This window comes from Phyllopteryx taeniolatus, chromosome 18 (genome assembly GCF_024500385.1).
Source record: "Phyllopteryx taeniolatus isolate TA_2022b chromosome 18, UOR_Ptae_1.2, whole genome shotgun sequence".
Classification (NCBI taxonomy): domain Eukaryota; kingdom Metazoa; phylum Chordata; class Actinopteri; order Syngnathiformes; family Syngnathidae; genus Phyllopteryx; species Phyllopteryx taeniolatus.
The window spans coordinates 11,047,700-11,291,492 of NC_084519.1; the positions used below are offsets into that span (position 1 = coordinate 11,047,700).

Consider the following 243,793-nt stretch of genomic DNA (forward strand, 5'->3'; position numbering starts at 1 on the left):
AAAGGATAGGTTACACACAAGAGTAAATGTATCACACAGTTAATAAATACTTATTTCAATAGAGATGTAAACTTTTAGGGTCCTATGTTTACATGTATGTATACAGTGCTAATGTAATCCGAATTTGCACGGAAAGTCGGAATGTGCCATATTCGAACCTACACTAATGCGGAAGTAAAATAATACTTTAGTTAATCCAATGAAAAACAGTAAATACGGAAGTAACTGAGCATATGTCTTCTTGTGCCACGTGACAACAGTGTTTAAGGCCACAAAAAAAGTTCATTGTGTGACGTTCGTAATCTTGAAATTTCACAATTACAGTAAATATTTGTAGGAAAAACACTTCTCAGCCATGAATATAAAACATCCATCTATCCATTATCTGTAATGCTTAGCCTCACAAGGGTCGCGGGTGTGCTGGAGCCTATCCGAGCTGACTTTGGGCGAGAGGCGGGGTACCCCCTAATCTGGTCGCCAGCCAATCGCAGGACACATATAGACAACCATTCAAACTCACAACTACGGACAATTTAGAGTCTTCAATTAACCTGTCATGAATGGCAAAGCAGGTTTTTGGAGTGTGGGCGGAAACCAGAGTACGTACGTACGTCAGGCCGTTGGAAACCGAGGAACCCCTGAACTGAGGGTCCATAGTTATTTGGGGAGGAAAAACTAAAACAAATTATAACTGTATATATACACCTGTACAGAAGAACACTGAAAAAAAATATCCTTTGAATTTCTGTAATTCAAACATGTACATCGGTTGCACATGATTTTATTTTCATGGAAAAGAAAGTAAAAAAAAATATTTAAAAAAGTGTAATTATGTTCCATACTATATAACTGATACCTTGGATGTAGGTAGTGAAACGCGAGCAAAACAAGTCACCTTACCATACAAGGGGTGTGGCTTAGTGAGTGACGTTAGGTGCTGGAGCAGGTTAGTTAAGTGTGAGCGTATGGAGTTTTAGCCTGCAGTGCTCCTTATTTTGTAGTGTTTGTGCCATTAAAAAAAATATATATATTATTTTTTTTTTTTAAATAAATGACGGTGACTGTCCTGTCCCACATGTGAGGGCATTACAGTAGTTAATTGCATAATTTTTTTTTTCCACTTCACACGAGCAGCGGCGTATACGAAGCTCGCTCGTGTCGTAACTCAATTTGACACAAGCAAGAAGGGTGAAAGGGTCAAAAAGCACTAAATTTAAAAGTTTTAAGATGTCAAACTTACACAGTGCAGCAAAAACAAAAATGTCAGTGTGTAATGATTACCTTAACGATTAATGAAACTGTTGACACCAAAAAAGCAACAAGATTTTCTGTGCACAAAGAATAATCAAAACTGCCTACACGATTGTAATATATTATTATATTACTAATAAATAGGCAACAGTAAAATGATCTCCATAGTAAAGGTAATCTACATACTGCTTTGACCCGGCACAAATTGGATTTGGTATCATGCAGGGAAATGTTCTGTGTGAGCATATCAATGACTTGCTATCAGTCCATCATTCCCTCAAGTGCACATCTTGGGTTGAACCTTGTCATTTCCATTCAGTGTGACTACCATCAAGGGTTAGCCTGCTATTAATGTTGCATTGAAATGTCAATCCACTGAATTCACACACAAAGAAAAGTTTACCAGTCATGCATGCAGAACAAGGGGGAGAACAGTAGTTAAGTTTCCCTACCTAATTTCCTCATTATTATTGAACAGAAAAGCTCACTCGTTGCCTTTAGAAAAGTCATTTGAAAAAACTAATTTTGTCACCAAAATACTTTTAAAATATTCAGATAAATTGAATTTATGTTGATTTTTGTTTGTTTGTGTATTAAATCAACTATTAAACCAACTGTCTTAAAAAAAATACCCTCTCATTTCTCTGTTATACTCTCCCTTTATCCGAGTCTCCTTGGTAAATGAATGTTTTTTTCTGTGACAGAAGCCGACAATACATGAAAGCTAATGAGGTCATTAGTGACCTACGAAAAGTAGAGAAAACGAAAACCAAAACAGACAGGAGAGAGATGTGTGTCACTTGGTGATGTCATCCATCCGAGCGTCCAGTGTGACAGAGACGGCGGCAACAGCCTGAGTCAGAGGATGACATCAACGCTACAAGCTGTCAGACAGGTCGTGAAAGGCCTTTGTCCCATGCTCCCATTGTCCTCTGGTTAATGCAGTCATTCAGCCCGCCACCGGCCTTAACATTTGTTAATCTGACCTAACACACATCTAGCTACACATCAGGACAAAGAAACACAAACAGCACATTTAAAAGCTGGCGTAGACCAAAGCCAGCACAAAAGACCAGCATTTTGATTGAGGTCAGGCAATGAAAACTGACCATTAGACAGATTCACTGGAAGGCAGAAGGATTTAAATGACTGGATGGCTTGTTGGTTGCTCTACTATCAACCCTAATTTAGTTGTTTTTATCTAAAACCAGCAGATGCTTGGTTATTTATTTGCATGCTGCCTCATCAGGTAGAGCCAATTCCTCATTTTTCATTCACATGAATAACTCTGCAGCTGCCAATTATCCAGCCATCAGTGTCATTTCACGTTGACGTGTTAAATTAAAAAGAACACGCAGGGCATAGGCAACGTAGGCGGTCGCCGAGGGCGCCATCTGCTGGAGGACCGCACTACCAGCGCCCTCCTCATCGGGAAAAATAGCTTAATAAAATCATAAAATAATTTGTGACGCCCACTGGTGTTTCTGTTTTGAAAATAACAAATAAAATTACAAAATAAACTAAAGTAGCCATGTTTGTCACTTGGCAAGTCACGTCGAACCAGCGATCCGTTAGAACAGGACAGGCGATTTTAGTTACAATTTTTTTTCCATCATGAAAAGGACTGCTAAGCCCTCAGGTGCACAGTTCCACAAAAGAAGAAAAGCGAAGGAGGAAAAGAAGTCAAAATATAAAGGTAACGTTATGTCAACATATTTTTTTTAAATAGCGTTTTGTGTAAAGAACATGTTTTAGCTAGCTAGCTTGAAATAAAGCAAGCATTAGCTTAACACGCTGATGTCGGGTGACCAGACGTCCTCTTTTTTGAGACCTAAAAACGTGTCTGGCCGAAATTTCAAACTAGTCAGGGATTCTCGAAGTACTACGAGCGGTTGGTACCGCCGCTTATGCTGTAATTAAGTGACCAATTTGAACAAATAATTACTTGGGCATGTGTAACAATTACTCTCTTTTTGATTAGTAATGGATAATCACAGCTAGACAATAATAATCTTATGTAGAATAATTTAGGGTTAGAAGGAAGCAAAACCTGAATGATTTCATGTTAAACTAAGTTAAAACAACAGTGACCTTATTTGCTGTGGAGAAAATTGAAAACGTTAGTAAATCTAAGGCTCGAACATGACAGAAATGATAAATTTGTGTAATATCTCTCTCCTAACCACTTATTCACAATAACATATTTTCTCGTACTTTTGTAGGTATTTCTCAAAATCCTAAATATAATTAAAATGCAGATGCCAGTGCACTTACAAGCACCTCATTGCTAGAGACAAAGGTAAAGAATGAAATTTCTTGAGGAACTGTCAAACTACTCAATGTAAAATTAAAATGAGACAAAACGAAAATGTTTCTTGGTCACTGAGTAAAATCCAGATGAAATCTTCCATCGCTGAATCAATCTCTTTGAAGTGGGGAAGCGGCACTTATTTGCAATAACTTGAAAACTACCTTTGAACATGGAAAAACATATACAACATGGATTCAAATGTCAAGAAATGCCCAATTTATATGATTACATATGATAATAGCAAATACTCCCTCCTCTGGCGTATTGGTACTACTACTCTGTTGGGGTAGGGGCAAATTTATTAACGTCACCCCAGAGAACTCTGCAAACGTCAAAATGACCAAAAATGTCCAGAACACAGGGAAGAAGAAAAAAAAGAGGGGGGGGGATGGGAGAATGACAGATCAAGTTGTTGCAACTTTTGGTTTGTCCCATTAGCTGTCGTAACAGCCATTACTCGCATGATTTGTATGGCAGTAATCAAATGAGGAAAATGTTCTATTTTATATTTTAAATTGTATGCCATGTTATCTTATAAATTAAAGGCAATGTTAAAAACTATTTGTATTCGACTTTTTGAAAGCTTATTTAAGTCATTGATAGAGGGGGGCGCCGTATAAAATCTCGCCTTGGGCACCACATTGGCAAGGGCCGGCCCTGACAACACACATGGTTTTCTTTAGGGATTGTTGACAGTAGTACAAATCAGTACGTAATCTATCAATCTGGTGCCATCATGTCAATAATTTGGTTTGTGTAAGCACAAGATTGTTTAGATTTCTGTAACTTTTTTATTCAAGATGTAAAAAGAATTAAAGGGTTGAGTTTGCAGTTTTGAAACTGCTAGCAAGATTTGAATGTACACAAGACGTAACGTGCATTTCAAACAAGCCAACGTTAGCCACGGCTGCTACATTGATAGGATGCCTTATTCGTGATAGTGTTACTGCAACACCAAATGTTATCGGTTTGAAGTTTTATCATTAAAATAGCACATTAACTTAAGCACTTTAGCACTAAAACACACATTATATTATTCTATAATCATTGCTATAATCCAATTCATTGATCAATCAATTACATAATTTATTATTAAATACTAATTCTATTAATGAAATCACTGACAGATGTCAAAATATACTGGAGTGATTTTCTCTGCAAGGATTATAAATACATTAATTTTTAAAAAGGCATCCAATAATTGACTTACAAAATAATTGATAGCAAAAGCTCCATTTGGAAGACTTAACCGTCACATATTGTAGTTCACTCATATGTCACAAAGTAAAGAAGGACTTAAATATATGACAAATGTAGAGTTTTTACAGAAAAAGAGCGGAAAAAAGAGAGGTGGAAACACACTCCCACGCTCATGCAAAATAGAAAATACATGTGGCTTTGTAACATTTTCCAACCATTGAATTTCCCACTGTGACCACAAGGGTCAGGTTACACATATGCTTAACCAAAAGTAGAGAAAAGGTACAGTGACAGTGGGTGTACCTAATGGTACCTTGGTTACAGAGAGGAAACATACTTCATACAAAAAGAACATTTGTTCCAAATGATTGAAAAAGTGATGCACAAATCAAGAAAAAGAGCAGGCGGCAAGGTACTTTGGGGATATTTTTAAAATTTTTGTCATTCTAATATGTTAACATTAAATTCAACAACAAATTTAAACCACAGGTATTTAGCCAATCCGGAGGCCTGTGGAATCTTAAAATTTCATATCGGCCTGGAATTCTGTTCTGCTTCCATCTTCATTTTTTATTTTTTTTATTTAAATAATTTCCCCTCCATGTGCTCTATGTTGTAATACATTCATAAAATCACAAGATTTGAATTGCCACTTATCATACCCTGGAATGCAATAGATTACATCTCTAAGCCTTAGGTGAGCGCTGTTGGATGAGGCACTTTGCATTTTACAGTCACGCCACTAATGCACAGCACTGCAGTGTTTGTCCACTCTGCTGTGATGCCATACAGCGGTTTGACTACAACTCTTCAGTACATATCTTCTTCAACATTAGAGCCACTGGGCTTTTTAGCCACAGGTACTATTATTGACATAGGTAAGTACTTTTTTACAAACAATATTATACATACATATATATATATATATATATATATATATATATATATATATATTATTTTTTTTATATATATATATATATATACATACATACATATATATATACATACATAAACATACATATATATATATACATACATAAACATACATATATAAACATACATATATATATATATATATATATATATATATATATATATACACACACACACACGTATACATACACACACACTCTCTCATACTATTGAATGAGAAACCGTGTTCAAACCTTTGACTGGTAGTCTAGTGTATAGATAGTATTTATTGGTACGGCTTGGTTGCGGCAGGCTGGATATCGTTCTTACCTATTAACTTTTGAAAGGTCATGTGATATAACCTGGTAATTTTGATTGGTCGGCAACATCTGTGGTTTTGCAACACCATTCACATGCGTTTCAACATTTGAAACTACATACATTGCGCGATGTGACTGAATAGTTCAGTTGCCTTAGGGCTCATGTGCACTTGTCTTAACACATTACACTTGTTTAAAGTTTTCAACTGTCACACAATTAGAGAAAGTTCACCTGTATTAACAGTGAAATTTAAAAAGCCTCAAACACCTAACAACAATAATCCAAGCAATTGATCAAAATCTGCTAGCAAGCGAAAATTGCATTTTGGTAGTGAAGTTCATGTGGTTTCTGTGTAGTTTGGTACAGAGAAAACTGGAGTACAATAAAACCAAGACTTAAATTTGAATCAAAACGGACAACACATTTGGTCTACTCGAACGGTCCTTATTCATCTGGAAAAAGTGTTGTACACAAATCTAAAGAAAACCAAAGAAAAAGCAAAACCAAGGGTTGGTCCTTTGATACTGGCTAAACTAAGGTCTTGCAAGATTTCCTGTGTGATGGTGGTTGTTCAACAAATGCTGAATTATATGATCTTGGGAGCATTCTGATTTAAATGTTCCAGTGTTTATAGCGCGTGATAGAAGCATATTCATTATTTCTTGGAGCCAGTATGCAGCATAAAACAAATCTCTAATCCTAGCCCACCACAGCAGAGCTCCCTAGAAAATCAGCTCAGTTGTTATTCCTCCAATACATTATTGAAAGCTATTTTTTGCACTTGGAGAACAAAGCTATTGTAGTTGTCAACTTTCAACTTCACAGTAAGGGGGAGGGGGGATATTTTGGGAATCTTTTTTCTCTCCTACTCCCAGAAGTTCCACAAGACATGTCTCCCCTCAAGCAATTTCGTCTTAGCATCTGCCAGTATTGAGTGTGTTGCAAGCTTCCAAGAGTCAACTGTCCAAGAGGGCCATCATGTAAGACTTAGCTCTGATTCCTCTTAATTCTGACTTCTGATGGATTTTCAGTTGACTTATCTTTCCTAGTTTGATCCCCTGTCGTGTTTTGAAGATTCTGGCAGCAGCCTGATGTTTTACTTTAAGGTTCTCCTTTGTAGCATGCAGCCCTGCCAAGCACATCAGTATGTTAAGCCCCAGTTGCAAGGCAGAATTAAGACGTTTTCACCCTCCACATCTCCTTTAACACCCTGCACTCCCTAAACGTACAACACTTGAAATGTTGTGCAGTTGCTGAGAGGTTGTGCTGTCACAGTCTAGATTTTAGGTTACAAACCCATTGAGCCACGGCTAAGCAAGAATCAGAATACAAACTGCTGTTTTGTTTTGTTTTTGTTTTCCCTGTGTCGGGAAGATGAGGTGGAAGTGTAAGAAGGGGAAGGGGAAATTCAATTAATGTCAAACTCGCACAACAAAGAAATACACAGTGCCTTTCCAGGCCTAGAAATGAATAAAAATAATAATAATTCTCATCACAGTGACCTTGAAACCTGCTCTGATAGTTTAAAAAAAATGCTCCCAAAAGTGTTACAATTTAGAGTTAAACAAACAATCTGGAACAATATAAAAATGTCAACGCTATTAACAAATGTCATGAGACCACTAATAATAATCATGTGTACAGCGTGTTGGACTGACATTGAGTGACATTTAGGGAGTGTGCAAGTCACGGGATTTGGTGGCTAAAGGGCTTTTTACAGGTGTACATATAATGACACGGGGGTGAGCTTCCTTTATGGTTTCCTGTAAACGAGGCAGAAGGCATTGAGATGGTTGAGTTTGTTTGCTTTTGTTTATGTTTTCACTGTGTTGTTTTTTTAGGTAATGTTGTATGACTGGGTATTTTATCCAAAGGAAAATTGCTTCTTTGTTGACAATGATTGGTTTATTGTATATTGTCAGGTTAATATTGGGATTGGATGGCAATTAGCTGAAGAGTATGGATTTGCATTAGGCTACAACAATGGGAAAAATGAACAATCAGTTAATTGATAAATTATCTAAGGGGGATACAGTAAAGACCCACCCACCCACAGGGAAAATCTTTCTCTAGTTTTGCCCCTCACATGCTTTAATTTAAACGTATTACAACACACTTTTTAAACACAATGCAAACATATTGGAAGACAAAAAAAAATACTGTGCATATAGTAGTGTCTGTGTTAGGTATATGAATGTGCGTTTAAGAGGCAGGGCCTGGTGTGATATTGGCGAGTCTTTGGTGGGCTGTGGTCAACAGCAGCTTCGACTTGAGTGCGAATATTGTGCTTTATTCTCCCTGTGTTCAATAAAACAAGTGTTTCCCAACCTTTATTCAGCTAACGCACTCATTTCACAATAGAAATATTTCACGGCAAACTGTCAAACAAAAATGTCACGGGAATATTAATACTTAATGATGTTCTAATCTCAATCAACTCACAAATTGAGTTAGTGTGAAATCTGGGCCTGTTTAATTAAAGACAAAGATGATATACTCGCAGGAAGCCATGACTTATTCTGTTGTTTGACATGCAACAGATGGGTATGCACGACTCCAAAATAGTTCAGACTGAATCAAGAGCACCCCTGTGGGTTGCAGCTAAAAACTGCACTCCAGTTTACCTCAATTGCTTCAAAACATGATCAATCAATAAATTAATTCTGCTCAGTTGACTTATCCAGCCATCCATTTTCTGAGCCGCTTCTCCTCACTAGGTTCGCGGGCGTGCTGGAGCCTATCGCAGCTATCATCGGGCAGGAGGCGGGGTACACCCTGAACTGGTTGCCAGCCAATCGCAGGGCACATAGAAACAAACAACCATTCGCACTCACATTCACACCTACGGGCAATTTAGAGTTGTCAATTAACCTACAATTGCATGTATTTGGGATGTGGGAGGAAACCGGAGTGCCCGGAGAAAACCCACGCAGGCACGGGGAGAACATGCAAACTCCACACAGGTGGGGCCGGGGATTGAACCCCAGTCTTCAGAACTGTGAGGCACACGCTCTAACCAGTTGTCCACCGTGCTGCTGCTCAGTTGATTTATGATTATGATAATTTATTCCAAAGAAGACATTGCATTTTGGCTGACTCGCCCCGCATTATAGTGGAAATAGAGTATGCAGTTTTTGCATAATATTTACAGACTAATAAACATCCATCCATCCATTTTCTGAGCCGCTTCTCCTCACTAGGGTCGCGGGCGTGCTGGAGCCTATCCCAGCTATCATCGGGCAGGAGGCGGGTACACCCTGAACTGGTTGCCAGCCAATCGCAGGGCACATACAAACAAACAACCATTCGCACTCACAGTCACACCTACAGGCAATTTTAGAGTCTCCAATTAATGCATGTTTTTGGGATGTGGGAGGAAACCGGAGTGCCCGGAGAAAACCCACGCAGGCACAGGGAGAACATGCAAACTCCACACAGGCGGGGCCGGGGATTGAACCCAGGTCCTCAGAACTGTGAGGCTGACGCTCTAACCAGTCATCCACCGTGCCGCCGACTAAGAAACAGAAAGACAAAATATACCGGTAACCTCCTTGGTAATTATTTCAAGTTCTGAATGTGGATGGGACTCCATGAGGAAGCGGAGTTTGGTTATGTAACCCGGTCTAGCTAAACCTTAAGGTGCATCTGTGACATCATAGTGACAATGTCATATTTGTGTAATCCAAGGATTTCAGTGTAGTGTTAATAATGGACAGTAACACACCATTTTCCATTTAAAAATATTAAGCATGACACAATTTCAAGTGGTTAATGTTTGGAGTTCTAAGTTTTTAAATGACATGCGACTTGTATTCTCAGATCTCTTCAGCAGCTGCTTCTATGGTCAGGCAAGTGCTCTGGGCTTTTGGTTTATGTAATGACTGCAAAGCAACACACACACAAACACACACCCACAAACACACACACGCTGCACAGCCAACATTGTGGCAAGCCGAATCAAGTAAGCAGAATCATTACAAAACACTTGCATTTATTAAATTGGCATGCTGCCCCATACAGACTTTTATTTCACGGTTTGGTGCAAAGGACCCAGAGTAAACAGAATGTCGGGAAAGCCATGAGTGATATTGCCATACAATGATATACAATTTAAGAAAATGTACATTACAAAAGACGACAAGAGACTGGGTGATATTGACCATTAATCAATGTGTGTACTAAACAGCACATATACTGTGCTACCTAATTAACCAAAATTTCAAACCGCCCTTTAATTTTAAGTTGTTTATGACCGCTATTGTTACTACACACATGGGGCTGTCCACAATCTGTCATGCTAGTCCAAATTAATGCACGCTGGGTTGTTGTGAGGTCTGCACTGGTTGAGTAATCTCTCATGACAACAGAGCTAACAGAGGCTGTGTGTGTTGTGTGTGTACACGCAGACTTGTAGCACCAGTGGTGCAGCAAAAGTCAGCCAAGGACAGAAGAATACTTCTAACAAAATGCTACAAAAAACATAAACCATAAAATACCCATGAGGGCTGGCTCAGAGCTAAATTTGCTTTCTGTCCAGAAAAGGTGGTCATCACAACCACCTATTCAAGCTAAATACAGTGCAAGCGCACCCCATGGTGGAAAAAGTGGGTACTACCTTGTCTTGCTCTAAAAGAAAAAAAAAACCTCAGTAACACTCTAGATCATCGCCGAGTGAATTGATTAAACCAATTATTTGTGGTCCTCAGATCCTCTCATCTCTGATTATTTGTCCAGCAGAGTAGGTGAGCGTTATTTCTGGAAGTACAAAATTAACAATGAGCTGTACAACAAAGTAGACAATGTAAAATTTGTTGCATCTTATTCAGAAATATTTATATAAAACAACACATTTGCAACTTTAGTCATTGTTTGTTTAAAACGTTTTACCTTTTTAATACAGAAAGATTTTTTTTTGTTTTACTTACTTTACTTTTTTCATATCCCAAGGGCAATTAGTTTTGACCATAAAGATGGCTTTGATATTATGAACAAAAGAAAGCATTTGCAATTGTAACTGCTTTCAAAGTCTACATTGGTATTGAATATACTGTTAATACCTTTCAGTTGTATTCTGACCGCTATGTGGAAATGTTTCAATCTATATTTAATGAACCATCAGATTCTTGTTCTCCACTGAGAGGAAAATGAATAATAAATCAAGTCACTGGGACGCACCACTGACATGCAGTGCTTTCACATGAACATTTCCTACAATAGTCAACCGTGATAGTGTCCAATTTGAATTGAAAAAGCAAAACCGTCGCTTGTCAGGTCACAAGAACCAAGAAAATCATTTGATTTAGAACTGATTGAAATTGATGTAAAAAATAAACACTATGGTATTATCTTACCCGGACAGAAGATTTTGGTGAGTGATGATTTCACCTCCATCAGCTGTGGTCTTTGCAGGGCATCCTCAGTAGCAAGTAACCTTGTGAAGTGCAGTGCAGGCCACCATTCTTTTCTTGCTGCCATCTTTTCAGCAACATCATCCTTCCAGTCACCACTGTTTTGACACACACAATGGAGATAGATGACAGTTGAAGCTCACATTGACACAACCCTTTTGGCATTATGTGAATGCAATGTCTTTAGAACAGTAGCATACTGTAACTGTAACTTGTCAATAACATCTTTTAAACATTTCCACACATCCAAGCTTGTCCTCCAGCAGGCATAGTCCAGCATATCAAGGACAACTCCAAGAGCCTTTTGGATGTCTCCCGTTTTCTCTGAAAAAAAAGAAGGGATATCATATTTAACACTACTTTTATATACTTCATGTTTTTGCTAACATTCAAACAAGCTACTGCAGTACAAAATTCTTAACCAGTTTAAAGAATGATAATAGGAAATCAGCTATAGGAAGTTGACAATGGATTATTTGTTTGCCTGAGGGCTGTATGAGTACGTTTTTGTTTTTTCATGTCAAAATACCTGATCGAAGCAGAAAGTAACTGTAGTCCAACATCAGCTCATGGCTTGGAACTAAATAATGGAGGACCTAAGGGTGATTAGGAAGATAGGAAGATTTACATACATAATAATCAGCCTAGAGTTGCTTTGTGCTTCCTTGCAAGACTATTTATAAGAACTTCTGATCACACTGTGGCATATAACTCTGTGGCTTTACCTTTAAAACTTTCATCAATTTCGTCTTTGATGTGTCGTGTCTCTGCAAGAACTGATACAAATAGACAAGTGCATTCGGATTCGCGGGGAACGTGCTGTCATACGCATAGTCTTCCAGGACTTTCTTTGCCTCTTCCTGAGCGCCATAGAATTCGAGCATCTGTCCCAAAAATGTTCACATGCACAAGATTTTCAATGGAGCTAAATTTAAGATTTACAATTGCATGTATAGCTCTTACTATGAAGGGTATTTTTTAATCAAGGCAGAAATGTAGAGGGCACTTGTTTACCTCGACGTAACTCAGTATGAAGGGATCCCAGACACCAGGATGTTTTATAATCTCCTTTAGATTGACTGCAGCCTGTCTAAAGTACTTGTGCATTTCTTGGTTGCTTCCAGGGTCTGTAAAATCTTGAAAATAGAAAACAACTGATAATTGTACATTAAATTAAAAGACTAACATTGGGCCAAGAGGTGGAATACAGACTGGACTGGTCACCAGTCCCACCTTTCGGTAAATTAGAGTATTTAAATAAACATGCATGTTGGAAGTGTGAGAAAGCCAGAGTACCTGCCAAAAACCCACAAAAGCACAGGGAGAACAAACTACTCCACACAGAAAGGCCCGAGATATAAAAGTCGATCCTCTTGACTGTGAGGTAGACATGCTTGCTACATGTTCCACTGTGTCTGTAGCAGATACACCTAAATAATACATGTTAGCAGTGTTGCCTTACTGCTTTTGCCAGGTGCATTTTTCTTGTCGCACCAGATAATGTAGTCCAGCAAACTGCTGTAGGCCTGGATCAGTTTAGCCTTCTGATGCTGACGTGCCGACTCTTTGCCATACCTCCAGCTTTGAGCGGCCGAGAGCTGACGTTTTGCATTCTCGAACTGGCCGTTGAGCAGCAGGTGGAAGATATGTTCCAGACATATCTAGAAATGCGAAGATGTAAACAATTTTAGTACAGTAAAAAGTTTCAGTACAGGGGTTCATGTGTGAGACAGTTGTGATGTTGATGTACCATCAAGTATTGTGTAACTCCTGAATGTTTCATTTGCTCATAGATGACGTTATAGTCGTCCATGTTTGAGTTGGGGTGGTGATGGAAGATTTCAATGCTGATTCTCCTAATCATCTGAAAAGCAAATACCATCCATTATGTTTTTTCTTCATCAAGTTAGTCACGCTTTTTAATCTTTTAGTACCGAATTGTTTTTTTTTTAAAGCCCAAATGTACCTCTTTGTCGCACACGTCCCGGCGAAGATTCCTGTCCTGTAACATTTGGGGATAACACGCCATGTATTCTGCAGCCTCCTGCCATCTGTGATGCAGCATTGCCCCTCTGATTCTCTCGAGACAAAGCCTTGTGGTTCGGTCAAGACTTGTTTTAATTGGAGGCGCTGAAATTGCAAGCAAAGAACAACTTTATTGCAAATACCTACCACTCATAGTAGAGAAGCAGAATATAATGAGATCCAAAATAAGTATCTCAAAAATCTGTATGGCTTAAAAATAAAAAAAAACTCAGACCCCATCCATCCAAACTAAGCAATATTAAATTTCTCAAGGGTGTATTTTTTTTGTAATACAGCCCTCTGTACTGAACATACTGAAATTAGAAAGTGCAGGTATGCCTAATGTTGTTAATGGGAAGTGCATGTTCTACTCACCAGGCATGAATGGTTCAGCCAGTGGCAACCTTGAACGTTTCTTTTTTTGGGTCACAGTGTTGTCTAATGAATCATTGTGCTCATTAAACTGTACTGGGGGCCGAAGCTCATTTTCCAGGTCGTCCATTGTAAGCACAGCGGTTATTCTTCTTGTAAATAGATACTATGTAGTACCTTCACCTGAGGTTTGACAGAGACAAAAAAACTAGTTGACAGATTGGTCAAAGTGACAAAAGTACTGGCTTTAATTCTATCTTGTAAAGTAAATGTTGGAGAAACTTCCTGAGACACTGTGAACATGCTTATAATAATATATAATATATTCATAATATAATACTTTATGCACAAAGGAATACATCCATGCATTGTATTGCATGTATAAGATAATGTTGGCTCTTTTGTCGCTGTTAACGTTCTTACGAAACCATCTTTTGACAGTAAGTAGCAAAAATTGGCGTTTTTTAAGTCCAGAAAGAAACTGGATCCTACCTGCTCGAAGAGATGCGAGCTCTTCGAATACCAGGTTCATCCACGTGAAAGTAAAAATGTACTCAGTTAGCGTTTACAGTTGTTGAAAACAAATACAACTCCACAAAAAACGCTTTTCGTGCGCATGAGGATCTTCTTCTTCGCCTCATCTGTTTTTGGCAGGTAATAATTCAAATTGTACAATGCTTCCCTCTACAGGTCCAATTCGGGAAGTGCCGCATGTGACATTGTGGCAAATGCTATACCATTCTGACTGTGCTGTACACAGTACAATAATTCCTTGCTCCAAATCTGCAAAATAGGTCATTTATATGTTGACGCTGAAACATTTAAAATGACACGTGTTAAAATTCAAGCTGAAGTAGTTTAGCAGTATTGTTTTATTTTATATCTATCGATTAGTTTGTCATGATTTTTTTATTTTTTATTATTTTATTTTTTTTTATGTTTTAGGTAACTGCTGTAGCACCTGAATTTCCCCTCTGGGGAGCAATAAAGAATATTGTATTTTACTTGTGAGGGAATAGTAAATTCACATTAAACATGTTACTTTTTGTTTGTTTACTCTTTTTCGCTTTGTATGATAAACCTGGTGGTTATTTCAGGTCATTGAGGTCAGGGACAACATACATCGGTAACAGTTAGAAGTGGGGTTGCAAGAAATATATCATAAATGAGAAAGTAAAGAAAAGATACATCATTGACTCATGTAAGGAAGTATTTCTCCTCAATTATGATCTAAGTTGTCAGTATTTGGATGCTGTTATCATCACAGCTCCAGCAGTCACAGTGTGGTTAAACACACTGCTGGAGCTTGTGATATTGACTCTTCTGTGGGAATTCCCACAGATGGGTCAATATTACTATAAAGTGCCGATGATGTCCTCATCAGAATCACTGAGTCATCATGAAAATGTAGCAGAATAATGAAAATATGAGGTCTCATTATTATTATTATTGGCCAAACATTTGCACATATAGCAGTACAATAATAAGTATGGTAAATTGTGTTTACTTAATTTTATACATTTGTTTCCATTGGATGCAAGTGATTTTGGCATGCACTGCTGTGCTAGCTACAGTCTGTGTAATAAATGGTTAAATGATACTAAATAAAAACAAAACATGGTTTTTATTGTCCACAACAGGTTATTGGATAAAATGAGTCGTTTTGATCATGCATGTTATAATTTCATGAACATATTCAAAAATTAGTACGTGCCCCTTTGATGTTTTCAGTGACATTATGACAAGCATTTTCTTTTCTTTTTTCCCAATGGAGGCTTGAAACAGTGGCTAGGTGCAGAGTAAATATTTTCACAATTGTTTTGTAATTCTCATGATATTATGAGTGTAGTCGGTCGGATGTTGTGTCCATCTCTGTTACAGAGAAATCTCAATTGATATGAAAAGCTTTTCATCAGTTTAACAGGTTGTCGTTAACTGAATCATGTTGCAATGCAAATGTCCAGTCAAACGTCCACCCTGTCATTGTCCACTCTGTCAGCAAGCTCCCATATTTTGCTGTTTGCATGTCCACTGTCTGCTTGCAGTCAATCACATTTCTAACAGCATAACCTCTACTGAATGCAGTGTCTATTAAGCTCGACGGAAAAGCTCAGGTTTTGGGGGGTGAAATGGGAAAGTCTCAAATGCAACTTATGGTGATATTGACTCGGATATGAGCGAACAAAACAGCCAAAGTGAACCGGGCAGCACGCAATGAAAACGGAGCCGTGTTGCCTACACCCAGCCGGATCTGATCTGCTGACGTGTCGCCTCCCAGTGCTCCTGCTCACCACTAAACCTGCCAGCATGGCAGCCAAACACTTTTATCGAAAAGGCTTTTTATTACTTTTATTTAATTTTATCTCAACCGCCGCCTTGGAGAAGCGATTCTCCGACTTTAAGAGATGCGCCGACGAGGAGTGCAGCAGTAAGTTTTTGTGTTGATAGTTAACCTCGGGGATGCTTCCTTATCCATCCCCAAGCAGCTAGCCATAAACTGAGCCTTATCTCTTGACCTGTTGACACTCGATATTTGCGACTGTGATAACTGCTGCTGTTGTTTTATCCTTGCGACAACTTTTCTTTTGCTGGCTAGTTCGCTAAAGTGAATGTTTGTCCGATCGCTGGTAAAGGTTATTCGCCTTGAAGCAGCCTTCGTTGGCCGGTTGTCTGGTAGCTCCTGCGGCCTGCATTGTTGGCTACCTTATGCTAGCAGCTAATGGATAATAGTACCACAAACAAAACAAATACCTGGTCAAACGATATGTAACAGCGGCTGATTTTAGCACGGGTTTTGTCAACAACAGCTAACGTTAGCACACGTTTTGTTAGCGATGTTGTTAAGCAAAACTTTCTTAATTTATTAGATGTATTAGCTAAACACAACTGCAGCGGAAGCTACTCGCCTTAGGGGAAAAAACACTAATAAAGTTTTCTCTTTTTTTTTTTACAAGAAAAAAAAATCATTTATTATATATATTACTATTATATTAAAGTGTACAACGGCCGTTTAAACGTCACCAGAGGTTTATTGAATAAAGTAATGTTTACTGAAATCGCAAATCACTGTCTTAGTTGTATAAGAAAATCAAAAGCGTAAAAGGATCTCAGCCCAACATTTTATATAGGGTTTCCCTGAAGGCTGGGCACAGGGGCAAAAATGCATATTTGCAAAGAAATTACATTTTCAACTGGCAGCACTGGGATATAGTGGCTAGCACGGTTGCCTCACAGTTCTGGGCTTTGGGGTTCAAATTTCTGTCTTCTCGTGTCCCCATGCTTTCTGTGGGTACTCACTCCCATCTTTTTTCCAAATTCCAATAAAGCATGTTAAGGTCATTGTTCAATTGTATACAGGTGTAGGGGTGTGTACTGTGCAATATATGCACTAGATAGTACAAATGATAACATTTAGGCCTATGGTAGAGATTTGGACTCTACTGACCAATCTCGATAACACTTATTGGTGACGTTATCGTATATGTGACAATTGCTTCAAACACAGAGACCAGGGTGCAGGAAGAGCTGGTTAAGAAAATCGATGCTAAGTCAGTGATTTAGACTTGGTCCGGATTTAAAAAGTTGCAGTGGAAATTCAGACACTGCTTGAGGCTCAAGCTTTATCTGCCACAGAGTCACCCCCACAAACAAGTATGGCAGCTTCTGGTGGAGTTGAGGAGAAAGAGAGCCTATGAAGGTGAAATTGAGTTTTTTTTTTTTTTTTTTTTTTTTTCAAGAAAAAAAAAAAACATCCACTCACCCTGGCCCAGCTGCTCTATCTGACAGAGGCCATTGAAGTGGAAATAAAAAGTTACCTTCAGTCACAGGAGGCTGATGGCAAAGCTAAGCACGAGACTGGTGAAGGCTGCACCAGGCTAATTTTCCAAGGGTGACAAGTCTGGCAAATAAATATCTTTGCATTCCTTCCACCATCAGAGAGGGCCTAAAGGACTGGTGGCAACATTGTCACATGCCACTTGTTTGCGTTAAAGCCAGAAACTGTGGGCAAGTTTGTGTTCCCGGATAACAATCTATAAAATAAGTGAACTGGAGGGAACACTAAAGTTTAGTGTTTGTGTTTGCAGCTTGAGTTTAAGTGTTTTCTTCACTGAAAAGATGCTGAGTGCCTTGTAAATATTTATTTATTTAAAAAAAAAAAAAAATTACAACTTGAAAAATTGGGTCTTGATTATCAGTTTAGCACTATAGACCAAAAGCCGGTACTTTAAGTATTTAGACTAGAGTTTTTTTTTTGTTTGTTTTTTTTTGCACCATTTATGCTTAACAGAAAACCTGTTGTACTGGAAATACTGTTTGCAATATCTAGTTTGTTATTGTGCTCTTGAATTGAGAAATGATTGTTGTTTTGAATTCACTGCTTTTGCCATTTGCGTCATAGAAACCCTCTCGTTTGAAGTGATGTTCACAAAATCCACTTTAGTTTTGTGTTCTTGAAGACCTGAGAAATTGTTGCCAACATTTTGCTATTTTTCATTATTGAAACAGCCTGTTGTACTGTTTTTATTTAAAATATCGGCTAGGTTATTTGTGTTCATTTGCACTATTTTGCAACATAGATTGCTCAGTTTAATTTTTTTTTATTGAGATCTGCACAATAAATGTTCTCAATATTACATGATATCTTAGTGTTGTTTTTATTTATTAGCAATTTACCTTTGCTAATGGGACTATATAACCCATGCAGAAACACTTCTATTATAATTTTTACACTTAATTTATATCGCTAAATATGCCATTACTGCGAAGAGATTCAGTTTATAGAGTGATGGGAATTTTCGGTCATGTCATCCAGCCTTACATAGGTATTAATGGTTGTTTGTCGATACACTATGTGCCACGCAATTGGCGGCCAGTTCACTGTGTACCCCGCCTCTTGCCCAAAATCAATTAGTTAGTCAGTTAACTGTTACCCTCATGAGGGCAAGTGGTATAGAAAATGAATAGATAAGACATTTTCAACATTGTATTCATTTGAAACGTCAACAAATGTCTTCACAATGATATCCATCATTTGACGCAAAGTTTGATGCACTTTGCGAGAGTCACGTGAACTCGATGCAGTTGCTCCACATTGCTGTCAATTGCACATGTTCAGACTTTAGGGACACCCAGTCCAACATAGTTGAACTAATGTGGCGTATTGAATTTTTATGTTTCATTTCCAACTTTGGGAAGTCTTGCAAGGCTGTATTTATATACTTTAGTAACACAAAACACACATTTCTCTTTCATCATTGCTTCGTTTGTAAAAGCGATAACAATGGGATTGATAAGGATGAACTGTACAAATTGCCCGTGTATGTTTTTAGAAAAACCTCTTTTGACACTTTTTTTGAACACTCCTAAATCTACACACTTTCTTTTTTCAGTGCTCCTGTGTCGTGGGAAAGCAGTGGAAGATTTCTCAGGACCAGACTGTCGATTCTTGTCGTTCAAGAAATCAGAAACGGTCTATGTATACTACAAATTGTCAGGAAGAAGGGCTGACATGTGGGCTGGGAGTGTGAGTATATTGTACTCTCTGATTAATTGTGCAGTACAATTCTGTCAATTCATTGGTGTACCTCTATTCCACAGGTTGGAAGTCACTTTGGTTATTTTCCAATGGACCTCCTGGCTGTCAACCATGTTTATACAGATAAAGAAGTTGAAGTTCCAACAGAGGTAGAGCATGTTAAGATAAACAGTCCTGATCTTATTTATTTATTTTTAAATTTACATTATTTGCATTTGAGTTTGTTTGAAAAGCAGTGATGCTGGAAATTTATTTTCTTCTGTCTGCTTTGCAGGAAACCGATTTTGTCTGTTTCGACACAGGACTTGACCAATTTGACAACTATGAGATAGATTCATTGTTGGGTTTTTCAACTGAGGAGATTAATGATGAAAATAAAAGGAATTCAGACCAACCCGAAGTGCCACAGGACACCGTGAAAGACACAAGCCCGCCAGAGGAGACGATGGTGACTGGTGATGAAATAGGAGCTGAGTATATTGGCATGGCCCCAGATGATCAAAGTGCCTCTTTTCTTCAACTTGATTTGGAAAATGAATCTCAAGAAGAAGTGCCTGACACAGAAGTTACACATGATGGCACAGATAATGCTGCTGAAGACAAAATGAATGAGCAAATAACCACCGTAGACTCTTTTCTTGAAGATGTGGAGTTTGAGAAGCGTAAAACCCACGATGTTCACAAAGAACTTGAGGAAGAATCACTACCCAAAGATGATCCTGTGTCAGAGCACATTACAGTCTCAACTTCTGAAGGAGAGAAAATCTCTAAATTAAAAACTACCTTCGGATCAACTTTTGATGCTGTTACCACAAATGCTGAAGCTACCACTAAAGTCACTCCATATGAACACGAAGAGAATGAAGTATTTGAAGGTCATTCAGAACAACACAGTGATGCTGACAAGAGATCTTTTTCAGAGGAAGAAGCTGACACTTCTACGGTTGGACAAAAGGACAACTCAAAACCTGATGATGAGAAGGTCGTATCAATGCCAATTGATGACAGTTTTTCTGATGTGAGTGATACACAGTGGACTGAGCAAGAAATAAGTTCAGAAGATTGGGAGGAAGAGCAAGGTTTTGAAATACCTCTGAGATATGAAGAACCACAAGAAGACATAGCACCAGAGAATGTCGATCCAGTCCTTGGTGATTCAGAATTTGTACAACCTAAAGAAAATGAGGACACAGAGAACATAGATCCATTCCATACATGGTCACTAGATTCTCTTTCTGAACATCCTAGAGATCCCACAGTGCTAGAGAACCTAGGTCGAATCCGTACAGATTCACCAGATTCTCTTTATGTAGATCCTAGAGAAACAGTGGTTGAGGAACTCTTGTTTGATCTTGAGGATGATGGCGGTGGCCTAACAATCAAGCATGAGGACACTGAAGGTGAAACACCACAACCTACTGATGAGCCAGTACATCAAGGGGAGAGTACAGTTCACAGTAAATTTGATCCTCTATCGCACGAGGTACCTCAGGCTCAATTGCACAAGAAATTAACAGACAGACACAGTGTGAACAAGGAGGTGACCAAAGAAGTCAGGGTCGCTAAAGAAGATAGACATGACAGGAGCGTTGTAATGGAGGATAAGGACGACTTGAAAGAAGCTTTAGGTGAAAATAAAACTGAAATGCATGAAGAATTCATCGCTCCTGAAACGAACCATGATGTTCCTTCAAAGGAGACACCATCCCTTGAATCATTTAGCAAGCCTGATGATAAGACAGCAGGAGATGGCGTCCTACTCCATGAGCATTTACGCACAGATTTTGAAAGCGATCATCAACAGGTTGAGCCACATATTGATGAGGAATCACTCAATGTGAATACAGAAAACCCAGAGATGGGTAAAGAGGGATATGAGGGAAAAGAAGACCTACTTGAAGATGAAAATGCACTTTCTTTCTCGCAGTCATATGATGCTGACACTGTCAACTCTGTGTCACCTCCAAGTCCATATGTTACCTCAATTCCTGAGCAGGTCTACAGCGATAGTGTGCTGAGGCTGACTCTGCTGCAGGGTTATTACACTGAAGAGAAGATGCTGCGTTTGCAGAAGTTTCTGGGTCTCAAGAATCTCTACAAAGTGGAGTCTATGTTCTCGGACATGGACACTGAGTTACAGGCTACCCGTCGCACACATTCAGGGACAGTGCAAGACCTCGAAGATGCGCTCGAGAACATCTTGGAAACCTCGGAAAACACCATCTTGGATGAAGTTGAAAAGATGCTGGATAGCCGGCACTCAAAGTATGACGATGAGCAGCGAAGGGATATGATAGATGACGAAACGGAAATACTGGATGACTTCCAAGAGCTGGCATTTAGTCTAAGGCAGAAGTATTCTGCAATAAGGGATAGCACACCTTTGGCAGAAGAGAAAACAGAAGTTAATAATGACCAGGGTATGCCTCTATTTTTACTTCAAATTTGTTTTGGGATGTATGGGTATTTGACATTTCGTTGATCGACTGTGGGTCAAATGAATAATAATTCATAGATGTTAGATTGTACCAGTGTTGTATTGAGCAGAATATTGTTGTCATAGCGGAGGAATGTGTGAACTTCTCGCATCTTCGCATAGCTGATGTCATTTTTTTTTTTCTTTAGACTACATACTAGTTGAGACTAAATCAAAATCTAAGTAGTGCTTCAAGACATGTTTAACAATCAATAACACACAATTGACTAAATTCGAAATGGTCAATTAATGGATTATGATGATCTTTCGTTATATTTCTCAAGATAGAATTGATACGCCACCCTAGCTTTCCCTAATTATCTCTATTCTAAAACTGCCATGTTTTTCAGACATTGCAGACCAACCTGACATGAGTGTCAAAGATAATTTGCCTCACATTGTCGAAGTGGAGAAGGAACCTGACGATTTGCCTCACATTGTCAAAGTGGAGACTAATGCTGACTTGCCAGAGATGAGTGATGACAACCATACAGTAACAGAACTTCAAAAACAGGTTGCAGAGATTGAAAAAGAAGTGCAGATCTTGGATGAAGGGCTTACTAGACCAGATGTGGAGGAAGATGCTGGACGCGTCAATAAAAACAAAGAAAACCAGCCGAGTTTCAGCACGTCAGACGAGTTGCAAAAGTTTCCTCTAGCCACTTTGGAAAGTCCCTTCGAGAAGGGCCTTGGCGATGTGGACCACTCATTTTCAGGTTGGTCATCCAAAGTCCAAGGCACTTCGACAAGAGATGTTCTATCAATTTAATATTTGTTGTAAAACTAAAATTGCATGGTAGTAGTCAACCATAATGTATCCCACCACATATTTTGTTTGTTATACCTTCCAACACACAAGGTTAATGCACTACTAGATGTTAAACTGCAGTAGTTTCATCAACCCTTTGTAAACTCACATGAACATTTGTGGAAACTGAGCAACTAACGGGACGGACTCAGGATTGTGTCTGCCAAAGTGGAAAAATTGCCATGCAGTAATTTTGTGTTCTGAGAGCGGTACAATGCAGGCAAAATGACAGACACCAAGGAGAACTTCACCACTCGTGTAAACAGTTTTGAAATGCCAGAAATAAAAATTATCGCGACATTTATATTGTCTATTCATCAATGCGTTTTGGAGCTTCTGAATGACCTAAGGACTGACTTGGAGCCAGTCACAAGGACTTTCGTATGCCATATTCTAGAACAAAACTCCTTTTAACTCAACATTTCCTTGCATCTGGGTCATTTCAGTGGACAGTGACAATTGGTGATGGAGTCTCCCAGAGTAGTTTTTTAGGTGTGCTGTCTCAAGTCTTAAATGCAGTGTTACATAGGACTAGCACATACGTCTAATACCCAGTCACTGGGGATGAGTAAATCAGACAAAACATGACTTTTGTCTCATCGCACCATTTGTTAGAGTGGGTGAACACACAATTTAGCGCCCACTATTTTGGGTCATAGCAAAAGGTTGCAATCTTAGATCATGTGCAACAAGCCCACTAACAGCACTGGGGACACAATTTAGCGCCTGCTGTTTGGGATCTTCGTAAATCAGGCCCTATGGCTTTGCGTTAAAATATTATGGGTATCTCCAAGCAACTGAATCATTTCTTTATATAGGGTCTTTGGACTCCATGGAGCCGCCGTCTGAATTTCATGAGGAAGACGTAGGATTCCTCACAGATGTGTTCACTTTTATGGGTTGTGCTGCTGCAATGATCAAGGCTAGAGTTGCAGAGTGGACCATTCTTGTAAGTATCAAAGCCAAACACTTGTTTTATCAGTGTGTTCCCTTTACTCCATAGAAGTAACAAAAAAATGATTCTAATAGTTATATCATAGCTTCTATTTACTTATAACATCTACACAATGGACCATTAAATGTATTTTTTCCATTACCTATGGCTGTTTAATATTTTCTTATAATATTAGACAATATTTTCTTTATGTAGTGTAGTTACATTGAACAGTAAATGCAAATGAAGTGTTGATCCAAGTCTCGCCTCAGAAATATGAAATACAGCTTATTTTAATATGCAATATATTGATCTCCCAAAGCAGAAAAATACAGTAATATGTTGCATTGATATTACCTTGCGCTCACTTGAATTGACACGCTGGGGTGGCTATTTACATTTGTAGATATATTTTACTTTTGTGAGCAAGCTTGTATGTTTTGGGTGTCACTCTTACAGCAGTTGGACAATATGTAGATTAAATCCATCTACATTTACACTGTCTAATGTCCCACTTGCTACTGTATCAGGCACAGACCCTCCTGTGGAAGTAGATGTAAGAAAAAGTACACAGTGATAAAGGAAAAGGAAACTGGGAGCAAGTAGCCGAGCAGAGACTTAAAAACAACACATGCATTTTTACACCACTGTTTTTACTGATGGTTCAAAAGATATTGGGAATGGAAGAACAGCGTTTGCATGTGTCATACCAGATTTAAATATAAACATTCGGGAACGGACATCAGATCACTTAGTAGTATTTACAGTGGAATTGCTTGCAATCATGATGGCACTACAGTTGATTGAACAAAACAGGTTTAAGCATGTTATAGTCTGTTCAAATTCATTCTTCAGCATTATTGTCCTTAAGTAACATTACAAAGTAGGTCAGATGTGTTTTTTGAAATTCATGAGCTATTGTGTAGATTAATTAGAGACGAGTGTCAGGCTTATGTGGGTTCCAGCACCTAAAGGAATAAAGGGAAATGAAAATGCGGATTAATTTGCAAAACAAGCACTTAAACGAAAAGAATGGTTGAGAATATCCTTTGGGATGGGTGAGGTCAAGGCTCATGTTAAAAAAAACAAAATCAAAACAGAATGGCCACCAACAAACAAGAAGAAGCAACGTGAGTAAATGAGACGAATTTCCGAGTACCACTGAACGTCTCACGTATCCCCTCCCCCTGTCTTGTTGACTGGCGGTGAGGCTGAAGTTCAACACAGCCGGTGCTTAGCTGCTGGCTAGCAGAAAACGCTGAGGCTTCTTTTTGGATGGATAATCATCTTGACACTCATCCATATGCCTACAACAACCTTCTTTTTCTTTTTTAATGTAGGGTGGTACTAGTTCGCTTTTCGTAGTTGGAACCTGTCCAGGTTTCCTTGCCATCTTCGCGATACGTGTTTGATGTGTTCGATGTTAATTGCCGTTATCTCAGCTGCCGTTTCCGTCCAATTGTACAGTAATTTCGATTTATTTAGCCCTATTTTATTCTCACACGTAGGCCTGTAACGTTGGTTGCTTTGTAGGATCATAGTCCCATGTTCAGTTTAACCCGCTAGCAAACTCGCATACTTGGGCTAGTTGAATTAGTATAAAGAATAAATAGCGACATGGAGAGCTATATGCTGACACGACCTGTCATGGAACTGGAGCATGTATACATGTGCTTTCTAAAGGAACTTCAACATGTAAGTATTTTAAAAAACTTTAAAGAAAAAAAAAAAAAAAAAACATTACATATGCCCATGACAGACAAGACGTGATGTTGTCATGATGCGCTGACGTGTTCACGTCCCCTCTTTGGCTAATGATTTTCACACCGAAGAACTTGACTGGATTTTTCACTTCCATTATGTATTTTATCTTGTTGATGTGCAGAACGGACAACTATTTGGTCGTTGAAAATTATGCTCCTACATTTTGCAATACTAGAGAGTGATTGAAGCAGTGAGTGATTATTCGTTAGGATTTAAGCGGTTAATTTGTGATGCAGCTTGTTTGTAACTTTCAAGACTGCCACGTGGACTGTTCAAAGCCACTTGTTAATCATTGTAGTTTCTGTAGTAAGGGTACCATAATCAATATGGTGCTCTGTCATTTGCGGGAAAGCCGTTTGATAGCTTGGTGTCATCTTGTGTGTGTGTGCTATTTACTTGTGAGACACTTGATGCTTTAGCATGAGTTTCTCTGGCTCGTATTCAGCAGTCTTCCTCTGACCTTTTCGCCCCAGTCCTCCTTATTAATCCCCTTAACTACATTGTTGTATTCTCAGATGATTTCACTCCTCCCAGAAGAGTGGAAGCCTGGGGAAACCTTGTTTGGCTGTCCTTGGCAGGCTGTCATCGTCACTGCTGTGGTTGGCGTACTGACCTTCACCATCTTCTTCTGGAAAACTGTGCTAGCGGTAATTATTTTTGTCCAATGTCAGTGAGGCTCATTGATTTTTCAGTGCTATCAGTACAATATTTACATTGGATACATCCCTGCTGAACACTAGCATGAGCATGATTGTGTTACAGATAAACCACTGACTTTTAGTAATTTCTTTGCAGGTAAAGAGGAAGAAATATCTTGGTAAGTTTCATTTAATTTTTCACAAGAAAGACAAACTGTGATAGATTACAGTCATTTATAGCTAACTGATATATTTCCTTGAAGTGGATGAAAAACACCTGGCCGATCAAATCCAAGCACTTAAACAAGAGAAAAATGATGCATTGACCCGAATGTCTGAACTCCAGAAACAGGTAAGCTTGGAAGAAAATGTCCACATGGCACATGCTTTCATAGGACAAATGTCTTATTATATTTGTATTTTCTTAAAAAAAAAAAAAAAACAGACTGAAGACCTGAAAGAAACCCACAAGGAGTCTGCAAAGACTGTTTGTGGTGAAATGAAAAAGACACAAAAATTGGAGGTAACACTTATACCTAATCTTATGTAGCTCACTGTTTAATTACTACAGTAGTTCATTCTATTTTTTTTTCTATATTTCTAGATTCAGGTTTTGGAGGCTGAAAAAAGGTATGAAAGTATGGTGGAAGAAAAGAAGACATACCAAAAATTACTTGATGAAGAAAAAGAAAACTCAGTACAAATTGGAAATCGGGTGTGTTATTTTATTATTATTATTATTACTTCTTAATGTATTATAAACTGTGTCGTTTGATTCACTCTGCAAACTGGTCTTTCAAACAGATTAAAAAATTGGAGAAGTCAAACGAGAAGCTTGAGCTGAGCAGAAAGAAAGTTCAGGAAGCTTTAGCTAAGGTGCAAATAGTTACATAATCTTTTGACCGCATTTGATTTCAAGGGGTCTAATAATAAAATGTTTTTCCCACAGACGACTGTCCTCTTGGATGAGGCCAAGATCCGAGAAGATGCACGCAGTGTTCAGCACAAGTGTCTTGCAAAGGAGTATGCAGGGCTGAAAGAAGAAAATAAAAATGTAAGACCATTCTGTGTGGCTTAAAACCGTTAAGAGCCCTTAATTAGTGTTTCGGGTTTCTTCTGGTTAAGCAAAGTTTTTATGCAACTTATTAGTCTGCAGGTTTTTAAATACTGTAACAGCCTACTTTTAAAACAAATAGGTGTTATTCCAAGAATTTTGCGATTCCATTTTGGTGACACTCCGATCCACATGTTGATGAAATATTATCAAAATTAAAAATAGAAAATTTTGTTCTATCATATAAATGTGTATTTTTGTTAAACAATATCCAATCTTATTAGCCTACCCTATTGCGGTATTATTCTCCACCGTTTCTTGCTGTGGTGGTCCATTTTCTTGCCCTTAGACTCTTCTCAAATCAAATTAATCTTCTTACCATGGCCTACTGCCAATAAATGGTATCCTTGTTCTCCTCCATTGTTGTTTGTTAGCATGACTTATTCTGAGTGATGCCTTCAACCGGCATGGTTTTCACCGTTTCCCGCAGTATTATTTTGTAGTGGAGATGACAATTGATTGCCCCACGCAGAGACAAGTGAAGCAGGAAAAAAAACGCCATTTGATTACAATTTGGATATAGGAATTTGTCCTTTAAGCAATTGAGAAAATTAGAGCTTGTGATTGTTGACTCATAGTTTTTGCATTTGGAAATGTTTCACCCTCAGTGTTCTTGGTTGAACAATGTATTTCTTTTCTCATTTTTCAAGCTTAAAGTAACCATTAAAGAGTGGGAGGACAAACACACGGCACTGAGTGAGCAGATCAAAGTCTACCAGAAGGCTCAGAAAGACCTGGAGGACTCTGTGGTGCTCAAAGATCACAATGTGGAGGTCTGCACTTTGGTTAAATGGATGTTGTGCTGATTCCCCGTCATCAATAAAGCATTTCACCAAATTATCAGCTCACACAAGAAGCTTGTCCTGGCAGGTTTTGTCCGAGCTCCTGGCAGACCTTGACGCCTGTGAGTTGCAAAAAAGCGACGGCAAAGTATTGATGAATGGCGAAGTCGTACCTGGTATGTCAAGCCTAAAACTGACTTTTAGAAACGTATTTTTAATCAAGTGAATACAGTGTCATTCTCATGGCTTGTACAGATAAGAAGACTGCAGTAAAGAACAGAATCAAACAGATGATGGATGTCTCCAGGGTAATAAGACTAATAAAGCTCAGCATATTTCTGTCAGGATTACAAATAATATTTAGGGATAGTACTAAACCATCATTATCATGATTCAGGTCCAGACTACACTCGCAGTGATTGAAGAGGAGCGGGACCGCTTCATGTCCAAACTGCTTAATGTGGAAAAGAGTAGAAAGGCTCTGGAAGGTGTGTGGATCATGGAGAACATGAGGAATGTTGTCACCGAGAACAGTGCTGTAGAGTTTGACCTTGTTGTGCCACAGAAAAACACCAGGAGCTGGAACATGACATCGCAACCCTCAAAAGTGAGAAGAGCCATGTGGAAAACCAGCTCAATATCCTACAGCAGAAGAATGAAATCATGGTGGAAATGCACCAGCAAAAGGAAAATGCGCTGCAGCAGTAAGTTACTTTAATGCTTTCATTTTGTTCTTAAAATGTGTCAAGATATTGCATTAGGGTAAATTATCTGGAGGGTATCAGACTTGCAGTGCGGCATCTTTGTTCAAATGAGCTTTGCAGGTCCCATGTGTGCTTTGCGGACGATGTATGTAGTGGTAGTTGTGTTCTTATGATGTGCTGGTGACCTTTTGTCCAGGTCACCCCTGTTTCTTGTAGTAACCGCAACATGCTTGTAATTACAGCCAGTGTTTTTTTTCCCCATGTTAGAGGTGCACCCACCATCTATTAAAGCACAGGCTTGAGGAAACCTAAAACGTAGCGAGCCAAACACGGGAAATGGCACAGAATATTAGATTGTCTTCATTATTGTCCTTTGTTCACTGTGTCGGGTTATTTTATTCAGTTTATTGGTGAGTTACACTGTGTTGCGATTGTCTCACTATTTATTTAGCCGCCCGTCACAAGCCGTGCGTAGCCAAGCTTTTTTCCCCCCTCAGTTTTTTTTTTTTTTTTGTCTGGCCTCACAGGAGGCTCACCAAGGAAGAGCTTGAGCGTCGCAGCAAAGAGAGCATGTTGTCCGAGGTGGGAGGCAAAGCCGTGGAGGCAGAGGAGCAGGTCAAAGTTCTGCGTCATCGCATTAATGAGATGGAGGAGCAGATGAAGAAGACTGAGGAAGTCTATAAAGATCAGGTAGACTCCCACTAAATTAATAAAGCGCTGTTTTCACACCAACCGTACTAAGCGTTACATTCTTTCCTTTTAGATCAAAGAACAGGAAAACAAGACTCACTCCAACTGGGTAGGCTGCAGAAAGTTTCGTTTTGTAGAGGAATGTATGTAGTATGTCAAGATTTTAATCTTGATTTCATTTTTTTTTAGGTGAACGCTCGTAACGCAGAGCGGGCTTTGAATCAAGAGAAACTTGAATCATCAAAGCTGCGTGAGAAGTAAGTTGACATAATGGCATGTGAAAGATGAGTTTCATTTGTATTTATTTTTGGCAGCATAATATGAAAGTTGACTTTTGTTTTGTTGCGTCCTCCTTCACAGATTGGTTGGACTGACCTTGCAGCTAAATGAGCGCCGCGCTCCTCTCTTCAGACCCAACTCAGGACAAGCTGCTGGCCCTCGCCAAGGTGAGCAGGCCATACATTGTCTTCTCCATGCTACTTTGTCCTGAAGTAATCATATCTGGTATACAAGATTGTTTCTAAAATACTGCGCTAAAATTACATGAAAAACTCACACCATTAGATCCAAGCAAAATGATAATGCCTTTTGAATTTCATCCATACCACTCCATTTGACAAAGCACGTTGATTACATTGCGAGGTGCTGACTCGAGTTAACATCAGCTGAAAATGTTGGCTGGCTCGGGTGTGATTTTGCTTGGCCCACTTTACATTAAGGGGACCCTTAGTCACGCTTTCTACTAGGACTGCACGTTGTGTTGTTTGAGCATCGTCATCCGCAATGTGCGAATGCACAATAGTCACATCACTAGGTCCTGTGATGTAGGAGACAAAAGGACTCAGGTACCCAACATGCACTGTGTGCATCATTCCACCAATCACAATTATACTGTAAATAGTTTGACAGATACCAAAATGTTCTTTTTTCAAGTTGGTTTGTCACTCCTCGCTGTAGTTTATTGTAAAACTGTCACATAAAACAAATAATTAAACAACTGATATCTGCTATCAAGTTCTAGTGTACAGTGATACGAAAAGCTAGACATGCAATAAGATTAGTGTCAATGTTACCGTAAGCCTTCAAACAACGCACGAAGCAACCCAGTTTGTTATATGATAACTATTAATGAGGACACGGAGGAAACAATTTCGCACCTACATTTAATCTACAGCATAGCTCTTTAGAACTCAACGAACAAACGCAAACAATTACAACTTTTTGGGGTGTTGTGCCATGAGATTTTTGGCTCATTAAAGGTTGGGAAACACTGACGTATGTAATTTCAGATGGTTAATGATGACTGCAGGAACAAAGATTTAACAGATCATTATATATACATCATTTATATATATATATATATATATATATATATATATTAATATTATTATAAAGGTTACATTAGCTTGAACTTGCAATATTGTGAGCCAACACTTACTGGTAAAACAGTGATGTCATTGATAACTTGATTAATCATTTACAGTTTATCGCATAATTATTGGCATACTTATTGAAGCCTTAGTATTAAGTTGTAGCATCTGTTTTGTTTCTTAAACGGCTGGTTTGATTACAACAGGCGATTCATACGGGCCCTCCCCAGTGAGTGGGGGGGCGCCCTCTCCGCCGTTAATGATTGAGGGTCCCAGGCGCCCTCCCTCCGCCCCAGTGGGGCGAAGAATTGACTCGTATGGTGAGTTCAGCGGGTTCCTTAGCCCACGTCGATTCCCCCCCCCCCCCCCCCCCCCCCCTGGTCATCCCTCCACTTCAGCCTTGTCTTCAAATTCTCTTCAGCCTTCTCCACTCTTCAGTTCCTCGATTGTGTTGTTCACCTCCTCTTTTGGCACCTTCAACTCTCTACCTCCCCTGTTTCTTAAATCTTTGAAGATTAGTGTTTTGATTTCCTCTTGCGTGTTTCATCGTCGCTTGTGTAATTCTATCTTCTGCATCATAATTCCTGCCTAAATCCCGATCCTCTTTCTACCCCATAAGAGCTTCATTCACTTTCTGCAGGGGGTTTATTGTTCATTCAGTACTCAGCATCTGTGTCGCCCCTCAGGTCCACGCCCTCCATCGGACCCACACAGTCGTTATCCTGGGATGGGTAAGACTCGTGCTCGATTCTGCTGGGATTTACTTATTAAAGTTCTAAACCACTGGTGTCACACTCAAGGCCCGGGGGCTAGATCTGCACAACTTTATGTGGCCCACTAAAGTAAAAAGTGTGTACGTATTGCTAAATAGGTTTGTTGTTAAAATTGCAATTTATCTTCACTTTTATCTATCTGCTATTGCAAGCATTTTTTTTCACCAAATCTTTTCTCAACAGAAATTAAACAATAGTTGCATACTTAAATATTTGTGCGCCACAATTTATATTTATTTCAAACTCAATTTGTAGTTAACAATATACAGTATATAACAATCAGTTGCAAAAATGAGTTTGACACTACTGCTCTAAACTATCACTGACCCTTTATTTCTTCTTCTTTATCAGACATGTCGGGCCCCCGCAGTTCATCACCTTCCAACATGGATGCTTCTGTAAGTCACAATCTCATCTTTTTTTTTTTTGTACAGTTGCTTCCTTTGTGTCTTATTTACGGTTCCTACTATGGATGGGCATAATGAACAGATTTTTTTGGTAATTGAGTTGCACTACCTGGTAGAGGGGTACCTAGAAATAGAGCGAAGTTTAGTGCATAAGTGGAACTTCAAACAAGTCCCGTTGGCTTTTGCATGAGTCGACTTACAAATAAAAAAGAAAAAGAAAAATAGATGAATTGGTTCCAGGGACAAACTGTCGGCATCATAAAACATTTATCAACCTTGCAACATTCGTTGCCACTGTAGAATAAAACACAAAGTAAAACTTCTCAACCTTTGAAGATGACTGTCAGACACTTGAAGAACAGGAACATGTTTTTGTAGTAATACGGGCACCGAGTGGTGCTGTATTGCTGGAATTCATAAAGCCTTGTATGTTTTATGCATTACACGTTTGCCTTATAAATATACCTTGCAATTGATATTGTACTAAGCATCCAGATGCTTTTCCATTTCTGGTGTCATCATGACTGCTTGTGGAGTGAATCTTAAGAGGTTTTCACTGAGCTGAAGTTGCATTTCATTTGATGACTTATGTTGTTCAAATTTTGACTTTTGAAGCAATTTTTTTAAAATTATATTTAGTTATTTTTTTAAAGAACAGTTTGGGCATTTGACTTTTGAGGTTCCAGTGTACCCTATATAACAACAAATTAATGGATAGTGAAGAAAGTGAGCTTCCCCAGGTGGTTGAAGTTAGCGTGTAAATACAGCTCCTTAACTTACTTTCAGCTACCATACTGAACATTGCATGGTACAGCAATATGTTGACTTGCTGATATTCTGTTCATTTACTTGTGTGTAGTATCATGGAAATCCAATTCCTTCTAGGGATAGAGAGATCAGGAATGTGCATTTGTATGTGGCCATCCCTTGTCCCCTTTTTTGACTTCCTTTTGTATATGTCCTTCCTTTGAAGCAGAACCAAGCAGTAGATCCACACATAAAAAGTGAGGCTGAGGCCTCGAAAGAGGCTGCTGAGTCAGTGAGTAAAGAGGCTGTCTGTTGGTCCATGTGAGGGTATATGCAAGAGATAACCCCCCCCCCCCCCCCCATCCTAACTTCACCTGGATTTTGCTTAACAGGCCTGTCTGCATGTTGTGTTTTGAGTGTTTTTAACACAACCACAACAAGCAGCAGCCTAATGACCGTGGTGCTTCTTTCGCTCCCAATAATCATGGTTTTTGGTTAGATTTCAGTGACCTGGCTTTGCCTTTTTATTGGGATTACTGTGTTCTCAATTACTGGCCTCAGTGTCTCAGTTAAAGGAGACGTTCTATGCAATTTCACATTTTAAAACATTTAAGCCGTCCTAATAAAAACTCATGTTCTTCCGTCAAAATAAACAAAGGATGTGTGACAGCCACTTGCCACTGTGGTTCTGTTTATGCAAATGCAGAGTACAGCAATAACAGTTGGTGTCATCAGGTATCTTAATTGCAGCTTGAAGCTTGGTTTGGTTCATTACACCCTTGTGTGGGTAGCATTTCCACCCTGTAAGGCAAGATGCTGAAAGCTCCATGCGCTGAGTAAATAGTGTGACAACATAGCAATAAAAATGTGTAACAAGTCGGTTAAGTCAGAGTTTTATCCTTAATAACCCATAAATAATTGTCCTTTTACTTGACCACATCAAGTTGATCCACATCAGCACACTTATTCTCTGTCGCAGGGTCCTGGATCCTTCCTAGCATCACCCATCAGGGACTCGCCCGGCCCCATGAGTCAAGGACCGCCACCACCTGGTCCTGGACTCCATGAGCCACTCTTCCCGACTGGACCCCATGGCCGCTTGCCCCCCGGTGGTCCCTACAGACCACTGAGACCGCCCCTCTACCATCCAGCACCAGGTCCCCACGGTCATCCTCCGAATGTGCCTCTCCCTCCTCCTGGACCTCCTCTGCCCGCCAATGGGCACCCGGGTATGCCTCTGCCTGGGACGATGGGAGGGGACTTTGGGCCCCGTCCTGCCAACGGACACGCATTCCACCCCAGGCCCGGTCCAGGCAATATCATAGATCCTCGGGGTCCTCCGCCGCCACCGTTCCGTCCGCCTCCGCCCCATCATTTTGGGCCGATGCCACATGGTATGTTCTGTTTTAGTGTCACTCACTGGATTTTTACACCGTATGGTAGAAGTGACACAATTAAGAATATGCGTCGTGGCAGCTTAAATGGGGAAAAAAATCTGAATCAGGCCTCTTCTAAATGTGGATAATGATAGGATGCGTCTCAAATGCGCAGTTCGGATATACCCCTTCAATGCCAGCTTGTTGTAATCGAAACACACCAATTTTTCAAGTATACACACTCATGTCTGCTCAAAAAGCAAACTCTGTAAATCTTTACTATGAACGCCCACCATCCATGGGGATAGGGACCACTGCTGCTAATAGCAAATATCTGAAAATAACTAATGTACCCCCCCCCCCCCACACCCCTGGTTTGTAATTGCATGTAATGCCACAAAATGGCAGCAAAGCTCTTAAAACAGAGACGCTCATAAAGCTATAAAGCAATAACACCATGCTTCTATCATTTGCTCATTATCTTCTTAAGTCGTCAGTATTGTCTTCCATACTAGCCTAAAATAAGATTGCCCAAACCGATGTGACATCACACATGGGCAAACAAATATGCGCACTAGCACTTTAGACAAACGGATTTAAGTAATTAAACCCACCTTTTAGTATTTGCTCACGATTACAAATATTAGGGTATACAGGCAAATAGTAACTGTAAAGTAAATTACCATAGGCTATTAGTTGCTGCACTGGGAGAGAAGCTGTACCACACTTTTTCACTTGACAGTGCATGCGGTGTATTCAAGAACTGCCACCAAAACAGGACATCTCAAAATGGAGATGAAAAAACACCATTAATGAAGTAACCTTAACAACACTACCATTATTCTACTAAATGGCAGCAAAGTAAAACTTAATTGCTTTGCCTAATCACAAAAACAGCAAATAGCCAATATCAAAATCCACGAATACTAAACCATAAATATGTGGGTAGTCACTGTACAATAAAAGCATACAAAGTTAAATATGATACATATACACAGAGGGATGTCGATCATGAAATGATACAAATATTTGATGAATTGAGCCAGTGGAGTACAAACGTTCCCCTGCGCTATATAATATAGTCGTTCACCTACTGCGGCTCTGCTACATCCTGAGTTATTTTTTGTTGTTGTGGAGAACGCATCTACTTTTTGTATCACGAAAATTCTCGCTATATCGCACAAATCTGTGATTTATAGGGAATGGCTTGAATTGATTTTTGCAGTACAGTATACTTATCTGCTAATGTCACACGCCACCCAACCAGGTTCCGCCTCTAAAAAGCCCTTACCTAAATCCTGGACAGTTGCGAACAAATTACAGTACTCCTGGTGATAATCCCTCACACACTTACAAACTCGCTACAACAGAAAACTGTTTCGGTGTTCTTATCGGAGGACATTTTGAGGTGGCATTTATCATTTTATGCCTGCGTGGGTTTTCTCCGGGTACTCCGGTTTCTACCCACCCATGCATTGTAGGTTAATTGAAGATTCTAAATTGCCCTTAGGTGTGAATGTGAGTGTGAAAGGTTGTTTGTTTATATGTGCCCTGCGATTGGCTGGCGACCAGGGTATACCCCGCCTCTCGCCCGAAGATAGCTGGGATAGGCTCCAGCACGCCCGCGACCCCAGTGAGGAGAAGCGGCACGGAAGATGAATGAACCCCTAACAAACATGGTGCAATTGTCAAGAAGTTAAATTCCCTGGCCACTTTCAAGTAAAAAATGCAAAGAGAAGAAAGAAGAGTGTTTCCAATGGTTTTCATTTATTGTGTGTGGGTCTGGAACGTATCCACCACAATAAATGTGGGGGTCACTCCACAGGCATTAAATCAGAATTTGACCATTAGGACCTGCATCTAATTCCTCCCGTAGTCTAACAAAGTGCAATATAAGAAGACTAGAAACAATGTATAATACTGTTTTAGTCTCACTTTTTTTTTTTTGTACCGCCTCCTTATTGCAGGTCCCCGTGGACTTATGGGACCTCGCCCACCATTCCCTCCTGACATGCGCTTCCCAGGACCGCGCGAGCACAGCGGCCCCTCCGCGGACCTGCCTCCGGGTGTCCCGCCACACCTTGGTCACAACGACGCCTTTGGTCAGCCTCTAGCTGGCGCCCGCCACATCTCGGCAGGAGGCCCACCCCCAAAGCAGGAGGCCTCTGTGAGGCCAGCCATGGTCGAGCCTTAAAAAAATGAATGAAAAGAAAAATGCCACCACCTGTGGCAGTGGACTTGAACACTCCCCAAAAACATGTCATGTTAGCCAATATTAAGTCCATATATACCATAACTTTCAGATTTCAGCCATTAAATAAAAACTGAAATGTTATTTATAAAACATGGTCCTTAAATGAAAGCATCATCAATGATTGCATGGAAAATTCCAAGTACTCGAGCTGAAAGGGTTGCCACTTTTATTTTTGAACATCTTTTTGTGCAATAATTAATTGTATGTCAGAGGATTTGCATTTTAAAACTATATATAGCAATGGTTTTTAAAGATTTTTCAATGTAATTTCCTGTGGAAATTATTTTTTAAAAGCGGGAATAGATAGGTTTAGCTTCTAGCATTTCACGATCAAAACGTTTTTTCCAAAAGTTTCCTCTGGAGCCGACTGTAAAGCAAATGTGTAATTTGATGGCCAGATGTATAACTTATTTTACTATGTTGGTAGAAATCTTTTTTTCATAATAAAGAATGGAAAAACTGTTGGTGTGACTGACATGGGCTAAGTACAATTTACCTACGAGAAACTATTTTACATGCTTTCAAATACAACTTCTTACTGTGACTGAGGGTACTCAAATTTGCTAAAATAGTTGAGAAATGGAGGATGTCAAGCAACTCTGGCATTGTAAAATAACATGTCCGGCTCAGCTTCCAACAGGAAATATCTCCAAACATATATGATTATTTTATCCAGGATATCACTTTGTCCGTGTGCATGTATTCAAATTGACAAAATACAAATTAATTCACTAAAATGCCTTTTCTGTTTATTAGAAATGAATGTATTGATCATATTACCTTGTCAGTCTTATCAGTCCAGGCATACGTGTCACACTTTCACACATACAGTTACTGCATCTTCATCAGTTAGTGTGTCTGGTCATTTATAGTCCTGGACCTTACAAAAATAAAATCTAAAAATCAAGTATTGCAATCAAAATGAATGAAGACCATAATATTAGATGACAAATTTATAAAAAAAAAAAAAAAAAAATGTGGGGAAAAATGTCCAAATCCAAACCTCGTTGCATCCATTTGACTGCCTGTGCACCCCTCACACTTTCAGTTGCAGGATGTGAGGCCAAAACACATCTTGTGCATACAAATGTGACATTCAAATTAAGTGCAACAAAAGTTAACGCAAATATGTTATTACTCTGCCAATGTCACCCGACATGAGCAGGAAGGTCAGAGTGACGAGTGAGTGAATAACTACTTAATCCAAATGTCATTCAAAGTGTCTGGAGGGGGACACCAAAACATTTAACTAAATGCTGAATTTATTTGTTCATATGGGTAGCTCCAGTCAAATAGCTGCCAAATGTCAAACTCAATAACTGATACCAATCTGTTTTATCTGTTTGTTTGTCTTCAGTCGGTCAATTGTCCAAATATTTTGAAAAACAGAGGTACTTTGCATAAAATGGCTGTAATTCCTAAATGGTTGATAGGAAAATATTTTTGTGAAACATGTTAAATTAAAGCTAAGCTGTCTACACTTCAATCACATCTTGATTTGATGGCAAAATCATAAGTATTCATCATTATGCAAATAGGTTTGGAGCTAAAAGGTAATTTTAATTACATTTTTTAGGTTACTTATTTTGTATTTGATTCATTTTTATTAGTAGTAATGTACAGCATATCACATTTGGTCAAGGGCTTAGCTTGAACTAGGGCTTTTATTTAATCAAAACTAATCATTTAAATATTTAGGGGGCTTGAAACGAAGTATTAATAAAAACGAAACCATCCTTTTTCTATACCGCTTATGTTCACAAGGGTTGTATATTAGTGCTTTGTCTTTTGTTTCTCTCTACCTTCTAGAAACTTTGTTCTGTTCGACTGATCAAGTCTGATTCTCAATAAACCTCAATTATAATACCACAGTGGAAGCTTAAAAACTCCCGTGACACAGTAAAACTGTTCCGGCATAAAAGGGTTACAGATTTTCCATTCTGCTTGACCTAAGAGCCGAACAGGACAAAAAAAAAAGGATAGAAACCATGAAAATAAAACAAGGGTTGTATGTGAGTTGGAGCCTACCCAATCATTTATTACAATATAATTACTATATTTTAGATGCGCTTATTATTAGTTATTTTAAATTATTAGTCATTTTATAAATGTAAAATTCAGCGAAGGTGCGGAGCTTGAACCGGGAATACTATTCAAATGATTTTGAGGGAATTACTTTTTATGATTAGCTCATGCTGTATTTTCATTATTAGTAATTTGAATATTTACTAGAGTTGAAGCAGCAGCTGGAACCAGGAGGTGTTCAAATTAATTATTTTTAAGGAATTACAATTTGTTTTATTTTATATGTTGTATTTTACTTTGCGGCGGCACGGTGGCCGACTGGTTAGAGCGTCAGCCTCACAGTTCTGAGGTGCGGGGTTCAATCCCCGTCCCCGCCTGTGTGGAGTTTGCATGTTCTCCCCGTGCCTGCGTGGGTTTTCTCCGGGCACTCCGGTTTCCTCCCACATCCCAAAAACATGCATTAATTGGAGACTCTAAATTGCCCGTAGGCATGACTGTGAGTGCGAATGGTTGTTAGTTTCTATGTGCCCTGCGATTGGCTGGCAACCAGTTCAGGGTGTACCCCGCCTCCTGCCCGATGACAGCTGGGATAGGCTCCAGCACGCCCGCGACCCTAGTAAGGAGAAGCGGCTCAGAAAATGGATGGATGGATGGATTTTACTTTGCAGTAATTATATGATTGTTTGGTTAAATGGTGAAGCTTCAACAAGGAAATTATTCTTTTTATTTACAGTTAAGTTTTTTTTATTGCAAAATTTTACATACACTGTATAGATGTTAGTAATTTTGTCGTCATACAATTTGGTGAAGGGGCAGATCTTGTATTTATGGATTAATTGATTTTAAGAGTTGGTGAAAACAAAAATTCTGCATGCCCAACTTCCACTTACATTATTCAAATTACTTTAAATTGAACAATAACTAATATCTGAAAAGATGTTACTAAGCACCAAAATGTCTCCGCGTGGACTCTTATTAGAGATGTGCTTTGTTGTTAGTGTCTGCCTTTTAAATGATTCAGTAAATGTCCCAGTTTAATGAATATTTGCTACACATGGCGTCAGCTTTTTGGCAGCATGTTTTGCACACTTCTGTTTCAAGGTCCAACAGTGCAAACAGAGACAGGTGAGCACCGCATATTGACACAACCTTGCGTGGAGTCCCGACGCAACACGTTGAGTTCCAAAGTGTTGCAGCATGAAACATGTCCTCCAAATAGTCCAAAATATGGGTTTTACCAGGGTATGCACTTAAAAAAAAAATAAAAAATTATAAAGGAAAGAAATGTGTGGATGCCACCAACTTGTGGCTCAGTTCCCTTTACTCTGTTAATATAGCCACGGAGAAAAAAATACTATGATTTAGTAGTGCTATATTGCATGTGAGGGCGTCTTAGCTGTCCTTGTGCAAGGTTTGATGAAGATGAAGATAAAGGGGCTTCTTTGTGAGAAGTTGAAGTTTCTTCCTCTTGAAGTCAGTGGGCTTCTTGTACCTGAAATTCCAAAATTACGGGGTTTAACTATGGATTGACTTTTTCATTTATTAGTTCATTTATTAATAGATATGTTGAATTGATTGTTGATTAGGCAGCACGATGGCCAAGAGGTTAGCACATCTGCCTCATAGTTCTGTGGTTCTGAGTTCAAATGTCAGTTGCAGTTGGCATGTTCTTCCTGTGCTTGGGTGGGATTTCTCTGGGTATTTAGTTAGGTTCATAATGGTCTATTCCAAAATAAAAAGGTGTAATATGACAGTAAAGTAGGATTATTATTCCTACCTTAAATTTTGTTTCTAACTTTAAAACTTAATCTTTACATAGGATTCAAACTTTTTATTCCAACAAAACTTTTTATAGGTAACAATGGTGCAAAAGGTTTTGAAATGATCTTGGGTCCATTGTTTTAAAACACAAAAACATGGCAGTAGAACAGTGTTCAGACTTTAGAAGACTTTTTTTTCAACGTCATCAACTATAGAAAGTTGAGCGTTGTGACTTACAGCTCAATCACGATGGGTCCAGGCTTGATCTCGTCCATTTCCAAGAAGGCAAAACATTTTGTGCTGGTAAACCTCTTCTTGGGTTTGTAGTGCTTAAATTCAAAGAAAATAGCTGCCCCTGCAGGGTGACAAGTTGACATTTTGAACACTTCATCCTTCACATTTGCAATGTCAAGCTCGAGCGTATTGAGTTATCATTTCAGTTAAGTGTTGAGCTTGGCGCAGAGTCGTCTTTTGAGTCACAACGGATCCGTAACTTCGCCATAGAGTACAAATGGTAGCAAACAAGTCTGTCAATGTAATTTATCCTGAAATAATAAATTGCTTTTTAATGGCTAGTATACAAATACTATAGTTAGGTCTCTCCTTAGCCTGCCCACTTCATCAAGTGGGAAATTAAACAACCAAGCAAACCTTTATTTAGTCGCCCATTTCTGAATATGTGCCTGGCAGTGAGCCATTATGCACTTCTGCCTCACTGTTTGCATACTAACAAGAGGTGGCAAAAGTACTCACACTCTGTACTTACGTAGATGTACAGATAGAATAAAGGACTGACTCAAACTGTCAGAATGTACAGTACATTAGGAAAATGATCTGTAAAAAAAAAAAAAAATCTGCTTCTCTGGCCCCAGAGCTTGTGCCTCATAATGTATATGTTTAAGAAACCACTGCAACCGAGGAAAAACAACCAATCATAGAGAGAAGGTGTGACCGATGAGGTGTCAATCATTTGCCCCACACACACACACACACACACCCGTAGCCTCATCTTTAATGCTTGTAGAAACGGACGCTTGCCGCAATGCATTCGGACAAAAACACAAATCGTGATCTTTCCGCCCCCCCCATTTGTTAACTTGTAATGATAATTTGCGAGTTCAGGACATTTTCCCTCCCACTTTATGTTACCTTTAGGTAGTTTCTCCACATGCCTTTGGATCTCGACGTCCATGCTGAAGTGAATGTAGATGTCTTCCTTTTTGGTGGCCACGGGGGTGTCCTGCACTTGGTTCAAGTCCACCCCGTTCGAATCTGCATGCATAGAAGCAGAGATTGCATGCCAGATTTTTCATGATAAGGATCAAATACAGCAACGCAAATGCTGATAATAATGAGATGAGCGATCGATTGTGTTTTAAGCACCTTTGACACTCATGGTCACGTACGGGTCGATGCATTGCCCGGCATCTTTCAAACCAATTTTTTCTATTCTTATTGTAAGCAGCGTCATTCCAGGTTCGGAGGGTAACCGTGGCAACAAGGTGCCTAGGGAGGACAATGACATCAAAATTCCAAGTTACAAAAACATGTTGAACCAAGATAAAAACTACATTTCCCATTGTGCATTCATGGCATTTGTTGATTTCAGGAAATATAGTTACCAAAATCTAACATTTACTCTATCAACAGCTTCGTATTTGCGTTTCCAGTGAAAATATATTCCCTAACAACACGTCAACCATGCACACAACGACAGAACAAAGAGACTTTGATGATAAGGTCCTACCTTGTGAGGCTGTGAATAAAGCAGGCAGGCGAGAATGAGCGGTGAAGCCATGCAAAACGCCAACAGGACAGGACAGAAAACACAAACGGCCACATCAAATGGGACACTGGAACTCAAGCGGCCAAGCAAACGGGCCCCCGTGTGTGTTTGTTTTGCCTTAAAAGTACCGGGAGCTCTCGGGGGGAACGCTTCTGTGGAACCGGCGACTGCGGCGGCATCTTCTTCCTCGAGCTCCAGGTTCTCCTCTTCACCAGGAGCGAGGATTTTTCTGACGAGGATGTGCACAAAAAAATGAAATAAAAAAATCAGTTAGACACAATAAGTCATTTTAACTCACCAGAAAAAAACATTAAGTGAACCAGCGGGATTCATAGAGTACAGTACAGCATCTACCTGTATCTATCTCCATCTACTCTATCAAATGTAAAGTCAAAAAATAACTGAATAAAGATCTATGGAACCTAATCAGGAAGAATAATACATGACTGAATACAATCTTAAACAAGAAAAATACTGAAAGATCCTTATTACCTTAAGGGCACCGGCTGGACGTCGAAGGGAAATTCTTTGTTGTAAGTCAATAAGTTCTTGATGACTACAGACGAAAAGGACATGGTACACATTTGTTAGAATGATGAGAAGTGACAGTAAACACCAAACACATGGCGGTAAAAGACTCACTGCTTTCCACTTTCTTTAAGTCTTCCAATTTGAACTCCTCTGTCGACTGTGTGCACTGAACACACAACACAGAATTACAAACAAACCCCTTTCCAATGCTGATGTCATACTTATACACGCATCCAAATGAATAAAATCAGAAGTGGATTTATTTTTTGGGAAGACCCCAGTCAGAGCAAAGACCTAAACTGTTTGGAAATCTGTGAGGAGATACCCACACCATTTGACACAATATGGAGCACTTTTGTAAGCATGATTTCTAGATAACGTATTTGTGCATGATATTCTGCCCTGCGTAACATTTTACAAAGGCTTGCTGTCTTTACATCTGCACTGTATAGTATGTTAATTTATTCTATTAAGGAACTATGATTTGACCCATATGTAGCACCATATAAAAAAAAACAAAAAAACAACACTTCAAATCATCTTTGATTCCATTCATTCAGTCAGCCTCCGTTACTCTCTTCCCTGTGATTTGGTTTTCTGATAATGTCCCGCCTTCCTGCGGGCATGAAAGTCAGCTGGGATGGGCTCCAGTTCGCCCACGACCCAAATAAGGACATGCGCTATAGAAAATGGATGGATATTATCGTTTGTAAGCGCTCGGTACTTTGACATTGTATTTAAGTCAAATGTCATGTTTAAGAATTCCACAGTTGCATTGGTGAAAGTAATGCAAAATTAATGTAAAATAGTGGAAGACATTATTACAATGCAGAGAGAAATATTGTAAATCAACTCAATCCTTTCAAATGTCAGTAAAAAGCATTATAATGCATCTGGAAAAGTATTCACAGCACTTCACGTTTTTTCCACATTTTGTTATATCACAGCCAAAAGGGAATGAATCGGTTTTCATGGCCAACATGTTTAAAAAAAAATTAAATAATAAAATAATAATAATTTTTAAAAATGTATTGACATTTTCGCAAAAGTATGTAAAATTGAAAAAAAAAACCCTAAGAAATCATATGGACATAAGTATAATTGATGCACCCTTTGGCATTTTGCCATAATAGGGCGTTGTGTATAGAATTTTGAGGGGGAAATAATAAATTACGGTAATCCATTTTACAATAAGGCTTTCAGAAATGTACTTTATATTACATTGTAGAAGTAACTTGCCCAACACTCCCTACATGGCTGCAAATATTGTTACTCGTCACACAAACCTGCAAACTGACACTCCTCATCTCCAGGCATGTTGCAATCTTCCCTAAATGTTTCTAAAATGGAAAAGGAAACATGTTAAGTCTATGATAAAGACATGACTTTTTTTTGTTTACACAAACCACTAAAATGTCTACCTTCTGCTCTTCTGTGAAGTCTGTTGAGTTTGATGACTGCACTTCTTTTTGCAACTGCCTCGCAAGACTAGAGATTAAAGAGAATTTAAAAAATAAATAAATAAATAAAAAGGTATTAAATAAAGTAACAGAATGTGCGGTGCACATTTCCACCCCCTGGTGTTGAAAGAGAAATGCGTCACAATCTCAAACCTTACAATTTCTGTATTCCTGCAATTTTACGCTTACTTGCGGGGGGAATGATTACGATTTATTTTCCTTTTCCTAAGGGATGGGTCCTTTTTTTTTATTCTCAAGTATTTCCTCTTAGACCACAGGAAACCCACCCATAACAATGAGAGGGTGTGGCTGATATTTCTCAATACTCTGAGGAATATTGTTGGTGAATTTCTGCACAGAGCAACGCAAGGCAACACGCACACACACGCGCGCACAATGGAAGACAGTACAACACGCACAGAACAATTGCCACATCACCTCACGTCATGGCATGTGTGGGAAGGATTCATTTAAATGTTCCCAATCGTCTGAATGACAGCTCGGGGGCCAACTTGTTTGTGCTCCCGGGTGACTCCCACCGATGGAGGGCTGCCTGTGTGCGTGCGTGCGTGCGCGCGCGTGCATGCATGTGAGTGGCAAGACACACACTTACATTTGGTACTCGTCTATCGCCTCCACTAATTGTCCCCACGAGTCAAAGTCTGTGCCTTTTCTGAAACTGGCGTGCCATTTCTGCAGAGTCTTGTTGACATCAGACATGTTGGCAGGGCGGGTACCACACCGGCGGCGCTCTCAGGGCAGCATAGCCGAGGACGACGTTCATCTACGGGGGGTGGGGGGCTTCTTCGGGGCTGGAACACCTCCGCCGCCCGGGCTGTCTGCGGCAGTTCGGAGCCGCGCTGACGCACACACCGACCGGTGACACCCAGAACGTTACCGGAACGGACCAAACCCTTTCTGTCTCCTCACTAACCCTCACTGAAGTCCCATCCGCGAAGAGGAAAACTCGCCGGAAGTCCCGCCTGGTGCTACGGGGGCGCTCGATTTAAGACACGGGGATGCCCGGGTGGGGCGGAAAGAGGAACTCCGGATTGTTTGAATGGAAGTGGAAGAAATCAAAACAGAGTATAGTACAGTGCTGTACTGTAATTATTTAATACAATAATATGTATTATTATTATTATTGTTGTTGTTATCCATCCATCCATTTTCTGTACCACTTATCCGTTATTATTATTATTAATATTAGTAGTAGTAGTCATCAGTGGCACAGCCAAAAAATGTTCTGTGATCGCCAAGGCGAATGGAATTGTTCACATTATTCCTTGGTGTCTTGTGGCTCTTTGCGAAATTCGCACAGTCATGTTGGAACAGGAAGGGGCCATCTCCAAACTGTTCAGTCAAACACTTTGGGAATTACCCCTTCCTGTTCCAACATGTCTGTGCACCAGTGCACAAAACAAGGTCCATAAAGACATGGATGAACATGATGAACTTGACTGGCCTGCGCATAGTCCTGCCGGAAACCCGATAGAACATCTTTGGGTTGATTTCGAGTGGACATTGAGCCAGGCCTTCTCAGTGTGCGAGCGAACAAATATGCTCCTGGAAGAATGGGCAAAAATTCCCATAAACCCACTTGTTGAAAGCCTCCCCACAAGGGTTGAAGCTGTTATAGCTGCAAAGGGTAGACCGACATTATATTAAACCATATGGATTTAGAATGGGATATCACTTAAAATCATATATATATGTGAGTCAAGGCAGGTGAGCGAATACTTTCGGCAATGTAGTGTGTATGAACTCCTTCCATCACATCCATCTGATATGCTTTTGTCTTGAAAGTTGAAAATATCCCAGACCGTTTCCGGTGCTGTAAATGTCGTAGCTTTACTATACAGAGCCGTGACAACCTTGCTACGTCAGCTACGGGACGGACACGCTGCAAATAAGCAACAGCAATGAGGCGCCAGATGAGATAAAGATGGATAAAGTCACGACAGACTCTTCCGTGATTCCTGAGGAAGAAAGTTTGGACTCAGAAGTTACATGTTTGATGAGAGTCGACAGGAATTCAGACTGGCTTCGCTTGTTAGAAAACACAGAGGTACGGACACTTTGCTACTAGCTTCGTTAGCTAGCTAATCAAAACAACCTGTTGTCATTTAGTATTTTGAGTCCCCCTTTCGCTCCACACACATACAAAATGAAACTCAAAGTGCCAGTATGCAGCTACCATGACTGACAAAGAGTTACCGTGTTACTGAGTGGTACCATACTTGTTTAGGTGACCATTGGCCGGGGTTTTGAGGTGACCTACCAGCTCCTGTCTCCAAGTTGCCCCTTAATGATTTCCAGGCTGCACTGTACGTTCTCTCAAAGGGAAGATGGACACTGGACCGTCAGAGACAACAAGGTATCCAGTAGTGGGACTGGACTGTTTAATAGAGTCACATTTGTAGAATAAAATGCACAGTATAGAACCAAATCACACACATGCAGGTATGCAAGGTGAGACGTCAGACTGATGAGGCAGGGTTGGCACTTAGTCATGAAGGCTATTAGTCAATGTGGCTCAACAGTTTAAAAATCTCCTAGCCACACTTCTTTGTAGTAAGCCACAACATCACGTGTAAAACCTTTAGCCACACTTAGCCAGTCCTCGTCACTGGGAAGCTGATAATCTTTAACAATTAAAATGACCTAGTCATCAATCAGGAGTAGGGCTGAACGATTTGGGGGAATAATCTTAATTGCAAGGAAATTTTGTTGTTGTTGTTTCTTTTAAACAAATATTGCGATTGCAATTTAGCATGCCATTTTTTTTCGGGAGGAACTTTATCTTTAGTATTATTCACTAAACACAGTAAATAAATCATTCTGTAGTATGACCAACACAACATTGGATATACCCAACAAATAACTCTTGCCTGTATCCATCCATCCATCCATCTATCCATTTTCTGAGCCGCTTCTCCTCACTAGGGTCGCGGGCGTGCTGGAGCCTATCCCAGCTGTCATCGGGCAGGAGGCGGGCACAATCGCAGGGCACATAGGAACAAACAACCATTCGCACTCACAGTCATGCCTACGGGCAATTTAGAGTCTCCAATTCATGCATGTTTTTGGGATGTGGGAGGAAACCGGAGTACCCGGAGAAAACCCACGCAGGCACGGGGAGAACATGCAAACTCCACACAGGCGGGGCCGGGGATTGAACCCGGGTCCTCAGAACTGTGAGGCTGACGCTCTAACCAGTCGGCCGCCTCTTGCCTGTAGGCCAGGCCTAAATGTTGTGATGAATTGATATGAAGAACAAATCATTTTACAAAGAATTGTAAAAAGAAAAACCTTCAATCACAGTACAATATTGACTTATTGTTTTAACTACATACCTAATAAAAACTAAACCATTAACACCGTTCACAACTTCACACATGGCAGAATGAGCTCTCTCACTTTTATCTGGAAGGGCTTTTGATTTTTGATGCAGGGAATTTTGATTCGCCGGCCTGGCGAACATGGGCAGTAGTCGCTTCGCCACATCCTGTTTCACTTAGCCATTGGCGAGGTCGCGAACGGGCACCGCACACCCTGATGAAGGGTGTGGATGGTGCCTTGCTCCAGGACACCTTGAGGTTAACGAATAGTTGGCAGTTTTACATTTTTTTTACACACACGTAGTCCAATGAAATACAACAAAGGAAAATGAAGAAGCAAAATAGGGATGCACTAACTTACTATCTGCTCTTTATAGACTTGAAATACCAGAGTAAAACAAATCAATTTGAGAAAAAGAAGATTGAGACAATCAAAGCTAATATATAATAAAATCAGAAGTCAACACTAGTAAAATGACATAAGAATATGAAGCAGCAGCCCTTATCCCACACGGCATACTGCTTGACCAGTGGCATTTACAGCTTTTCATTACCATACCGTAGCATAGTATGGCTCGAGGTTCGACTGTACAAAATAAGACTTAAAGCCATGTTGTTTGTGATGTATGAAATATTTGTTTCCTTTTTGTGATCACTGTCAGAGTCTCAATGGTGTGTGGGTGAATGGAATCCGCATACCCGCTCAAGAAGCCCACCTGCTTAAACTTGGAGACTCCATACAACTTGGTGTTCCTGTCATGGGGTCCAAAGTGGAGTATGACTACATGCTTGTACGGCGGTCCCTCAGAGAAATTAAACACAACTTGGCAAAAAGGCAGAAAGAGGCCTCAAAAGCAGTGCACATACCCAATAAGTCCAAGAGGAAGCTGACGGGGGAAGAAATGGAGCCATCCACCTCAAAGGCCAAATTGTACCGCTGCTCGTACACAGACAAGCCATTTGCGCACCCATGCCCTTTTCCTCCAGCCAAGTACCACCAGCGCCGCAGTTGCCCTCAGCTGGAGGAGACTGCTCCCAATCCATGTGTGGAAGAAGCATACAGGAGCTGGGCTGGTGTAGATGTCCCCTGTGACCTGGACAACTTGCAGATGTACGTGTGTGTTTCTCATTTGTCATATAACCAAGCCTCAGTGTTGGGTAGCTGCAATAAGCCCTTCAAAGTGCAGACTGAAGCAGCAAAAGACTAAGTCAGCATTGTGACAAAAAAATGTGTAAACCTGTAGGCTACTGGTGTCAAACCATTTGCTTAAATCATGTGTACTTATCCTCACTCCAGTAGTTGTAAAACCGTGATCCAGCACAACAAAATTTATTAAATTCTGGCTTCGATGCACATGTTCTGTTACTATAAATATCACCTTAGACCTCGCCGTTGTCTGTTTCACAGGTACAGCCAGAATATATTGATGCTCAGGGAGCAGGTGGACAGCACACAGAGACAGGTCGCCTCGCTGGAGGCTGGATCCCGATCGGTCGACCCGTTCAGGGAAGAGCAGATCAAGGAGTTACAGCGGCAGCTGCAGACTCTCCGAGCCAAGATGCAGCAAATGGAGAGACTTGAGAGGTCTTTCAGTGAAACGAAAAGACAGCAAGAGGTGAAAGCTTGTTGTGCTTAAAAGGGGAAATAAACCCACGGATGTTTTTGTTTTTGAAAGAATACATTATGTGCCACCACAAATCACAGCAAGGTATTCTGCCTGATATTGGGTTTGCGGAATAAGAATAAAACAGAATAATTCATCAATCTCTAGCAAACTCAGGGCGTGGCCATTTTAGGCAAGTTCACCCTCTGCTGATGACCGAAATTAACGTCACACCTCGGATTGGTTATGCACGTCACATGACCAAACCCGGAAAACAGGTTCGCAAACTTGTGTGTATCCTTCGGGTTGCTGACGTGATTGTTTGAACCTTAAATTGCTACAGTGTTATTCAAACTACCAACACCTGCAACATGCACAGGGAGTCTGCTGACAACAGGTTTGCAGACTTTTTGCGGATGCTTCCGGGTTTGATCACGTGATGTACGCGGGGAAATAAACGCCACTCTTATCCCTGGATTTGTGACGTAATAAGTTACTCATTAATCAAGGACCTGCCCCCTTTGTGGTTGCTACACGCCCACTCGTCTCAGGAAAAATTATTGAGTGACAACACGGCTGCGTCATGTGCAACGCTTTGCACCTGCCAAACTCGGACGAGGTGAGGAATAAATGGTTTCAATTTATTTCTGGAGAAATTCCTAAGGATTTCGGAACCAGATTTGTGCTATGTTCGGGCCCATTTCACGGAGGATGGCTTCGTAAAACAGTTTTCACACACTACTGGAAGCGCATGCTTGGGTTTGGAGCGAGTGAGATAGCTGGGCAGCCGCTACCAAGCCATGCAAATACTAAAAGCATACATGTTGTTTTTCACAACAATACTTAACTGTATAGCGTTGAATGTAACTGTAGATTAAATAGCAACGCTTGCAGCCAGTGTCGCCACAATGTGCACAAGATGAATGCCATGAGCCGGTTATGTTGATTGATTGTTAAAATTTCTTCCTCTCTTTTACTTCACCCATGTGAAACTTCCCTCTGCTCTATAGGGTTGTGTGTAGTGGGTGAACAATCCAATGGTTGGTGAATTGAGCTTCACAATGATAGTAAGATGCCACGTTGAATATACAAACACAAGGTCGCTATGAATGCTTGGCCCGGCCGCCGAGATATCGCCAACAGCCAATTAGAGTAAAACAGTTTTCCATATTTCCAATGGAAAGAAGAGCAAATCAATCAGAGCAAAGCTTATTTATGTTGTATCCGAGAAATCCGCCATGTCAACTGCCAGGCGAGAAAAGATCAACTCGAATAGCTTGAAAAAGGACATTCTGGGCATTTTCAACCCAAATTATCTCGCAAACTCGATAAAAGGACATCAAAGATATAAAAAAAAAGAAAAATGGACGGGGACCTTTAAGTAAATATCATCCTTTTGTTCTCAGAGATCAAATGCCTTGGTTTGAAAGAGGACAAGGTGTCGGGAGATGTCATGTAAGACACAGATAACGAGCAATACAACACATTGAAAACATAATTGTACCTTCATGGTCATTTTCCATGAACTACGTTTGAACTAGAACTGCTAAAAAGGATGTGCTCAACTTCTTAGGGAGATGAGGGGGTATCACATCCACATTTTAATCGTTTTCTGTGTTGTTGTTTTTTCCTCTTATGGATTTATAGGCTCAGAAAACACAGCAGCAGAAGGAGATGATGAAAAAACAGTTGGACGGCGCCTTGCAGGAGGTAAGAACCAAATAACACATGTCACGCTACTGAGTAATGCATTTCGTGTTGGATTTTTTTCATTGCTCAGTTTTATTGCTCAACACCCATTAGCAGAGGAAAATAATGGATGAACTTGCACTCTCCCGGAGAAGATTCGAGGAGATTCTGTTGGCCAAAAACAAAGAGCTTGCAGTAACTAAGGTGGGTTGCTACACCAATAGTATCTTCAACGCACTGTTTTTTAGAGCATCAAACTATTTCTGTTCTTAGGAGGAGAAGGAAAAGGCGAAGGCACAAAAGGAGGAAGTTGTCACACAAGTAACCGAGGTTCTGGAAAACGAGCTTCAGTGTATCATCTGCTCGGAGCTCTTTATTGAGGTGCTAGTCAGTAGAACCTGCTCACGTTTGATTTAGCGTATCAACGAACACCAAACAAAAAGATAAACTTTTTCTTATTTGTATCTTCAGGCTGTCATCCTGAACTGTGCTCACAGCTTCTGCTGCCATTGCATCAAGCAATGGCGCAAAAAGAAAGAGGAGTGCCCCATCTGCCGACAGGCCATCAAGTCCCAGACACGATGTCTGGCACTGGACAACTGCATCGACAGCATGGTGGAGAACCTCAGTTTGGAAATGAAAGCCAGACGCCAGACGCTCATCTCTGAGCGGAAAGGAGAGATGTGCGTTAATTTGCTCCACGATGGAGACCCCAAAACCTCAACATAATGCTTTTTTGCTCTGCTGAAGGGAATAACATGTTTACATAGTTTCTTAAGTCTGAAAGGCAATACCTGTTGGGATGACAGTGACGGTAATGATAATAATAGTGACAGTATTGATAATAAATAACTTTATTCCAAATTACAGCATTACATTTGGTCTTTTTTCGCTGTCATCATTACCCAGTCGTGTACATTACCACTACAATCTTTTTGACCATAGATGAGTCAAGGGAAATGGAGAGTAGATTGCAGTGTAAAAAACCTCCTTGTACTCCTGCAACATCAAAGCATTAAAAACGTACCGGTATTTAGAAATTGTGCGACTTTGATTTAATAAGAAATTAATTAATGCAAGACAATGTTCAATGATAAAAAGACTTTGTTGCCAAATCACTCTGCTCATGATTTCCCTGGATTGAAAAATGCCAATTTTGGTTTTGAAATGGAATGTTACACTATATTGCCAAAAGTATTCGATCACCTGCCTTGACTCAATAAGATTTTAAGTAATATCCCATTCTAAATCCATATGGTTTAATATGATGTTGGTCTCCCCATTGCAGCTATAACAGCTCAACTCTTGTGGGAAGGCTTTCAACAAGGTTTAGGAGTGAGTATATGTGAATTTTTAACATTTTTCCAGAAGCAAATTTGTGAGGCCACACACTGAGGCTTATTGTCCACTCGAAATCAACCCAAAGTTGTTCTATCAGGTTGAGGGCAAGCCAATCAAGTTCATCCATACTGAATTCTCTCGTCCATGTCTTTATGGATCTTGCTTTGTGTACTGGTGAACAGACATGATGGAACGGGAATGGGTAATCCCCAAACTGTTTGACTGTCCAAAATCTATACTGAAGCATTCAGAGTTCCTTAGGGGCTAATATTTTGGACATTTCCAGCTTTGTGGGAACAGTTTAGAAATGGCCCCTTCCTATTCCAACATGGCTGTCCATCAGTGCACAAATCAAGGTTCATAAAAACATGGATGAGAGAGTTTGACGTGGGTGAACTTGACTGGCCTGCACAATCCTGACCTCTACCCTATAGAACATTTTGGGATGAATTAGAGTGCAGACTGAGAGTCAGGCCTTCTCTTCCAACATCAGTGTGTAACCTCACAAATGCGCTTCTGGAAAAATGGTCATAAATTCCCATAAAGATACAACCTTTTGGAAAAACTTTAAGATGTTATAACTGTAGAGGGTGGTCTGATGTCATATTAAACCCTATGGATTAAGACTGGGATTTCACTTTAACTAATATCTTAATTAAGACAGGTGAGCGAATATAGTGTATGTCAGGATAGCGGAACTTCAACATATGAATACGCTAAAATTCACACAGTAACTCTGCACATTTCATGAGCAATATTTTTTCCCGTTAGTTTGTCAGCGGCTTCTCCTGCACATGTGAGAGTGAGCCAAGATGAGGAGAGCAGCAGCAGTGATAGCAGTAGCAATGGCAGCAGCTCTACAGACTCTGTGGAGACCACCAACATCACCCTCTGGGCCTCTAGACGTCTTCGCAGCAGTTCCTCTCATCGTGAGTTTGAAATTCATTAGCTTGTGATGAGGATTCACTTTCTTTTGGGGGCATTTTGTTTGATACAAAATGACCTCACCAAGGTTAGGGTTAAGATTCCAGTGTTTTTTTGTTGTTGTTTCTTTTTTAAATACTGATCCTCAACAAAATGTTAATCTCACAGCATTTTACAGACAAGGCAGTCACTTAAAGAACATAATGATAGAAAGTGAACCCTCAATGTTCCAAACCCATCTGCAATAAAATCTTTGAGACCATATAAATTTTTTCATTTAAAAGAGGTGTGGCCAGGTGGGGGTGGTGTGTGATGTCGGCGAGCTGATTGGAGGTTGGCCCTGTCTGCGTTTGTGTCTGGGGTGAGCGCTGGCCGACAGCAGTTGCTGCGCGAGTGTGTTCACTGTGCTTGTGTTTTACTCTTCTCCCGGTGGCCTTGCGATCAGTTCCCGGTGTACTTCTCCTCTCGTCCAAAATCAGCTGATGTAGGCTTCAGCTCACCTACGACCCTAATGAGGATAAGCGGTATAGAAAATTGATGTTCTCCCAGTGTTCAATAAACTGCTGAACAGAGCTATGGTGACTTTGGCTCACCTTTCCCACATAAAAACACATTACAGTAAATGTTCTCTTAAAAAAAATAAGATTTGGAAAAACAATGATTATAATTTCCTTTGTTGAACCAGGTAAGGCACTTCAGAACAATTAAGCTTCACTGTCATCCACTCACACATAAATCACGATTTGAACTACCGACCCTTCGGTCACTGGATGACCCGCTCTAACTGCCACGGCCGCTCCGTAAATATAGCAGAGATTTTTCGATAGACAACTGGATGCCTTCCACAAAATCGGCGATCGGTGAACCACAATATTCTGAAGAAACACTTTAAAGCATTATAAAATGCAGTACAGTGGACCATCACAATTCTGTTAAAACAAAACAAAACAAAAAAAAAAAAAGACAGCTCAGTACAATATGGTCAACTTGAGGGAAAAAAATGAAATGTAAGCTCCAAAGGATGTGTAAATGAGCTAGATGCAATGCGTCTATATTGCCAACAACACAATATTCCTATTTGTAAAGGTATGCGATTTGATATATGCTTTGCTCCAATTAAAATGAAACGTGTGAAACAATTCGATACATACAGCCCCAGTACACCAGCGGATAGCATTTCTGTGTCACAGTCAAAAGATCTGGGTTCAAATCTCCATTGGAACACATCTGTTGGGAGGTTGTATGTTCTCCCCTGTGCTTGTGTGGGTTTTCTTCTTGTACTTCGGCTTCCTCCCACATTCCTCAAAACTAGCCAGAGGAGTTTATGTTAATGTCATAAAAGATTTAGTTTTTTCTATTTTGCAGATGTGTCGAGGATCCAAGATGTGGAGCGCACCAGCACCAGCAGCAGCAGCAGCAGCAGCAGCAGTAGTAGTAGTGCTGATAGCGACAGCGATAGCAGCAGTTCTGAAGACACTGTAGAAATTCCGAACAGGACGCAGCGTGCCTCCAGACCTCTTGGCAGCAGTTCCCATTACAGTAAGTGTACTGCTGAAGGCTTGACTCTGAATTGGTCTTATTTATTTTTTTAACATGCCAGTGGTTTTTGTATGTGTATTAATCCCACAAAGATCTGAAAAAGTCAGATAAGTTATAGTTAAGTGCAATACTCAAATGGGAGGAATATTAGGCTTGCAGGTTACGTTTCAGGATAAACCTAAAATGCATTAAACCTTTACAGGTGAACTTTTGACATCCTCTAAACCTTTGAATGCACATGCCCAGCTGTTCAATGTTTTAGTACTTTTTCCACAAGTTGCTGTTCTGTAATAAAATGCCCTACAGGTTTTTGATCCATGAATCAAGGGGGGTCTAGTAGAGGGACATTACATTCCCCTGCAGGGTCTGGTGCTACACTACAAAATCGTTGCCAATCCAGGCACTAAATCTCCCAGCATGCCTCACAACCATAGGCACATCCCGATATGGGCAGCCGCCATTCTGCGAGGGGTGGCACTCGTCCCTCTGTCATCAGAGTTAATGGGCAGTACACACTTTGTTTGTCGTTGTACTACTTGGGGGTAAACAATTTTTTTTATTTTAAGTTTTGTTTTTGTTTTTTAAACGCTTGTGTTACATATAATCTTTGTAGTGGAAGATCAACCCCATTAAACAAATGATTTTTTGTTATGCTTTGCAGATGTGAGGGCCATCTATCATGAGGAAAACAGCGATTAGTAACAAAAGACGGTGTCCATAACGGCAGCCTCAGCTCTGTGAACACCCACTTACTCGGATTGCTGTCTTTTAACAGTAATTCATTTCAATTGAAGCATTTCGCCAGGATGTTGCTGGGACCTTTTTAGAAGCACATGTAGTTAAGTTTTAGTTTCTAAAAATGTTTTTCAACCAAAAGAATAAAAAGTTTGTGTATGCATATAATCTCTGCTGCACTGATATGTTTTTTTTGGATTCACTAATTCTTTTGTCCATTTGTTGCTGCCAATTTCTTGGTTGGCTGGTTTTGAGTTTCCCGATGCTCAGGCGTTGCATTTCTCCTACCATCCTGCGGGTGGCAGCATTTTGTTCATCCATTGGCTGAAAAGCGTTCGGTAACTATGGAAACGCATGGCTCACCGGGACCGCAGACGGTAAAAAAATAAGATTTTATTTGATTATGGTGTAACAAATTATATTACTATGAGTATTGACCCATGTAATCGGTAGAAGGGCTAAAATTAGCGTTAAAGGTCGGCTTTTGTTATAGTGTAAAGTGTGTTTTAGGATGACTAACTCATTAACTACTAGCGAGACAGAAATGTCTAAACTAAAGTCATCCATATTTGCTTTTTTTGTGTGTGAGTAATGTATTGCAGGTGTGATTCCGGACAGTGATTAGAGATTTTATTTAATAGTTTATTATGCGAATTTTGCCCCATTAAAATATTATTTTTTTAAATCCTATAACCGTTCTAGTTTTATTTGTTAAACGATGGAAGCCGTTGTCCAGGCTCCTGAATCCTCACCAGAGAGATGAGAACAGCCGAATAATGACCTCAATTGTAAAAGGAAAAAAACACCTTTCCAAGATATTAAATTTTGTACACCATTGTTATTATGTTGTCAATTCAGAGGTCGAACAGGAAGTTGTAGCCTGTAACTTTCATCATTCAAATATCATCATAAAGCTTTAATATTGCACACTAAGCCCTTGTCAGTTTTAGCCTTTTTGGACATTTTCATGACATAATGTGTATTGATACTATCTTTCGTGTCAGTAGTGTGAAGAAAGATGAGAGAAGGTGAACGAATCATGCCGAAATCAACTGCTCAATCTGTGTGAGGTGTTTCATCGAAAATCAAACGAGGCTGGAATCTCAAAGCAGCACTGCAAGACACTAAAACATTTATACTGCAGGTGAGTTAATAATTTCACTAATAAATGTTACTTTTCTTTTTTTGGTCTGTTTTATGTGTTATGGTTAGGATGTCTGCCTTTTATTTTTGAGGTTCTGGTTTTGGATCTTGGCTCTGGCCTTCCTATGCAGAATTGGCATATTCAGAATCAGAATCATCTTTATTTGCCAAGTATGTCCAAAACACACAAGGAATTTGTCTCCGGTAGTTGGAGCCGCTCTAGTACAACAGACAGTCAATTTACAGAACACTTTGGAGACAAAGACATTGACAAAAAACAATTGTGCAAAAAGATGCAGAGTCCTCTAGCACTTAGAGCAGTTCGAATGACTAATATTGCAATAGACCGGTGCAATGACCATTGTGCAAGGGGCGCTGAGACTTCAAGGAGTGTATGCGGTTTAAAGTGACGAGTAGTGCGATAATCTGGGACAATGTTGGTTGTGCAAATGTTACAGATACTCCTCAAACAGTGTGCAATGGAGCAGATGCTACTCTGGCAAGAGTGGCCAGTATATGCAAATAGTGCAGCATGGCGAGACAACTACAGTGAGTGCACGAGTAATACATAATTGGCCCCACAGAAATGTGACAAAGAAGTAAAAAAATTGCCAGCATGTTGTAATGGAATTGTAGGTCAGGTGTTTAAGAAGTTGATCGCAAGAGGGAAGAAGCTGTTGGAATGTCTACTAGTTCTAGTTTGCATTGATCGGTAGCGCCTACCTGAGGGAAGGAGCTCCCTGTGCTTAAGGTTTCACTGGAGAATGGAGACTCTGAACTGTCCAAAAGTGTGAATGTGAGGATAGTGGTATGTTCCCTGCGATTTACTGGCAACCAGTCCAGGGTGTACTCCGCCTCTTACCCAAAGTCAGCAGGGGTAGGCTCAATCTCACCCATTACCCTAATGAGGACACGTATTACAGATAATGGATGGATGGGCAAGAGTAATTGTGTTATGATGATAACCATTTTCCACAGTGCTTGCGCGTGAGCTGGAACCTACTCCAGGTGACTTTGGGTGTGGCAGGGTAACCTTCAGAAATGGAAGTCACTGCGACACGCATTATTTAACTTAGTCCACAATTTAACTTCAATACCCATAAAATTAGTTGACGATATTATTCTGCAAACACGTTTCTGTCCCATCTCCATTACACGTCTCTTCAAAGGGTGAGTACATTCACTTGTTAGTTTAATTTCGTCTTATTATTCAGTCAACGACAGTTGGTGCAAAAATGTAAAGAAAAACTTGGAAAACAGATGCAGTCCCAGCTATTTACCATCTTAACTATATACCATCGTCATAGTAACAGCAATATACGTGCCACCTGTTGCTAATGCTATCTTAGCCATGGGTGGGCCACACAAAGCAAAAAGAAGCCATCAGAAGTCTTCCTCAGAGTTCATCAGCATATTGCAACAAGGGGTCAAAATACACTGGATAAAGCCAAAAGCAACATTCCAAAAGGCTTAACGAGCAACCCCTCTACCACACCTTGATTTGTCAACCTGTGTTCCCCCCTTGTGGGTCACATGCTGCAGGATTGTTTTGAGACTGGACTGTATTTGAACCAGGAGGCGCATACATCATTTGTGCTGTCTTTTAATAACTTCTGTGTCGACAGTATCACTGTGGAAAAATGGCTCTGGATGTATTCTAACAAGAATCCCTGGATGACTAACAAGTACCATGTCCAGCTAAGGCAATGTGACGTCGCTTTCAGATCTGGTGATAATACACAGTACAGCGCAGCCAGAGCCGACCTGAAAAGAGGCAAGAGGCCAAGACAGCACACACACGAGGGGGATTGAGCACCATTTCACTAATAACAGGGCACTGCAGATGTGACAGGAAGTCCAGCACCTAACCCACTACAAGACCAGCAACAATATTGGCTGAGGGTGACTCTGTACTCGCGGGGTAGCTGAACCACTTCTTTGCACACTTTGAGGTTGAAGGACAAAAGGCAGCCTTTGCTCCAACACCGGACTACAACAGCTCCTGTCTCACGGTGCAGGAGCATGAGGCTGCTGGACTCAAATAATGTGCAGACCCAAGCCAGGATCTTCCCAAAGATATTAAATGCATCAATGTCCCATTCTTTATCCCACCATGCCTGAAGTTGGCTGCGGTTTTCTCGCTGCCCAAAAAGAACAGCATCAGCAGCCTAAATGACTACGCACCAGTCGCTCTGACAACAATTATCACAACGTGTTTTGAGAATTGATTCCACTGCACATCTTGTCCTGTTTCCCACCCATATTTTAACCACATCGGTTTGCATACAGAGCTAACAGATTGACAGACAATGTCATGGTCATGGCACTCCACACTGTCATCTCTCACCTGGAACAGCAGGGGCGCTATACTAGCCTGCTCTTTGTAGACTTTGGATCTGTTTTAACACAATACTCCCAGACAGACTAACAATAAAATTACTGGACATCGGACATGGTCTCATCACCCACTGCTGCATCAGAGACTTTCTCTCTGACAGTGTCAGGGTGAGTCCCCATCTCCCCGCAGCCCTAAGCTTCAACACCGGCTCCCCTCAGGGGTGCGTGCCTACTGTACACACATGACTGTGTCAACACCTGCACAGACAATAATAAATTCAGCAACGCACCATAATATTTCTCATCTCTGGTGACAGTGAGATGATATACAGGGATAAGTTCGGTGGGGTGGTGTGAGGACAACAACTTGGTCCTTAACACCGCTTAGCCCAAAGAACCGATTGTCGATTTTAGGAGGCGGCTGTCCGAAGTTACAGCCCATCACCATCAACGTGGAGTGTGTGCAGAGGGAGTCCAGCTTTAAGTTCCTGGGCATGCACATGACCTCCAGTGGAGCACGAACACCTCGACACTTATGAAGAAGGTCAGGAGGGTCAATCTAAGGAGGAAGCTGCTGACCATCTTCTATCGCTGCTCCGTTGAGAGTCTGCTGACGTACTGCATCGCTGTGTGGTTCACCAGCTCCACCATGGCAAACAAGAAGGAACTACACAGGGTCATTAACACAGCCCCAAAAATCATTTGCCACCCTCTCCGCTTCTTGAAGGACCTCCACAGCCCCCTTTGTCTCAAAAGGGCACGCAGCATCCTCCAAGACCACACACACACTCAGGACACTGGGGAATGTAAGCTGCTGCCTTCTGGCAGGATATACAGGGTGGTGACGTCATGGACAAACAGACTCAGGGACAGCTTCACAATGACAAATGAAACATCAGATTCTGCAATAACATAATACATGGTACAGTACCCCAATTTTGTTTATATTTCCAAGATAAAGGATGGTTTTTTTTTTTTCTTTTCTTAAACATTGCCCACAAGTTTAATAAAGGTGTTGATGATGGTGACAGATTGATTCTGGTACAAATAATTCACTTTACAGTGTTTCTTATGTATTCATAAAACCCATATATTTTAAGCTAAGAATATAACATTTTGGTATAACAGATAACACTAGCAGGGGCCTTGTCACTGACTAGTCTAAAATAAAAGCTGTGGTTTACAATCATGTTTCCATAAAATGCATGATAATTTTATGTACTTTTTAAAAATGTAGTCCTCCATAACCCACCTGCAATCATGTCGAGGCTCACTGGAGGCCCGACCATGCTGACTGTGGAAAGCAGGAGATTGAGGAGGATCATTGCTGAAAATCCAAACTGGTCCTTGGCCCTTGTGCCCTTTTTATCAACCCTATGCCTCGAATGTATTGTGAGAAACTTTGAGGGTATGTCATTATTTTACTAGCATCCATCATACTGTACTACATGATTTTATAGTCACTAACTTACCGCTCCATCTGTGGCAGAAACCCCCATCTATGAGGAGCTTACACCCAGCCAGAGAGACTTTGTGCAGGAGAGGCTGTCGCCCTCTCTGCCCCTTCCTGTGACGGCCAACTTGGTTGATGATGGCGTCTACTGGCGGCGGTGCTGTGAGCAACGGTGGGACATTTGTGACGTGTCTCACTACGGCCACAGCTGGAAGCGAATGTTCTTCGAGAGGCACCTGGAAAATATGATCGAACACTTCATCCCAGAGACAACCCCCCTTAAGACAGTCGCCGATGAGATCCCGCTGTGCGAGGCTTACGTGAAGAGGCTGGACATTTCCCAAATGCTGCCGCCCATCAAGGAGGCCAAGGTGGGAATCGGAGAAAACGTAGACTGGCTAAGCGAAACCGACTCGGACGCAGCTCACATGGAACACTATGACTTCCGCAACCTCCTGAGCATGTTGAGATGCTTGGAGGAGTTCCACTTGACCTACTGGGTCAAACAGTGTGGAATGAACTTTGAATGGAAGATGTTTGAGATGGCTGAACGAGACTGTGAGACTCTCTCCATGGCTCTTGAATGCTGCAAGACCTTAAAGGTACAGTGGATAAACAAGTCTATGCACCCCTAAACTGCTAGGTTTTTGTGTTGGGGGGGAAAAAAGAGACCAAGATTATTTCAGAACTTTCATCCATGCATTTTCGACAGTCCTTGTCCTCATTAGCATCACTCATGAGTTGGAGTCTATTTCAGCCGACTTTGGGTAATAAGCAGGGTACACAGAGGACCAGTCGCGAGCCATTCATAGGGCACCTATAGACAAATAACCATTCACCCTCACATTTACACCTACAGACACATTAGGGTCGTTATTGAACTTAACATGCATGTTTTTGTAATGTGGGAGGTAGACCCATGCAAGCACAAGAATGTGCAAATGCCACACAGGTGGACCAGAGCTGAGGTTTGAACCCACAATCAAGTCTACCTCACAACTTGCTAACTACTCTTACACAATACAACTATTACTTGTACAAAATAGTTAGGGGGGAAAGGCTAAAACTATATTGTAAAATAAAGTGGTTGCATAGGTCTGCACACCCTCTTATGACTGGGATTGTTGTTGTTACCGAGGTAACAATAGGGCGTACTGGGTATGATGGTAAGACGGACCGGGGGGCTGCAAAGAAGCCTGCATCAGCATTGAAGGATCCACAGAAATTTCTGGCATCTGTTGGCTGCTTCCTACATGTTACAACAACCTTGTGTAATCTTAACATGGGTGGGAAATTGGGTTGGTTGCTTAGATGGAAGCATTTTTTATGACAATTTAGCTAAGCTTGGCAAAATTTTGCCAAAAACACATGACGTCTCTGTGAAACTGTTGGTCAGGCAGAACAATTAAATGGTATTCCACTAGACACAAGGTATAATTGACCTGTTTATCCCCCTTGTTGCCATTCATACAATAGAATAGTAGCTTTGTGTGCAACGAAACAGGCCCAGATTTCATACTGTTGTATATTGTAAGTAAATTGAGATGAGATCATTATTTCATATATATTGCTGGAGACATTTCTGTTTGGTGGCATGCTGTGACATTTTCTATAGTACATTTACCTTGACTCAATAAATGTTTGAAAACAAATCTTACAAATACAATTAATGTGCCCCGATAGTCACTTGAAAACACAGTTCTCCTAATCTGGTTACTATTTCTGCAGGTAGTACGACTCTATGAAAGTCACATTGATGATGAAAAGTGTAAGTTGCTGGCTAAACACCTAGTGGAGCACTCCTCCCTGAGAGAGCTCAACCTTTCCCACAACGTGATTGGAGACAGGGGGGCCAAGGCTGTCGGCAAGTTGCTCAGCAGTAGCAAACTGGAGATCCTCAACATGAGCGACAACATTATTCGAGACGTGGGAGCCAACGCCATTGCTGACGCCTTGTCCAATAACTGCACCCTTTTGTCCCTCAACTTAAGAATCAACCGTGTGAGCGACGAGGGGGGGCAGGCCATCAGCAAGGCCTTACTGAACAATAGCATCCTGCTTCATTTGCACCTGGGAGCCAACCTCTTGACTGGCCCCACTGCCATCACGCTGTCAGAAGTGCTGGCTAAAAATCAAACGCTAAAAACCATCAACCTCTCCTGCAACAAACTGGGTGTGGTGAGTATTGTACATTTCTCCTTCCTAAGCTAAACGCCAAACTACAAACCACCCAACCCGCCATTGCGCTCCGTTCGCATTTGCCAGCATGGCTCCACAGCAGAGCTCCACCATTTTCCTGCACATTTTTGCACAAACCAATCATATGATATTTTTTTTTCCAAATAAGTCTATCATGACAGGCACTCCAGGAAAACAACACCTAAAGAAAGCCAGTGCCAGCCAACCCATCATTCATTATCTTCCTCTGCTGCCAGCATTGTGCCCAGATTTTCCTGCAGATTGATTCATAGTTTATATTTTGGTCCAAATCAATCCTATGATTTAAAAAATAAGCCTGTATTGACCACCAGTGTCCCAAAAAAAGGCCCAGGTGTTTAAAGCCAGCTAGCCATCCTCCTCTTTTGCCAGCATAGTTCCACTAATTTCTTCCACATTTTGCACTTGTACTATTAACTTTTAAAATGGAAGAGATAACAGAATCAAATGTAGAGCAATACCCAATTAATATTACTGCAAATGATAACACCAGCCCACGCCCCCGACCCCAGTCATTTTCATCCTAAGTTTAAAACTTGGCTATATATCGGACTGTTAACCCTCGTTTGTTGTGTTACAGTTCAAATGGTCTTTGAGCATGCCAATTGTTATACATTTTACATTAGCGTTAAAGTACAAATGATCATTAATACTCCATAACTTAGCATTCCCACATGCAATAATAAACCATATTAAACTGCATTTAACTATGTACGTCTTCTCTGCATCTGCAAATCAACATTTCACTGTAATGACGATAGAGTTCAATGTAATCTAATATGCATATCAAAAGAAATATAGTCTATTATACATCATAGTAGACATGTATCTTTAGGTTTTTCCTTTTTATTTTACATAAGAATTTAATCATTTTAATTTTATGTTTTAAATTGGGCGACATCTTGTTATAGTCATCTTGGGTTAGAGTTGGGTTAACCCTTACCCCAACCCCCGAACACTAATGCTGACAATGATAAAAAGATTGCTATCCGATTTCTTTTGTAAGTGTATGTAAACTGCTGATGGAGGTGCCAAAGAAAATCTTGCCAAGGGCGCCACATCACATCGCTCTATGCGTCAAGAACACAAACACTTTAGGATGAGGGGCTCTTTGCCCTAATTGCACTGCATTTGTTTCCTTTTTGTCTGTCTACATGTGAGCAGGATGGAGGCAAAGCTCTGGAGGAGGCCATAACTCAAAACAGCTGCTTGAGAGAATGCGACGTCCGTCTGACAGAGGTGGACGAGCAGAGCGCCTCCATCATCAACCAGGTGGTTTGCAACAATAAGAGTGCCTCAGTCACCAACCAGGTGGTTTGCACCAATGAGAGCACTTCCTTCATCAACCCGGTGGTTTGCACCAATGAGAGCTTAGAGCAAGAGGAACAACCACTGGATGACGAGGTACAACCACAAGACGACGAGGTACAGTAGACGTCAGCCATGTAAAGGCTCTTTTATTCTCTTAAACTTCTTAACTGCTTTACTGTTGTACAATTTTGCAATCCTGTGAACACAAAAAAGCAAAACGTGCTTTCTCTTTTTGCAGGCACCATCTGAAGCCCCCACTTCCACCAACAGTACCTGATGTTTTTAGGTAGATGTACTTTGTTTCATTTTGTTGAATATTTTGATGCACCATTTTGGTGATAACTATTAACCAACCAAGTGAATACAACTCCTAAAAAAATACTATAAAAATAAACTTTATCAAAGGGTTCATAACTCACAAATATTTTCCTGGAAACTATATATATAAACAGTACAAGTCATGGTAATTTTAACTCTGCAAGGGGTAATTAATCTAACTGGGAAAATTGTATTCAGATGGAGACAACAAAGGTTGCAAATTTATTAAGCTTTATTATTTTTTCACTAAGTAAAACAATGTTAATTACAAAAGATTTGGATCAATACATCTATTTCCTATAAATTCCATTTCCATTCATTCACATTGGAAGTTCAGAAATGTCTAGTTACCCTCATTTAGTAGTATAATAATTAGACTTCATTCATGCTCAAATAAGAGATATCAAAACTTTTAAAACGTGTATTGTCATTTGAATCACCAGTTAATAATGATTAAAAAAGAAACCTTTCCATCAAGGATGATTTAAATTTACTGCTGGAAAGCTGACTCTGTTGTAGCCTAGTTTGCCATATGGCTTTTAAAAAATACCATAATTTTCAATGTATTTATGTTTATCATGATCTTTTCTGAATATGTACAATGGATCATCAATGCATTGATCATTTAAACATAAGTGCTTCCATCTAGCCTCTTAAGTGATGTCTTTATTTTAGTACAATTGTCACATTGAACACTCCCCTCTGTCTTATGCACAGTGGCCTGACAGTCTCCAGACAGAGTAAACAGTATTACATAAAAAAGACAAACTGAAGTGAAGTTTGACAAGAACAATCAAATTGAGTTATTACATGGTAAAGGGTTCAGTGTCTTTGCTAACAGTCATACATATCATCAAGGAAACACTTTCCAGTCTTTTATAAACTGTTCTGGTAGATATTTTGGTACTTGTAGCTTATTGCAGTTGGATACATGACTGTATTTATGTTGCAAAACAGCTGTACAAAAATGAGCCCAAAAAAATGTTAGTCGTCTTTATGTATAAAAATGCAAGCATATAGTTAGATTAAATATCCATGTGAACATTACTAATTATTTTCTTACACCGATTCTAGAAATGCAAGGGATGATAAACACTCATCCAGTACATATTTCTTCTGGATGACACAGACACACCTCAACGTGTTGCATAAAGTGGTCCCAGAAGAGTGGAAACTGTTATAGCTCCAAAGGGGAGTCAACTATTTTCTTCAATTTTCACCCCTAGGTGTCCCCAAAACCTCTGACCACCAACACTTAACATTATTGTTGGTGTTTTTTTGTTTTTTTTACCCTTCACATTCAAACTGATAACAATGCAAATAGTTTAAACAAGAAAACTAGATGTTACTACTTATTTACCCACTATAACTGTCTGGTTTTACTACTAAGTGCTAATACCTAAAGTCAATGCAGAAATCATGTATAAAATTAGACTGGCCGGTGTGTATGCAATGAGAGTACTGTAATTTAAAAAAATAAAAAATAAATCTAACATTAAACACCTTAAAATAACCCACGTCAGTTATGCAAATAATGTGGCTTTAGTCATTTCCCACACAGTTTTGTGAAAATAAGTTCAACATGAATGCTCAAAAGTGGCCTATATTACTATACTCAATCATATGATATATACAGGGTGATTTAAAAAACAGAAAAACATCAATTATCCTTTAAAAAATGAGTAACTACATATCCAGGGATTAAACATTATTTTTTCACAAATTCTTACATAAAATTTGAGATCATTTGAACAAGATGTCCTCAGTCTACAAAATTATGTACCAAAAAAAAAAGTGTATTATATAGCCTATTAGGCAATATTGCCACAGTACTATGGTCTTTGCGAAAAGTAGGGATGGGAATAATAATCTATTTATTGATCGTTACAAATGTAGTTGCTTGTGTGGAATTGATTGTTCAATGATCATGTCTTGAAGCAGTAAATGCAAAATTGGAGGAATACTAGAAGCAGCCGAAGCGCTGTTGATTTAGTTGAGCTACTGTACATCCAAGCTATGGCAACTTCTCTGGGAAGCATTATTGTGCTTAATATGACAGAGGCATGAAAACAGAAATTCAGAACATTCAGAGAAATTCTCACACCCCATCAAAATACTGCATTTATTTCAAAATAAAATCACTATCGATTAATTGTTAATTTACCACATCAATGAATTTTAAATGTTGTGCAAACTCTGTCATATGGACTTACTGTATCAAGCTAAACCTCATTTTAACTCTGAGAACAATGTCTTACTTCATATCTGTTTAAAAAGCAGTGGCACTCCTGATTTTCATGAACATTCCCTTTGGAACTTGCGAGCGAACTCGGCCTGACATCCGCATCGCAGTTCTCAGTTCTTTAAAGCCAGCTTCTCGCATTATTACATGTGACACAATCAGTAGTGAGTGCAGGGCCCCTGCCTATTTTCAGCGTCTTTGAGAGCCAGCTCTCTGCTTGTCTCTCTGATATGCATCAGGAGCTGCAGCGGAATCCAGCTACGCCTGCCACAGCTCCATTACAACATCAGAAAGACAGAAAAAAATGTCATTGTATCCTAAACAATAAAAAGGGGACATGCACACAGACACACACCAGCGTAAACTAGATTTAGAGGAAAGAGGACAAGATGTTTGTTGGTAATAGCTCAATCGCAAGGCACTTAAATAAAGAGGTAGGCTGAATTGAAAAATAATAATATTGCCAAGTATTAAATTCAACATTGAACTAGTTGACAGTTTTGTTATTCCAAGGTTTTAATAGTGTGTTATTGGCATTTATACAAAATTTCGAGTCAGTGTGAAAGCCTTGAAGAAATGAGTGTAGTGCTTGTGTCCTTTAGTGCTCCTCTGCTGAATTATTAATACTGCGTGTTGCTATATTTACCAAGCCAGGAAGTAATATGTCATCGCAACTGAGCCATTTCTGCTAATGGGATATTTCTGTATCGCTATCAGCAATTAGGAAACGTTTTGATGTCACACCAGCTTTGTCATTCCTGCATTAAATTTGTTTCCCTTTGCCAATGAATATGTCAAAGAAGTGATTTTTCCCAGTATTTTCAGGCATCCATTCACTGTGACACTGTGGAACCTCAAAATTGGTACAGTTCAAAATGTGTTTAAATTGGTGAAAAACAACACCTCTAAAGTTGCACAAACATCACATTGAGATGTTAGCATATCGACAATAGTTCAGTTCAGCAAGCATCAAAATGAGGCGTTTTCTTTGGCTTTTATTGACCCGTTATTAAATGTTATCAAAAGGTGATTGCTTTAGTTTTTTTTACAGTGGTGACAATTAAGAACGTTAAAAAAGCGAGTAGCCTTTGCATTATGCTTTTGTCATTCATCCTTAATGTTAAGACCTTTTTTTGTGTAACAGTTAAGTTAAAATGTTGCTTATAACATTGCGTATATCAGTGATTCCCAACCACTGTGTCGCAGCTCATTAGTGTGTTGTGAAAATTAGTTGTACAGTACTGCGGGAAATTGCCCAGTTTCTCTTAATTGAAAATGATTATTTATTCATGACAAATATTGTATCTTTTTTCATCTATCTATGCCACCGATGTATATTGACAGTCAGAACAACTGAATGGTCATCCACTAGATGGCAGAAGGTACAATTAACCTGTGTTTCCACCTGTTGCCATTCATACATCATAATAGAAAGAAAACTAAACAGGCCCGGATTTCACACGTAGAAAGGAAATTGAGTAAATTAAGACAAGGTTATCATTATTTGGAAACACTGGCCTATACAGTTTTAAAAAAGGCTTTATGATGACAGTGTGATCCCTGAAGGGATTACTGCACAATTATGCTTTTAGCCATGACTGCATAAAAAGACATGCTTTTTTTCCTGACTGTCTGACATGAAATCAGACTAAAATGTACCTGTTTTAGGTCAATTAGGATTACCAAAATTATTTCTATTTCCTAATGCCAGAATAATGAAAAAAGGATTTTTGGGGCCCGAAAAAAAAAAAAATATATATATATATATATATATATATATAAAATCGACAGTGCCAATATTTTTGAGCATGATTGTATTTTGATTAATTTCCAGGAAAATTTGTTTCCAAATCCATACATCTCAAAAGTCAACCAGTCTCTTTGTTTGTATTCACCCTATAGAGGTTCCACTGAATTTATTTTCTTGTAAATGTTTTAGACTTAAGTGCTATTCATTTGATAAATATCACAACTGTTTAGTGCATCTTAGTTATTTGATTATTGTCTTTACAGTTCAGTAGATGCCGTTACCTGACAAAATGGCTTCTTAAGCCACAGTATCTGAACCAACAATAACGTCATATCAGGTTCCCTTGCATTGTATTTTTCAGCATAATCCCGTTGGAGGGTTATAGCGACGTCTCCACGCAGGAGCCGTTTCTGTGTAGGGAGCGATGGTCATGATTGAGGCAGCCTTCGTTGTTGTGTACGATGAGCACGGGAAAGTAGAACGCATCCTGGTATGCTGGAGGGCTCTCCTCACTGCTGTGCTGGCCCGAAAGGCAGCGTGTGCTTTCCGTGAGGTGGCTAGGAGGCTCGTTCAGACTCCCGCTGCTCCTCCACAGGCAGCTCCGCCTGGAGCCATAAAGCCGGCCCAGCGAGAAGCGACTGGCGCTGAAGGGCAGGCGCGGGCTCGCCGTGTTGCAGATGCTCAGCGCGCTGCGAGAGAAGATGGAGGAGCTGCTGATGGCGCGGTGGCACCGCTGGCAGTTCTGCCTGTAGCTGCCGTAGCGTTGACAAACAGAGTAGTTCTGGCAGCTGCCCGAGAGTTGGGCCAGGTCCATTAGAACTGCCTCGGAGTAGCTAGGCACCAGTTGCTGGTTGGAGCGGATGTGCCACTCCAGCTCCGTGCTGTCGATCGTGTTGACACGTGGGATGTGCCTGCAACAAGGATGCTCCTCAGAAGGAGTTACCGGCACATAGTCGAAGCCGAAGAGCTTCTCCACGTGGTAGTGGACACAGGCGGTTCGATACTCAGTCAGCACCCGTAAAGGCCAGGAGAGAGTCAAAGCAGCCGCTGTCCAGAAAGTGGAATGTGATGCGTACCAGGGAAGTTGATGTGGGTTAGAGAAGGCAATCATATATTCCTTAAAGTCTACATTCTTAAGGTGCATGCCCTCACGGGCCTCCATGTAGTCGTCCAGGCCCTCGTTCTCTGTGAAAAACCTGGCTCGCTGCGTCAGGTAAGAGTTTTCCGATTCCACATTTGCAAAGCTGAAGCACTTGGTGAACCTCAGCTTAGTAATTGCGAAGCACTCCAGGCCCTGCAGGTGCTTTGAGATGTCCTTCACCCCGCAGTTCCCGTAGTCAAACTCTGCTTCGGCCACGTGCGTGTTGACCCTCTCGTGGTAGACCTGGGTGGTGGTGTATGTGTCTCCATTACGGTAGCGCGTCACCTGCCGTGTCCTCCTTACGTAGTGGTAGCTGATGGCCTTCCACCAGATGCACGGCGTGGCCTGCTTCATCCTCTGGACACGATCGGCCACATTTCCCACGTCCACTTTGAACTGCATCTCGTTCCTGATGTAGCAGTGCCAGCACTCCACCAGGTAGACCACGTAGAGCATGACCAAGAAAGCGAGGGGGATGTAGATGTACCCATTGGAACAGGGACTGTCGTGGTACATCATTGATTTGCCCTTGTAGGCGCTGTCGAAGGAGAGGCGTGTGATGATGGTCACCTGGCACCAGGTCATGGTACCCACACAGCCGTACATGAGCAGGGAGAGCAGCAGGCATTTCCAGTGTGTCTCCTGACACAAGGACTTCAGCAGGGACTGTTTCTGAGGCCGCAGCTGCACACAGAAGAGACGGCGACCACAGTCAGTCGATGACATATGTTATCTTGTGTATGTATCAATAGCTTTTTCTGTTAACACATCTCTTGAACTAAGACAGTGGTAACCTCAACAATACATCTGTGTTTCCCCAACAACTGTTCCACTGACAAAAAGTATGCCTCAAAAGACAAAACTTGGCAGTTCATACCATCATCGAACCTCAGCACATCTTCCGAAATTTGTTTCATCTTTTTTTGGTGTTATTTGTGATGCCATGACAGGAGCGAGTGTACCAAGCATAGTCATAGAGCCAGAAATGTAATGCAGTGATTCCCAAGCACTTTCCACAGCACGTTAGTATGCCGTGAGCTAAATAATCCAATTTCACTTTTGTCCATTTTATTTTTTATTTTTCTACATGCATCTTATACAGTAATGTGTAAGATGTACAGTAGTGTTTAGGATATATTTAATGTATCATATAGTGACAGTCAGAACAAATAAATGCTCTTCCACTAGATGGCAGAAGGCGCAGTCAACCTGTGTATCCACCTGTTGCCATTCATACAACAAAATGATAGCTTTGTGTTCCAATAAACGGCCCAGATGAAGTATAATGATAATCATCCATCCATCCATCAATTTTCCTGCCCCTATTAGGGTCAGGGGTGAGCAGGAGCCTATCCCAGCTGACTTTGGCCGTGATGCCGGATACACCCTGGACTGTTTGCTAGCCATTTGCAGGACACATACAATGAGTCACACTCACATTACAATCTATGCACAATTTAGAATCTTCATTTAACCTACCATGCATGTTTTTGGGAGGAAGTCGAAGTATCTGAAGGAAGGCAACACAAGCACGATGAGAACATACAAACTATACGGGAAGGCCAGAGCTGAGATGTGAACCCCAAACCTCAGAACTCTGAGGCAACCACGCCGGCTGATACAAAATACCGACATCTGGAAAAATATGTTCCCACACCCTCAAAATTCTGAGGTTTGGAATACGTATTTCGGCCTTCCTGTGTGGAATTGGTCATAACTCTGACTGTGAGTGTGAGTAGTTTGTATATGTGCCCTGCCCTATTTTATGACACCCATCAAGATGTGGTAAAGGTAATGTCCTTGAAAGAATACTAACCTATTATATAAATCTAGGTTGATGCATATTTAAAAAAAAAAAAAAAAAAAAAAGGTACCCAGGAAGTTGAACACAGAAACAGGCAACAAAGATATACAAACCAGTGATAATATGAAGCATTAAAAAAAAGAACCGATTAGCTGTGGCATAGTTGGAGAAAATATCTCTACAAAGCTAAAAATGGCTCAAAATCAGAGACTCGTGCATGTGAAATATTCAGTCAAATATTCAGTGGTCTAAGTGCTTCATAGTTTATGCATGAGTGGTCGAACTTGTCACTGTTTGTGCTTATGACAAGAAAGAGACTAACGCATGATAAAGTAAAAGTATCCTGTTGGTACACAAGTACATTGTGTGTGTCTGACTTTGCATGTTGTATGAAGTCAATGTGCATGCTAGTTTAAATCCATATTCAATGCAAAGCCTGTGATAGTGGGGGGGGGGGGGGGGGGGGGGGGGGCTGTGTAGCGTAAAGCTGGTGGTGCCCTTCATCACCTCAGGGAAAAGCGAGCCCCGTGCCTGGATTATGAGTTAGTCATGCTTTTTTGGGAAGGCTGCCATGCAAACCTGGCAATGAGTCAAAAGTCCCAAAAAGGACGGATTATTCAACAGTAACGCCGAGCTGGTGATAAGGGGTTTAAGGTTTAAAAAAAATAAACAAGGTTCATGTGAACAAAAGGTTATTTAGTGTCTGGATCTTTTCCATAGGTCAAACCCTGCATCGGAGTGGACACAATAGTCAGCATCACTGCATTGATGTATTGATTCCATCATCTCATTAGCACTTCAAGTGACAGGCGAGCATCAATAATACATGTTAAACTTGAGGCCTCTCACTTCCACCTTGGCCACATGTACACACCACAGTGGGGATTAACGTTCAAATTCCCCATTGAGACGGTGAGACCACTGCATTTGCTTACTGGTATCTGTGCATGCTGTACAAGTACAATCAATACAAACATGACACAGTTTATGGCTCATGTTACTCTCTACTGGCTCTATTGAAGCAGCGAGAATAATAATACACTGTGATATCCATTGAGTATTGTAATATCATTGGCAGACTATTAAAATTACCTTCATAAGACAGGAGGAAGTGTGAGAAGTGACGATTTAATGGAAAAAGGCTGTCACCAGATTGTCTGGTCACAGAAATGCACCTACCGGTATGTCTAACAGCATCTTAAAACAATAAATTTGAAGTTCAATGGAAAAATCACATCTCAAAGGCCCCTTATGGTCATATAGACGCACCAAATGGACAATTTAGACTTCAAATAACCTGAAAGATTTTAAATCCACACAGCACGAATGTTTTATAAAAGATACATGTTCCCCTCAAAACCTTACAATGGTGTGCAATCCAAGTGCCGCTCTCACACTCATAGAGACTTTGTCTTGACATAATAAGACCGCTATGTTATATAAAAAGCTTCTTGTGTGATGGATATGTTGTGGTTAAAAGTTTGACTGAGCCATCATTCTATATTTGATTAACTTATATGCTCAGTCAGATGAGTACAACATACGCCTCTGGTTATGATCTGGAGACAGAATTATTGTTTATTTTTGGGAGATAAATCGGGACAGCATGGTGTATGGTGATTAGTATGTCTGCAAATGTTTTTTTTATCTACATATTATATCCATACATCCTTTTTTATACCACTTATCCTTCACTTCGCGGATGAGCTGGAGCCTACCCCAGCTGACTGAGCGAGAGGCCAGGTACACCCTGCTGCACACCATACGCCTCTAGTTATGATCTGGAGACAGAATTATTGTTTATTTTTGGGAGATAAATCGGGACAGCATGGTGTATGGTGATTAGTATGTCTGCAAATGTTTTTTTATCTACATATTATATCCATACATCCTTTTTTATACCACTTATCCTTCACTTCACGGATGAGCTGGAGCCTACCCCAGCTGACTGAGCGAGAGGCCAGGTACACCCTGCTGCACACTGTTGATTTTTTTTTTTTTTTTTTTGTCTTGAGAATTTGAGGTATCAGTTGATGGCAGTAATGCACCATTAAGTCAGTTTGCCTACCTAGTTTGTGCTTGGCATTTTTAGTGTTTGCAGGCTATCTGGAGAGCAAATATTATTCCTGTGTGTTTGTGTACAAAAAATACTGGTTAATGCATTTTTTTAAAATGAAAATACACATTTGAAAAAAAGAATTTGGGGATTTTTCTTAGTGTGGCTGTCATGTCTTAATTGCATTTCCATTCAACAAGGTGAGTGTTTGGAGATATGTGCGTGGTCATGGAACAAATTAAACTCACGTGTAAATCACGTTCATGTAGACTTGGATAAACAAGCCATTGTTCCACAGTTCTATCGAGCCTGGAAGAGGTCCCAGACCCTTATTTTGGAGACCAGAAATGCTGTTAAAATTCACCAGTTACTTCTCAATGTGATTATTGTGATCAGATTATGTGGAGCAGTGTGATCACACCAATTACAGACTTTAAATTGCCCTCCATGTAATCCAAACACGACTAACCCTAGCAACTCACCTCAAGTCTGGGGCTGTCCGGCCCCGGTCCCGGCCCCGGCCCCGGTCCCGGCTCCTCTTCGGGGGCGACGGTGCAGGTGCTGCTTTCACTGGCCGCCGCGGCCGATGCTGGGGACATATTGACAAAAGAAGGCGTACATGGAGCTCCGGTTGGGATGGGGCGAAGGGGGTGTGGGTGGTGTTCCAAAAATCTAAACACGTGTGGAAGCCACCTGACAAAGCGGCCCAGCCAGGGGAATCCCGAGGCTAAACGGAAACATCTTCCAGGTGGGAAGGGAAGACGAAAACCGTGGCGGGGGTGGGGTGGGGGCACCGCCGAGATACCGAACAACGCGACGTATGGACGCCGAGAGCACTTCAAGGGATGCTCGGAAACTGACAAAGGCGGCGGCGCTGGTCGGGCCAGCTTCCGGTTGCAGGTAGTGTCCGTGAAGAGGGACAAAGAAGGCGTGTGGGCAGACGTCTCCACGCCACCTAGCAACGTTGTGCGTGCACGTCTTCTCGCGCATCCGCGCGGGGGCGGAGCCACCACAGCGTAACTGACCCGCCCCCCACACAACCACACGCCCCCTAATTTGTCACCCTCTTACCTGCATGTACCATGCACCTTTCAATCGTTCATTTTCAAACGTTTAAATGCCTTTAAACGACAAAAAAATATTATTGTCCAAGAATTAGTCATACCCTAGCAAAGTTTGGAGGTAAGGTGATTATTAAAAAATATATGTATAGATATACAGTATTTATTTTGGGCTGAAATTGACAAAAAACGATAAAACAGCGATTCTTAAAAGTGTGGTAAGAGTACCACTAGTTATGAGTACGTAAAAGTTTCACTGATTTTTTAAAAAATATATGTATGTTGAATTATATTAATACATATAGGCTTATCCATAATTGTATTATAAGTATTGTTTAGGTAATTTGAGATTTAGTGGTGCCATATTTTACCAAACCAACTTTTTCTAGTATTTTGGGGTGTAATACTGGCTCTATGGTGCCTCAGTAATTATGTGAAATATTAATTAGCCAAATATTGTAAAAATAAATACTGTTTACCTGTACTTATATATTTTTAAAATCACCTTTATTCCCAACTTTGCTATGGTATGACTAATTGTATGTAAATGTTACCATAATGGTTATGTTAATACTGTTGTGTCACTTGTGTGTGCCCATGTAGCACATGTTACATAGCATTTAAAATGTATAATATTGTTTAGGGTCGAAGATGTTTAAAAAACTGGATTTTGGTGTCTGGGCGTTTCACATGGCGGTTTCATAACAGTGTTCATGAGTCTGGCAGCTTTTGGAAAGACGCTGTTATAGAACCCCAAGGTTCTGGAAGTGATGTAGCCGTACCTTTTACCTTATGGCAGAAAGGCAAACAGATTGTGTGAGGTGTAAGGAATCAATTTATTTTTGCCGATCAGGGGTCCCGTAATGCGGAAAGATGACAATGTCTGGCGGCCCTGTTGCTGATCCTGAGTTGTGTGAGCAAGAACAACACTAAAAATGCGTGGTTTATGTTTTATATGTGCAGAATATCACCTCCTTTAGTGTGAACACTGGATGGACTCTTGGCATGAAATGAAATTAGCCAGCATAACTGTGGATAAAAACAGATGGTGGTTGTTGGCAGCAATAATGTTTCCTCTCTGACAGTCAATATTTGGGATAAATCTGGCTCCCTTAGTATGACTGTGTAAGTGAGCCCTCTAAAGGCCAAACCACAATTAGCATTTTCAAGCAAGAACAGGAAATAAGTGCATGGAAGTTGTTATTCCTGAGACTTTGGGATGGGAGAATTGTGGACTCACACAGATTTCCCAATCCCATTGACAAGACTGAAAAGTAATATATAATTTCGGTGACAATCTAAACGTGTAATATACTCAGCAATACTGGAGTGTTCAATGTTCACCTTCATATTAAACATTTTATAAACCCCAATTCCATTGAAGTTGGGATGTTGTGTAAAACGTAAATAAAACACAGCACAATGATTTGCAAATCCTTTTCAACCTATATTCAAGATATTTAATGGTCAAGCTGATAAACCTTTTTGTTGTTGTAAATATCCTCTCATTTTGAATTTGATGCCAGCAGCGCGTTCCCCCCCCCCCCCCCCCCAAAAAAAAGGGGCAACAAAGGACTGGGAAAGTTGAGGAATGCTCAAGAAAACACCTGTTTGGAACATGTTATTTGGAATGTCATGTCATGATTGGGCATAAAAGGAGCATCCCAGAAAGGCTCAGTTTTTACGTTGCTATGTGCTAACCACTCTTTCAGCGTGCCCAGTGAAGGTCCAGGTACTAAATGCACGGTCTGCCTGCCACTGCAGTATGAGCATGGATGTACACTATTGTGTGCAGAGATGTTTTATTTCCCCTTTGGGCCAAGTTATCAAAATGGGTACTGTATATAGTTGACAGTAAAAATTAATTTGTACTTTCACTCACAATTTTTTTTTTTAACTTAAGTAAAGGAGTTGAATGAGTACTGAACAAGTTCAAGCACAAACCTAGTATCGGTACTCGCCCGTCCCTAGTTGCAATCAAATGGATTGACCAGATCTCGAGGATAGCAGCAACAAAGGAAGATAAATGATTGTGCAACCAAGGGATTTAAGCATTAATTTAAGTTTTAGGGTTAGTTCAAGAGACAATATTTCTAGCACACTCACCACCTATTATTTTCATTCACAAAGCATACTGCCATTTCAGTGTAATTTTAAAGGTGTGTGAAAATTTGGGACTTATCTGTTTTTGAAGACAGTTATTTTGTTGAACTTGACTGGCTTTGGGATGCAATGACATCAGACCTCTTTGAAAGACTTTCAATAAAAGTTTGGATTTTTTTCTTTCAAAATTAGCTTATTAATTGCTTAATTTATAGTAACTTAGAATATCCTAAATAAAAAAATATTAACTTTAACCTAGAACCAGAAATAATCTCCTTATACTTAATTCACACACAAAAAAGAGATTTTTATTTATGTATTTATTTATTTTTAATACATGTACCTGTACTGTGCTTAAGTACAGAGCATGAGTACAATTGCCACCTCTGAGGATAAGAAGTAACAAAGTCCAAATGTAGCATCAGTAGAGTAACGTGACAAGAAGTTTCTGGTAATAGTGCGCATGCGCAGTTGTACATGAGTTTTTTTTTTCTTCTCTCTCTTTCGAGTCCTCTCGCACCGGGGATTCCCCCGCGTGACAAAAACAGCTCAACTCTTCCCCTTCTCGCATTGCTCATATGCTCCCCGCCCGGAGGACCTCGCGTCGCTACCGGATAACTTGACGACAGACAACCGCTTGGCTCTCCTCTCGCGTCCATAATGAGCGTCGACATTTTCCAAGGCGACAGCGCAACACGTCACAGCCGAGTAACCGTAGCCTTTGACCAACGTCGTTAGTCGTCCAATGGCATGAAAGGCACCAGCTCTTGCCCTCGGCTCTTTCCACAAGCGGCCATCTCTTCGTCCTCGGAGTCCCGGTCTTCCTTTGAATTATATCCGGAAATTCGTTGGGGGCGAGTCGGGGAGCCCCACTATGGCGAGCGGCGATTGTCGCAAAGATGGTTTTCTGGAGGAGAGTCGCGTGGACTCGGGCATTGACTCTTACCGCTCCATGCTGAAGTCAGAGGAGCAACAGCGGGAGCCCGGCGCCGAGCTCAGCGGGCCGAGGGACAAGTTTTCGGCTGTGGAAGAGCGCTTGGATTCGGCCTACGGTTCGTCGTCTCTGACGGCGGAGAGCCTGGCAGAAATAGTGGAGGGCTGTTCGATTGCCACCGAGGAGGCACCGGCGACCGGCACTGGAATCGCAGAACACGAGGAGAACCTTATCACGTCCATCACTGAAGATGGAGATACGTAAGTTGACATTAAAAAAAAAAAAAGTTAACTTTTTTTTGGGGGGGGGATGAATGAGAATATTCACCTACACGTGGCGTTAATGAGAAGGTGAAAAAAATTGCTATGAAGCATTACGTTGAAACAGTTAAACACATTTCTTTGCCCAAATATTACTCAACAATAGTAACTCAAACACATGCTAATGACAACTTCAAGGATGTGAAAATGTAATTTCCCCCTCATTTTTCTTTAAACAGTTTGAAAGTGCAAACTTAAATAATATAGTACCAGAAAACATACAAGATTAGCTCATGCAAATAATGTATTGGCATTGCAGGTCGATCATGAGTGAGCGTCCAATCAGATTGCTCAGATGGAAAGCCTGTACTGCTCACTGCCCTCAAGTGGTTAGGTTACAATACAGGCTCAGAGTTATGACACTTGGTCGAATTATTTATGCATATTTTTCTCTGTTGCAAAAAAAAAAAAAAATGGACCAGCTAAGGTACTGCAATGCCCTTGCTTATGGGCAAGGAGAGCAACTGTCTCCGATGGACTTTCAGATGTTTATTGAGCGGGACAAACAGTCAAACACACAAATACAAAATGGGATCAGTACCAATGCGTTTGTGTTCTTATGGAATGAAGTGCTACTTTGCGTAATTAAAAACATATAGCAAAAAAAAAAATGCTTTTGGGGGGTGACCGCGATGGATTCATGGCATTTCAATTAATTTCAACGGGGAAAATTTATTTGACGTGAGTAAATTTAATTATGAGCTTGCTCTTGGAACAAATTTAACACGTAAGTCAAGGTCCTATTTTACTATTATTTTAACATTCACCTCCTAAATAATTATGTATAAGGTGGTGCCTTGAGATACAAGTGACCCACCTTACGAGTTTTTCAAGGTTTGAGCCATTGATGAGATGATTTTATTTAGTTATTTATTTATTTTTGCTTTGACTTGCGAGTGCTGTATTGTGGCAGGGGTATCAACTCACTTCACCACAAGCAGCAGTTTGGCAGATAATATTCGTAAATATTCTTCAAAAAGAGGCTCAAGCAGTTTATTGCCAGTCCCAGCTGAAGGTTACTGTCAAACTAAACATAAAACAAAGAGAATTGCACCTCGTGTACTATACGACTACATAGCCTCAGCTTAATGCTAACATACAATGGGAAACACCGTAGGCACACGGGCTAACAATTAGCATCTATATAGCGGTGTTGTTACCCTTTATCAATGGACATTTGAACACAAACAGTGCAACAACACATGTAGATAGATAATTTAACAATAGTCATATTCATTATCCTTTGTGAAGAACAACTACTAGTACTGCTGTACTGAGAAGCCGGAGAAGAGCAGAGTCTTCAGTACAGTATATCTGCCGTATACTGCCCCCAGGTGGCCGAGGCGCACACACCACAATGAGCAGCACAATTTTTCATTAAAAAACACATTACAAAATTTTTCTGTTGGTCTTTTGGCTGGAACAGATTGATGGCATTTCCCTTCATTTCAGCGGGGAAAGATGATCAAATTAAACTCATATCTCAAGGCACCACTGTATCAGCAAACAACACATTTTACAAGCAAGTATGCTATAGAGAGAACATTGAATTTGCCACCTATGCTGGTATTGTAGGGGGATTTCATATAACTTGTGGACTTTTCTTGCATGCAGACAGACTGCAACGCGGCACTTGAGTGAGAAAACAGAAGTGAAAGAGAGAGGCCTGGACTTCCCCACGCAGCACAGACAAAGCATGCGCTGTGAGGGTGGCGTGGCGTGGCGTGTTTTTTTTGTTTTTTAATCTAAGAAACTTGTTCGTCAGGATAGCACAGTACCGATGATGTAACCCCCCCCCCCCCCCCCCCCCCCCCTTTTAATTTTTTTTTTTTTTTTTACGATTATTATTATTGGTGGATGCTGTCATTCTGTTGTTGCCACCCTGCTAGAGGAGGCTTGCAACTTGTTTGAGTCAGAGTGTCATTGTGCCACTCTGCACCTTTTCAATTTGACACAGACACAGCGTGACATTCCAGTTGTGGGCCTGTGTGCGTGTCATCCATCACTGTTGCCATGTCACCAGTTTGCCTTGATTGACATTGCAGACTTTGCTCCAGCAATCAATGTAGTAGTTGCAGAATTGCTGCTGTGCGTCTGACCTCGTTTTGTTTCCGCTGGATGCTCGTCAGTTATGATGCATACTAAAGTGTCAATATTTGCGAGGGGAAGGAGAAGCATGAAGCGCGCAAATGTGCTGCAACTCAGATTCAAGGAGAACTCCGCAGACTTGAGTTTTCCTCTGTGGGTTTTTTTCTTAGTACTTATTCATCCAATGCTGACTCAAACTAGGAAGTCATGCCTTTACACAGACGTTATGCTCGCGCGGCTGACCCACTCGTCTGCGGTATTTTAATTGTAATGCATTAGCCATAAATTTGACTTAGTTTGTCAAATGTGTTTGATGTGGATGGGTTTAAAGTGTCAACTTCAAAATAACGCTGACCACATCATACGCAATAGAAACCACTGTGGCAACTGCCCTACAAATGAGCAAAACTTGAACAAATTTGAACGCAACTGAAAAACATCAAGGTACAACTCATGATTTGGTGCATTTTTTAATTTGGGCATGCACCATTGCTGAATTGAAACGCTAAATAATAATAATAATAAAAAACAATAGTTGCAACTAGACTTGCTATATTGTTAGTACTGTAACAGGTATTTGGCTCATGGAAGTTTTGCAGAAAAATATTTTTGCAAGTGTGTGTCACAAACTTAGTCTAAACTGTTCTTAGTCTAAATTAAGCTCTAATGCTTGGTTACATTTCCTGTCTTTTGCACACAACAACTCAACATTTAATTTGTTACAACTTCCCCTTCAGGGTTTGAGGTTACTCTGTCGCTTTGCTATTAAGTGTTATTTTTTCTCCCTTGTATTAAACGTTTATGCTGCTTGTTAAGCGTTTGAATGAGTGAGAAGATTTGACAAGTCATTTGTCAAACATGTTTTTGCCTGCATTAAGAATGCATCTTTTACTACTTGGGACTTGTGTAGAATCCTGCACCTGGCCATCATCCATGAGGACGCATTCATTGCAAAACAGTTGATCCAACTATTCCCAAAAGAGGTCCTGGACATCCAGAACAATTTGTATCAGGTAAGTTCTACCAGGAAATTACTTTGATCAACAATGGAAGCTTCCAGTGGGTGGCTGCTGGGTTATCATGTGGATTGTGGAAGTTGTTTTTCATTTTGAATTTTTTTTTAAGCTGTATACTTGCAGAGAACTATTGTTCCTCTTTTTTTTATCCACTCAGGACCAGCCTCCCTTTGGGGCGTCCTTGTAGGTAATTCCAGTGTTGGCTCACTAGTGGCTTTCAGTGGAAACTCCCTTGCTCTTTCTTACGTGGAAGAAATAGAACTGTTGCATGCTGCACAGTGAATTGTTACAGCCCTACAAGCTGTCTGATCAGGTTGTTGCCTGTAGTTAAAGCTGAAGTGTAAATGGAGCAAAGCGACACAACTTGTCAGTGGAAACCTCAGAAGAGGCAAAGTTAATACTCAGCAATGACTCACTTAGCTCTCTTCTCTTACCCAGTCCTCTTGGCTTGCCTAATTTCCTCTTGGTAGTCATTCGAAGACATTCTAACATTTGTACACTGAAAAAAATCAGCCTGCGTGTTTTTTTTTTTTCTTTTAAATAACATCCACCCCCGTACGTTGCCTAGTTATGCTGTCTTAACTGCATGATCCTTCATGTTTTTGATATGGTGTTGACAATGTCGGCACATCCATCAAAAACACTTACTGTTTCACTGTACTTTGTCTTTGTTGGTCAAATGTCGCCAAATAGAATTGTGGAGTAAACCATTGATGTCAAAAGTTGCTGATTGATTGCTTAATTTTGCAGAGTCCTTTGCATCTGGCCACTTATTTGAACCTGACAGAAGTGGTCAAGAGCCTGGTGGGCAAAAGGGTTGGCATTGAGCTGCAGGACCAGGATGGAAATACAGCGCTCCATGTCGCCTGCCATCACGGCCTGACCATGTGTGCCACGGAGATGGCCAGTGAGATGTCCCCCAGCAGGCTGGCACTGGTCCTGGAAACCCAAAACTGGAGAGGTGAGGTAAAACCCAAAACTGCTGCACGGCCTCAGCAGTCATTTCTGTTGTCGTCGCTTATACTTACCTGCTGATGTAGCTCATCACGTTGCTGTTTGCTTTTTGTTATTTCGGAAAACCACTAACATCACGTCTCTGATGTTCCACATCTCAAACCACAAAAATCCACTTACAGGTCTTGCCTGTCTTCACGTAGCAGCGCTCAGCAGGCAGCACCAGATTATGAAACTCTTGATGATGAAGGGCGCAGACCTTAATATCCAGGTTAGTGTAACCAGTGGCTTCTTGTTTGGCTGCATAAAGATCTATTTTTGGTTTTAGTGGTTTATCCACACTTATTTTCTAACCGGCATCAGTCACCTAATATCTATAATGTGCAGGTAACAAACTGGGAATTGTAACCGTTTTTTTTACTCCATTTGAACTGTAACAGAATTTGATGCACAGAAAAGGTTAGTGGAAGAAAGTGATTGTCTTTCAATACAGTAGACTCCAGCTCTTCAGTGAGGTATCTGGACCAAGCCTGACTGCGAATAATTGACGTAACCCTAAAAGTGATTATAATTGCCTGTGTTAATAGCTTAAACCATAAATACTGTATATAGTACTGCAAACTATGATCCCGAAACACTTGAAGGCCATTTTAAACTCTTACAAACATTTACAAACATTGCTGTACCCTTGAAAATAGAGTACATTAAACGGCTTACAGGTTATCATGTCAACGATTATGATGATGGTGATGTATTACTGCAGTAAAGTACAAGAATGAGCATTTGACTGCACAGCAAAGCGCAAGAGTTACATCGATGGTGCCGCCCCGACACCACAGGGCGGCCTGTGCTGGTGGAAAACGCTGCTGTTACATAGGCAGAGGTTCTGTAGAAGGGCTGGGGCTTTGATGTTTACTGATTCGAAGCCGCTGGATCCACAGAGTGACAACACTAACTGCCAATCGTAGATGCTGTAGGTTTAACAATGTTCCGTTGACCTGTTCTTCTGGATTCCACTGGTTTTGATGCCGTGTGTAGTCCTAGTTTTGGCGACACTATCGTGAGCCAAAGCAGACATGGTCGCCCCCATGAACGGTCTCGATCCTCTCTCGATGACTGTCAATCACGAATCTAACACTGCTGCTCTTAGATTTGTGATTACATGTGTGAACCGTTTGAGTTCTGACCCGGACGTTTAGTTAAGTGGAGAACTAGTCCTTTTTTGGGGCGTGGCTACTGAGGACAGTAGCTGTTTATTGTCTCAATTAAAGCGACACCTACAATGCAATACATGTTGAATGTGGACAATATTTTGCCATGGAAGGAAAAAGATGATTTTCAGACTTTTTGACATGTAACAAAGTTCTTATGCGAGTAATGCAGGATAGGCCACTGTATGCCTTGACATCTATGAACGCAACCAGTATTTTTAGACTAATTAAAACTGTCCCTTTTGCAGCCTGTTTTCTGGTCATTGCATGTAAACCTGCTGCACTTGTTTAATGCTGATAATGATATGATGGAAGGGAGTTCAGAAACTACACCAGCCCTTGCTTTAACCTTTTGACACTAGGGTTGTCAATATCGAATATTTAGCAAAATAATTTTTACGATTAATTTATTAGGTATTTAATGATTAAACTAAACCAAATAAACAACAATTAAACAATATCACAGGTGACGTACTCACCGCCGTTTTTTAAACTGAGAGCTACTGCATGGGTACTGATTAATGCGAAGGGTTACTAGTTTGATATACACGTCTGAGGCAGCTTCATGTTGAACTACGTTAGTTACAGCCTGGTTAATTACACTGCAACTGCAAGTAAGCATTATTCTTGAAATAGATTAAACAGTCTATTAATTATTTTCCCCCATAAATTAATTATAGTCTAGTTACTGGTTTGGTCTGTAACATGTCAGAAAATAGGGAAAAATGTTGATCATTGTTTTCCAAAGTAAATAAAATGTTTTCAAAAGATAATCAATCTGCATTCATGAAGGACTACAGAAATCAAAATATTTAGTTGAGAGGCTGATATCAGGATTTGGACAATTTTAAGTTAAACAGTGACTCTAAACGATTGTCGATTAAATTTGACGTCTCTAATGCACTCTGCTCGCTACAGGAGGGAACTAGCGGCAAAACAGCGCTCCATCTTGCTGTTGAGATGCACGACGCCACCTCGGTGAAGCTGCTGCTCAGCAGTGGAGCCAACGTGGACGCCGCCATGTTCAACGGCTGCACACCGCTCCATCTTGCTGTGGGGAGGCAGGACACGGCCATCGCCAATCTCCTCTGCCAGTCTGGTGCTGACACCATGCTACGGAACTTGGAGGACGAGACGGCGTTGGACCTCGCCGATGGCAACAATGATGTAAGCTATCATCAAGGCGACAAAATGCGTCCATTAACAATGCTGTATTGCTGTAACACTACATTGTGTGTTTTTTTTTTTTTTTTCCAGATTCTGGCTTTATTTCCATTTGATGACATTCACATCTCGGGGAGGTCAGTGGTTGGTGTCAACTTTTGAGCTACTGTGCAGAGCTGCATCACAAGGTCATGAAGATGAATCAGAGCCTTACTGTACATCAGCTACAACCTTTTGTTAGCAAGACTGTTTCAACTGTACAATTTGTAGTACTCTGTGGTCAAATATATATTTATATGTTTTGTGGAGAAACGCTTGCATCACAACCTTTGTCTCTGTCACAAAGGTGCTAATCTGCTTAAACATCTTTGACTTGAACACTGAAAAAACAATCAGTTTAACACACTGCTCCTTACGGTCACTTTGCATCATCACATCCATTAACATCTCTTAGAAGATCTACCTCTTTCTCAGCAAGACTTTTACTATCTAGAAATCCAAAATTCAAATAGCCTTTTCTTGTTTCTAAAATTTCACCAGTGCTGTATTTTTCTTTTAAATAAAAGCACAGCTTTTTGCTATAGCCATTGCAAGACTAAATAACCCCACATGGAATTGTAATCTTTGACATCACATTGTTTGGAGTTTAGATATCTGCTTTACTCTTTGGTGTTAATTGCACTGGCTTAACTAGTTCATAAGTGATTTCATGCTCATTTATTTTGTAATAAAATTGATTAAAAGATAATTGCATAATGTTCCTTTTGTTCCTTCAAAGACTCCTTACATGTGACGCTGTACAATATCAGCTTGAGGAAGCGCACCATACTGTTTCATAACATTTATATGGCGATTGTGCTACAAGACTTCTTGAACTATAATCATGTACAGTAGATATAAAAGTCAACACAATGCTGTTCAAAAGTTGGGGTTTTTGTGATATACAATTTGAGACTTAAGATAAACAATTTTGATATATAAGAGGGTGTGCACACTTGTGCAACCACATTATCCCAGTTGCTTTCTTTCCATGAAAAGATTATATTATTTTTCAGTTAAATTGTTCAGGTTTTGGTCACAATGCTGGAAAAAGATTTAAAAGTATTTAACTTAGTGTAAAAAAAAATTTATATCACATAACCTGCCATTTGAACATCAGTGTGTAGACTTTATATCCAATGTAGGTGCATTCAAAATGTATATACTTTTTTAAACTTTATTTCCTTCAGTAGATGCATTCAAACCATAATTCCACTTGTGGCCTTCCAGATCACACGAGATTTCAACACAGTATATTGTTAGAAAAAAGTTAATATTTTCTATTAGAGAATGAATTTTAAAATATGTACTGTATGTTGAAGTAACTATGTGCTGAAAAAAATAAAAGTAACAGCAAACAAGACATATACCAAATGTCAAATGAAATCAATTCATGACGTGTGAGTTCTTGATATCCAGGGTGGGTAAAGTGTGGTCCTAGATTACCGCCTGCGTTCTTTAATCCAGCCTTCTGAGCATTTACATGATCAAGGGTCCTGTATTTTGCAGTGGAACTCATTAAATTACTATTGAATTGATTAATTGTAAATTATGAAAAAATAAAATGTTATTTTATTGAATAAATGCGATACAATTATTTTTATGTTTGACTTGTATATTTTACGTTTTTTGTTCCCCCCCTGACCTCGGTGGACGACTGGTTAGCACATCTGCCTCACAGTTCTGAGGACGTGGGTTCAAATCCGGCCTCGCCTGTGTGGAGTTTGCATGTTCTCCCCGTGCCTGCGTGGGTTTTCTCCCACATCCCAAAAACATGCATGGTAGGTTAATTGAGGAATACATTTCGGTGGTAATGGTTGGTTGTGCTCTGCGATTGGCTGGCGACCAGTTCAGGGTGTACCCCGCCTCTCGCCCAAAGATGGCTGGGATAGGCTCCAGCACGTCCGCGACCATAGTGAGGATAAGCGGTACGGAAAACGGATGGAGGGACTGGTCTCACGTTTTAAAAAGTAAACGTGACGTCAGCCGTGAGTACCAATGATGCAGTAACTACTCCAGGACGAACGGGGGAGCTAGGTAAAGGCTGCCGTAGTGTCATCCCCATCCCGCGGTGTTGAGACGGTTGTCATTCCTTTTCGGTTCGAGGGAACACATCATCTTTTCACGAGCACAACTTGCAAGCTAGCAGGCTAAAGGCAGCTCGTCTCGGAGCAAACCCTCCCATCGGGTTATCTTCCCGACGGACCGACTTTATGCGCCGTTTTATCCGAGGCGTTTGAGTGTGTCGGCGCTGGACCAGGCGTCGGTGGGAAAATGTCCTCTTTTTCACAGAGGTAATGTATAATTGGAGCGAATGTTTTAATTTAGCAAAGAGCGGTTACCGGTGCTAAGTTTAGTCCGTCGCCGTTGACGAGCTAAATACACATTATTTTGACGTTTTAGTAACTTTTTCCCGTCATTGGTTTTGCTGAGAACCGGCTAATAATTATCGCTGTTCGGATCTATATATGATGATTATATGCTCAAGATGTTTCTCATTCTCATCATGCACATGTAGTGTAGATTTTCCACTGCTGTCTGTATTTGTAATGATGTGAGGTTTATTGTCCAAACCAATCCCTCAATCCTCATGAGATGCCAGTAATAAAAACCCCCCCAAAACAACAATGCCGTATTTTAACCCTTGGTATTGGTATGATTATGAGATTAGAAGGTGCTGGTGCTGGAATTTTGCAACAGTGTTTCAAAGAAACACAAAATGTCCCCACTTGGAACAGAACCTTTACAGTACTACAGTATTGTGAAATAAATGTGTTGAAAAATGTGTTCTGATAGCTGGTCTTGATCATACAAAATGAGCCAAGGACTTGGAAAAATAATCTTACTTCTATTCATTTTCTTTAATAAGAAATGAAAGCAGGTCCCACAAACAAGGACACTTTTCAATCTGTTAAACAGGTACCCTTCACGAGCAGTCCAAGCCTGTACTCCCTCTCTGTGTCTTATGTGACTTGTTGTGCACAGCATTCCTGCATGCAATCGACTGCTTGTTCAGGTCCAGGTCTTGCTGCAGTGAGCTCCTGTCAGTGCAGGCCACAGCCCACTCCCACACAAAGACGGTCTGTGTGAGTCAGACACGGCGGGCTTCCAGCGGGAGGCCTGACCTCACCCTGAATGGGAGGCCACGGAGGCAAAGGAGCACACCTTCTTCATTCATGTGCAGTGAGCTAGGGTTTCATCAACAAAGCGCTTGAGTCATCTGTGTCACCTAATCAGTTGGAAAGGATTGATTGTATTTTAATGAATACAATGTTGTTACTATTTTTGTAGTAAAAAGTTTTTCTGTGCAATTTTGCAAATCTAGAAAACCAATGTAGACTATCAGTGGTTCAAATTTGTCATCTGTAGTGGACATTTGTAAATTTGAATATCTGAATATCAATATATATTGCCATCTACAGAGGATGTTTAGAGCATTTCAATGATACCAAATTTGAAGGGGTCGGGTTTTCGTACCTACCTCTTTGTCATTATGGAAAATGGTGATCATCAGTGCAAGCGCATTTAATGAGAACAGGAAAAGTAAGCGAATGCCTTTTACTGAGCAAATTTTGGCTTGAAATGTTGGCATATTTTAAATAGAAACAAGCCCCTCGTGACAAAAGTAAGGCAAGGATGTCTGAATTTGTGCAATGACGAGCTAACGCTTCGATTTACTGGTCGTTTCCCAGTGTGCAAATATGTACCAGGATAACATACCCAACTAGATCAAAAGGTGTGTATTTTAGCTGCACAAACTGGTCTGGCCTTAAGACTTTGTGTTCTACCAAGGCAAAACTACCTTCAGTTACAGGTGGAAAGGGCTTTGGAGAACAAGCTGTTCTTCATTTGGCCAAGTCTGTTCCCCAAGGAACCCACCTGTTCTTTACAACAGTCAACCTCCTCGACTCCCTCATGACAGGGTTCACAATGAGTGCAAGATTATAGGGGATCAGCCCTTCAAAAAGAAAGGAAGAAGGGCATCAGAGATGGTAGTGAGACAAAGCCCTTCTGAACATGCCAACAAAGGGGTAAGGTATTCATTTGTGTTTTAAAGAATTGCATAACAAAAGAAAAACAAAACAAAAGTGATGATGGACAGCACCCTATGTTCACGTTGGGACATTTCCTTTGGGACTAACTGATTGCCATCTAGGTTGTTTTGCATGTATGGTGTTTCGATGTCCACTGTACTGGACATGTAATATCTTAAAAAATAAAAACTTTTTTTTTCTCAAAAATGTTTTCGGTATTCTAATTACCTCACAAAGATTGGGGAGTTTAAAAAAAAATGGCGATTTTATATTTTTTTTCTCTGGTAGTCAGGAGGCTATAGCTACAGCTGCCACGGCAATCCATTTCTTCCTTGAGAATTGCGCCATGTTGTTTGTGGTTCAATTAAAAAATAATTTGGTTAAGTTTATATAAAACCTCAAAATTTTGGCCTAGGTATGTTGCTGTACGGCGGGTTTTCGCCTACTTTGTATTGGTTCGCAATTGTTCAGTCTTGTTCAGTTGTGTCGCTTGGTGTGCGATGGCCCTTTTATTGGAGCGAATAATGTCTTCTTTTCCTTTGGGCTTGTCCCGTTAGGGGAAATCAAGGAAATGTGAGATGAAATGAGAAATTGTTTTCTTCCCCTCATAAATCGTACAATGCAGGCACAGGCCGTGTCATTTGTTAATTTTAGTATACTGTATGTCGTGGGTTGTAGTTGGGACACCCCTGCTCTAAATTGCCCACAGTTAAGAATGTGAGTGAGGCTTGTTGTTTGTTTATACTACAGTTGCCTTGGGACCGAACCACGGTGTGTCCCGCCTCTCGCATAAAGCTGGGATAGGCTCCAGCTCATCCGCAACCTATGGAAAATGGATTGATGAATTGACTTTGGATAAACCACTGTAATTTTTCTTCCACTTTTTCTTGGACAGTATTGCCTTATGTATGATTGCCTCACAGGATTTCTCCTGCCCTGGTGTTGCTTCTCTTCTCATCTGCCGTCGCAGCGCAAGAAGAGTCCTTCCTGCTGGATGGGTGGCGTGATGTGTGGCTTTTTCGTTTCCTGGTAAACGTTCTGGGATACTCGACCATCATTATCCCTGGCTACCTCCTGATCCGCTACCTAAAGCGCACCAACTACTTAGACACTGGTATGGCTGTATCTCTGGTTTGCCGTGAACCCGCACCACTTTGAATCTACACCTAATGTGGTTCTTCACTTATTTTTCAGGTAGTGGCTGCTGCTATCCAGTCATCAAGTCCTGCGTGTTTGGAACTGAAGCAAAGACGGGCCTGTTAGATGATGTGTCCGTCACCTCCAGGCACGAGGGGGATTCGGGCTCGTCGCTCCGACAGGCCGTTCACCTGATCTTTTGTGCTGGTGGACTTCAGGTGAGAATCCTCCCATTAAATACACAAGCATATTATGTAAACTGAAAAATGTGCCAGTTGTGACCTAATCCTTTTATGATCCTGGAATCCTTATCCTTCTTGTATTTGCACAGATACAGGGAGGATTGTTTAATGTTTGTTTCAGCTAAGAGTGAGCTCACCGGCAGTTTGGTAATAGGTCATTTGCTTATTTTAGATGAAAATAAATGTATTTTATTAGAGGAAATCCGTGAAGCCCTGGAAAAGAGTTGAAAAATGTTTCTGTTGTGAAAAAGGCATTAAAATATTGTTGTATTGAGAGGCAAATTAGAGTGGGTACGGAAAGTATTCAGACATTTTTCACTCTGTTATATTGCAGCCATTTGCTCAAATCATTTTTTTTCCTCATTAATGTCTGAGATTAACATCTGTGCCTTGTCACAATTCTGTCTCTGAGCTCTTCAGGCTGTTGCTTTGACCTCATGATTCTCATTTGCTCTGACATGCACTGTGAGCTGTAAGGTATTATATAGACAGTTGTGTGGCTTTCCTAATCAAGTTCAGTCAGTATAATCAAACACAGCTCGACTCCAATGAAGGTATAGAACCATCTCAAGGATGATCAAAAGAAATGGACAGCACCCGAGTTAAATATGAGTGTCACAGGAAAGGGTCTGAATACTTATGGCTGTGTGATATTTCAGTTTTTCTTTTTTAATAAATCTGCACAAAAAAAAAAGTTTCTGCGACGTAGTGCCACCTAAATTGCTCAATTATTATTATTTTTTCATTTCACTGGTGCTGTGGAAGTTCTGAAGCGCACTTGTAACTCATTCTGTAGCACGTATCTGGAAAATTTATTAGTTGAGGGACTCGTAAATAAAGGAAACTCTGTATAAGTATTGTATGAATGGCAACAGCTTAATTGTACCTTCTGCCATTTAGTGGATGAGCATTTGATTGTTCTGCCTGTCACTGTTTAACGATTAATTAAAATCTACTAACTATTGTGAATTATTAAATTAACTAACACAATACGTCACTGACATAGAGATGCATTGTTTGTAGTAAATAAATAATTTTCAAACCAATTTAATTAAATTGGATGAGAAAGATTTGCAAAGATTTTGCGACACACTGTGCTGCGGCACAGCGGTTGGAAATCACTGGTCTAGCTAAGTGACCAAATGATATTTATTAAAAAAAAGTACATCATTGATGCTTCACACCTACCTCCAGCTCACTGTGATGTTTTGGTGTGCCAGGCGTCATACCTGACATGGGGAGTCCTACAGGAGAGGGTCATGACCCGTTCCTACGGCGCCTCAACTCCAGAGGAGGAAGGCGAGCGATTCAAGGACTCTCAGTTTTTGGTCTTCATGAACCGGATTTTGGCCCTGACCGTTTCGGGCCTTTGGTGTCTCCTGTTCAAGCAGCCCCGCCACGGCACGCCCATGTACAAGTACTCCTTCGCCTCACTCTCCAACATCATGAGTAGCTGGTGCCAGTATGAGGCGCTCAAGTACATCAGCTTCCCCACTCAGGTCCTGGCAAAGGCCTCCAAGGTCATTCCTGTCATGCTCATGGGTAAGGTCATTTCTCAGAAGAGCTACGAGTACTGGGAGTACCTGACAGCTGCGCTTATCTCCGTGGGCGTCAGCATGTTCCTGCTGTCCAGCACTGTCAGCAAGCACTCGTCCACCGTCACCACCTTCAGTGGTGTGGTCATCCTGGGGGGCTACATCATCTTCGACAGCTTCACCTCCAACTGGCAGGACAACCTGTTCAAGTACAAGATGTCGTCAGTCCAAATGATGTTTGGGGTCAACTTGTTCTCGTGCCTCTTCACCATGGGCTCGCTGCTGGAACAGGGCGCCTTCTTCGACTCGGTGGCGTTCATGGCACGCCACTCAGAGTTCGCCTTTCACGCCGTGCTGCTGTCCGTCTGCTCGGCGTGCGGCCAGCTCTTCATCTTTTACACCATCAACCAGTTCGGCGCCGCTGTCTTCACCATCATCATGACCCTGCGCCAAGCCATCGCCATTCTCCTTTCCTGTTTCCTTTATGGACACGCCGTCACAGTGGTTGGCAACTTTGGCGTCGCCGTGGTGTTTTTCGCTCTATTTTTGCGGGTGTACGCCCGTAGTCGGATGAAGTCGGGGCGGCGACAGGCGCAGCCGCTGGCGCAGAAGGTGTAGGATTTGCACCGAACTGAGAACTTAGACCACGTTTTCTGTGGTCCTTTTTTTCAAATGGCTCACATGTATTGTTTTTGTGTCTATTAGGTAATGAAAGGGATTTTTTTGGTCTTTTTGTGCCTCCAAGGGGTCCATGTGATTTGAAAGCTGTTTCACGACCTGCCTCTACAGTCACAAGATGTCCTTCTCCCTTAACAGCCACGTGTGGTCACTGCTAGTTACTGAGAATACACTACTCACTCAGTTATGGATATTTGTCTTTCTGGTGAAAATTCAGGATGAACCCAAAATGTGCTATAACCTCAACAGGCAAACTTTTGAGTACCCAAACGCAGCATACCTACCGGAATTGTTGGAAATTACTTGAATAATCACTTTATTAGCAACTGTGACGGGTCACCTCAAAGCCATGATACAGAGCAGTCAGCTTCACAGTTGAGAGGGTGAGGCCTTGAGGACTTGAAATTTTCTAGGGCCAAAATCGTGCAATACTCCATAATCCAAAGATAGTAGGTCAAGAATCTTAATTCTCAATTCACAGACAGAAGGACAGGGAAACGCTCACTTTGTTGTCTTTGTAGCAGAATCCACAACAGCCAGGGGGACCGGGAAACAAACATGCTAAAGCAGAACTCGAGGTCAGAGGTAGAAGGCTGGGGTAACAGCCACAGGAACAGGCAAACTTGATATGGTAGAACTCGTGGTCAGGGGTGGATTCGCAGGGTAGCGTCTTGCATGGATGGCACTCGAACACTGACAATGATTGCGTCATCAATAAAGCCTTAAATAGGGGGGTGTAGCTGACTGTGGCGGACAGATTGTGATTGGCTGACAGATTGGCTGTCTTGGTAGACTGTGACATCACTATTCGCCCGAAATCAGCTCACCCATGACCATAGTGAGGATAAGCAGTATAGAAAATGGATGGGTGAGTGTCCAACTGTTCAATGTTGAAGTACTTTTTGGGTCTGGGTCGAAATGCAAACAGCATGACGAAGAGGATTGTTTAAATACCAATTGTAATTGGACCGAAAAATGTATTGGTCCATTCATGGATCAAATACCTGCCATTCAGCCCTTTTGAAAAGCGCATGTTGTCCAAAAAATTACTGAAACATTAGACATTTAAAAGTTAAAATAAGGTCAAATTAAGTTCACCTGTGAAAGTTATTGGTTTTAGTTTCATCCTTTAAATTTCACTCAAAAGCCGAATAGCCATTTTCGTGAGTAGTGTATGTGAGCTTTATGGCTAAAACAGTTAAAAAGTTAATGACATTGCCCTTACTTTACTTCATACTGAACATTTAAACAAGATGGTCAATATCATAAAATACTGTCTTTCTGTCACAGTCGCCAGATGTGCTTCCCATATGGAGAGTGAGTGGTCTTTTGCGTCATAAGGTGGGATTTTATACTATAAAACTGCACTATAGCTTGAACATACTACACATACTCAATTGATACTTTATTACAGGTGTAAATACAACTACACGATCTAGTGCAGAATTCTTTTTTGCTCTATGTTGTGGGCCCCGAGCCTCTGTGTGCCCACTAATTGGTACAATTCTGGGCCCTTGATGTGACCAAAAGTTTTAAGTTATTTTTACGCTGCATTATTTTTAAGACACTTTTTTTTTTTTTCTTTAAAATTGTCTTCACAATACAGTCAACTTCAAATTATTTTAATATATCTTTAAAGCTAATTATAGCCACCTTGACTGTTGCACTGCATCCTCTGTGTTCAACCTCTCCATGCGAATGATTATGATCAATATGTGGGGACAAACCTCAAAACACATTCAAGGGGTAATACAGTGTAATGTTCTGTTACTAATGGTAAGTGGATTATTAATAAAATACCTATTAATATATAATGCCGTTCTCTTTAATTTATAAAGAATGGGATCCTAAACCTGCCGTTGTTGGGTATTGACACGTTACAGTATAAATAAGGAAGCACAACATGGATAACAAGGTAAACTGAAAGGCTATTTCAACACTGCTGGTGGAATGAAATATTCAAATTGAAAATCTTTATTAATTCAATTATTGTGTATGGCCTCCGTGTGCCTGAAATGGCAGTGGTAAAGAAACAACAACAATGCAATTGGATTTCTTTTGTAAGCATACGTAAATGAACGACATAGAAGGGACTATATAAAATGTTGCGTAGGTCGCCACATTAGTTAGGGCTGGATCTGGATACTGCAGATGTATATTAGCTGCTGTTGTGGTTGGCTGAAGCATTTAGAGAGGGGGAGGAAAAAAAACTGGTAACATTTGACAATAATGTGAATGACATAATAGTTACATAAATAGTAATAGTAAGCAAGAAACTGATATCCTGGAAGTCTGCTGATTATGTGTTGTCCTTTTAAAAAAAAAAAACACTTTTTTTTATTTTAAGCAGTATAATCACACCCTTTGCTGACTCACAAACCTCAATACGTCTTATGATTCTCTGCATCAACCTGAAGGCCGCGTTTTGACTATCATATGCGGGAATTCGCTACCCGCCTTCTTCGTCCTTCATACAGCTGCTCACTATGGGGAATTTCCTGGCTGGCACGTGTTAAATTACTGTATCAGCATTACAACACAGTATAGAGTACCATGGCATCTTGAGTAAAAGAGTGCTAGAACCGGATGGAGTTCCACAAACCTCGCCAAACTTGAGTTTCAGAAGCCTCTGTGGTCTTCTCATAGAGGCTCTGAATTTAATAATTCATTGGTGCTAAAGATGCTGCATTCCGGCGATGGCAAGTAAGAAACTACAAATACTTCTTTTCCTTTTTATTTTCTGATGACTTTACTTTTACTCTCTCCATTTACAAAAAGATGCTGTTATCACTTGGCCCATTTCTACCACTACGGTGAGCAGTTAGCTAGAAAAATACATTTTCTCTGGATGCCACTATTTACAGAACAGCTCAGTTTTATTATTTAAATTCCCAAGTGTTCTGTATTTTGTGTTAGTCAGGATTCGGTAAGTTGTTGGAACGCAAAGTGTTGTGGGTATATATAAATAGGAACTATGTGCTGGAATGTCTGTCATGTGAGCCACAAGTTAAATAACGTGTGCCGTTGGGTTTAATCAACAGTGTACTTTCCCTTTGTTCTCTCTATTGTGGACCCACACAGACACAAATAAGTGAGGAGTGATGAGCCCCGGTTAGCTTGTGAGCTAGCTTGCGAGCTAGCTGGTGGCTAGCTCCTCTTTCATCGTCGTATAGAAAACCCTGTGATGATGCGCTGGGATATATTCCAGTCACGGCTCAAACTTGTAAGAATGTGTGGGCATCAAGAAAGACGTGTGGTATGTGATAGTTGACAATTGAGCGTGGGTTTTAGCATATTCAGGGGACTCACCCCCAAAGTTTGAGAGGAGAGGTGCTGGATTTATTCATGATTTTGGAGCCTCATTTTATATACATACAGTATTTGCTTTCTTTTGTTTTGTTTTTTCAATCATTCAAATTTGGCATGGTTGTTTTTATACCAAGGACCTGCTAATAAAATGGCATGTACAGTAGCTGAAAGCATAATGGCTAAAGACTAGCATGGATATGAGCAGAGAAGCTTGTTAGTGTAATGTCTTCAAATGGTAGTTTAATAGTTACTTTAATGGTTAATAGTCAGTCACTGTATTTCACTTTTATATAGTTAACTTATCTTTATAGGTGCATGACAATTATGAATTACCTGTAAAGTTATTAAAGGTAATGATGGCAGTTGGAGCCTGGAATGGATTCATTCACTTCACATTATTTCTTATGTCTGTCTGTTTTGAAATTAGAACTTGAAATACGTCAAGATTGGTGGTCCGCATTTCCAGTTTTGAGTGACTGAGGAAGCGTGTGGCCCACCAGCTGATGCATTTTCAGCAGACAAAGGTCAGACAGCAACCAGATGCGCCAGGCCGCAAAGGTCAGCCAAAGGTGCGACACAGCCCACTGATGAAACACTGAGGAACCCCCCCTCACTAAATTAGGGCATTTGTGGGTGGAGAGCATTTGATAATAGTCAAATGTTTCCACAGGATGTATTAAGTTCAGTCACGTGAATATTTCGATGCTCATCAAGGCATCTTGCACTCAATTGATTTATTTATAAGAGCACTACGACAGACGTATTAGCTGAATATTCGTTTTATAAAACCTATTTGCTCATTTAAATAAGCAACTTAAATTATGAAAAACGTAGAGGTGCATCTCAATAATTACAATACTGTAGGAGTTACTGTTTCAGTAGGTCAATTCAAAAAGTGAAGCTCATATTACAATATAGTACAGTATACACGTTTGTGAAACAAATTTCCCGTAATTTCTATATCACTGATCATTTTGATTCTTTTTTCCTCTAAAATTTCATGTTAAATTTTGCATTTTCATTAGCTGTGAGCTATGCCAATCAAAATCATAACTAAATGAAATATTTCACTGTAGTAAATATATCAGTCACTTTTTTTAATTTCACTTTTCTAATTTGAGCTCATGAACTTTGGGTTTTTGTTAGTTTTAAGTTATAACCAAAAAAATATATTTTATTGAATAAGAATTTCACTTTAACTAGTGAAATAAGTTGTCGCAGGATATTCTAATTTATTGAGATAAACTTGATAATTATAAACCATATGGGGACATTTGTGCTATTAGGCTCAATACCTCTCTTCATTGGCTTATAGGTGTGGCTCATTAATTTGGGTGTGTGCTCAAATCTGTTCCGTAAAGTACAGTATTTGTAGGGAAATGTATTAGAGGATGTTGGAAATGTTTCTTGATAACTTAAGTTCCTTCTGTACAATGACTGAAAGTGTTTGTCAAGGACACTCCCACAGCAAGAAGTCATTTCGACCACCTCAAAGGCTGTACAGTACAACAAAAGGCAAACTGACATTCTCATCTGAATGAAGCTTTTAAATGTCAGATTGTCAATTTAAAAAAAAAAAAAAAACCCCGTTCACTTAGACATCCTATACACTAAAAAGAACTCATTTACTCCAGAAACCCATCCAAAAGGACACATGGTACACTGAAATTTTTTACTTTATGACCTAAAAATTGCACTGACATCCAGTGTTAAAATTACTTTGGAAATGTAGTTTTTTTTACAATTACATTACTCTGTTGAAAATGTAAGTCATGTAACTACATTTTTCAAAGTAAAATAATTACATTTGATTTCTTAATTTTGAATGACTGCATCAGGACTCTTGGTTGTTTCTTTTTAAGCAAAACATGTAACAAAAAAAATTTAAAAATAAAATAAAAAAAGTTGCATTTACAGCATGTGTAAGACCACCATAGCATGGTGACCTGATGACGTGTGCACAAACGCAGATAAGCTAATGGTCCACAATAGTTCCAAATGAAAGAGCAAAAGGTTTTAAAAAAAATACAAAAAAATAAACCTCATGTTCAAGTGTAACAGAGTCAAACCTGTCAAAATCTCAAACTAGATTGCACCACAAGGTGACACTTCTAGGTCATAGTGAGACCAGCTTCATACATTGCTTAATTGTTCTGTAGTACAAGTTGCCCACCTAGTGGTTAATAAAGGAAACGCACGAGTGTTGTGACATTAAGGTAAATGAGATTAAGCCAGACTTTTGTGAGTTAAGTATTGCAGGTTTAATTTTTTTGCAAAACAATACTTTAAGACAGACAAGCCTGGACTCAGGCAAAGGAATCTTATAGTCAGTCCTCTTTCTCCATGCAGCGTGCAGTGTGGCCGATGAACAGAACTCACCCAAACCTTCAGACCTGATAATGGAATGTACCATTCCCATGTTCACTCCCATATTTAAAACTCAGTGCAACAGGGTACTCTAAGACGCAATGTGCAGTCACCAACTTTTACAGCAAAAAAACAAACCGCTTCTCTTTAGGGGGGAGGGTCTTGCAGATAAATGCTCCACAACAAGAGCAACACTGGTCCACCAAACAACATGAATGACTATTTGTTTTAAAGTTACTGCAGTTTAAAGGATGAACCATAGAAATCTGGAGGGGTGTTTAATCAACTTCTTCCATGCGTGAAGCATCATCCTCACCATCACCTTCTAGTGGAGGAATCTCATCTGGGGCCGATGTGGAAGTAGCCTCCTCAGTGGGGACGTCTTCATCGTCAATACCTGAGGAAGGGATTGACTAGGAATCAGCTTCAAGGACCACACCACTATACCCATCCATTTTCTATACCGCTGATGCTCAATGCAGATTTTTCTGTTAAAATAAAACTTGACAATCTGTTTAAAGTGTTTCTGAAGATATTTAAATGTCAAGTATGTGGGAGGGGTATTTAAAGCCTTAAACTAGAAAAATGTTACATTTCCTATTCAGTTCTGCTTCCCCCCCCCCTCTTGTATTCAAATAGTGTGGAACGGGCACTTAATTGCATTAACCCTTACATATTTTCTATACAAACTGTTCAAATATGTCAGTGTTTAAGAGTGCTTGACTATTTAAATGTGGAAGGGTTAGGATTAAGGCTTTAAAGGTCCCATATTTTGGCTATTTAGACTTCTATAAAGTGACACCAATATGGACTTAGAGTAAATGTCAATTTTATTTAAAAGCAAAAACACCTTGGCTTTGTCACGAGGCCACAAAAGGCAGCTCTGACAGGTACTTCTGTTTGACCCAGTTTTGTATCCACTTTCCTCTGAATGGTTGCCTCTGCAGGCTACCCAACTCTCACTACTTATGAGCACATACCTATGCTGGCTCAGGGGCAGAGATCTTCACTAGTGACTTAGATAAAACTTGAATGACATGATTTCAGGCCTCTTTGCAGCAAAATATCTGGAACTCAAGAATGCGTGGATATGTCAAATGTTTACTGTGGCATGATAGAGCCAATATAACATAAAATAATGGGACCTTTAAAATGTGAAACTTTTTAAAATTTCATTAATGCATAGTTTTATTAGGGTTGCACCAATTTAATGATTTTCCAAATCAAAAAAGTAAGTTGCAGGTATTTTTTCATCCACTTGGGATCACCATCCTCTGCTGTAGAATCCAAGTGTGGCTTGGAAAGGTGGGCCCTGGCCTGCAAGTGACATGGGTGTCATTTGCTCCTATCAGACCAAGGATGTCAAACTATGTTAGGGCTTCTAAGATTATCCTTGGTCAGAACTGTGTTAAGAGGGGATTTGTCCCTATAATTTAAAAATATTATACATGTTCATTATTTATGACCAAATGTCTGTGCGCGTGTGGACAGCAGACTACTCCAGTGTCATGATGCTGTGAAATGTACTGTGAAACAGAAAATGTAGCAAATCAAAAAAGCCGTGAAATCGAATGTAGCCAATCAAAGAAGCGCTGACAGGGTCAACAACGAAGTGGCCCTAAAGAAAAACAAGCACGCATTACCCAATGCTGCAACATACAATGACCAAAACTGTTAAATGCCTAATTTTATCTTCATGTGTGGAGTCTGTCACCCATTTAATAATATTTTTTTTTTTTTAAATGATCTGAAAAATGCTTGTGTACCAGTCCTTACTCAGCGCAAGTTGTGGCCATTAGCAGCTTGTGAATTAATGTGCTTATTGAGAGTTTGTGCAATTGAAAGTGCACTGGCAGCTGTCTCTTCTTGACCCTTGAGGGGCATTGCAATATGTTCCAACTAGCGATGGTAGACTATATATTAACCAACATTGATACGTTACCATCCGTTTTGGTGATTATAGATGTGCATTTGTGGTACCCGCACTTTTAAGTGTGAAAAGATCCTAAACTTCAGACCTTCTCTGCCTATCACAAACTTTCCAACGACGTGGGTACGTGCAACTGCAGTAACTTCGAGGTATACATTTTGGAATAATTATTCCAATAATCATTGCAGCCCTAGTTTCTATACACAAAAATACATTGCATCGTTAAAGATGGGAGGGTCTGGATTATTCCCACCATATTAGAAGAATCTGGATGTTCTTACCAAGTCCAAGTTTGATCATTCTGTAGATGCGGTTGGAGTGAGTCTGTGGATCGTCCAGGGAGAAGCCAGAAGACAGCAAGGCCGTCTCGAACAGCAGGATGACCAGGTCCTTGACCGCCTTGTCGTTCTTGTCGGCCTCAGCCTTCTGCCGCAGGGTTTCCACGATGGGGTGGTCAGGGTTGATCTCCAGGTGCTTCTTGGCCATCATGTAGCCCATGGTGGAGTTGTCCCTGAGGGCCTGGGCCTTCATGATCCTCTCCATGTTGGCCGTCCAGCCATACGTGCTGGTCACGATACAGCAGGGTGATGACACCAGACGGTTGGAAACTGTCACCTGCGTTGGAGAATCACAAGGTTTTCCGGCATGCGCAGTTTCAAATGGCAGACGTATGAAGGAAAGTCACATGCAATTTGACAATTGCTAGATTTTCTAGACTCACGTAAAACCAAATGTTCAACCCAGGCAATGTTAAGTGACATTCACGAGTTAGGTTGTCAAAATGCATTCGGATCTACTCAAAACTCCCCAGGGTTGACTCACCAGAATACAAGAAATGGTCAACTAGGCACCTGTTGTAACAACATAACGACGGTTGAGGATAGTCCAAATGCTTCAGCATTGAGGCAAATTAAAACGCAGTTCCATCTGTGCCTACCTTCTCCACTTTTTTGTCCAGGATCTCCTTCATGAGCTTGCAGAGGCTCTCAAACTTGGCCTTGTCCTCCTCCATCTTTTTCTTCTCCTCTTCATCCTCAGGGAGCTCCAGGCCCTCCTTGGTGACAGAGACCAGGCTCTTGCCATCAAACTCCTTCAGCTGCTGAACACAGTACTCGTCGATGGGCTCTGTCATGTACAGGACCTCAAAGCCGCGCTTGCGGACGCGCTCCACGAAGGCAGAGTTGGCCACCTGGTCCTTGCTCTCACCTTGGAGAATCATTCATTTGATGGTCAGTAAAAACCAGAGCAATGTCTCAAAAGAAGTGCTTTTGAAGCCAAGCTGAAGACTGACCAGTGATGTAGTAGATTGACTTCTGGTTGTCCTTCATGCGGGTGAGGTATTCTGTGAGGGAGGTGGTCTCTTCTCCAGACTGGGAGCTGTGGTAGCGAAGCAACTCTGACAGCTTCTTGCGGTTTTGGGAATCCTCATGGATGCCCAGCTACATTAGACAAAAATGACCCATTTGTCAAAAACCTCAGTCTACTACCAAAATAATGTAGTGCACAATTGATATTACTTTTACAACAGCATTTGACAAGTTACCTTTATGTTCTTGGAGAAGCCTTCATAGAACTTCTTGTAGTTCTCCTTGTCCTCGGCCAGTTCGGCGAAGAGCTCAAGACACTTCTTGACAATGTTCTTGCGGATGACCTTCAGGATCTTGCTTTGCTGCAGCATTTCTCTGGAGATGTTGAGGGGCAAGTCCTCAGAGTCCACCACACCACGGACAAAGTCTGGAGGCGAACAGACACGACATTCCATTAGGCCCTCAGGAGCAGAGCGGCCCAGCAGACCTCCTTGACACTCGACAGAAGAGCAAACTTACTGAGGTACTCCGGGATGAGCTCTTCACAGTTGTCCATGATAAAGACTCTCCTGACGTACAACTTAATGTTATTCTTCTTTTTCTTGTTCTCAAAGAGGTCGAAAGGCGCACGACGAGGAATGAAGAGCAAGGCCCGGAACTCGAGCTGACCCTCCACAGAGAAGTGCTGCAAGGAGATGATGGTGAACAACTGCTCTCCAAATCATGTCAGCATTGCAGTTTACCTTCACAGCCAGGTGATCCTCCCAGTCATTAGTCAGACTCTTGTAGAACTCCCCGTACTCCTCGTTTGTGATGTCATCTGGGTTTCTGGTCCAGATGGGCTTGGTCTTGTTGAGCTCCTCCTGGTCAATGTACTTCTCCTTGATCTTCTTTTTCTTCTTCTTGTCCTTGTCTTTGGAGTCGTCCTCTTCATCCTCGTCGACATCTTCAATCTTGGGCATATCCTCGGCTTCCTCTTTTTCTTCCTTCTCCTCCGCTTTCTCCTCCTCGGCCTCGTCGTCACTGATCTCCTTGTCGCGCTCCTTCTCCACCTATGCGCCACACAGAGCCGGTCAATTGAGTGAGGCTGCCCTCTCTATACAAAAAACACAAAGCCAGCAATACTTACAAAGAGGGTGATGGGGTAGCCAATGAACTGAGAGTGCTTCTTCACAATTTCCTTGACTCTCTTCTCCTCAATGTACTCAGTCTGGTCCTCCTTCAAATGCAGGATGATCTTTGTTCCGCGGCCAATAGGCTCTCCTGTGGAGAGTTGCAAAACCGTGAATACACCACGTTCCAACGGGCTGCCAAATTGGATCAAGTAAACAACTGCAGGTGTCAGGCCAGCTGAGATTTCCCAATTTACCCCCCCCCCCCCCCACGAGCAGACTGGCGGCATACCACTGTCGACGGCAACTGTGAAAGAGCCACCGGCGGAGGACTCCCAGGCGTACTGCTCGTCATCATTGTGTTTGGTGATTACGACCACTTTCTCAGCTACGAGGTAGGCGGAGTAGAAACCCACGCCAAACTGACCAATCATGGAGATATCAGCTCCAGCCTGAAAGAAAAATTCAGTTCCAAAATTGGCATATGGTAGTTACATCTCTAAAGCACCTTTGAAAATGACAACTTCCTATTGTAAGTGCATTATGGACTACAAAACTGGAGCCAAAGAACCAATGAAATTAGCAGTTAAAAAGAATCACCATGTGTCCTTCAAAACATTTCCAATTCAGACCGCACTTGTATTTGTGTTGAGGATGCAATTTGCTCGTTTTTAAAAGAACCAAGTGTCAAACTTTGACTTAACCCATGGTTCTTTCGGGTCAAAAGTGTATCAATGTTATGATATGCAAAATGTAAAGGCACACTGACATAAGCTTTGTGCTATTCATTGTTGCAAGTTGAGGAACTTAACATATCCATACAGCTGTAGACAAGATGTATGAATTTCTCAATATCACATGTACACTTACAGTGATAGCTGTTAAAATATATCCATTTCTGATTTAAAGTCCATGTCATTTGGTGCATTTATGAAATTTGTTTTTCAGACCGCAACGAATGGCAAAAATTTGGACACTAATTACTGTTAACAGCATTAATTCCTTTTGGCAGTTTTCTTCCATTTTGAAGCACAACATTACACAGGGTCTGTCCTTGTATTTACCATTTGACCATTTTTATATTTATCGCCTAAAAATTTTACCCCCTAACGCATTACTGCAAGTATGACTTTACAACTGAACTAGCATAGATTATTGACAGACTACAGCACACACACAACAAAAACTCCCTGGCTGGACATAATTTCTCTTATTGCAATAGCCCTAGCTTCTTGACGCTTCAACTCCAACCTGAAATTGTTCTCATGCCACCATAATGGGCATCTCAATTGTCTTAAATACACATTGAGGGGTCAGGATCGAGTAGGTTGCATGGAAGAGCTCCAACAGAGGAAACCACTGATGTTTCCTCTCCAAATGTCTTGGCTCCTTGACAGTGAGAGGGACAAGGGGCATGTAACCAGCTGGATCGTAACAAATAAACTTAAAATTAGCTTTAAGTTTTGTCATTGTTTGGTCATTTTACAACTGCTGTATTTAGGCTCGCTTGTGGGATTATCTACATTTACTACCATGACGACCAGGAAAATACTGTAAATCAAAAATGTTAATTGGTCTGGCATCATCTGTCTGTTGAGGTCCCTTCATCTATCGACCGCAAGCTCATATACCTGCAGGGCCTCCATGAAGGCCTTTGTGCCAGACTTGGCGATGGTTCCCAGGTTGTTGATCAGGTCAGCCTTGGTCATGCCAATGCCAGTGTCGATGATGGTGAGGGTGCGATCGACTTTGTTAGGAATGATGTCAATCTTCAGATCCTTGCCGCTGTCCATCTTTGTCGGGTCAGTCAAGCTTTCGTAGCGAATTTTATCCAAAGCCTAATTAGCAAGGCAACGTGAATGTTACTATTACTTCACATAACTCGGCAATCCCAAGACCTGGCAGACTTACATCAGAGGCATTAGAGATCAACTCCCTGAGGAAGATCTCCTTGTTGGAGTAGAATGTGTTGATGATCAGGGACATCAACTGAGCAATCTCTGCCTGGAAGGCAAAGGTCTCAATCTCTTGTTGCATTTCTTCAGGCATCTGCAATATCAAGACAGACATTTAATTCAGTTATTTGCAGCCAGCAATAAGAGGATTTTTCTTGGCTCAAATTGAGTCAGAGGTGGCATCACTGATCACTCACTCACACATGCCACACACACCACTGGCTTAAAAAAAAAACAAAAAAAAAACTTATTGGGTCAAGGTTTTCTTTTATGTTGCGAGTGAGCTTCAGATAGTTACATGGTGAAAAAAAAGGAAGCGCCAGTTGCTGAATCACTTTCAGCTGTTAACTGAACAGGCCAAACAAAATGAGAACGCTGGCAAAGAGGCCAAAACTGACACTGCCAAATTCCTGACTTTACTCACTAGGCCACGCCTCTTTAAGGCACATGAAAAATATATTTTGAAGGTTTAAGGATGAACTACTATTACGGCAAAAAAAACAAAAACAAAAAAACGTAAAAAGGCATATCAGCCGTTCAGCTTGTGATTGGAAGCCAACGAGATGTCCAATACTAAAAAGATTTTCTCAACGGTTTCTCAAACTTTGGGCAATCGCCCTCGTGCTGCTCCAGATGGCGGAAGTTGGCCTTTAACAAACATGGCGTCCACACACACAGACAATGGCTCAGGAGAGCACGTGCTTACCCAAGGAAACGACATAGAAAATAATTCATTGAAAATATGCGATACATGCCCACCTTACACCACACAAAATACACGCTATTACAACGGTAAATCTCGCCTTGCTATCGTGTGGCCGAAACACACTGCTCATTCCCCTCACCCAGCAATAACGTCGAAAGTATTAATTCGAAATAGCACAATTTAAGCGAATGATAGTCAAATTAACGAATCGTGTATGACCGTTGACACAATTGTTTGGCGATTAAAAAATATATACATTAAAAATAATAATAATTTAATGCAAAAGCGCTGCCATTATGATGAATTGAACGCGTAGCCCCATTACGACCTTGTCTCGTGCCAACAGCACAAATATTAGCTCAATAGCGACCATCACGACCACCAACACCACACCTGCTTTTATGCAACCAAAGCGCGACCCAACGCCTCGGTCTGCAGTGGTGCATCCTAAACACCGTCCGACAATGCGCCGAAACGCTAAATTAACATTCGGTGACACTATATCGCGCGCATTTTATATATTTTAAGGACAAAAGTACGACTTAGCAGAAAAATGATGCAAAGGGTATCGTCGTGACTCATCACAATTGACACAAAAATCCTTGCCAAAAAAATACAAAAAACCCGATCCACTAATAGAGGAGCGAGCGAGTGGAAGGATGTCCACCAACCTTGATTGTTGTGTTGACTTTTCTTGAATAAAATGCAAACAAATAAATGTCCCCCTCTGCTCTCTGAGATGCAGGGAAAAGGAAAGGGACGTCCTTTTGATAGACCGGAATCTTTATACACATGCGTTTACATATCCATCCGCGGTGCACTCTGTACCATTGAAACCATTACTGGCTGTTTGTTTAGCTACTTTGCGTAGAAAAGTCTCATAAACGACGACTGTGATTCTTTTTACATGCACTCAGATGAATATATACATAACTAACTTGGACATATTGTAAAAGTAAAGAACCAATTTTATCGGTTGTTTTAAGTGCTCTCTACATTCGGTTTATGTGCAATTCAGTCCTCATAGTCCAAGTTCGCATACTTTGAAATTAAACTATGTTGAATTGTTTCTAGTACATCTACTCTACATGTAACCTTGTACAATTTATACTGCCATTACGTATTACATAAAGTCAATTGTGTCAAATGTGTTGCTGCCATCTTGTGGTATCACAGATTATTACCCTTCGAGACCGTTTTTTTGGGGAGACGAACTAGTCCTTAAATACTGTCGACGTTAGTGTTCTAAACAAAATTCTTTTAATTATCACAAGAAATATACTTGGAAAAAAAATCTGTTATAACGTAGTTTATTTTGGAATAAGTGAAAAAACATACACCAGGACCTTTTTAATCGGACGTAGGGATACTACAGACGACGAGGGTGTGCTTTGTTTCTTCCAGCACTTTCTACAATGAAAAAAAAGAGAAAAAAACCCGCGCCTGGAATGACGTCACATGCTTGTCAACTGCAGCCCTCGCTACACAGATGCGACCGACCCAACGCAAACACCATGGCAACCTTTTTTTGTGATGCATTAAAGTAGCCACTTTCCCTTTGTTTCAACAAATTGCACAGTTAAGAGAACAGTAATTGGTAAGGTTTGTAACTAACGACAGTGTGTCAGGATATCTTCTCATTTTTTGTTTTGAGGGGGAGAACATCCAAAACATACAATAAATCATAATAATTTATTAACGCTTAAATAATTTCCATGTATGTACATATGGTTGTATGTGTCCCAATACACCTCAAGACATGAATCCATTACAATGTCGATACTTTATTCATCCACAAGGGAAATTCGCCGCTATTCACAAATGATACATTATGACAAGTGCTGATGAATCACGGTGCTAGCCGAACCTTTACGTCCGAGTGTATAACTATCCATCCATCCATCCATTTTCAACACCGCTTATCCTGGTTAGGGTCGCGGGACGCTGGAGCCTATCCCAGCTGACTTCGGGCGAAAGGCGGACTACACCCTGAACTGGTCGCCAGTCAGTCGCAGGGCACATATAGACACGGACAACCATTCGCACTCACATTCACACCGAGTGGGAACTGAACCCACGCTGCCTGCACCAAAGTCAGGCGAGTGTACCACTACACCATCAGTGACTAGTGTATAACTAACAAATTGCAATTACGTGGGCTTGTTAACCTAACAAAACTCGTTTTCCAGCAGCGGACAATGACACGTGCATGAAGTGACGTAATTCTTGAATGATTCTTTGTGTGTACACGTGAGAACATGTGAACTCAGTGGGCCAAGAAATATCAAAAGTTAAAGCATTAAATTGTTTGTTGTTGGCTTTCCACGGGCATCCATTTTTATTTTCTGACTGCGCTTGCAATTCGAGTGTGACGTCACCCCCCATCCTCAAATACAGACTTCCGGGGTAATTGGCGCCCATGTACAAGTTTGGTCGCTTCAATCAATTCCAATTAATAATAATAATTAATCCTTAAACCCACTATGATTGAGATTTTATTGTATGGAAAAATGTACAAACATCACCAAATACAAAGTAATACATTTACGAGCGCCACTATTAACATACCCAGCCATATTAGGTTTGTTCGATATTATCAAATGTTCTGCTTTTTACTGAGTGCTGCACGGAGTTTACTGTAGCTCCGTCCGCCGGCGACATCCCGGAACTAAAACCACGCGCTCCTCACTACCTCTCCTTAGGCCTTTGCATTTGTTATAGCGGGCCGGCAGCTAGCTATTGTGCTAATCCAGCTACCGCAGCGTTAGAAAGATTTTCACACTTAAAGGCCAAGTTTTAGCCACTTTGGTACATTAAGCCAATAACTATTTCGGGGTAGGTATTCTTAAATTGTCTTTTTTTTTGCGCTATTTTGTACGCTAAACTCTTAACGCTTCGTAGCCAAAGTAGCTTGCGTATTTTAGCCATGCCGGGTAAGATGGCGTGGTTAGTAGTCGCTTAACCTTTTTGCTTGGCATCGTCGTTTTAGTTGTTATGAATGCTGTAGTCGGAAATAAGCAGTTTGAAAGCGACAGAGCCTTTTGAATCTGTTTTCACGCAACCGCTGGACTTTTACACCCAGCTACTGGTCTATTTCCTTAGCACAATTCCCAACTGTTCTGGGGTCGTTGAACGACGATAGCCAACATACTAAACTTACAGGTTGCAACAAGTTCCACTCACTCTCCCTTTCCTAAAACACTCTTCTTATTCTTAGTATCAAACGTATCTTTTGTTCAATAGTTGGGGTAAAACGTAATGTATGTTTGTCACTACTCCACACCAGGTCGATCCGATTGAGCCCCACGATGTCCTTCCCCCCACATTTAAACCGGCCACTGTTGCCCCCTCCTGGGATACCCCCTCAGTATGCTGGCTTCCCTGCAGGTAAGACCGCGAAGGATTTATTTGCTCTCACTCATTTAATCTAAAGCGGAGTACAATTTTTTTTAACATCTTAACCAATTTCTAAAATGTGAGAGACTCCACACATGATGAGGAAGAAAAATGCAACGTGTGTTCTTACTGGTGTTATAGTCTGAGGTGTACTCAACGAACACGTCATGTCATAATAATATCTGTGGGTCGACCAAACGCAATTTGACTTTTATCGCAATGCTCAAATTAGGCCTGATTGTTAGTATGTGTGTGTACCCCGCTTAAGATGTATAAACTGACCAAAAAAATGACAGCATTTTCATGAATAATAAATACAGTAGTAGTCATGCACAGTTTTCTTATTGCAGGACCGCCGATGATCCCAGTTCACATGGGGATCATGACCCCCAATCCCGTAATTGTGTCGTCTCTACCTGTGGTCAGTAAACCTCCAGTCCATCGGAAGGACGTTTTTCTCCGAGCCAAAGATGACGAGGCCGGCCCCACCACCACAGTGTTTGTGGGCAACATATCTGAAAAAGCCTCAGACATGCTGATCCGACAGCTGCTAGCGGTAAGGGACATGGTCCTATGATGATCTGCAATACCAACACTTATTATTCCTAAATGTAACCAGTGTAAAGTCTCGCATTTGATCGCCTGAGTTAAAGTTACTTGGTGGAACTTATAAATCTTGTGCTCTTGTTACAGAAGTGTGGAATAGTCCTGAGCTGGAAAAGAGTTCAGGGAGCATCAGGCAAGCTACAAGGTAAACCGTGATGAATTACACTGGCACCTCTAAGTTTGAACGCAAACTGCAGTGCTTATGGAACTTTAATTCTATTTTGATTTCAGTTTTTTTCAACTTTTCCCAAAGGACATCATGGACGTTTAATTACTCTATACCAGAGTCAAACTTTGACCGTAATAAAAGCTTTATTACATGTATAGGCTCTGTTTTGAGAAAACATTTTAACATTAAATGTCATGTCTGTAAAAAATAAATTAACCCCTGTATATAGTAGGACTTAAAAACGGCAACAATTGTGTACCCAGCCTTAACTTTAATGATGTGTGAGAGTGTTGCTGCAGGCCAATCAACTTTATACATTGCAGTTTATAATGTTCTTAAGTGTAAAAAGAAGGTAACTACTCCTAAAACCTTATGAAGTTTAGTCTGAAGAGAAATAAAAATATTACAAGGGCTCCTCGGTTTATGACCGAGTTTGGTTCATATGGCGGTGACATAAACTGAATTTGTGCACAAGTGGGAATTTGTATACAAAAAATAATTGAAGGCCATAGATATAAAACAATCAAATACAAAACTGTAATCAGACTAGTTAATTGGGCACCGTTCGTAATGTAGAAACCTTGCATGCCCTGACAGTCGTAAACTGACGTCTTTAGAACTTCTATTGTGATTATAGTGCTTCATTAAGAAAAATTTCAGTCAGCTGGACTTTGTAAATATTCTCATGTTTGTCTATTGGCAGCATTCGGGTTTTGTGAGTACAAAGAACCAGATTCCACACTACGAGCCCTGCGGCTTCTTCATGACCTCCCAATTGGTGACAAAAACCTTCTTGTGAGAGTGGATCCCAAAACAGAAGCACAGCTAGATGAGTGGAAGGCCAAGAAGAAGAGTACTAATGGGGTAAGAATTTTTTGTTTCCAGGAATTTTGGTCTTGAACATTATGCTGCAGTTTTCACTTAATTGTTGTTGTCTGTGTTGCCAGAAAGTGGACTCAAACAATGGAGATGATCAAGAGGAGGTTCTGGATGCGGACACACAGAAGAAGGATCAGGTCGTCAAAGGTTCTATTGATGGATTAATGCGGGAATATGCTGATGAGCTCAGCGCGCCTTCCCAGGATGAAGATGCCCTGCGCCGAAAGAGAAAAAAGGATAAAAAGGATGAGGTACGTCAAATTCATCTTTAAGAATTTTAGCATAAAGCAATGTGAGAAATGACACTTTACTTAATCCACAGGATGACTTGAATACAATCGATATGGAGGATGACAAGAGAGACCTGATTACCAGAGAGATTAGTAAATTTCGAGACACTCACAAGGTAAACTCACTTTTTTGATCCTCGAGTTGACATTACAGGTTTTTGGACAGCAGCTGATCACGTAGTTCACTCCTGTAGCTTGCACACTCAAGAAACAGTTGACACATTTTACCAACATCAAGACTCCACCATAAATTGGATGTCATTAAAATACACCCCGCGATTAGTTTACTTCACACTTAGTGCTATATTTCATGTTGACTGTTGAGTCACCTTAAAAGAATTGTGTAGTGAATCTATTTAGGTGTGACAAATATAGATTCTGCATTTATCTCACAGACACACACACACACACAAACAATGCATGGAGACGATGTAAAGTTACTTAAAAGCTAATCTATTCATTAAACCCCACCATTATGATAGTGATCATATGGTGACTAAAGCAAGATGAATCACAGAGCTTTGGAAAAAGTTGCGAGGATAGGATGTAAGTATGAGCCTTCCTTTACTTTCTACATAAACTGGGTGCCCCCCTCTTGAGGACTTGCAGAGGGGCAACTGCACTGCACTTTGGCCTGTTTGACCAGCGTCCTTGCCCAGTTTGACCACACTCTATTTTGCGCCCATTATTGGTGCCCCCGAAGGCCGAAGAGTGTGTGAACCTTTGCGAGTCTTCTGGATACTGTTGTCGTGATAATAATGGTTATGTTTAAAGGACAAACCTTAGTCAATAACCGCTGCAGTAACTGTGGCCCTAGTCTTGAATCTGATGCATAAGTACGGGGTAATGAGAGAGGGGGGTGCCCTCTTCACAGCAGCACAGTGATCTGAAGACTTTGAAGGTACGTGCCTCTGCATGTGGTGATGTTTTGAGGTGTCGTTTCCATCTCTTGTTGTCTTTCAGTGCCCTGCTCGCTCTGCCTTAGCATTAATAACATTATACTGAGCATGCACATAATGAGTCAGTCAAGTGTTCTACAATTATCCAAGAAGGAAGAGCAGAAAAAACAAAATCTCAGTCTTGACATTTTAGGGAGACAAAGGCAGTGACATTTGATCTTAAATATGCTTTTGTTTTAGTATCTCCGCTAAGACAGATGTTCAAACCAACAAAGTTGAACAGAAACTGAGCATTAAAATAATAATGCATTTGTCATACTACTTCATCTCCTCAAATAGTGACCAGTGGTGTTCATTTACTCAACTGCAGAAATCACTGGACAGAGGTAAGATGTTTAATCAGACAAGAGGCCTTCATTGTACAAATGCATTTTGCATGGTTTATATGATAAAGTATCTCCTCAAATAGCGACAAGTGTAGAAAGTACCAGGCATTTAATGAATCTAAGATGGTCAATTGGAGATGAGGCAATATAGAAAAATGGAATGTATATTTTATAGTTTCGCTGTATTATACTGGTGTATTGTGAGAATATATTACCAGGAAATGCATTTCATAATGAATAAGTCACGATCTAAAACTCCAAACCGTGTTAAATTAGATGTTTGTTTACTGTGACATGTCATTGTCATATATAGTAAAGGTAATTTCCTGAGGGGGTAAAGCAGCCGTCTGTTTCCTCAATTCCATGACTCATCTCGTGACTTAATTTGAGTCATGCTGTCCATTAGCATAGAGGTCACTCTTTGAGGAAATATGTTAATTAGTTGTTTTGTTTCGACTGGGATCATTGTTCCTGTATTGTAGGGAGGTAAGTAGAATACAGTAACACTAAGCTGATGTGCTATGACTAAAATAATAACACATTTTCATCAATTTTGTACAATAACTTAATAACTAGTTTTTATCCTTGTTTAGCACTACATTAGACCCAAGGCTTGTCCATCACAGCTTCTCACCATGATTGTGTGTCAGCTTGTTCACTCATTCTGGGTTGTGCTGTCCTCAGTTTAATCAAAACTATTCCCATCAAAAGCCTTGTGTGTAATGCCCTTAAAGGCAGAGTTGGTATCTCTGTGTGTGTGAGTATGTGTGCGTGCGTGCGCGTGTATCTTGGGTCGCCAAGAGCTGCCATAGACTTCTGCAAGGGGTAAGACAGCTTCTACAATACTTTTATTTCATCTGTGCAGAAATATTCCTGATGTTCTTGCCAGAATGCCAATGTACTCATTGAAATAAAATAAGGTTGTTTCTGTTGTTGATGCTGAAGCAAAACAAAATCCCATATATAATGTTTCCCTTGTATACCGTGTGACCTTATTTCCTCCCAGGCCTAACTTAAAAGGCTTGTAGGGGCAGCGAAGCGCTGAGTCCATAGTTCATCACCTGTAAGTCCCAAACAACTAGTTCAAGCAAAGACTGACGTCTGTTCTTTGTTTTTGTATTTCCTTGTGCTGAGAGAGGCACTCATAAGGAGAATGAAAAAGCAGTCTCTTGCGACGCCTTTTTTTCCCCCCCTTGTCGTTTTTCCTGTGTGCTTTCCAATTACATCTATGCTAAACTTTACCCTTTGTAGCGGAAGTAAGCTTGAGGATTTGTAGCCATTTGCATGGACGAATAAGAGCGTACGAAAGCTCCTCGTCTGTCGTCACAGTCTGGAAAACCATTGAAGCAAGTTGAGTGTCAACGCTATCCTCAGTCCACGCAGTCCTCTGAACCTCTGTGTGTTTTCCTCCGGCAGAAAAGGGAGGAGGAGAAGGACAAGCGGGAGAAGGAGCGTCTGGAATTTGAGCGAGAGAAACGCGAGCGAGAAAAGGAGCGCGAGCGCGAAAGAGAGCGGCGGGACCGTGAGAAGGAGAAGGAGCGCGAGAGGGAACGGGAGCGGGAACGAGAGCGAGAGCGGGACCGAGACAAAGACCGCGAGCGCAGGACCAGAGAACGCGAGCGTGACTGGGAGAGGGACAGAAGCCGAGACAAAAGTGCTGCTCGCAGCCACTCAAGGTGAAATAAAAGATCACTTTTATATATGCACGGGCTACAAACAACACTTTCACTGAGACCCACAATGAACATATTTGTCTGATTACATGCATTTTTTTTCTGTTTGCTGACGTGCATATCCAAATTGTTCCAGCCTAATAGCCGCTGTGCCCTAATTAGTTGCTGGGTGCATCCTCCACTAAAAACTCCATGAGACTCCTTCCTTTTCCCATTAGGGGGAAGAAAAAAAAATGTCGTAGCTGTATTTACCTTAGTTCATAGATGCCAAATTGTTGACGTGCAAACATTGTCGTCCACAAAACGTGACATAAACCAACTTTTTGAGGTCTGCTGGTTAAAGGCAAACAAATGCAGCACTTCTTTTTGTCACAGGGAGAAGAGCCGGGATCAAGAGCGAGAAAAGAAACGAGACCAAGCCGATGAAGAGGAGGTGCATGAACGGAGGAGGCTGGAGCGGAAGCTCCGAGACAAAGAAGCAGCCTATCAGGAGGTAGCAATGGACTTATAGGATGTGGCGCTTTCATGCACAACTTTCGTGTTTGTTGTTGTGGCTGGTCTGACATGATTTTGATGACAGCGCTTAAAAAACTGGGAGCTCAGGGAGAGGAAGAAAGCACGGGACTACGCCAAAGATGTCGAGAGGGAAGATGCGCGCCGACGAGAGATGGTGAGAGAGGGATTTTGCTACTTGACTATGCCTAAATCAAGTAAAAATGTCAACTTCTCTATTTCTTCTTCTTTCCTTGGACCTGTATTTTCTTCTTACTAAAGACTACGCTTTTAACGATTATATCCCACCAGGCTTTGGATTCACAGTTGTTCATCTGTCTCTCATGTAGAGTTTTTTATCACATTACAACACACTTTTGTCAAATATTTTGTTTTTTCAGCATGGACCCTCTATTTCCTCTTTCACTTTGCTTAAAAAGACACAAAGCTTTCAAATCCCAAGTAACCATTATTTGGCAGCTAGCCAGTTGGTGGCTAGTTGAAGAAGCTAATGTAACAGCCTATATCTTTACTATACTTGTCAAGCAGCATGAACAGATGAGACTGATTGGAGGTACTGTGTGATTGGTGTCATGCATTTCAGTCCTTTGTTCACAAAAAATTGGTCTGTACCCATGACGACTGAGCGTCCTATCATGAACATGGGAATGGGAACAAACGGTGGAAAAGTTGCTTCATGAAACTGATAACAGCAGAAATACATGTGTGCTCAGTCATCCACATGAATACTGAATGATATCTACTTTTGGTGGAAAAACATTTGTTGGAGTCTTTTGTGTTTTAAATGTTGGCACTTAGTTTACAGGAACTTAAGATGGCTATTCTTCTTTTCTTTTTGCATTAATTTGCCTGAATTTTGATCTTATGTAATATGCTGACTCTGCATATTATGAAAGATTTAAGGCCTAATTTTTATTATTGCTGTTAGGTAATGCTATAGTTAAAACTCATTTTAAGGTCTTCCCATTTAATTTCGTTTCTGTGTCAGATGAAGGAAGGCAAACGGCTAAAAGAGTTCCTGGAAGACTACGATGATGACAGGGATGACCCCAAATATTACAGGTAGGAGGCATAAAAGCCCATGTACAGTAGTTTGTCACAAAGGATATGCTCACATTGCAGGTCAGTTATGACCCCCCCCCCCCCTATGTGGCATGTATCCTAGTTTTTCATGACAATGTGAACAGTCAAATTTTTAAACCCATTCCCCCCCCCCCCAAATTGCAATGATAATGGGTGTCAATTATCCACATATTTTCACTGTTGCAGTGAAAATGGTCCCTATCCCCCACAAATAGCGGTGGTCGATTATACATGAAATAAATCAAAATAAACGGATGTAGGCAATGGCGTCAAATCGAAATTGGGCTCTTGGACCTGCACTCTAAATCCAGCTGTTTTTGAGTCTAGAAACAATGTATAGTACTGCCTTTTTATACCCACACAAGCTAATTCAAAAATGGGTTTCTTACTTTAAAAAGATAATTATGCTCAGTTTTGAATGAGTCTTTCAGACAGATGATTTAAAAATGATTTCATAATAATAAGAGATGTTTCCAATATTTTAGTTAATAATTTCTTTTTTAGCTACATGAGAGGCACACCACTGCCAACAGCAAACAGTTTGTCTTCTGTGCCTCTGTTTGGAATCATTCACTTATTCCCTACTCCTTAATGTCATTGTGTAGGGATTTTTATACATCATTGGATATATTTGATTTCCTACTGACCATCATTGTTCACTACTTTTCACGATGCGTTGTGGGGTACATTGAGGGCAATATAGGGTATAACATCTAATCACTACATTTTTTAACAGCCTGTGCTTATAAACTCCAGATATGTAGTAGATTTCTAGCTGTAGCACACAAGCTTCTAACTCTTCAATACAGAAAATTTATTTTGACATTTCGTACCTACTTATGCATATCATTGTCTTCTTGTTCTTTTGCTCCCATAAGGATTATTCACAGTTAAAAAAAAAAAAAAAAAAAAAAGACTCCGTGGCCTACATTTGCATTCTCGTGGCAGACATGCAAAGAAAAAAAAAAAAAAAACCTGCAGCCATTGTTCTGAAGCTTGTCATTGCCGGTTGCGGCCACTAGGGGCAGTGCACTGCAGAAGCGCCTCAGAGACAGAGAGAAGGAGGTGGAGGCGGATGAGCGTGACAGGAAGAGAGAGAAGGAGGAGCTGGAGAAAATCAGACAGCGGCTGCTAGACGAGGGACATCCAGACCCAGACGCAGAGCTACGCAGGGTAAACGCTGCTCTCTGACAACATTATTCATGTGCGTGTGTGTGAGAGTCTGCATGTGTGTGTGAGCGTGCGTGAGCATTGTCTCTGTGAAGGTCACGTCATCATTCCTTGCACGTTGATCCATGTCACTGGTGTTCACCTCCGGCACATTCTATTGGTCCAGATGGAGGAGGAAGAGGAGGAGCGACTGAGACGCCCCCCTGTCGTCCGAGAGCCGGAACCTGAGGAGCCGCGGGAACAGCGCCACAGGGCGTCACGGGACCACAGAGGGGACCACCGGGACCACAGAGAAAACCACAGCGGGCACCAAGACAGACCGGACCATCGTCCGCACCCCGCCCGCTCGGAGGACGAGGACGTGGAGGAGGGCGAAGATGATGGTTATGACGAGGAAGACAACCCTGAAGTCAAACCCTGCCTCAAGCCCACCATGAGGCCCATCACGGCGGCGCCATCCGTGTCGTCGGCCAGCGGCAACGCGTCTCCCGACACGCCCGGCAACGAGTCGCCGTGCGGCATCATCATCCCGCACGAGAACTCGCCCCCTGACGCGCTGCCTCCGGACGAGAACAGACCCAAGATTGGCCTCAGCCTCAAACTGGGTGAGCGGATTTCACTCCTTTCAGAAATATGAGTGGGACGTCTCATTCATCATTCAGTTTGCAAAAGGTGGAACATTTATGGAAAATTTCCATGGGACGTTTTTGAAATAATCAGCATAAATATAAAGATTAAGACAGCAGTGCAAAATATTACAAATTAATGAAATGTAAAATGTTTTTAATTTATTCAACAATCTATTCTTTCATTGAATAACAAAAACACAAATGTTGAATGAATGGAATTTTACAATCCTGTTCAAGTACGAGACTGAACCCTCGCTATTAGCTGGAGATGGGGAGCAAGATCCACTGCAGCAAATAGCGAAACTAGTAGACACCCCATGCCCCCACCCCTAAACAAAATGTTTGAAATTGCTTGTAGCGTGTATCCCGGCTTTTCGTGGTGGATAGGGACTGAGCACAACCGCGAATAGCGAAAATATGCAAATAATTAAGCAACGGATCGAGTCAAAAACCTGCAAATAACGGAAGGTAGGTTACACAAAAAAAAATCAGCAAATGCCAAACCGCGATTATCCAATCTACTACAGTGGTATCTTGACTTCAGAGTGTGGCAACTTAAGTCTTCAGAGCAGTGGTTCTTAAAGTAGGTTTGATTGAACCCCAGCGGTTCAATGAGTAAGTCTCAAGGCAATTCTTTTAGAGGATGGTAGACAAAAAAATGAAAAGGAACAGACTTGGTTTCAAAAATTGTATGAGTGGCACTTGCCAAGGTGAAGCCAAGCATTCCTAAACTTATCTCTGTAAGCCAACAGCAAGTTACATAGATTTGCAGTAAATATTCTTTAGTTTTGTTTTTGTGAAACTTGTTTTGTTTTTTCTTTGAACACAGTGATTTTGCGAGCAACTGATGCATGGTTGACTTTGTGTTCTAATACAATATATACCTATGTTTTGAATATGAAAAGAATATATATTTTTTTCATATACGAAGGGTTCATTGAATGCACGAATGAAACTTTTGGGGTTTAGTACCACCACCAAGTGTATTTCTTTTCCTGTGAATTGTGAGCCAAAATATATATTGTATATAATAATGTCATAGCAAAATCTCCCAGATGTGTGAAAGCGTTATATTTCGATGAAACCACTGTTGAACTTATTGGCCTTATTTACAAAAGGTGTGTTTGGTACAAATCCACACCACTCATCACCCAAGAAAACATACATAGAGTTTGACCAAGTAAACGTTCTGGCAGGTTTATATGTCAGAGTTAATCTCCTAACACAGGTACAACCGGCAGTCCCAGCCAGCCCAACGCAGGCAAGAGGAAGAAGCTGCCCGTCGACAGCGTCTTCGGCAAGTTCGACGAGGAGGAGGCGGACGAGCAGCCACGCAAGAGGAAACTGGTGCCTCTGGACTACGACGATGACAAGAGCCTGGGAGTGGACGGCGCCAAGGGGCCCAACTCAGAGGAGAAGCGCAAACACATCAAGAGCCTCATCGAAAAGATTCCCACGGCCAAGCCCGACCTGTTCTCCTACCCTCTGGATTGGTCCATGGTGGACACGGTAAGCAGTCCTGTATAAGGTACTTGAGTAAAAGTACAGAAATATAAATACTGAAGGACCGATTTGTGAAAGGTTTACTAAGTGCAGTTACAAAGTGTTTGCACTCTGTTACAACCCCAATTCCAATGAAGTTGGGACGTTGGATTAAACATAAATAAAAATAGAATACAATGATTTGCAAATCATGTTCAACCTATATGTAATTGAACACACTATAAAGACAGGATATTGAGCTTTACTGTTTTTACCAAATAATCATTAACTTAGAATTTTATGGCTGCAACATGTTCCAAAAAAGCTGGGACAGGTGGGGAAAAAGGTTTTAGTGCCAATGGCATGGGTAACTTACACATCTGTGAAGGCACCAATAATGCTGAACGGTACATACAGATTTTGGAGAAACATGTGCTGCCATCCAAGCAACGTCTTTTTCATGGACGCCCCTGCTTATTTCAGCAAGACAATGCCAAACCACAGTCTGCACGTTACAACAGCGTGGCTTCGTAGTAAAAGAGTGCGGGTACTAAACTGACCTGCCTGCAGTCCAGACCTGTCCCCCATTGAAAATGTGTGGCGCATTATGAAGTGTAAAATAAGACAACGGAGACCCCGGACTGTTGAACAGCTGAAGCTGTACATCAAGCAAGAATGGGAAAGAATTCCACCTACAAAGCTTCAACAATTAGTGTCCTCAGTTCCCAAACATTTATTGAATATTGTTAAAAGAAAAGGTGACACAGTGGTAACCATGACCCTGTCCCAGCTTTTTTGTTAATGTTAATGATTATTTGCTAAAAACAATAAAGTTGATCAGTTTTAACATTAAATGTCTTTGTAGTGTATTCAATTAAATATAGGTTGAACATGATTTGCAAATCATTGTATTCTGTTTTTTTGTTTAACAAAATGTCCCAACTTCGTTGGAATTGGGATTGTACATTACAAAACTGACGATGAGCACGCACATCCAGATTGAGTGACCGGTGTTCACGCCACTCTTCTTCTGGCTTTCTCTGCAGACATTAATGGAACGACGTGTGCGGCCGTGGATCAATAAAAAGATTATCGAGTACATCGGCGAGGAGGAGCCCACATTAGTGGACTTTGTCTGCTCCAAGGTATTGATGGCCAACCCTGGTCACTTATTTCCAGTCGCACCACAAATGCACTCACGCTTGTGTGCTTGCAGGTGATGGCTCACGGAACCCCACAGGGCATCTTGGATGATGTCGCTATGGTGAGTCATTGACACGGGCGGACATTTTGTTTTGCACCAAGGTCATGGGAAATAGTGTTAAGTGTGAACTCCTGTCTTCAGATTCAAAACCACTCCTTATCCACTATATAGTGAGTTTGCCGTTTTTTTTTTAGTGCTGTTTGATGTATCGTGAGTATAGGATGCACACTGCAATTTGGAAAGTAGTGAACAACCCATGGTCACTAGAAAACCTGTCTCGTGATGCATTCCACCGATGCAGAAAAAAGCTTTTCTGTTTCCCAGGTATTGTCTGATTTTCGGCACGAGGCATATTCATGAGTTGTGGTGCGAACATATCTTTAAAATAAGTAGAGCAACACGGATGAACATAGTGTTTTGTATTAATTTTGTAAAGTACACTTGTCTTTAAACAATGTAATTTGTTCAAAATTTATCACAGAAGGTAAACCAGCCTATGTTAATCCAGTACATTGTAATTATGTGACAGCAATGTTGTTTTGTGTTTCAAAATGTTTTAATTTTCACTGGACAAAAATTCCTGTTGGGTGATTAGGGAACAATTGACATATTCCAAATAGCCATAGATGTGTTAAGGCCTCTTATGACTCATTTCCATGCAATTGAAAATACATACAGATGTAATGCATATTTAATGCACCATCAAATGGTGCTGCTGCATTTTTCTAATGATGAATTCATAATTTTCTCCTGGGCTGCTGTTTGTAGGTTCTTGATGAAGAGGCTGAAGTCTTCATTGTGAAGATGTGGAGGTTACTTATCTATGAGACAGAAGCCAAGAAGATTGGCCTGGTAAAATAGGTGCAAATAAAGATTACTTTTCTTTCTTCTAATGTACAATAGATTTAGGAGAGTTCTGTCATCACCCTTATACATAGTAACTTGTCCTTAAATCTGCTGCTCCCCATCTTTGTTGTAAATAATGTCATTCTTTGGTCAGTTATTTGCTTCCAGGACCATTTGCTTGTTTTTAAATCAGCTTACTTAAACTTCATGTTGTGGGGAAGTTAACGGCGCAGAGTTGCCTTCAACATGTCATCTGAATGTGGGTTGCTTAGTTAGTGTGCACACCTACAGCTAGAAATTTTTTGGGGGGTGGGGGGGGTTGGAGACATTGGTTCCATAATCTCTTGTGAAAACCACTAGCTACAGGAAAATGTTACAGTTAAGATACTCTCCATTGTTTTTTTTTGTATTGAACATTTCAATAAAAAATGTTTTGTAATACTTGTGATTTGTGACTTTTTATTTCTGACTTTGTAAAAACACAATTCAGTGATATGTGTCAATTCTTGGAAATGAAACAGCTGATGACACAAATTGAGATCCAAGATTTTTTATTGATGCCAAGCACTGAGTGATGTTCGTATGGCAGAGCCTGCATAATTTCGTCCTATCACGTTAAGTGACAATATCACGGATACTTGTCTGAAGGGTCACTGCGATGTCATTAAAAATAGAAGCATGTCGCGTCCTTGAACACAACTCTGTGTTGATTACCTTCTTTAAACACGTGGGATAAACGGTCAAAACTGCTGTTAAAAGTCCCAAAGTAGCACTTCTAACAGCAGTTCATGTTTGCTGGATAGACATTCCCCATGTTTCTCTAGTCTTCTGTTTTGGCCTCCATCTCCTCTGCGTCGTCATCTCCGTCCACCTCTGCGTTTTCCCTCTCTAGTCGCTCCAGCTGCCGGGCCAGCTCTGTCTCATCGGTGTCTGTCACCACCTTGGGCTGAAGGGCAATATTTTAATTAATACTAACAGACTTTTTCCTAATGTTCGTCAACAATATGTGGTCGGGTTCAAGGTAGAAGAAAATCTGGACTGACACTTCACACATTCAAACTACGACTGTCAAGAAGAAGGCTCAAATCTTCAAGCCTTTTTTTCGTAATTGGTCCGTCGCTTGAGCTTTTGCCACCCGGAGGTACTTGTGACATGGTGAAAAGGTCTATAAACCACAACACCAATACCGTAGCTCACCTCCATTTGGATGTTAAAGACGCCCCTCTTTTCCTCGATTTTCTCCTTGATGGCCGCCATGGCCTGGTTGAGGACTGACAGGCCCTCTGTGCGCTCTAGAGTGGTGGTGGTCATCACGTAGCGGGGAGGTGCGATTAGGTTGATCTGTTGGGGAATACTTTTTTTTTTTTTAATTGGTCTCATTTACATGGATATTGCTACAGCACACTCATTGTATTCATTATGATAATGAAATGTAAAAGGTCTATTTACATGAATGAACATAATTGTATTTCAACTTTGTATATGGGGTTACATGGCCGCCGTAGGAACAGAACTCCATTGTACACAGAGGACTCCCTGTACTTCCATGTTACCTTAATGGGCATGGCCTCTGTAGAGCAGCCCAGTCCCGCCCTCAGTGCTTCCTTCACGGCGTCGATGCCCTCGTAGCCGTAACACGCCACTTCAATGTCTGCCATCGAGACAAGAAGAGACGTGTTGTTTTTTTTCTTCAGTCATCACAAATCCATGCGGTATTATCCCCAAAAAAATGTTCTCACCTGCTCGGATCTTGACAGCCTGTGGAGTGAGTCGCCTGTTGATGTTGTCAATAAGCACGGCGCGCTCTTCTTCTGTCAGGTCCAACTCTCCCAGGATTGAAGGATCACTGCACCAAGGGAACATACGTTACCGCATCAAATTGTTAAGCAGAGATCCAATTTGTCACAAATACTCCTTACTTCAACCTACAGTATGTATGCCAGCGGTGTTAGTCCACATGAACAAAAACTTCTATCCCTGTCATCGTAATCATTTTATGTACATTTCATGGGGTTTTGTATTCACTTTAGTTATTGCCGTGAAACAATTTCTGTCAGAAAGTACATAGGGTTGCTGATTTTATTTTTTGTGTTGAAATGCTTTCGGCTGTCAGTGTTTATCCGATGTTTTTGTGTAACACCGTGACAACGATAATCATGATTATGCGGGTCATAATAATCGTGATTATGACATCTTCATACCGTTTCATCTCTAGCAGACAGCGCGACAAGCAGCCCACATATATGCACTGTGGTGACGAATTATTATGATTATTTTTTTTTAAATCAACTTTTTTCTTTGTCAATACACTTATAATCGCTGTCAATTATTTGCAGATTGTCACTATTTGCGTTCAGGCCTGGTCCTTATCCCCCACAAATAATGGTGTTCCACTGTATTCCAAACGACAACCACGATAAAGTGAGCGACCTGAAAACAAGGTGCGAGCTTGTACGTCTACGTCCGGATGGCAGAACTTACGACACGGCCTGTTTGAAGACGTCGTAAGCGCCGTATCCCGGCCGCTTGTACTTCTCGTCAAAGACCCAGGCGGTGCGCTGGTACAAGCTCTCCAGCTGCTCGTCTTTACTGTACTCCAGCACTTCGGCCACGTGTCGCAGGATGCTGTACACCTGCGCACACAGCGGCATGTTGGTCATTATCACCTCGCTGGGCAAAAGTTGTAAAGGGTGTTATATACTTCAGTATGAACAGTCTGTGAGTGTATTAACACACACGAATACAGTGGAAGCTGAAAATCTGTACCTACAAAGCCAGTTGTGACAAGTTCTCCTTTCAAAATGATTTTCCCCATGAGAAATAATGTAAAGTGATGTGTCACGCTGAATGCCACTCACAGTTTTAGATTTGGTGAATTTATCTTCACACTTGATGGCCTCCTCTGGCGAAACTCTTCTTTTTGATAGATCAATGTATCCTGGTGGGGAAGTCGCAGACACGCGGTTGACACACTTTCTACTAACCAACACGAAAAGCTCGTGGCTCAGGACGCACGGCCGAAGCGCTCACCTTTCTCTTTGTCTACTCGGATGACCACCACGCACTCGTTGCGTCCGATGCGGATAAGCTTGTTGATGGAGCGAATACGCCGACGCGACAGCTCGCTCAGGAGGATCATGCCCTCGATGTTGTTGTACTCCAGGAGGCTGACGTAGGCGCCCATCTCGGCGATGGACCGCACGTTCACCATGACCACGTCCTCCACTTCTGGAAAGCGGTGCTGGTAGAATCGACAGCTGAGGCCCGGCATTGCTGTTTAGGACATCAAGAGGCTAACCTTAGATATTTGTATAACATTGAACAAAAATATGACCTCCTCCTCCCAATTTTTTAACCTAACAAACAACTCTTCAGACATTTTTGTGCTTTTTCCGTACCGCACTAAGACGCCACCTCAAACGTCAAAGGTAATGTTGTAATATGAGTTTGAAATTGTATTAATGTGTTTTGGGATTATTGTTTAAGGTTTCAACTTAATATAGGCAGTTAAAACATTTTTTGGGGGGTGTCGTTCACTCATAAAATTTCACTATTCACGTCAGGGCTTGGTCACTAACATAATGTTAGTAAAGTTTTATATTGATGGATTTAGTGTCATTTTCACAAGCAGCATCTGTAGGTTGCTTTTTCCATCAGATTCCCTCTACATGCAAGTGTACAAAACAAGTTTACACCTTTCGATTCAATTAAATACATTATCCTTACTATTAAGTCTTAAGGATAGACTGATTATTGAAATTTTGGAAAACTTTGTTTACTGTAGAAACCTTTTGGGAGCCATTTATTCGTTTAAGTTTTCATTTACCGTTACAAGACATGCTGCTGAGACTGGGAAGTCTATTGCCTAAGCAAATTGAAAAGCTGTTTAATTAACGTATATGAAGTCTTATGGTTTTTGTATTATTAAAAACTTCAACAAAGATATTTCCCCTTTTACAGCAAATGAATATCGGCTCCAAATATCGATTATCGACTTCCTTGACTACTAAAAAAATGTAAAAATAACGCTCTCTCTATTAAGTTCCACTACAGTATAGTCAATTTGAAAGGTTTTGCACACAATAAATTCAATGCTAACACAGCAATCCCTTAAATGAAGGATTTAACTGTTAGTGTAGATCATATTTCAGTACAATAAGTACTGTATATACTCATACACATATGTATATTCGCATTTGGTCATTTCAAGGTAAATATTTGTCAAATATGGCTTTCCAACCAAACTATGACTACATAAGAGGATCCAAATTGTCATAATTTATAAATTGTAGCGTTGTAAAGAAGTTTTTCTTTTCCTGGTTTTATGGTAAAAGAACCTCAGAGTGGTCGAACAGAATACTTATGAGCATAAACCACAGATGGTAACATTATTGTTGACTACATGTATCATTCGCACTTTTTGTCCGACAGAAAATGATGCAACAGAAAAGGGCTAAATGCGTTCACTTTCATATGTTAACAAAAAAATAATCTCAAATACGAACATGCATATATATAAACATACGCGGAACATATGATGTCATATTAAGACATATTAGCACAATGCGAGTTTAAAGGCGAGGGTGGGTGGGAAGAGAAGAGAAGGAGAATAAATAAATAAATAATGCTAATATAGCACGACTAGCTCGGAGCTAGAAGCCGGGCGCCCGGCTCACATGCGCCGCGTGTGAGGGAGCATGGCCCACTTGCCACGAAAATGTCAGCTTTCTCTCTTAAAACTCACCTGTGTCATGTGTTTGGAGAAGAACAGCCTTGAAAGCAACTCACTGCGTGTTGAAATTTGGTCGCCCTTTGGGTTCGTTTGAGTGACTGGCAATTAGCATCTGTTAGCTCCTATTCACGGCTGTGCTAAATTCTTGACCCGGAAAAGATCGTCGCCTGGTGTCTTTGCGCATGCGCAGAGGCTCAGCATGTGTCACGTGACTGGAGGTCACCTGATCCGCTCGGCCGGGAGAGTCTGACGAGATCATCTCAACCTGTGGTTGAAATACCGCACGAACAACATTTGATCTGTACCTGGACTACACAAATTGGGAAAATAACGTCTTCTTGTTGCAAATAATCAGCAGAACGCCGACAAGATGTCTGGAAAGGACAGGATCGACGTTTTCCCATCCAGAATGTAAGCTGGTTTGAAAGCTACGCTCGCTAACACTGTTGAGCATCAAACAGCGATTTCATTATTTCTGCTTCCTTCTTTGTGTATACATGCTTTACATTCACTTCTCGGTTCGAATCTTATTCGCAACTTTGTTTAATTTAAAAGAGGAACAGTCGTTGTCATGTGACGTTTTCTAAAAATAGCTGTCGCTACTGCATAAACGTCTTCTTGGGCAATAATTAGATTAAATTGTTGTATTATTTGTTTCATGTACTAGGCACTTTTCTCTAATAGCTTTGCATGGAAGGACTAAATTTCGTAACTACAAAAGAACACCATCTATAAATTATGTTGTTGCACTTGGTAGTAGTAAGCAAGGAAATGTGACTCGAAAAGCCTACTAGAACATCTGAACTTTAATTAATCGGAGTCACTTTAAATGGCGACAATTGTGGGCTGGCTCCCATTTAGCATGAGTTTAAATGTGATTGGTTAATTCTGAACACAGCCACACCCCTTGTTATGAGGGTGTGTACACTTGTGCAACACCATTATCTCAGTTGTTTACATCCCTCGCTGAAAGATTGTTTTTTTTTTCCCGATTTGGTCACAATAATATATAATATATTACAAAAACGTGGCATTTGAACAGGGGTTTGTAAGACCTTTTATATCCACTGTGTAATGTATACAGCATAAAGTTGACTGTGACATTGTGTAGTTTTATGGTAATGCCAAAATCACTGTGTTGACTTTGTGTGTACTACCATTTTCCTTTTTAGGGGCCTTTTCACTTTTTAGAAAGTCCATTGAGGGCAGTACTAAAATGTATAGATTTTTTGTTTTGTTTTGTCACCACAGTTCCTCTGTGGTTTTGTTTTTCGAATTGCACAGCAGGCCAGATCAAATGCTTTTCCAGGTTGTGTCGTTTCCCACTTCTGCTCGAGTGTCATCTTGATGCGGTGCGTTTCGTTCGGCAGGGCTCAGACCATCATGAAGGCTCGTATGAGAGGCGCGCAAACGGGTCGCAACCTGCTCAAGAAGAAGTCGGACGCGCTCTCAATGCGATTCCGTCAAATCCTTCGCAAGATTATCGAAGTCAGTTGTTATATGTTAAAATATTGAACCAGAAAAAAAGGACTCTAAAATGTTGTTTTGAAGTGTGTTAGTTAAGGACTTATTAGATGTGTTTTCTTTCTTCAGACAAAGACCAAGATGGGGGAGGTGATGAGAGAGGCGGCTTTCTCTTTGGCTGAAGCCAAATTTGCAGCTGGTGACTTCAGGTAAGAGTTGTGTGTAAAATAACTATTTTGTGTGGAAACTCATGTGTGTCATTGTGTCTACAGCACTACTGTCATCCAGAATGTCAACAAAGCTCAGGTGAAGGTGCGTGCCAAAAAAGACAATGTGGCAGGTGTGACTCTCCCCGTTTTTGAGCACTACCAAGAAGGCGGGGACAGTAAGTATCATAATATTTGGATTAAGTTTCCTCAAGTGGATAGTTATTACCCCCTTTTTGCGATTGTCAGGCTATGAGCTGACTGGTCTGGCCAGAGGAGGAGAGCAGCTCTCCAGGTTGAAGAGGAACTATGCCAGAGCTGTGGAACTACTAGTGGAGTTGGCCTCTCTGCAGGTAGGTGGGGCACGCTTTCAAAAACATCATCGCTAACTCAATCATGGCTAATTGGTCATCTACAAGCTGACATGAGTAACACACCAAAAGAGAAATTCTATTCACGTTGTGCCCAGACATCTTTTGTCACTCTGGATGAGGCCATAAAGATCACCAACCGCCGTGTGAATGCAATTGAGCATGGTAAGCTTTAACAATTGATTCCAAATTGTAGATTTTATTTTATATATATTTTTTAAAAAGGACAGACTGTCTCTTTCAGTTATTATCCCTCGGATCGACCGCACCTTGACTTACATCATTACGGAGCTGGATGAGAGGGAACGAGAGGAGTTCTACAGGTCAGTGTCCTCAGTCAATAGTTCCTCATTCGGTCATTTCTCGCAATCTCACGGATGTGTCTCATCGGTCATCCTCTCAGGCTGAAGAAGATCCAGGAGAAGAAGAAGCAACTGAGAGAGAAGACTGAGAAGGAGATCGCCGCCCGTCTGGCCAAGTTGGGTCCCATTGCAGAGCCCGCCAACATGATGACAGAAGAGACGGATGAAGACTTGCTCTTCGAGTAAACATCATGTTGCCAAGGCAACCCTTAAACCTATTTATTCCATGCCTATCAGGGCCGTGTCCAAGTCTTCTCGTGAAGGCAATTGTTTGTGTGTTGTGATTTGTTCTGTTGTGTCAATACCGGAAAGAATCATACATTTCTGTCTTTGTACAGAACTACAAGGCAGTTAAAATATAAAGAGCAAGTAAATTGTGATTAATAGAAGTTTCTCCTCACATTGTATGCTGTAAATTTTAAAATGGTTGATGTGTGAGTGCCATTACCTCATTTATAAGATGTTTACCTAATGAGACCCTTGCTATAACACATACATTTAAACATGTCCTCAAATAAAAAGGCGTACTCAGTACTCAAACGTTGTCTTGGCGTCAACGTGTCATCCAAAAGATCTGAGCTGGATCCTAGTGGCCATTTTGCACCACACTGTTACATTTAACACATTTTGCTCATGAATTCAGTCACAGTGTCACAGTAAGTGGGGGGGAAAGACCATTCTGCAGTATAATATACTGTTTAATAATAACCAGTCATCATAGACGTGTTTGTCAATAGAACACAAACAAAATAAAACAAAATTACACTGATTGCGGTAAGAAGAAATAACTGCATGTCTATCAACAAATGGACAATTATATAATTTTGACACTCCCATTGTACACATACAATTTAGAAGTAAAATGTTTACATTTTTTCTAGAAAATCTGTATTTACAATTATAAATATTAAGATATGTCTATGTTTCATAAATGGCTAAAGCAGAGGAAAACCAAAAACAAACATCACACACAAAAGAGACACAGACAAAAAGAAACCAGAGTCCATCTCTTTAGAACAAACGAGGAAATGTGCAAATTAACTGTACCGTCTTGTCCTTCAACTGCAGCCTTCAGGAACGTGCATGTGGCCCCCTTAGCAGAGCCAGGAGGTGGGCACCCACTGAGGCTCGGTGTCCAGCTTCTCAATGAGCTTGCGCAATTCGAAGAAAGCCTCGTTTGGCTCCGCATTCACGATGGTGGCGTCAAAAGCGTGGCCGAAGTCCTGCTCCATCTCGCGAGCCTTCTCGATGACCTCCTTGAGCTCCTCCGGCTGTGCAGGGCACCAAATTTGACAACATCAAAGAACAGAAATATGTCAAAGGTTTTGTTGACATTTAATACCAGTTCATCATGTCATTTGGGACACATTCCCACCACATAGCCAGGATAAACAAGACTATTTAGTACCTTAGGTGTTTTTCCCTCGGTAGCCAGCAGGGTGCGCAGTCGTTCTTGAGAAGGAGGAGCAATGAAAATGACGAAGGGCTTGAGGTTGGAGGACCTCAGCACCTTCAACGACTGTTGAGAAGGAGTCAAAGTATTAGACACAAAAAGTAAGGTTTTCACCACTCACCATTAGAATGCATTTTCTCGTAAGAAATAATAGCGGCAGCGTGGGGTGACCTAGTGGTAGTACATCTGCCACACAATTCTGATGTTCAGAGTTCAACTCTTAGGTCAGGCCCTCCTGTGTGGAGGAGATTCCAAATTGTCCATAGATGTGAATTCAAGAATCAATTGTTGTTTATTTACAGTGTTTGTGCCCTGCAATTGACTTGCGAGCAGTTTAGCCCGCCTCTTGCGTCCCTTGTTGTGCTGCGTTACATGCATGCGCCATTTGTAACCTCAAAATGTTTGGACCGTCGTATTGAGAGCATACGTTTCAAAGTAATCAACATTTCAGACTAGAAAACAATCTCATGCGTGAATGAATGAATGAAGATGAGCACGCTACCGTACCCTGGTGTGCAGGCAGAGCAAACAGATACGTCCAGAGTTGACCACGTGTCGCACAGAGTCCGTGCTGGTTCCGTAAAGGTTCTTCTCGTACTCGCCGGACTCGATGAACTTCCCCGCGGACAAGTCGGCCTCGAAGCCGGCTCGACTCACAAAGTGGTACTCGCGCCCGTTTCGCTCGTGTATCCTCGTGCTTCTGGTCGTGTCTACGCGAGCAAAGAGTACCAATGATATCACAACTAGTTTTTTTTTTTTTTTTTTTTTTAAGTAAATTTTGGTAACTCACGTGGGACGGCAACGGCAAACTTTTCTGGTTCAATGGCGAGTAACCTGCGACGCAACTCGTCGTGACCGCTGTTCGTCGGAGCGATCAGAGCGATGGGACGTTTGCGAGTGGCAGGCTGGTGATAGAGAGACATCTCCTCATAGGTCAGGACGTCATCGCATTCTGAGCAGATAGATGGGAGAGCGAGTCAAGGTCAACATTAATGTCATGACTAACAGGAACCAGCACAGTGGGCGATCTATTCAGGCCCTCAATTTTATTTGCTGCTTTTTATGTGCAGCTTTGGCCAAAGATCTGCTTCTTATCCACAGCAGGGCAGACAAATCACACAAATTCAGGCATTAAGCAGCACCGGTCGCATGTGTGTGTCTGTGTCGCAAAGTGTGCGCCACATGACATCACAGGGGCTGTGCAAGCCATTTAGGTCCCTGCTGGGCACCTGTTGGTGCCTCCTCTGATCCCGTCTGTGAGGAGACGACTAATCTGAGCCAAGCGGAGGCCAGGTCATGTCAGCTGTAGCTAGAGCAGTTTGTGATGCATCTAAGCAGACAATGTTTGCACACTGACAAAAGCTGCTCTGGTTTGACAGACAGACAGTGAGAGTAGAGAGAGGGTGTCGATTAAAGAAAATTTTACCAGTGTTCTTGCTCAGAGGAGATGTGCTTTTCTTCTTCTGTTTCTTGTTTTTCTTCACATACCAACGTTTCCCTGAAAAAGAATGCAAGGTTATTTGTGATTGCAAAATCCTGTCTTGCCCATGTTGTAACCTTCAGTGTACAGCAACATGATCTTCTTACCTTGTTGTTCTCTACTCCTGTCTGGTGCAGTTCTCTTCAAGGTCTCTCTCTGTTGCTGGAAGCACTTCCCTGACAAATACAATGAAAGACAGTTTGTTCCATTTCAAAATGTTGTGTTCTTCGCTTATTTTTCTGTCAATATTATTTCCAACTTTCCATTTCCACTGCTTAACCTCCTTTTCTAGCGGGCACAAGCTTGGGTCAAAGAGTAATCTTAATTAATTCTCAGGTGTTTGATTTAATCTTCTGGACTCGCCAGATGGGTGGGGCTTTCCTCCTGGGATGGCTGACATAGTGCCAGGTTAGTAGCTTGCCACAATGTATTGTTTTTATTTCCATACCACCAGTCGGATGGGGCAAATACTAATTTTCCCAATCGTAGCTGTCGGGTGGAATCCTCGCATCTCCAAAATCACTACTTTTCAGGAAAAAATAAAAAAATTATCTTGCTTGCTTGACAACCATTATTCAAGTTGGTATTATACCTCTTATTGCTATCAGATACTGTTGCACACAGACATCACAAAAGCATTAATTTAATATGATTTAAAACAACAACAACACTGATTTAGTAGGCTGTCACTGAATAAAATTTGCCAGCCAGCCACAAAAGCAAATGACTGCAAATGCCATCTTCTTCCCAAACTCTTTTTCAAATATCTTAGGTCTGCACCGTAGCATTACAGTGACCCATTGTGAACAAAAAGGGTCACTCATGTGCATCTAACCTACATATTTTCACTTTTTGTATTTAAAAAAATAAATAATAATAAATAAAAAATCCACTTTGAATCTTGGTGACAGAATGCCACGTGGCTCACGCGAAGTGAGGAAGAGGTGGAATTTTACGACACTTCACACAAAGTTCAAGAGTTAACAGAGTTCTCAAGCTGTTTTCAACACTTTAAATTGCTTAATAATGTCTAAAAAATAACAGACAATGTGAGGACAGACCAACAGCATCGATTTATGGAAAAAATAAGAAATTGACCAAATGTTGACATTTGGGGTTTCCACCCAACAGTGACGACATCAAGTATATAGTGGGTGTTTTTTTATTTTATGTAACAATGAAGCTGTTTAGGGTGTTTGTGCAGTCATGTTTTTGCCTTACTAAGGAAAACAAAGTAAAAAAAAAAAAAACTATACATATTGATGATCGGCCCTGGTATAATCCTAACCTGGAATGAGTCCAGCCAATAACTGGTTTTCCTCATCTCTATCCCTGTAGGCTTGCCACCAGTTAGGGTCATCCTGGCTGATGACGTGGAGAATATCCCCTTTCTGGAAAGACAGGCCCAGCTCCCGACATGGCACGAAAGGGTCATCCGAGGGGTTGTAGTCAAAGTAAGCTCGTACATGCATCTATGGAAGAGGGGGCGGGACAGGGAGAGCGAGGGTTTTACACGGTCTTTGCTGCTCTTGCTTGCATGCGTGTGCAGACGGGCCGCACAGGTCCATGTTAGAGACTTACCACAGTCTGTCTGTGTGGGGCAGGTTTAATATGAGAGCTCGGGATGAGGAGGAAGGTCAAAGTGCCATGCATTTGTTGCTGATGGACAGGATGAGAAGAGATAAACTTCTACAACAACATTAAGTCATTATTCCCCTAAAAATGTATACGTACAACAATGATGAATTGCTAAAAATATAGTTAGCAGGATATATACTCACTGAACAAAACATGAGATCCACCTGCCAAACTCAAATGAGCTCAAATATTGATCTGACATGCTGTGATATATGAACCTGCATTAAACAAGTAATCTTCATTTGATGTGTAAATGTCTTAGGGACCTTAAATTGGTTCTTCTAGCAATGTGTATTCTGTAACCAGAAAAGCTGAACTGTTGACAAACATTAACAGAAAATACATTCATGTATTTGTACCTTTAACTTTATAAGATTGAATGGGTCAGAAACATCCAGCAGAAAATTAGATTTTTATAAAAATGTTGCACTTATTGGTGAGAGGGCAACAAAAGCCCTGTTGTGGTATGTAGTAGCAAAAGAATAATAAATGTGCTATAAATATGGGTAGTTAGATAAGCATCATGAAAAATATGACAACACCTGGTCTAATGTAATAATTTGAATCACACACATTGAGTACTCCAAACGTACCGTCATTTCTCGTGTATAATGTGCACCCATGTATAATACGCACCCCCAAAGTTGACCTCAAAATTCTGGAAAACCCTTCTATGTATAACGCATTTTTAGAATGCATGATTTTTCCTATATTTTACCTATATGATCAAAACATGAAGTATTATCTGTATTTTGTTAGTTTTTTTCTCAAATAATTATTCTGAAGTTAAGCACTTTATTTGAACACGTAATCCTTTTTTTTTTTTTTTTTTTTACTTGCTCTTATTTTGAAATTAACAGCCCTACTTTTATTTAGTAAATTAGAAAACACACAGTTGTGCTCATGTTTGATTACCCAGGCAGAATTTGTAAGATGGGTACACTTCTTTAAAGAAAACATGAAGGACCATGTGAACACACATTTTATTTTAATGGGATTCAAATTAAACAGTCAAGCATTTCAGAAAAGCATTATCATTAAACAAAACATAACTATAAAGAAATTAATGATCGTTGTTGTTCAGTTAGTCATACTTAAAAAAAACAATATTTCAAAATTTTTGCCAGGGTGTGTAAACCTATGAGCACAACTGTACATATATCCAGTCATACATTCCCCTGTCATATTGGAATGAAAAAAAAAAAAAGTGTAGGCTACACTTTTTTTATAACCACTAAGTGGCGGTGGCATTTTGGAATGAAAGTGTACATCTTTTTCATAACCACTAGATGGCGACATACATTTATAAAACGAGAACGTTTTTTCCATTTGCCGCTATACCCATGTATAATGCGAACTATTGATTAATGACAATTTTTTGGGGGAGAAAAATGTGCATTATAGACGAGAAATTACAGTAGTTCCCCATTCATTGTAATGAAGTTATTTCCCATTATCAGCTGAAGGTCCAACAGACGAAGTTCTCACCAGTAAGTCGTGAACTTCGTTGACGTGCTTCCCGCGAACGGAAACGCCGTTAATCTCCAGGATCTCGTCCCCCTCGTTGAGCAGGCCACTTCGCTCCGCAGTGCCCCCTTTCACCACACGGCTCACCACCACGCTGTCCATGTCATTACGCACGGTCGCACCCTGGTGGCATACGCAAGCAGTGTACATATTAAGTTATGGCGATAAAATGTATTTCGGCACAAGTGTATTCAAGAGTGAAAAGGACCCTAATAAGTGGAACCTCTATATTTGAAAATCCTTGGTGTTATTTTTTATTTAAGAGGTTACCATTGCCTCTTAAGTTAAACATTCAAGAATGTGGATGGCCTCTCACCAGTGGAGTGTCACGGGTCTTATGCAACCGCACCATTTTGACACTTTCTCCAAGATACTGGATCACATTGTCCTCTGCCATTTCCTGCACAGCCAAGCTGTCATGTGCCTGCATCAGCGCCTGGGCACACAAAGCAAACAGGATGCATCCTTACAATCAGATCATGCATCGACAACACCATCAAACTGATAATTGTACCTTCCTCTTTACGGTACTAAATAGTTAAAAGTTACAGGTGAAACAAAGTATCTGAAGGTTGATGGAAGCCAAATTAAAGACCGACAACAGCTACCCAAGACTTTGCACTCATGAGATGTGACAATTAGGAGTTGGGATACAGGTTAATTCCTCGCATCCAACAATTTTCTCGACAGTTTATCCTGTTCAGGGCAGAGGGGAGTTGGTGTCTATACAATTTGACTGCAGGAATGGAGAACACCTCAGCCAGATGAACACAATGACATTTTTATGACCGTCGAATGGCGTATTGACTGACTAGGTGTAATTCTTTAAATATTAAGACCTTCATTTTGGAAAATTGGATTTATGATTTTTTAAATCGATCCAAAAGGGGACTCCCATGTTCCCTACAACATATGACAACACTTTTTGGCAAATCACATCACACTGGGCCTGATTTACTAACATTTTCCATGTGCAAAAATGGGCGCAAACTTGACTGTTCATGCAGTGGCTGATTTTGATTCTTTAAATACTGCATCTGAAAGGCAGGTGAGGTTAAAAAGTAAACAAGTGAACTTACCTGGAGATGAGGGTTGGTGAGCAGAGCCCTGAGCTCCAAGCCTTCCCTCTGTTGGCTGGACTGCAGGATCTTCTGGACCTGAATACGCACACACACAACAGTAAGGTCTCATGATGATTTATCTGAAATACAGAGGGAAGATCTTTGTGTAATAAGAAGTGTTTTTCCCACCAGCTGCCCACGTATTCTTATATACAATATGATTACAATCTTAACAGGGCACTAAAGCCTCATTGCAAAAGACACAGTAGAATAAGATATAGCTAGTACAGCGACATGTTAACCCTAAAAATGTAGCTGACATAAGATCTGCTTGGGTTAGTCCTTTATGAGTGCCACAGTAAGGTGATTCACAACATAAGCAGTATATTCATACAAAACACATTAGTAGCTTGCTTTATAAATAAGCATATCAATATTTCACATACCGTGTCTAAATCTTAATGCAATTTCACACTCTAGAGAAAAGGGCCCTTACATTTGTCCTGCTATAAAACAACTTTTTGAGTTTTTTAGTGCAAATGGTCCCTGACAAGCATTCAAAGCAATTTTCTGCTATGGAAAAGAGACGTCCACTCGATTTCCGTTTGGCTTATTCAATCTCTTGGTCACAAGACTGTTTGAATCAGTTGTGCTGTGTCATCTGGTAGGAAGATTTGCTTCTTCCAACAAAAAATTTCTCTACACATCGATGGCATTAATCAACCTGAAAAGATATTGACAGCCTGGTATGTGCATCTTGCTGTACCTACAACCCCCAAACATGAGCCATCAGAAGCCTTTGAGGGAAAGGAAACAACAACAACAATTATCAATCATGTAAGGGAAGGTCAAGTGTAGAGTGAGAGTGTCACGAATGAATAAACATATTGTGTATGCTGTATAGAGTTTGCGGCATGGTGGCCGACTGGTTAGAGCGTCAGCCTCAAAGTTCTGAGGTGCGGGGTTCAATCCCCGTCCCCGCCTGTGTGGAGTTTGCATGTTCTCCCCGTGCCTGCGTGGGTTTTCTCCGGGCACTCCGGTTTCCTCCCACATCCCAAAAACATGCATTAATTGGAGACTCTAAATTGCCCGTAGGCATGACTGTGAGTGCGAATGGTTGTTTGTTTCTATGTGCCCTGCGATTGGCTGGCAACCAGTTCAGGGTGTACCCCGCCTCCTGCCCGATGACAGCTGGGATAGGCTCCAGCACGCCCGCGACCCTAGTGAGGAGAAGCGGCTCAGATAATGGATGGATGGATGTATAGAGTTTGCATGCTCTCTGCATGCATACTTACTTGGATTTTCTTACTTGGAACTCCAACTTCCTCCCACATTCCATAAACCTGGATGTCAATGCTAAATTAAGACAATTTTTTCCTTATTTGAGAATGTGAGTGTGGACGTTTGTTTGTCTAGATGTATCTGGTGATTGGCTGGCAACCAGTCCGTTTGAAGCTTGCCCCGCACCCAAAGTCAGCTGGGATAGGCTCCAGAACTATCGCGAAAACTGATATATTCTAATAATGCATTTGTACAAATAAACGCCTTAGCCTAAATAGACACCTTGTACTTTTGGTATTTGAGTAAACAAATGCCCTATGGCCACTACATGTACGTAGTTTGCTTTTAATGTTCTTTATTTGTTTACTTAATTCATTTATTATTTGTAAAAATGTAATTTACTGTGTACTGTGATGATAGATTTTCCATCAACTGTTCACACAAAAGGTGACAACGGAGTCTTGAAAAATGTGTCAGTTTCCGTGGGCCTTAATCAAACTTTGCTTGTGAAAATAGCATTAAAAACATTCCTTGGCGTCTTGTTAAGAGTCTGTTGTGTCCATTACACTAATCAAGCTCACCAACAAGGTGACGCACTTCTCCCCCCTCCATCCCTCGTTGATGCTGCTCCTCCAACCACACTACAGTAAGCTGCTGGAGTTTCTTTTTCTGGCCTGCTCCCTGCTGCACTGTGCTGCACCGCGGGCCGCTCGGAGATTAGTTTATCCAACGGGAGCGTCTAACGCGGGCCCGGCCACGGCTATTAGGCGTTGTTAAAGCGCTTCGGGATCTGTGCCCGGTGTGTGAGAGCACACACCGGTTTACTGCACACAGGAGGACGACACGATGCCATGTCTGAGAACAAAATAGATCGGCTCGGTCGGGTTGTCTCAAGGCAAGACTGGAATAGCGGCGGTGGTGCTCGGTGGACTTTGAATGAACTTTACACACCACATGGCTGCCTGTTTCATCACTATTAAGGCTGATTCTGCCACACTGGTTACTGCCTTTTCCCCCTCATTCCTATTATGGACTTGATACAACACCCAGCGGAGGGCCTGTGCAACTATATACCAGCAAAGCATGTTACAATGCATGTCTCTGGTTCTGTGTGACAGGAAACAACCCAGGCTCAACTGTGCAGGGACATAAGTCAATTACTGCTGCTTTGCTTTAGGACTGACTGCCTTGTGTTTGTGCTGCCAAAACAACCTGTTCTGTACCACCCTGTAAAAAAAGAGCAGACTTAAAGGTTGACATCTACTTCTGCTTCCCAAATGAAGCACATGACTTCATTCACTGACTGGACTATTTTATTTTCTAGGTACACCCTGGTAGTACTGGGTTGTCTTAAACTCAATTTGTTTGTGGCCGATACAAACGCATACAGTGGTATTTGCTCTCTCATCAGCCATGGCATGTCTTAATCATCTTTTTAGACTATAACTGCTTTTGCACGCAGTGTAGTGGTCAGAGACACTAGGCAAGTGAGGAACCAAGGGATTCAAATTCATTCAATAAATTAGATTAAGTTAAAATGAAAGTATACCATTGACTGTTAGACATGATTGAACAGGTAGTGGTTGAACTAATTGAACTTAAACCAAAAACGTTAAAGAAAAGAAAAATGGTCAAAAAATTCCAAATAAAAAGTTTCACTTCTAGATTCTTGTGAAATTGTGATTTTTAGGGTAACAGGAAAACAGTAATAATGTCAGTAAAACACAGAAAGCATCCATCCATCGTCTATAGCACTTGCCCTATATACTAAATACTGACAGCAAAAAAGATTCAGTCGCTTTACCATGATGAGAGTCACGTGCAAGATGAGGCATACCTCTTGGCAAAGCTCTTGAGCTTGCACCGTGAGGGGCGAGGTGGGGTTGACTCGGTTCATCTTTTGGGACACAACAGTGTAGATGCTGTAGGCGCACTTGAAGTCGTCCTGCGCAAGCAGCTGGAGCAGCAGCTCCGCATCCTGCTGGCTCTGAGCGTCAGTCACGCACTGCTGCACCCACTTGACGGCCTGCAGCAGCTCCTCCGGCTCTGATGGAGATGGACACACAAAACACGTCGGATGGATAATTTTACCCATTTTCTAATGTCATTTGGCTCCCTTAAAAGGTTCACTTCATATGTCGCACACCCTGGGAAATTTGATTAATACCACAGTGTGATTTAGGCTAATCGTGTTTCATCCATGACTTGAGATCAGAACTGTAACGCCATTCAAACTGCTACTAAAAGGGCACATTAACAACTACTGAATCTTAAATTTTCATCTGATCCCATGCATTTTGGATAATTCTATGCTTCCAAGTTCTAACTTCGTGGGAACAGTTTGGGGAAGGTCCCTTCCTGCTCCAGTAAGACTGAAAGCAATGTCCTTAAAGGCATGCTTGGGTGAGTTTGGAGTGGAAGAATGTGACTCAACCCATTGAAACTCCTTTGGGGTGGACAGAGATCGTCAGCCAACACAAGTGCTCTTCATGGTGAATGGACTGAAATTCCCCCAAACACGGCAACATATTGTAGAAAATCAATGAAGAGTGGGGTTCGTCCGTTTACGACGTGACCAAAATGTGAGGTTTCGGGGTTACGAATGGTGCACACTAGTTTGTGCAGTGGCGTAAGAATACCTGTACGTCATCATGCGAACAAGGCGGTACACATGGTTACCAACATACTTACCGTTTTTCATTGGCTTATTTTTTAATGGCCTAGAAGTGTTTCTCAAACAAATAATCAAATTATGTCTTTATGTCTTTACTAGTGTGTTAGCATAGTTTAGTAATAGACGATGGCACATTTTGACGAGTATAATTCAGGGACAGCAGTAATGTTGAGGAACGTGAACCAGGAAGCCTTAATGACGAAAAGGAAGCTATTCCCCATACAAGGTAGTATTTAGGATTTTTTTATATTGTCAGCTACAAGAATGATTCGTGGAGATAAGAGTCTTGTGTCAGCCTAAAAAACACACGCTTCTGCTATTCAAAATATAAAAGTACGCAAGTAAATGAGCTAATTAAGCAACGCTATCGGAATATGTTTCAACGCTAGCTAGCTCTTAAGCAACGTGCATCATGTAATGCGATTTTTTTTTTTTCTCAATGCGGGCACAATATAACTTAATAAAAGGGGCAAACTATTTTGTGAGAAGTCTTTCTTTCCCCCATTTTGCCAAGTAATTAAACGGGTATTGTATATTAATTGGAAGTAAAAATTTATTTTTACTTTTAGTCATAAGTACTTTTCAGGGTGTATACTTTTTACTTTCAACTTTTATCCATCCTTTACTTTACTTTTACATTAAGTGAATATATTTCAACTTTAGTATAGAGTGGTTTTGCCCCCTGCGGGAAGATGTGCTCACAGTGCTGCCCTGGCAGCATTCAACTTAAATTTATGGTTCTTTGTCCCTTTAACAACAGCAGCCACTTCCATGCCTGCCCTCTGCTCTGTCTACTCAATAGTCATTGTTTGGACTCCTGTTGTTTATAGTTGTCTCTCCCAATAGCTCACAACTTCCCATTCTTCCTTGAAGTCTGCATTTCTCTGTAAAAACCCCACGATATCTATTCACATCAACTCACCAGCAAGCAGAGCCTGGGAATGTGCGTCTTCGGTAGCATTCTCCTTCCCCTCGAAGGTGGGATTGTCAACGCCCACTTTTGGGTTCTGCGCCAGCTTCTTGAGCCTCAGTGAAGCGTCGGGGTCGATGTCGCGCTTCCCCCGGCCATCCTCTTCCCTCCTCTTCCTCAGCTCGTCCTGGTAGTGCTGAATTCTCTCCATTTGGGCGCTGCAGTGCGCAGGCTTGACGAGGCAGCTCTCGTCGCCAGGACAGTCCACCGCCCGCTCCCTGTGGCCGGCGGCCTGGCCAGAGCCCTCCTGCACATAACCGTTCATGTGGGACGTGATCATCACTGCCCCCCAGCATACAGCTCAGACCACCTCAGTCCTGGCTGAGCTCTGCTTGGCTGTTAAGAGGAATTGGCGCAGAGACTCTCATCAGTGGCCATTTTACTCCAACAGGAGATGTAGACCTACGATGTGCAAACATTCATCCTGCAATACATGAAGAAGGGGTATAAATACCCAAATACAAGCAGAAACCATTTTATTTTTGGTCTCATAAAATATCAACAGACTTGTCACATGCGCAATTTAAATAGCATAGTTCCTCAAATATGACAGTCCTTGCTCGAACAGACACTGTATACAATTAATCCCCTGGCGACAAATATTTTATTTTATTCTGAAAACAGTAGTGACTTGACAAATTATTTTCCACAAATTCATTCTTCCTCAAATAGTGGGCTTTGCCCCAATAGATGCCGTGCTCCAAATAATCCTCTGGTAAAATAAATAAAAATAATAAATAAATAAATGCATTCTGCTAAATCCATATCCACGTCACAAACGCTCTAGAGTTTTCCACAAATCGTGGCAATCACACTTAACAGATGTCATTCCCCATTTACTTATCAAGTGTGTTGCCACATGAATGAATAAATATGGCACACACTAAGCGGTTGTAAATAAATGTTATTATGATTGCTATATCTTTACCACAACACATCATGCAGGCATGGCATCTGTAAAGCTGATGTTTACAGTGGAGTTTTAAGTGAGATGCTAAGCATTTCAATACTGACCCAAAAAGAAATAGGAATGGGGAAAAAACAATACCATTATTATTATTATAATAATAGGAAAAATAGTTAACTGTCATTAATTGTGAAAAATTATACGAGATGTAATATTATTATACAAACTACATGAAATAAATAAGAGCTCCTCCCCACCAGCAACAAATGCCTTTCTCCTAATAGATGCCTGGCACTCTCTGCAGTTGATGAAAATCAATCAGGGATAGGTTCCAGCATGCACACGACCCTAGTGAGGATAATTTGTACAGAAAATGGATGGATGTATAATGTCATTTAATGGAGGTTATTTAAATAGGTTGCCATGCATTTAGGCACACCTGCACAATATGATGAAATCCAACATTAAAGCAGTACCAAAACATCCCCTTTAATTTGGAATTGATGTAGATGCACACTGCATCATCTGTAACGAACATGTTGCCGCTCTCTGTGGATAAATAAGATGACCAAAACATCAAATTAAAAATGATTGTTACATGAATACTACTCTTAAAGTGTCAACCAGAACTGAGCAATACTAATTTTGCGATACAGCACTTGTATTGGATCTCAAAAAAATATTGTAACAAACTAAGCAAAAAATAAAAGTAAATATTGTATTATGTGTATTAAAATTTAACCTAATACTCGCTACGCTGATTTACCGTGGCTGACGGTTGCTCTTACCTTCTTGCGCTAATCTAGACTCTCAACATGGAAAGCTCTCCGGCCTCGATCATCTGAAATCCCTCATCCAGAACTCTACATGATGTCCCTGATCTGCTTCATGAAAATGCATCCAACCCTAATATGATGTCTTTCTAGACACGCATCATCTTCAAATATGCTTAATATATTTTTACACGATGACATCGTAAACCATCACGAGCCCCTTTTCTAAAATGCAAATGCTCAGCTACATAAGGCTTATTTTTGCCAATTACAGACGTAGTTTTTTTTTTTTTTAGCGCTGGCTAGTAGTACAACTTATAGGTATGTACATAGCCGGCAAGGTCAATTTTTAATGTTTATGTCCAATAGCCATTTATATCAGACTCCTGGCAGCCCTCCCCCTTTACCCTTGACTTGCCTCAGCTAATCACAATTGGCAGGACTGGCTCACACCCCCCGCCACAGCTCTTGCTCCAAGCTCTGGAAGCATTTATCTCCGTTTAGACTGGCGGCTGACAAACAGCGGAGACTTCGAGAGGGCCATCTGTTGCCACAGCCTTAACTAATCCTTGGATATCTCAGCAGGCCGAGGTACCTGAACAGGACAGTCATATACGATACATATACTGTATAGGATAGAATAAGGGGGTGAAATGGTCAAATATGATCTGATCATACGACCAAGGCATGAATTCAAAATACTACAAAAAAATAAAAATAAATTCTGACAATATCTTGAGATGAACTTCAAATACATGCAAGCATGAATGCATCACATGAACATGAGCAAGCATCCACTCCAAGGATAGCTTGTGCTCTCCATTTAGCATGTAACACAAAAAAAGACTCCCCCAAAAGTGTCAACATTGTTATACACACTCACCTCTTATTAAAATACCACACTAAATATAACATCTCATGCGGCATCTCTCGTTTGAACGTCTCAGCGACTACCAAATTAGGGAATTCCAAATTTGGGGACAGGCATTTTTATTATTATTATTTTTTTTAATCAGGACCTCGATGATGAGAGTAAATCGTAGCACTGTTTTTGAATGATCATCAATCAAGGGGCAGATTTTTTCCCCCCTTCAATACATTGATCAGTTATTAGCTCATTTATAAAATGTGACGTTTGAAATAAGTTTGGGTCCTAATTTGGGTTTCAACTTAATATTTTTGGTGAAACCCTACTGCAACGTAATTAAGTGATACAAGTGTAACTCTTTGGGAAGTGATGAAAAGTGGCTGAGACGTAGCTAAATTGTTAGCATAACATCAAAATTGACATTTTGACATACATGAGTGTTTAAACTATACTCAGGCTTTACCACCCAATGACACCTCTAGAGGTGGAAATAATTCTATAGTTAGTCGCTATAGCGAGTGTTTGAGTTTACAAATAGATAGCTGCTGCTTTGCGAAGAGATTAGTTTAAACAGCCGTCACGTGTAACTATTTAGCGATTACAGAGACGTAAAATGTCCAGTTTTGGCGATACTACACACAAAAAACAGCTTCAGTATAGCCATTTAAAGTATTAATATCAGGCCAATTGTGGTTAAAACGTCGCATTTGGGTTTATAAATGAAGTTTAAATGGCACAAATTAGCTTCGTATCAGGGTGCCGCTAACTCTCAAGTCAACTACGTAGCCGTGTCCAGTGAACGGCGGGGACTACTCACCGCTTCAGCGTCTGTGAATACGGCTTAAGAAAAGCCTGCTGCTCCCTTCGTCTTCGACTTTTTTTATTTTTTAAATCCACCGCCGCTTCTTTTACAACCCCCCCCCCCAAAAAAAAAAACAAAGGAAAAAGTCACGGTAAAGGGTCAGAGCAAAAGCACACGTTGTGTGTCTTGGGGTCTCGGTGGTCTCCGTCCTGCCTGTTGAAGTGAGAGTTGCGTTCAGGAACTCGTGAAGCCATTGAAGACGTGCACGAGGTGTTTTTATGCGGTCTCCCTTGGCAACACCGAGGCACCACAGCGACACCAATCGGTCAGAGGCACAATTGCACTACGACGGAGGCCATCTGGAACAAAAGTGTTGGGACTTGCGGCCATTGCATCGGGCACCAGAGGTCACATTTAAGGTCCCTATAATATGTCTTCTAAATTTCCATTGTTGTTAACAAACCTACCAAATATGAATGATTAAAAAAATAAATAAATAAATAAAATAATCGCCAAGTATATAAAATGAGGCTTTGAAAGCATGAAAAATCAAGCCATTCTCCTAAATTTCATGGAAAAGATGTTGAAACAGTAACAGCTTAAATCTTTTATTTTTAGGAGAGCACAGCATCTATAGTTTCTCTCCTATTTAGGAAAAGAATGACAGACAAGTGCAGCAGTAACAGTTAGAACAGTTATTTATTATGTGATAAAAAGTGGTGCGGCATCAGGGTCAGCGAGGCCTTCTCTGGTGTCCTATCAGAAGCATATAACCTAAATTGTAATATTTGTTATCGGTATGTTTAATGATATTGTTTTATTCCCAACAGTGTATTTGCTTCATTTTTTTCTGTCCAAGATTGTTTGGTCAGAGCAAAACTTGTTACAGCCAATTTTGACTAGCAAAACACATCTGTAGCGATCTTACCACATTAAAACATTCAATAATCAGAATGTCTGGTATGATGTAATTTTGTTGTTGTCATGTTATTAGATAATTATTGATTCCGATCTGCTCCAGATGATGTATGTGGCACAGTTGCATGTTGTATTGCGTTTTCGGACAGTATTGATGGCTTTTATAGTTGCGACATGATAGTGGTGGTATTAAGTTATACTTCTTATCCCTCACCTAATGCTCTGTGTGGAAAGTCTAATAATAGCGGCATGATATTACATGCTGTAATTTTCCCTGCGTTTGGTTATCATTTTATGGCTAGTTCTGAATAGAAGTCAAAGAAGAAAAATGTGTCAAGCTTTCGTGGTGCAACATAAACTGATGTTTAGGGCTGGATCCGGCCACAGGCCTTGAGTTTGAGACAAATGTGAAAAGAACAAAATAAATAAAAATCAGAATTACAACAATTAACATTGTTCTTTTAAAAATGTTGGTGTCGAATTGCACTGCATTTTACCAAGGTGTGTTTGTCATAATTTTCATAAACTCAATTTCGTGTATTGGGCAGGTATCTAATAAAGTGATTGGTGGGTGTTGTAGATGTGATGTGTGCGCATGCATGTGTTGGTGTGCGGCCTTGCACGCGTTGGTGAGCATTAAGAATTAAGACACTCTATAATGCCCATAAATATTGCATTACCCCTCCTGTTGTTTTTTTTTCCTTTTGTGCACCAGTAATGTTCATGGGTCAAAGTGACCCACTGCATGTTTAATCATCCAAAAATAGACACATTAATGAAAATATAATAAAAATACAGTAACAAAATATACAGTATAAGTTTGCACACTCAAAAATAATAAAAATATAAGCAAAGAAATATGAATACATAATAAAAGGAAAAAAGGACAAAATTGAAGACAACAGAAGTATTATTTTTATGTTTGTACATATTAAATAAATAAATAAATAAATAAATCTTAAAAGATCCTGAAACTTTAAAAGCTTTCAATTTAACATAATAGGAGGCTTGAATAAAAGTGGCATTTTCTTTTTATTGTAGATAGATGGAATATGTAACATCATGCTGTAGAATACTGTAGATCTGTAAGCAATGCTATGATGATGCTTTCATTTATTAATTATCATGTTGCTTGTTTAAAGTGACTGTGTATATATGAAATATATATATATATTATTATTTTATGAATATATAAAATTGAAAAAGCCAAAAATGTCAAAAGAAAATGGGATGAATGGAGTTTTCAAACAGAATATTGTTTTCATAAAGGCTGCAAATGTACACTCAGTTAATGCGCTGTTGATGCCTTTTGGATCCTTCCTAGTTTTTAATGGCAATCTCCATGCTAATCCCTTTACACCCAAATGACGCTCTTGCTCGTTAAGATGAATTGGAAGCAAGTTGACAGTGCTATGAATCATCACAAGTTAATGGGATCTTGTGCCATTTCACCTTGCAGAGCAGAGAAGAAGACCTAATCTCCTCACACTGCTTCTGAAATATCTCCACCACAGCTTGGAGCAGCTGTTTTAAAATTATTATTATTATTTTTTTTAAATGTAATCCTTAACCTCTTTATTGCTCTCTATGCTTACTCATGCCAGCATATCATTGAATGCTTCCTGAAAAGACACACATTGCATTTGCATTTTTCAAACATAGTCGTGTGTTTCGAAAAGCAGACATTTCAAGGACTGGCCTGGTAAACAAATGTAAAACATAGTCAATCTATAATTATGATCTAGTTTGAGTGGGTCCAACACTGCAACAAGCCAATGACCTCCAGAGATTCAAACATCAGTCTAAAGCAGACTGCACACATCCCGAAAATCAGGCTAAATTTGAGCATTTTCCCTCTCTTGTGATCAAGGTCAGCATAGGAATGATCATCGCACGTCTCTGATAGATTTCCTGAGAAATTATGTGGTGCAAGGTGTTAAAAAAACTGTCAGACTTGGTCTTGGTCTTGGGGGGGGTGTCGTCCAGTGTAATATTAACATTGGACAATGCAAACCTTTTCTTGGGACATCCACCCACGTCGCCATTGTGTCTCTTTTGTCCCAAGCAACTGAGAAAGATGGTCAGTCTTATAACAATTTCCTCATCGTGGTTTACCTCACAAAGTATTGCTTGCTCACAACAACTGGTTTGGATGGGTCGCACAATGTGAAGAACATGGCCCTTGTCTGCTCTATAAGAATTATGCTTTGATATCACGTCTGATGCAATTTGGTGCTAATTAAATAAAATATAATCACATTTTGAGACACCCGTCGCTCAATCAAAAGTTCCCTTCTTCTTATACATCGAAATAAATTTAGTTCTCTTGTAGTTGTTTAGATATAATTTATTAAAAAAGGAAACCCAACAATAACCTTGTGTGTGTTTATTATTATTATTTTTTTTACATAATGATCAAGGATTTTTATTATCGTAGTCTCTTTCATCAGTTTCAGCATCATTACAGAAAACGTTTATAGTACAGCGTTGTTCAATGTCTCCTCATTGCTTAATAATAATATTAACTTCCTTAGGAGTGCTGGTCACATATCTGTACAATATGGTTCTATTTTTTTTCTTTAATCTGTACAATTTTGTGAAGTCGGTTAAAAAGGCCATCAGCAATTAAAGAAGCTGCTTCTTCTCTTGCTTCTTTTTTTTTTTTTTTTTTTAATTTTCCCTTAAATAGTTGCTCAAATAAAATATATTTCACCTCCCCCCCAAGCTTATCCCTGGGTAGGGGTTTGTAGTAGGGGTGGTGGGCGGGGTAGGAGCAAATATTCCACCTGGTCACCGCAAATTTAAGGAAGCTTCATTGCCCTACACCCCGCCTCCCCCACCCAGGCATTTGGCACCGCGCACATAAACAAGACTCACAAGATAAACGACAAGCAAAGCTCTTTGTGAAGCCAATATGATGCATACTAACGAGAGAAAAAGTGTCACCTTGAAGGGCGCTCAAAAGAGAAAAAGACCTCGATGTGTCCCCCTTTTCCTCCTAACTGCAGCACCATGGGAAATCTGGAGTCCTCATCAGTATTTTACTTCATTTTCAAAAAACAAACAAAAACAAAAAAATGGCTAAGGGTATTTTTTTTTTTTACACTAAAGGTGAGAAAATAATCTTTTTTTTTTTTTTTCTGTCCTGGCAGGCACCTACAGCTGTCTATTAAAATGCTACTGCTATAGATAAGGTCTAGCATTGAACACACAAAGCAATTGCAATGAAAGGAACAAAGTTGCCTTAATATAATAATGATAAGAAGAATAATCATAATAATAAGAAGAATAATCATAATAATATATTACAGAATAAATCTCTTTTTATAATTAGATTTTTTTTCCATTAAAAGTTATATTTTCTTTCTTTGAAATACTATAATCTTCTTAAATCAATGTTTTCTTATACAGTATATCTAGGCTGTGATCGAGATGTCGACAATACCTCAATGTTCTCCAAATCAACAAAAACTAGCTGTGCCGTTGCATATTACAGAATAGTCAATGATATGTGGACATGCACTGTGAACCGCCGTTACGACCCTCGCTAGAAATGACGGCGACCCTTCGACCCCCCCCCCCCCTCCCCCCCGCGGCCATGACATCATAGCCGGCCGATGACCATGACGTCCACCACCTCGCCCTTGTGCAGCTCCACATATTGCTCTGTTTTGGGAGGTAGCATCAGGAGCCCGTTGGCACTGCGCATGCTCATCAGTCTGCTGCTCACCTGGTTCCCTGCGGGGTGTACAAGGAAGCACAAAAAGAAAGGAGATATTTTCAGATGAGCTTAGATGGGAAAAGTATTTATTCTCACTGTAGTCTGCCACATCCACTGATTTTCATGAAACTTTGGAGACTGGTGGCATGTATCAAGTAATCAGAGCCGGTCTGAGGAATACTGTAAGAGAGCTAAGTGGATTCTTGAGGCCCCTAAAAACCATGAGGATTTTAAACTAACATGGATTCATAGATGTTCAGCCTTGGCGGGGACCTGAATTCTAGTATAGTTAGTATTTAATATATATGCATGTTAGTATTTAATATATATGCAACTAAAGGGGGTCCTTGGTTTTGGGTATTTTGAGGTTAAGAGCGTTATACGGCAGAATAATACGTTGTCACATGGGATAACACGAAATGCTCAATTACTCCCACATCTTTTTCTTTTGATTGTTTTATGTGTATGGCCTACAGGTGTTTTGCATACAAATATTTTTGGAAATAATGACTTTACTACTGTGTTAGCGTAAGTTAATGATGAACTATGTCATGTGCTGACTTTCGTACAAATTCTTGGTTAAGTCGCCACCATAGGAATAGAGCTCAAGTGTAAACGGAGGACCCCCCTGTACTTGCAAAAGCTTATGTTTTTAAACAAACAAAATGAAAATAAAAATAATGTTGCCTCATCATTAGGGTCTCTGCAGTTAAGTGCAGTTTTACCTTGTGCTGTGAAAAAAACAAGAGTGGCAGGTAAATGTAATCTCAGTCTATGTTCCTCCACCTCCAGTATAGTCACAAATCTGGGTAGTGACCAAAAAGGCAGAGATTCCTGGTGGAAATGATTTTGCATCACATTGCAACATAGTGAGGAGTTGAGATGGCTCAGGCATCTGCGACGACATAGCTAACTCCTGGATACATCCTTGGTGAGGTGTTCCAGGCATGTCTAAACCAATAAGAGGCCTTAGGGCAAACACTAAAGGGAGAGATTGTGTCACATGACTGGCCGAGAAACGCTTCGGGTGTCACCTGTGCTCTGTGCCCACGGCAGAGGCTCCTGGTGATGCCAAGTCAGGATGCAGCGGTGGTATTCAGGGCGAGGATCCAGCTTCACATCACAAGATAACTGCGACAAAACCAAGTAGTGCCATCAGAAGTGCCATTTAGCAAAGAAAAATATTATTGTACAGTGCATATACAGTATCTATAATTATTTAAGACCTTTCTTAGTCTCTATTATATTGTGTATTATTGTGCTTTCATTCTGATAGAAATGACCACCTTCGTTAATTGCTTCGAGATAGCAAAGCTGTACTTGATTACTTGGTGAAGTTGGCAATGTGGTGGGGCTGGGAGTGTATTTGTGTTTGGTGATGTGTCCACTGGCACATGGTTTGCTGCAGCCTTCATGTGGTGAATAGAATCAATGCATTATTTGCAGGGCCTCACATGTTAACAAAATCCATACTCGCCATTGGCTCAGTAGTGTGTAGGGTAGGATGAGAGCTGGCTCACTTGCATGAGGCAAGGGTGCACGCTCAAGTGGGCTAATTTCAGCAAGACAAAGAATAGGGTGAGTAAAGCGTACTACAATTTCTGATTGTTTGATTATTTTGATGAGAGCATGTCACGGACGTGTTATGAAGATACCTAGGAACTGTTTTAAATTATGAAATTGCATAACATGTTTCATTTAAGTGTCTTTTAACATTGAATATATGACTTGGTCCACATCAGTGTTTAAGTAAACGTGTGAATGAAGCATGTAGGAGCATCACATATTCAATGATTCAAGACAGCAATGACACCATACCTGGTAGTTTAAACAGAAAACGTTGAAACCTGCTCCAACGGTGCTTACCCTCGCTTTGATGATAGTTGGCCTTGGGTCCAAAATACCCTGCATCTTCCTCAAGGCGGGGATGACAAAAAGATTACAGGTGACGACAGCGGATACGGGGTTTCCTAGGACAGAAGGACGGGTGGAAAGATGGACGGACAGAGGGGACAGCGAGAGGGGAGATACAGTATATGAAGACCACCTCCTCATAAAAGCAAAGTAAATCAAGTCTTTCTCTCAACTTCACACACTACCTGGGAGGGCAAAGATGAGTTTGCGAGCACCGTCGATATCCAGCGTGGCAAAGGTGGTTGGGAGCCTGCAAGAAAACAAAAAAACAAAAAAAACAGCAGATGTTGAATGATATTTTGTCAATCCACCGCAATCGAACATACTTTACAGAACCTGCTGGTTACCCTGGTTTCATGAAGACCCGGCCAAAATGGATCTGAGCATGAAGATCTATATCCAGCACTTGCTTAAGGTAGTCCTGCAAATCCAATGTTTTTTAAAATACCTTTATACCGGGAGAAAATTACATTTGTGCTTCGTGGTTGTTAATTAATGCTGCAGTTTATATTTTTTACCACAACGTGTCAGTAAAACACAGCAGCAGCCCTGAGTGAATTGCCGCCTTACCTTCTCTCCCATGGATACTCCGCCTGAGGTGATAATGACATCAGCACGGCTGATGCCTTCATTCAGAGCATTGAGAAGGTCATCGGGGCTGTGGGATGCACACAAACGCGCCGCCGGTGTTGAATAGCAACTCCCAGGGGGAAAGTCTAATATGAAAACCGATGATGTTTAAAGAGAGAGATAAATGGAGGTATACTTGTCTCCCACAATGCCCAGATTGATGGTCGGGTAGCCATGTTCCTGGATGGTGGCCAGCAGGGTGGAGCGATTGCTGTCCCTGATTTTCCCAGGATGGAGGTCATCCTCTGGGTTCAGCAGCTACACGAGAAGAAAAAAAATACAATATGTATGTATAAAAACTGCAGCACAAAGAATATACAGTATAAATAAACAGGTTGTTAGGTGTTTTGTGAAAGGATATGCTAATTCATATAAGAAATGGAATTTAATCTCAGTTGTATCAATAATTAGGATGGTAGGCTTTTGGTGCTATACAGGAATAGGGGTCGAAAACTGTTCTACATTTCTAATGACCTGCTTCTATAACAAAAGATGCACCTGCTTCTGACAAGTGAACAACTCAGAGATTGAATTGTGTTCTTTCTGAATTTAGCGGTCAAAGCAGACAGCGATGACTGTGCATAAACATGAGCACGGCTCGCTGCCAAAATAACTGACACACTGCTTTTTGCAGAAGAGGCTTTTTCTAAATACAGATGATGTGCTTTTATTCTCGTAGACTGAGGTATAATCCTCCCTAATGAAAATCGAATTCATTATGACCTACCTCATTTCCCGTCGACATGACAGCCACTACGGGGAATTTCTGGACCTCCACCTCCGTGACTCCCACCGTGGCCAGGAGGCCGATCTCAGAGGGGCCCATGTGGGTGCCCTTGGCCAGCACACACTCGCCGCGCTTGATGTCATGACCGATAGGCCTGATGGAATACACGTGACAGAAAATGCCTCGTAGGCTGACAAATCGATGCGGAATCAAGGATACAAGGGGGCATACGATAGTAGTAATCTGAACAAAGGATACCAAATAGGATTTTTTACTGTATGTTGTTGTTGTTGTTTCTGCAACATTTGGCTCGCAAAAGTGAGTCATGGACAGTCAAATTACAAAAGTGGTATAAAAAAAAAAATAGAACGGCATGCATCTAATTTATGTGTGAGTTCAAGTTCAATTGTGTCTCTCGTTTTTTAAAGATGGACATTTGTTTCTGGGAACTAACCTGATATCCTGGCCTGGCCGAGCCTGGACTAGAATTCGTACTTCCAGCTCCTCTGTGCCCTGAAAGACAAACTAGTTGACAGAAGTATTTTATAACTAATATATGCTGCTTTTCTACTACACAGTACCATCTTAGCTCAGGTTAATCCCACAAATTGGGGTGGACAGTTTTTCCCATTGAAAATATAGTGTTGCAGCTTCTGAATATACTGGTGAATCCAAATACTATATTATGCATGTCAGTATTGTTGTATCCACTGTTTGTATTTGTTAATGCTATGTGTGTCTGAAGCTGTCTGAAGGTTTATAATTATTGAAAATCGATGCTTGTTTTTGATAGCCTGCCTATGGCGTTTCACATTATTTGCTTGAATTAAGATTGGAGACTTTGGTAAAGTGAAATTATAAGGCATGTTTGAACAATTTGGTGTTTAAATATACAACGTTTAATTCATTTTTCTCCTATGTTCCAGTTTTACAGTTAACTTCAACTAGGAGTGGAAAAAAAAAGAACTGTGAGTGAGAAAAGCGGGAGGGTGAGAACAAGTGTCAAGGAATACTTGAAAAGCTTAAGCACACCCCAAAATGGGGTAGAAACGCCAATGGGTCCGCTGCAGCCAAGTGGAGACTGTGGAGTATAATATGGCAGCGTCCAGAGCTAAGGCACAACAACAGGCTAGGCTAACATTAGTATGTGATGTGTACATTTCTATTATTTCTAGCTTGTGTATCCTCAAATGTGACAATGATACAGCGATGATGAATCAGATTTTGCCAAAGGTACTAAAAACAGTACCTTATAATGGATCAATAGAACTGTGGCGAGCTTAGTAGGTACCAGAAAAAGGGGGTGTTAGTAGACACTGTTTAGGCTGAGGTTGACATTCCCTTCCATTCGAGTCAGACTTACATCTTCGGACTCGCGGAGGAGCTCGGTGTCTTCCACCTGAACGACGGCGTCAGCCCCGCAGGGGATAGGAGCGCCGGTTGTCACCCTCATCACCTGCCCAGGCATCACGGTGTGGGTGGGCTGTATGAAGACACAAAAGCACAAGCCAGGGTACAGATATACACTGACTGTGAGGTAATGGTCGTCATTGTACATGTGAATGTCTTTCTTACCTTAAATGTCATTCAAAAATAAAGGAACACATACTAGAAGGAATGTGAATACTGAGGCAAGCATTCATACCAATGCAAAAATTTCAGTGTTTTTTTTAATTATAAATTGTGATTAATAGCAGCACCATTGATTAACAGCTATTAATAAAACAACCAAATGGGCTGTTTGCTTGGAACTCATCTATGACTTTTCTAAGCCAAAACTCTTTTATTTCTGCAAGACCTTTAAAGGCGAGAATATGGACACAAAAATAGTAATGACCCACACTGCGTTTAGCCTCTAGCGCCCTATTTGCATGGAGGATTGCTATGATATGCTGTAATGTATTAGCCTACATTAAATGCTCTTATTAAATTCTCTGGCATGTTGACACGGCAGCAGTACGACTGAGATGATGGACAAAAAGTAACACATTTTTCAGGCAAGCTATGTGGGTGCTTTCGTGATGGAAACTGATGCGTGTTCGTGATAAGCGTGCCTATAAGTGCTCACCTGCTCGCCTGCTTGGGACTCTCCGATGATGAAGCGGTCGCCCGGGCCGTCGGCGGCTAAAACAGGAAGAAAAAGTATCAATCAACTGTGTGTTCTGAGACTTGGAGTGTGGGAGTGTGTAATTTACGTGAGTCATTGTGTTTCAGTGGGCTACAGAATGAACAATCAAGAGGACAGTGAATGTGCGTTTACTGAATTATATATCTTGTAGAAATCCAATTTTTTTTTTGTGTGTAGTGTGATCTAACCTGATTGCGGAATACTAAACCCTGTGATTTGAAAAAAAAAAAAATAATTTTTGTATGCCATGAAATCCAGCCTGAGGTGCACAGACACAGTTTTGTTCCTTCTACCGTCACCATCCAAGCACTAAAATCAGTGCACATGAATGCCTGTGCCGGACGTCAGGACAGATGCATAAAACACAGAGAGGACCTGTTGTGTACAGTTTCTCATCTCTACCAGGAAGCACTAACAGCAGATGCTCCATAGAAGAGTTGTATTTTTTTATTTCCAGGTGCCTGGAGCCAACAAGCTGCTGCCCTGTTCACCAGGTTTGTTGTTGCTCCGCTCGAACCTGAATGTATTTGGGACTTTCATGGAAACACCTCAGGTGAAGTTTAAACATACTCTTTGAGGGAGATTTGTAAAAAAAAAAAAAAAAAAAGTGTAATGAGAGGATTAGTGTGTGTCTGGAAGGCAAGTCTGTTCACATTAAGACAAAACCTATGACTTATACTGACTGCTTCTTCTTTAAGTTAAGTAAACGTATTGTTGCTCATATTGTGATAAGCAGCCAGAACAGAGCTGTTTGTGTACTGTTTTTACTGTTTTCTAGTTCACAAGACGTTACAATATCATTGCACATCATTATTCTTTGCCATCACCGGTACCCTTATGTGGTGGCATAACACAAAACAAAAAAAACACAGAATCCCAAAGGAAAATAAAAACATATTTATAGAGATAATGCTTTAGGTTAGCCCGAGGTTATATAGTGTAAACACGGACTGCTTGAAGTTATCTAGTGGAGACTGCTGGAAGTTATACAGTCCATGCTGTGTGAAGTAACATGAACTACTGGAGGTTATACATTGCAAACATGGACTGGTGGAGGTTATACGCTGTAAAATTTACTAAACATCTTTAGTAAACATGGACTCCTGGAGATGACACACATGTGCATCTGAAAAACAAAAACAATATCACGGAAGTACATTTTAGGTTGTTCAAGTCAAAACTGCAATGCATAAAAATGCTTTAAGAATCCTTGATAAAAACAAAACAATCTCCCACTATGGCCACAAATCACACAATTTTAGTGTTCAGTCACTACTGTTTTGTGACAGGGAAAGAAGTGCGAGAGAACCAGAAATCAACTGCATTACCTCTCACAGCATAGCCATCCTTGACAGAGGCAGGGAAGGGTGGGAGGTTGTCTTTGGCATAAACGTCCTGAGCTAGGACTCGACCCATCCCGTCTGTGAACAACAACAACATCGCCATTATTTTTACATGACAACAGAAAACGTGTGTTTATCATGTTAGTTCAACTTGAACTAGATTTCCAAAATATTGTACATACGGGAAAAAAGAATTTAGAATTACAGTATTAGGGTAAGTGGCTGGCAGACAAACGTACACACATTAGCATGAAGCTACACTGAGACAGCATCATCTGAAAGAAATAAAGCGAAGCAAAGGAAGACAGAACACGAGAGGACGAGTGGATGGACAAGAAAAAAAAATACCATCAGAAAAATACCAAAAGCTGCTGTGCTTGGCTATATATAGACTGCATCTCATTTCTCCGAGCATCTATGCAAATGCTGCAACAGCTGGTGTTAACATGAACATATGATTACTGATACCAGTGAGAAGATGTACATCCACATGATACTCGGCTGTAAATATCCGCATGTCAGTCTTCGATGGCCACAAAAGCTGGTGATTACCCCCATTTTCATTTAATGGCACAATTTCAACAGCATTTCCAAACAGTGGCACAGACTTGGGAATGTAAATACTGTAGCTCAACAGTTTTTGGAGATGAAGCCGTTAGGTGTGTTTGATAAGATTTCAAGAAACTTTTCAAATAAGCTTTTTGTTCACTGTTTCACAGCTGTCAACCAAGGGAAAATGATAAGTTTGGAATAAGATTAACAAGATGCACATCATTAGTTACATATTAAATCATTCCCAGACCAGTATGGCACATAGTGACGTCTTTTCAAAACCACAAATACAAGCATGCATGTTTGCACCCTTAAAGAAATATGTATCGACATACTGCCTCCTTAGTCACACTCACTCCTAAATCTTAACTATTTCTCTTACCAAGACATTTTGGAAATGCTTCTCATTGAGCAGGAACAGTCCATAAAGTCGGTTTGGATGAGTTTGGTGTGGAAATCAACCCTATCAAACATCTTCAGGGTGACAACAGAGGTGACAAAAATTCCTACAAACACATTTCGAAATCATGTAGAATGTCCTAGAAGCTGGTGACACTATCAAGTGGGTAAGTTGCCAATACTTTTGTCTCTCTGGACAGATAGACATTTTTTTTATGGAGGGTTTAAAAAAACAACAACAACAACATAATTTAAAACAGTCTTAACAGCATAACTAAAATGATTTTGCCAAAATACTCCAAGGATCAAGATTGATTTACACTTTACACACCCTTTTTCTTGAAATTGAAATTAGCCCCGCCGTATACAGTATATGGCTGGGCCAATGCAAATGACAGATTCTGTTACCACGACGACTGGTTCTGACGGTATGGGATTGAACAGACGAGCAAACGTCTTCAATTTACAGAAGCAGAGCCCACAACAACAAAAAAAAGCAAGCGCCCGTAAATAAAATCTAATCATTTTCACTCATGGAGGCAGAAGTTCATATGCTGCACTGTGTGTATGTGGCGGAGGGACACGTCGGCAAACACAAACATCGCGCTAGCGCCACCAGCTCGACAACATCACCAAGCAACCAAGTGTGTACTGTGAATTTAAGTTGTTATGATTATTATATGATGTGACATACACGCACATGCGCACACACACACTCGCACAGACACACCGTATTCCAGCAGGGTAGCTGCTCCAGCTGTTGCCTGTCTAAATATTTCATCTTTCAAATCCCCTCTTCCTCACTGCACTGTCGCCTCAGCAGCTGTGCTCCTGCAAATCCAGCGGATACCCCGCTCCGCCCTCCTAAAAACACGAAACCCTACAACATACCTGGTGGAGGGGGTTGGGGGGAGAGGCTAATTCCCTTTGTAGCACCACATTGAGCTTAAATCAGACATTACTATTCAGACACGATTAGAAAGGCAGGATGAGGACATTGTGACCCAGCACTGTCTTGTCCTCAAGATGCTGAATTTTGATATTCTAATAATTGATATTCAACATGTTAGGAAGTTGCTTGAGTTTCCTGTCTAGTCCACATTTGTGTGTGTGTGAATTGTGCAGATAAAGTGCTGCTTCAGCAGGGTGCCCGAATGTGTTTAAAAGCCGTCATGTGGACTTAGCGTTATCGTGTTGCTACAACACCCTGAGAGGTGTGACAGCAAACATCCAAGCATGCTCAAGAGTCAGCCAGGAATGTGCAAAGAAACATTGCACATGACAGGGGGGAGTAGACAGTTTTTAAAAAAAAAATTTAAGTTGGTTAGCTGTTTAAAACAAAACTCCATGCATGGTGCTCACCTCTGTAGTTGATGATCTCAGTGCCCAGGACGGCGGTCATCTCCAGCACAGTGATGAAGGCCTTGTCCATGGAGGTGAGGGGGAAAGGGGACATGCGGTGTCGCCGGGCCACCTTGGTAATGTCCACAGCACTGTGACCTGAGATTAACAAGTGTGACATCCGTTTTGACCTTTGACCCCTCAATCCCCTAATGACTGAAAAACTCAAAACAAATGCATCTAACTAAAAATTAGAACATTGCAGAAAACGTAATTTATTTCAGTAGATTAATTAGCCTTTTGTCTTGATGAAAACTGCATTTTAGGTCTTTAAAACCACATGACACTCCTAGGATCTCCTATCCAGTGTGTGCTGAATTTCAACACAATCACTTCCTCAGTTACAGTATATTTGGGCGTCCACACTTGGGCAACCGCATTATCTCAATTGTTTATTTTTACATCCCCTCATGAAGAGATTTCACCCCCCACCCCAATAATGTACGATTTAACCTGGGTCTCATCTTTTTACATCAGCAAAAATCTTTGAACAGGGGTGTGTAGACTTTTATATCCACTTTATATTCTTAGCACTTTGAAAGAGAATGATTTTATTTCTTTTTGAGGATATTCCCTTTTCAATCAAAGTAGAGCTTGAGAATAATAATAAAAAGAAAGAGATAAACTGCAACTTATTATAAAAGCACCTAATATCACATTGTTAAACACAGCTTGAGCTCTAGACTGAATTTCAGCATGAAAGTGGTTTTATCAAGAAGAAAATAACGACAGGTATTTTTTTTTTCTTCAAGTGCATGAGTCACTTTGAATCCAGGTGTCATACTCATTTTTGTCATGGGCCATATTGTATAATGTTTAATCACTGCATAATATTATTACAGATACACAACAAATTGATGGATTAAAAATGTAAACAATAGTTTTGAAATCCAAAGTCAAGGAAACTATTTGGAGTTTGGTATCAAAATATGCTTGCAATATCTCATTGTAATTAATAGTGAAGCAAATTTGCAATTTTTGTACAGATTTTGATAAGAAGCTTTAGCCGGCCCCATCAAATGATGGCTGACTACCAGGCCTTGAGTTTGACACCTGTGCTTTAAAGTTTCAATTTTTTTTGATTCTGTCATCAAACCTGCCAGTAGAGATCAAATTCCAGATAAATACGTAACTTAATATTCCTTCACTGGCTGAATTTGAGTATGCTTTTGCTGCATATACAAGGCTAACACAAAGCAGCTGGATGAGGTTTGGAGGTGCTTGATAGCATCCATGTTTGTCTAATAACAGCCTGCTAATGATAGCAAAGGTAAAAAAAGAACAAAGAAGGTGGAACTAATATGTAATCTGCGCTTTCTTCCCTTTCGCTCTCCTCCTGCTCGCTCTCTCCTTCTCGCTGCCTCACAGCGAAAAATCGGCGCAACGCTTTGATTTGCCTTGACCCAATTTCTTGCCTTTAAACATACACTTACGCTTCCGGAGAACATTTCGCTGCTCAACACGAGGCTTAACAACCTCCTGGAAAAACATCACATAGGCGAGAGACACGCACGCGTAAACGCGGCGTAACAAACCCACAAAATTACGCATTGCTTGTCGCATCACAAGCTCAAATAAAAGCAGAGAGTACACGCAGCGATAAAAAGCAACATGTTCTCACGCGCAATTTGTGCTGGATCTAACGGAAAAAAAAATTGTGAGATCCATGTGCGGGCGCTGAACATGTTGGACTTGGTTTAAAGCAGCGAGGCTACAATTTAACATAATTTATCAAGATTGTGGAAGCTACAACATGAAACGCCCTGAACGTGGTACAATTTGAGGTTCAACAAAAAATTCCTGGAGAAAATATGCCTTAAAAATTAAAAATCTGTTTGACTTTGGAGATTCTGCTGTATTTCACAATTAATATTCAAAAGTAAGCCAAACAATACCAAACTTTCTAGTATTTTTACGACTTTTCATTATTCAGCTTTAGAGAACAGGCCACACAAATGAGTGACAGCGACTCTGAAGTGGAAACATTGGCACTCACTTGATCTTAGGATATTCTCTTTGCTGCTGCATCGTGACTGCACCTAGAGATTGAGAGGGGGATTGGGGGAGAGAGACACAGAGGACACAAGGAGAGAGAGAGAGAGCATGAGAGAGAGAGAGAAAGAGAGAGAGAGAGAGAGCAGTGGAAATTGGAGATAAACAGTGGTGCTGCTATTTTGACACGCTTGAGGCGACAAAGTGTCATGTCACAATACAGTCTGCCCTTTGTCCTGCTTGTTGGGAGACGGCTGCATCTCCATCATGATCAGTGGCTTACTGCAGCGCTTACTGTGCACCGCATCATCAATCTTTAGTCTCATTGATAAATGCGCGCATGATATGTGACAATACTATTGCATTGCACTGTGAGGACAAAGGCAGCAACATACGGTGACATTAAATGTATGACAGTCATTAAAAGTGTGCCACAGTGTGAGATTAAAATGTGGAGTTGCGTTCAGATTGAGGCTACAATGCATATGACGGGGAGGAGAGTAGCGTAGGTCACAATATTTTGTTGTCATTCATTTTCTCTCGACAGTTTAATGTAATTAAAAGTAGCAACATAGTAGAAACCTCATTTTTGATTGTGCAAAAAACAATAAAATGAGTACGGTAAATACATTTGTGAGCCGAATCAGATGAGATCATCATTATTTCAGTGTTCAGGTATATTCTTTTTGTGACATTTTGGTTTGGTGGTGTGTGTGTAAAATATGTTCCTTGGCTCAATTAAGGGTTGGAAACGCTGCTATAATAGCACCTGTGTTCCAATTAGTTGCCAGGTACGTCCTCCACTTAAGAAACATACACATCATGTGATCACATTATACACTAGTCCATGTTTATGCATTCATCCATTTGAATCGGTTTTCACCATCTCTTTTTCTCTGCATTTTGCCATAATAGTCATTTTTAAATTTAGTTTCAAACTCCACTTTCATGTGGAATAAATTGTAATGTAACAGTGATACAGAGTGAAAATTACAATGTACATATACATATGTTCCTGGCCACTATTTGCGGATATACGGTAAGTACAATTTTAACTGGTGCCAATGCTTCTAATTTGTAGGTGCAATACAAGTGATTGAACATTGTATAAAATAAAAATTAATAATAAATAAAATAAAGCCACTTACCATGTGAATTAAGATTTTTTTGTAATATACCAATTCCATAATGATACAATAAGTATAGCTACACCAATCACATCCATCTACCACAATGCACTTCATCTTCATCACTCAAAGTAGATTTAATCTTGTTGAAATTGATTTACAATTAATATATATATATATATATATATATATATATAAAATAAAAAATAAAATTCTTATATCATCCTCAACTATTGGTGATCCAAAACAATTTGTAGAATATGCTTAATCCTCTTGCACATCTTCATGCGTAGAGCCAATCACAATATTGCACATATTATAAAATACAGAATGTTGAAAATGGCTCATAAAGCTAAAATAAATTATTCTTATTATTATTCTAACATCTTTGGAGAAGCTATTGGTAATTTATATGTTTGTATTAAATTAACCTTGCGAGACACTTACTTACCAGTACTACATTGCTTTAGTATGTTTCGTATGTCATCCTCTTACCACACGTTGACGAGAGTTGTCTCTCATACAAAATTTTCACTTGTGCAAAACCTCCCTGGACTGACATCAACAGTATGAGTCAGAGAATGAAGTGTGTGGTGTATTTGTTCTTCTAAATCAGCCCTTTACCTCTCCTCCCCTCCCTCACCGCCATCATACTGGGCAGCAAACAGCCAAGGTGAGTGGGGGGGAGGATGGCTGGGATGATGGATGAAAGGTCATGGATAGACACAGACATACTGTAAGAAGGGTCGGGTGACGGAATGAGCATGATTTGGCCCTACAGCCCCGTAGAGTTAAATAAATAAAGGAACATAAACAGGAAGCACAGACTGGACAGACTTGGCTAAACTACAGAGCCGAGACATTGCAGTAAGAAGTGAAAAGAGGAATAAACAAAGACTACTAGAGCGACCTGATGGCATCTACTTGACAGACATCCAACACAGCAGACATTGGTAGTGAAAGCGGACTCATGTTAACCGCGGAGACAGATGGACAAAGCAAACAAAGAGACAGACAGACTTTGCATGGAGAGAAAAGAAGGAACTGACAGAATGAGAACAAGGAAGAGGAGGAGGAGGGTTGGTGCAGGACAACAGAGGGAAAACAAAAGAAGGAATAGTGAGAGAGAGAGAGAGAGTAAAAAAAAAAAAGGGCACACAGAGCGGGGCGTTTGTTTTGCGCGCTCCTCGCAGGAGGGTGAGGCAAAGGGCAGCGGGGCGGGTGGGGGCGGGATAGTTACTCGAGAGCTGAAGGTCCTCCTGCGATCATCTTTAAGCCCCTCCAACCTACACTGGAGCTAGTGGAGATAAAGCATCGAATCACAGGCATCAGTGCATCTGTCCCGGCAACCGCAGCGCCACACACAGACAGGCAGATGGACACACAGACAGGCGGACAGGCAGACAGACGGTTCAACCCTATAGCAGGAGCAACAAAGATGAAGGAGTGAAGGTAGGAAGAAGGAGACGGAGGAGTGGGCTGGACTGGGCGGCTTGACTGCTCACGTGTGGCGCGTCATATAATAATTAGAACAGTGCTTAGCGATTATTTAATACAGTAAATAGTTCATTATTGCAACTAGAAATACAATGGCCGCAGATGACCACAATGTAGCCTACCGTGCACACACAAATTTTGGGCCTGATTTACTCAAGGTTTGGGCGTGCAAAAACGGGCATACACTTAATTGTATAACGTAAATGATGGAAGCTGATACAAAATGCGCTGGCTGATTTTACACTTTTAATAGCGCATCTGAAAGGCCAGTGCAAACCAGGCGCAAAGCGATGCCAGCGTAGCAGAGACAAAATGATTATTCCACCATGCCCCAATTAAATAAATACTGCATCCTCAAACAGATGCCCCCCCCCCCCGCCTCCCGGAAAATGTGCGAACATGGCGAAGCATTTTTCATTTACACAATTATTCCCCCCCCCCTCCCCACCCCACCCCCACAAAAACATACATACCCTTTTTTTTTTTTTTTTTTTTTAAAGTAAGTTTTGAACTACACTTTTGAAGTTATGAACAGCATGTATTGAATTTGTTTCTGCGGGGATTGAGAATACGTCACGCAGCACAGCAAGGGATGATTAGTAACTGCCAGTAATACTGTGTTTCATTTGATTGCTTTATAATAATACCCTAGGAGTATTTTTCATACACATATTTACTGACATAATGACTTTACTATCGCGCTGGTGTAGGTTAGAGATTACCGACTACATCTTGTTCCGACTTACGTACAAAGTTGGGAATGGAATGGAAATGGAACTCCGTCATAAACTGAGAACCTCCTGTAAAGGTTTCTCAATATTTTTGAAACAATGACTATTTTCCATTAAACGCTACCACAACATCTCGAGAGCACGTTTAAGAAGAATGTATGTATGAAATTCTATAGTCATTGCAGTGTATTTATGAACTCCCACTCGTCCAACTGTCACTACACTGACATATACCTAAGTTCATGATACTTATTTACCAGTTGAATGCTAATATCTCCCGTTGTTGTTTATTTTCACGTCATACCAGCACAGTCCGCAAAGAGTGAGGAGACAGTGAATGGAAGGAGGATTTGGGGGAGCTAAAAACGTTAAAAGCGACACACAGATCAAATTTGCAAACACTAAGAAGCACGTATGAAAACTAACTGTTGACAGCTATAGACATGGTCACACACGTTGCGCTCCACGGCGACAACATGGAGCAATTGCATCGGAAACAGACTCACTATAAGATCTACTCTAGCAAGCAACTTCATACATCCCTCGTGGTATCAGAAAGTCAATCCTGCGGCTGGACTACGGCAAGAAACCTCAGTGCACGTGTGATGTGATGAAACAAACAAAGAAAACAAAAGCACTGTAGAGAAAACTGCGGAAACCGAGAGTCATGAAAGGGGGAAGACAGTTTGCATATGACAATGAACACAGTGGTCAAATATGGCGTGTTGTTGTGACGATGTGATGTTGGACGTGAAGAGAGGAGGAACAAAAAAAAGGACTACTTCCACGCTTGTTTCAAATTTACCCAGCAGCCCTCCACATGATATCTGGCATACAGTTCAATAAAGTGTCAGAGAAGATAGTGAAGATGCAAATGTGAACACACGCACACATCATGCACACACAAAAAAAAGCAGTGAACAAGTGAGCAAAATATGAATACAAATCACTGGAAGCAGATATTTGATTGAGACAATGCTCAGGTCCGGTACCCTGTATTCATGGGATGCTGCAGTGTTTTTGTAATGCTAAGGTACACATGTGCACACAAACACTAATCCCTCAACATGTCAACCTCAATCGTTGCTGCAGAAAGAGCCCAACGGTGGCTAAAGACTTTCGACCTTCAATACCGGGCGCCATTAACTATTTCTTCTTCAGATTTGCCCTTTACAGCCTCCTTGTAGAATACAAAACAGCGAGCGTGGCCAGGTCAGCGAGATGGGGGTGGGCCAGGCTCCACAGGAAATCGATAGCGCTAATAACCATCCGAGTGAGGAGACGCTGCAGGAAATGAGATGTAACCGCCGCGGTGCTAAGCTCAGCACAAAATTAAAGGGGCTGTTCAACACATTATGCAAAAAAAGGGGGAAGTTATCTGTTTGCTCCTGAGGAAGAGGAGGCCTATGTGTGACAATACAGGAAGCGCTCTTTCGAAGCGGCCTCGTCTCCAGAGACGGCGCGATGGAGGGTAGAAGGTGTCTACAGTGAACAATATGCAGCCAAGTTGTCCACCCTGGGGAGTGGAAGCAACAGCGCGGGTGTGCAAACAACTCAAACTAAACTATAGGACAGAAGAGATGCTTGATGCACTCATCATCTGCAGAAAGGACAGCAACCGAATGGTGATGGGAGATGAATGAAAATAAATGAGTACGAGGAGAGATACACCATATGGACAAAATGATCAGATTTTGAGCAATGTATTGATAAATAACCGTTATGCTGCTTTTCCACTGTGCAAGACTGGCTCGGTTTAGCTCTGCTCACCTCTGCTTATTAGTAGGACTAAGGCAGGAAACTGTGGAACGATACACGCTAACGAACAGCAGAAGACGGTCTCCTAGTATCTCCAGTGAGGAGACATTTTATTTCAGAGGAGACTGAGGGCAGCAAGAAAATGGAAATATATATAGTATATATGCATTTAATCATATTCATTTATGCATCGTTCAGAGCTAAGACATAACAATGGGCTAAGTCACCAAAAGCATGCGTGTTTATTTTGGTCATATCTGGTTAACCAGCAGTGGTTTTTGTCACCTATATGCTCGGCTTGGAAATAGACCATGCTAGTAATAGAAAAGCAGCAATAGCGAGTTGATACCGTTCTGTGGAAAAGGGGCATCAGGTCTAACTAAATTCTTTATCTTACCAGGAAATCTTTGACAATTCTGATATCTATTGTGTTTCGGCCCCGCACACAAAACAAGTTCTGTAAGGACAGGAATAACATCATAGTCCAAATACTTTTGTCCATGTAGTGTATTTGTAATGACAGGCCCTGGGAAGGAGTGTTGTTGAACACGAAAGGTGGAGATGCACATGACAGCTTTGAGAAAAAAAGAATCTATATAAAGGGCTGCATTTCTTGAACTTTTTCTTGCAATTCCTGTTGACCTAATTGCCATGTGTATCACCAGTGAAAACACACACCTCCCTCTGTGATGTGTATTGTGAAAAACTCTCCAATTAAACCTTGTGTTAACTTGCGCATCTGGATGCAAAAACTCAAGAACAACACCTCCAGATCACATGTTAACAGCAGGTGAAAGTACAGTAAAGCTGCTCATGTTACAACCACGGGATATGATTTTGACTGACATTCTGTCTACCAAAGTCAATAAACAACTAAATTAGATACTTAATTTCTTTGTAAATGAGCTAACTTACAAATTCAGCAGTGGACCGTATAATTATTTCCCCCACTGGAGATGCTAAATGCTGCATCAGTGCGTGTTATGATCATGGTCAGGCACTATGTGGGATGCCGGTGGCCTGCATGCCGGTCGATTGGATAAGAGTTTGGTAGAAGGTTAGCGGGTTTACCTGGTCCAAGGTAGAGTACCTTGACTTGAGCGTGATGACCTCATCCAGGTGAGCCCTGAATTCTCTCCGTGAGGCCTGGGGGAAGCCACATGATAGTCACTCACCTTCATGCCACAAACACAATCACACACAGACAAGCAGGGGACAAGCGTGCATGACCGCTTGCGGCCTTGACAACATACAGTACCTGCTACTAAATCGTCTGATATAAAGTTGAACACACGGCTGCTTTTTAAAACACGGGCGTACATATACTGAACATACTGTACAACCTCCATTAAAATCAGGAAGAATACAAAAAAATGAGGGCGAACCAGTCGCCAATAATAAGCACCACACCACAGCAAACAGAACCAGGATCGTGTTTCTTGGCTTGACCGTGTGCAAGCGGGGGCTCATTTGGGACTGCATTTGTGTCAGACAACATGTTCTATGATTGGCCGCACGGGAGAAGATGGAGAGTCTGCGCTCACAAGATTTCATTCAAAAACAAACAAAATAAAACTAATAAATATTTGGGTTCCTGAAAATGTCCTTTTCCTAATGTTGATCACACTCAAAGTTGTAAAATTCAGAATTTGACCAAAATGCTCCGGAAAAATACGCCTCTAGAGTCCCACAAATTTGAGAGAGCGAGTTCAAACCGACGCTTTGCATGATATCAAACAAGACCTCAGGTCAGTCAGCGACAAAGGCTTAACTCTGTTTTCTTATTTTATTTTTTGGGGGAACAAGTAGCAGCCTCAACAAAGGTTAACTTTTTAACAGAAGAGGAATAATAATATACACTCAAATCTATGTGAAGGAGACTGATATTTAAAGCAGAAAAGACCATTGTCACCATATGTGCTGTCCATCCATCCATCCATTTTCCAAACTGCTTATCCTCACTCGGGTCGCGGATATGTGCTGTCATTTCGAAATAAACTTTCAGTGGAGTGTGTTTTATTGTAGCTATAATAGCTATGGTACCAGTGGATAGCTCATGTTTACATTGGTAGTCAATTAAAAATGCTTATATAGTCATAAAAGGTTTGACGACGGCGACCCTGCAATGGATTATTTCTATTTTGACCATTTCCAGATCTGAACAAATTGGGGGTCAACCAGCATGCTGGAATGAATTGTGTTCGACCTCAGAGGAATTGCTGAATTGGAATTCTGTACCATGATAGCTACACGCCACAACCCAAATCCCAAACAGGTTTTAAATCATAGTGAAATTGCATTTTATGAATGGTATATTGCTGGTTTTGGAGTGCACTGCTGTATAACATAATAGAGTGCACAACATTTTATGCAATGTTCTGCTTAACCGCAATGTAAGCAATTTTTCTGTGTTTTTGTTCATTAAATCAATTTTGCCATTATCAACCATTATTCATAGCTGAACACATAGTGCCTGTGATAGCAAAGTAATTAAATTCTAAACTCGGTTGGATCCAAAGTCTCCTTATCGCGCGACAACAGAAAATCAATGCATTGTGATACTATATTGGACAAGTGTTTTGTCACAGGAGTGCCTTTATCAGCTACGGATCACAATCACCAGGCCTCAGGCCAGAGTCATACGCACTGACGAGCTGCTAAACACTTCCGGCACTGGCACCGAGCTGCTCTTTGGCTTTGAGAGAGCGGAGTGTGCACACGTGAGAAAGTCGCTTTGTTCAAGCAATAGTCAACATTCAAACATCATTTAACTTCATTCCCGAGGTTCGAGATGTGCTGTGGATGGATGTACAGGCAGCCCTCGGTTTATGACGGAGTTTGGTTCCTGTGGCGGCGACGTAACCCGAATTTGTACGCGCTGATGTATGCTAACCATTGGCAAGCGGTAAGGGCCAGCAAAGCCTTCTCCAAACACAATCAGAAGTACTGATCTACATTTTCAATTCTAACATTTTGTTCCATGAAATTGTAATAATTTATTCCCAACAGTCTAGTCTTTTCATTTTGTAATGTGTCCCTTGGCTGCACTGCTTTCAGTATATGTATGTTGGGTTTTTATTATTCAATCAGATTTCAGCCTCTACGTGCTGCCATGTCAATCTAATCTGCTCAGGGCCTTCAGAATCCGTAGTGCTGGCCAATGTAATTTTGACTATTAGCAATGCGAATTTTTCCTTAACCAATCAGATTTCAAATTTGCCTCAGAGGACCAGGTAGCTGGCCCAAAATAACATCAGCCTTTTTCCAACCTCTGATTGGTTGGCCAGAGCAAGCCAATTTCAACTTGCAAATCATGTCTGTAGTCATCTGCACACATTAATACTCTACATTTAATAATCACAATTTCTGATAAGTACAGTATAATTTATTTAATTTACATTTAATATTTTTTTCATGTTGTTGCACTCTGAACTGTTCCAGATGATGTACGTGGCACAGTTGCGTGCCGTTATTTTGCGTTTTTTATTTTTTTGGTAGAGTTTGATGATTTCTGTAATTCTGACGTGATAGTGGGGTATTCGGAGGTGGATTTCGTCGGGTAATTCCCCAGTGAAGGCCTAGGTACCAATATGTACTGCCCGCCATTTAACAATCAAATGAAAAAGAATAAATATGACGCTAACTGAGTGTGTCTTCTTGTGCCACGTGATCATGTATTCTCCTGCCGCTGCACGAACCAATTTTTTTTAGCGCCGCTTGTAACCTTGAAATTTTGCACATCAGGACCATCATAAACCAAGGACCCACTGAATGTTTAGTTGGAAGCTGTGAAAGGGCGGAGAACAAGGCAAGTTAGTTTGTACCAGAAAGAGGCCAGAAGGAGATTTAATATTGTCTCCACACAAAAACAAAAGAGGTACAGTCACACTTATGGAAAGTCAACAAACAAGCAGGACAGCACACACAGTTGAGGACTGAAGGAGAGGGGGGAAAAAAACTCATGCCAGGCAGATGTGATCTTGGAGAAGGAGATTAGAGATGATGAAGCCCCGTAACGATGCATCCGAACACATGCAGGAGTACCTCAGCAATGCTTAGGGTAGATGAACAGGAGGGGAGCCGCGCCTGGTGCGACACAAAAAAAAAAGGAGGGGGAGAAGAGAAAGAGGGTTAACGGACCCAAAGGCGGGTTTAGCAGGTGGGGACAGAGGTAGACAGAGACTGACGTGTACAGTGAGGAGCGCCAACCTCCCCCCGTCTTTCAGGAGGGATAATCGGTCTCTGTGTGACTGTCTCAGATGGGCCAAGGCAGCCAAGTGTGCGACAGACTGGACAGGACAGGAAAAGAGATAGGATAGAGGGGGTCAGGTCAGGACAGCAGGTAGGAGCGGAACGGGGGTCTCACGCCCAACATGTTTTGCATCCAATTCCCACCATGTCTCATGTGCAATTAAAGCCGCACAATAAACCTGAACAAAACCTTTACTTGTAAACTTTATCTATGAAAATTTCCACTGATGTCCACTTCTATGCTTAGACTGGACTCTCAGTTGCAACCTGCCGGTGACACTTGGCGACACGAAGTTCGGGGGCCACTTCCTGTTTGAAGCCACTCAATTGATCAGTTGTTAGGTGTTGTTTTGGTCTTGTGATGTCAGAATGGGAACAGCATGATGAAGAGGACCGTTTAAATACCAATTCTATTTGAACCAGGAACTGCATTTGTCGATTCATGGATCAGACACCTGTTGTGAATTTTGACATTCAGCTTCTTGCTGTTGGAGGACAGCAAGTTGTACTGAAACGCTGAACAGTTGGAAGGTCAAATTAAGTTCACTGGTAAAGGTTGAGTGCCCTTCAGGTTCAACTTGAAATTTCACCCGCAAGCTGAATGTCCCTAACATTTTGTGAGTAGTTGATGTACTAATGTTACTTAAAATCACTGAAATAATTATCAAGCCCTCTATTGGGATATATAGCCACCCTGGATCACACACGTTAGCGTGTCTGTAATATTGGCGGACCAGCCAGGAAGCTCTAGCGTTGGTGCTAATGTTACCATTCAGAGTTGTTTGCTGTGCTTGGGCAAACCTGACGATGAGGCATTTTTTATTTAAAACACAAACTTATAAAATTCACTATGTTGGCTTCAAGTTTCAAATCACCATCGTAGTAAATGTTCACGGCTTTAGTGGAGCCTTAATTTCAATTAAATACATGCATAAATAATTACATATAATTAGTAAAGAAAAGAAACAAGTAATACATATAAATATATAATTCAAACTACAATAAGTATAATAGATAATGATATTTGTGTAGAAATTTGTGGGAATGCTGAAGAACTGATGCGGAACTTAAATGCTGGAAAGAATCGAGTCGTTGAATGTGAGACTTGTAGTTGGAATGGTTTCACTCATGGAGGGGGAGGTAGGTAAAGACGTAGAATAAAATATGTTTTCATTTGGGAATTTACTTGTTAAATATGCAATTAGAGGAAACTTGTAATTTTTGGAATGTGAAGAATAGTAGCCTGGACGTTGATGATAATATTAGACGTTTGAATGGTGTGAATACGTGATAGTATGTCCAAGTCAAATGGCTTACAAAAATGAGGAACTTTTTTGATGAATGCCACTTGAATTGAAACTTGAATGTTTTTTTTCCCCCCCAAGGAAGTTTTGGAATTGTGGTAAAACTGGGAATTTTTGGAATGTGAAAAATAGTAGCCTGGACGTTGATGATAATATTAGACGTTTGAATGGTTTGAATAGGACAAGTGAAAGGACGAGTGAAAGGACAGAAAAGTGGGCGAAATAATAAAAATAAAGAATTTTGGTACAAAATAATGTGTGTGACGCTCTTCAGCCTTCACACAATTCGGTTCCAAAAATTATTCTATAAATCATGTGAGTCTATGCACATTCTATGTCTCTATCTTGGTAAACCAGAGATTTAGAATCATCATTTTACTTCATCTATTCATGATAGAGAAAATGTGCCAAGTTTGTTCTAAAAAAACAAAAAACAAAACCAACAACATACCGCTCTGTAGTATAAATATTGCTGGACAGCTCACACGCCTATCACCATTTAGTGACAGATTGTACGTTCATGACAGGTGCTAAGTGACATTTAATTAAAAAAATAAATAAATAAAAAGGCTTCTGCAAGGCATCTGCTAGTCTCATAAACCACCTTCTTCAAAACCTGACATAATCTTGGCACATACAAAAGAAAATACCACATCTACTTCCAGCAAAATAATAGCTGCCGCAGACGGCAAACTCATTTTGAATTATTACGAAAGCAATGAGTTAAAACCAACGCTTTCATTATGACAGTCGCATTTTAGATTATATAACAAATTACTTTAATAAAATGGTGCTGTCAAGGAGATAAGAATCGCTCTCCCCCAAATTAAAATGCTGTGAATTGTCAAGTTGTCCCCGTCAAGCTCAGATAAAATGACACTGGCGGAAAATCATCAGGAAGTCGTTAACCTAACTACACAAAAAAACAGAAAAATCTGGATAAACATCTAGCAAATGTGTGTGGATTTACCACATGCTTCATTTAAATGTTCTCTTCCCGCAAACCACCACAAATTAAAAATCCCCTCTTGGCACAGCTCACACCACAAGATAATCTATCAGTGTCATCGCACATAATCAGACTGTTGGTGACGTTGGTCGCAGAGGTGGAAACTTTATGCTGCACTGTTGCTGGGCTTCAGAAATGGAAAAGCGACATGTTGAATTGTTTTTATACATATAGTCACAATACAAATGGCACAATAGAACATTACAAGAAGACTTGCCAAGAAATTGCCACTGCCATGGAGTTGTCTGACAAGCAGATAGCTTCTTTTTCTAAGAGACTACTACTATCTGGACACATTCAATACATTTGATAATCAGCATCTCTGGCGAGTATGATGTACTTTGTTTAAATATTTGATGTTTTTGTTATTTTACATGGCACAGTTGCGTGCTGTTATATTGCTTTTGTATAGTCTTGATGGTTTCTATAATTGCAACGTGATAATGGCGGTATTAAGAAGTGGATTAAGTTGGGTAAAACCCCACCGAAGGCCCAGGTGCCAAATGCACGGCTAGCACTGCTACTGTGACTACTACGACGACTATGACAACTACTACTAGTACTACTACTACTACTACGATCGATGATAACCCTTGACCAAACCACTTCGACTACGACGGCTAAAACTTCGACAACTACTTATTCTTTACATTCCTGGCAGTCGGGATGCCCTGTGGCACATGCCTGCCTCTCACAGCTCAGTCCAGGTTCTATGTAAGGTTAATTTCAAACACCAGACTTTTGGTTTGGTGTACTGTTTTGGTTGTCTCGAGTACACCATATATTATAAGAACAGAAAGAACACGTAGTATTTTTTTTTAAATTGTCACATAGAGTCTTTTAATATTTAAAAAATCTGTCCTTTTAAAGAAAAGAATACCTCTCGCCTTTGTACTTTCATGGCAGAGGTACAGTAAATACAGCAGTTGTAGGTAAGCCAAGCAAACCAAGAACCAAAGCTGACGAGGCACAAGTGCTTTATCCTCCAGCACCTTGATTCATCACGGGTCTCCCATGGCTGTCTCCACGTCCCAACGTATTAGAGGGAAGTTAGAAAATAGAAATTAATGAGCTCCTGAGCGACTTTGCCAGCGTTGGCGGAGAGTGGGAGCGAACACAGCACATTTGACAGGCTCGCCGGTCTCACCCCACTTGCCATCACAGACCACATGGCCAATGAGCACCCTCCGTCCAGCTGGTCAGACGCTCTCATACGGTCCTCTTTCATTTCCTGTCTATCCCTCCAGCGCCTCATTCTTTTCCTTTTTCACCACTCACTATTCATACTTCCTCCCATTCTCTCTCTCCAACCTGCCTCGCGGGTTTGGGTTCAGCTGCTACAGCGTGAGTAACATCGCACAGACACATGCAAAGCTAACACACACGTGCACGGTCACCGTCTATTTATAAAGATGCAATTACATCAAAAACACTCTGACATTTACAAGTACATAAAATATCTGTTTACTTTTGTAAGAAAACACAAAGTCACTGAAGTGCACAGTTATGAATGAGGACACAGTTATTTGCACTTGAAGCCCAAAGCAACTTGACCCCAATGGTCTTTCTCGTATGAGCCAGACAAGGGAAGGAGCACACAAAAAGCCTGATTCTTCTTTTTCCCTTCAAATTAACAATATTTTAAGAGAAAAACATCCTGCTGCAACTAACATTTCCTAAAAATGATACTGGAATGATTCCTTTTATATAAAGCTGCAGATTTGACAAGTAACAAATAAGCGCTTCACTTTGACATTTTCTGTGCAGAGATGAAAAATGAAATCTAGAGACAGAAAAATATCCTTTGTTAATTTTCATTTGGACAGTATTTAAATGTTATTGGCTTAAAAAAGGAGAAAACACAGCCCACCAATTTCACCAACCATTTCCTCAATAATGTTATTGAGAGATTTATTTTCCACTTGAATGAATAGTTAGTCATGGTGCTAGGTGATAATAGTAATGCTAAAACTATTTTAATTACACTTTACATTGTGTCCCATGTTTTTTTTCCTACTATTTCAATACCTGTATCTGCATACCCAATGCTCTAAATGTATAAATGATTAGAACACTCGAGGTCTGTGAGTCTCAATTCGTGGGGTCAGGATCCAAAATGGACACAGCGAGTACATTATTTAATGCGCATCCAATGTTGGACTGATCATTTTCTTCATCAACCAATTCAACCAACATAAAACATCACTTTAACTAAAAATTGGCCTGGCTATGAATAATTGTGAACTTAACTGGATATACTATATGATGTATATATTTCCACTCCCAAGTTATCATTATTTCCCTAAATAAAATGCATTTTTCCGTTTCAAGAACACCAAAAAATCCACAGGAGAAGAGCAGAACTGTGTAAAATCATCAGGTTATACAAGTAGCATCACGTCAGCTTTGTAATGCCCCCGCAAATATGCTCGTTTGCTTGCTTGCCAAATAGGTCATATTCATATTCATATATTACGACCACATTGGCCTCATGGCAAGACAGGTGACAAATGCCAGGAAACGCCAACAGCTTGCCAAGAAATAGTCCCATGTGTTATGTTCTCTATAATCTGAATAAAGAATAAATATTATTTGCAAGCTATGAATATGACCTCAGCATAAACGGACGCAGAGAGAATGAGATGCATGAACAAGCTCGAATGGATCGATGTTAAACACAACCTGCGTGTGTAAAAGCATTGATAAAGCTCATATTGAGGAAGGTGTCACTGCATCTCTCTGTCACTTTCCCCTGCAACATCAATATTACCTTGCTTGTCAACTGATTCAAGCAATCATGGACCCTACACGTGCCGCTTTGACACTTTTTTTTTAAAGCTATATTGGGGGTGATCAGCTTAATGATGAGCATAAGGAACCCAAAAACAGCTTATCCCATGACAAAAAAAACACACACAACAAATGGATGCCCACACTACAACAGAAAAAGTCACTATAGTAAGAGATTTCAGTATTATATTTTACACCATTTCAAACTACAATTGTGATAACTACTACTGTTAAATGTAGCACTTGCGTCTCTGGAACGCCTTCCGACCCATAAAGTGTGTTTATTTCTTAAAATGTCGCTAATTTACATATCCGTAACTGCCCCCCACAGCATTTCTGACATGGCCATGACATGATAAGATAGGCTGGGTGAAGATCCACTTTAAAGTGACAGCCACTGGGGCTATGTCGTCTGAAGGCCTATCATGCAGAAAAGCCTACATTCGCCACAGGTGCGATGCCCCGGCAATCATGTCAAAGCAAGTAGGTAAGCAGAGCTGCGCTGGGTTTTCTTGTATTCACAGGTTAGCATTGGAATCTGATGACCAGAAAATTGAATGTTATCGCTCCTTATTTGGCTCTACCAAAAAACAATTCCTGCTATTGGTAGAAAAAAGGTTCAGTGCTCTGTTTCATATTCATCATTTGATTTTTGTAATTTTGTCACATTGGTGACTTACAGCTAATGCTCGACAAAATGATCTTTGCTTCAAAAATAATGTCAACTGTATGACAATACTGACAAACACTCACATACATTTTTTTTTCCCACGTGAAAAACCTCGGGAGAGTGAGGTAGAAATTGACCGACTGACAGATTAGGTGTCAGGGTGTTGACCACTCCTGCTCTGTATCTATTGACTCTTTTGTAATTAAAGGCTATATAAATGAAGTTGACTCGATGAACCATCCATCCATCTATTTTCTATATCGTTTGTCCTCATTAGCGATGCGGGTGAGCTGGAGCCTATCCCAACCGACTGTGGGCGAGAGCTGATGTACACCCTGGAATGGACATCTATTGACAATTTAGTCTCCAATTAATGTAACATGCTTCTTGGTTCCCAAACTCCGTACTAGCCGTGACGCTGATGCATGAAACTCTTGACAGCGAGACACGCACTGTGCTGCCCAGCAACACAAATCAGTAGAGCTGCATAAGAAAGACGGAAAAATAAAGATCATCATCATCATCCTGCAGCCGGTTTGGTCCACAGTTACATTACTCAATCTGCTTCCTCTGACTCAGGCCCTGCAAACATCAACCCCCCGCCACTTTAGGGCATCATCATTAGCATCATCACAACACAAATTTGTATTTAAATTTGGTTTACCAAGCAAACTATGTACATGCAATGCACTCAGCATCGTGCGTACTTGGGTAATAGTTCAAAATCCATCACTACTTGCACATGCAACACAAACTCGACTGCACATATCTGCATACTTAAAAAAACAACAACTTGTAAACCGTCTCCATGCTATGCAGCATGATAAACACCACTTACCATCTTCTGCCTGGAGTCGAGACAGAATGAGCTCGGCGGTGGCACACACGCACCAGGAGGACGCGCGCATGCTTTACAGCAAGAGGGCGAGTGCGCATGGCCGAGCGAGGGGGGGGTATGGAGAGAGAGAGAGCGACAGCAGGAGTGCTGGAGGGGAAGCGACGGCGCACAAAAGGGCGAAAAAGCTACGACAGAAAATCAGAGCGGTTCTAGCTGCGCATGAGTGGTCTCGTGTCTGTACAGTACATGAGGGACGGATGTGGCTTTGTTTCATTTTCCTTCATGATGTGAGGTGACTAATACACTGAGAGGTGAGCTAGTTGACTCATCACAGACAGACCAAACCTCCGTCTGCATTACTTCCATCTTTGTTCCCATCACTCTCCCCTGGATTACCTCCTTCCTTCCCTCGTCCTCACTACGTCGTTAACTCTCGACCACGTTCTCTCCTTCTTTTTTCTTCCCATCTCGTAAATCCTCTCCAACTCCAGCAGGCCAGGAGACAAGCGAGCCGCTTTACGGGCCCAGGAAAACAACACTAACACGCGCACTAGTTCGTCTACCTTGTTCACCACACAAACACAACACAGAGACAGCCAAAGAGATCAATACTGTCAGGACAAAAACAAACGTGACATTACTTCAGCACAAACACACAAGCATCTAACAGCTGCCATTTCCGTTTCAAAAGGGGGATAAACCTTCAAGGTGACGACACAAAAAAATTAAAATTCAAATAAAGATGGATCCCTTAAATCAGGGGTGGGGAACCGATCAAGGACCACCTATCAAGCATTTGATCTAACCCTTCATGTAATTGTAAAAACAAATAAGTGGAAGTGTTGTAAAAAAACTCAAAACATTTAACCCAGGTTTTTTTACTACTTATGAAATTGCAAGGCGTAAACCTCAGGTTAATTAAAACTTCTCACATCATGAAAACTGTTATTATGTGAACAGTGTTGCACTATTTGGGTGTCATTTTTTTAACTGCAATTGCGGTGTTCCGCCGACACGCTGGCACTGTGTCAGAAACATTTGTAAGCCACTCTTAAAACCGTCCGCGAAGAACAGAAGAGCCGCTAATATCCGATGCATGAATGTTCAGAATGGTACCGCTTCTGCCTTAATCTGAGACAGAAAAAAATGTGATTTAACCTACAAATTGTCAAAATATTTACCATAATAAGAAACCTGCATCATCTATCCAACCATCAATCCATTTCCTACTGCCTCCGTTCAGGATCGCAGGGCATTACAACCTCAGTGACTTATTGGATCATATTTTTTCATAAATGAATCATGGCAAAAATCGAAAAGTTTTAGCCTTAAATGACACCCAAACTTTGTGCTATCACTCCCAAGTCCGTCCCATGTGCATGCTCAGTAAACTTCATTTTATGCAAAAGGGAATGTATTGTAAATAGACAGAAAGCACACCCTTTGAAGCTACTACTAATTTGATCAGCAGCCAGTCCAGGGTGTACCCCGCTAAATTTGAGTAAAGACAATTATGTTCCTGGAACTGGACAATTTTTTTTAATGTAATATTTTGCTGAAGATTTTTTGCTTAAAAAAAAAAAAAATCCACTTTTTTTTGTACTGTATCTCCTCACAAAACACACACACACAAACCCACATGCTTGGTCCACAAAGCAGTAACCTGCAACGTGCTGTTAAATTCCCAGAATCCTTTGAACACTTGAATTCTTGTCAATCAATTTAATTTTCTTCCATAATTACAGTTTCAAATACTCATAAAAGAAGAAAACTGATTGCTTCCTAGAATTAAAAGACATTGGGAAAACATTTTTAATGGCTGGTATACAAATGCTTGCCCAACCATCAGGCGTGAAATTTAACAACCAAATCCTGCAAATTTTTTGTTATCGGCCTATTTCTGAAAATGTACTCTATCTAAAACAGTATCATGTATAACCAAATTGTGTCTGTGAGCAATACGCTCTGAATTTTGCCAAATTGAGACATTACACATCAGCTAATTTACATAATAACCGCCCCCGCACTGAGTTTCTCCAGGAATGATTGAGATGTTAGGTTGTTGACGTGGGGGGTGTTTTCTGCACGGATCCAAAAAACGAATTCATGAGGTGAAATTTGTCGACTTGATGATGAAATGCTGCCTCCACATATGAAAATGCAATCATATCTTTATGGGCACTCGCTTTATCGAAGCGGGATGGATATGGTTAGATTAACTAGTGGTATCTTCGCGCAAGCGCCATTCATTTACAGTCTGGACGCGAACCAGTGACCATCTATTCCGGTGGGATTCTCAGAGTTTCTAGAAGTCTTCGATAAAACCTTGTGGTCGCTAGCTTTTTGGAAAGGAAAGTTGCTGGAGGTGTTGGAAATTTTGGCAAGTTTGTAATAACAATGAAGTCCAACAAAAAGGCAAATCAAGGTATGTGGTTATGTGATTCATGTCAAAACAATCTACATTCATTGCAATATGATGCTTTAGCACGGAATAAACCTATGCAGGTAAATAGAGGTTTAACGCCAATACCAAACATTTATGCAATCAGTTTATAGTTTGCAATAGTTTGCAATCAGGTGAGCATGATGCCCTCGCTCGTCCGCTGACTGTGACCAGAATGGAAATAAATTGTCAAGGAAGGTCACACAAGTGACGAGGGCAGAATTGCACCAGTGCACTGAGTGCACTGAGTGCACTCAGTGCACAGTGACTCACTTGCTGTATTAAGGCAGAAAAGGGAGGAACTCATTTCCATAGGCCTTAATCTCAGTTCTGAGGCCAAACATGAAGTCATTAATAATTATAAACAACTGGTCCTGCGTCACAGTTCTGAGGACCGGGGTTCAAATCCCGGCCCTGCCTGTGCAGAGTTTGCATGTTCTCCCTGTGCCTGCGTGGGTTTTCTCCAGGCACTCCGATTTCCTCCCACATCCCATAAACATGCATGGTGGGTTGATTGAAGACTGTGAATGTGTGCGCGACTGGTTCTTTGTTTGTATGTGCCCTGCGATTGGCTTCATGGCGTACCCCGCCTCCCGAGCGAAGTTAGCCGGGATAGACTCCAGTACGCCCGCAACCCTGGTGAGGATAAAGCGGTACAGAAAATGGATGGATAGATGCATTAAAGTTGAATTCTCAGCTCAAATGTGAGCATTGATCAAAAGGCCAAGAGGCGTGTGTCATTATTCTTTTACACTGACATCAATATTTACTAAGTACAACTACTACTGAAAGCTGTCTTTCCCCACAGCATGGAGGAATTCTCTTATAAAAATTTGAAAGATACATTTACAGAAGCGGTTAGTTAGTGTGTTGTCTATTCGTTTACAAGTTATGCTTAAGGCGCTTAGCGGGAAGGTCACCTAAATGAAGAAAAAAGGACTATGAGTTCATTCGATCCAACACTGATAAAAAGACAAAACAAAATGTCCAACACTCTAAGCAGTTTTGTAAATTTGGACCAAAGTCCTCATCCAAATATCACACTAGAGACCCTGAAACTGACTCACGATATGAATGACTTTTAAAATGTTTATGTCCTACCCATAGCATCGTCATGCCGCCGACCATCCTGAGTCCGAGCCATCTCTACCCATATGCTTCATTAATCCAAACTCACTATTACGTAACTGTTCTAAATGCTAACAAGAGTGGAAGGGCACAACCACCATCCGTCCTCCGACAAAGAAAACGGTTTTACATGAATGGGTGTAAAGCTGCTGTGCTTGTAATCCTCCATGTTTTTTGTTAGCATACATTTGTGCTTGCGGGTATGCGTGTGTATCTGTGATCGTTGAAAATGCACACATGCACACACAGACAATCTTTACGCACACAGTTACATGACAAATACAAAACGCAGCAGTATTGCACTTGTTCCCGAGCCTGACCCTGGTTTTAGAACTTTGTGTATTGGCAATGTAGCACAAGGCCTGGAGTTGCCAAGACCGTCTCGTCTTGAAGAACCCATGTACAGAACAAAAAAAAAAAAATAATAATAATAATAAGACAGCTCAAGGTGGCACACCAAATGCATCAGTGAACAACGAGGATACTTGTGTCTCTGGGGACATTTTGCACACACTGTAAGCAGCAGCAGCTTGCAATGTGGAAATTTTCAACGAACATATGTCAAGCTTGTTGCGGTGATTAAAAAGAAAGAAAAAACCCAAACAAATAAGCTGGGAGCTATATTTGCAAAAGCCTTTTAGCTGTCTGTTGTCAAGCAAGCACCGTCACACGCATGGCCACACACAAATACACGGACGCACGCTATGTCAGAAGCCGAGTTGGGCCATGTCCCCCGTGACAGCAGCTCCTGTATGAGTGTGCTCATTGTGTTTTCCTGTTCTCCTGGCATTCAATAAATGGCTGAAAAGTGCATAGACTGTGGCTGTCCTTTCCTAACTCCAATGACATTACAGAATGTAGGTATACACTAAATAAAACATAACAAAAATCACTATGAACAATACATTTCTGCACTGCAGTGGGGATTTCCACGAGGATGGCTCAGACACATTGCACAAACACCCCTATAGTCAATTCCTTTAAATGCACACCATCCTTTTTCCATCAGTAAAAATCAGTGGGTGTAACTGTAATTATCTCAGTTCTTAGATGATAGAGATATTGTTCATACACGGAAATTAAAGAGTTACTGCAAATGCAGAGCCCAGTTAAACACCCAACGGAAAACCTGCGGACAGATTTGAAGCGCTGAGTTTCTGTATTACATAATCTACTCCTCACTTGACGCCATCTGAACCAAAAGTGGTTATTTTTGTCTCTGATCGGACGAGCCAAAAGTCACAAAAAGAACAACAGTAACAATGTCAACATCAGACCATGGGACATGATTCAAGTAAACCATCTTCTTAAGGAAAGAAAATGGAATTTAGACATTTTCACTTAGGGGTGCACTCACTTTTGTTGCCAGCGGTTTAGATATTTATGGCTGTGTTGAATTATCTTGTGGGGACATTAAATTTACACCCTTATAAAAATTGTACACTGACTACTTTATATTATAGAAAAGTGCTATCCAATGAAAGATATCAAGAAAGTGCTTACAAAAATGTGAGGGGTGCACTCACTTTTGTTAGACAGACTGCTTGCTGTTAACCACTCCCAACTGTGGAAACAGAGAAACAGATCCCTCTCCTAGCTGCCTTCTGTCGCACGACCCACACACCCTCACTCTACTAACATTCCGTTCCTATGGTAACCCCCACTTCCATTCCCACGGCACCTGCCTGCTGTCCGGCAGACACATGGCGGCGTGACACTGACACATGAGGTGAAAAAGAGAGAAACAAGGACAGAGAGTGAGAAAGAGGGAATGCCCATCGGCTGTTTCTTTCTTTTTTTTTTTTTTTTATCCTGTAGGAGAAATCTGTTATCATGTCAACATCTTGTTTTCATTAGGAAGCTCATTACTGTATATGATTCAAAATGTTATTTGACTTATCAACGATCAATTTCTAACATGTTGAGATGCATGTTGTAATGACAAGTGTACTTGTTTTACATGTAGTTTGGGCATGGTAACTTGTGATGAACACCCTCTAACATGGCTGTAAGTGTGTGAGAGTGCAGTCCGTGTGTGTGTGTGTGTGTGTTTACATACTTTGGGAGTGGGACAGGACGCGGTAGAGAGCCGCGAGGTGGCCTGTGCCCGGGGCGACTCCGAGGGAGTGGTGCTGAGAGAGGCCGTGTCCCTGGGCAACACCTGCACACCCCGCGAAATAATGGAGTCTGGGATCTGAGATCACACACACACACACACATGCACACACATATTATATATACTGATGGTGAAAATTCTTTAGGAAAGACTTAGCATACTGTATTTCCGCCAATAGTAGTCATCCTGCTAATAGACAACATGCCCCAATTAGGAACAAATAAACTCCTTCCTCAAATAGACGCATTCTTGGCATTGTGCTCGCATTTCTCCATAATAATCCTTTTTGAAATGTTATTTTCCATCTCAATTACACTTGACAAATAAAACTTGCCCTCTAACAGACACTTCTCGCCCTTCGCAGTTGACAAAATGAACACCCCTGGCCACCAGTTGGAGAAATACAACAAATGAAACATACATTAATTTCCCCACAATGTTAGATGTCAAACTTGTAGACTCACAAGACTTCAACAAATGACAAAAAAGACAAAATATTGATGTAGCTGTATGGAGGGGGTGACGGAGTCTTACCATCCATCCATTAGTGACTGGAAATTGAGGTGGAATGTTTGCCTGACAAAAGAGCCCTAAAGCAAGTTCTGCAACAGGGTGGGGTTATGGAAATGGAGAGATACTGTATGTTACGTGTCTTATGTGTGGACAAAAAACAAAAAGCATGCAAACACACACACACACACACACACACACAATGTATGACGCTGACACAGGGCTACATGATGACTTCATGTTGACAGATTTGCTGTTTTTAATGTTTGTGGAATCCAAACTGCCTTTGAAGGTGGCTAGTGAAGTGACTTGCTGTCTTTAAATTGAAACAGTGAAGTTCATCAAAGTTTGATAATGCATGTAATTAAATTATACCTACACACATATACCCTTTTACGGTTAGTATTTTTTTTATTTAAAACATCCATTATGTATGATGGGACAAATCTCAAATCAGCAGTTTAATATTCAGTTCCAAAATATGTGTGACTTATTTTGAGGTTGCACACTTGGAAGCACTTAAAAAATGTTACATTATTTTTCGAGAATAAAATCTGTAATAATAAAAACAAAATTCCATTTAGTCTCGTGAATAATAAAACAAATATTTTTATATTATACTGTTAAAATAGGTCACTTTTTGTATAATATTGTACAAAACCTTACAATTCTCCATTCCTTGAAATGCTTGCTTGTCAAAAATACAGTGCGAATGGCAAATGGAAACACAAAATATCACAGCCAGAATCCAACATCTTGCTGCCCGTATTTGTACCTTGGCAGCAATGGATGCTGCGGTGATGTGGGAGGAGGAGCTGTCCTCCGTGGATGCCACGCCGCTGTCCTTCTTCTCTTCGTCCTCATCCTCGCACTGCACGCCCTTGTCCTCCGTCTGACGCCGTGGCGAACTGTTGGGCAGCGGGGAGAGAGGCTGTGGCGGCGACGGCAGGTCTTCCAGCTCATCCGCCGCCTCCTTAACCTTCACCACGGCGTCGCGCAGGAGGTCGATGGCGTGCGGCAGCGCCGGCAGGATGAACTGGAAGCATTCCTGTCATGGACACCACAAGGAAGTTGTACAGTGGATCCCCGTTTTATAGCGCTTCATTTTTCGCACACGTCTATGGCATTTCGCTTTATATGTTAGCATAAAGGTAGCAGTCTTTATGACAACGCTGTATGGTTTGGAGGTACATTTTGGTGCATCCATCCATCCATTTTCTGAGCCGCTTCTCCTCACTAGGGTCGCGGGCGTGCTGGAGCCTATCCCAGCTGTCATCGGGCAGGAGGCGGGGTACACCCTGAACTGGTTGCCAGCCAATCGCAGGGCACATAGGAACAAACAACCATTCGCACTCACAGTCATGCCTACGGGCAATTTAGAGTCTCCAATTCATGCATGTTTTTGGGATGTGGGAGGAAACCGGAGTACCCGGAGAAAACCCACGCAGGCACGGGGAGAACATGCAAACGCCACACAGGCGGGGCCGGGGATTGAACCCGGGTCCTCAGAACTGTGAGGCTGACGCTCTAACCAGTCGGTCACCGTGCCGCGTGCTTCAACATACAACGTTTATTTCTCTTTTGTTCTATGAGTCAGTTGTATAGTAAACTTCAACTGTGACAAATAAACAGCTTGAAGTTAGCAAGTTTTCCCATATTTTCCCATATGGTTTCTCTATATCGCACATTTTCACTTGTTGCAAGGAGGTCTGGATATGCATGGACGGGGGTTGACTGTAGTTCACGAAAATTAGAGCATACCGGATGTATTGTTAGGTGGGTAGGCACGTAGCATATCCAGCTTACCTCTCCTATTATGTTCATTTCTAAGACACCAATTCATGTTTCCGGGTAATTTGGACCCGGAGTGCATTTAATCATCCAAAGATGTCAGAAAGGAAACATTTCCAACAAATGTTTCATGATTAATTCCATTACTAACCATTTCAGTCAATATTTAGTGCATTGCCAGATCATGGTTAAAGGAGGATAGTTAGTTTGTTCTTCATTTCGAAATGCATGTTCAAATTTATCTAATGTACAAATACGTAAAATGACACATTTCTATTGCATATGTTGATATGAAGCACTGAAACTATGTAGAGGAAGTTTCATACCGGCAATGGTGGCTAAAGTACGGAAACTGCACTTAAGTAGAAGTACTGATTCAAGTCTTTCAGTCAAAGTAAAAATAAATAAAAATGCAGACTCTAAAATGTACTTAAGTATAAAGGTGCAAAGTAAAAAAATATTTTTACTATCAATTATCTGAAAATTCTATTTAATAACTTGACACAAAGAAGAAAAATGCATATGCTGGGTGTAAATACTTCAGTAAAATGTAGATACCTAAATAGAAAATCTATCTAAAATCTTTTCCTTTGCTTTCTGGTCTCTCACTCTTTAGTATGTCAGTGTGCCTTTGGCTCCTCCGCTATGCTAAACGACACAAGACAAGAGCTAATGTGTGAAATTATTTATCTTCTTGGATATTTTAAGCACTGAAAAGATACATTATTAATCAAGCCAAAGCTTTACTGTATCTACACCACTTGCAAAATGGTCTTCCACAACATCATTTTACAGCATAGTCTTATTAGCAGTCATGATGAATGTAACCTTGATTTAAATGTGCTGCTGTCTGAACATTTGTGCAAAAAGAATGAAGGTGTCCTGTCTGGAGTGAAGCAAAAGGAGTACAGACAGTGTCAAAAGCAGGAGATGTTCCTCCTCTCACATTTTGTGTTTTTACGGCATGCTGAGGTGTCTTGTGAGTACCTCTGTTTTGTCCTGGAGGTGAGCAACTGTCAAGAACACTAAAGAGCAGAATCCCTAGATATTGCGCCAGTGAACTAAATTCTGGGCTGAAGCAACGATTTTTGTCCTATTTCCTATTCAGTTATGGTGCACATAACCAATTGTATCTTTCCAGGCATCATGAAATATGTAGGGATGATGATGCCGTTGAAAAATACCTTATACTGTTTTGTTATTCTGAGATGGCAGGTAAGGGGAAAGCGTGACAACCTTCAATATCTTAAGTGAACCCCTGATAGAGTATATCGCAATTCATTATTTGCGCCGGTGCCATATAGCAGATTTTTAAGTGATTGTTTTTATGGATTATTTACTGTATACAAGCAAGTCCGAATGTCCGAGTTACTTGCCTTCAGTGTATGACCACGCTGTGTCACAACATGCCGGACAGCACTGAGATCGACTAGAAGAAATGCAGCGTAATTAAGAGCAAGAAGAAGCGGCACAGAGGGGCCCCAACTAATCTCTGTCATTGTTCCCAAAGAGCAAAGCAAACATATGCCTATTAATGTTGTTGTATGTCCATGTGTGTTAAAGTAGCAGTTGTGTTACGGTGTATAATTACCAGAGGTGGGCGTAAGTAGCAAGTAAGTCTCAAGTCTTAACCTTCAAGTTTCAAGCAAGTCCCACGTGACATTACTGTGGCAAAAATAAAGCAAGTTGAGTCCCCACTAGGGGCTTGCACGACTGAAGACTTTTAAATACTAATGTGATGGTAGGTTAATTGACAACTCTAAATTGCCCGTAAGTGTGCACGTGAGTGCAAATGGTTGTTTGTTTGTATGAGCCCTGCGATTGGCTGGCAACCAGTTCAGGGTGTACCCCGCCCCCTGCCCGTTGATAGCTGGGTAGGGCTCCAGAATGCCCGCGACCCTAGTGAGGAGAAGCGGCCTCAGAAAATGGATGTATGGTTACTAATGTGATGTAAGTCGAGTCGACGTCGATTAGTGGCTGATTGAGGTTTTTTTCAGTACAGTATTTTAATAAAGAAAATCACAAGAGGAAGGAAAGCGCTGCAATAATCTATACACACCAAGAATGGACAACTCAAACACAGAATTTCAGTACAATGAGATTGATGCCCCAAAATAAAAAAAACATAGTTAGCCGTCACTGATGTGCTTGGCTTCGTCTGGCTAGACCTCTGTTTTCAATTTGAAAGCTGATCAGCGTAATGAAACCTTGCCGTGTACTGCTTGCGTTGTTAACTTTTAAGATGATGAAGGAGACGCTAATATGGCAGCACATGAGAGGGGGAGGGGTTGTGAGTCATTGATTAACAGCAATAGTAAAAATTGATTGGGAGGTGTGCGTGTGTGTGTGTGCGTGCGTGAGCACGCGTGTGCAATGAGACGCAAACAGATGGTGTGGTCAGCACAGTGGAGAGGGAGATGGATGGAGGAAAAAATAAAGACGAGTGGGCGGAAAACAGGCTCTTACACATACACGCATCAGAGACATCACAAGCAAAATACGAGCCCACACGTGCTGTGATCTATGCCTTTGTAGATAACAGTCAATGAATCAGTCCAGTGCACACGCAAGGACACACACTCACACGCGCTCTTCAAATCCATATGAAGTTACTGACTCGAGCGGGGTACGCACATACCGACAATCGGGCTGAATTTGAGCATTAAGACCCCCCTTCCGATCAAAGTCAGCAGATGGGTCAATTAACCGACGCCTGTAAAGGATTATCTTGCCGATTATCCTGTGGTACGGTGTGTAAGAGTGATTTTACTTCGGTTGGGGCCGACAATCGTAAATGCAATAAATATTTCTGTGAATGGTCAACACTGAGTTTGTCTGAGCTTCAGACTTTGCAATTGCGAGCCGAATTGGACCGCTAGCCAATTAGGAAGCTCGCTGAAGCATGCACTGCTGGAGGATACAAATAGAGGCAACCAATCCTACCTGGGAGCCTTTCTTGCTTCCTGGTAAATTAATGATGAGGGTCTTCCCTCGGATTCCGCACACAGGTCTGCAAACACACAAACATACAGGCCAAATATGAGCAAAAAGGAATGTAAGAAGCACAGACCTCCAACTGGCATACAAAATTTCAGTTGCAGACACGCACATTCAGTGGACTCTGGTGATTTCGCAGGGGATAGGGACCAGGCCGGACTGTGAATAGCAACCAATAAGCATTTTTGGAGTTGGTTCCCCTCCAAAAGAGAAAAACAAAAAAGAAAACCCAAACCAAAAATTGTAATAAATAAATAAAACATCCGCAGACAGGTGAATCCACAGGTGCCAAACTGTGAGTATGCTGTACTGCTCTTATAGGTAAAATAGCTAATTTTAAACATTTTACAGAACTTCTAATTACTGAAATACTGCTAAATACTGTACAACATGGGGAATAAAATGACTTTTATTATAATTATGATTAATATTACTACTACTACTACGACATCAGGCGTGGCTTCTTACCAAAGTGTAAGGCGTGCTTGCTAGGAAGAACACCTATAATCTAGGTTGGAAGGTGCCCACAAACAGACCCATGCTGATGCAAACATAATTGCCTTGGCAAAAGTACAGTAGTAATAAAGAAAGTCAGCCAAATGCCTGTCTGACCTGGAGAGCATGCCTAGTGGTGTGACGTTGAGAGATCCCATCAACATCGCCAGCGACATGCCTGGAGCCTCACGCTCAATCACCTCCTTTGTGGCCTGGAGAAATGATATGAGTATAGATGGATCATCATTTAGCACACTGTGAGTCTAAGTTCATCCCAAGTCTGCTAAGAACTAAGCACAAAACCAAGCCGCTGTGAGTTTAATTTACCAGCCGTCACAAATATGCACAATGGAATGTCAGAAGTGGTCCAATTCCGAGCTGAAGCAACATTTAATGGAAAACCAATTTGCCTCAAAAGTAAGACAGAATTAGGATATTGAACAGCCATCATGGTTGTCAGCAAATCCTGTGAGAGTTCAGTTCTGGTACCACCACATAAGTTTTGGCCATGAGGTTGATGATAACCGTACACCCATCTATTTTCTGCAGCACTTCAGCACCTCATTCGGGCCGCGGGTGAGCTGGAGCCTCTCCCAGCTGAATTTGGGTATGAGAAGCGTGCACATTGGACTGCTTGTAAACATTTGAAATGCCAGAAACCAAAATAATTTTCATCAATGTAATTTTGGAGCTTTTGAACGATCTAAGGGCTTGGAACCAGTCACAAGAAGGGGCTCATGCCATATCACCTATGACAAAACTCCTTTCAACTGTAAACTTCTTTTTCTTCCTTGGTGCTGGCCTCTCCCAGATCCGTTTCTCGGGTGTGCTGTCCCAAGTTTTTTAAGCGCAATGTTACTCAGGATGGGCATACACTGTATATCGAATTCCCATGCAAAGTTTTTTTTTTCTTTTTTTTTTCTATTATATATTTGTTTGCCTCTTCCACTTTCATCCATCATTCCATCATTTCAAACTTCATTTTGGGCTTGCGGTGCGTCCAGTATCAGACATACTTAATGCGCAAATCCTCTTTTAAATACAACGGTTTGCACCACTTTTATATCGGCGCAATCTTTGTGCAACACGCTCAGTCACCAACAGAGCGCAATTTGTTAGAGTGAACACAATTTAGCGCCTGCTATTTGGGATTTATAGAGATGTCTAAAATTGTAGCTCAAACTTGTGACCTTCAAAAGTGGATTTCACAATTCCACATCATCCACTGTCAACTGTCTCGAGACGAAAAATATTTGCATGACCTCCCCATTTTCATCTCTCATTCACAATCAAGATTGATTAAATCTTTAAACTCAATCTGGGCATGTGCACGTACCTTGACCGGCCTATAATTAAACAACTTAATGAGACCTCAGGTCTGTTACTGTAGGATCTTCTGCACATCTTCCTCACAGATCTGAGGTTCGCTGCTTGAATCTTGGTTGTGGCATTTGTATTTTGCCCCCGTACTCCAAAAACATATTTCTTGGGTTAACTGTAGACTCTAAATTGTCCATAGGTGTGAATGTTGAGTCTAAATGGTTGTCTGTCGATAAGTATGTGCCCTGCGACACCTCTCGCCCAAAGTCAACTTGGATAGGCGCTCGCTCAGAGTGACTCTAAGGAGGAGAAGCAGTATTGAAAATAGATGGGTGGATGGATTTAAAAACGATAACCGGTTCGGATATGTTTATTTCCAGCACCTTTAAGATAAATGTCAAAGAAACAAGGAGGTCCTGTAAGTTTTTTTGTTATCAATCAAGGCCTAATAAAGTCACGTGGTGCGTCGTAAACCCTTGGATGAAGAGCCTCGATGAAGAGACGTGTTCGTCGACAGCGTACAGGGTTAAATCAGATAGAAGGTATTATCAGTTCCTCTACTCCCCTCTTCCTTCTTGCCATCCTTCCAGGAAGATTGCTGCTGTCTAACGGGATTGATGAGGGCCAGTGATACTGCTGAAGCTCAGCTACTGCCAAATTATGTGTGCGGGCGTAAGTGTGTGTGTTTGTGTGCGAGTGAGTGAAATCAAGGATATTGTAAGAGTTAGCAGAGCATTGTGCAAGGTGCTGCAGTTTTGGTTAGCAACAGAGTCCACAGGTGAACAATGGCATCTATAAACTGATGATAAGAGTTTTTTTTTCTGTTGGGAAAAAGTCTATTACTCTCGTCATCTTGTCATGTGTATCTCGCCAGCGAGTGTGTGTTGCAGTCGGCTGCTTACTTCTATTGGCGGAAGCAGAGCCCAGAATGTTGGGGGGGGGGGGGGGGGGGGGGGGGGGGGGAGCGCGCGCCCGTGAAGACGATAAAAGCATTAACTAATGGTGGCAGCAGTTGATACAGTACATTGTCTATATGGGGCAAATTGACACATTACCATCGTGTATATATTGTGTGTATTTTGAAAAAAGAAATGCTATGTAACTCCATAAGAGTGCCAAACCAAACATGTATAAATTATCATCTTTAACCTGAATGAGAGCACAGACCTCCACCAAGGTTGAACAATTCTATTTTGGATCAGAGCAAAACTAAACTGTCTGAAGTTTGATATTAAGAGTCATGTATTATTCATAGAGAAATAAAAGAAGACATTTTTGAAAAAATACGCTGGTCCCATTTTTTTAATGCTGATGACGAACAAACAAACGCAATCTCCTAAGCAGAAGACAAATACAAAAAATGCTCGACACACATACTGACACCTGCCAGCCATTATCTCTTAATTGCTTACAAGATCCCACATTAAGAAAAAAAAAAAAAAAGAGAATCAGTAAGGATTTGACTTCAGCCTCTTTATTTCCCACAAGACTGTGGGGCTAATTACACTGTATGTTAATCATTGTTCACACAGACACACACGCACACACACACATTTGTGTCAGCAAAATGCTAAAAAGACAAAAGCTTCGAGACATTTGTCTGTCTTTGCTTGTTTGAAACAAAAGCGGAATGTTTTTTTAGTGGAGTTGTCTACAAACACCCATTTAAAGTTGCACAGAATTTGCATGCATGATGACATCACGTGAGACTTCAGTGCACCTCACAAGAGTTCAGCTGCGCCAGCATCAAACGATTAACTTTGTGTTTTGCTTAAACTTTGGTTACAACTTTTGGTGGCTTTTTTTCCTAGATAGCCAAGGACTGGGATTTACATCACGTGAGGGGACTCACATTTGAATTTTTTATCAAAAGAATGTTTTATTTTGTTCTTTTATCAGGAACAGTGGTTAACTTAATTTTACACGTGTGACAATTTAGATTGTTAAAAAGTGAGATGCATGACATGACTGAACCTTACGTAATGGTTTCAGCATTTTTGTTAAGTATTAGAGAAGAAAAGACATGCACAGATAAACACAATGAAGTCGTTTTGGGTTGTGTCAGTTTAACTCTGTTTATCCTCATTTGGGTCGCGGGTGAGCCGGAACCTATCCCAGCTGACTTTGAGCGAGAGGACGGGTACACCCTGGGCTGGTTACCAGCCAATCACGTGACACATAGAGATAAACAACCATTTATTCATACCATTTAGAGTCTTGAATGAACCAATTGTTTTTGGAATGTGGGAAGAAGTTGGAGTACCCAGAGAAATTTTAACACAGAACCTCAGAACTGTGAGGCAGTTGTCCTAACCCCTAGGTCACCATGCTGCCACACAATAATTTTCCATCCATCTGTTTTCCGTACTGCTTGTCGTCATTAGGGTTAGTGTCGCCTGCGTCCTATATCAACCGATTTTGGGCAAGAGGCTTGATTTTAAGCCCAACAAATCAATGGTGTACCAGCATCTCAGGAAGAGATTGTGTGTGAGTTCAGAGGTTCCACTGTATTTTAAACGACATAATCTCCCCTCTAATGACAAAAAAAGTGAACCCACCTCCGGTGTGACGTCTCTTGGAGCAAAGCCGGTACCTCCGGTGGTTAAAATGAGGTTAAGCTCCTTTTCGTCGCACCAGTCCATCAGAGTCTCCTGTTAATATGCCAGCGTGCACACATACAGGAGTTAACATATGAGTGTGTGTGTGTGTGTGTTGGGGGGAATTGGTGTAAATGATGGGATAAATAATAGTGTACCTTGATTTCATCTATTTCATCTGGCAATATTTTGTAGGCCACAATCATACCACCCAACCTGAAAGGAAGAAATAAAAAGTCAGTGCAACATCCTCCTGTCGCGATGCTAACTGCATTTCACTGACTGTGTACATGTACGCCGCACAGTGATGATGAGGATGTCGACTCTAATGGAATTGCTAATCTCTGTCTTTTGATGATAGCATTTATCCATCCATCCATTTTCCATACAGCTTCTCCTCACTAGGGTCGCGGGCGTGCTGGAGCCTATCCCAGCTAGCTTTGGGCGAGAGGCGGGTTACACCCTAAACTGGTCGCCAGCCAATCGCAGATGATAGCATTTAGTATATCCTATTGTATAAATACAAGATTTCTACAAATAGTGTCCTGGACTGCAGATGGATGGGAAAGCGTTTATTTGTATGCATTTTCCAATCAATACTAAACAACGTTACGGGTATATTGCAATTTATGTCAAGCAAAACTGAAATTTAAACTGGACTATGAAGAAATGAAGAGAACCGGCCAGAACTGGGCGGAATCTCTCCCCGGAAAGTTAAACACGGACACACCCGACATTGTGGAGCGATCACATGTCAGCGTTTAACGGAGATCATTTACTTACTTCAGTAGGTGCTGTTGTTCTGGTTAGCCACAGAGTTCGAATGGGCTCAATGGGTTCAATACAGAACCAAGGCAAACTGTGCAGGACAAATACGTCTTCCCGGAATATAAACAGCGCCAGGACATATTACAATCTGTCTTAGTTTACTGGCAGGATTTTATAAAAGGAACTTGAGGACATGGATGGAGAAAGCATTATTGTAAGCAACACAAAAGTGTGTTGAAAAAATAAAATATGCAGGTATGGTATAGAAAACTAAAAGACTAAGACACAGGAGATGAGAGACAGAATGCCCTTGAACACGCCCTCCTGGAAGGACTTTCCACAGGACAGCCCACTGAAGAGGAAACTGCTGCTGCTGTCGAGCCCTGGCGACCTCCAGTGGTCAAATCGAGTATGACACCTCCACCCCAAAACAACCCGAGGCTCCAGGTGAAGCCTCCGCACAGACACCTCTTATGCAAACTCCCTCCAATCTATTTTTTTGAAGAGATCTATTTAGGGAAGAGATATGCATCATGTTTCCCCTCTGTGACAGCCACTTAAACGCCATGATACCAACCAACTCTGGGAACATTCATTTTTAAGCCTTTTAGACGGTTTCACCCACTCACAGGCTGACTTGTCACAAGAGTCGCAAGAGTAAAATCTGCACACTGAAAGTAACATTTAAGGTGTACAGTATAATTTCGTTAAACGTGACACTTTCCTGATTGTACATACTGTAGCTACATGGCTAAACAAGCACCCCCCCCCCCCCCCCCCCCCCCCCCCCCCCCCCCCCCCCCCCCCCCCCCCCCCCCCCCACACACACACCCCTGCTGACATTTCAGTGATGACACGAGTGATTTACTTCTTCTGCTATGCTTGCGATGGTTTTCGCCATCTCTGTACTTATGTTTGTGTGCAGCTGAGCGTGTGCACGTGCATTTACACTAGTTATATCACGTGTGTATGCGTGTGCACGTGTGTGTGTATGTATGTGTGTTACACCTTAGGAGAGTAAAAGAACTGTCAAGACAAATCACCTCTCTCCATCTCTTGTTTTTTTTTATGGCGCTCTGTTTCAGCCCAAATGAAAATATGCTCAACACAAACAACGAGGGTTCCTTCCCACTGTTTCCTAGGCAACCCGTCCTGTCTGAAGCCTCTACTTGCTGCGCCGTTCATCATGAGCATGTGTGTACATGTGTATGAGAGTTTATGTGCATCGCTGAATGTTTACAATTCCGAGTTGTTGTTTGACTTGCGATCAAAGATGGTATTTTTGGGCGAGGAGGTTGCCGACTGGACTGCACGTTTAGCTTGTACAACAATGTGATCATTGGAAGAGCTGCTGCGTAATTAAGATTAAGAAAAGGCAGAAGAGGTTCCCAACTAACCTCCAGTAATAGTCATTGTCATTGCAACTGTGCGCCAGAGGCATGTTAGACCGGTGTTTGATATTTTCGTATGTGAGCGTAAGCCGGCGGAGCTGAGAGTGGGCTGGTTGCGCCGCTGTGGGGTTTGTTTACAGCCAACTTCAGTCGCCGCCAATCAAAGTGGCTCCTCTCATTCCCTTTAAATGTGGCTCAACTGACAGTCTTGATGGAGACATGACACCGCATTCTCTGTGCGGAAGAGGACGATGCGTAATCGCAGCGATCCATGCATATGGAGCAGTGTCACCATTCTTGGCCGGTGTGGCAAGAGACAATGTGAGCGAGTACCCTCATTAAATCCAGATTACATTAAATCCAGTTTAAGAAGTCACACACTGGTACATGCAGTCGAGTAATGTACCATGCTAATTTATCCATTTTCTATACCATTTATCCTGTTCACAGATGCCTGGAGCTGGAGCCTGGCCCATCCAACTTCGGGCAAAAGACAGCTACATCCTGGACAGATCACCGGCCAATCACAGGGCATAATCTAATATACCTACAGTCATTTGCAGTTGCATCTACTAATTACAGTGGATTACTTACTCGTGACAATTCAACAAATATGTCATACACACACCTGAGGTTGCACAATTCAGAATTTGCCAAGCTTTTTATCTTTGAGTTTGACTGACCCACTGTTGTGTGTCAGCTGTATAAAATCTCTCTTTACTGAAATTCATCCATAAGAATAAGACATCAACTAAAGCTCATGTGGCAGTCTTTTAGCCGGCGGTCTGTGCAAAAAATAAATACATTTAAAAAACACAAAAACAAATTCTGACAGGGAGAGTAAGGAAAAGTTTGAGATTTCAATGAGAGGCGTGTGTTTGAGGGGGGGGGGGGGGGGGGTCTAGTACGATAGTAGCCTGGGCCTGAAAGCCTGGACGTCCAAATGTTACTATGAATAAAAGACGAGAAGCGTGAGAGGATAAAGGCAGAATGAGACACCGAGAGTAAAAGGAGTGAGAGCATCAAGAAATACACCATCAGGGGTACACTAACTGAGAGGAAAGTGTGTGCGTGTGTGTGTATGTATTTATGTGTGTGGGTGCGCATACTGCAAATCTCTGTGGTAGAGGGACACTTTTAAGATGAAACCCATCTGCCTGGGTGATTTTATTAATAATAAACAAGCTTTCAGCACAGGGCACTCACTCACGTTCGCTTTCTTTCCCCTTCACTTGCAAGACACAGTGCATTGTGGGGGCACACACACACCCACACCCACAGGAGGCTCCTCGTTGTGGCATGGAGCCCATTACAGCCCATCCATATGTTGGGGAGCTCTCAAGGGGCCAGCGCTTGACTGATGGAGAGATGGTGGAGGGGCCTGACAACAAGCCCTCCTCTTTAAATCTCTGACGAGCTTTGAGTACTCAGCGAGGGGTTCCATTCCCACTATTCCACACTACAAGGAGCTAGGAAATATATAATATATTTTATTTGTTGACCAATAAACCAAACATTGTCTACTTAAAAAAAGAAAATCAAAAATTGTTTGAATCAAGTTCCAGATGTATCTTCAGTGTATTTTAAGATCCTAATTCTGGGTGTAAAATACTCTTAGCATTAGCAATTAAGTAGGTTATCAAAGAAGACCTGTTATGGATTTTGTATTTTTTTAAATTTCATTTATTTATTTATTTACACAATTTGAAATAGTTGCCAGGGTTTATGTCTGTGATCTCCTCTCCAAGCATTATTACGCTTTACACATCCTATTTCTTGTCTTGCTGAAATCAGCCTATTTTTAGGGGCCTGCCCTATTCCGTGCAAGCAAACACATGCAAAACCCGCCTCATATGCTGCTGGGCCAGTGGTGAGTCCAGCTTTTGCTACCATGACGACCGGAGGAAGAGCCTGAAGCCCTCTTTATACTCCCGACAACGCCCTCATTGCATCACGTGACCGACGAATTGGCCCGCGCGGCCCCCCTGCATGGCTTGACGCGCACACGGCAAAAATAGTTGCTGCGCGTAGAATGCCGCAGAGATCATCTCTCGGGATTGGTCCGTTTTAGTCACATGCTGTGATGATGTAATCAGCGTTCCTCCCGGTTCCACATAGCACCTACGCCGCCGCCTTCTCGATTGATTTTGCAGCATAATTAAATGTATCATCTAGTCATCTAGGTCCATTTGTTCTAGCAGACTCTGTTCCATGGTTGCCATTGTTGTTGTTTTGTTCCTTGTTACGGAAAGGAAAGTAAAAACGGCTACCGGAAATGGCCACAAAATGCAGAGGAAACTCCACCCTGTGGCGTCCTAGCCAATACCAGCCGTAGCAGCGACACCCCCGACTTGGAGGAGAACTGCAGCACACTTTGAAAACAGCGTGCGTGGGATGCGTTCGAGTATAAAGGCAAACTGCGTGCGGGATAGCCGCAGTGACATCAGCGCGGTCACCGTCCGCGCGAGCATAAAGAAGCCTTGCTAATCGAGTGGCTTCTATGGGAGCAGAGCCCATAGTGTGTGTGAGTATGTGGCACGTGGACAAATCACAAATAACCCCCACCACCACCGCATCGACAACTTCTGCTGTTAGCTAATGCTAAGCTATGCATCCAACAAAACTCATTGGAGCTCTGCGTACATTTTGCTTTGACGTGATAGCAGCGGCGTCGCACCTGTGGGGGTTGCGGGTGTTTCTGCATGACAGTGTTTCAGACAGAGCAATCAAGCGGTCGGACAAGTCGTTTGATAATGGCTGTGGATCTTCGCCAGTATACCTGATCACAGAGATGGGGGGGACTCGAGTCAAATGACTTGACTCGAGTCGACTCAAGTTGCCAGTTTTATGACTTGCGACTTGCTTGCCAAATACTTAAGAAAGACTTGACTTGACTTTAGACTTGGTAGCCAAGACTTTCACTTGAACTACATGACTTGACAAGTCATCTTGTTTAGAGTTGGAAATGTGCATTTTAATTAAGACAGTTTGCCTTTTTTTGAAAAAGAAAGAAAGAAAGGTTTTGGTGCATCATTCGTGCCAACCTGGCAACACAGTCTACATTGTTGCGCACAAGGGGCTCCAAAGATAATAAAATTTGGATTCCAGGATTATGTTCCCGACGAAGTCTGCAAAAAGAGGATGGCAGCCTGCATGGTGTGCAAATTGCGCATTGAAGACACAACAACAACAACGTGGTACTTCATCCGTCACTACAAAACTCACAAAGACAGGTAAGCTAATTTAACAGTTTAGTACAGTTTTAATACAGCTAAGTAACGTAAGGAGGGGTGGGATGGGTTTATGTTAATTGTCCGAACCTTTCGTTTCGGTTCTTTGGCATGCAAAACGTTTCTCTTTTTTTTTTCTCTCTCTCTCTCGGCCTCTTATTTACTTGTGAGGTGAAGCGGTGTGCACTCTAGAGCAGAAAGTAGCATCTAAAATATAATGCAAACCACTGAATGGCGATGAAGTGAAGCGGCGTTGCTAGCGGTCAGTTGTGGAGACGTTTGCGGGCATGATAAAAGAGTCACACCATAGTACACAGCACAGTTTGTTCAGAAAAAGTATTGAAGTGCAACTTACAATAATTCAGTGGAATAAATTCAATCAATCATAATCTCAGTTGTTGTTCATTTAACTTTTATAAGGTGTGAATAGCTCTGAGACTTGCTTGTGACTTGCACATTCACTATGTGACTTACTCCCAACTCTGCCTGATCATGTCATGGAAGGAAAATCTTGGTGTTAAATAGTGGCAGTAGACGTGCAGAGCATTTTTAGAAACAGATGCATAACAAAACATATAGATGGTTGTTTTATTTCAAACTTAATGGGTGTGAAAGCAAGCCAGATTTCAAATATACAAGCCTTTAAAACGTCAAAAATCACAGTTGGCGACTCACAATCGGACACTGAGCCCTGCGCATCTATCGACAAGCTGCAACGGAAAACTGTGACCCTGTATCAGGTTTTGAGGCTCCACATACGGTACATTGTGCTGCATTACTTTTATTGAACCACAAAAACATGGTGCGATTGTCAAACTGACTATACCCGGCGCTCTTGTGTGCATTTTGGAGACAGAGACGGCACACTTCGCTATTTTAGTACTACTATTTTGCTGATGGACTTTCTCCTGATGGAAATACTGTACATACAACAGGAGGGGACGCTTTTAATGCCCACCCAAACTCGTTTGGATTAACTCCCTTTGAGTTGGATGTGTCTAGTTAAAACTGCTATACACCCCCTTGTCGATGCCCAAATAGCAGAAAGTGTGACATTCACTGACATTAATCAAACATTAGAATCCTTGACCTGAAACATCTCAGCCAGCTGAAATGTGAGTTTGTGTGTGTGTCTGCTAATACAGCAAATCCCTGATTTTCACTAACAGATGGCAGCAACGTAACTCTCCTCTCAACCCCTTTGTCGGGTTTTTCTTAAATCTGTCCTATTGCATTTTCTAGACACTCAAAATATCCAATGTCTACAGCTGTACGAGGCTTAGCGTTTTTCTACATAAACTGGTTATATGGACAAAGCGTTTGCTTACACTAATACCAAACAAACAATGATGTGTTTTCATGCTTTTTATTGGATACACCATGTAAATATTCATTGCAAGGTGGAAAAAGTATGTGAACCCCTAGGCTAATGACTTCTCCAAGAGATAATTGGAGTACCGAGTCCGATCAATGTGATGGTTGGAGGTGTTGGTTAAAGATGGCCTGCCCTACAAAAACACATAGCTGTTTTGAGTTTTTTAATGCTCAATAAATATTGTCCAATGTGAACCATCCTTTGCACAAATAGAGCTTTCAGCATACCTACATTGAAAAATCATTAACTTGCAGAAAGTTGTAAAGGGTCACAAAATTATCTCTGAAAGCACTGATGTTCATCAGTCCATGGTAAGACAGATTGTAGATTTTGTATGTCACCCATCCCTTGTGTTGTTTTTTTTTCATAAACTCTTTGTTTCAGATTCTAAATTTATAATCAGTGAGTCATGAGTTCCTAATCATGAGCTGGGGATCGGTCTAGCATGACAAACGCAACATGGCACAGTCTGCGTCTCACACACAAACATCACATGAGACATGAGCAGCCAAAGTGGACAAGCAGCCAAAGAGATGACAAGAAAGGAGCACTTCAGGGTCCCTCAAGCAGGAGGGCAATGACACTGTGTTGATGCTGACACCCTCGCTCCAGTAAATCAATGGACGTAATGAGAATGACCCGGGCAACAAGAGGGGGAATGTATTGGAAAAAGCAATGTGTGGTGTCTGAATTTTATTCAAAAAGGTCATTTATAAAAATGTGATTTACTGTTACATCTATGTTTTAAACAATGAAACAACAGGCTCAAGTATTTCTTTTTTCAATTGGGACAAACCACAAAAACTTTGACGGTGATTTATATATATATATATATATATATATATATATATATATATATATATATTTTAAATGTTATTTACACTCCTTTTCATGCTCCACATCCTTGTTCATAAAAACAATCGCAAATTTCACCTCCTCTTTGTGAAATTAACGACTCCTGCAGTCACACTGAAAGAGAGGAGCGCTGCGGCTCTTTTGTTGTTGCTGTGCATGCTGGGAATTTCCCTCCACAGGGTGACACTGAGCCCCGACACGTTGCGTTAAAGGGATATTTTTAGTTCCTTTGTTACAGTGCTTCATCAAAAGGCTTCCTCCATCACATGTGTAAAAACATAGAGATATTCAAGTGTTCATTTAAGGTGATAAATTCAAAGGAGTGTGAATCATACCCTTTTTTTTTGGCATCTGTATTGAGTCAACAATGAGGCTCATACTCACAGGGATGGATCATGGACGAGATCTTTGAGGTTGACGCCGCTGCGGTCCTCTGCCAGGTTTCGGTAACAGCTGTCACTCACTGCATAGACAGAGGAAGAGGGAAACTAAAAAAAACTACACATGATACACTACAGAAAAAAGCAACATGCCCATTGGATTACTGTGGAATGCCGTAGCAGCCAGACAATTAAGAGGTTGACAAAATCCATCCATGCATCCATTTTCTGAGCCACTTCTCCTCACTAGGGTCACGGGCGTGCTGGAGCCTATCCCAGCTATCATCGGGCATGAGGCGGGGTACACCCTAAAATTGGCGACCCGAGCCTGACTCTAGTCAAGTCATGTGACTCGAGTACGCCACGTCGGGTAGTTACTGTTCTTCATTTGATTGTTTCATACTTTGGGCCTTGAAGTTTTTTTTTAGACACATATTTACTGTAATTATGACTTCATTAGCATTGGTTAAGTGGTAGACCGTGATACGTTACGACTACAAATTTGGGTTGTGTCACCGCAATAGGAACAGAAGTCATTTAATATACCAACGACCTTGTAAATCAAGGTACCAGTGTAGAACACGGTTGTGCAATTTTATTACCCGAGTATTAGAGTATTCTTCTGGGTGAAAATGTTATTTTTTTACCCTATTGCTTTGTGAATTTATGCTGAGACTCAGTATTAAGAATATGGGAAAATAGGACCATGAGGGTCACACTGTCGTGTTGGCCCTTTATATAAGATAAAGTATTATGACATTTTTGGGCTTTTCAGTCTGTCTCCACTGTATCAATTGTAATATAATCCCACCACCCTGCCTCCCTTTTTAATTTATGATGATACTAACATTTTGCGGTTCCAACACTGCGGAGCAGGTGTGAGCCACGAGTCATCACACGCGACAGCGAGGGAGACGACAATGGCGAGAAAAGAAGACTAAAAGAGACGTGATGACGGGGTGTGGGGGTGAGTGGCGCGACAAGGTGTGCCTGAAGTGTGTACATATGCCAAAAATAGAGGCAAAATGATGCACATTGTGTCGAGAGTGGGCTGAGGATGGTGTAGCAGCAAAAAACCAAACTGTGGGCGAGGCTGCAAATGTCACGATGGTGCTCCAATCGAGCGCCATGATCCATGAAAAGGCGGGGAGGGCTGAGGCTAGAGGGTGCCGACAGGTGAAGTAAGAATGCTGTAAAAGACGGAAACTGCGCGGAGGGAGGGAAGGCGGCGAGTGTGAAAAGGGAGGGCGGGAAGCTATAAAAGAGAAAAGTTATGAAAAATCAAATGAAGGGAGACATTTTTAGGGAGTTGGGGTGGAGGGGGAGCGTGGGGAGCAGCCATGTGGAGGTAAACAAGAGTGTGCAGGATGTTGCTCTGGGCGCTGGCAAATAAACAGGAGAGTGCTGACATTTGCACACTGGGCCAGCTTGGAAAGGAGGACACGTAAAGAGAGGGAGAGATAGAGGAAGAACAAAAGAGGTGAGAAAGGAGAGGAAAAAGGGGGAATCGTGTGTGTACAGGGGGAACTTCCTACATGACTGCAGTAGTCTTCACACACACACACACACACACACACATGCGCACGCACACACACACACACACACACACACACAAATTACCCTTCCTCAGTCTCTCTCTCCCAGCTACCCCTTGATCTAAAAATAGCCATTCCTTTTTCCTACAAGAGGCAGCAACCATTCTGAACCAATCAACGTGTTCTGTCAAAGGCATGCGTGCCCACAACCCCTCCACGTGTGCAACAAGGAGAACCCCTGGCTGAGGCGATGAAATTGAGCCCCCCCTCCATCCCCTCCAAACCATCATCTCTTCTTCACTGCTGGCAGCCATTTGTAGAAGTTGTGTAAAGCCGATCCCTTCTTGGGAAAACAATGGCACAAGAAAAAGGGGGAAAGCTATGCGGGAGCACGGCAGGGGTGTCTCCAGTTGAAAGAGGCTTCAAAGAAATATTAATGTGATTGTTTGCAAAAAGAGGTGAGGCACATGGGGGGAGCGTGAAAGCAGAAGACACAGAGCTTGATGAGGCAGTTTGTCACCCCCTCACTTTTTTCAACCCACCTGTCCCTCGGGTACATTTTGGTCCACAAGTATTTTGACAGTGACAGTGAGTTTTTATCATTTTGCTTTTACACAGCAGCCAACCAGGTTTTAAAACATTGTTAAAGTAGTTTCACAATTGTTGCGTCATTCGTTCGTTCCATTTTCAATTGCCAATCGAAAATCAAAAAAACTAAATTGCTGACTGCAAAACACAGGACTGAGTTTGATTTTTAATATTAAAATTGGTCGGGTTTATGTGACCCTGAAGTTTGGTAACGTGCATTATTGGGAGAGATTATCTTGTTAGCTGACACAACCAGTCAGGACAATCCATCAAAAGATCAATCAGCCATATTCTATCAAGGACTTATGTGTTTGTATCAAGCTCAAGAGTCGAATTGTTCATCAAAGGTATGATTACCTCTGTGTACATCAACACATTTTGAGAACAACCAGATGCTTATTTTGCTAACATCCAAATTGGAGGTATTTATTAGCCAATTGATATGTGATTTCTATCTGCACTACCTATGAGTGTTAATGTATGTGATTGCAGTAGCCTGGATGTCCCCAGGCAATAGCAGTGGGAGGAGAGAAGGAGGCCTGATCGTCAGAAGCGTGATACAGGCCTGAACTGCTCACACAAGATGTAGATTTGCACCGAACAACACAGACATGAGCGCACACTTGCTGTTAAAGGGTTAATCACAGAGCCGCACCAGCGCATGGGAGATCATGGCGCAGGGGAAGAGATCAAGAAATGGCGATGTCTACAAAAAAAAAATAAAAAAATTTGCAAGTGGGGAAAAAAAACAAAAACAAACTGTCATAAATCATGAACACTAGATTCTGTTAATAAGTTAACCTTGTCTAGTTATGACATGCCAAGTTCTGCTATCGTACACTCCACAAATGTAGTGGACATGCTGCACTGGAGGTGTTATTTTCGCCTCCATTTAAACATATCATCAATCCGTATATTATTTCACAAGATTCATTGGTTGGGGGAAAAAAAATTAAAATGGGAGAAAGCCAGTCATTTTTGGCCAACACCAGTGACCTCGAAACATGCTCATTTGATTCCATCAGTCATTGCAACAACAGTGCACCAAGTCCCTTAGAAGCACCTCCAAATACTTTGCAGAAGTGCAACCATTTTAATAACAGCAAATAGGAGATGAACTGTATTTTATACAGTAAAGGAAGTCCTCTGTTTACTATGGTCCTGATGGCATGAGAATATGTCATCATGCAAGTGTTAAGCATCCAAATATTTACTGTAATTACCACATTTTGATTTTATGAATAAGTATTATTTATAACGACTACTTTGTGCAGCGGCGTAAGAATACTGTACTTACTGTACTTTGTTACTGTACGGCACAAGAGTGTATGCTCAGTTGCCGCCGTACTTGTTTTTCATTTGATAGTTTTATAGTTATGGCAGAAGGTGTTTTTGATGCAAATATTTTCTGTGATTATGATTTTACTACTGCGGTAGCGATAGACGACGGCAGATTCCAACAAAACCGTGTCAGGTTGCAGCCTTAGGAATGGAACTCTGTTGCTAAAATCTTTATGCCAGGCCGATGTTTGGCAATGGTATTTTTAAAGAAACACTACGATCTGCTTGTCTTTCCAGGTCCTCTCCAAAAACGCCTTCTGAATGCTGTTTGTCTGTGTATCTGTTGGATTGAAATTAGACCTACTGTAAGTAAATAATGCAATTCCACTGGACACAGTGGTGTCATAAAAGGCATATAAAAACGACGTGGTCCACCATTGTTGTTTTGGTTGTAGTATGCTCACGGATATTACATGAAACATTTAACATCAATGCATATCCTCTGTTTTTAGGTTTACATGGAAACAAAAGGAGTGTCATCTTTAAAACCGTCCGCTTTGAGCCACATCAAATGTTTGCATTTTTTTGGGTCCAAAATGCTGCTGTCATGTTTAGGTCAAAAGTGTCACATGGAACTGGCACAGGCCTGGTTCTACTCGTCCCTTATCCTGCTCTAAATTAGACAGCCCATGTGCTGTCAATCTAGCAGCATTCCTAAACTACGTCCTCCCAACTCCATCATTTCCAGGACATAAAGCAGTCAGCTCTCATTATCTTCCCGAGAACCTACACCAATGGCGTTTTCCCAGGCAAGTAGGCAAGCAACTACACGCACGCACACACATACTGGATGTAGAATGTAAGCACTCAGAAATAAGACAGATGCCATCAACATCTTCTGCACACTTTAGTGGTTGCCCATTATCATTGCATTAATGCGAACTGCTGCTCCTGAAAAGACAAATGCAGAACTTTGTAAGTCTTGTGGTGAGGCATGAAGTTTTGTGAAATGGACACAACCTTTTGGTCCAATTGTTGACAAGTGCATTGTCAAATATCGTATTTCCGTACATATATAGTGCTCAATGTTAAGTGAAGAGTTTAAAATCAAATAAAAATCTCAATGATGGTGAAATGTCAATAAAAGTGAAATAAACAAATAGAAACATACTTGACAGGATGCTAATTCCCAAGACATCTATATTGTTTTTTCACGTCAATTTCCGATTTTTTAAGATTGTGAATGTTTATGTTTTCATTAGCTGTAAGCTATGATCCAATTTCTATAGCGCTTATCCTGCTGAGGGTTGTTTGGACCCAGCTCGCTGACTTTGGGCAAAAGGCAGACTACAGCACACACTGGATTTGTTGTCAGTCAATCTAAGGGGCTAGAATCATCAAAATTATCAAAATATTTAATCATTAAAAGATTACATTTTATTTGTATGGAATATATATAACCCGTAAGCTTCACTTTTTGAACTGAGCTGGTGAAATTAATTTCCAGTTTATTTAGATACAATTGCACACATGCACACAACATTGCCAGATGTCTGGATCTACTGCCATTATAAACACCTAAAATATTAATATAATCTTTTAAGCAGTTTACTGTAATTCGTGAACGCTGGTGACTTTAATCTTAGGTAAGAATATTTACTACCTTGCTTTTTTTGGCACATGAAAAAGGGAAGCATCTATTTGGGAAGTGACATTTATTTGTAAAAGGAGACAACACACGGTACTTGTATTGGAGTCTGGGCCACTATTTGAGGAAATACGGTATCCGTGAAAACTGGCAACCCCGCCGGTGGAGCGGCTGCAGAGCGCTGGCAGCCTCTGTCTCGCCAGCCTACTTCCATTGTTTCTTGTTCTTTATCTGCTAACAGCGGTGCCAATGGCCCTCCAGCCTGGAGAAGCCACTATGGAGGTCAGACATTAGATTGAGATGACATCTGCTGGTAGGAGGGATGACACCTCTCAGCCAAAATGAGATCACTTGTCTGCTTTTCTTCGGGCTTTTTCTGCGCTGAATAGAAACAGTGGGCCGTAGGCCTTAGATTAAATGATGTAATGATAAATGGAGGTATGGATCCGCCTCTAGATTATAATGGGGTGGGGTAGACTTCTAACTAGCGGGCTAAACCCCGACCCCCTCCACACCAGGAGAGCAGAGCAGTACATCTGCATTCCGAGGCAGGTTACATTACTAAATTAATAAAGGTTATACGGTCCTGAGTAAAATATTGCAGCAGCAAAAACAGCAGATGAACTAATCTAATATAAACCCAATGTATCTTAGCAACCTTGTTAATTCTGAGGATCAGCGGGGTAAGCAGCACAAGCGCGGACCCGTCATCAAAGACACACCCAGTACCAACTCACACACCAATTACTCGCAAACCCACGACACCTCACACACACACACACACACACACGCACACACACACACACACACACACACACACACACACACACACACGCTATCGTAGCTGCTACCTCCATGAGAGTGCGATGGAGATGAATGCATCCACGCTCAGATGTTGCCTCCACACACGCACGCACGCAGATCCTACGGCTTACTGTAAGCAGTTGGGGGAAGGGAGGGGGTGCGGAGCGGAACAATGGGATCCTAATCGTCGGGCCGCGTTTCAAAGCCTCTCCTCTCCACAACACGGTTTCTAGATAAGATGTAAGAATGCTATTTATATCTGCGGGGGACCAGCGGCTTGCTTTTCATTTATTTAAAGTTGGATCTAATTTGGGGTAGGGGTGTGAAGTGGGGGGGTTACATAACGCAAGAAGAGCGACACTCCACCTCACCGCTACTGCTACCGGGTCAGCCAATGAAGAACACAATGGAAGGAAACAATAACAACAAAATAAATACCACACTGTCCACACTATTACTTGAGCTAATTATCGATTTAGTACAGGAGGTCCTCGGTTTACGATGGAGTTTCGCTCCGACAGTGGCGAATACAGTTTTAAAGTCATAATGATTGTAAATATTTGTATGACAAACACTTCTAGGCCACAATAGAAAACAATCAATTGAAAAACCATAAGTACGGTGGTAACTGAGCGTGACTTCTTGTGTCACGCGTCGGTGTAATTAGTTCATTGCGCAGTAGTTTAGTTGTAGTTTAGAAAGGTTAGACTTACAACATATATTTGTGTGGAAAACACTAATGGGCCAGAAATACACACACACACACACACACACACACACACGCACACACACACATATATATATATATATATATATATATATAATATAATGAAAATCGGCGGCACGGTGGCCGACTGGTTAGAGCGTCAGCCTCACAGTTCTGAGGACCCGGGTTCAATCCCCGGCCCCGCCTGTGTGGAGTTTGCATGTTCTCCCCGTGCCTGCGTGGGTTTTCTCCGGGTACTCCGGTTTCCTCCCACATCCCAAAAACATGCATGAATTGGAGACTCTAAATTGCCCGTAGGCATGACTGTGAGTGCGAATGGTTGTTTGTTCCAATGTGCCCTGCGATTGGCTGGCAACCAGTTCAGGGTGTACCCCGCCTCCTGCCCGATGATAGCTGGGATAGGCTCCAGCATGCCCGCGACCCTAGTGAGGAGAAGCGGTACAGAAAATGGATGGATGGATGGATGGATAATGAAAATCTGAGTTTGGTGGTAATTGAGTATATTCTCATGCCGCTACACAAACTAGTTCATCATGCACTATGTTGTAAATTCAAAAAGATACTTACACTAAATATTTGTAAGAAACGCAAGAAAGTACGGCGGTCAGTGAGCATGTCTTCGTGTGCCGTGTGACCACATAATCTTACGCCTCACGCCGTTTGTAACGTCAAAATGTCAACTGAAACAGAGGACCCCACTGCAGTCATACTGATACAGTTAGTAGTCTTGAAGGTCAAACATGCCTGAGGGGAAAATATACTGTATGTCTCTTGAATGAAATGCATCCTCAATGAAATGCATACATTGCTTTTTCTTTGGCTTGTTTTCGACAAGGATTCCAACAAAGGAGCAGCCTCAACGAGCGGTGCTAAATAATAACACGAGTTAAGAAGGATATAATGCATACCAGAAACTGTCGGATAGAATCAAGCCAATGATTTATTTGTTAAATATACGCACTGTCAGCAAGTTTGGACAAATTGCGTAATAGTTTTCATTTCAGAGGAAAACACTTTAGTGTGAAACTGCTTTTCCAAATCAAAGGGTGTCCAGCATCTTGGAAGGAATTATGTTCTTAGAAAGGTTTACCTCTCAATCTTTCCAACCTTCATTCAGGCTGAAATCTGGCATCCATACTGAATTTAGTATTTTGGCTTAATTAGTAAGCAGCCTCAACAAGGGTGAATGTGAAGTTATGCTAAGTTAGCAAGCATTTCTCAAGTCAGTTCAGTATATTGTTGTTTTTATCCTTAAGAAAAAAAAGTGTTCGACAATTAGGAATGTTAATGAAGTATTTCAATAGAGAAAATTGTTTCGGAATCAAAGTTTTTGATGAAGGGTCACATTTGATTTCCATTAAAACAGACAGATGAGCCAGGTCATTTGTAGATTAGATAATAATTAAAATGCATGTGTAAAATATGTTTTTTAAATAATTACAAAAAAATCTCACTTTTGAATGGTATTGTTTGTAGTTAGCCCTGTGACTGACCGGAAACCAGCAGAGCCTTTGACCAGAAGTCTCCAGCTCAGGATAAGCGGTATACAAAATAGATGGATGTATGGATATATTGTATTAATCAAACAATAATTAATTAACCAATGTTTGATACAAATTTTTTTTGTTGTTAAATGTAAATTTGATTATTGGACTAATATTTTGCATTTCATTAATTACAATAAATTAACTAATCACTAATTGAGAGATAAATTAATAAAACATAATAATAATAATCTTCATCATCATAATCATAAATTAATAAATACACAGTTACATTATTGCAACAGTTATTATTATTATTATAATTATTATAAGACAATGATCATTTAAATGCATGGTCAACTGGATTAAAGAACGGAGTGCGGCCCACTGTAGCCCGCGGGCCATACTTTGCCTAATTTGAAGACACCACAAAATGGATTGTGTTCAATCTTTGGGATTCTCTTGCAACACCAAATGAGTCCATCCATTTGGATTCAGCAGTGGCCTGAGACAGATCCCAAGTACCAGGCTGAAATCTGACATCTATGCTACACCTCAGACACACCAGCAAGCCCAGTTCAAGCACACACACATGCACCAGATGTGCAGAGACGGAAAGACAAAGAGGAACAGACAGCTCTGTTCTTCACAGCTGAGTCCCAGGAAAGCGCGTCCGTGGAGAAAAGAGGCAGCTCCGTCCCAGGCTGAGTGGGGGCGAGCGGGCTGGAGGGCTGCTGGGATGGTACAAGTGCAGCTGAGGGAGGTTGCTGTGGAAGCGAACCCTGACATGCTTAAGAGGAGAGCAATTCGTACTGGATGAGAAGAGGGGAAACATTACAGGGGACGCGAGAAGAGGGGCAGCATCGGTGGGAAAAGATTGGAAAGGGGTAAAGGTAGGGAGGGAAGAGGGAGAAAATGCGGGGCAGGGGACTAATAAAAATGTATAGGAGGGGGGAACAAGCAGATGAGAATCGAAGGAAGAATCAGAGCTAGAGAGATGGTAAGAAATTTGAAGGAGGGAGGGCATGACGGAATCAGTGGTTGCATCCTTCACTCATGTTTTCCACCATTTTGATCATTGACATTCATGTGGTAGAACAACAAACATGTTAAATTTCGTTCAACGCAAACCATACATACAGTACATGTCAAACAAAAACACAAGTTGAAGATTCAATTTACCACATTAGGTGCAAAGCTCCCTGTGCTCTTGGATGCTTAATATCTTTAATGTCTTTAAAAAGACGGAGGTGGATGAATATGGGGGCGAGTGTGTGTGTGTGTGTGTGTGTGTGTGTGTGTGTGTGTGTATAGATATATATGCACATGCACGTGAGCTTTCACAGAAAAATGTTTACGGGTTTAAGCGTACGCTAGACAAAGCTGGCCAGTACTATGTTTTACAATAATACTACTAGGATGTGTACTTATAGTTTTATGATTCGCTGGTGTTTGGCCAAAACCTATGTCCAAATTTGGTCAATTTCATATTTTTTCACAAATCGATAATATTGTTGTGGGGACAGTCCCCATTTTTACAAATTATTCACTGATATAAAGTGTTGAAAAAATGGCTTGCACTCTTTGAAAGTGCAATGTTAATAGCTCAACAGACAGGCTGTTTTTTTGTTTGTTACAGGGTGTCAGTTATTCATTTGCAGTGGGTGGTGCGCAATTGCTTGGTGTGCGGTGAAGAGCAACTGTAATTGTTTTCGTGATGATCCACTCCAACCACGTTCAACCATGTGCGGCGAGCCTAATTATGACTTACTACTGCGTTAACGTAGGTTGGTGATAGACTATGACCCTTTCCGTACACTGAACTCCGTCGTAAACCGAGGACCCCACTATACTATATGTACAATCCATGACTTGGAATGTATGTTGGAAAAAAGACTGAGAAGGAATAAAACGAGTGTTCTGACCCTGAGGTTCGCGCGTCCTGCTCCTACCAGCACTCTTTGTTGGGCCGCCATGAATAAAACATGAATGAGGTTGAACCACAGTATCAGCGCATTTACTTGGCACCCTGGCTCAGAAATAAATACAAACTCCACTATCAGTGAATTCATTCAAAATTAACGATCAATCACCCACAAACGAGTCACCCGTACAGGATATGAATTGAGCCTTCCTCTTCAAAAATGTCCTTTGCCTGACCTACCACAGTCCTTTACCGCCATGTTGTGCACAATGCTCACCTGAGCATCCGTCTTTAACAAGCGAACATCCTAACTTTGAGACTGCAACACCCCACAGTTCTTCACAAAGGCCTCTTGATGTTTTATTAATAAGGCCATAAATATTGAAAAGACACTTACTAATGAAGCCAAGCGCAAAGCTCCAGAGAGAATTTACAGCGCGAGGGAATGCAGAGACCTTCAATACGACACCCAGAACTTCTTTCTACACCAGCCCGCTTCCCAATTTCATTTCCCATATCATGACTGGAATTGCCCTGCAGCTTACGAAGCATGTACGCACAATCTACCCCGTAACAACATTCATCAGCTTCATTTATTCATTTATTTTTTTCATGATCAATGGAATCAATGAATTGAAGGGGCTTGATGAGAGGCCACCCCTCTGCAAATATTAATCATGAATCAGGGGCTCTGTGTTTAATGAGGGTTGCTCGAAATGACTAGCGGCATGATGAATGTGCCAGTGGCTCGGCATGGCATTATAACAAAGCCGGGCAAGGGTATGCGTGTGTGCGCATGTAGCGTGTGACGTGTTTCTGTGGCTAATGAACATGAGGTATCGAATCCTTTTCCGCACCTTGTATTACATTTTGATGGCCCACGGCAAGTCAGTGCTTTCTGTTCCTTTCGACAGCTGTTTACACACGCAGACCTAAAGAAAATATGCATGAGGTTTTCTGAGAGCATTCAGTGCAATCATTCATCCTGGGGATAGTTTACCATGAAAGACAAAGTCGACACCATTTTCTCATGTGTCAAAACGTCTGTAACATGTTTTAGTCAAATTACACAAAGGATCAATAATTATAGAATTCTTGTTACCCACTTTTTGGGGAGGGTGGTGGTGGTCCTGTCTCATGCAAATGAGGCACTGTTTACACCCCCCCCCCCCCCCCCCCTCCCCTTGCGTAGTGGCCCAACACAAATGTGGCCTCAACAGAGCTGTTTTGAGCCCCAAATCAGAATTTTTCTTACAAAGAAAATTAACGCAAGCGCCCATAAAGACAGTCAAACTATAGACTGTAGTTTCATTCGTGAAGGCAGCACTTCATCACCAAGCTGCCAAATTACAAGGAGTGCACATAAGTGGTGCGCAGGTGCGCGTGCACACTAAAATATTCAAAATGAACCAGATCCAACAGTGTCTCTGCACATTTTCGTATCAAGCATTTGGCATGTTCTTTTTTGGGGGGAGCAGAGCAGGAGACGAGGCTCGAGTAGATTTGTGTCGTTCGTAAACGGCTCGTTCAAACAAACGACCAGAGAACCAGACCAAAATTGTTATGTGCAGCCCTGCAAATTACACTTTTCAATTAGTGTGCGGATCCGTGCTCATGGTGCATGCAGTGGAAAGATTGCCAAACACAAACACTGTAAACATCAGATTTGGACAAAACCAGCTTGCTTTCACAGACATATTTTTGGGAATTAGGCAGTTCACAAAAATATTGTTGGTTGTCCAATTTCGCACTTGGGCAGGCACTGCAGACACCAAATACAAGCAATTAAAAAAGGTTTTCCATAATATATCCCCTCTAATCTTATAGTGTGGTGCGTATACAAGGTGAAAATGCTTAAGACAAGATAGTTAATGATATGGCTAACAGATGAAGTGACATAAATTCATACCTACCGTCATAGTCTGAGAATTACAATGTCCTACATTTGCTGCGTGTGTGCTATCTGTGGCTGCTCTATTAGTGCACCAGGTACCTTTCTTTTGTTAGAAGCCCAAATGAGCTCGAGAGCAGCTCTATTGATTTAAATACAAAATGTGCTTACACCGGCATCAATACAGCTGCACATTTCTAATACCTCCCTTCCGAGCACTCCCCTTCTCCCTTCACATCCCCTAATCCCTCATCCTCCTCCTCCTCTTTCTCCTTCCTTCCACATGTTTCTTCATCCTACCAAGCTGCTGATACATGGAAACCCACAACAACCACAGCTTAGCTACACATCCTGGTCTGCATCCTTGGACGAGTGGTGTGAATCCACACGGAGAACTCATTTCATTCTCCATTCATTGCGCCTCACTCAAAGGATTAAATCATCAGAGGTACTGGCTAACATTAGCGACATCATCTGCTGGGTGGGTTTACAGTATGTCGTGAAAACATGAGAGTTGAGGTCTAATCAGATCAGGTATTGACCGTCGTCACAGAGGAAACGTAATGTTGTCATGGCTCGCTCAAAGGGACAGAGGGATGGAGGATCCAAAGCGGAAGAGGTCAAGGGTTATGGCATGGTTGCGAGTCTGGCTTAGGAGTCAAGGTTGCCGTGTCGGGCGGCGATCCGAAATCAATGCCGGGCTGCTGATCAAAGGGTCACACACAAGATGACCTAATGGTATTTGTGAAATGGACAAAGGCAAACAACCAATTCTGTTTGGGACGAACAAGTCTCAGTGGGTGGACACTAATCACATTCTTCACTTAGGCTCGATGTGGATTTTATGGTTCAAGTGACCCAATTTTGGTTTATAACAAAAAACCAAAAAAAACGTGCGGCTCAGTTCTTACATTTAATGGGAATGTTTATGTAAAAAAAAAAAAGATCAAAATGAGGCCTTGATTATCAGTGGATAAAAATACAATATGAAGGAGATATCTGCCAGTGCGGCTGCAGTGTAAGTGGAAAGAACCAATGGCGAGATGGCTCAGATCAGGCAAAACTTAACCATAGACTGGGGAGTCCTCGATTTACGACAGTCTCATCATCCGCCAACTGAAGCAGGAAAGGCAAACAATGATTCTCTTTTTTGTTCTTTTTTCCATTTGATTTTTTTTCATGTTAATAGCCTAGTGTAGAAGTGTTATTCATACAAATATTTATTGTAATTATGATTTTACTACTGAGTTAGCATAGGTTAGTGATTTTGTGTTGTGAGATAAATTGTGATGTCGTTGTCGTAGAAATGAAACTTCGTTGTAAACAGAGGACCCCCTCTATGTCATATCTTAATCGTGTATGCTACAAGTATTTCATAAAAACCCATTACAAATACTGCTGTTATAGAGAAACTTAAATCTAACAGAAGTATGCATTTGAAGGAGGGTTGTGGTTGCCAGTAAAAATACATGTATACTGTATTAATTGTTTGTTAGACTACATAGTTTCATGAGGGAATCTCATTATGGGGAATGTTCTCTCATTATTTCAACCAAAATGTTTATTGTCCTGTACTGCTCTACGCTCCTTCTTCACTAACTTAACTCATTCCTTCCTCACTAACTTAACTCCTGTCACTGTTGGTGTCTTGCTGTTGTTGACTATTTTTGTTCTGTTCTCCCTTTGCTCTTTCTGTCTCCTCTCAAAGTTCGTAGTGTCTGGCAGCATTACCAAAATAGACAAATCTCAACGCAAAATGCAACAGAGGGAGTACGTCAGACTCCGCTGTTGCACAGCAACAAAATGAAACAAAAAAATGGTCAAAAAGTGGACTTACAAGGTTGTCATCAGACAGCAATGTGACTTAAATTTCTATTCCAATGTGTTATTTTCCTGGGTTTTGTGTTTGTGTGCCTACGGATAGTTTCAGGTGTTAGGTAACGGAGTGCCCAGTGATATTGGATACGGGTCACTTTAAAGTAGGTGTAAATAGAGTCCAAATATTAGAAATGAGACTTGCTGTGTAAATCCAGCCAAAGTTGGAGAGTTAATCTAAACTGCATTTGCACTCAGGATCCCCATGTGGCAAAAATGGCAGCCTCATCTTGTCTCCGGTTTCACCGACTGACTGCCCTCCCCGTGACCAACTCCTCCGTTCACTGTCCACAAATCCTATTTCATGCCAGCCGAGCAAAACAAAAGCCCGGCCGACACAGCTGAGGTTTCAGAACACTGTGCCGACAATCATTGTAAAATTTGTGGACCAAAGCGAAGCGGAACTCCGTTGCGCCCCGGAATGACGCAAGAACTCTCAGAGGAGAGCGAAGCTTTTCTGACTGTGATGTCTTAGAGCAGATGAAAACTGTGACTACACTTTCCTGAAGGTTACTTCCAAACACAACTCCATTATTAAATACCTCCAGCCGCTGCAGCCTGCAAGGTAATGGAATGCATTGCTTGTCTTTTGTGTTTGCTAGTTAGTAAACAGGATTATGCAAAAATACAATTGTTTTCCATATGCACAGTAATGTCATAATTAAATAGAATGTAAACAGTTATTTGCCGCATTGTTTGCTTCAATTCATTTGACATTGTGCCGCTCCTTCTGGTGTGTGCGCAATGGCCACCTGGGGCACAATAATACAGAGGAAGAGACACGCACACAGAAGAAAAAACTGAATCAGTAGTTATATTTGCAGTTATATTGCAATATGCCCTTGCATGTAGGCAAGGAGAGCCAAAGTCACAGACAAATACAAAATGGCCATGCCCCTTAAAGGCACACATCCAACATGGATACTGCAGTATGGTCGGTAACGTCATAAAACCAATTGATTTCTTTACATTCTCTTTGATAATGTTTTCATAGAATACAATGCTTTTTCTTCAATAAAAACATGACAAAAATGTCTTTCAACCTACAACCCACGAATACTAAGCAGGCAATAATTTTGGACAGCTCAACTTTATAAGTACGAACAATGTATAATTCTCATTAGAAGTACTCAAAGAATCAGCAAAATGGAGTTTAGTGTGGACAGAGCTAACTGAAACACCAAAGCAAATTAGCATGGATTTATCAACAACGCACGACAACGAGTGGATATTTCTCGTCGCATACCAAACAGCTAAGGAACCCGGGATTATATTGCATGAATCAATCAACCGGGGCCAATCAGCTAATGCAAGATTATCTTGCGTGGGCTGTCTGACGTGAAACATGATGCTAAGCTAAAATTACATTGGCTTCACACAATTCTCTGCGCAAGGTTCTACATGATAAATGTGGAATAAAAAAAAAAAAAGTCTACAGCAGGGGTTGAGACCATTTTTCAGCTTTGGTAAAGTCTTCTGGGCCATAGTAAATTCATGAAAAAAATATAATGAAATGATAATTACCATTATTATCAACAATTCTGAGGTTTTATTTGTTTTCAGACTTATATGGCAGACCAGATCAATTGCTCTCGCGTGCTGTGTATGACCCCTGGGGTTTTGAGAGTGACAATAGGTTTATCCATTGTTTGAACTGCTGTATCAAAATGCTAATCTTTTGACTAATCTGACATTTTCAGTTCATTTCAATTTCAGGTAAATACAATTTTTGTTACATAATGCTAAAGCACAACAGAAGTTGTCTCAGGGCACTTTATGCATGAAGCGGGTCTAGAACAACAGCTCACTTTTAAAAAGAAAAGACCCACTGAACCCCACATGAGCAAGCATTTAAATTATATATGCCATTCAGCAGTAGTTTAATAATAGGGTTTGTAAAATAAGTCACAATTCATATGGTGTCATCACATATGCACTGTAGCTCAGTGCAGCAACACTATTGCTCCTTTGTAGCACACTCCCATTTTCTGAAGAGTGGCCTTTGTTGAGAAGACACACAGAGGAAATTTATGGATTAAAGTTACACAAACAACAACAATAACGCTTGTTCCTGTGTGTGTGTTTGTACAAGTCAGTGGGTAGTAATGTGTGTGTGTGTTTTTCCGTGAGCATATGGGTGTGCGTGAACCATTCGGCTCCTCTTATTTCCCAAGATACAGAGTTTTACACACACACGAAAACACACACAAAACACACAAGCAGCGTACCCCAGGCCGGCTTGTACTAATGAAGCAGCATCTTTGCAGCTACCTTCATTACATTCAATTCTCTGGACAATGTCAGCAAGTGTACACATGCGCACGCACCCTCAAGCACACGCATGGGCTCGTGCTTGCACGCATTACTGTCATGAACCTCACTGGGGGACAACCAGTGACGTACTTTAATCTAATCTTGAACATCACTAATGTGTGTGTATTAGGTAAACAGAGCCTAAAGTTTCAAAGGTTTAACTGCGGATATGGGTCTCTTGAAAATGAATGGAAATGCACAGAATAAAAAAAACATTACATAAGCACTAAATTGGAAATGGGAACTTAGACCTGGACACACAAATACTTCTCAAGCTAAATGGTAGCTAAAGCTCACGGAACCCCAAACGAGACACCAGCACCGCCTCTGTGACGTTCCTCTCCACTGCGGCTAGTGGAGTAGTTTGGTGGCCTGCAGGCAAGGGGCCGCCTAATAGAGTGCTCCACTTGCTTTATTTCACACATCCCATCACTTATCCCACTGAGACACACATACATGTACAACCAAGAGGGAAGCCCCTGGAGAGGGAGAGAGCACATTTAGGGTCTTTCTGGCTGGACAGGGAATCAAACCTGTGACCTGGAATGATTGGGCAGATCTGTGTGGACTTCAAATTAGTCATGCTGCCACTACTGTGATGGTACACAGTGGTATCTAATAAAGCGTATACACCAATAATAATAATAATTGCTGATTCATTTCTAAATGAAATGTAGCATTACTGCGTGTATGCATGCATTTCATCTACCCATCCATTTTTGACAGCGCTTATCCTCATTAGGGATGCGGGTGAGCTGGAATCTTTCCCAGCTGACTTTGGGCAAGAGGCACAGTACTCTGGACGAGCGCCAGCCAATCGCAGGGCACATATGGACAAACAACAATTCACACTCACATTCACACCTATGGACAATTTATTCTTCAATTAACCTAATGCGAGATTTTGGAATGTGGGAGGAAGTTGGAGAAAAGCAATGAGAGGCCAGAGCTGAGATTCAAACCCCAAACGTTAGCACTGTGAGGCAGACGTGCTAACCGCTCATTCACTGTGCTGCTCGCATTCCATATAATCTATATACAGTATAGACAATGTACATCTCTTAAAATATTGTTACAATTTGTCTATACTGTTTTGTCCAACCATATCTCTAAAACCCAAAAGGAATTAATAGTGAAATTGAAATCATATATAGCAAATCATATTTAAAACTATTTCTGGCTCCCAGATTCCCCATACAGTTGTGAAGTGTAATCCACTTTAAAGGTACTGGGGTAAATACAAATATGCAGCAGTAAGAAGAAAACCTAACCCTAACCCAATGCAAAGAATGTGCTCGACAAGCAAGAGCTCAGCAGAGGACTTCAGTAATGCAACGACTGACTCGAGCAGACTCCAGAAAATCTGTTTGTTCATGATTAAAACATTCCAGAAAGTTGAGGTGGTGAAAAGCAACGCTATGGTCTATGAGGTTTCCAGGCTCTATGGAACCCGCGTGGACTTGTGAAGACTGTCGCCTTGCTGGCCAGACATTTCGCTTCTTCACGGAACGATTATAGTGGGATGGGTTATCTTTGAGGCGGCACGGTGGCCGACTGGTTAGAGCGTCAGCCTCACAGTTCTGAGGTGCGGGGTTCAATCCCCGTCCCCGCCTGTGTGGAGTTTGCATGTTCTCCCCGTGCCTGCGTGGGTTTTCTCCGGGCACTCCGGTTTCCTCCCACATCCCAAAAACATGCATTAATTGGAGACTCTAAATTGCCCGTAGGCATGACTGTGAGTGCGAATGGTTGTTTGTTTCGATGTGCCCTGCGATTGGCTGGCAACCAGTTCAGGGTGTACCCCGCCTCCTGCCCGATGACAGCTGGGATAGGCTCCAGCACGCCCGCGACCCTAGTGAGGAGAAGCGGCTCAGAAAATGGATGGATGGATGGGTTATCTTTGGCCAGTTGAAAGTCCTCTGTAAATTGTCCGATTGAAAAACGAGTGAACGTGTGAGCGATTAGTTGACGAGTAGTCGACTGTTCAACCCGTAGTGTGTTTGAATTTTTGAATTGAACTCCTGAAATAAATTAAGTTTTCCAAGATATTCTCTTCAAATGAGATGCGCCTTTCTTACGGAGAAGGAGAAGAACGTGCTGACTCATTCTTTCAAAGGTAGACAACGCAGTCATGCGCTCAGATTGAAAAACCTCTTGGAAAATCATGAATGATGCAAAGGGTCAACAAAGCCATTGACCCTGGCCTTTGCCTGTCACTCAAACTGGCTCTTGTGTATATGTGTTACTTGTGCATATGGTTGGGTGTATTAACATTTGGTGCCATGATCTGAAAGGGTTTTGCGGTAGGATCGGTAAAGGTGTGACACTGAATAATTGAGGGAGTGCGGGAGAACACCTTGACCATACACACACACATGGACACATGCACACATACACATGCACGCACGCACTCACGAGGTCGGCCATCAAACACACCTCGTTAGGGAGACGCTGGCCTCCTTCATTACTCACACATACATGCTCCCTTCTTACTGCTCGCTTCCGCTCTTGGCCGCAGAGATGAAATTGAGTGCAGACAGACAGAAAAGGTTAAAAAAAAAAAAAATACAAAAATAAAAACGCGTGAAAGGTGTACTAAAAGAAAGAATGAGAAGTGAGGCAATGGCGACAGAAATAGCAAGTGAGAAAAAGATAAAGATAGATAGATAAAATGGGGAATCCTATGCAGGGGCAATTGTAGCAATGACATGTTATCTCCCTAGTTGTGTGTTGGGATTGGTTCAACTAGATTTTAATCATCATTGATATGGGATTGATTACAGCAACTAATTTTAATAATGTATCATGTGAGCAGACCAATGACTGCAGCAATTACAGTCAATTATGAAGGCAATGAAGGCAATCTCCATAGCAACAGTAAACATTAGAGGGAAAATACACGTGGTTTCCCCTCATTCTCTGCGGAAAAAAACAAGCAATTACATCCTTATCATAGATACAAAAAAAATCCGAATTTGCTTAATGGAATTTCTCATGTTAAATTAAATTGACGCCCAATGCAATCTGGATGAAATCCAGATTAAACTTGGTTTGACATTGTAGCTTCAACACCTGCATACATATTTTGTCCAAATTAGATAACGTTTCACAGCAATATAAATTTCGCCATGACAAAGAGAGCTTGTTGGAAACATTTTGGAACATGGTGTTATAACTGAATGCACCTTATTTGAATGAATACAGATAAGACACTCACACAAGAGAGGGAATACAAGAGAACAGTCACAGATCCAATCAAAGTCATCTCCACAAAAATGTTGGTCAGATAGAGCGCTACCAAGGCAACGTCAATGAGAACAAAAACAGGAAGAAGAAACATCACTTAACGGAAACAACACTGATGACAGTTTGACAGTTTTATGTTTAAGGAATCTTTTTCCAACCACAAATGTCAGTTGTACTCCATATTTTACGAGCTCTAAGGCATTTGATAGTTGACATTCCACTGTACACACATCTGAACATCAAACTTGCACACCTTTCCAAACAAATTAGCCTTTTATTTTCAGACCATGTTTATATGAGACTGATCAAACAGACCAAAATGATGAATCCCAGGAGGCTGCTGTGATCTCATGACACCCCGACTACTTCAACAAAACCGTCTAAATCTCACATGAAAATGATATTAGAGCACTAGACAGAGACAAAAATGTCAGAAAAATATATCCAAGACTACCTGAGGATTAATTTACAGGAATTTTTACCATGACGGAATTAAGGATATATACCGGTAGTTTTGACACAATGTTGAGTAATTGAGTAAAAATAAATTATGTACAAAAAAAAAGATTATTTTTACTGTAGGAACACACGACATGAGCAGTCAGTCTGAATGTGATAGATGATTTGAACCAACCAGGTGAAATCTACTGTGAGATACAACATTTTTTGGCACCTTTTAAATACTGATAACAGCAAAGCATGTGCACGCTCCTCTATCCCGCAACCCCCTCTGACTGCACTCCTCCTCCTGCATTCTCCACCACCTCTATCCCTCCAGGTCTAATTAACACCTCGGCTAAGGACACGGGATCCAGCAGCAGCGGCCGCGGACCACGAGGGAAAGTCATCAGTTGAAACCAAGTGCCGTATCTTTTATCTAAATCTTCATCGCAATCACTCAATGGTTTCTCTGCTCTTGCAGGTTACCGTGAGGGACTGACTGACTAAAACAAATGACTCAATCTTTGTCTGTTCACAGCAACAACAACAACAACAAAACAACGCAGAGGAACAAACAACTATAAACCTCAATTCTCAAACACCTTAAATCGCTTCAAAGTTTGAGAAGCAATGTGAGAGGAGAAGCATATGCAGAGGAAGTTAGTGTGAAGTACGTGGACTAATTAAAGGCCGATAGACTCCTGCGGTGTCCAAGTATTTTGGTCCAGCGTAACCAAGTGCAGGGGACGTCCAGTTTACGGTGGAATTTTGTTTCTACGATGGCGACGTTAGCAAAATTTGTCGGTAAGCCACAACGTGAGAAAGTACACTTTATGAAACATTAATCCATCAATTTAGGTTTTGCATTTATTTTGTTAAGATTTTTTACAAAATTGCAACTCTCTTTTCCCAGATTTCCATCCAGATTTTGCAGTTGTAGAATGCTATTTATGGTTTATCCACAAAATATACGGTTGTTCCACAACCATAACAAGAGATGGAAGTGTGCTACGCATTGTGCATAGAAAATTGCCTTGCGAGATCCCAGTATGTCCAAAATGGCACACTTAATAATTAACCTTGTTGTAATTAACATCTCAACAATAACATGGAGGGAAGCACTAAGAACAGTTACAGTAGCTATGGGAAAAGCTCACCTTATACAGTTAATGCTTTTAAATTAACCATTGTAGATTAGAATAAATACAAATGTGGGCGGAGTACAATGTAGGTCAAAGGTAAACTGATAAGAGGACTCATTAAGACGAAGTGGTGGTGGAGGAATGTAAAACGTACTTATTTATAATAGCCTTCCAGAATGTTCTGCTGTCTGAAAATGTTCGTTCAGACCCACAGGACACTGGTCTGACTCCAATTAATTCAGATTTTAAAAATATCCCATATAAATGGTCCATTCCAGGCTCAGACTCTATCATACAAGTGTACAACTTTCAATGTAAAAACAAACAAATCTCAATGTTAAATAATAAATAAGGTGTAATGTGATGGGCGATTTTCATAACCGAAGTACCTCACGCATGTAAGTTTGAACATTCTTAATTTCTAAAGAAGTTTAAAAATGAGTATATCCCAACTGACTTTGGGCGAGATGCGGGTTAGACGCTAGACTGGTTGCCAGTCAATCACAGGGCACATACAAAGTAGACAACCATTCACAATCACATTCAAACCTTTTAGCTATTTAGCCTCCAATGCCACACGTTGGCCCAACTCCATTAATCTGCTTAACACAAAACTGGGATCAAAACAGGAGTTTAGAACCTTCCAAGAGTGAGTCTCGCATGCGTGCCTTGCTCCTCGCTGAACTGAGGTTTTGTGAGGTATGCAAGCTACTGTATATCTACGCCATGCATGAACTCTGCTCTAACCCCACAGTTTAGTTCAACATGAGAGGCATATTTTACCCGAAAATTCGGGATGTTCAACTTTTAAGAACCCACTGAATTTATAAATGAGAAATGTCTGTGCCTTCCGCTTCCGATGAACAAACATCCATGCTAAGTGATGCCACCATATCACTTATATTAAAAAAGCATCTAGCACCAACTGCCCAATATGTTTTTTTTAATCAATCAAACCATGCCAGGAATTGACACTAAAATGCATCCCGTCATAATTTTGACCTCCTAAGAAGAATATTAAACAACGATTGGAGATGGCAGCTTTACGTTTATCACCACAACTGAAAACAGACTGTTTTCCCCACCTACATGTCCAGTCTTTGTCGCTTTGCAAGGCGGCCGCAACGGAACGCGCCTCTGGAGTCACAAATACCGTCTGCCTCTTGTTCGAGCTCTCGTCCCGATTTACGGTATGGGAGGAGTACTTGCGTGGACTATTGGAGAACAGGGAGAGTGATGGCTGTGTGCTAAGAAGTGGGAGGAGAGGAGGCCTCAATGTTCCCACAACAACAACAACACTCCGCTCCACTCTGGCTGATTCAGCACTGAAAATAATTCCTTTGTGGAGAGGACTTAATTCTTATTCCGTTTGTGTGTCCCTGCTTCGGCATTGTGTATTCTGCCCATGTGGCCGCCCACCTTACTGCTGTCCACTGTGACAGCTGTGTGTGTGTGTGTGTGTGTTTTGTATGCATAGAGAGAGAGGGCACGAGGGAAAGAAGGGTCAGTGTGTGTTCCATGTCTAGTTGCAGTACAAACCCAACCCAATAAGGTCGTTTTTTTTTTTTTTTTTTTTTTTTTAAGCATTTAAAGGGAAGCTCACATTTTGTTGTTATGACTCTTCCAGTGATATAAACTGACTTTATATCTGCATCAAGGTCAACACAGACGGCAATTATGAAATTCAGAGCAAAATCTAACACAGCAAGTGAGACTTTGGAAACGATTCCATTGTCTTGTCAACGTAGCATATTGTTGAACAGATGCCTCTATGTCACTGTGCAGGAAACAGCGCTTCGATGAGATTCACGCATACACAGACACAAGGTGTCAAGGAAGAATGGTTGGAGGGGAAGGAGGCGGGGGGGGGGGGGGAATCGTGCTAGTGGGTAAACAACCACCTTTGCACTCCGAGCACCAGTGATCCAAATGTTATCATCCACTTTTTTCAGGTTTTTTTTTTTAAGCCAGCCGTGATGTCAAGTTTGGCTGTCACTTGGTCGATTATTTGCTTTGGGTTGCGAGCCAAAATTTGAGTTACAGGTAATCCTCATGTCTGCCGCCGATCGAGTGAAGTGAGGAAAACAGCAATTAAGGTACAGTAATCCCCTCTCCCATCGCAGGGGGTTAAGTTCCAGACCACCCTCGCAATAAGTGAAATCCATGCTATAGAGATACGACACAGACAGACTCCAGCTCCTGACAACACTCACTAGGTCACGCCTCCTAAGCCACACATCCAACACACAATTATTACAGTACAGTAAGTTGAACGCCCCCAAATTGCTCACTGAGCAGTGTATTTGAATTATTTTACAACTTTTTTAACAAACACATTAATTCCTGCAATACCTAGGAAACAACATCAAGTAACAGTACCTTTGTGCAAACCCGTTCCTGTTCCCTCACCATTAATTGTCAGTCAGACTTTATTTTAGTTTTATTATACATATACAGGTGCTCTTCAGTTTACTACATCATTCAATTCAATAGCTGCATGCTAAGTGTCATTTGGCAGCTCGGTGATGAAGTACTGCCTCCGCGAGTGAAATTACCATCAATTCTTTGATAAGTGGTCCTCAGGTCACGGCACAGTTTTGTTCCCACGGCGTCGCTTTAACCCAAAATTGAACGCAGTCTATCAACTAAACAAAGCCTATCATTAGCCCACACTAACAGTAACAAATTAATAATTACTTGACATTTTTTGTATGAAAAACAATAAACAGTAAGTGCCTCAAAACACGGTACATAACAGTTTATGTACCCTGTTTTGAGGTAACGTTTGCACAGGCCCAATATATTATACTAAGCTAAATATCATTATGGAGTATTAGTTGTAGACAGCTGACTGGGAAGTGCAAAGACAGTACAAGGAGCGCGCACTATAATATAGCAGTGCCTTGTTTGGGTCACTGTTGTGTAGCTCTGTGAGCATCTGAACATTTAGACAAACTCCAGTGTAAGGTATCTGGAAGAGCAAATAAAATGTTTCACTTGTTTTCTCCGGACTCTGATCACCTCACCAAAGTGAAAGCTTTCATACCGATTGGACAGCTAGTCAAAGCATTAGTTCCAGCTAAGCAGGAGATTGAGTTTACTTACAACGTTGCCCTAATGATGCACGCCTGCAGTGTGTGCCGCAGCCATGCATCATTAGGGCCGGCTTTGGATGGAATGGAACGAGAATCAAGCAGTCATATAATACTGTCCTCACACATACACCATGTATATGTATACATACAACGGAACCTGACGGTTAAGACGGTAAAAACTGCAACGTGTGAGGCACATCTGCAATGATCATCACCCATCGCATTACACCCTTGTCATTAATGGCAGTCATTTTATGCTTAACTGTGCTTAACTTGTTTTTACACTTGTATGCCGTAAGAATGTTAAAATGTTTCTTGAAACATTGCCTATACTGTTAATCAGCGGCGGGCAGTGAATCACATACCTGGGCCTTCAGGGGGGACTAAAGTGACTGAATCCGTCTCTTAATATCGCCACTACCACATGGCAATGTTACAAAATAATATACAAAAACCTTCAAACAACTCCAACGTTAAATAAAATACATTGTACTCATCAGAGATGCTGATTATTTATAGATAATGAAAACCATCCTCCTTTTCTTTGCTCCTCAAAGCTAGTTAGTTAACTAACTGGGAAGTCAGAGCTAGATAGTGGTCGCACTCATACGTGCTGCTCTGGAAGTGCCGAATAAATCCTTTTCCGGGTTGAAACAGGCAAGCCAGCTACGGTGTTGGCCGACCTATTATCGCAATGTCCAGTTGTTCTTGATAAGTCCACCTTGAAAATGAATTTTTCAATAATGTCCGACATTCATCCTCCGCCATCACCAATTGTGCAAATTCCAAGACTATTTAGCTCTGATCAACCAATCAGAGGACGGAAAAATGAAGACGTCACTTTAAGCCTTCGCTAAGGCCAAGTTATGGGAATCTAAAATCTGAAAAAAAACAACAAAAAAAACAGCTATTGCTAATAGTGTGCATGTGTCATGTGACAGCACTCCTGATTCTGAAGGCCCTGGGCAGATAACATTGACATGGCAAAACATACAAGATGAAATCTGATTGTACAAAAAAAATCGAACATACACACTACTGGAAGATGGGCAGCCAAGACACATGCTATGAAATGAAGATAACAGACCATTGGAAATATATCAATACAATTTCATGCAGAACTTGCTGAACTTCTGCTAATAAAGTTGAGTTGAATGATAGCAATAGTAAGACATTGGAACAGATTATTTTGATTTCTATGACTTTCCATAGGGAAAACAATTGGTTCCAACCAGTGTACTGCAACTGATTGGGCATTTAAATAATTTTTTTTCCTAGGTCTCTATCTTTGACAACCTCTCTATGCAACTGTACAACCGCAGGAATAGTCATATTTTAGACAATATAGGACATTGTGGTGATTTTGTTCACTATAGTTGGTGTCCTGTTTAAAGCTCAGTACTAGTGTAAAAATCATGGAGGGAGGCAGGGTGGGAACTATTTGACTGCATCTTTTTCATCTCATGGTAAACTGTACATAGCAAGCCCAGCAAACTGGCAGCTTGACATTTAAAGAATACTACACATATTGTACTGTTCTGTACTATAAATACTCTACATTTGACCTGGAAATGCTATTAATCTTTGGTTCTTTGCAGGTTAAAAACACCTTAAAGTGGTCATATTTTGCCAAACTGACTTTTACTCGTATGTGGTATGCAATAGTGTCTCCAGCCTTAGTAAACATGTGAAATATGAATTAAAATCATCCGCGCATTCCTGAGTTCCAAACGTTTTTTTTGCTGAGAGGCCTGCAATCAGGTCATTCGAATTTCTCAAGCTTATCTCCATAGTGAAGTTCTCCACCTTCCCTTTCTGCTCCTGAGCTAGCGCTGTCAACATAAAGATGTGTGCTCTCACAATTGGGTTTTCTACATGGAAGCAACCAATGAGGGGAAAGGGGGCGGTCTTATCCAAATATGGACAAAGCGGATACAAAACTGGGTCAAACAGAAGTAGCTGTCAGAGGGGCCTTTTCTGCACACTCGTGTGACAATGAAATTGTGTGAATTGAAAAGAAATTGACACTTTTAAACTATGTCCATGTTAGAGAGGTCTAAAGAGTAAAAATACGGGACCTTTAATTTATTGTTGTTTCTCTCCTTCAGCTCACGACATGAAGTGCAGGCCAACAGTCAGGTAACTGAATGTGGAGTTTAGAGCCTGAGGCGGACCCACCCTAATTAAAACTCATATTAAAAGTCAATTAAAAGTCAAGTATAACAATGGGCATCAACACACAGGGAAAAAAGATGAAAAATGGTTTTATCTTCTGCTAAGTAATCTCACATTTTGAGTGTCACATCCTTGACAAATGACAGCATGCTCACCCCAGTTATCCCGCTTCAAGCTCAGCATAACCCCCCGTGAAAATAAATCAACAAACCAAACCTTCTGTTCAAACACGCGGTGATATTCATCCATTATTCGAGCCACGCTCGCCTGTACTGCGTGTCCGGGGTCTAGATAGAAACGTCCCCTGGGCTCCGTGTCACCTGCCTGGAGGGTTGGGGAGGGGCGAAATGATGGAGGAGAGTGAGCCAAGGTCTCATCTCATCCCCTGGTGACTGAATGCAGAAGTGGACAGCTGACCTTTCACCTTTGCGGGAAAGAAGATGGAGCACTGCTCCTGTCCGCTGTCGTGCTCTGCTCACATGTTGCAGATTTTTCACAAGGCCTTCCACTCAACCTGAATACATATTGTTCCCAATTTGAAAGCTTTCCCATAGCAAATTATGAAGAGGGATTTTAAAATGTATCTTAATAGTTATGCTTAGTGTAAAAAGAAGTAAACCTCTTTCAATATTAAACCTCTTTCAATGTAAAAAAACATTGTTTTAACATTCGTAAAACATAAATGCCATCGGCGTAGCAGACGTGCCTCACACATCTAAATTTCTAATATACTTAATTGTCATACAAGTGTAACAAGATGTAAAGCATAAAAAAAAACTATAGCTTAACTTTGATAAATGGAGTGACAATGGAGTCTCACTGCTTTGAATGTACGGCTGTCACGTTCAAATCTTTTTAGAATCAGAATCATCTTTATTTTGCCAAGTATGTCCAAAAAACACACAAGGAATTTGTCTCCGGTAGTTGGAGCCGCTCTAGTACGACAACAGACAGTCAATTGACAGAGAACACTTTTGAGACAAAAAGACATTGAGAAAAACAGTCACTGAGCAATAAAGGGTTGCTAGTTATCTGGTAATGCCAGACAATTGTGCAAAAGATGCAGAGTCCTCGAGCACTTAGAGCAGTTTGAATGACTAATATAGCAATATTCCAGTGCAATAACTATTGTGCAAAGGGCGCCGAGACTTCAAGGAATGTATGGAGTTTAAAGTGACAAGTAGTGTCATAATCTGGGACAATGTTGATTGTGCAAATGTTGCAGATACTCCTCAGTCAGTGTGAAAGTGGTGCAGTTGCTACTCTGGCATGAGTGGCAATCGATTATCGTTGTCGCTGCGCCCCCCCTCAAAAAAAAATCCCTTTTTTTTAAACTACTAATATGCATGTTATTGTCATTTCTGAGGGCTTGACTTCTATCCTTAAACTGCATATGTTGGTACTGAGTATATGGTAAAAACTGCAGAATTTGAGACAACAAAATCAGCCTTTGGTAAATAGTTAGCTTTCACAATTAGTATTAGCATGCTAGGGATTACCATTTTAAGTAAAAAAAAAAAAAAAGCTAACTGATTATCCTCCATCCATCCATTTTCTGTGCCGCTTCTCCTCACTCGGGTCGCGGGCGTGCTGGAGCCTATCCCAGCTGTCATCGGGCAGGAGGCGGGGTACACCCTGAACTGGTTGCCAGCCAATCGCAGGGCACATAGAAACAAACAACCATTCGCACTCACAGTCATGCCTACGGGCAATTTAGAGTCTCCAATTAATGCATGTTTTTTGGGATGTGGGAGGAAACTGGAGTGCCCGGAGAAAACCCACGCAGGCACGGGGAAAACATGCAAACTCCACACAGGTGGGGACGGGGATTGAACCCGGGTCCTCAGAACTGTGAGGCTGACGCTCTAACCAGTCGTCCACCGTGCTTATCATTGTAGGTTATCACCGTGATTATCATTGTAGGTTAAAAAAAAAAAAAAAGGTAACTAACATCACTTATTACACATCTAACAGTGTCTTAAAAATCACTTACAGATGCTCCTCTGTCGTTTTTGGCAAAGCTTATCAGTGGCCCAACAATGCGTCCATCTGCAATAAATGTCCATGTGAAACATTGGTTCTGGCAGCACAAACATCATTCTGGGCGTAACTTTTTTCTTCTTCTTTGTTTTGGGTCCCGGCAGAGCTGCAAGGCAGAAATTCTGCGTCAACCAATTTTTGAAGTTAATTTAGCCAAGCTATTCCATTTTTTTTCCCAGCCCTATTTGAATGTGAATCGCTTATTAATGTCATGTAACTTGTACACTCTCTTCCCTGGTTTTCGGGGGGAATATACGAGGTGAGTCACAAAAGATATATTTCAAATTCAAACTACGAACTACAAGTTTTCCTCTTCAAAGTAATCCCCCTGAAGCTTCACGCCCTTTCTCAGCCTTCTCTGCTACGTCTTCTTGCACTCCTGGAATTGACTAATGTGGGCAGAATGGTGAACTCGCGATTAGCACGTCTACCTCACAGTTGCATACTGCCCCGTGTTTGCGTGAGTTTTCTCTGGGTACACCGGCTTCCTCCAACATCCCCAAAACATCCTCGTTAGGTCCAGTGAAGACTCTAAATCATGCATAGGTGTGAATGTGAGTGTCAATGGTCATTTGTCTATCTATGGCTGCGACTGACAAATAACCAGTCCAGGGTGTACCCTGCCTCTCTCTCTAGTTTTTATGCAGTGTACTTATAATTATGTGTTTTTATTTAAAAAAAAAAAAATAAATCTCACATTTTTTTTATGACTCTTAACGGGTTAAGGGTCATGTGGCAACCCAATCCCACCATGCACTGTTACGCCACCATCATTTCTTTGATGCTTTGTTCCCTGTGACAATGTAAGCCATACTACTCCCTACACACAAATACATCAAGAAGACAAATACGGCTGTCGCTTGCGTCTCAACGTCGCCATATGTATGCAGGAATTGTCAACACAGCACAGCAAGATCAAACCGTCAATCTGTCACCGCGTGTGTTGGAGATCCAGTTGGGGATCTGAGTGACTGATGAGACACACACAAATTAACCCCCTCTGATGTAACGCTGCCATTGATGTAGTGTTAAAAAAAAAAAAAAAGGCAGGGTATACCGAGAATCTCTGGTTGGTGAGAAGGCAAACAGCCACCCACGCATTGAGGAATTAGAACAACACCAACAACGGCCAACAATCCTAATTTGGATCAGAAGAGGAAAAAGCTGAAAAGCGCCTTCTCTCCAACATTGCCAAATGTGAAAATACAATTCCTGTATCTGCAAGGGATCTTCCTTGGCTCATGATCGCCTCCTCCAAAGTTTTTCGGAAACTGGCCAACTATTTTGTATAACTCCGCTTGCTTTAGTGTTCAAAACTGAGTGAAATAATCTATGATCATCGAATCTACACCAAAATGTAACATAAAAACAAACTTACAAACAAACAAGCCTTACCTGCCGCTAAGCTGAAAAAAATTGCAATATGAAACGGTGCAGTATTTACAGTAGCCTATATAGATACACCCTTCCTATATTTTTTTTTAAATGATGAAACCATAATGTATTTTTTGCTGTGTTATTAAGAACAATGCTTAAAAAGGCCCATCTGCTGTGATGGCTAACATTCGGAAAAAAATAAAATAAAATAAAAATACAATGAACTAGAATGTCACTCCGTTTGGTCCAGAGCTCCACCATCTTAGTTTAGATCTGCTGTCAAGTATACACCTTCATAGATATGCAGTGGAACCGCAACTCTCCTACAAATGATTTTTCAATGTCTCTAAAAAGATTGTCCCGAGTGATTATTCTGTGGTGTCGCGCGTAATAAGAATGATTTTTCCTACCCAATCTGCTCAGAAAATAGCGTCAACAATCATAAGTGTTAAACCTGTTCAATATTTTTGTGTGTTGTTAACAACGGACTCCATGACTGTGACATGAAACGAAACGAAAGCCATCTAGGAAGCAATTTGAAGCTGGAGCTGCTGCAGACAGAGAAATAGAAAAGCAACTGGTTGTGTTGATGGTTTGTATAACACTTCTCCCAAGTCATTCAGCACAATAAAACATGACAAGGAGAAGAGTTTGCAACAGAAATGTAGTTACCAGATAAGCACAGTTAGCTTTCTTCTATTTCATCTTCTACTACTACTACTACACTTTCTTCTTCTTTGTATTTTCCGTCAGTTTGAAGCGGAATTGCTCCTTGCAGTTGTAGGTGAGCATTGTAAACAAACAACCCCCCAAAACATTCCGCTACTGTCAATATTCTATGTCAATGAATAGACCTGAAATACTTTAATAGCCAACGCACAAGCGCCTCTTTGATCAACTCAATGAAATATTTTTGGTCGACTCTCTTTACAAAGTACAACCATTTGATAACTTTCTGAAAGTCTCTTTTACAATATTATTAGTATGTGTTGCATATATTGTATGTACAGTACATTCAAACGTAAAGTGCAATATGATGTTTCACCTTCCTTATTGCGCTTGACTTACTACAGGCTCTGTAACTCCGAGTAAGGGGAAAAGTGCTTAAGTCGACGGGAGAATATGCAGAAGACCAGATCTGACAGGTAATGGCCACATTTTAGGGTTAGTACACACATGCTGTTTTTTTCCCCCTCATCATTTGTGGAAACGCTCATGTTTTAAAAATCAGTTGGGACCATAAAAATCGGTATGCGTGTACCCCGCATAACCTGCTTCATTTAAAACAACTCCTGCAGTGTCCAAATTCTTTTGTCCAGTGTCCACCTGGTTGCAGTGTCATGATAGCTGGAAATGGTAACTATGACTGATCATAAAATGTTACTGGTTTCATTGTAGTAGGTTTTTAACTTCTGTTTTTTGTTTTGTTTTTGTTCTCATTCCCATTGGCTTGATAGGACTCTCAGCCGGGGTATTCGAGCAGCAGCAAAAGACTTTGATTTGGATAAAGGACTGTGATTTGGATTCTCTGTGACTGATGCCATGCCTTTGAGTCCATCTGTTGGTGTTGTTCGAAAACAAGGGGCACTCAGTGAAGACATATATTAGCTTCTACTGACAAAGAGTTGCATATGGACAGCACAGTGATGTCACGGTGGGCACGTCTGCCTCACAGTTCTAAGGTTTGGGGTTCAAATCTCGGCTCTGGCCTTCCTGTACAGAGTTTGCATTCCCCCCATATTTTTGCGTGAGTTTTAAGCATGTTACTCTACATTGCCCATATGTGTGAATGTGTAATAGTAAATAGTGGAAACAAAGGACAAATGAACTAAGAGTAGACCGGTTAACGTTTACTTCCACGTGCACGTGTAGTCGAGCGTAGTGTGACTCAGCCAACCAACCAAATCAAGATCAATAAAAACATAACCTACTTGGCCACGGTAATGAAAGCATGTCCAGTAAGCTAAAGCGGATCCAAAGTGAAGCACGGGCGTTTAAGCTGGTCGGCACGGCCGATGCGGCACGAGCATGCTGAGGTCAGTGCAGCCCGATTTCAGCACGGTCGGTCTCTATCCAGCCAGGGGTGGAGGATGGGATGATCATGGGGTGAAGGGCTGTGCTGGTGCTTTTTTGGGGTGAGAGGGGTTCCCTGGCACATTTCAGGACACGGTCATTATCCCTCCGCTCAACCACTGCCGCCACAACTGCATCCATCTGCTGGGAATAAAGTCTGCAGCATGTGAGAGATCTCGCCTTTCATGAAATATGGATCGAGGCAGCCCCACACAGGATGGACAAGCAGGAGTAGAGAGAGAGAGGAAGAGAAGGGAAATGTGGGGGAACGATGGGAGGATATTCCTCTGGACAGCTTTTAATCGTGCATCCACGCCGGTCAGCCGAAATATCATTTCGCTGAGGGGGATCAAGACCGGCCCACTATAACATGACAAAGCAAGGGGCAGGCCAAACATGCATACAAAACCAAGGCCGACGGCGAACAGATCCAACACATCCCTTTCCCAACATTGCCGCGTGAGAGACGCGCAGTCATCGCGTCTGCTGGAGGATTCCCTACGCACGCGCACGCGCACGCACACGCACACACCTATTCTCTATCCGGCATGAAACATGCATGCTGCGTGTTCAGCCACTAGGGAACCAACATGTGTCCTGTGGAAATTCACCTTAGAAGTCTCGATCGCGAGCATTTTGGCACAGGAATAGGCCAAGGATGCCTGCACACATCCTCCACCACCTTGAGCAACACATCCAGCCAAATAAATCATTAAAATAATAATAATAATTAAAAAAAAAAAAAAAAAAACGCTGTGTTTCCACATACATGCATGTCGAACCACACACGCGCGAGCGCGCGCGCGAGCTGAGCTGTAATTTGCAGCTTTGACAAGCAGATCGGCACATGAATTATTCAATACACATAAACCGGCCACCTCTTCCTCCCCTTGAGAGGACTCGACACGAGCCGACACACGGCGACGCCGAGCCCGTGCACCTTGAGCCCCACGCATCCGCGACGCTGGATGCACGCTACCGTGAAATTGGGTCTCCCCAATGCCCCCCCCCCACCCCACCCCACCCCACCACCACCACTTAAGAGATACAAGCAGACACGACAAAGAATTAAAAAAATAATAATAAATGAAAAAAAAAGCCACAAGGATCGCTTTTCGGTCTTTCTCATCTTACCTGTCAGGACTCCGACCCGGATTTGGTGGTCGTGGTTCGTTAAAATCATCCCGTCCGACGCCATGTTCAGCAGCGCTGTCGCCCGCACCGACAACTCACGGCAGGGCCCAGAGCCGATCGCATCGAACTTGCTTGCTGGGGAGAGGGAGCGAGAGGAGGAGGCGGATGAAGCTGGGATGGAGGAAGACGAGAAAGAGGGGGGGCAGGTTGAGGGTGAGGAGGCGTGTTGGGAAGGAGCGAAGAAGGGGGGGGGGGGGGAAGGGGGGGGGGGGGATGGAGCAAAAATGATGGCAGACGAGATGAGTAGAATGTCGAGCAATCACCGCATGAAGGCGTGCATGGCTCAGCTGGCCCACTGACACAGTACCTACCAGAATTAGCTACACACCTTCATCCGGGGAGCATCATTAAAGACGTCTTAAAGACACGATAACCTTTAAGTACCTCCACCAAGGAACAACTTCCTGCACTGAAAAGCTGTCACTCATTTATTTATTTATTTTTAGCATTCCGATTCCTGAACATTTTTATTTATTTATTTTTTTTTACTGTCATTTAAATTGTCAGCTTGGCACCAAACTGAAAAGATTAAATTTTGACCAAAGGATTTGCTTTAATGGAATCAGATTGTGTGGACTTGGACGGAAGGAGCAACTTTGAAATTAGTACGAAAAATGAAGAAACTTAGCGTTTTGGTTAACGTCACAGTTTAAAGTCTTGATGTTTTGAAACACGTATCTGTACTTGACTGGACGTAATATTCAGCCATCAAATCTGACGCATTATTGTTCGGAGCGTGCAGGCCAGGTAGAAGGTAGCTTAGTGGGTACGCGAGAAGCTACTGTTTAAACGCAAATATTTATCTCAGATAAATCAGAAAGACGCCATAAAACATTAAATAACAACTAGAAGCCTGCGCCTTGTGTGAAGCTCGTGTGAGTTTGAGAATGAATATGAGCACTTAAACCTCACTGCCCGTGCTTTTAAATTAAACTAAGCTACGTCAGCAAGAGCTAATGCTTTGGCTAAAACTGGTAGTGTTTGTTCCGACATTCAAAAATGGTTTACATGAAATATACATTTTCAGGTTAAACTTTTAGGATACACTAAATGAATCATTTTCATTGAATCAAGGTTAAAGTCAAGCATTTTGTCTGGCAGTTTCCAGAAAAATGCATCCAAACTAATCGGGAGAAGCTTCATCATGCAACAAGACAGTGACGCAAAACACACTGCCAATACAACAAAGGACTTCATCAGGGGAAAAAAGTAGAAGGTCAAGTCAATCATCGGACCTTAACCCAATAGAGCATGCATGTTACCTCCTGAAGAGTATACTGAAGGGAGAAACCCCCAGAAACAAATAAAGGGTTATGCCACCAAATATTAAACATCATTCACTTTAAGTCAATTAAATAATGTCTGTTCCAATACTTTTGCTCACTTGAAAAGTGGGTGACAAAAAATGACTTATGTTTGGTACAGGGCATCCTCAGTTTACAGCAGAGTTCTTTTCCTACGGCGGCAACATGATTTGCGTGTAAGTCGGAACTGGCTATAGTTGATAACTAACCGACACTAAAGCAGTAGTAAAATAATAATTACAGTAAATATTTGCATATTAAAAACTTCTGGGTCATAAATACAATGAATAAAAGTCCTTTGTCCATCCATCCATCCATCCATTTTCTGAGCCGTTTATCCTCACAAGGGTCGCGGGAGTGCTGGAGCCTATCCCAGCTATCAACGGGCAGGAGGCGGGGTACACCCTGAACTGGTTGCCAGCCAATCGCAGAAAAGTCCTTTGTATTTACTTAATTCAACATGTTCATCGGTTGCAAATATTGTCATTGTTAAATATGCTAAACTAACAAATTGTTTGATTATTTTCAAGGAAAAGAAGGGAAAATTACATTCGTTTACCACATTTAATCACGTGCAACTGAAAATGTCATGCTTACTTTTCAGTGTATTACTTCTTGTGCCATGTGACGTCGTATTCTTATGCCCTTCGCAATCTCTATCGAATGAAATATAAATTCCTACTAATCATCCAAATTCTAAACAATCGATTATTATGCACTGCTTATTGATGATCACAACATATCCCACTGGGAATTCTCCAATTGTTTGTGATACTAATGTTTATTTTCTTTATTTTAAGTACATGAAAGTTGATCAACAAAACAACTAGGTTCTAATTATATGGTCACTTCAAATGAAACTGCTGTCTTTTGAATGACAAAAAAACATCATTATAAAAAAACAGAAGAGAGATACAGGACATAATTTTTGAGATGTGAAGTACTGTCACAAGGACACAATTTGAATGCGATGCAAAGAAAACTGACTTGTTTCTGGTACACCCACACTAAAGAAATGAAGCAGATTGACTGTTATGAATTGAGTGTTTCTCTGATTTCCCCCGGCGGGATACAAAATATCTCACCATCAAATGAAATGTTCTATATGCACAAAGGTATGATGTAAGGTCAGACTGTATGCGAATCCCATCCTGATTGCAGCAATTTACAGTAGTTATAATTTTATAGCATCTTCCACTGATGTCAAATCTCATCAGATCAGGTAGTATTTTTATTGTGCTTATCGTCACTGTCCATTGAAAAACATGCCAAAATTTGTGTGGGTTGTTTGTTTTCTATTTTATCTGAAAAACAATGACTAATATCTATTTGGGTTTTTGGATAAAAAGAAGGAAAATAAACTAGATCCAACCATTCATCCTCTATAGCAAAGGTGTCAAACTCATTTTTGTCGCGGGCCACATTGTAGTTATGGCTTCCCTCGGAAGGCCGTTATGACTGTGAACCCATATAAAATATTGTCTCATATAATGACATATACACAACATATTGATGGATAACTAGTTTTAAAATCAGAGGCCAATAAAAACATTTCACTATTATTACATTTATTCCAAAAAGGTGATTGTAACATAAAATGCTTGCAATATTTCAACATTATACAAGTAAAGACACCAATTTTGGTATTTTCACAAGAACCATGAAGTCGACACACATGATTTGCTTTTGCGGGCCACATAAAATCATGTTGCGGCCCGGATCGGGCCCCCGGGACACCGGTTTGACACCTGTGCGATACAGCAATTATCTTCACTAGGATCGCAGGTGAGCTGGACCCTATCCCAGCTGACTTTGGGCGAAAGGCTGGTATGATTGAAAGATGTCCACTTTTCCTTCCATTGTACTGGGTTCCATTTCCCCCACGTGATGCCCCCCTGCTCTTTCCGTACAGCCGGCATGACCCCAGAAGAAGAGTGTGTGTTGAGTCTCAAAGCAGAGACTTACGGGAGAAGATCACAGTCTGACCTGTAAAAATGTAACCGCATCCCCCGGCTAAAAAAGCTCTGCTGCTATTTATAGACTTGCTGCACGCCTCCACTGTGTATAATTTCTCTTGTTTGTTCTCATGAAAAAAAATGTCCATGCTCTAGCTTCGGTATCAATATAAATAATTCATTATTACACACACACAAACACACATACATGCACGCACATATATATGCACATGGTTTAATGTTTCGCCATGTCTCCTTTTATTATCGATTATCACATGATCGCTGCTTTGACAAAATATCTCAATAATGTTTTATCGCAAGTTACTGATCGTCACCCCAACTATCTTGCTATGACTTGTAGTATTACCCCTTACATTAAATAAAACATGTTAAATGTGTAATGATAATGCATACACAACTTCAGATAAACAGCACAAGTTGTGGGTGGATATCCAAACCTGCTATCCTGCACTTGTGCCATCACTTTACTTCAGGGCACCACTATTCGTAGCTATATTTCTTTTTATATCCCCATCTTTTAGGCATGGAAGCGTGTTGTCAGAGGTTCCTCCAGTCTTTTCTGGGAGGCTCATATTATGGATAGTTCATGTTTGAAGGTAGAATTTGAAGAAAAGGTAGATGGAATGAGTCAAGTGTGTGAGTATGGACGGCATGAGACCTAACACCTACGACCAACAACAAAGACTAAAGAGTAAATACTTCATCAATACACGCTATCCTGAACATGAGCCCATTTCTAATCTAATGCGTTTAAACCAAGGTACAATCGAGAACACATAAACAAACAAACAAATAAATGTACACAGAATTCCCTCGCCGATGCCAAGAGGAACCCCAGCCGGCGTTTTTACAAGGGCCGTGTTGTTGTTGTAGCGTGTGTATATGCCTGTGCACGTGTGCGCGCGCAATGTAATGGCGGAGTAATTACCTCACTGTCAGTTGAGTTGCTTGCGGCTCACGGATAGGTGATGAGGAGGCAAGGGCCATCGCTCTCCCTTTTTCCCTTGCCATCCATCACAATAATAAGGAGAGCCTCCAGCTGACGGAGGAAGCAGTAAACATGCTCTTCCCGCTAGTGATTCACCTCCTTTCCCCTCCACAAGATGCAGATGCAAGGCCAAGGGCAATGAGAGAAGGCCCGATCTATAGGCACGTGGGACACACTGTATGTCAGGGGGCATAATCTCCACAATATACGGGAGGAAGAAAGAGAGGCAAAAAGACTTCGCGGGGGATACAGTAAGTCTCCAAAGTGAAACAACACAAAAGTTAGTTTGGAAAAGAGGATGCTGCAAAAGTCAGCCACAATTTGGAGTTCAAACCATCATCAAGATCATTAGTGAGCATCCAAAAGATCAATAACAAGTGCGTTTTTCTTTTTGTTTTTATTATTATTTTTTTGCATTTTCACCACTGAGAAGAACATTGTAATGTTAGCCACAGAACCAACTTATTGGGGAAAAGGAACAAGTTTGGTTGTTCAGTACAATATGAGCAATATTTATTCATCCATTTGCTACCGCGACTTTTGTACAAGGTCTCTGGTGAGCTGGAGTCCATCCCAGCTGACTTTAGGCAAGACCGAAGTCAATTGCAGGGCACATACAGACAATGATTAACATGAGCTATAGAATGACTTCAACAAATTCCCCAAAATATCTTCTTTTTTGCTATCAGGTTAGGTACAGTATCTTCAACGTGATTACCTTCTGACTTGTATGATATTTAGGAAAGTAAAAATTATACATAACGTTGCCTGTAGGATTAAAAAAAAAAAAAGGTTAAGATGGTGACAGAGTAAGCCCGAAACTAATTTATTCACATTATTTCCTAGGGGAGAAAGGTTTGGGAATCAAAAACAACATGGGAATCAGCAAGCGTCCCAACAGAGAGTGTTTGAGTTTGGAGGTTTCACTGCATTTTACTACAGGGATTATGGGAGATATTTCTGGAAACTGTTCTATGACTTTTCCCCTGTCAGGAGAATGGAGAGAGGTGCATAGCCGCCCATTTTCATAAAACATGCAGGGCATGTCTCCAAAGAGCCACAAGCCTTTACTTCCACCTCACTGAGCAACCATTCCTAAAGGAAAACATCAGGAACCGTGGCGCGTGCAGCTGTAGCTTCCGCTTTGTTTAACACCTATTTATTGCTTTTAATTTACACATCACATGATTTGTCAAATATGCACATATTCATAGTACTCAGAGTGTGTGAATTTTAGTTGGCCTGCTTATCTGCAGCAGACGATTGGACTTGTTGCCTCTTTAGCCAATCATATGTTGTCTTGGACAGTCGCCCTGCTGATGAGGACAAGCTGTTCTTTAATTAAAATAAGGGGCGGGGGGGAAAGGAAAACAAGAAACAAAGCCTGAGGCTGAGTTGATATTATCCCGCCGATGCCTTCCACGGAACACCTGACTACATTGGTGCCAATGTTAGTGGAGTCGGTGAGTGGGAAAAAAACAATTACCCATCTGTGAATGAGCAGCAGACACTTAATTGCCTGGGCCTCTTGTTTAGAGACAGTAATCAGACACCACAATTCTACCCCGGGACATCCAAGGAGACAGAAAAATGAGATGTGTGTCTGTGTGCGTGTGGGAATCATGACAGACTCACACCACCATTACAACAGTGCACGCCTCCTCTTTGAAATCAACTGCATTTCACGATAGGATATTTCAAATTAATGTTGCATGGACTAAGGGAGATCTTTGACCTCAAAACTAGGAATGGGCATACAATTCGATATGATACAGTCAATTAGTCAAATCTATTGATTGTGTGGGATTGATTGTTGAGTAAATATGCTTTGAAGCATTTGTGGCAAAACGGAGAGCCGTTGATTTAGTCTCAACTTGTTTTGTAAGAACGACATGACATCAGCTGTATGGGAAGCTATGGCACAATGTCAACAGGCAGCGTTAGTTCGCTCAATACAATGCTGGCATGGAAACAAGAGTTAAGAATATTCCATCCAATAATAATAAAAAAATAATAATAATTAAAGAAATAATCAATTATTTTGATTCTCAATTTTCTGCAAAGGCAGACAAGGGAATTTGTGTTGTGTTTTTTCACATAACTGTGTTTGCGGTTGATAAATATTGAATTTTTCCAAAGCTTTCACCATGAAACCATTTTGGTGAAAGCTTTTGAAAGATGACTTGTATTAAATGCTAGCTTGGATTAAAAAAAAGGTCTTATTACACAGTGAGTAATGGCAAAACATAACTGCTGTAGTTGCTGTAGCAAGGCGATATCAGTGGAGCTCTGCGCTCTACTGAGTATTACAGTAGTTTTCACTTATTTACATATCGTAAATAAAGTTTCAATAAAGTGTATTCAAGTGCGAGTTTTGTCAGGATGGACAAGCAATTGTTGTTTTTTCTCTATAAAGTGACATTGCCAGCTACTGGCTTGGCATACGTATTGCACTGTTTTTAGTCTTCATTTTTTTACTGAAACAATCCATCCATCCATTTTCCAAGCCGTTTATCCTCATAAGGGTCGCGGGCGTGCTGGAGCCTATCCCAGGTATCTTCGGGCAGGAGGCGGGGTACACCCTGAACTGGTTGCCAGCCAATCGCAGGGCACACAGAAACAAACAACCATTCACACTCACATTCACACCTAGGGGAAATTTAGAGACATCAATTAACCTACCATGCATGTTTTTGGGATGTGGGAGGAAACCGGAGTACCTGGAGAAAACCCACGCAGGCACGGGGTGACCATGCAAACTCCACACAGGCGGGGCCGGGGATTGAACCCCGGTCCTCAGAACTGTGAGGCAGACGCTCTAACCAGTCGTTCACCGTGCCGCCTACTGAAACAACATATTTGCTAATATATATGGAAGTGTTTACAGATAACGGGTCCTTGTATATTTTCATAAAGTGGCCTTGTAGCATTGCATTTGCATAATTAACAGACTGGCATTTGAGAAGTAGAATGTCAGCCTTAGACACTAAAACTACCACAGGTCAATTTTTCAGCCGTGTAATTGGCTCCTAATGCAGAAGTGTTTAAACTTAGAGATTTTGCCCTTAACACCTCGCCCCAAATAGTCTTTCTGTTAATTGGCCCAGTGTTCCTTTCCATTACATTTCAATCTGAATGTTGATTCTCAGCTTGGAAGATTTAGGAAAATGACCACCCATACACCAGGAATTATTTGTAAACATGTATTTCAAAGGTGTTTTGAAATAAATGTAAAATACACATTGGTTATTGTGGATGTTTTTAATAATCTGACAGATGTGGCTCTCTAGCAGAGTGAGGCTAAGGCATACGTCCATCTTTGCCCTTCTACCTATTTAAAGTGACATGTCTGATGCAATGTTTGTGCACAGGCACAGAGTTGGATGCCTTTACTACATTCTGAGCACATCACAACTGACAGCTACAAACAACCTCAAACAAACTGGCAGTATATAAAATGAAGCCTGTATGTAGGACCGCAGCTGGTACTCTGATTTAGTCCTTGTTTTCCCAGACTTGCTTTGACCCTTATTAATAAAGCTGTAGTTCAGCATATTTTCAGTCATCCAGACCAGTGCTGATTTATCTACTTTCTGCAGGTACCAATATGAATATACAGTGGATATAAAAGTCTACACACCCCTGCTCGAGTGCCAGGTTTTTGTGATGTTTTGTGAGTCCAATATATATTTCTAAACTTTTTTTCCACCATTAATATGACTTATAACCTATTCAACTCAAATGAGGAAAAAAAAAAAAAAAACTCAAGAGGGGAAGTAAAAATTAATAACTGAGATAATTTGGTTGCACAAGTGTGCACACCCTTTTATGAGTGAGTATGCTGCTGTGTTCAGGAGAAACCAATCACATTTAAACTCACATTACATGGGAGTCAGCACACACCTGCCAACCTTTAAAGTGCCTCTGATTAACATCAAATAAATTTCCGCTGCTCTAGTAGGCTTATGTAAATATTTTGTTATTGTAGCTTTCTGCACTTGTGCCATGTGGTTTTGTGCTCACACTGACTGCTATTTTGAACTGTTTATAATTCCCTCCACCTTGACTAAGGTCCCAGTTCAAGAAAAATAGCCACCGCCATACTTGAATTTAGGTATTGTGTTCTTTCGGTGATGCGCAGTGTTGGGTTTCTGCCAAAAATATCTTTTGGAATTATAGCCAAAAAGTTCAACCTTGGTTTCATCGGACCATAACAGCTTCACAACTGCACCATAACTGCCCGATGATAGCTGGGATAGGCTCCAACACTCCTGCGACCCTTGTGAGGATAAGTGGCTCAGAAAATGAATGGATGGATGGATACTATGGGACCATTCAAGTGTCCTTGCATTATTCAAAGTGAATAAAGAAATAGTCTGCAAACTAACGACGAGCCGAACAAAATTTTGTTTCACTTTTGCTTAGGAATGTATTTTGTCTTTTTATTATTTGGTTCACGATCAAAAATGTGTATTGTGTATTATGTCATCCTATAGTAACTCAGAAGTACTTATCCTAACATCGAGATGGACAAAAAAAAATCTGCACATCATTTTCCGCCCCACACTAGTTAACAGCAAAATTTTCTTTAATGATCAAATTTGACAAAAATTCCCCCCCCCAAAAAAACAACCCCATACAGGTTATTATACGTTTGGTACAGAACTCTCTCAGCATGCTGTGGAACCAATTATTCACTCTCTTTGACACACACACAAATGTTCCAGACACACTTTTGGCTGTCTCTTGTCATCACCTCTGACATGGATGTTTGGAAGGGATTAAAAAAAAAAAATAATAATAAATCACACACACAAAACAAATCTTGGGTTTGTCGGACTCCATGTTGCCTTTGGGATGTAATATCTCCTCCACATAATACCTATTAACCAGCAGAGAAGTTGGGAGTGACTTTCAAGCTCCAGTCGGCCCAATGTGGCGTAATGACAGTGTGATTTCAGGTAATCTGGCTCGTCCGTTGCTGGGGCCAAGCTGTCAGCTCTGTAACTGACTAAAAATGGTGGGGATGGTGGTGGCAAAAGGACAGAGAGGCAGGAGGGAAAGAGAGAGAGAGAGAGAGAGAGAGAGCAAGAGAGAGAGAGAGAGAAGAAAGAAAAAAGAGAAGGTGAACCTGACCGGGCATGAGATCAGTGGCAGAGCCTGACTCAATGAGACATATTCCTGCACTAAGCGCTCTCCTGAAGCCCATTACACATCATCACAGTGTCCCAAGAACATGGAGACACGTAAATGCACTCTGATACATCTGCATTTACGCAAGCACGTGTGCAAACACACAACTGCTCTTGGTCCAACATCCGAATTTTTTTTTATCCTGTTCCAACTCTGCTTCCTCCCCCAGCCCCCTTTCCTCTATCCTCCGAGTAATGATGCTGCAGGGAGGAGGAGATGTCCACAGTCAGCCAATACATGACTTATTACTCATCCAAGCCTTCTGGTGGACCTAAGAGCATCATGGAAGCAATGAAGCCCTCTCCTGCCAGTAAGATAGCACTCCATCACTCACTGAAGCGCTCATGCAGTTGTCCATCAAATAGACACAGGTACTGTATATCCCGATGAGCCTCACCTCCACAGAGGAGTCCTATAAGGCAAGCAAGCCGACAACGCTTGGGCTTTACTGTTTCCAGGACAGAGTCCTGAATCATACCAGGGCTGTTTGGCAAAAATGAGTCAGTCATGCAGAAACTATACCAATAGAAACACACCATTCAAGTTCATCAAGGCTGAACGCAGCAATATCACGTCGAAATGTCATGCCTGGCTAGAACAAATAATATCCTGTGGTGAGAATTATGAGGATGCTAACAAAGGTCTATATTCCAACGTGTGGCTTTACATTTTGAGAGCTCAATTTGCTCAATTTATCCATCCATCCATTTTCTGAGCCGCTTCTCCTCACTAGGGTCGCGGGCGTGCTGGAGCCTATCCCAGCTGTCATCGGGCAGGAGGCGGGGTACACCCTGAACTGGTTGCCAGCCAATTGCAGGGCACATACAAACAAACAACCATTCGTACTCACAGTCATGCCTACGGGCAATTTAGAGTCTCCAATTAATGCATGTTTTTGGGATGTGGGAGGAAACCGGAGTGCCCGGAGAAAACCCACGCAGGCAGGGGGAGAACATGCAAACTCCACACAGGCGGGGCCGGGGATTGAACCCGGGTCCTCAGAACTGTGAGGCTGACGCTCTAACCAGTCGGCCACCGTGCCGCCCTGCTCAATTTATGACCACATAAATATAGCAATAATTGAGGGGTCCTCAGTTTCACGGCAGCTTCTGATGTCACCCGATATTTTTACATCAGAGCATTTTACTATCACTAGTCATGAAAACAGTAAATATTTTTATGGAGAGCAATTTTAGGCCATAAATAGAAAATAATAAGTGGAAAAACAGTTACAAAAGTAAGAGAGCAGTCCTTACCTTTACTCCTGTGGTTGTCTTGCACACTGGAAGGGTGGAAACTAGTTCACTGTGCGCATTTCTTTAACAAGGAAACGTTGTAGGTCTCAAGCATCATAACCAAGGAGGACCCTCACTGAAATATCTTTGATGGCCCAAGAGAATAAAGGATGCATTTGCTTTTGGAATGAGGGTTTGTGATCAAACATTCATCTTAGAGATTATATTATGGTCACTCTCAGGGTTTTTTTTGTGAAGTGACAGTAAACTGTTGTCTCAACTCCTCTTCGACTCCTGTCTCTTCAACTACGTCTCCACATTGCTGACCATGATGCGAGTGTTATGTTCAAAAGTCAGCATCTGTGATGGTATTGAGGTGTCTTGGTGCCCATTGCATGGGTAACTTGCGCATATATGAAGGCACCCTTAATTCTGAAAGTTTTGGGGCAACATATGCTGCCATCCAAGCAATTTCTTTTCAGGGATGAGCTGCTGAGAAACCCCACTGGCCTGAATGAGTTAAAAGTATATCTAATGGGTTTGCTGGGGCCAAAGATCAACAGTGAAGTCAGCTGAGCAGAAGCCGAGCACCTTGCCTGTGGTCCACTGTTGCGCAAGGACCCAGGATGCACATGTATAAATTCAGCGGCAACATGCTACATAACTAACTAGTGCATGTTCCATTCAAGATTGACACGATGTTGTTCAGTCAGACCTAAAGTGGATCTATTCTAAGCTGTGGTTTGTGAACCTGAATTTGCAAAGTGCATGACCACCCAGTCATGAAGTTACCCTGGGGATAGGTCACAGCATTCCTTCTGATCCCAGCACCATCTTCTCACGCAAATACAAGACCACACACGCACACACACAAACACATTGAAAGCCTTGCATGACAGCCCGCTATGACATAGTTGACAAAATATCATGAAATCAGTTTAAAAAAATAAAATAAAATTCCAGGACTGAAGTAAGTTCCCCAATTATGAAAGAAGCATTAACTGTACAGGCAATGCTTTGAGTAAGAGAACAAGAATAAAAAAGAGGATGCAATTACTGTATAATAAAACTAAAATAAGGAAAGTGAATGGAAATAGAAAGGTCAGCGAATTGGACTGTATTTGGCTGTTGTTAGCTCAGGTTAACCAGTCCTTAATTGTGGAGTCCCTCGGCATCAGTTGTGGCCATAGCAGCTTGTGTATGAACGTGCTTATATGTTTCCTTTGTTACTGATTGGTCAGTGAAGCGACTGAGGGTGCACCGCCGGCTTTGACCACTTGTGTCGGGGTAGTACAATACGTTCTAACTAGCGGTAGTAAACTAGAATAAATTAGCTATTGATGTTGATGTGTTCTTCGGTAAGCCTGTTCTGCTTTGCAATAGACACATTGCACTTTAACTTATTTTGAAGCGTGAAATGAACCCAAACTTTGGACATTCTCTGTCTTTTAAGATCTCTTTCTATCGGTCTCACGCTTATTGCTACGTGAATCTGCTGTAACATTAGTCCGTGTATAAAAATGATCATGATCAAAACCCCACGATATTACGAAAAATCTGCAATATAAAATGAGATATGTATGAAAAGTCAACCAAGTCCATATATGTGTGTGCGTGTGTGTGTTTGGTGTCTCTCACATTTTAAAAATTTGTTAAGATCGGTTTGATCGCTTGAGGAATGTTGAAATATGTCATCTCTGGCAAAATGAAACATGGAGAGAATGTTTTGTGGAAATAGATTGCTTTTGCATTTTCTCTTCTCATTTGTGGGTGGTGAAAATAATTTAACAAATACAATAGGCGATTAGCCATCATAACCACGTGAACTTCTTCTGACAGACAAACCCTCAGTCAGCAGCACACTGAGTTGCTGGATGATGACAGCAAAGTGCACGACAATAGTGTTGGCACCACACTGTAATGACAACAACGATGACAAAGCTGCGGAGGGAAGGCAGCTTACATAGCGTGCAGTGCATGTCTGAGGACGTGTATTGCAGCTACGAGTGGAGTGTGACCTCCCAAGGACGCAGAGAGGCCAGACTCCTTAACTTACACAGGCAAGCACCAGATACTGTATATTATACGTACAAAAAATAAATAAAAAATAAAGCGAGAGTAGCGGCTTTCGAGTGACGTTGAGAGTCACCCCCTGGCTAGAACAAATAATATCCTGTGGTGCGAGCCTTTCCCTGGCAGACCTTAGTGGCCCACCTGAGAGAATTGCCAGCACGAGAGCAGAGTGTTAAGCTGTTGGCTGTCGCTGTTTCACGTCTGTGTGTTAAGAGGAGGCCCCGTCTGTGCTGTTACTACCGCTGCCGCTGCTATGCTGCTGCTTGCCGCTGTCTCAGGGCTTCTGTGGGATGCGTGTTGCGGTTTGATGAGTGTTTCTTGCTGCAGTGCGTGAAAGAGAGGGAGATGGGGGTGGGGCGGGGTGTTGGGTGGGGGGTAGAGAGAGAGAGAGAGAGAGAGAACATCCCTCCACATCAGAGATTGGCATTTCCCAGCATAAATATATGCACGTGTTTATGTGCAGGCATGCACATGCACACTTACTCTGCCCACTTGTGCAGGAATGCACAAACACTCGTGAGGAAGTGCCTGAGTGACCCAGCGTGGAGAGATAAGGCTTCTCTGCAATTGAGAAATATGCAACCTGCATGTTAACAACCCCGAGAGCGCAGCCTCCCCGGGGTGCTCTTACTCCTCGCTTTCAGCTTCCTCCGTACAGCGCCGCGCTCGCTGCCTCCCGTACACCTCCTCACCAGTCATCCCTCTATCCCACCTCACCTAACCCCACTGCAACAACAAGAGGACAGCGGAGGGGAAAATGGAGGATGTGGAGGAGGCAGCACAGGGGCAAGAGTGCTCGGGCAGGCGAAACACAACATATGGACGACTAATGAGGTTACATTTGGAGGGCTTATCGGGGCAAAAAGTCCAAAAATGAGGAAGTGTGGATGGGGACAGGCCAAACAATCCTAATTTGGATCAATACAGCGTTACATCGATGGTTGACCACAATCCATTAAGTGACGAATGACACATAGGCTACAACGAACTCCCTGAGTTTTTATTGGTTTCTGAATTGAGAGTTGCTCACCTTCAGTGTAGTACCACAATGGCCCGCAATATGCCAGGCTGAGGGATAGGGACAGAGCCCTACTAGCTTTTGATAATCAAGTGACAAGCATACGAGTCTATACTGTAGCTTGCCAACAGCTAGTGCAAAAAGCTATCATAGCAATTTACCTCTTTACTCAGTATGACTTCTTGTCAAACAACCACAAACAGATGCAAACATATGTAATAAAATAGAAACCTAGCAAAATAAACGTCAGCTACATGATTCTGGGCTAAACGACTTGGACGCTTTCGACATCTTTTCTGCTTTGCGCACAGCCTCCTTGGCTACCTGCTTCCGTTGGTTAGGTCTTCCCCTCTCACATTCTTCTTCTTCTCTTAGCACCGTCA

At 41.2% G+C, this 243,793-nt stretch overlaps 14 protein-coding genes across 27 annotated transcripts; 7 read left to right on the forward strand and 7 right to left on the reverse strand.

Moving 5' to 3' along the window:
• Window positions 1-9,966: 9,966 nt before the first annotated feature.
• taf1a (TATA box binding protein (TBP)-associated factor, RNA polymerase I, A) lies at window positions 9,967-14,451 on the reverse strand. Its single transcript, XM_061754657.1, has 11 exons — window positions 14,293-14,451; window positions 13,804-13,983; window positions 13,370-13,533; window positions 13,154-13,267; window positions 12,866-13,064; window positions 12,418-12,539; window positions 12,129-12,287; window positions 11,933-11,999; window positions 11,604-11,727; window positions 11,347-11,501; window positions 9,967-10,750 (listed from the first exon to the last, which is right to left on the reverse strand). Exons 2-11 carry the CDS (start codon window positions 13,928-13,930, stop codon window positions 10,698-10,700), a joined length of 1,284 nt encoding a protein of 427 aa, XP_061610641.1. The 5' UTR covers window positions 13,931-13,983; window positions 14,293-14,451; the 3' UTR covers window positions 9,967-10,697.
• Window positions 14,452-15,833: 1,382 nt separating this feature from the next.
• On the forward strand, window positions 15,834-36,637 carry mia3 (MIA SH3 domain ER export factor 3). Of its 5 annotated transcripts, none has more exons than XM_061753490.1 (28): window positions 15,843-16,228; window positions 19,191-19,324; window positions 19,399-19,485; window positions 19,611-21,756; window positions 22,163-22,528; window positions 23,439-23,569; window positions 25,834-25,965; window positions 26,114-26,135; window positions 26,220-26,308; window positions 26,402-26,479; window positions 26,561-26,671; window positions 26,761-26,832; window positions 26,906-27,010; window positions 27,721-27,843; window positions 27,941-28,028; window positions 28,108-28,160; window positions 28,250-28,340; window positions 28,418-28,556; window positions 29,084-29,246; window positions 29,320-29,355; window positions 29,436-29,503; window positions 29,607-29,692; window positions 30,823-30,936; window positions 31,303-31,347; window positions 31,741-31,787; window positions 32,770-32,835; window positions 33,523-33,937; window positions 35,887-36,637. In XM_061753490.1, the coding sequence occupies exons 1-28, from the start codon at window positions 16,015-16,017 to the stop codon at window positions 36,111-36,113; spliced, it is 5,448 nt and encodes a 1,815-aa protein (XP_061609474.1). In that variant the 5' UTR covers window positions 15,843-16,014; the 3' UTR covers window positions 36,114-36,637. The 5 variants fall into 5 exon arrangements, 3 of the variants coding, with proteins under 3 accessions (XP_061609474.1, XP_061609475.1, XP_061609476.1); XM_061753491.1 differs by having other exon boundaries at window positions 32,773-32,835; XR_009785407.1 differs by lacking the exons at window positions 32,770-32,835; window positions 35,887-36,637 and adding an exon at window positions 31,417-31,469 and having other exon boundaries at window positions 15,834-16,228; window positions 33,523-33,606.
• A 263-nt stretch (window positions 36,638-36,900) lies between these two features.
• aida (axin interactor, dorsalization associated) lies at window positions 36,901-44,731 on the reverse strand. The gene is made up of 10 exons (XM_061753493.1): window positions 44,350-44,731; window positions 43,698-43,764; window positions 43,563-43,616; window positions 42,388-42,442; window positions 42,238-42,301; window positions 41,874-41,974; window positions 41,343-41,465; window positions 41,109-41,231; window positions 40,197-40,314; window positions 36,901-39,690 (listed from the first exon to the last, which is right to left on the reverse strand). Exons 1-10 carry the CDS (start codon window positions 44,454-44,456, stop codon window positions 39,591-39,593), a joined length of 912 nt encoding a protein of 303 aa, XP_061609477.1. The 5' UTR covers window positions 44,457-44,731; the 3' UTR covers window positions 36,901-39,590.
• A 772-nt stretch (window positions 44,732-45,503) lies between these two features.
• On the forward strand, window positions 45,504-55,077 carry rnf8 (ring finger protein 8, E3 ubiquitin protein ligase). 2 transcript variants are annotated; one of them, XM_061754348.1, is made up of 11 exons: window positions 45,504-45,804; window positions 45,985-46,113; window positions 47,740-48,188; window positions 48,486-48,693; window positions 50,329-50,391; window positions 50,488-50,574; window positions 50,644-50,751; window positions 50,842-51,053; window positions 52,483-52,640; window positions 54,001-54,174; window positions 54,836-55,077. In XM_061754348.1, exons 1-11 carry the CDS (start codon window positions 45,682-45,684, stop codon window positions 54,871-54,873), a joined length of 1,749 nt encoding a protein of 582 aa, XP_061610332.1. In that variant the 5' UTR covers window positions 45,504-45,681; the 3' UTR covers window positions 54,874-55,077. The 2 variants fall into 2 exon arrangements, with proteins under 2 accessions (XP_061610332.1, XP_061610331.1); XM_061754347.1 differs by having other exon boundaries at window positions 45,512-45,804; window positions 50,485-50,574.
• A 141-nt stretch (window positions 55,078-55,218) lies between these two features.
• Window positions 55,219-64,071, forward strand: tcte1 (t-complex-associated-testis-expressed 1). 2 transcript variants are annotated; one of them, XM_061754351.1, is made up of 6 exons: window positions 55,219-56,053; window positions 57,678-59,797; window positions 59,879-60,444; window positions 61,571-62,020; window positions 63,224-63,484; window positions 63,609-64,071. In XM_061754351.1, the coding sequence occupies exons 2-6, from the start codon at window positions 59,650-59,652 to the stop codon at window positions 63,645-63,647; spliced, it is 1,464 nt and encodes a 487-aa protein (XP_061610335.1). In that variant the 5' UTR covers window positions 55,219-56,053; window positions 57,678-59,649; the 3' UTR covers window positions 63,648-64,071. The 2 variants fall into 2 exon arrangements, with proteins under 2 accessions (XP_061610335.1, XP_061610334.1); XM_061754350.1 differs by having other exon boundaries at window positions 59,627-59,797.
• A 261-nt stretch (window positions 64,072-64,332) lies between these two features.
• Window positions 64,333-73,732, reverse strand: tmem151ba (transmembrane protein 151Ba). Its single transcript, XM_061754349.1, has 2 exons — window positions 73,164-73,732; window positions 64,333-69,505 (listed from the first exon to the last, which is right to left on the reverse strand). Exons 1-2 carry the CDS (start codon window positions 73,278-73,280, stop codon window positions 68,060-68,062), a joined length of 1,563 nt encoding a protein of 520 aa, XP_061610333.1. The 5' UTR covers window positions 73,281-73,732; the 3' UTR covers window positions 64,333-68,059.
• Window positions 73,733-76,359: 2,627 nt separating this feature from the next.
• On the forward strand, window positions 76,360-84,280 carry nfkbie (nuclear factor of kappa light polypeptide gene enhancer in B-cells inhibitor, epsilon). The gene is made up of 6 exons (XM_061754633.1): window positions 76,360-77,039; window positions 80,098-80,200; window positions 80,954-81,164; window positions 81,340-81,428; window positions 83,287-83,535; window positions 83,626-84,280. The coding sequence occupies exons 1-6, from the start codon at window positions 76,720-76,722 to the stop codon at window positions 83,692-83,694; spliced, it is 1,041 nt and encodes a 346-aa protein (XP_061610617.1). The 5' UTR covers window positions 76,360-76,719; the 3' UTR covers window positions 83,695-84,280.
• A 1,324-nt stretch (window positions 84,281-85,604) lies between these two features.
• On the forward strand, window positions 85,605-93,535 carry slc35b2 (solute carrier family 35 member B2). Its single transcript, XM_061753213.1, has 4 exons — window positions 85,605-85,865; window positions 88,529-88,719; window positions 88,800-88,960; window positions 90,205-93,535. Exons 1-4 carry the CDS (start codon window positions 85,846-85,848, stop codon window positions 91,135-91,137), a joined length of 1,305 nt encoding a protein of 434 aa, XP_061609197.1. The 5' UTR covers window positions 85,605-85,845; the 3' UTR covers window positions 91,138-93,535.
• Window positions 93,536-96,743: 3,208 nt separating this feature from the next.
• hsp90ab1 (heat shock protein 90, alpha (cytosolic), class B member 1) lies at window positions 96,744-104,713 on the reverse strand. Its single transcript, XM_061753211.1, has 12 exons — window positions 104,555-104,713; window positions 103,134-103,271; window positions 102,854-103,060; window positions 101,515-101,674; window positions 101,240-101,373; window positions 100,854-101,162; window positions 100,630-100,795; window positions 100,347-100,537; window positions 100,095-100,242; window positions 99,741-100,009; window positions 99,085-99,418; window positions 96,744-97,270 (listed from the first exon to the last, which is right to left on the reverse strand). Exons 1-12 carry the CDS (start codon window positions 104,675-104,677, stop codon window positions 97,152-97,154), a joined length of 2,298 nt encoding a protein of 765 aa, XP_061609195.1. The 5' UTR covers window positions 104,678-104,713; the 3' UTR covers window positions 96,744-97,151.
• A 1,839-nt stretch (window positions 104,714-106,552) lies between these two features.
• On the forward strand, window positions 106,553-119,556 carry rbm25b (RNA binding motif protein 25b). The gene is made up of 17 exons (XM_061753469.1): window positions 106,553-106,718; window positions 107,170-107,270; window positions 107,630-107,835; window positions 107,973-108,030; window positions 108,758-108,918; window positions 109,002-109,184; window positions 109,256-109,339; window positions 111,925-112,184; window positions 112,557-112,674; window positions 112,762-112,851; window positions 113,683-113,756; window positions 114,800-114,950; window positions 115,114-115,552; window positions 116,805-117,085; window positions 118,105-118,203; window positions 118,275-118,322; window positions 119,031-119,556. Exons 2-17 carry the CDS (start codon window positions 107,192-107,194, stop codon window positions 119,121-119,123), a joined length of 2,424 nt encoding a protein of 807 aa, XP_061609453.1. The 5' UTR covers window positions 106,553-106,718; window positions 107,170-107,191; the 3' UTR covers window positions 119,124-119,556.
• An 86-nt stretch (window positions 119,557-119,642) lies between these two features.
• eif2s1b (eukaryotic translation initiation factor 2, subunit 1 alpha b) lies at window positions 119,643-124,007 on the reverse strand. Its single transcript, XM_061753472.1, has 8 exons — window positions 123,853-124,007; window positions 122,139-122,381; window positions 121,967-122,046; window positions 121,590-121,741; window positions 120,848-120,954; window positions 120,662-120,759; window positions 120,306-120,449; window positions 119,643-120,054 (listed from the first exon to the last, which is right to left on the reverse strand). Exons 2-8 carry the CDS (start codon window positions 122,377-122,379, stop codon window positions 119,929-119,931), a joined length of 948 nt encoding a protein of 315 aa, XP_061609456.1. The 5' UTR covers window positions 122,380-122,381; window positions 123,853-124,007; the 3' UTR covers window positions 119,643-119,928.
• Window positions 124,008-124,060: 53 nt separating this feature from the next.
• On the forward strand, window positions 124,061-126,777 carry atp6v1d (ATPase H+ transporting V1 subunit D). Its single transcript, XM_061753473.1, has 8 exons — window positions 124,061-124,251; window positions 125,211-125,328; window positions 125,434-125,513; window positions 125,577-125,689; window positions 125,760-125,863; window positions 125,980-126,046; window positions 126,126-126,204; window positions 126,285-126,777. Exons 1-8 carry the CDS (start codon window positions 124,211-124,213, stop codon window positions 126,427-126,429), a joined length of 747 nt encoding a protein of 248 aa, XP_061609457.1. The 5' UTR covers window positions 124,061-124,210; the 3' UTR covers window positions 126,430-126,777.
• A 143-nt stretch (window positions 126,778-126,920) lies between these two features.
• Window positions 126,921-141,960, reverse strand: pals1b (protein associated with LIN7 1, MAGUK p55 family member b). Of its 2 annotated transcripts, XM_061753471.1 has the most exons (15): window positions 141,693-141,960; window positions 139,492-139,582; window positions 138,280-138,751; window positions 136,521-136,729; window positions 133,421-133,498; window positions 132,658-132,777; window positions 132,303-132,464; window positions 130,758-130,835; window positions 130,465-130,648; window positions 129,284-129,352; window positions 129,123-129,194; window positions 128,487-128,648; window positions 128,204-128,406; window positions 127,652-127,762; window positions 126,921-127,514 (listed from the first exon to the last, which is right to left on the reverse strand). In XM_061753471.1, the coding sequence occupies exons 3-15, from the start codon at window positions 138,605-138,607 to the stop codon at window positions 127,338-127,340; spliced, it is 1,953 nt and encodes a 650-aa protein (XP_061609455.1). In that variant the 5' UTR covers window positions 138,608-138,751; window positions 139,492-139,582; window positions 141,693-141,960; the 3' UTR covers window positions 126,921-127,337. The 2 variants fall into 2 exon arrangements, with proteins under 2 accessions (XP_061609455.1, XP_061609454.1); XM_061753470.1 differs by lacking the exon at window positions 139,492-139,582.
• A 3,006-nt stretch (window positions 141,961-144,966) lies between these two features.
• On the reverse strand, window positions 144,967-229,776 carry gphnb (gephyrin b). 7 transcript variants are annotated; one of them, XM_061753991.1, is made up of 25 exons: window positions 229,564-229,768; window positions 196,778-196,856; window positions 188,933-188,990; window positions 188,736-188,828; window positions 184,975-185,069; window positions 184,309-184,375; window positions 180,350-180,622; window positions 179,008-179,142; window positions 166,560-166,601; window positions 163,587-163,661; window positions 159,770-159,826; window positions 157,407-157,449; window positions 155,372-155,509; window positions 153,044-153,136; window positions 151,656-151,711; window positions 150,951-151,070; window positions 150,042-150,112; window positions 149,588-149,741; window positions 148,997-149,118; window positions 148,801-148,888; window positions 148,578-148,651; window positions 148,413-148,480; window positions 148,183-148,286; window positions 147,351-147,447; window positions 144,967-146,333 (listed from the first exon to the last, which is right to left on the reverse strand). In XM_061753991.1, the coding sequence occupies exons 1-25, from the start codon at window positions 229,625-229,627 to the stop codon at window positions 146,200-146,202; spliced, it is 2,400 nt and encodes a 799-aa protein (XP_061609975.1). In that variant the 5' UTR covers window positions 229,628-229,768; the 3' UTR covers window positions 144,967-146,199. The 7 variants fall into 7 exon arrangements, 6 of the variants coding, with proteins under 6 accessions (XP_061609975.1, XP_061609977.1, XP_061609976.1 ...); XM_061753993.1 differs by having other exon boundaries at window positions 150,042-150,100; window positions 229,564-229,766; XM_061753992.1 differs by having other exon boundaries at window positions 148,416-148,480; window positions 229,564-229,766.
• Window positions 229,777-243,793: the final 14,017 nt, after the last annotated feature.

Excerpts from the sequence above, each read along its gene's own strand:
- mia3 (XM_061753490.1), top strand. The coding sequence starts at position 16,015 with ATGAAAACGGAGCCGTGTTGCCTACACCCAGCCGGATCTGATCTGCTG. Across the intron at positions 16,229-19,190 it reads CGCCGACGAGGAGTGCAGCA|TGCTCCTGTGTCGTGGGAAA; the intron begins GTAAGTTTTTGT and ends TTCTTTTTTCAG. Across the intron at positions 30,937-31,302 it reads GCGAAGAATTGACTCGTATG|GTCCACGCCCTCCATCGGAC; the intron begins GTGAGTTCAGCG and ends GTCGCCCCTCAG.
- atp6v1d (XM_061753473.1), top strand. The coding sequence starts at position 124,211 with ATGTCTGGAAAGGACAGGATCGACGTTTTCCCATCCAGAAT. Across the intron at positions 125,329-125,433 it reads TCCTTCGCAAGATTATCGAA|ACAAAGACCAAGATGGGGGA; the intron begins GTCAGTTGTTAT and ends TTCTTTCTTCAG. Across the intron at positions 126,047-126,125 it reads TGTGAATGCAATTGAGCATG|TTATTATCCCTCGGATCGAC; the intron begins GTAAGCTTTAAC and ends TGTCTCTTTCAG.
- slc35b2 (XM_061753213.1), top strand. The coding sequence starts at position 85,846 with ATGTCCTCTTTTTCACAGAG. Across the intron at positions 85,866-88,528 it reads ATGTCCTCTTTTTCACAGAG|GATTTCTCCTGCCCTGGTGT; the intron begins GTAATGTATAAT and ends ATTGCCTCACAG. Across the intron at positions 88,720-88,799 it reads CACCAACTACTTAGACACTG|GTAGTGGCTGCTGCTATCCA; the intron begins GTATGGCTGTAT and ends CTTATTTTTCAG.
- nfkbie (XM_061754633.1), top strand. The coding sequence starts at position 76,720 with ATGGCGAGCGGCGATTGTCGCAAAGATGGTTTTCTGGAGGAGAGTCGC. Across the intron at positions 80,201-80,953 it reads TCCAGAACAATTTGTATCAG|AGTCCTTTGCATCTGGCCAC; the intron begins GTAAGTTCTACC and ends TTAATTTTGCAG. Across the intron at positions 81,429-83,286 it reads GCGCAGACCTTAATATCCAG|GAGGGAACTAGCGGCAAAAC; the intron begins GTTAGTGTAACC and ends TGCTCGCTACAG.
- rnf8 (XM_061754347.1), top strand. The coding sequence starts at position 45,682 with ATGGATAAAGTCACGACAGACTCTTCCGTGATTCCTGAGGAAGAAAGT. Across the intron at positions 45,805-45,984 it reads GCTTGTTAGAAAACACAGAG|GTGACCATTGGCCGGGGTTT; the intron begins GTACGGACACTT and ends ATACTTGTTTAG. Across the intron at positions 54,175-54,835 it reads TGGCAGCAGTTCCCATTACA|ATGTGAGGGCCATCTATCAT; the intron begins GTAAGTGTACTG and ends TATGCTTTGCAG.
- pals1b (XM_061753470.1), bottom strand. The coding sequence starts at position 138,607 with ATGATCACGTCCCACATGAACGGTTATGTGCAGGAGGGCTCTGGCCAG. Across the intron at positions 130,649-130,757 it reads CCCCACACAGACAGACTGTG|ATGCATGTACGAGCTTACTT; the intron begins GTAAGTCTCTAA and ends CCTCTTCCATAG. Across the intron at positions 127,763-128,203 it reads TGCTCTGCCTGCACACCAGG|TCGTTGAAGGTGCTGAGGTC; the intron begins GTACGGTAGCGT and ends CCTTCTCAACAG.
- eif2s1b (XM_061753472.1), bottom strand. The coding sequence starts at position 122,379 with ATGCCGGGCCTCAGCTGTCGATTCTACCAGCACCGCTTTCCAGAAGTG. Across the intron at positions 120,760-120,847 it reads GGCTGTCAAGATCCGAGCAG|ACATTGAAGTGGCGTGTTAC; the intron begins GTGAGAACATTT and ends TCTCGATGGCAG. Across the intron at positions 120,450-120,661 it reads CAGAGGCCATGCCCATTAAG|ATCAACCTAATCGCACCTCC; the intron begins GTAACATGGAAG and ends ATTCCCCAACAG.
- aida (XM_061753493.1), bottom strand. The coding sequence starts at position 44,456 with ATGTCTGATGTCAACAAGACTCTGCAGAAATGGCACGCCAGTTTCAGA. Across the intron at positions 42,302-42,387 it reads CTTAAAGAAAGTGGAAAGCA|TCATCAAGAACTTATTGACT; the intron begins GTGAGTCTTTTA and ends TTTCGTCTGTAG. Across the intron at positions 41,466-41,873 it reads GTTCCCCCCGAGAGCTCCCG|GCACCTTGTTGCCACGGTTA; the intron begins GTACTTTTAAGG and ends TGTCCTCCCTAG.
- rbm25b (XM_061753469.1), top strand. The coding sequence starts at position 107,192 with ATGTCCTTCCCCCCACATTTAAACCGGCCACTGTTGCCCCCTCCTGGG. Across the intron at positions 107,271-107,629 it reads GTATGCTGGCTTCCCTGCAG|GACCGCCGATGATCCCAGTT; the intron begins GTAAGACCGCGA and ends TTCTTATTGCAG. Across the intron at positions 115,553-116,804 it reads TGGCCTCAGCCTCAAACTGG|GTACAACCGGCAGTCCCAGC; the intron begins GTGAGCGGATTT and ends CTCCTAACACAG.
- taf1a (XM_061754657.1), bottom strand. The coding sequence starts at position 13,930 with ATGGACGACCTGGAAAATGAGCTTCGGCCCCCAGTACAGTTTAATGAG. Across the intron at positions 13,065-13,153 it reads GAGTTACACAATACTTGATG|ATATGTCTGGAACATATCTT; the intron begins GTACATCAACAT and ends TCGCATTTCTAG. Across the intron at positions 10,751-11,346 it reads CACCAAAATCTTCTGTCCGG|AAATAACGCTCACCTACTCT; the intron begins GTAAGATAATAC and ends TTGTACTTCCAG.
- tcte1 (XM_061754351.1), top strand. The coding sequence starts at position 59,650 with ATGTCGAGGCTCACTGGAGGCCCGACCATGCTGACTGTGGAAAGCAGG. Across the intron at positions 59,798-59,878 it reads TATTGTGAGAAACTTTGAGG|AAACCCCCATCTATGAGGAG; the intron begins GTATGTCATTAT and ends CATCTGTGGCAG. Across the intron at positions 63,485-63,608 it reads TACAACCACAAGACGACGAG|GCACCATCTGAAGCCCCCAC; the intron begins GTACAGTAGACG and ends CTCTTTTTGCAG.
- gphnb (XM_061753991.1), bottom strand. The coding sequence starts at position 229,627 with ATGGCGTCGGACGGGATGATTTTAACGAACCACGACCACCAAATCCGG. Across the intron at positions 180,623-184,308 it reads GAAGCAAGAAAGGCTCCCAG|GAATGCTTCCAGTTCATCCT; the intron begins GTAGGATTGGTT and ends TGTCCATGACAG. Across the intron at positions 166,602-179,007 it reads CGTCCTGTCCCACTCCCAAA|GCGCGGCTCCCCTCCTGTTC; the intron begins GTATGTAAACAC and ends GTGTCGCACCAG.
- hsp90ab1 (XM_061753211.1), bottom strand. The coding sequence starts at position 104,677 with ATGTGTATAAAGATTCCGGTCTATCAAAAGGACGTCCCTTTCCTTTTC. Across the intron at positions 103,272-104,554 it reads AAGTCAACACAACAATCAAG|ATGCCTGAAGAAATGCAACA; the intron begins GTTGGTGGACAT and ends TTGATATTGCAG. Across the intron at positions 100,538-100,629 it reads GCTCATCCCGGAGTACCTCA|ACTTTGTCCGTGGTGTGGTG; the intron begins GTAAGTTTGCTC and ends GTTCGCCTCCAG.
- tmem151ba (XM_061754349.1), bottom strand. The coding sequence starts at position 73,280 with ATGTCCCCAGCATCGGCCGCGGCGGCCAGTGAAAGCAGCACCTGCACC. Across the intron at positions 69,506-73,163 it reads CGGACAGCCCCAGACTTGAG|CTGCGGCCTCAGAAACAGTC; the intron begins GTGAGTTGCTAG and ends TTCTGTGTGCAG.